The 288358-nt window shown below is 44.7% G+C and overlaps 2 protein-coding genes, 2 non-coding genes and 2 pseudogenes across 4 annotated transcripts; 5 read left to right on the forward strand and 1 right to left on the reverse strand.

Annotated features, from left to right (window-relative positions):
* Positions 1-94208: 94208 nt before the first annotated feature.
* CLMP (CXADR like membrane protein) lies at positions 94209-214633 on the forward strand. The gene is made up of 7 exons (XM_010356454.2): positions 94209-94597; positions 188257-188414; positions 201762-201963; positions 202632-202799; positions 203268-203390; positions 209276-209417; positions 210684-214633. Exons 1-7 carry the CDS (start codon positions 94573-94575, stop codon positions 210982-210984), a joined length of 1119 nt encoding a protein of 372 aa, XP_010354756.1. The 5' UTR covers positions 94209-94572; the 3' UTR covers positions 210985-214633.
* On the forward strand, positions 151225-151790 carry LOC104656771 (annotated as a pseudogene).
* A 6826-nt stretch (positions 214634-221459) lies between the features above and the next one.
* On the forward strand, positions 221460-226241 carry HSPA8 (heat shock protein family A (Hsp70) member 8). The gene is made up of 9 exons (XM_030918038.1): positions 221460-221683; positions 222413-222622; positions 222923-223128; positions 223434-223586; positions 223701-224256; positions 224479-224681; positions 224913-225111; positions 225262-225494; positions 225812-226241. The coding sequence occupies exons 2-9, from the start codon at positions 222418-222420 to the stop codon at positions 225995-225997; spliced, it is 1941 nt and encodes a 646-aa protein (XP_030773898.1). The 5' UTR covers positions 221460-221683; positions 222413-222417; the 3' UTR covers positions 225998-226241.
* On the forward strand, positions 224312-224399 carry LOC115893827. The gene has a single exon (XR_004053860.1). It is a non-coding gene; the product is annotated as a small nucleolar RNA SNORD14 (small nucleolar RNA).
* LOC115893828 lies at positions 224746-224832 on the forward strand. Its single transcript, XR_004053861.1, has one exon. It is a non-coding gene; the product is annotated as a small nucleolar RNA SNORD14 (small nucleolar RNA).
* A 38547-nt stretch (positions 226242-264788) lies between the features above and the next one.
* LOC104656762 lies at positions 264789-265714 on the reverse strand (annotated as a pseudogene).
* Positions 265715-288358: the final 22644 nt, after the last annotated feature.

Below are 288358 nucleotides of genomic sequence, written 5' to 3' on the forward strand. Positions count from 1 at the left end.
TTACTATTATCATTATTGTTGCCATTAGGTTAAAATTGTCCTGTCTTTGACCAGTGGGAGAACACTGAAGTAGGCACCTGGATCTTTCTGATGCAATGCTTATGGTCTCTGATAGCTTGATGCCTTCTGGTACAATAGAATGTTCCAGGCCCCCTTCAATGTTTCCTGTCTCAGTCTTGAAATAATCATTTATCCAAGGAGGCATGGCTTTCTTGAGTTAGAAATTATATTTAGAGAATACAATCTGAAGATAAGGTTATTATTTTGGGGTTAGTCATGGCTTGCAGGCCTTTTCAATGAGCAGAGCAAGGAAATATGTTTATTTTTAAAGAAAATACATCCTAAGTTCTTATTATTATTATTATTATTTTTTTTTTTTTTTTTTTTGAGACGGAGTCTCGCTCTGTCGCCCAGGCTGGAGTGCAGTGGCTGGATCTCAGCTCACTGCAAGCTCCACCTCCCGGGTTCACACCATTCTCCTGCCTCAGCCTCCCGAGTAGCTGGGACTACAGGCGCCCACCACCTTGCCCAGCTAGTTTTCTTGTATTTTTTAGTAGAGACGGGGTTTCACCGTGTTCGCCAGGATGGTCTCGATCTCCTGAGCTCGTGATCCGCCTGTCTCGGCCTCCCAAAGTGCTGGGATTACAGGCTTGAGCCACCGCGCCCGGCCAAGTTCTTATTAATTTTATAAATCAAATTTAAGATTACAGGATTTTCCACTTGACTCATTCAATTTTATACTTACATCTCTCCTCTTCTACTGAAAGATGTGGTTCCTAAATATGTTACCATAATTATATATTTGAGATACATAGACACATGTATATGTGTGTATGTATGTATACATATGTGTATATGTAGTTTCAGAATAATGCCAATATAGCAATACATTAATATATATATATAATATGTATACTATAGTACTAATATAGTATTACTGTATAGAACACAATATATGTATATTCTGAAACATATATATATGCTATGGTTTTGATATAGTTCGTTTGTCCCCACCAAATCTCATGTTGAAATTTGATTCCAATGTGGGAATGTTGGAGGTGGGGCCTGGTGGGAGTTGTGTGGGTCACGGAGGTGGGGCCCTCATGAATAGATTAATGCCTTCCCTCAGGGATGAGTGAGTTCTCTCTCTATTAGTTCTACTGAGAGCTGATTTTTTAAAAAGAAAAAAGAAAAGCCTTGCTGGGTGCCGGGGCTCACGCCTGTAATCCCAGCACTTTGGGAGGCTGAGGCAGGCAGATCACCTGAGGTCAGGAGTTCGAGATCAGCCTGGCCAACGTGGTGAAACCTCGCCTCCACTAAAAACACAAAAATTAGCATGGTTTGGTGGCATGCACCTGTAATCTCAGCTACTCAGGAGGCTGAGGCAGGAGAATCGCTTGAACCCAGGAGACGGAGGTTGCAGTGAGCTGAGATCGTGCCACTGCACTCCAGTCTGGGAGACAGAATGAGATTCTGTCTCAAAAAAAAAATAAAAAATAAAAATAAATAAAAAGAGCCTGGTACCTCCCCCACCCCTTGCTTCCTGCCTTGCGTGTGATCTCTGCACACGCCAACTCCCCTTCACCTTCTGCCATGACTGGAAGCAGCCTGAGGCCAGGCCAACTCCCCTTCACCTTCTGCCATGACTGGTAGCAGCCTGAGGCCCTCACTGCATGCAGCTGCCAAGTCATGAAATTTTCAACTATCAGAATCGTGAGCCAAATTAACCTTTTTTCTTCATAAATTACCCAGCCTCAGGTATTCCTTTACAGCAACTCAAAATGGACTAAGACAATATACTTAATAGTTTCATAATAATAATAGTAGTAGTAGTGATATTATTATTACTGAGAACAGTTTAAGATTTATTTACAATCCTATTTATCCTTTGGATATATTCCTCTAAGATTGTACAGTCCAATTCCTCTGTTTTAAAAGCAATTAAAATTCACCTCACTCCTGTCAAGATAGCTACCATTAAAAAAAAAAAAAAAACAAGTGTTGGCAGGATGTGTAGAAATCAGAACCCTTGCATAGTGCTTGTGGGAATTTAGGGAGTGCAAAATGGTGCAGTCTCTATGGAAAACAGTGTGGAGCTTTCTCAAACAATTAAAAATAGAACTACCATATCATCCAGCAATCTCACTTCTGGATATTTCTCAAAAAAATTGAAATCAGGATCTTGAAGAGATATTAGCACTTCCATGTTGATTGCAACACTATTCACAATAGCCAAGATGCAGAAACAACCTAAATATCCATTGACAGATGAATGGGAAACCAAAATGTGGTCTATACATGCAATGGAATAATATTCGATCTTAAGAAAAGAAGGAAATCCAGGGCCGGGTGCAGTGTCTCCCGCCTGTAATCCCAGCACTTTGGGAGGCCTGGGCAACATGGTGAAACCCCGGATCTACTAAAAATGCAAAAAGTAGCTGGATGTGGTGGTGCACGCCTATAGTCTCAGCTACTCGGGAGGCTGAGGCACGAGAATCGCTTGAACCCAGGAGGCGGAGGATTCAGTGAGCAGAGATCGCCCCACTGCCCCACTGCACTCCAGCCTGGGCAACAGAGGGAGACTCCATCTAAAAAAAAAAAAAAAAAAAAAAAAAAAAAAAAAAAAAACACACACACACACATATACACAGAAGGAAATCCTGCAATGGGTGACAACACTAATGATCCTTGAGAGCATTATGCTGAATGAAATCAGCTGGTCACAGAAGGACACATACTGCATGATTCCACTTACATTAGGTATCTACAACAGTGAAATTCATAGAATCCAAGAGTGGAATGGTGGCCACTAGAGGCTGAGGAAAGGGGAAAATGGGGAGTTACAATCAACTGGCACAAAGTTTCGGTCAAGCAAGATGAATAAACTCCAGAGAGCGGCTGTCCAGCATTGTACATACAGTCAGCAATGCTGTGTTACACACTAAAAATGTGTTCAGCATGCAGATCTCATGTTAAGAATTCTTACCATAATAAATGAAAATAAAGTCATTGAACTTATTTCTTTCTCTATATTTAAACAATCAACCTGAAATATGCTTAGGTTTATTGCTTTTGTTTTGTTTTCACTGTGCAGGGACTGCAGTTTCTTGTTCAATTTTATTTAACTTGCTTTTATAATTATATATATCATTAGTATGGTTCCAAACTCAAATATATAAAATTAAGTTTTATAGGGATATAAAATATGTCCACAAATTATTTAACACACCCTTAAAAAGGCGAAGCCTGATTCCACTCCCTTTGAGTGTGGACTCAGTATCTTTTTGGTTTTGTTTTATTTTTTAAATAGAGACAAGGTCTTGCCATGTTGCCCGAAGCTGGTCTTGAACTCCTGGGCTCATGCAATCCTCCTGCCTCAGCCTCCCAGAGTGCTGGGATTACAGCCACCCCACGTTCACTATCTTGCTTCTAACAAATAAGATGCAAGTGACAGTATGTGACTTCCAAGACTAGGTCATAAAAGGCATTTCAGCTTTCCCTGCTTTTTTAGGATACCTTGTTATAGAAGCAGCCAGCTGCCATTTCATGAGGATGCTCAAGCAGCTCTGTGGGGAGAGAGGTCCATGTGGTAAGGAACTAAGGCCTCCTGTCAACAAGGAAGCAACTCGGGTGAGTGACCCATTATGCAAGTGGGTTCTTTAGCCCCGGTCAAACCTTTAGATGACTGAGACTCAGACCAATGTCTTGCCCACAATCTCATGAAATGCCCTGAGACAGAACCACTCAGCTAAGCAGCTCCTGGAGTCCTGACCCTCAAAATTTATGTGAGATGCTTCTATTGTTATTGTAAGCCACTAAATTTTTTGACTAATCTATTTTGTGGCAATAGTTAACAAATACAGGTGCAGTCGGACAAGTCCAGCTTACATTCCTGCCTCCTCCACCCCCCAAGGTAACCAATTTTTTACTTGCAAGGTTGTCCTTTTCCTGCTTTTTACTTTAAATATAAACAAATATGTAAACACTTCCATTATCCACCCTTTCTTAGACAAAAGAGTACCTTATGTTCGCTCTTCTGAGACTTGTAGTTTTCAATTAATAATATTTACTGGAAATCATTTCCAAGCAAAATGTAGAGCTGGTCTGCATTCTTTTCAAGAGTTGCTTAGTATTCCGTTCTGTGGATGAGCCACAGATTATCCAACCAATCCCCTATTTGTGTTGTGCGATGCTAGGCTTTAGAATTGCAAATAGCGCTGCAATGCATATGTTTTTTCACGGTTTTCCCAGTCTATCTTCAGAATAGGTTCTTACGTCCACTCCTTTTTGAATTGTTTCCTATTGCCTAGGCTGTCATGAATCTCGTTTCCCCTTTCTTACTTCAGAGTCTGTTTCAGAGAACGTAGGACTTATTTGCCTTTATTTTGTATTATTCTGAGTTTCCCATGTGTACCTTAGTTCTGTACATATGAGATTGTGCCATGGTTGCCCGTTTAAAGCAGCTATAGCTCTGACCTACTGCTGTCAGGATATTGGGTTTAATGCTGAGCTTGTGGGGATTAAAAAATATCTAAACTAGAAAAGGAGGGGGTGGCAAGCAGAGGGGATAATAATAAGCCAAAATTTTTCAGCAGGTATGCCAAACACGAAACAACTCTTCCTGCAAAAGAGAGAAAAATGTAATTCTCTCCACCCCTCTCAGGATGACAAGAAAGACAATGCTGCTGTCAGCCAAAATCTAAGATACGGAATAAAGGGTACTCAGGTTAGAGAGAGAATTCATTCCTAGGTCAGCCAGCAAAGCAGGCAGCAAACATCTTGCCAAGCACATTGGCTGGAAGTATAGCCTTTGCAGAGAAAGATTATATTTAAAGCAGTGTTGCTATGAGGTCACTACATATGATGCTACTGGTAAAGAATACTGACAAGCACATGGTAGCAATAGAGCCTCAGAAAACCCCTGCTCACTGATTAGCTTCACATTTTCATCACAATTATATTCTTTTTTTTTTTTTTTTTTTTTTTTTTTTTTTTTTTTTTTTTTTTTTTTTTGAGACGGAGTCTGGCTCTGTCTCCCAGGCTGGAGTGCAGTGGCCAGGATCTCAGCTCACTGCAAGCTCCGCCTCCCGGGTTTACGCCATTCTCCTGCCTCAGCCTCCGGAGTAGCTGGGACTACAGGCGCCCGCCACCTCGCCCGGCTAGTTTTTTGTATTTTTAGTAGAGACGGGGTTTCACCGTGTTAGCCAGGATGGTCTTGATCTCCTGACCTCGTGATCCGCCCGTCTCAGCCTCCCAAAGTGCTGGGATTACAGGCTTGAGCCACCGCGCCCGGCTCATCACAATTATATTCTTATCCTGGCCTTTCTCTTCTGTTTTCAGGTGAATTAAATGTCAGTGCATATGAGCCTTTATTTTTACAATAGATGAAATCCTTATAATGTTGCATATAAATCTACTTTTTATTATCAATGATAAAGTGTTTTTTTTTTTTTTTCCTCTGAAACATGGTCTCAGCTGTGTCAACCAGGCTGGAGTGCAGTGGTGTTACCATAGCTCACTGCAGCCTCAACTTCCCAGGCTCAAGCAATCCTTCCAAGAACCTGGACTACAGGTGTGCACCGCCACACCCAGTTAATTTTTCTAGTTTTTGTAGAGACAGGGTCTCACTATGTTGCCAGGGCTGGTCTCAAACTCCTGGCCTCAAGCAATCTTCCCACCTTGGCCTCCCAAAATGCTGGGATAACAGGCATAAACCTCTGCTCCTGGCCAACAATCTACTTTTATACACACAATGTGCAAGTCACTGAAGATGCAAGTGCATGCCCGTAATAGACACAATGTCCGAATTTTAGAAATTGATTATTTAGTTGGGGAAATCAGGTACAAACCCAAACATGAAAGAAATCACTAAAGGATTTGAGTGAGGAGCTCACTTGGGGTGCCACCTGCTGGAAATACCATTCAGAGGCTGGAAGAGCAAGTTGAACCCAGGATTTTGATGGTAGATAAATGGAGAAAAGGAAGGAAGGTTTTTGGCAGGAGTGGTGTGAGCTAAATTGGGAAACTGGTAATTTGCCATATTGTTAGATTAACTGCGATGAGAGAGGGGAGTATATCCCATCGGAAAAGAGGATTTTTCAGCTGGAGAGGAAGAGGGTGGCATGGGAGGAAGAGGGATCGGCAGGAGTGTGTAAGGTTGGAGGCAGGCAAGCAGAATCAATGTCTGTAAATAGAATGGCATTTTTCACACTTCAGATTGGGAGTCCAATGACAACTGATCACTTCAGAGCTGTTTCATCTTCATTTCTAATTAAAGTTTAATTCTACTTCAGCCTCAAGTGTCTGTCACCATTCAACTTCAGTACCTACGTATAAATACTGACAAAGAGTTGGCTTTCTATTCTTGTTAATCCTTTTTAGAAAAGTGAAGAAATGCTTAAAAGATAAACTAATGGCTGGTTAATTGGCTTCTGGCAAATTTCAGTCTTGCATTAGTAGGACTGCTCAAAGTGGGGCACGTCTGTATTTCCTCTGTATTTCCTCTGTGTGTAACTTATTCTAAGGAGCTCCAGGGTTTTTGTTTGCTTGTTTGTTTGTTTGTTTTTTTTTTTTTAACTTTCCTTCACGATCAGGAAACATCCCCAGCCCCAAGAAACTGGAGAATACCTGTAACTGCGATGCATCTCTATGTAATAGACTGGCAAAAGATAGCTCCCTTTTGCCCCAGGTTGCTTTTTATTTCTTTTCAGGAATGTGGGAGGAATGGAAACATCAGGGAGAAAAAACTTTTCCTCTACCCTTATGTTCAGTAACTAGAGGCCTGCAAATTGAACAACAGGTTAACAGGAGAAAAGGCACGCAGTGTTTACTAATATTTACATGTATGGGAGTTACTAGAAAAGAAACGAAGCTGAAAGTAGTTAGAAGCCAGGCACTATGGCTTGTGCCTGTAGTCCCAGCTATTCTGTAGGCTGAAGTGGAAGGACCTCTTGAACCCAGGAGTTCAAGTCCAGAAAGAAAGAAGAGAGAGAGAGAGAAGAAAGGAAAGAATGGAAGGAAGGAAGGAAGGAAGGAAGGAAGGAAGGAAGGAAGGAAGGAAGGAAGGAAGGAAGGAAGGAAGGAAGGAAGGAAGGAAGGAAGGAAAAGAAAGAGAAAGAGAGGAAGGAGGGAGGGAGGGAAAGAGGGAAAGAGTGGTTAGATTCTGGGGGCTTATATACCATTTTAAACAAAGAAAAGGAAGTTTGAGTTTCAAGGGATGTGAAATCATGAGTAAGTGACTAAGAATATGTGGGAGAACTAATGGAAGATGAGAGTTATTTTAGTAAAGTTTTTGTATGCAGACTTCTCTCAGTGCCGACTCTCCATCTCTGTGATAAGAGTCACTCTCCTCTTCCTGGTGCCAGGAGAAGGGGACACCACCATTAGGGAAATTTATGCCACCTTCTCAAAGATAAATTTATGCCCTGCTCTTAGATGGATAAGAGAAGGGCAGGAAACTCTTGTGCATCTGTTGATTCTCAATTGCCTTTGGCTCAAAATAACCCTCCAAAAGTGGCATATTTGGGGGTGGCATATCCTGATCCTCTTCAGAAACTAACATGTATTGCATGCCTTTTTCAAGAGCTGGGGTTTTTTTTTTTTCTTTTTTTTTTTCACGCACCACCTCATTTTATTATTACAGCAATCCAAGGAGTTGTGTTAGTCCCAATTTACAGGTAAAGAAAACGGAGACCCACAGAAGTGAAATAGCTTGCTTAAGATAACAAGCAAAGGCCAGGCACCGTGGCTCACGTCTATAATCCAAGCACTTTGGGAGGTCGAAGTGGGCAGATCACAAGGTCAGGAGTTTGAGACCAGCCTGGCCAACATGATGAAACCCCATCTCTACTGAAAATACAAAAATTAGCCAGACGTGGTGGCGCAAGCCTGTAATCCCAGATACTTGGGAGGCTGGGGCAAGATAATTGCTTGAACTTGGGAGGTGGAGGTTGTGGTGAGCCGAGATCGTGCCATAGTACTCCAGCCTGGGCGACAGAGCAAGACTCCATCTTGAAGTGGGGAAAAGATTACAAGCAAATAGGAGGCAAGGCCAGCAACAAACACACTTCAGCCTGATTTTAAAACCGAAGTTCTTTCCTCCATCCCACAGCACAATTCTCCCCTTGGAGGGAGAGTTGTAGATTTGCAGGCAGGAAGAGAGAGACTACAATATTTGAAGAGAGAGGGAGTGATAAATAAATGTTACCTACTAGTAAGGGGAAGAATTATGAAATAGTGCTATTACAGCTCAGCTCTGCACTGCCCTTCAGTTGCAAAGGTTGGTTATTGCTGGGAGATGAGGGTTTTTCCCGCATGGGGTTATTTGTTGTAGAGAATTTGTGGACCATATCACTAAATCACAATTGCTGCTCATGCTGTGAAGCTTTGCTGCCTGGAATGAGCCCATGCCCTCAACTCATTCTTCAAGACTCTGCACAGACATCCACTGTCCTCTGAATCCTCTCTTGGTGCTTTTCACATGGAGTCTCCTCCATCTACCTGCAACATCTGGGAAAGGATTCAGGTGTCAGTTTTAAAAAATAAGCCATCTTACCAATCACAAACCTATGTAGCCTCCCGAGCCCTCTGCTAAAGATTCCTGACCTTTTCTTGGTGGTTTACTTTTCGACAAACTGAGTAAGTCTGACATGGATGAATGTCTGGAAGTCCTTTCCCTTCTCTATTCTTTTCTCTATTTCTCTTCTCTATGCCCCCACATTCTTCTCTGTCTTGACCACCTGTCTGTCTTCTCTGCCAAGACCCCAACTCTATCCTAGAAGCCAAAAGTGAGCCTCGTGAAGTCGATTGTCCTTACCGTGCTGGGGTGGTGGCAGTGTGGCTGTGGTGGTCTCTGTGCCTGCTCTCGGTAGGGCAGCCTCTACAATGGTGCCTGCCCAGCTGGAGGCCCTTGGTAAGGATGCGCTGAATGATAAACCCAGGGACTATCCCTGCGGCCATTCATATTCTCTAGATTGGAAAATGCGCTAGACTTATAAAGATCTCTTACTGTTTTGTGTTTGGGTTTTTTTTTGTTGTTGTTGTTCTTGTTATTCACAATATTTCTGACCTCTTAAGACACCTTCAAAATGTCATTGCAGAGGGCATGTATAGTTTTGCTCACATAATGGCATTTACTGCCCCTTTGTGTCTTCACAATGTTCAGGTTTTCTTCAGGGAACAGGGAACCTACATACTCCAGTCTCAGCCCATGGGCTTTGGCCAGAGCTTTGTTAAAGAACTATGTTCCCTTGGCTGGAGCCCTTACCACGCACTGCTCACCCACATGTTAGCCTAGAAGGCCTCTTCCATGCCAGTTCTTTCTTTTCTTTTCTTTTTAAGTTTTGGGATATCTGTGGAGAATGTGCAGGTTTGTTACACAGGTATACATGTACCATGGTGGTTTGCTGCACCTATCAACCCGTCATCTAGGTTTTAAGCCCTGCATGCATTAGGTATTTGTCCTAATGCTCTCCCTCCCCTTGCCCCCAACCCCCCAACAGGCCCCAGTGCTTAATGTTCCCCACCCTGTATCCATGTGTTCTCATTGTTCAACTCCTACTTATGAGTGAGAATATGCAGTGTTTGGTTTTCTGTTCCTGTGTTAGTTTGCTGAAAATGATGCCTTCCAGCTTCATCCATGTCCCTGCAAAGGACATGAACTCATTCTTGTTTATGGCTGCATAGTATTCCATGGTGTATATGTGCCACATTTTCTTTATCCAGTCTATCATTGATAGGCATTTGGTTGGTTCCAAGTCTTTGCTATTGTAAATAGTGCTGCAGTAAACATATGTGTGCATGTGTCTTTATAGTAGAATGATCTATAATTTTTTGGGTATATACCCAGTAATGGGATTGCTGGGTCAAATGGTATTTCTGGTTCTAGATCCTTGAGGAAGTCTTCAACAGTGGTTGAACGAATTTACACTCCCACTAACAGTGTAAAAGCGTTCCAATTTCTCCACAGCCTCGCCAGCATCTGTTGTTTCCTCACTTTTTAATAATAGCCATTCTAACTCACGCCAGCTCTTTCATAAAGCTTTTCTGATCCCCCTACCCCAATACCCACTCTTGGGAGTCAACTTTTCTTCCTCTGCACTTAGAGAAAATATTTATACCTTTCTTATGCTACCTGTATTTTTATGTTCATTGTATCATATCAATTTTTATCATGTCTGATCTCCTAGAGGGCTGAGATTGTAGACTTTAAAAGTTAATGTCGGCCGGGCGCGGTGGCTCAAGCCTGTGATCCCAGCACTTTGGGAGGCCGAGGCGGGTGGATCACGAGGTCAGGAGATCGAGACCCTCCTGGCTAACACGGTGAAACCCCGTCTCTACTAAAAATACAAAAAACTAGCCGGGCGCGGTGGCGGGCGCCTGTAGTCCCAGCTACTCGGAGGCTGAGGCGGGAGAATGGCGGGAACCCGGGAGGCGGAGCTTGCAGTGAGCCGAGATCGCGCCACTGCACTCCAGCCTGGGCGGCACAGCGAGACTCCGTCTCAAAAAAAAAAAAAAAAAAAAAAAAAAAAAAAAAAAAAAAGTTAATGTCCCATTAATCTCTGCAACCCTATTATACGCTAGGGCACAATGGCATAATAATAGGTGCTATGTAAATATTGGTTAAGTAAATGATGCTGTGAGAAGACATATGGATGAACAGATTATTATAAAAATAAATGAGATTTGGCCGGGTGCAGTGGCTCATACTTGTAATCCCAGCACTTTGGGAGACCGAGGCAGGTGGATCACGAGGTCAGGAGATGGAGACCATCCTGGCTAACATGGTAAAACCCTGTATCTACTAAAAAAAAAAAAAAAAAATTAGCCAGGCGTGGTGGCGGGTGCCTGTTGTCCCACCTACTCGGGAGGTTGAGGCAGGAGAATGGCGTGAACCCGGGAGGCGGAGCTTGCAGTGAGCGAAGCTCGTGCCACTGCACTCCAGCCTGGGAGACAGAGCAAGACTCAGTCTAAATAAATAAATAAATAAGATTTATGTTTCTATTTCATTCTTCTTGAATTACGGCATTTTCCATTATCTTCCATAGGTCCCTCTTAAGTAAGCTTTCTGGGATTCTAACATTTATTAGTAAGGTGATGAACAATGACCTCAAGGAAAATTCCACATCATCAAAACGGAGCATTTCTATTCTATTAGCAGAGCAGTATTATCACAACTGTAATATTAAGGCATTTCACAATTTGAATTCATTATTCATTCCTTCATTCAACAAAAAGCATGCAGAAAGACAAAAGAAGTATAATATATGCTTCCTGCTCTTTCAGTCCATCTAGGAAAACTACAGACACGCTAATTAAAAGTTTACTAAGACAAAGCATCTGAGGACAGATCTCCGTGAAGGCAGGGATCAAGGAAAACTTTCAGTAAGAGGGATGGACCGAAACATTTCAAGCAAATTATGATTTGAAAGTTTATGATTATTTCAAGTACTGCCGTGGGACTCAATATTCATTTGAAATTTTCTGAATTTAACAACAGCCTTCTCTAGCCTAATAGGAGATTGAGAATAATTTAAATGTCTGTAGAACTATTTTTATATTTACATCAAATTTATAGCCTATAGTTCTGCCTGGGTGTAGTGGCTGATGCATATAATTCCAATACTTTGGGAGGCTGAGGTGAGAGGATCACTTGAGGCTAGGAGTTTGAGACCAGGCTGGACAATATAACAACACCCCATCCCTACAAAAATAAAAATAAAAATAATTTTTTAATTTAAAAAGTGTCTGTAGTTCTACATTTTCCTTGCCAACTTGCCCAGATAAATCTGAGAAACCATTAAAAAATGATTCATTGTCTAACAATGCAGTTGTCATCAGATCACAGGCACATGGCCATTAAGGTGAGGGGCTCTGCCTCCAAGAGGAAAGCAAACTCTTTGGATCCATCTCAGACGCTGGGTTCTGATGCTGAGTTGTCTATTTCTATCTCTTTCACTTCATTATCTAGAGATTTCAAGTTCCCACCCCAAGCTGGAAAGACACTTGCAAAATCATTTCATGTCATATGCTACAACATGGATAAACGTTGAAGACATTATGCTAAATGAAATAAGCCAGTCATGGAAGAACAAATACCGTATGATTCCACTTATACAAGGTATCTAAAGTGCTTCAATTCACAAACACAGAAAGTCGAATGGTAGTTGCCTGTAGCTGGAGAGAGCAGGGAAGGGAGATGATGTGGTTTGGATGTTTATCCCTTCCAAACCTCATGTTGACATTTGATGCCCAATGTGGGAGGTGGGGTCTGCAGGGAGTGTTTGGGTCATGGGAGTGGATCCCTCATGAATGGCTTGGTGCTGTCCTTGTGATAATTTGTGAGTTCTTTCTCAATTAGTTTTCTTGAGAACTGATGTTGAAATGAGCCTGGCAAATTTTCCTCTCTTTTTACTTCTCTCTTGCCCAGTGATACCTGCTCCCCTTCACCTTCCATCATGAGTGGAAGCTCCCTGAAGCCCTCACCAAAAGCTGAGCAGATGCCAGTGCCACACTTCTTGTACAGCCGACAGAATCATGAACCAAATAAAGCTCTTTTCTTTATAAATTACCCAGTCTCAGGTATTCCCTTATAGCAACACAAATGGACTAAGTAAGGCAGGGGAGTTGTATAAAGTTTAATAGGTACACAGTTTCAGTTTTACAAGATGAAAAAGTCCTGGAGATTGGTTGTACAACAATGTAAATACACTATACACTTAAAAATGGTAACATGGTAAATTTTACATTTTGTGATTTTTTAAAAACCATAGTTCAACAAAAAATCATTCCATGTCATTCTCTGCCTTCAAACTGGACAAAACTTTGATGTGTCCCAAACAGATGGGTTCCTCTTGTGTGCCTAATGATCTTGAGAAAATACTGCACCATCTACTTCCTGCCACCATACATACAAGTGCTCTCACCCCTCTCTATGGGGTTTCTATTTAGATACACCAGAATGCCTTTTGGGCAGTGTAGTCTCTTTCCAAACGTTGAAAAGGAAAAAGAAAAAAAAAAAAACTAAATTCCTACCTTAGAAGGCAATTTTAGAACCATGGTATGAAATCACTGTTTCCTTCCTGTCTTCCTTTCTGCAAGCAGAAGCAGGAATGAGACATTCACTATTATGCTTAGACTAGGTCAAAAATCATTTTTTTAAAAGAAGCAGCTGTGGACATTAATACCTATAGCACGCTCTGTATGCAAAGCAAATTTCAAAGTGCTTTTACATATATTCACTCATTTAATCCTCATAACAACCCTGTTGGGTAAGTACTCCTACCATCACACCTATTTTATAGACGAGGAAATTTTGGCACAGAGGTTTTAGGTAAATTACCCAGTTAAATTCTGGTTTCACCACTCCATAAAGTGCAGAAACCAGGATGTAATCCCAGGCAGTCTAGCTCCTACAATGAAAATGCTCTAAAACATCAGCCGGTACAGCTCGTAGACCCAGTCAAGGAGGGGTTCCCATCCTTTTCCCCACACTCCAGGGGATCCCACACTCTGGTTTCCCATCTGGCTCCCATGGGCCAAGAAGCCATGACCAGCTGAATCCCATGCCAGGTACCCCTGCTCTCGGTATTCTCTATGCAAATAGCCCCAAACCTGCTTCTAGGGCCTCCACAGCCTCCTTTCTTAAGCCCATCCCCCGAGAGTGCCACTGCACCCACCCCAGCTGTGCACTGCTGGAACCAAGAGGCAGCCCAGGGGTGACTGCAGGGAGTAGGATGGAGCTCCAATGTGTGGCTACACTGCCCTCACAGGCAGGTCAGAGCCAGAAGTGAAAAGGGAAGGGAGAAGGCTGCAGGCTGGGGCATAAGGAGCCAAAAGCCAGCTCTCCCCACAACCCATGTTCTTTTTTTTTGAGACAGAGTCTCGCTGACACCCAGTCTGGAGTGCAGTGATGCAGTCTTAGCTCTCTGCAACTTCTGCCTAACTGGCTCAAGTGGTTCTCATGCCTCAGCCTTCCGAGTAGCTGTAATTACAGGTGTGTGCCACCATGTCCAGCTAATTTTTGTATTTCTAGCAGAGACAGGGTTTCACCGCGTTGGCCAGGTTGGTCGTGAAGTCCTGGCCTCAAGTGATCTTGGCCTCTCAAAGTGCTGGGATTATGGGAGTGAGCCACCACGCCTGGCCATGCCCCATGTTCTGACACGCAACTCTAAGGGGTCCAATAATTCTCATTATAAACTGGGCCTTCTAGGTCGTTATACAGATCTATGTGTTAAAGTAGAAGAATAGGACATATTTAATGAACAATTTGTTTTCTGGTTCAGAACTTTAATTATTCAGAGGTAAGTGGGCTTCCAGATGGAGTCTTGCCTCAGGCCACAATGTTAGGGGTGGGCCTATTTCATATGAATCTGCTTCTCATAGAGTTCATGGAGTACCCCTCATGGAGTACTCCCTGGTCAGGCACTGCTATGAGCACTGCTATGAGCACTTTACATATATTCTTACCTTGTCTTCATAACAGTAAAATAAGACAGAAATCTCCAGGTCCCACATGAAAGTTGTGATCAGAAGTTGTGTAAGAGTGGGATTTTTCTCATGTCCCTTATCCTGCAAGAAGACTGGTCTATAAAAAAGATAACTCTCTCTTGCGACTCTAAATATCTTTTAAAAATACTAAATAAACCCAGGAGTTTGAGACCAGCCTGGGTAAAATAGGGGAGACCCCATCTCTACAAAAAAGTTAAAAAATTAGGCAGGCATGGTGGCACACACCTGTGGTCCCAGCTACTCAGGAGGCTGAGATGGGAGGATCGCTTGAGCCTCGGAGGTCAAGGCTGCAGTGGGTTGTGATTGTGACTCTGCACTCCAGCCTGGGCAACAGAGCGAGACCCTGTATCAAAAAAAAAAAAAGCCCATTAAGGAGAACTGTAGTCATATCTAGATTTTTGGACAATCCCACTACATTATTTTCCTATCCTGCTCAAATGAAAACAGCCAGGACAACTATTAAGCTGCCCTGATAGAAGGAGCTGAACCAACCTGGATGCCACCCTTGAGAAGGATGGCAGGAACTCAGGTCTCCTCCCATGGATCTAAGGCAGGGGCGCTGCTGCCTGACACTACAGTGAGACGCAGTGTGGCCTGTGTTTTCTGTGGGACTATTCTTTCCAAAATGATCTCATTTAATCTCATATCATCTTGAGATCAGAAAGTTCAGGGACTCTTTGCTCATGCTACAGAAAAGAAAATGGACTCAAGGAGTACTCAAATGTGCTGCCCAGGAAATTTGAATCTGTTGCTGATAAAACCAGGCCTGGCTTCCAGGTAATGCTCTTGTTCCCAAGTTATCACCCTCGTCTAATAGAAAATCCTAGCCCAATTGCCCACCTTAGGTGATAGATAATAATTTTGCCTTTGGGGAGGCCTTAATTTTTTCTAAATGCACTGAATTAAAATGCCTTTGTCCTTTTCTTCAGGTATGTATCAAAAAGGCAGGTCGGGCCCAGTGGCTCATTTCTGTAATCCCAGCACTTTGGGAGGCCAAGGAGGGAAGGTCACTTGAGCCCAGGAATTTGAGACCAGCCTGGGCAACATAGCGAGATTCCAACTCTACTAAAATTAAAAATAAAAAATGTTAGCTGGGTTTGGTGATGCATGCTTATAGTCCCAGCTACTTGGGAGGCCAAAGCAGGTAGATCACTTGAGCCCAAGACTTCAAGATCAACCTGGTCAACATAGTGAGACACCCATCTCTACAAAAAAAAGAAACAAAACTTAGCCTAGTGTCTTGTGCCTGTAATCCTAGCTACTCAGGAGGCTAAGGTGGGAAATTGCTTGAACCTGAGGGGTCAAGTCTGCGGTGAGCTGTGATTGTACCACTGCACTCCGGCCTAGTCAAGAGATCAAGACCCTGTCCAAAAAGAAAAAAGAAAGAAAGAAAAGAAAAGGCAGTTGCGGATGTCTAAAACAATTGCAACATCAATGCTGAAGGAGAGTGTACCAGGGGTTGGAAATCAAGATGAGACAGCAAATCTAGCAGCTTCCTTCCACCAAGTTGAGTGAATAGGCTATTATCAAGAGGCAGTGAACCTAGCAAGACTGTTACATGGAGGATCGAACTACCACACAATTCTTAGCCCCATTGTTTTCTTCTGCCCATAACTGTATGAGGCATAACAACCTAATACAACTAGAGCAATGTCTTTCCCTACAAGTGCCTCTCCAATTTCTCTCTAGTGACTCAGGTGTGGTCATTATGGAGATGGAGAGAGTGAGAGTCGCCAGAACTCAGCACTAGCCATGTTCCAGCTCTCATATAATTGCCTTTTTTCAGATGTAAAGTCATAAATGGAATGAGGATAGGTGGGTGGTCTTTTCCCAGAGCCATTATCAATAACCTCTTTCCGAGGCTGGCCTGCTTTGTCCTCTTAGTTAAAAAATAGTAAGAGAAGGAGGAGGAGAGGTTGGGGGAGGGAGGATGAGCAGGAAATAGCTTGCCTTTTTTCCCCACTTAAGCTGGAATCTGGGAATTTGCCTCTGGCTTTCCCTTTCCAACCAAGCAAAAAAAATTTTTAAAGTGAAGTCTAAAGACAGACCAATGAATTTAGTGAAGAGTTTTCCATCTGGGCTGGGCACAGTGGTTCACACATTTGGAGGCCGGGGTGGGAGCATTGCTGGAGTCCAGGAATTCAAGACCCATCTGGGCACCATAAGAAGACATGCATCATCCCTACACAAAATGAAAAATTAGCCTGGCATGATGGCATACACCTGTAGTCCCAGCTACTCGGGAGACTGAGGTGGGAGAATTACCGGAGCCCAGGAGCTCAATGCTGCGATGAGCTGTGACCATGCCAATGCACCCAGCCAAGGCAATAAAGACCCTGTCTCCAAAAAAAAATTCAATCTAAATACTTTGTAGAGGCTGGAAAGAGGCATAAGATTAGATTATAATTGGAGCAAAAATAGTTTTTGTGTTGTTTCCGGGCATGTGGTTTCTTGTCACCAGATTGTGCCCAGAGTTTCTTCACCTGAGATTATCCAGACTGCATCCACCTGGCCCTCTTGCATCCCATATTTGTATTTTAATGCTCACCGTGTTGCACAGTAATTTCGTTAACATCTTAGGTCAAGTTCCCCAGGAAACAAACTCTAAGAGGGAGATGTGAATGCAGAAGGTTTATGGGGCACGTTCTGAGAAACACCCGTAAGGGAGTGAGGGAAGTGGAATTGGGCAAGGGAGAAGCCGAACTGTTGTGTTGCAATCGAAGCCACATGGAACCTGGAGCTGGGAAGGCTCTTCAGAGTCATCCCAAACTGGGATGGTGACTTGGGCTTCTGTAGCTCCATATAGACGGGTCACTGGATGGGGGCTGTCTCCAGTGAGGAAGGAAGAGGTAACTTTGGGCCAGGCAGTCCCTTGAAGCCAAGAGTAATTCCTAGAGAAGGATGGAGATGTAAGCCAGAAATCAGAGGGAGTAAGTACGTTGGTCCTGAAGGGGGAATCTGGGTAGCCTGCCACATGACTCACTCTAGCTAGGTACTTCTTCCTCCTCGCCAGAATAATGCCTTGTTGATGAGGCAGACATCTGGTATGTTTGTTTCCCAATTGTATCCTCAGTGCCTACAGCAGTACTTGGCACATAATAGGCACTCACTATAGCATTGTGGAAGTCACAGTGAATGAATTAACACTTTTTACTCTACATAACTTCTTTATTGTTTTAAAATGATGGATAATATATTCATATTACACATTTTCCCCAGAAATATTTAAACAACTATCTCCTGAGACCCAAGGACAGTCTTCTATGCAACTATATTAAAATGATCACCATTATGAGATTTACATTGATAGAATACTATTATCCAACATAATCTGTATTCAAGTTTTTCAATTGTCCTAATAATGTAAGAAAGCTTTTTATCTTTCTTTCTTTTTAAATCCAGAATCCAGTCTAGATTTACACATTGTATTTAGTGGCCATGTCTCTTTAGTATTTCTTTCTTCTTCTTTTTCTGTTTTTTTTTTTTTTTTTGAGATGGAGTCTCGCTCTGTCGCCCAGGCTAGAGTGCAGTGGCAAGATCTCGGCTTACTGCAACCTCTGCCTCCCAGGTTCAAGCAATTCTCTTGCCTCAGCCTCCCAAGTAGCTGGGATTATAAGCACCCGCCATCATGCCCAGCTAATTTTTCTATTTTTGCAGAGATGGGATTTCACCATGTTGTCCAGGCTGGTCTTGAACTCCTGACCTCAGATGCTTCACCCTCCTCTCTTTAGTATTTCTTACTCCGGAAAGCTCTTCAGCCTTTTAAAAAGTCTGTCATGGGCCGAGCATGGTGGCTTATGCCTATAATCCCAGCACTTTGGGAGGCCGAGGTGGGTGGATCACTTGAGCCTAGGAGTTGGAAAACAGCCCGGTCAACACAGCAAAATCCCATCTCTATAAAAAATACAAAAACTAGCAAGGCATGATGGCCCAAGCCTGTGATCTCAGCTACTCTGGAGGTTAGGTGGGAAGATTGCTTGAGCCTGGGAGGTGGAGATTGCAGTGAGCCAAGACCTCACTAATGCACTTCAGCCTGGGCAACAGAGTGAGACTTTGTCTCAAATAAATAAATAAAAGTAAAAATGACATGGCTTTTTTTTTTTTTTTTTTTCCTCTCCGTCACCCCAGGCTGCCGTGCAGAGGCACGATCTCGGCTTACTGCAACCTCTGCCTCCTGGTTCAAGCGATTCTCCCACCTCAGCCTCAGGAGTAGCTGGGACCACAGGTGTGAACCACAAGAACTGGTTAATTTTTGTATCTTTAATAGAGACAGGGTTTTGCCATGTTGGCCAGGTCAGTCTCGAACCCCTGCACCTCAGGTCATCTGCCCACCTTGGCCTCTCAAAGTGCTGGAATTACAACGTGAGCCACTGCACCTGGCCAACATTGGTATTCTGGAACGGCTTGAACTAGTTGTTTTGTACAGTGTCCCTCAATTTGAATTTGGCTAATTTTTTCCTCAAAATGCACTCAAGTCATACTTTTGTTTTTGTTTTTGTTTTGTTTGTTTTGAGATGGGGTCTTGCTGTCACCCAAGCTGTAGCTCACTGCAGCCTCAAACTCCTGGGCTCAAGTGATCCTCCTGCCTCAGCCTCCCCAGCAGCTGGGAATATAGGCATGCACCACAACACCCAGCTAATTTTTTAAAAAATTATTTTTAGGGATAGGGGTCTTGCCATATTGCCAGGCTGGTCTCAAATTTCTGGCCTCAAGTAATCTACCTGCCTCAGCCTCCCAAAGTGCTGGGATTACAAGCGCAAGCCACCACACCCACTGGTCATACATTTTTGACAGGAATACTATATATGTGGTATTGTGTTCTTTTTGTGGATCACACCAGGACGCAAAAGCTTATCCCATTACTGGTAATGTTAAGTTGGCTCACTTGGTTAGGACAGTGTCTGCCGGACTTACCCATTTTGTCTCTTTTTCTCTTTGTACTTAGTAAGTGATTTGTGATGTGAGACTTTGATAATTGTGTGAATATCCTGTTCTCCCAAATCGTTCTCCCCATGATTTTCGCATCCATGGATGATTCCTGCATAGATCAAACAGATCGAGTATTACTGTGGTGGTTACAAAATAAAGTAACACTTTTGGAAATAAAAATATCTCACCTGATTGGCAAACAGTAGTCGTGATTAGAAATTGTGTATATGTGTGTGTGTGTGTGTGTGTGTGTGTGTTTTGTTTTCTTTGAGACAAAGTCTCACTCTGTCACCCATGCTGGAGTGCAGTAGCGCGATTTTGGCAACCTCAGCCTCCTGGCTCAAGCAACCCTCTCATCTCAACCTCCTGAGTAGCTAAGACTACAGGTGCACGCCACCATGCCTGGCTAATTTTTGTATTTTCAGTAGAGATGGGGTTTCGCCATGTTGCCCAGGCTGGTCTCGAACTGTCTCTACCTCCCAAAGTCATAGGATACAGGTTTGAGCTATCACGGCTGGCTGAGAAATTCTATATGTTATAAAGCCATCATAATGGTATTATTCCATACAATGCCTCAACAGAGGTACAACTATGGCCTGGAAATGCTTCACCAGACTTGGAGAGCTTTTAAATTAGTCAGGAAGTTGTATGTTTAAGAGAATCTACTCCTTACCAGAAGATATGAAAAATGGCAGTCCTAGACAAAATGACATTTATTTTCAGTGTGTTTTTGATCTACCTTTCAGCATCTAATTTCTTTCTTAAACACCCATATAAGCCTCCTCCTCTGCCTCCAGTTGGTCCTGGAGCCCTCAGGTTCCAACTCTTTCCCTTAGTAAAACCCACTGTTACAATTTTTTAACTATAAAATAATTGGCATTTAGATGTAAATAACTACTAAGACTCAATGACCACTTTGCATTATCTTATTAATTGACAAATAATAATTGTACATATTCTTAGAGTACATAGTTCATTACATATAACATGCAGTGATCACATCAGGGTACTTAGCATACCCATCATCTCAAACACTTAGTTCTTTCTGTGGGGAGCATTCAATATCCTCCTTGTAGCTATTCGAAACTATAAATTATGGCTAACTATAGTCATCCCACAGTGCTGTAGATCACCAGAACTTACTCCTCCTATCCAGCTGTAATTTTCTATCCTTTAACAAGTCTCTTCCTCCCTTCCCCCAATTTGCATTTTAATGAGAACAACTCAATTCAGAAAGCATTTGTGAAGTACCCTTCAAAATGTTTTATTGAGTGAGCTGGAGATGAAAAACAGAAACTCATATTATTCTCGAGGTCAAATCAGAATTAGGCTCTGATCCAAATGGGGTCAACCAAATAATTCTGTGTGTCACACCCTGGATGTGTACTGGGCTTGAGGATGTGGGTGGGCGAGCTGGTGAGTGGGATTAGATGCCTCTCCCTTTCTTGTGGTTTTTTGTTTGTTTTTGTTTTTTGTTTCTCTCTCTCTCTCTCTCTCTCTCTCTCTCTCTTTCTCTCTCTCTCTCTCTCTCTCTCTCTCTCCCCTCTCCTTCTTTCTTTCCTTTGAGATGAAGTCTCGCTCTGTCGTCCGGGCTGGAGTGCAGTGGCACGATCCCTCCTCACTGCAACCTCTGCCTCCCAGATTCAAGCAATTCTCCTGCCTCAGCCTCCTCAGTAGCTGGGATGTTTTGTAATTTTAGTAGAGACGGGGTTTCACCATGTTGACCAGGCCGGTCTAGATCTCCTGACCACAGGTGAGTCACCCACCACAGCCTCCCAAAGTACTGGGATTACAGGCGTGAGCCTCCATGTCCAGCCTCCTGTGTCCTTTTTCTCTCTGGTGCAGTGAACATGAAGAGACTGGGAAGATATCCGAGATTGTTGGGTCATCAGCTATCTCAGAGAGATAAAAAGACTCTAGTGGGCTGAGCGCGGTGGCTCACTCCTGTAATCCCAGCACTTTGGGAGGCCAAGGCGGGCGGATCACGAGGTGAGGAGATCGAGACCATCCTGCCTAACATGGTGAAATCCCCCTCTGTACTAAAACTACAAAAAATTAGCAGGGCCTGGTGGCGAGCGCCTGTAGTCCCAGCTACTCGGGAGGCTGAAGCAGGAGAATGGCGTGAACTCGGAAGATGGGGCTTGCAGTGAGCCGAGATCGCGTCACTACACTCCAGCCTGGATGACAGAGCGAGACTCCATCTCAAAAAAAAAAAAAAAAAAAAAGCAAAAGCTCTAGTGAACGGAATGTCAGTGAGGAGATGAGTGTTCTCATCTCAATTTTTTTTCTATTTTAAATTTATTTTTTTCCAATCACAAAAATAATTGTGGTACAAATTTCAAACAAAATAAATGAAGCTGTGGAAAGGAAAGCATACTTCTATAGGCCTCACCTATGAGGCTGTTGACTATTTATAGCAGAGAGGTGTATGCAGCCTCATTCTTCTTATGTATTTCTAATCATCTGTCGATCTATTTATCCATCTCGCTACATACATATATATGTAAATATTCATGTTTACACATTTTAAAAGGCTTTTTCTATGTAGACTTATAGATTAATTGTAGATAACTGATATATAAAGTGACATGTAAGTATAAATAAAAGGACAGGTTGCCTTGATAATTTTTTTTTTTTTTTTTTTTGAGGCAGAGTCTCGCTCTGTCGCCCGGACTGGAGTACAGTGGCCGGATCTCAGCTCACTGCAAGCTCCGCCTCCCGGGTTTATGCCATTCTCCTGCCTCAGCCTCCCGAGTAGCTGGGACTACAGGCGCCCACCACCTCGCCAGGCTAATTTTTGTATTTATAGTAGAGATGGGGTTTCACCGTGTTAGCCAGGATGGTCTCGATCTCCTGACCTCGTGATCTGCCCGTCTCGGCCTCCCAAAGTGCTGGGATTACAGGCTTGAGCCACCGTGCCCGGCAATTAAATATTTTTATTATATTTTAAATTAACTTTTAAAAATTTGTGTCAGGTATTTATAGCTTAAAAAGTCAAATTGCTGTACAAGGTTTGTCATGGAAAAGAGCAGTCGCCCATCCTACGCGCCCGCACTCTCCAATTCCCCCTCCCAAAGTCATTCGCTTTATGCTCTCTTAGCTATTTGTTTCCACAGTTCTAGATGACTCGTTGACACTGTTTTTTCTGGGTTTTCAGTCTTAGAGCTTCTCTATTTGATGTCCTACTGTGGAAAACAAGTGTTTGGTTCTTTTATATCTCCCTACACAACACATGCATTTTCTCACACATGCTTCCTCCTGTTTGTTCTATAACAAAAATATAATTATCATCTCAGATTACAATGAAACGTTCACATTGCAATGGTTATGTAATTATTGTTCAAGTAGTTATGTAGGGCACTATGATTTCATTTCTTTTTTTTTTTTTTTTTTTTTGAGACTGAGTCTCACTCTGTCATCCAGGCTGGAGTGCAGTGGTGTGATCTCGTTTCACTGCAACCTCTGCCTCCTGGGTTCAACTGATTCTCCTGCCTCAGCCTCCCTAGTAGCTGGGACTACAGGTGCCCACCACCACGCCCAACATTTTTCTATTTTTAGTAGAGATGAGGTTTTGCTGTGTTAGCCAGGCTGGCCTCAAACTCCTGACCTCAGGTGATCTGCCCACCTTGGCCTCCCAAAGTGCTGGGATTACAGGCATGAACCACCACGACCAGCCTCATTTCTTTTCCTGAGTAATTTTTGTTTTGCTTGGTGTCAATAATGCTTCTATTTCTTCCTTTGCATAATTTTCTAACTACCTTTCATTAATGCATCGCCACTGAGCCAGCAGTATAAATCTCTTCTCACTCTAGGCATTTACATTAGAAACAGTAGATTTTTTTAAAACTAACATTTGTATCTAGAACCTCTTTCCATATAAGCATGGGGATAACTTATTTTTATTATTGGTCTATAATTCATTTGATCGACTGCCAATTCATGGATATTTGGATTATTGCCAACCCTTTTTGTTGTTAAAGGAATGACAAAAGAAACACCCTCCAGTGAACATTTCTGTGAACATTCGTGGGCATTTCTTTTTTTTTTTTTTTTTTTGAGACGGAGTCTTGCACTGTCACCCAGGCTGGAGTGCGGTGGCCGGATCTCAGCTCACTGCAAGCTCCGCCTCCCGGGTTCACGCCATTCTCCTGCCTCAGCCTCCCGAGTAGCTGGGACTACAGGCGCCCGCCACCTCGCCCGGCTAGTTTTTTTTTGTATTTTTAGTAGAGACGGGGTTTCACCGTGTTAGCCAGGATGGTCTCGATCTCCTGACCTCGTGATCCGCCCGTCTCGGCCTCCCAAAGTGCTGGGATTACAGGCTTGAGCCACCGCGCCCGGCCATTCGTGGGCATTTCTGAACAACAGATTTTAGAAGTGTAATTGCTGGATGCATTTGAAGTTTCACTGCTGTCTGAAATGTGCATGAGCAGCAGGTACCTGAGCTCTGTCAGATTCTGCCTGGGCAGACTTGGCCCCCTGCTCTCCCAGAAACCAGATGCTGGGAAACAGCAGCCTCTCCATTCATGATGCAGATGGAGCCCTTGGGTCATGTTTAGAGCAGAGTATTGATTTCAAGATTCTGCTCAAAGCAGTCAGCGATGTACAGCTGAAGATGAGATGGATCCACACAGCAGGAGTTTAAAATCCTTTGTGATGAGAGAAACAATGGCACTGAGGAGGAACCAGCTGTGCTTTCCTTTCCTCTGAAGTTGGAAACAAATAAGATGATCACGTGACATCTAATGTTTGCTCTGACCATCTTCATGGGCACCAGTGAACATCCCCCTTACACAGTAAACAGTATTACACGAATAAATAGAAGCGAACAGAGACAGTAGCAACTACCAAGGCTCTGATGAAATCATGATTACATATGTCTCAAGTTCGGTGACAGCACCGAGGCGACCACTCAGAAGTGACTGTCAGTCTCACCTCCTTGCCTGCCCAGAAATCCAATCCTCCCATGGCAAGCTCACGGGCAACCCCTGCCTGGCCTGTGCACTCCCCTGTCCACCTGGCAGCTGTCTACTGACCCCTGATGCACCTACCATTTGGGAAGGAAAGTAGATGCAGTTATATTATTAAAATCTGTGCTTCAAATAGGAAGGTGGGAAAGAAGCTCAACGTCCTGGCTGAGGAAGTCATGAGGTTACAAAAAAATTTTTTTAGCATTGCATTTATTTCACTTTCTGAGTGGTCCACATACCAAGTTGGGTTAAAATATGAGGACAAAACAGAAACAAAACCACAAAGACAAAACAGAGAACCCAGCACCTAACACTTTCTTAATGTTTTGTGAACTTCCTGTTGGATCTACTTAACTCCATTAAAGAGAATTATACATTACTTGTCCTTTTTTTTTTTTTTTTTAAGACAGGGTCTCACTCTGTTGCCCAGGCTAGAGTTTAATGGTGTAATCAGGACTCACTGCAGTCTCAACCTCCTCCTGGGCTCAAGCAATCTCCCACCTCAGCCTCCCAAGTAGCTGGGACTATAGGCACACACCACCACACCCAGCTAATTTTTGTATTTTTAGTGGAGACAGGGTTTTGCCATATTGCTAAGGCTGGTCTTAAACTCCTAGGTTCAAACCATCCACTTACCTCAGCTTTCCAAAGTGCTGGGATTACAGGTGTGAGCCACTGGGCCCAGTCTTCATGTATGCATTGTTTCAAACAGCAAGGTAATCTATCTATAACATATTTCAAACAGAAATTACCCGTAATAGGTGTCATTTATTGAACATTTTCAAGAGACAAGAGTTTTATATGTATTATCTTATTTGGATGCTCACAACTCCTTGAAGTTTAAAAATTGCACTAATGGCTGGGTGCAGTGACTCACACCTGTAATCCCAGCACTTTGGGAGGCCGAGGCGGGTGGATCACCTGAGGTCAGGAGTTCGAGACCAGCCTGGTCAACATGGTGAAACCCCGTCCTACTAAAAATACAAAAATTAGCTAAGCATGGTGGCGGACACCTCCTAGCTACTTGGCAGGCTGAAGCAGGAAAATTGCTTGAACCCAGGAGGCAGAGGTTGCAGTGAACTGAGACTGAGCCACTGCATTCTAGCCTGGGTGACAGAATGAGACTCTGTCTCAAAAAAAAAAAAAAAATCGCATTCATATTTTAGCCCCAGTTTGTAAATGAGGAGCCAAAACCAAGAGAAGCTGAAGACATCACCCAAGATCACAGGCTAGTAAACCACAGGATTGGAGCCCAGAATCCTGACTCCTGAGCCCATATCGTGCACTACAATAACTACTTTAATTTCTTCAAATTACCTTCCAGTCTTCATCCACATGCATGTGGGTTTTGACAGTTATATTAAAGTGTACAAAGTATTTTGTGCTCCACTCCCCCGTGCCTGTTTATCATATCAAATATGTTTCCGTGTTTCTCCCCAGTCAGTATATTTGTAATTTGCATTTTAATAGGTTCATAGTATTTCATTGAATCATCCTGGCATCATTTAGCAAGCCATTTCCTCCTGTTGCAGTTTTATATCTCGCTATTTTTGTTAGCATAGATAATACTGTAATGAACTTCTTTGGGGTCTCAGCTTTGGTTTTAAAAACATATATTTCCTTAGGAGAAATTCCTAGGAGTAGGATTTGCCACATACTATCATATTGCTTTCAAGAGTGTGGGACTAATTTACAGCGCTACCAGAAGTAAATTAGTAGATACATTTCACTGTATACTCACTAAAATTAGCCTAATGGAGCACTTTCAAACAGAAATATAAAATAAATGGGGTATTATCATGATTATCGTTGCAATGAAAATTACCACCAGAAATCACATTGTCCGCAGAGCCTCTACTCCTTTTTTCTTTGTAGTTTTCTTCCCTGTGGCTTCAATATCCTCATCTGATGTCACAAGTGCTATGTTTGGCTTCTTTACAGGACACCAGCAACGAGGATACAAATTGAAAAAGGCCATTATTCAGATACTAACAGCTGGCGCTAACGTTGCTCCTTCTCCTGCCTTCCCAATTTCTATTCCCTCTTACATGAACAAAAGACTTGGGAACATCTTGACTCTTGCCCTCACCCCAGTTCCCAAATCAGTTATCACAGCTTCCACCATCTCCCTTCCAAAGCTTACCCATCCTCTCCATTTCCAGTGTTACTGTGCCGAATCTGATCCTTGCAATCACAACCCGCACACAAATTTTACAACAGGACACCCTTCTTGCTCTGAATCACCCTACGCACAGCTCCCAGGTGAACCTTCCTAAATCACAGCCTCTGGTCATGTCATTTCTCAGCCCCAAAGTCTGTACCGGTTATCAGGAGCCCCTGAAATGGCACCCAAACCGGCGTCTACTGCGCTCCCAAATGTGCATCTTCTGCTTCCCTGCCTTGCCTGCCAGCACTTGTCTCCATACTAGTTTCCTGGAAGCCTCAATATTCCTTGAAACGTAGTCTTTACGGTCAAACACGGTATCTCTGCTGGGAGGGCCCACCACGCAGAAGCTCAGGTACAGCCTTTCCCCTCCATTCATCTGCTTTGAATCCCTTTAGCTGGGGGAGCAAGGCAAGTCTCTCACACATCTTTAAAGCCACCGAGGACACAGCCTCTCAATAGCTTCTCTGCCTTGAGCTTTGCCAACTCCCTTTCCGGATCCAGCCTCCACTCAGTTGCTAGAGTGAGCTGTCTACACTGCAGGCTGGGTCACAGTCCTCCCGAGTTCCCCACTGTCTCCGTAGCGTGTTATCCCAGGCTCTTCGGGAGCTGGTCCCTTTCTACCCCTGCAGGTTCGACATCCCAGAACTCCACCCCACTGATGCTGTGCATCCAGCCCTCTGTGCAGCCTCCCATGCCTTCTTAGAGGTCCCTAAAGGAGACGCTTCTGTGCACCTGCCAGCCAACGTGTGCTGGCATCTGCCTCGGGGGCTTGCTCATTCCTTCACCCTCCTGGCAGGCTTCTACTTCATGGCTCAAGTCAAATGTCACCTTCTCTGGGAAGCTGTCTGAGACTATCACAGAATTAAGCATTAATGATTCCATGATGCCAGGCACTTAAGTTTGTGCTCACACTACGTAGTATTGATTTATTGGAGTCTGTCTCTCCACTGGTTATGAACTCCTCTAGGGAAGGGACTATGCTTGGTTCATCTCGGCTTTCCCAATGCCTGGTATCATCTCTGGCGCAGGCTAGTTGCTTCTGGGTGAAAGCATAATCAGAGCCCTTCCTCCTCTAAATGGAATGGGCCAAATCTCCAGCCTTATAATCTCCTGGAAGAGTCTCACCATCTAGAATGGAACGATCTAATGTGGAACAGAACTCCTACCCCTGTACCTCCCTCTCCCCTGGCTCCACTAGGGAAAAGGCTGAAAAGTCCTCCAGGACCCTCTTGGCTCTGGGTAGGAAAAAAAAAAGAGGAAAGGAAGCAGAGGCTGCCTCACAGTCACTGTGGAAAGAGAGGCTTGCGGGTTTCCCCCAGGTCCACGTATTTCCAGACTCAAGGGGGAAAGGAAGAGTAGATCATGGGCAGGAAACGATCGAGACTAGCAGGTGTTAACTGTGTACTTTTAACAGCCTGTTTTTCAGTTTTGCAAAAAGGTTTAGGGACATGAAGAAAAACATATGCCAATCAAGATTTACCCCTGGGTCTGGAGAGGGGAGCCTGTGTTCCCCTAATGCCTTATCCAACTTATGCCTGAACAGAACTGAGGTTCTGTAAATAATGAGGAAGAGAGTATCCTGGTTAACAAGCTGTTGTCTTTCCATTACAAACCCACCATTGTATACTCTGCTCTATGATGCCGAGCCTGGGGCTCATTTCTCCTTTGCTAGTTACAATCATCAGGGACACTAGTGGGAGAGAGGAAAGCTAGAGGCAGGAGACGTACCATTCGGCTCTTTTTGCTTGCTATTGCTGACAATATCATTGCAATAATGGTTCTTCATGCAGCAGCAGCAATTTTTCCCAGTTTCGAGGGACCTTCTGCTCTCCTGAATCAGCCTCGTGGTGGTTGGAGGTTCAGGTCCCAGCCTTCAGGATCCTGCTTCAGGCTCCAGAGGTAGCAGCATCAGCTGAGCAGTGACACCCTCCTCAGAGATCTGGGCCACACTCGAGGAAGCTCCTCCCCTGGGCTTCAGAGTTTAACAGCCGCAATCCCTTCTCTCTGTTCCTCCAGCCCTAGGGCTGGCAGCTGCTGCTTCCTGCAGTAACTATTTCTGTATTACTGCATTAGCCCCCTTTTGCTTTTTCAGTTCCCCAATCCCTATAACCAATGTCCCCTATTAAATTATCTTTTTTTTTTTTTTTTTTTTTTGAGATGGAGTTTTGCTCTTGTCACCCAGGCTGGAGTGCAGTGGCTCAATCTCAGCTCACTGCAACCTCTGCCTCCCAGTTTCCTGCCACAGCCTCCCAGATAGCTGGGATTACAGGTGCCCACCACCACGCCCAGCTAATTTTTTTTGTATTTTTGGCTAGGCTGGTGTCGAACTCCTGACCTCAGGTGATCCACCTGTCTCAGTCTCCCAAAATGCTGGGATTAAAGGCGTGTTAAATTATCTCTTAAAATAACAGGCATGGTTTCTGTTTTCCTGATAGGACCCTGACTGATACAGGGGGAACAGGTGTCAGAGGGCTTCCGCTAAGGTCTGGTTCAATTGCAATTTTACAGTCACCTCTGATCACAGAAAATTATAATAATGATTACCACTTACTGAATATCTGTGCATGTCATGCACCATGTGACAAGCTTTGAATGCATTAAGAGAGACTGGCTATACAAACCGACAGTGGCCAGGTCATATGTGACAATAAAACTCCAACCCGCAGCCCCTGCAGTAATCAGCCTGGAAAACAAACTGCAGCCTCTCCAACAACAATCAGCCCAGAATGGCCAAGACATGGTCAATGACTGGCAGCTTCCCTTGTTTTTGCCCTTGCTTCCACCTGAGCATCAGAGAACGCCAAATATGCTCCCCAAAACAATCACAGAAGATGCCCTGCTTCCAGATGCTGGGCCCTGTTCAGCTTCCAAGTGCCAACAGCCTCCAATCAGAGCAGACCTGAAGCCTTTCCCTTTCTTCATTCTGAAGTGTTTCCATTCCCCTGCCTGCCTCTGAGTCTCTGGCAAACCAAGCAATGGTGGCTAACTCCCTTGCTATAGCAAACTCTGTTTGTTCTCATTAGGCTGATCTTCATTTACTTCCACAATTGAGCCTATTTCCTACTACAATCCAGCAAGGCAGACATTATTATGTCCGCTTTACAGATAACAAAACTGACACTCAAAGAAACCAAATAATTCCTCCAAGTCCTGTGTACAAGTAAGTGACAGAGCCAGGATTCAAACTCAGGTGAATCCGATTCCAAACCCGCTCTATTATACCTCTCTCCTGGCTCTCCCCACCTACCGTTTATTGTCTCCTATTGTGACTACATCTTAACAAGGCTGTCTCCCTAATCAACTGCGCCTTTCGCAAAGTTAGAAAATGTGACTTACAAACGTATTCTCAGCTCTTACTCAAGGCGTGACACACAGCTGATGCTCCTACATCTTATTCAGGAATAGTGCTCAGGAAATGCCTGGTTGTACCCCACCAGGCAGGTGACTGAGAAACATCTTGAGAAGGAGATAGAATCAGTTGAGTGAATGGTCTGAGATAGTCCTGAACTTTCTCATTTTCCTCCTGGGCGGTGGTGTCAATGGAGGATGCCTCGGAGAAACGTGGAAGAAGAGGACCCTGAACATGTGTGGATGGGAGCAGTTATCAGTGGGCCCAGGGATCTGAAAGAGGAGGTAGTCAGGGTTTTCTCATCCTGTACCCGCATGAGGTCACAACAAACAAAATTGTCAAGCCCAAAAATTTGTCATCACAGTTATTTGGAATTTTGCAGTTACATGAACTAGTTGATTTCCTCGCACCTCTTCTCCTCACACTAATGGTGAAAAAACCTGCCTGAGGACCTAAAGAAGACAGAACTCCGAAGCCCCACCCCACCTGGTAGGAGTCAGTGCCCGGGGACCGGCAGCCGCCTGGGCAGCCACTAGGTGGCACTAGCTCTGAGCTAATGTAAGCTCCGGCCTTCCCGCCCACCCTTCCCTAGGCCACCACGTTTATTCACAGAGGTAAAATAGAGACTGGAGCTGGGAATAGTGCTGCTTTGATAATCAATCCCACAGCAAGCCTTTTATATGATTGTGACTTTTATCATTCATAGCGCATTTGTTCTGCACCAGGAACCTGAATGAGCCGTGGTTTAAGAGCTGACAACGGCCTAATGTAGAGCAAGCTAAGCAAGGGCACCAGGGCATTCAGAGGAATGACCTGAGCGTTCTCCCAGCTGGATGCATGTAAATGAAGCTTGCCTTTCATTAGCTTCGTTCTGCTGCCCTGGGCTTTCAAAAGTACAGGTTTTCTGAGGATCACAGTTTAATTACATAATCATACAAAAATAATATTTAATGAAACACCGAGCAAATAAAAATGACAGCAACATTTTCCAAGCTCTTACTGGCTACTGGAGGCAGCTTGGAGAGTGGGTCTTGGAATTGAACCTGGGTTTGAATCAGAGCTTTGTGTCTTCCTAATTCCTTATCTTTGGGCAAATTCTTTAATCTCTCAAAGCCTAAATTTCTTTATTAAAGTAGGGACTAAGTATGGTTCATGCCTAAATCCCAGTGTCAGAAGTGTTTGAACCAGAGCAACTCCATCTTGAATAGGGGCTGGGTAAAACAAGGCTGAGACCTTCCCAGGAGGTTAGGCATTCTTAGTCACAGGATGAGATAGGAGGTTAGCACAAAATACAGGTCATAAAGACCTTACTGATATTAAGAAAACAGGTTGCAGTAAAGAAGCCATCCAAAACCCACCAAAACCAAGATGGCCATGAGAGTGACCTCTGCTCATCCTCACTGCTCATTATATGCTAATTATCATTCATTAGCATGCTAAAAGACCCTCCTGCCAATGCCATGACAGTTTACAGATGCCACAGCAGCATCAGGAAGTTACCCTATGTAGTCTAAAAAGAGGAGGGAACCCTCAGTTCCGGGAATTGCCCACCCCTTTCCCAGAAAACTTATGGTTAATCCACCCCTTGTTTAGCGTATAATCAAGAAGTAACAGTAAGTCCAAGCAGCTGAGCAACCCCAGCCGTTGCTCTGCCTGTGGAATAGCCACCTTTATTCCTTCACTTACCTAATAAACTTGCTTTCACTTTATGGATTAGCCTGGAATTCCTTCTTGCATGAAAGCCAAGAACCCTCTTTTGGGGTCTGGGTTGTGACCCCTTTCCAGTAACACCAGCACTTTGAGAAGCCAACATGGGCAGATTGCTTGATCCCAGAAATTTGAGACCAGCCTGGCAACATGGTGAAAAGTACAAAAATTAGCCAGGCGTGGTGGTGTGCACCTGTGGTCCCCGCTACTCAGGTGGCTGCAGTGGGAGGATCACCTGACCCCAGGAGGTGGAGGCTGCAGTGAGCTGGGATTGTGCCACTGTGCTCCAGCCTGGGTGACAGAGTGAGACCCTGTCTCAAAAATAAAACAAAATAAAAAGTAGGATAGTAGGACATACTTCATAAAATTATGAGGGCTGGCCAGGCGTGGTGACTCATGCCTGTTATCCCAGCACTTTGGGAGGGCAAGGCGGGTGGATCACAAGGTCAGGAGATCGAGGCCATCCTGGCTGACACGCTGAAACCCCGTCTCTACTAAAAATACAAAAAATTAGCCAGGCGTGGTGGTGGGTGCCTGTAGTCCCAGCTACTTGGGAGCCTGAGGCAGGAGAATGCCATGAACCCGGGAGGCGGAGGTTGCAGTGAGCCGAGATTGCACCAGTGCACTCCAGCCTGGGCAACAGAGTGAGACTCTGTCTCAAAAAAAAAAAAAAAATGGGAGGGCTCAATGCACTGTGCTAGGCATTTAGATGCCACATACCCTTTCCTGCTCACCACTACAAGGCCTTGCATCAATAATTAAAGTGGATACACTCTTCTTTTGTAGCCTGCATGCCAGGATTTCATTCCTTTATTCCTTTAAAATCATTCCTCATCAACCTCTCAATTTTGCTTTGCAAGTTTTGGGACACAGCTTCCTAGGGCAGAGGGATGTGTGGGATGGAGGGTTTCTGTTTAAAATGCAGATTAAAGCTAAATGCAGACCTCTGAAATCAAGGTCTGTGCTAGCACCTCCCACATGGCTTGCTTTCAGAAGCCCTGGGCTGTCCTGATGACAAGCTCTCTGCTAAGGTGGAAGAACAGCACATTCGTCATCAGCATCCTTCCTGCTTCAGGCTTCTTACCTTAGAAATGTGGAAATAGAGCTGTGGATTTGGTCTGGTTTTGAGGCGGGCAAAACAGAAGGACAGGATGTGATTTTGAACTATCTGACACCTCTCTCCAAGACTTCTGGAGGTCAGAATGCATCACAATTTCTCACTTTCTCCTAATCTCATAGTCAGAAAGCTCAGTGGGAGCTGGGTGCTTGGGGTACATTGTTGGGCACGGGGAGAAGGCACTTTGCTGGATTCTGCAGACACAGACTTGCCTGGCTCTGCTACTATTGTATGTTAAAGAATTTGTCTAGTCTTTATCCCAGGTTTAGAACTGAACTTCTAAAACCCTTGGACTTTCCCAAGTGATAGGAGTGGCTTTGTTATTCATGAGCTGCTTGAATCACACCTGAGTTTATGATGAGATGGCTCAGGCCAGGTGCTGTGGCTGGCATCTGTAATCCAGTGGCTCCAGAGGCTGAGGTGGGAGGATTGCCTGAGGCCAGGAGTGTGAGATAATGAAATGACTCAGGATGGAGGCTGGTTATCAGAAAGACCAACCATGCAATTAGAGGGTTGGGGCTTTGAGCCCAAAAAAGGGAGGGGGCTGGAGATTGAGTTATCAATTATGTCTATGCAATGAAACCCCCAATAAAAACCCTAGACACTAAAGCTCATTGAGCTTCTTGGTTGGTGAACACACCAATATGCCAAGAGGGTGATACACCCTGATCCACAGAGAGAGGACACAGAAGCTCTGCATTCAAGGCCCACCCAGAGCTCTCCCTACACATCTCTTCATTTAGTTGGTCCTGATTTGTATCCTTTAGAATAAAAGTAGAATCAAGAATAGCACTTTCCCGAGTTCTGTGAGTCATTCTAGCAAGTTATCAAACCTGAAGGACGTTGTAGGGACCCCCAGATTTGAAGCCAGTTGGTCAGAAATGTGAGTGCTTGGGGACCGCATTTGCAGCTGACATCTAAGTGGGGACAATCTTGTTAAGAATGACGCCTTTACTGCCAAGACCAGCTCAGTTGGGGAGACCCTAACCCAGCTGCGCTAGAGGAATTAAAGACACACACAGAGAAATACAGAGGTGTGAAGTGGGGAATCAGGAGTCTCACAGCCTTCAGAGCTGAGAGCCCCAAACAGAGATTTACCCACATATTTTTTAACAGCAGACCAGTCATTAGCATTGTTTCTATAGATATTAAATTAAATTAAAGTATCCCTTATGGAAAACGAAGGGATGGGCCTAGTTAAAGGACTAGGTTGGGCAAGTTAACTGCAGCAGGAACATGCCTTTAAGACATAAATCGCTCATGCTATTGTTTGTGGCTTAAGAATGCCTTTAAGCGGTTTTCCGCCCTGGGCGGGCCAGGTATTCCTTGCCCTCATTCCCGTAAACCCACAACCTTCCATCGCGGGCGTTAGGGCCATTACGAACACGTTACAGTGCTGCAGAGATTTTGTTTATGGCCAGTCTTGGGGCCAGTTTATGGCCAGATTTTGGGGGGCTTGCTCCTGATATTTACCTTGTGGAGTCTACACTAACTTCAGGTGGTTAATGCCCACATGGAACTGCAGTACAACCATTGGTGTCACCATAGCCATTTACTGCTACCTGGTCTCTAACAAGTTACTGACCCCTGAGGTTTAGTTTCTTCATCTACGAAATGAAGTTAGCTGGAATGACCATTATAGTCATTCACGATGAGACAGTATCAGTGAAAGTGCTTCGTACACTGCCTGGTGCTGTATAAAATGCTTGTTTCTGTTCCTATGGATCCACCTGGGGACCTCAGGCAAGCTCAGCCTTCCTGAGCCTTAGCTTCCACATCAGGAAAACAGGCCCGTCTGTTGCCATACCTCACAGAGTTTTTATGAAGACAAACTGAGCTCAACATGTGGGAAAGCTTTGGAAATTATTTTGTATTATTTTCAAAGTATTTTCTATCTTTTATCTAATTAAATGGATCACACAAAGATAGCAGAATTCATTTTTGCTAAATTTGGAGAGCGTTTGGGTCAGTCAGGCTTAAAATATAGGCCACGAGGTAATAAATAACATTAATTCCAGAAAGCACAAGGGACGCCTCAAGTAAGTAAAGAACTCTCCGCCTGAGCAACAGAAACTGGAAAACAATGAGAGGTCACAGCGACTGCTACACTTAGGGTATCGTAGACACGAATATGCCACACAGGGAGAAAACAAGCACGGGTTTTAATATGGGCCCCAAGAGGAGAAGAGAAAAGGAGAATTACAAGTGTTGATCTGCAATGAATTAATGAATTTAATGAATTTAGTTTTCACATGATGGTTAATGTTTCTATTTTTTTTTTTTTTTTTTTTGAGATGGAGTCTTCCTCTGTCGCCCAGGCTGGAGTGCAGTGGCACAATCTCGGCTCACCGCAAGCTCTGCCTCCCAGGTGTTAACGATTCTCCTGCCTCAGCCTCCCCAGTAGCTGGGATTACAGGCATGTGCCCACCAGACCTGGCTAATTTTGTATTTTTAGTAGAGACAGGGTTTCTCCATGTTGGTCAGGCTGGTCTCGAACTCCTGACCTCAGGTGATCTGCCAACCTTGGCCTCCCAAAGTGCTGGGATTACAGGCATGAGCCACCGTGCCCAGCCAATGGTTGATGTTTCTTTCCAGGGCCTCTGGGCAGGCCAGCTCACAGGGATGAATTTAACCCTGCTGTCGATTTGGATGGATAGGCCTCGTGATCGGACTAGAGATTTTTCAACATTATGAGACTCTGATGAATAAAATCCTTTCCCCCTTCATTTCAGTTTGATCCCTCTCGTGAGCCAGGATGGGGACTAGGAGGGTGACTCTCTTCAGTTCAACATGAAAAAGCAGAATTGAAATGGGTGGCTTTGTGCCCAGAGACCTCAGCCTGTGCAAAGTGGAGATCCTCTTCCATCCTCCCCAGCCTGCTTCTCTCCTGTGGGAATGCGGATCAGTTCCCAGTCTTAGTGGGAACTTCATGGAGGCCACGATGCATGCTGCTGCCCTAATGAGAAATCTGGTCACTCTTGCCTTACCCCATACTTCCAATTCATTAACAAGTTCAGCTGCTTCTGCCTTGTAAAGATATTTCTCACATCCAATTTCTGCTCTCCTGCCCTTAGTTTTTTTGTTTTGTTTTGTTTTTTGGAGACAGAGTCTGGCACTCTGCTGCCCAGGCTGGAGTGCAGTGGCACGATCTCAGCTCACTGCAACCTCTGCCTCCCAGCTAGCTGGGATTACAAGCACGCACCACCACGCCCTGCTAATTTCTTTGTGTGTGTATTTTTAGTAGAGATGGGGTTTTGTCATGTTGGCCAGGCTGGTCTCAAACTCTTGATCTGAAGTGATCCCTTTTATCACTTTGTACCCTCTGAAGGCACTCCCACCCCCAGTCTTTCTATCCTCTCACTCAAATCCACTAGAAAATGCATATTCTGAGATGTCTCAGGCCTAAGTTCCTCTGAGACCTCATTTTGACTCCCTTCCAACTTGCTCAGATAATCACTGCAATTGCGCAGATGTTAGGTGAAACCCTTCAATTAACTGCCTTTCATTCCAAGAGTCAGGACATTTCAAATGGGTAGAGCAAGAGTTCCTGCAGTTGTCATGGCAACGACAGCCAGCCGGAGGCCCTGTGTTCTCCTCTGCCAACCCCCACACACAACGCTCACACCCTTCACCCAATAGGTCCTAATCCGTCATGGTTTCTTTGATAGTTTTCAGCCAAAAGTCCAGTGGTAGTGACAGACTTGGAAGTGAATAATACCAGGATAAAAAGCAGAGGTTATATAACTCTGGGTAAAACAGGCCCCTCTCATTAGTACAAAATTTGAGACTCAAGCAAGAATTCACCACTTTCCTGAGAGATATTTGGCAAAGAGACAGGAACATTGGTGGGTTTTGCTCTCCTTAACCCCTTTAAGCTGAAGTCACTAATGGCCCATCTCCCACCAACTGTTTTCTCCGCCTTCCAATTCCCTGAATAAATCTGTATCTAGCTGGAGGTTTACCCACAGACTCAGGCCTGCCTGGGCCAGAACAAGGGTCAAAGTCAAAGGACAGGGGAGACCAGGTGCGGTGGCTCACGCCTGTAATCCCAGCACTTTGGGAGGCCGAGGCGGGCGGATCACTTGAGGTCAGGAGTTTGAGATCAGCCTGGCCCACATGGTGAAACCCCGTCTGTACTAAAAATACAAAAATTAGCTGGGCGTGGTGGTGGGTGCCTGTAATTCTAGCTACTTGGGAGGCTGAGGCAGGAGAATCACTTGAACCCAGAGGCAGAGATTGCAGCGAGCCAAGATTGTACCACTGCACTCTAGCCTGGGTAACAGAGTGAGACTTCGTCTCAAAAAAAAAAAAAAAAAAAAAAAAAGCTTTGTTTAGAGGAAAAGATTGTTTAGAGGAAAAGACAGATATGAAAAGAGATTGAGGATCTAGATGGAAGGGGCAGGAACCATCAGAGTGAAGTTTCCATATTTGAGACAATCACTACTTGGTACTTTTCCTATATGGGGACTTGTTTAATCTTCATAACAACATAGTCAAATAGTTATATCTCCATTTAACAGATCAAATAACCGAGGAAGAGAGCTTAAATCACTTGCCAAGTCACATAGCTATTAAGTGGCAGACCTGGGTCTCAAACAAGAGTTCTCATTTCCAAATCCTTGGGTTGCCTTTACCAACCATACCATTCTGCCTGTAACACATTCACAGGCACCCACTCAGCTTAATTTCATCTGTCCAGAAAGCTCTGCCCATGCCCTTGGCCTGCATTCCCATCCTCATGTTGCCAGACACACCTCACCAATTATCATCATTTTCCCTTGCCACACATAGGCAATGCAGAATTGTTAGGCAGAAACAGACCAAAGCCCCCCCAGCATGGTGCCTCACACCTGTAATCCCAGCGCTTTGAGAGGCCGAGGTGGGAGAGTTGCTTTGAGACTAGCCTAGGCAACACAGCAAGACCCTATCTCTACAAAAAAATTTAAAACTTAGCCAGGTGTGGTGGTACATTCCTATAGACCCAACTACTCCTGAGTCTGGCATGGGACAATTGAGCCTGGAAATTCCAGGTTACAGTGAGCTATGATCACGCTACTGCACTCCAGCCTGGACAACAGAGTGAGACCCTGTCTCTAAAAATAAATAAATAAGTAGATGTTAGAATTTTCAAATCTAAAAAATAAAATAAAGAAAGAGACCAAAGCAGTTCTCCAAGGGTTTGGTTTTATGTTTTTAAGCACAAAAATCTAGAATGAAGAAAAGACACTCACAATAAGCATGATATTATAAACAATTTGGCCAACGAATAAACCAGCCTCCTTCCGATGGGTGAGCCCTCTGCTTGGAAGGAAAGCTGGCCTACCATCTGTCCTGTGCTTGTGAAACCTGAGCTGCTTGCCATGACCTAAATAGAAGCCCTCTGGAAACCCTGCCGTTCTTTCTGCCCACAAGAAATGAAGTCGGAAAAGAGATTGCAACTGGGGGAAAGAGAATGAGAGAGAGAGAAAAAGAGGAACGAAGAAATAAGGAAGAAAGGGAGGGAGGGAGGGAGAAAGGGAGTGTCTTAGTCCATTCATACTGCTATAACAAAATATCAGAGACTGAGCGGCTTATACACAACAGGTATTTCTTTTTCGCAGTCCTAGAGGCTGGGAAGTCCAAGAGGAATGCTGGCAATTCAATTCCTAGAGAGAGAGCTCTCTTTCTGACTTGCAGACAGCAGCCTTCTTGCTGTGTCCTTACATGGCAGAGAGAAAGAGAGCTCTGGTCTCCTCCTTCCTTTTATAAAAACATGAATTCCATCATGGGGCTCCATCCTCATGACCACACCTAAACCTCCTGAAGGTCCTTCTTCCAAATACTGTCACGTTAGAGGTTGGGGCTTTCAACATATGAATTCTAGGGGATGGGGGGCACAGACATCCAGTTCATAACAAGCAGGTAGGGAGCAGGGAGGGAAGGAAGGAGGGCGGTGGTATTATGTTAAAACCCAAAGTAAGAGTCTGAGTACTTACCTTCTATTGTTCAGTACCATCAACTTTCTCTAGAGGTTTGTAAGGTGAAGGTAATGCCACAGTGTCAGATCAATATTCAAATTAACTGTTTAGGAACAGTGGGATTTGATGCCCTTCTCAAAGAATTCACTGACAGTACCACTTGGCAAATTATCTCTGCCTTGATTTTTTTTTTTACTTTTAAGAAAGCACATGGGTCGGGCACAGTGGCTCATGCCTATAATCCCAGCACTTTGGGAGGCCAAGGCAGGTGGATCACCTGAGGTCAGGAGTTCGAGACCAGCCTGGGCAACATGGTGAAACCCCCTCTCTACTAAAAATACAAAATTAGCTGGGTGTGGTGGCACATGCCTGTAATCTCAGCTTCTTGGGAAGCTGAGGCAGGAGAAGTTGGGAGGCAGAAGTTGCAGTGAGCTGAGATCATGCCACTGCACTCCAGCCTGGGTGACAGAGAAAGACTCTGTCTCAAAAAAAAAAAAAAAAAAAGAAAAGAAAAGAAAAAAAGAAGAAAGCACATGTTCTACTGCACTGTCCCAATCTTCAGTCTTTTAAAATATTCCCAGAAAATCCATGTCGTTTAAACAACTGAATATTTGTGGTGTCCCTAGGTAGCCTTATTTCAAGACAAACCAAAAACTAAGTGTTGCTTTCCCATGGGGGCAAAAGCAGGAGAGGGGCCATCTGTCCACTTGAGTGTCCACTGTGGGCACCACCTGTCCTGGGAACGAGAGGGGAACCTGGGGAAAGAGCAGGCTCAGGTCCAGCCCTCCAGGAGCTTCCAGAACACCCACAGCTGTGGCTCAGGCAGTCAAGTGGGAAGAGGAGCCCTTTGCTGAGACAGGGTTAACAGAGGAGTGAGCAAGTCTTGGGAGTGGAGGTAAATAATGAGTTCCATGAGCTTAGGTGATCACTGACTGGCGTGGAGTAGGTGGGCAGATGAGTAGATCTGGAGCTCCAGAGAGAAATTTGGATGGAGATGCAAACTGAAGGCACAGGAATGAGTCATCTGTGGAATGAAAAAAGAAAGCATCCTGGTTCTCAGTTTATCTTTATTTGAATGAATGATTGAATATATATATATGGAAATGTTATGAGTTAAAGCTACAAAACTAAGGGAACTTGGCATCAGATTGCAAAAGTCAGGTGACAATGCGGCAGGGTTCCAGGCTCCTCTCCTACCCCAGGTATTTTCTGAACAATCTCTAGCTTGTTCATGTCCTGCCAAATACACTTCTCAGGAGCAATTGTCTACTTGCACCATGAACATCCAGGAGTGGAAGACAACCCTCTCCTCCCTCATTTTAGATGCTATACTCCTATGAATGCAGCTCAAACTCATATTAAGCTTTCTGACTGTGGCATCACACTGATGATGTACTGGGTCTACTGCCTGCCTGCCTTTGTTTTCTGTAGCTGCTGTAACAGGGTACCACAAACTGGGCGGCTTGAAATTATGGGAGATGGAGTCCAAAATCAAGTTTCTAGCAGGGCCAGGCTCCTTGTGAACCCTGTAGGGGAGAATCCTTCCTTGCCTTGCCTCTTCCCGGCTTTGGGTGGCGGCCAGCAGTCCGGGGCCTTCACTGGCTTGCAGCTGCATCATTCCAATCTCTCCCTCTGTCCCAGTTTCCCCCTCCTTATAAGGATCCCAGTCATATAGGATGAGGGCTCACTCTAAAGACCGTGTTAACTTGATAGCATCTGCAAAGATCCAATTTCCAGACAAGATCTCACTCCCAGGTATGCAGGGTTAGAACCTGACCATATTTTTTTGGAGGACACAAATCAACCCATATCCCTACCAAATAAAAAATCCAAGTCTTTCATTCCCTTTGCTGCTGCAGACTTCCCAAGCCTCGTCTGGTTTCTCCACCACAAGTCTCAGTTTCTCTTGAGTACAGAGAAAGTAGAAGGACTCAGTCCCACACAAGAGAGACACCAAAAATGACTGTGAGTCCCCCTGGCATCTCATCTCAGCAGGTTTTACAGCCTCAGAGTGAGGAATCTGAGAAAACATCACCCATCCACCCTCACTTCTCGAGTTTCTAGCTTTCCACCCTGTCTCTGCCTCGGACTCTGTCTCTGCCTCGGACTCTGTCTCTGCCTCGGACTCTTGTCTCTGCCTCGGACTCTTGTCTCTGCCTCGGACTCTGTCTCTGCTGTCTTGCTGTTTCCCTCTCTAGACTTTCCTATTTGCCTCTCCTCTCTGTCATCTTTCCCTCCTTCACAAATGTGCTCAGACATACACAGGCTCACTCACACACACAGGCGTGCAAACACACGTGCACACGTATACGCTCCCTAGTCCATCCTGCCTGAGTGATCACAAATTCAAACAAGACAGCGTAAGGAAGTCCCACAAAGGGAGCCCTGACAAGCAGACGGACAGCCATTGGGTTTGCATTTCTTATTCATAGAAGGTGCTGGAAATGTGATAGAGAAGTGTTGCTGCCAGATGTCTCATGTCACGGCTTCATTGATCTCTCTTTCTCAGCATCAAATGAGTAACAGCAGGACCAGGAGAAAAATGCTCCTAAAAGCTGGAACAAGCTGTCAGTTGGGTCCATAGGATCCAATTCATTATTTTTCAAAACCCAGACTTGGGCCTGAACATAAAGTAGATTTCTTTTAGTTTTTAAATTTTTTATTATTGTTTTTCTTTTCTATGGTGCTGAAGTAGGTTTCTTAAGTCAAAATATTGTTCTATCTTCTATCTCTTATCCTCTGTTTTCAATAAATGAGGATGTGAGGAAGGCAAATGGTTTGGTTGATGAGATCTTTGCAGCCATTTGGGCTGTTAAACAAAGCCCACGTGAAATATCCCCCAAATTACTCAGAGCACAAGTTCTTGCCACGAAAAATAGTAATATTTGCTACAAATAAATACATTTAAAATGTAGTATTTTAGTAAGGCTACACACACACACACACACACACACACTATAAACAACACTGAAAGGCAAACATTTCTGATTCTTCGTTTCTGCCCTAAATCCAGTTCAGCTGCAAGTCCCGTGAGCTCTTCCCTCAAGGAGTGTCTAGGGCTCACTGTCTTCTCCCCGCCCCAGTGGCTGCCACCCATAGCGAAGCCATCATCACATCTTATCTGGACCGAAACACAGCTTTCCTCACTGTCTGTCTGTGGTGCCCCCTTTGCCTCCCTCACTGTCCTTTTGCCAGAGAACCGCCTGCATGCCCTTTGAATAATGTAAATGAGACCATCTGTTATGCCCATAAAATCCTTCATTTCCAACCTCATCTAAGACAAGGACTGACTTCACCACGGTCTCACTACCTCTCTAACCCCATAGCCTCCCGCTGTCCCTCTTCTTGTTTGTTGGTTTTCGTTGTTGTTGTTGTTGTTTGAGACAGAGTCTCACTCTCACTCACCCAGACTGGAGTGCAGCGGCACGATCTCAGCTCACTGCAGCCTCAACCTCCCAGGTTCAAGCAATTCTCATTCCTCAGCCACCTGGGTAGCGGGGGCTACAGACACAGCTGGGCCACATTGCCCAGCTAATTATGTCTCTCGTTCTCTATCAACAGTCTTCACCTGGACATTGGTGCAGCAGGCTTACTCGCACTGTGGGCTATTTGCCCTTTCTCTGGCTTCTGTCTGAAGGTTCTTCCCAGGTTGAAATGGTGCTGACTCCTTGTCCTGGTGTGGATCCCACCTACTCAAAGCAGCTCTTCCCAACAGCCTCAACTAAAGGAACAACCTGCCCCATCACCTTACTTTGCTTAAAAGTACTCACCTGCGGGGTGCAGTGACTCACACCTGTCATCCCAGCACTTTGGGAGGCTGAGGCAGGAGGATCACTTGAGCCCAAGAGTTTGAGAACAGCCAGGCCAACATAGTGAGATCCAGTCTCTACAAAAACAAACAAGCAAACAAAAAACTCTTTTAATGAGCCAGGCGTGGTGGTGCATACCTGTAGTCCCAGCTACTTAGGAGGCTGAGATGAGAGGACCTCTTGAGCCCAGGAAGTCGAGGCTGCAGTGAGCCACTGCACTCCAGCCTGGGCAACAGAGAGAGACCCTGACTCAAAACCAACAACAACAACAACAATAAAGCACTCACCAAAATCTAAAACTACTTGCTTTCACATTTCTCTTCCCTCTTCACTTAAACTCCATGAAAGCAGAAACCCCATCTGTCCTTTTGTAAATCACTGAATCTCCAGAATCTAGAAGAGCACCTGATAACACATCCTACATGCTGAATGATTGTTGACTGAATGCATGAAGGTGTTGAATATGGTGTTGAATGAATAAATGAAATTTTTTTTAACTTTAATGACAGACCTAGGGTTAATAACTCTAATATGTAAGAGCCTTTATTATTCAGCAAGAAAAATATGAATAAGCCCAGAAAAGGCTGGGCCAGAAGTTCTCAGCCATGATCCAGGAAAACATATTCTCAGCCCAGACAATAATACTTAGACACCATCTTTTTCTGTCTCTTCCATTGAAAATAAAAAGGATGTTAAAGACAAAAGGGAAGGAGGTATTTGGCCCTGTAGAAGGGATCAAAAATAGAGAGACAAGCTGGGAGTGGTGGCTCATGCCTGTAATCCCAGCACTTTGGGAAGCCAAGGCAGGTGGATCACCTGAGGTCAGGAGTTCAAGACCAGCCTGGTCAACATGCTGAAACCCCGTCTCTACTAAAAATGCAAAAAGTAGCTGGGTGGGGTGTTGGGTGCCTGTAATCCCAGCTCCTAGGGAGGTTGAGGCAGGAGAATCGCTTGAACCCAGGAGGGGTGGAGGTTGCAGTGAGTCAAGATGGTATCATTGCACTCCAGCCTGGGCAACAAGAGCGAAACTCCATCTCAAAAAAAGAGAGAGAGAGAGAGAGAAAGAGAGAAAAAAGAAGAAAGAAAGAGAGAGAAGGAAGGAAGGAAGGAAGGAAGGAAGGAAGGAAGGAAGGAAGGAAGGAGAGAGAGAGAGAAAGAGAAAGGGAAGGAAGGAGAGAAAGAAGGAAGGAAAGAGAGAGAGGAAGAAAAGAAAAAAAGAAAGAAAAGAAAGGAAAAGAAAAGAAAAAATAGACAAAAAGAGGTCAAGGAAGGAAGAGGAAGAGAGGCTATGTGGTACAGGTGGTACTTTAAATGACCAGGCCGGGCAATCAAGGAGGGTGCTGTCTCATTTCAGGATAACTGCAGCCAGCCCCAGTGAGGCAAGACCAAGGAATAAAGCATTGTTCACTTTCTATCACTGCCTGGTCTCCATTCCCCTCCTGTCTTCTCTGTTTTCTTGTTCCTGGAATAGATGAATAGAATTAAAGTGGAACCGGAGAGAGAAAAGTGGGCAGTAGGAATATTGAGGGGAGAGGTATATATTAATAGAATAATATAACAAAATATCTGTCTCGTAAGTGATAGGCTTGTGGCTGTAAATTTTTAAATTTTTCTACAACAAACCTATTACTTGCATAATTTTGAACTTTAAAAAAAACCAATTCATCATGGGGTGGGGCATATGTATTTGCAGAATCACGTCGGTGGTACCAGACGCCATAGCTCCCCGATCCACACAGCTGTAACTGGGTAGTTCTAACATTTGTATCGCCCCAGATTAGCATGGAGGTGATGGAAATTCAAATGGTGATAGAAGCTCAGGGCAGGAGAGAGAATAGAACGACAAGGCATGGACATTTAACCAGTGACCTCCTCGAGGAGCTCTGAGCTGATGATCAAGCTGCTCCCGACAGGAGCCAGTGACACCCGCTGCCCACAAGGGGGCGGTATCTAACCAACTGCAAACCCAGCTAGAGCGAATGCGGCACCTGAACCTAGCTATTTGGAATACACTCGAAAACTGAGATTTTTTAGCCATTGATTAGTTTATGTGTCTGTCTTGCTATCGTTTTAACCCCAAAGTGCACCAAAATACTGAAAGCTCAGAACTGGACAGCAATTTTCAGGAGTAACTTCTCATAAAAGATCAACAGCATTTAGTGCCAATCCTTTGATGACCTCCCTCCCTGCCCATCTCACACAAAGCCTTGTTAGCCCTTAAAGTCACAAATTACATTAAAAAGAAAAAAGGGAAGAAAAATTCAAAGTCTGGTTTCAGAGCCAAAAATGGAAGGTGCTGGCCGGGCATGGTGGCTCATGCCTGTAATCCCAGCAATTTGTGAGGCCGAGGCAAGCAGATCACTTCAGACCAGGAGTTCAAGACCAGCCTGGGCAGCATAGTGAGACCCAGTCTCTACAAAAAACACAGAAATTAACTGAGCATGGTGGCTTACTCCTGTGGCTCCAGTTGCTCAGGGAGGTTGAGGCAGGATGCTTGCTTGACTCCAAGAGGTCGAGGTTGCGGTAAGCTATGATCAAACCACTGCACTCCAGCCTGGGTGGCAGAATGAGACCCTGTCTCAAAAAAGAAAGAAAGAAAAATCCAAAAATGGAAGGTGGAGAGATGTCTCTAAATAAGAAAAACATCTGAATAGAGGATATCATCCAGTCCTGGTGTCATCTTAGCCCTCCCATCCCACTCCCAAAGCCAGACGGGCCCCCCAAAGACAGAGAAGCCTATATAAAATCCCAGAGCTGGCCAGGAGCGATGGCTCACGCCTGTAATCCCAGCACTTTGGGAGGCTGAGGTGGGCGGATCACAAGGTCAGGAGATCGAGACCATCCTGGCTTACACGGTGAAACTCTGTCTCTACTAAAAACACAAAAAAAATTAGTCAGGCGTGGTGGCGGGTGCCTGTAGTCCCAGCTACTCTGGAGGCTGAGGCAGGAGAATGGCATGAACCCGGGAGGCAGAGCTTGCAGTGAGCCTAGATCGCACCACTGCACTCCAGCCTGGGCAATAGAGCAAGATTCTGTCTCAAAAAAAAATTTTAAAAAGAAAAACAAATAAAATAAAAACACCAGAGCTGTGCTATTTGAGGCTGGGATTCAGGACCACTTCAAATCCTCAGATCTCAACAGACCCCAGAAATCAAACTCTGTTTACTTCTGCATCCCTCATCCCAAAGACTTAGCTTGACAAGGAAAGAGAACAAACAGTAGAACCAGATACCAAAGACCAAATCTAAATAATGTAATTGCTCTCCAATGACACCTCACTGGTATGTTTCCTTTAGATTAACACCCCACCACACCCACAAACACAGTGTGCTAAACCTTTATCTAGAATCAGGGCTTCTCAAACTTCAGTGCACATTAGAACCCTCTGAAGGGTTGATAAACCAGAACTGACTGGGCCTGTCCCCTGGAGTTTTTCATTCAGCAGGACTAGGGTGGGCCTAAGGATTTGCCTTTCCAACAAGTTCCCGGTGACGCTGATGCTGCTGGCTGAAGGACCACACTTTGAGAACCACTGTTTATTAACAACACAGTACAGAGGGGTTGGCCTATTTATTGACTACATTATCCTTAACCACGAGAATGCTCAGAAACAAATATCCACCAAATAAGAAACTAATGTTTATTAACACTACCACATGCTGGATGCTTTATATTAATTATCTCCTCTTATTTCATCTTCACAAATTTCTGAAACTCAGTATCATTATTCCTGTTATCAAATGAGAAAGCAAAGGCTGCAGGAGGTTGTTTGACTGAGGTCATCCAGCTAGTAAAGTGTTAGAAACGGATTTGAGGCCGGGAGCGGTGGCTCAAGCCTGTAATCCCAGCACTTTGGGAGGCCGAGACGGGCGGATCATGAGGTCAGGAGATCGAGACCATCCTGGCTAACACGGCGAAACCCCATCTCTACTAAAAATACAAAAAACTAGCCGGGCAAGGTGGCGGGCGCCTGTAGTCCCAGCTACTCCGGAGGCTGAGGCAGGAGAATGGCGTAAACCCGGGAGGCAGAGCTTGCAGTGAGCTGAGATCCGGCCACTGTACTCCAGCCCGGGCGACAGAGCAAGACTCCGTCTCAAAAAAAAAAAATAATAATAATCTCAATATCCAACAAAGACTCATATAGTTGGTATGTCTTGGAGAACAATTAAACAGATTTACATCATTAGCAATAGCGTGAAAAAAAATCTAATTTCACCGTATTAGGTTACACACCATTTAATGCAACCAACAGAGCCTCCCCTGTGCAAACAAGGCATTACCTACAAGAAACTTGTAATTTAATCAGAGTAGTAAGATGGACATACTAATAATTACGGTAACATGATCCGGCAGGAAGGAAGCCTGTCATGAAGAATCACTGCTTTCTTCACAGTCCCTCTCACGGGTCTCTTTCTGCTCCTCTCCTGGCTTATTGTCCGCCAGCTGCCATTTAAACGATTCTTTTTTTTTTTTTTTTTTGAGACGGAGTCTTGCTCTGTCACCCAGGCTGGAATGCAGTGGCTGGATCTCAGCTCACTGCAAGCTCCTCCTCTCGGGTTCATGCCATTCTCCTGCCTCAGCCTCCCAAGTAGCTGGGACTACAGGCGCCCGCCACCTCGCCTGGCTAGTTTTTTGTATTTTTTAGTAGAGACGGGGTTTCGCCGTGTTAGCCAGGATGGTCTCGATCTCCTGACCTTGTGATCCACCCATCTCGGCCTCCCAAAGTGCTGGGATTACAGGCTTGAGCCACCGCGCCCGGCCATTTAAACGATTCTAACCCTTCTGACGGCTTTCTTGTCCCAACTCTGACTCGCCCAACTCGCTGCTACCAGGTTTATCTTCCTAAATCGGAGGTAAATTTGATGCCCCAGCTCAAAGTCTTCCTGGGGGTTTTAGTTACCTGAAGAACTAAAGTTATACTGGTTATCAATGTCCTCCACAATTCAACTGCAAACCACCTCACCAACATTATCCCCTTTTACCCTTCTAGGAAAGGCCTCATCTCTAGGCAAATTGACATCCTCGCTGTGCCTGAGACACTACAGACCCTCCTACTTAGAACCCAATGACACTGACTGTACCACTCGTTTATTGCCACGGTACCACAATAAACACATGCTGCCTCAAGACAGTATTTACTACGGTGTGTCTGTCTCATGGCTCACCACGATTCCTTAAGAGGAGGAATTGTGCACTATTTGCCTTAGTATTCAGTGCAGGCTGGATGCACAATGACCCTTAATAAATCCAGCTAGCTGAGACTGTGGCTTTAATGAAAGATATCAAGTCTTGTTTTCAAATCTTGCTTACAATGATCCATATTTAAGTCCATCCAAGATAAATCTGAATGTACAGAGTCATCTCAGAATCTCCTGGAGTGACACAAAGTATATTGAAGAGTTAAGACGCTGATATGCTTCAGGCGGACACACCTGTTATTCTTTGATAGGGTCATTTCCCTGGTCTTTTCAAAGTATGTTAAGTGTCACACAAAAATATCACGAGGGGGTATAGGCATCCATTCAGTGTTATTTATTCCTAGGTTAAGAAGACGTGGCCTTCTACGAAGGGGGCCAAGCAGGGAATCATAGGAGCTTTTTGGCAGTACAATCATCTGAGACAGCCGAACCAACTGGGTGTGAAAACCCAGTTTTCTGATGACCCTGCTAGATTCTTCAGGATAATAAGCAGTTTTTCAACAGAGACTTCAACTCAAATGTACTTTTTGGTGATAGGGTATATTTCTTCTATTTTTTGCCTGGTGATCTTTCATGCTGTTTGGGCCAGTTGGTTACTTTTTTCTGACTTGAACAAAGATAAAGTAAGATAGTTACTTTCCTCTTATCTATAAACATGGTTCTGAGATATTGTTTAGGATTGATGATAATAAATTAAAATAGTAGAATGCACACAATTTGTAAAATGCTTCTCTCTTTCCTCTTTCTCAGCACCACACACCTCACCTCCCTTCACCAAAATGGGTTATTATCAATTCAACTCCATGCAGGAAAATGATGACAATTATTAAGTGTAACTCTGAGAACAATAAGAACAGAGTACTGCCGGCGTGTCCCTCCACAAACACCCCTCCCCAGCCACCCTGAACAGCAGCTGCATATAGAACATGCATTATTTACTTCAGAGCTGATGAGCCAGACCAAACTTCAGTGGTTAATCAGTACTTTTGCCCATAATTGATTTCCAACTTGGCAAAATTGCAGAATCACTATCACGCGGGGTTTCTGGAATACAAAATAGTTGAATGGTTCAGGGCAGAGAAATTGCTCAGAATTGCTGACTCTGAACAGTGCAGGGAAGGAGGAGGCAGTGTCCTCGTGAATTTTCAGTATTTTAAATTTTGTATTCCTGATTTAGATCCTTTTGGATTTATATTTCAGTATTTTAGTATTTCGAGATTTTCTTATTTTAGAAGTCTTACTTTTACATAAGTATTTCCTAAATTGTTGAAGACAAAAACCTCACCACATGAGTATAATGAGTGGAGAGACTTGGTCCTCTCCTGCCACCCACTCCTTCCGGCGCCTCAACGTGTGTACTTTCCAAATTAGAAACTTCCGGCCGGGCGCGGTGGCTCAAACCTGTAATCCCAGCACTTTGGGAGGCCGAGACGGGCGGATCACGAGGTCAGGAGATCGAGACCATCCTGGCTAACATGGTGAAACCCCGTCTCTACTAAAAAAATACAAAAAAAATTAGCCGGGCGAGGTGGTGGGCGCCTGTAGTCCCAGCTACTCAGGAGGCTGAGGCAGGAGAATGGCGTAAACCTGGGAGGCGGAGCTTGCAGTGAGCTGAGATCCGGCCACTGCACTCCAGCCCGGGTGACAGAGCGAGACTCCGTCTCAAAAAAAAAAAAAAAAAAAAAAAAAAAGAAACTTCCAAAATATGCAAGAGCATCATCAGTGCTGCCCTCTGCATCCCAGTCTACTGCTTGAAGTGCAAATGCTTATCTAGACATTTAATCCTTCCAAGTCTAGTACTAATCCAGGAACAGTTGTAGGTGAGTGGAACCTGACACTCCCATCCCATGTCCCATCACTCCCTCTAAATCCACATTAGACTGCCCTATTCCCATGTTTTGTCCACTTCTGACAGTTTCTATAAAACAAACAAGCGATGATTTATCACCTACTGTGCACCAGACATTTTCATAGACTGTCCATGGACGTAACAGTTAAGTGTCAGATTACCTGCGACCCCGAGGTTTCAAGTCTTCCCCCTCCAGATTGTCCCCCTGCTCTGGTGCCTCTTTCCTGCTCCGTTTCACTTCTACAAATTCCACTCATGCTCCAGGCCCAGAATAGCTCTGTCTCCTCCTTAAATCTTCCCCCACTCTTTAGAGACATCTCCCTCCTTGGAATTTGTAGCGCTTACTGACATTTAAGTACTGTTCGTAGTGTCTTGATTTATGCATGTATTTTGCATGTGTGTGTGTAGGATTTCTTCAACCGGACTGAAAGCTCCTTAGAACAGGAGTCATAAATTGCCAGTGGTGTTACTCAGCGCAATGCACAGAATACGTGCTGAATAATTATCTGTTAAGTTAAGAAACATGACACTACTAGATGTGTCTAATACTGTTCTTCCTGCAGTCTGTCTCCTGAAATTGAACTAATTCGGGAAAACAGTTAGCTAAGGAAAAAATGCAGACAGATGCTAAACAAACGAAGTCTTTTGGAGACCATACAGGGAAAGAGTCAAGGTTTGGAGGCTTGTACTATCTTTAACGATGACAAAGAATATCAGGATGAAAAAAAGATAAAAAGAGATCTGTGGCTGGAATCAACGGTAAATGGAGATTTGGGCAAGAGCAATGTGGCTGTAAGATTGGTCCTAGTCCTTTCAGGAAAGTGCCCAAGATAAATGACTGCCTCTCGGAGCACCACTCTTACTTGCCTACAAATGCATATTAACACCTACTCTGCACAGGTCGTCAGGAGACTACAAAGCCATATTAACTCAAAGCCTACTTGAAAAGGATCTACAACTTAATTGGCCAGGACAAATGCCTATAGAACAAAAAAACTGAGGGGAGATGGTGGATGTGCTCAGGAGAGGGGAGACTTATAAGAGCCACGTCAGGAAGATTTCACAGGGAAGATAGAACTAGAATTGTACCTTGAAATAAGGGCAGGACTTAGAGAATGGGTAATGGAAAGAAAACTCCAAGCAAATGAGCTTTGAGCACTGGTGGAAACCCAAATTCCTAGGGAAGGCCACGTAAACATATAGAGGCCTCATCCCATGTTAGGCTGCTTATATTATGAACCAGGGTAATACCTATCTAATTATACTGCCTGTTTCCACGTTGCACTGGTACAAAATAAGATAAACAAACAAACAAAAAAATAGCCACACTAAACAAGTTTGTGAGCTCCCTGTTTGTGACAACTGACAGGTAGGAATCAAGTGATATGTTTCCAGCTTGGTGCTAGGGATTGTGGAGGAAAAAATGTAAACATGAGACATGGACTTTTACTCAAAAATCTAAATCCTTAATTTGAAAGCAAGACTAATTCACATGGAAATGTTCAAATATATGTTCAAAGCCAGTATAATCAAGGCTAAATTATATTCTTCTGATTGTGTAATACAAAAGTATTTTAGAGACTAAAAAAATATTAGTATGGACACAGGTGTTTGGCAACAATAACATTACAGTAAATTCCCTGAGATGGGCCATGAAAATGCAAATCCACTTTAGGCTGAGTTTTTTCCAAATTTCTACTTGTGCAATCCAGCTTACACCAGACACCTAGGATCTCCTGTAAGTGTTTCAGAAGTATTCAATTCTAACCTGAAACCTCTAAGAAAGAGAACAATTTCAAGGCCAAGCAAGAGTCATCTGACTTGGCAACTTGGAACCTGGAAGAAGCTGGTGATGCCATCCTCCTGCCAGATTCCATTTCTGCTGAGACCTGCTAAGTGAGAGACACCCGGTCAATCTGCAGGATATTAAAAGCAGTAGACACAGTCACACTGTGAGGGCACTGCGACGCCCAGAACTGAGTCAGTGTATTATTCATGAGCCATCTTCTAATTTTTTCTGGTTATAAAACCCACAAAAACCAGTCTACGGCAGAAGCAGCTATTTTATGCTGCCATTTAAAAATCTGTCTGAAATCGTACGTGTCTTATTTTAAGAGTTCCCAAAATGTTATAGCAACACACCGAATTCAGCTCTCGAGCTTGCTAAAATCTCCTTCCTACAGAGTTCTCCTCATTGTCTCTGTGATCTATAGGAATTCAACAGCCCAGGCAACGTCTCCCTCATGAGTCAGGCCTGGAAAGAAAGGACGCATGGACTCCTCTCCCTGGGAGCATGGTGACTCCCTGGCGGTGTCACCTCCACAGAAGGAAACATCAATCTCTTCTAATGACTGAACGGAATGTAAAACCAGCCATAGATAAAAATGAATTCAGCGGCCGGGCGCGGTGGCCCAAGCCTGTAATCCCAGCACTTTGGGAGGCCGAGACGGGCGGATCATGAGGTCAGGAGATCGAGACCATCCTGGCTAATACGGTGAAACCCCGTCTCTACTAAAAAATACAAAAAACTAGCCGGGCGACGAGGCGGGCGCCTGTAGTCCCAGCTACTCGGGAGGCTGAGGCAGGAGAATGGCGTGAACCCGGGAGGCGGAGCTTGCAGTGAGCTGAGATCCGGCCACTGCACTCCAGCCTGGGTGGCAGAGCAAGACTCCGTCTCAAAAAAAAAAAAAAAAAAAAATGAATTCAAACACTGAGGAGTCAATCGCCGGGTGACACGTGTGCTTCTCTTACTGTGTGAGGAGAAGCAAGGAGTGCTGTGTCTAGCCAGTAACTAAGGGCTCTACAGATACTTGTTAAATGCATGAACTAGTGAATGAAGTCACAGGTCTCTACAAACCAGGTGCCAGACTGAAATGGAGAAAGAGGTGTTCATAATAACAAATGCTACCGTGACTGAGGATTCTTCTGTGCCAATCACTCCTCTAAGCCTCTGGAGTATGGACTATTATTCTCCCCATTGTACAGAGGCAGAGAGAGATTATTTATTCACTTGCTTGACTTGACCTAGTAAGAGGCAAAAGTAAGATTTGAATGGAGGCATTCTCACTCTAGGACCCAAGCTTCTTATGCTCTACAGCCAGATTTATAAAACATTAAGGACATATATTCCCTCATTCATGCGTTCATGGACCCTGCCTTCAGGATGGCCTGGAGTCAAGTTGGGGCAGGCCAATGGTTGTGCCCATGATTGTGTCACCATGTGAGGAGTGCGATGAGAGCCTGGAAGTCAATAGGACGACAGAGGAGATGAGACCAAGCGCTCTGAAGTAGTGGTTGAGTGAATTTTGAAGCATAAGTGTGAGTTAGGATTGGAGAAGAAGGGTGAGGTGGATTTTCTGCAAACATTTCCACAATTCTTCACTCCTCCCTGTACCCTTGCCCATTGCAATTGACTTCACAGCTCTCCTCATGAGAAGTTCCTCCAGGCCTTGAATCTCGCAACTTCCTTTGGCCAGCGGAGTACAGTGGAAGTGGTAACATGCCAGTTCCAAGCCCAGGCCTCCAGAGGCCTCTCATGTTTCTACTGTCTTTCTCTTGAACTTTGCCACAGACATGTGAAAAACCTGGGTGAGCCTGTTGGGTGCTGACAGACCATGTGATCCAGTTACCCTTGCCATGTCAGCCAACAGCCCACCCACCACTGAGTGAACTCATATTGTAGCAGCCAGCTCCCAGGCCAAACCACCATATGACTGCGGAGACCTGAGTGAGCTCCATCAGTGTCAGCCAAGCCTGGCCCAGTTTAGCAGAACTGCCCAGCTGACTCTGGACCCATGAGCAAAAGTTTATTATTGTACATTGCTTAGGTGCTGTGGTTGGTAGTTATACAGCAGTATTATCATAATAGAGTTTGGCAGATCCTCTTTTATAAGGCTAAAAGCAGTATGGTACTAGCTTCACTATAATCCTACTATACTTTGCTTGCTTTAGAAAAGAATTGGGTCAGAGGCAGTAGTTCATGTCTGTGATCCCAGCACTGTGGGAGGCCAAGGAGGGAGGATTGTCTGTGATCAGGAGTTCAAGACCAGCCTGGGAAACATAGTGAGGTCTTGTGTCTACAAATTTTTAAAAAAGAAAATTGAACAGAACAGGGTTTCTCAAACATGGCACTATTGACATTTTGGGCCAGATTATTCTTGTCGAGGGGGGCTGTTCTTTGCAAGGTAAGATGTTTAGCAGCATCCATGGCCTCTACTCACTAGACACACCAGTAGGTGCCAGTAGCACCCCTAATTATAAAACCAAAAAAGTCTCCAGACATTGCCAGATGTCCTAGAGGGGGCCAAATTGCCCTCAGTTGAGAACTGCTGGTCTAGAAACCAATGCAAAGACGTTAGTTACCAAATACCCAAAGCCCAGCAATCTTTCCTACAAGATAGTTCCAGTGGTGGACCAAGCTCAGGCCCTGTGGAAGTACAATGCCTTTTGTGGGAATGTGAAGTTGGATTGGCCAAAGCCAGGTGGGGCTCACCAGGGAGGCTTTTCTGAGTCATTCTAGCTCATGTTAAAGCTTGCTCTGGGTGCAGCAGGTGCTGACTGAGCGCACTATGTGCTGTCCATACAATGAAGTTCAAATGAAAAGAGTAAAGTAAAATGCAGATCCTGGCTGGGCGCAGTGGCTCATGCCTGCAATCCCAGCACTTTGGGAGGCCAAGGCGGGCAGATCACCTGAGGTCAGAAGTTTGAGACCAGCCTGCCCAACATGGCAAAACCCCGTCTCTACTAAAAATACAAAAAATTAGCCAGGCGTGGTGGTGAGCGCCAGTATTCCCAGCTACTTGGGAGGCTGAGGCAGGAGAATCACTCGAACCCAGGAGGCAGAGGTTGCAGTGAGCTGAGATCGCGCCTTTGCACTCCAGCCTGGGCAACAAGAGCGAAACTCCATCTCAAACAAAAAAGGAAAAAAGAAAAGAAGCTGGGCGCGGTGGCTCACGCCTGTAATCCCAGCACTTTGGGAGGCCAAAGCGGATGGATCACGAGGTCAGGAGATGGAGACATCCTGGCTAACACGGTGAAACCCCGTATCTACTAAAAATACAAAACAATTAGCCGGGCGTAGTGGCGGGCACCTGTAGTCCCAGCTACTCGGAAGGCTGAGGCAGGAGAATGGCGTGAACCAGAGGCAGAGCTTGCAGTGAGCCAAGATCGCACCACTGCGCTCCAGCCTGGGCAACTGAGTGAGACTCTGTCTCAAATAAAAAAAAAAAAAAGAAAAGAAAAGAAATGCAGATTTTTTCAGGTGGCAGGAGTTACAGGCCACCAAGTAGATCAAACCACTTGTTTCAAGGGTTTCTCCCAGTTTCCTTCTGACTTGCCTCTTGTTCCCACTTAATTGCTTTCCATATCGAGACTCTTGTGAAAAAGAGCAATTTCGTCATCACTTTCCCACACACACCTGAATATTCTACATGAGGATTCCAATTGCAACTCTTATATTTTATGAGAGTTTCTTTTGGAACTAAGAAAGGTGGTTAATATTTCTTCTATTGCAAAACTGAAATTTAAATCAACATCTCTAATCATACTTGCACATCCCAGGAGCTAATTCCACCTCATGAGAGAATGTTGGATCCGGGTCTTTGAATAAGTTGCCTTTTCTTGTTTGTTTGTTTAAGATAGGATCTCACCCTGTAGCCCAAGTTGGAGCACAGTGGTGCAAACATGGCTCACTGTAGCCTCGACCTCCTGGGCTCAAGCAATCCTCGAGGCTCAGCCTCTGAAACAGCTGGGGTTACAGGCATGCACAATCACACTTGGCTAATTATTTTTATTTTTATTTTTATTTTATTTATTTATTTATTTTTTGAGATGGAATTTCATTCTTGTTGCCCAGGCTGGAGTAAAATGGCGCAATCTCGGCTCACTGCAACCTCTGCCTCCCGGGTTCAAGCGATTCTACTGCCTCAGCCTCCCGAGTAGCTGGGATTACAGGCGTGCGCCACCATACGCAGCTAATTTTGTATTTTTAGTATAGACGGGATTTCTTCATGTTGGTCAGGCTGGTCTCAAACTCCTGACCTCGGGTTATCTGCCCACCTCAGCCTCCCAATGTGCTGGAATTACAGGCATGAGCCATCGGACCCAGCCTATTTTTTTAAATTTTTTGTAAAGACAGAGTCTTGCCATGTTGCCCAGGCTGGTCTTGAACTCCTGGGCTCAAGCAATCCTCCTGCTTCAACCTCCCGAAGTGCTGGGATTACAGGCGTGGTCCACTGCGCCCTGTCCATTTGTCTTTTCTTAACACTTTTCTTAGACAGCATCATCAGCCCATTCACTGGTTCCGACAGATGGAAAGCGGTGAAAGAAAGTTCAGCATTTGCTGACTTCGAACTCACCCACTGACCCACACGTTTTATTGATAAGCGTATTTGAGATATGTGTCCTTTGAAACTTTAAGTAAATTGCTTAACATCTCCAGGCTTTGGTTTTCTTCTAAGTAAAAAACAAAACTTACTTTTCCTGCTGTACAGAAAAAACTGGTGGGTTAAACCACAAATATGTGTTTCACAAATTCATGGAAACTAAAGAGAACATCCATTAGAAAAAAGAAGGACAAATCAAAGTTGAAGCTATCGTGGATTCTAAATTCTCAGCATCTCACAGGCCACCGTGTTTTCCTGATTGATTTAGCTTCCCAGTGGAACTGTGCCCAGTCGTGCATTTTAGAGGAGTGCTTCAGGAGAAAAAGCTGAAGTCATGGATTCTTAGTGTCTCAGTGCTGGACGCAGCCCGACTACGAAAATGGACTATTACTTCACTTTCTGTAACTGAATTGCTATTTTTCCTGCGGGAATTTTGGTGATGGTTCAGCCTTATGAATACATAGGCAGATTATGGTGGAGAACAGAGAAAAGGTTTTGAGAGCTTAGGTGAGTTTGCGAGAAGGTTATTTTGGGAACTCACATCAAATCTGGATGTTGGGTATGACAAATTAGTCATAGGTTTCAACAAGTGTGAATCTTTTTGGCAGAACAAGAAATGCAAAGGTAGTCTCCACCGACCAGTGGGAAGGGAATGCTCCAAAATGCACAGAGATCGTTAAGTATCTGCTGAAGGCTGGGGGAGACAGGCCCCGTGTACCCTGACCCTACGGTTCCATCGACCACCAGCAGGTGTCACTCAAGAGCACTTGGCACGCCTGCCAGGCCCAGATCGCACAGAAGGCTACCCATGTTCAGTTTGGAAAGAAAAGATAAAGCTTACATCCTTACCCGTAGTACGCTCACAGTCCAAAACCTTGCCTTCCTGTTTCAGCAAACCTAATCAATTACATTGAGAAGAGAAATGACAATTTCCATCTATATTGCATCTCATAGAATTCACAGTACTTTTTCAGAAATTATCTTGTGCAATCCTCAAAGCCCTCTAACATATATAGGAAAGTGATTGCAACCCACATTTTAAAAATGAGGAGACCGCAGGAATGAAAGGCCTGGCCCATGATGGCAGGAATTAGGGATGGAACCCAGCTTTTCTGTCCCCAGATTTTTCTGCCCCCAAAGTTTGAGAAAACACCTCAAACTTTTTACCCTACCCACGTTTGCTTCTCCAAGCAGACCTGAACATTGGGAAATATGGCACCTGAGTGACAGTCCCCTGGCCTCACCACTTGTATCAGTGCCACTTTCTCCTGCCCTCACTCTTATTACTAGACCAGACTTAAGGAATTTAGCATCCATGGCCGGGATCCTCTCAGAAACAGAATACAAACCGGTGAGGCAACAACGTCTCTCCGTTGATAATGATACAAAACCTTAATTCCTTTTAATGTCTCCATTTATTCAGGACTTGGTGGACATACGGTAACTAATACTAATAACAGTTAATAAATCCTAACTGATTAAAACGTGCCTAGCGTTAGATTTCCTGTGCGTGGTTGTGGGGGGTGGGCTTTGTGGTTATAGGGGCACCCTACCCAGGGGCTGAATGGAGCTCAAGTCCAGCCTGCCGCTTCACTCAAGAGTCTTGTCCTTTGCACAGAGCTGTGCTCACCTGCAGATGGGGCACCTTTTATCTATGTGTTTTATATATATACACACACGTATTTTATATATATATATATATATACACACACATATATTTTATATATATATATTTGATATATCAAATACATATATTTGAAAGGAGGGTTTCACTCTGTCGCCAGTCTGGAGTGCAGTGGTGTAACCACGGCTCACTGCAACCTGGAACTCCTGGGCTCAGGCAAAAGACAGAACTGTTTAAACCCTTTATGCTTGCAGATCTGAGTCAAGCTCCTCAGGCACGAGTTTCAAAGGTGATAGTTCACACTTCATCACTCCTATTGCCCAAGAGAACCAGAGAACAAAACTGGTGCAGATTTTAAATGCAATAAGGAACTTTGACTTACATTTTATTTTAAAAATCAAAAGGATACGAAGAGACAGAACAAAGACTAGTTTCTTAATCCCGAAGAGTTGATAAGGCCGGGAACAACCAAGTCTTTCCCTGAGACCCATTGGTCCCCTTCCTCCCATCTCCATAATTAAATACTCTTCCTCCACAGCTGCTGCCACAGTAACAGCTTGGGTCACGTGGCTGTCACCTGACAATCTGCTCGTGGAGCTGCTTGTAATTCTCACACCAAGGCATAGTGACAGCTCATTTAGAATCAATCAAACATTTATTAATAGAGAGAAAACCAAGGGACACAGTCTCCTAATTGAAATTCCCTGGTTCCATGGCAAGGGCAAGAACAGAGTGGGAAATAACTCACAGCTGGGGGGTTGGGAGACATATTGTGTGGGGGAAAGAGACCACTTTGTAGAATCTGGACAGACTGAAGGGGTCAAAGCCTGACTCTGCTACTTCCTAGCCATGTGTTCCAAGCCAGTAATGCAACCTGGCTGAGTTTCAATTTCCTGTAAGAGGTTGTTGTGAGGCTTACAGACAATGAAAGTAAAAGGCCTGACCCCTGGGAGGGCCTGGATAACTAGCTAGCATTAGAAGCGAGTTGTAAAGATGGTGTCTTAGCTCAGCTGTTATGGCACAATACCATAGACTTGGGGGCTTAACAAAGAAATGTATTTCTCACTGTTCTTGAGGCTGGGAAGTCCAAGATCAAGGCCCTAGCAGGTTTGGTGCCTGATCAGGTCACTCTTCTTAGCTAGTAGACAGCTGTCTTCTCTTTATATCTTCACAAGGCAGAGGGACCAGTGTCTCTTCTTTTAAGGGTGCTAATCCCATCTTAAGGACTCCACCTCATTAGACCTAATATGACCTAATTACTACCTATAGGTCCCATTTTCTAATACCGTCACATTGGGGGTTAGAATTTCAACATACGAATTTGGAGGGGATGCAAACATTCAGTCTATAGCTGATGGAAAATAGAGTAACAAACAATCCTGATTCAAGTTTGACTGCTAAAGAAATGGGATCATTTAGCCTTGAAGTTACTTTCAAGCAGCACTTTCAAGCACAGAAGAAGATATCAGTGGTACAAGCAGAAAACAGGAAAAGGCAGAGTAGTAGGGAGCTGTAAGGAAGAACTCATGAGAATGAAGTTTGTTTTTTGTTTTGTTTTTTTACCAGACATGTAACTAGGGGAACGTCTTGCAATATCATCTCTGTTGTTCTTTTGTCTGTTGTATGATCTCATCTTTATGACATAGGGGGTCCTATTAGAGGCCCATGCTGGGTGCGGTAGCTCACGCCTGTCATACCAACACTTTGGGAGGCCAAGGTGGATGGATCACTTGAGCTCAGGAGTTCAAGACCAGCCTGGGAAACATGGCAAAACCCTGTTTCTACCCAAAAAAATGCAAAACTTAGCTGGGTGTGGTGGTCCACACCTGTAGTCCCAGCTACTCAGGAGGCTGAGGTGGGAGAATGGCTTGAACCCAGGAGGAAGAGGTTGCAGTGAGCCAAGATCATGCCACTGCACTCCAGCCTGGGTAATAGAGCCAGACCCTGTCTCCGAAAACAAAAACAAAAACAAAAAAAAGAAGCCTAGCAGTAGCTTGTACAGTGAGTGTCTGGTGTCTACCAAGCCCTTGTGACATAGTAGTTGAATAAATTCATTTATTCAATGGATCTAATGATCTTATAATACCACTTAGACTTTATGAAAAAGGGAGAAACTGATGCTAACACCCGGTTTTTTCTCTCTATGTCCTAGTTTCTTACATTTAAATGTGTTAAGTATTCTTCCTGGCAAGACATTTGGAAAAAAAATAAAAAGCTGAGATGTCCAGATGGATCTGACATGGGTGACAATCCCCAGAAGTGAAAAAAACTCAAAGATTGATGAGTAAATCTCCTCCATCCAGACTGAGCCATTGGGGTCTCATCCAACATTTTTCCATTTGAATTGTTTATAGTCAGAAAGATGAAATTGACTATAGTCTTCTTCTGGCATCCTGGACCTCCTCTCGGCCAGCTGAAGTGACTGATGGAGGCAGGGCAGGCGCCTTGGGCAGCACAGTGCATGACAGGCAATTGAGCAGAACGCATCCCTGTCTATGACCTGCCTCACTTTTTCCTTTCCTATTTTATCTCTCCAGTACTTTCCTCTTTTTTCTTCCTTTCCTCCTTCTTTTTTTATTCTTTCATTTTTCTTTTCTTTTTCATCTTTATTTGCCAGTGGTAAGTGGTTGTTATTTGACATCAGTGTTACTCAGAGCTGAAGAACTTGCTGCTTTTCAGCTAAAATAAAGTTGCCTTGTCACCCTGGGTCCCTGAAGATTCCAGCCGTATGCCCACACTCAAGATCTTACATGACTAATCCATTTAAATGCCACGGTAGTGAGAGCCATAAATCCCTACACGAGTTTCCCTCCTCAAAAACCTATCCTACATCATCTTGTCCTACCCCCACCCTTACCCAAGATGACTCCAATCTCTCTCCCAAGACCTTTATCAGAGGCTTCACATTCCAGAACGCATGAGTTGCTTGCACCATAGCATCTGTTTAGAATGAGTTCAGTAAAGTCTGCTTCAAAGTCCATCTCTGAAATGTGCACCCATCTTTGCACTGAGTTGCTGTTGCTGTGACTTTTCCCACAACGTGCCCCAAAGAAATATAATTTCTTAAACCTGTCACTCGGCTGGGCACGGTGGCTCACGCTTGTAATTGTCCCAGCACTTTAGGAGGCTGAGGTGGGTGGATTGCTTGAGTTCAGGAGTTCAAGACCAGCCTGGGCAACATGGCGAAACCCCGCCTCTACTAAAAAGACAAAAATTAGCAGGCAACGTGGGTCGCACAGGTAGTCACAGCTACTTGAGAGGCCGAAGCGTGAGAATCACTTGAACCCAGGAGGCGGAGGTTGCAGTGAGCTGAGATCGCGCTGCTGCACTCCAGCCTGGATGACAGTGAGACTCCATCTCAAAAAACCAAAACCAAAAACACATGTAAAACCTGTCACTCATCTGCTCAGAACCTCCAATGGCTGCTCATTTTTCACAGGATGAAGTCCAAATGCTCTGCCTGCCACTCAGTACCCTCTAAAACCTGGTCCCAATTTACCTCTCCAGCTGCATCTTCCTCCAAATAAACCACCCTACCTTCTATAGCCTTGCCATTCCTTCTGCTTTTCTGCCTCCTCACCCCGGCTCTCCCTCACTGGACTGGATTCCCTTTTCCATCTCTACCTACCACACTTGGGGGCCCTCTTTCTGTATCCCATCTAAATACTTCTCCTCCAGAAATCCTGCCCTGGTTACCCCGACACGAAATAATTGCATCTTTTCTCTGCTGTCCTGCAGCTCCGATATGGTGTAACCTCACGCCGCCCCGTGCATGTGAACAGAGAGCAGCTACCACAGCTTGAGCAACTGCCAGAGCTCAGGGCTGCTCTAGGGAACTCACACAAATTATCTTGATTCCTCTCCATAGTCCCCTTTTACAGATGGAGTAACGGTGATCCTGTCCCAAGTCTCACAGCTGATAAAAGATGAAGCTGGGAATACACCAGGTATGTTGGATGCCAAATTTCTTTCCATTGCATTAGACTGTCTCAGAAGAGATAAGACCCGTGCACGCTTCTCACTCACAGTCATTCATTCAAAAACAGTTATGTGTATAGAAGAGGCAGCAGGCAGGATACTGAGAGGCAAGTTGGGGAGATGAACAAGGGACCCAGGGCTTAGGTAAGAACAAAGGTACAAGTATGGATTACTTTTTTCAACATCTACATATTTCATCTGTGAGACTGTAAACTTTTTGAGTATATATAGATATGCAGATGTGTGTGTGTGTGTGTATCCCACAATTTATTTTGCTACATGAGTAAAAATTTTTCCTCTTTATTATTCTCATTGGTTTTTTGAGACAAGGTCTCACTCTGTCACCCAGGCTGGAGTACAGTAGCTCAATCACAGCTCACTGCAGCCTCAACCTCCCAGGCTCAAGCAATCCTCCCACCTCAGCCTCCCAAGTAGCTGTGACTACAGACATGCACCACCATGCCTGGCTAATTTTTAAAAATTTTTGTAGAGATGAAGTCTCGGTATGTTGCCTAGGCTGGTCTTGGACTCCTAGGCTCAAGCAATCCTCTGACTTTGGCTCCCCAAAGTGCTGAGATCACAGGAATGAGCCACTGTGCCCGTCCTATTTTTTTTTAATGGACTTTATGTGGCTGCTCCTCGTGCTTTCAGATGTCATCTTCCTTGTGAGACCATCTAGTTCTTATCTGGGTTTTTTTGTTTGTTTGTTTTTTGAGACGGAGTCTTGCTCCGTCATCCAGGCTGGAGCAGCAGTGGCACGATTTCGGCTCACTGCAACATCCACCTCCTGGGTTCAAGCAATTCTCCTGCCTCAGCCTCCCAAGTAGCTGGGATTACAGGCACCTGCCACCATACCTGGCTAATTTTTGTGCTTTTTAGTAGAGACAGGGTTTCACTATGTTGGCCAGGCTGGTCTTGAGCTCTTGACATCAGGTGATCCAGCTGTTAATTTCTTTTTAAAAGTTAAAGAAAAACTTAGTTCTGGAGAGGGGAAACCATCTGCTCAGAGTCACACAACACAGTGGCGGGTGTCTTCGTTCATTTGTGCTGCTACAACAGGATACCTGAGCCTGGATAACTTATGAAGAACAGAAATTTATTTCTTACAGTTCCAGAGGCTGGGAACTCCAAGATCTAGGCACCAGCTAGATGGTCTGGTGAGCATCTTCCATCCCGTCTTCACATCCCGCCTTCACATGCCTAAGGAGGCAGAAGGGCAAGCTAACCTGAAGCTGCAGGGAAGCCTCTTTAAAAGGGCCTTAATCCCACTAATGAGAGAGAAGCCTTCAGGGCCTAATCACCTCTTATAGGTCCCATCTTCTGATGCTATCACATTTGCAACACCTGAATTTTGAAGGGGGCGCCTTCCAATCATTGCACAGGGTCAGGATGAGGAGGCAGGTCTTGAATCCTGCATGGATTATTTTCTACTTGCCCACAACTGCAGGTAAAGACCCAAGGCCCTTTGCTGCTGCCATGCCCTGGCATTTTATATTCTCCCTCTCTCTCCCTGAGCTAGTTGTCAACATTTACTCTTGGGTTGTTTCCAAGTCTTAGGTCAGTAGATGCCTGTGAGTTGCAGTGCAAAATTTCAAATTTGACACTTGCCAGTTTCTGTTGAGCTCTGGGTGGGAAACGTCGCTGGCCTCATCCATTTTTAATGTCACAGTCAGTCTAGCGGAAGACATCACCTCCAGGTAAAGTCATTCAGAACAAGGGCTTGATCATTTTACTGCCATTCAACTGAGGTGGATCACAATGTCACCCGTGCGGCTCTCTGGTCCTGGACTTCCCAGAGGGCAGGGCCTGGGACAAAGGATGAAGGCCAGTTGTCTCTGCACTCCATCCCTCCCCTGCCTAAGGGCAGTCGGGCAAATCCCCATGATGGCAAAGCCCTGGACACAGTTTCCTGGGGCTCAACCCTCAAGAACACTGGGCTTGCAATTCTAGTCCTGGTTCTACTGCTGACCAGTTGTGTGACCACTCACTTACCCTCACATGTCCCCCATTTCCTCTTTTTGAAAGGGGGAATAATAGCACTATATCACAGCTTTATCTTGGAAAACTAAATGAGACCAAAGTAAAAGCAGTCAGTAAACTATAAATCACTATGTAAAGTGTAATGCACCACATTTTTCAGGTTATATCAGGCAAATGCCCAATTTCGTTTAGGGTACAAAATACCGGGAGTGGGGATGGGGCAGTGTTCATGTCTTGAAATAGAGAAAAGATCCTTCTTTGCAGCTCTCTGTTTAGGTATGCTTCACAGCACCCAGGAAACCTGTCATTCTTAGAGTCATCTGCTTTTCTTCATCCTGACAAAGAACAGAATAAGAGGAAATCGTCGTCAGTCAATAAACACCACATATTCAATTATTCATTCCTTTGAAGAATATCTATTAATCACTGAGTTGTGCCAGGCATTACACTGAGCTAAGTGCTTGGCACACAGAGATGAATGAATATCAACCTATAAATATATAAACATTTAGAAAAAAGTCTGGAAGGATATCTACCAAAAGGTCCTACCTTTTTTCCTTTCTTCCTCCCCTTGTTCCTTTCTTCCTTCTTTCCTTAAGTCAAAGTTAATTTCACAAAACTTTAAGTCCTGAGTCAAGGTAACACGAGGCGGTCAGCCCTTGGCTCAATGGCATCTGCTCAGGCATCCTCAGGCAGCCTCCCTTTCAAAGCCAAGATGCACATGAAAACATGACACTGATGAGCATAAGCAGCATGCTCCGTCTTCCTATGGGGCCCTTTTTCTGTTTGAGGAGACATTTTCAAGTAGGTTAAAAAATCCCATTATGTCTCCTTCATCTGAACTGGGTCACATGTACTTCCTGAGTCACTAATAAAGGAAATGGTATCAGTGGCCTGGACCAGTGGCCCTCAAAGTGTGCTATGGGGATCCCTGGGGTACCTCAGGGTCCTATCTGGAGGCCTATGAGGTCACAACTATGTTCATAATAAGATTTTTTTTGCCTTTTTAATTTTCATTCTCCCACAAGTGTAGAAAAAGTACAAAAAGTTCATAGATATGAAACTACCACTTCTTGAGTTTTGATGTTATACCAAATCAGAATATCAACAATTACGCTAAAATGTTATCAAAATTATTAAAATATTCCTCCTTTTTCTAAGCATTTGTATGTGAGATCAGATTTTTTCATGTATTTAACAACATATCACAACAATTTAAATGCAGAAGGCATTAAAGTCCAGTCGTCTATTATGCTAGACATATAAAAATACGTAAAAATGTAAAACATCCCATTCCTCTCACCAAATATTTTTTGTTCTGAAAAGCATATTTATTATTTTGTCATTAAAATATTATTTATGGTAGTCTGTAACAAATGTATTATTGTTATTCTTAATGAATTAGTAAATAAAATATTTTAAACTTTCTTTTAACATTGAATATGATAAATCTCAATAGATGCAATGTGCAGGAACTAAAGTTTCTGGAGGTCTTTACTAATTTTAAGAGCATAAAAGGGTCTTCTGGATATGTCTGTAACTGCAACACATGTGAGTTGAGGTCAATACCTAAAGTTTGCCACAAAGGAAGACGGAGGAACATGATTGTTGGTGCAGTGCCTGCAGTGCCATGGCGGTAGTCTCTGAATTCTGGGGTTATCCATTATTACCACTTTTGATTTTCTCTGTGTGTTGACTAAACTTTTAAATGAGAATGTGTAGCTTTTACAAGCAAAAAAAATTAAAAAACCAATAGGACCATGTTTGCTTTGAAATAAATAAGTTAAAATAAGGATTAATAAGATCTTTTGTTACAAGAACAGATAATGAAACAATTAACTTGGAGCGTGGCTTCCTTTTTCTAAGAGCTTTGATATGAACAGAAGAGAAAGGAGGTTTGGGTCAAGAAAGGGTGGATTTCTTTTAAGTAAGAGAAACAAGCAAATGCGCACATGCACATGCTGAGGGAAAGATCCAGTGGAGGACAGGTGGAGAGAGAGTTGGAGACAATGGATGGAACAAGGTCCCTGGGGGACAGAAGGAGCTGGCCCCAGAGCAGAGGTGGAGGCATTCATGTTCAACAAGAAAAGGAGCCCACCTCCTGAGATGGGGGAAAAAGGAATGGATGAGCACCAGCCAGAAAATTTAGAGGTGGAGGAGAGAAGAGGAGGGAGTCCTGATCATGTTTCTTCTTTGTGAGGACAACCATATCAGAAACTGACATGTTAAGAGGCACAAAAGATAGGGCCCTGTAAGCCTTCCAGCAGCATGCAGGCTGAAGAGAGACTGACAAATAAAAATTCAATAGGAACATGCAGGTTGATCAAAAGTAAGTTAATTACAGCTTACCAGAACTTTTACTAATCTATATTGACATCTAGGAGCCTTCCAAGAGAAAGTGTTCTTCATGTTTGAAGAAGATGGGGCCATCGTTTGGCAGGAAATAGGAAGGTCAAGCCAAGACAAAAGTATCCACCGAATGTCCCTCTGCACCAGCATGTGGGGTGTTACAGCAGGCAGAGTCCCTGACAACCTCTACCTCCGGCCACCACCATCCACACAGAAGCCTTTATCAGAAGTGCCGTCTCCTGTGTTTACCCACCTTCTGGATGTGTGTGCGGAGTGGTGCAAAGAGTTGGAAGCATTGCTGAGGGAGTGCAAGTGGAAGGTAGGGCCTTGGATCTTGTGTGCACAATACTGCCATCTACCCAGGGAGATTTATTTACTGCAAAAAAAATTAGAGCATTCCAAAGCAAAATTCTGCAGAATGCAAGGGCAGGAAGTTGGCCATTTTGACCTTTCTAACCCCAACCTCTAGCTCAAGGTGCTTTCCCAGTAGACGTCTATAGGTTGAGTAGATGTCTTGTAAAACATAGAGGGTCTTAGAGAACAAATGTATGTTTTGTATTGTGTCATCTGGTAGCTTCTCAATCCATGTTCAAACACTATTTTTCTCTCAGTCATTTTATATTCCCTCCTTGTCTTAGTCTGTTTGGGCCACTATAGCAAAGTACCACAAACTAGGTGGTTTAAGAACAACAGAAATTTATTTCTCACAGTTCTGGAGGCTGGAAGTTTGAGATCAGGGTACCACTATGGTCAGGGCCCTCTTCCAGGTTGCTTGCTGCTGTCTTCTCCTTGTCTCCTCACATGGTGGAAAAAAGACTAAAGAGCTCTTTGGAGTATCTTTCATAAGGGCACTAATCCCATTCATAGGGGCTGCAGCCTCATGACCTTCTCACCTCCCAAAGGTCCCACCTCTTAATACCATCACATTGGGGGTTAGGATTTCAAAAGGTAAATGTGGGGGAGACATAAACATTCAGTCCACGGCACTCCCCTTTGTCAGAACTTGGAACTATTTTTCCTAATTGCAATCTCTTTCACAATTACCCTTCCCTTCTTCGTCATCACACAAAATGCATTTTAAAAAATTTGGTTTAATGTATTTCTCTTGGTGTATGCTCTTTGTTATTCATATTTATTAGAGACCATAAATTCTAAGACAAAAAAAATTGTGTAATAAATATTGGCAGAGGATCTTAAACCCAGCATGTGCTTAATAAATAAACAAGTATAATTCTCCTGGCACATCTTTAACACCACACACAATTCAGAACTCCCTCAAGATTTATACACTCATTTACTGATTGATTTATTCATTGAGTAAATGAACACATGGCTATTACATATAAAGACATGTATTACAGGCCGGGCGCGGTGGCTCAAGCCTGTAATCCCAGCGCTTTGGGAGGCCGAGACGGGCGGATCACGAGGTCAGAAGATCGAGACCATCCTGGCTAACATGGTGAAACCCCGTCTCTACTAAAAAATACAAAAAACTAGCCGGGTGAGGTGGCGGGCGCCTGTAGTCCCAGCTACTCGGGAGGCTGAGGCAGGAGAATGGCGTAAACCCGGGAGGCGGAGCTTGCAGTGAGCTGAGATCCGGCCACTGCACTCCAGCCCGGGTGACAGAGCGAGACTCCGTCTCAAGAAAAAAACAAAACAAAAAAAAAGACATGTATTACAGACTGGAAGTACAAATATGAACTGGACATGAACTTAACCTTCAGAAAGCATACATTTACAAAGAGAAATAAGGAGTGTTCCGCTAAAAAGAAATAAAGAATGTCCTATAACCATTTCCAGCTAAACAGATTAGGAAAGGCTTCATGAAGAAACAGGACCTTACAGAAGACCATAAGGATACGTAATATTTAGAAATTTGGCAAAGAAGGAGACAGAAGGGCATTCCAGATGGAGCAATGGAGTGAAGAATTTGAGCAAAAGCGGAAAAGTGGGAAAGCCTGAGGCATGGACTTGAAACAGAGCAAAGTTCATCTTGCTGAGGCATAGAGTGGGGAAAGAGGAGGGTAAGGAGCTGAGATGGAAATGTTCGTGAACGCTGCATGATGAACCAAACCCAAATGAGGCCCAGGCTGGGGATGTCAAGCCACTGGAAGAATTCCCCTAAATTGCATAGCTCTTCCGTGGAACACAGTGTGAGCAGCCCTCAACAGATTAAAGGTGTCTAGGAGCTTGACAGCCTATGTTGCAATCAGAGACGATCTTCCAGATATAGGAAGAAGGAGCCATAGGAAAGAATTCAGATGGAAAAGCATCATGATTGCCTTTGAAGTCATCGTTACTGAGGACCTATTGCTGCATGGCCCAGTGTTGGCTACTATCCAAAAGAAACTTTCTCTAGGCCGGGCGCAGTGGCTCACGCCTGGAATCCCAGCACTTTGGGAGGCTGAGGCGGGTGGATCACCTGAGGTCAGGAGTTCGAGATCAGCTTGTCCAACATGGAGAAACCCCATGTCTACTAAAAATACAAAATTAGCTGGGTGTGGTGGCACATGCCTCTAATCCCAGCTACTCGGGAGGCTGAGGCAGGAGAATTACTTAAACCGGGGAGGCAGAGGTTGCAGTGGGCCAAGATCGTGCCATTGAACTCCAGCCTGGGCAACAAGAGTGAAACTCTGACTCAAAAAAAAAATTAAAAAAAAGAAACTTTCTCTGTGAGCTTGAGTAAACTTCCTTGCCTCTCTAAGCCTCAGTTTCCTCATCTATAATATGGTGTGTGGTGGAGGCAGTGGAACAAAGAGAGGTTGCTATCACCTGTCTTGCAAGAATATTGTAACTGCAAGCTAACTGTAAAAGACTTAACACAATGCCTAACAACTAAGGGTTACTCAACAAATGATAACTATTGTGAAAATTTTAAATTTATGTGTGTACGTATATATTTTATTGTGTGTATATATTTCCACCTATGTAAATCCGCACTCATATATAGATACATAGTGATTTTTCACAATATCCTGATGAGGTAGGGAAGGCAATTTCCCAAAGAAACTAATCCCATAGAAGAGTTAAGGCATGTGCCCAAGGTCTCACAATGGTTTGGATTAGAACCCAAAGCTGCCTCCTCCTAGTCCCAGGCTCTTTCCAGCACAGCATGATACCCAAGTACACTTCAAGACCACCCAGGTATGATTACAAGTGAGAATCAGGAAGTGGGCTGAAAGGACTCTCTCACCAGAGAAGGCAGGGGAAGGAAGCTGTCAATTCTCCTGCAGGTGGCTATTTTTTGCCTAAGTATGTCTAGTTCTTCTGCACCTTCTCAGAAGAACCAGAGGCCACCTTATAAGCTATCAATCATATTTCTCTTCTGGGCTGCTTTATTTTATTTTATTATTTTATTTTTAGTAGAGACAGGGTTTCACCATGTTGGCCAGGCTGGTCTTGAACTCCTGGCCTCAAGTGATCCTCCCACCTCGGCCTCCCAAATTGCTGGGATTACAGGCATGAGCCACCGCGCCTGGCCTCTTCTGGACTTTCTTTAAATTCTTGGTAAGATTTCCTCAAAGGTGGGAGCCCCAGCTAAGTTCACTCTTTCAAATAAAGGAGCTGAGGGCAAACCTCTGAGAGTTCCTCAAAGCCAGGGTGCCTGTCTTTTAAATCTTTGTCTCCCCAGCAACCAGAGCCTTGTGGGCTCTCAGGGCACCCTGCAGAGCTGTGGTGAGTCAGGTTGTAAGGGTCTGGGTCCACACACCCAGTAGTCCTGGTGTTGGCTGGAGGACAGAGCCAGGCCTCAAGCACAGAGGATGGAGCAGCAGGCAGACAGAAGGAAATGGGTCACACCAGGCATGATTCAAGGAATAGTGTCTTTTGGGACCATGGCCCAAACCTGCTGAACTGACAGCTTCTCCAGCTGGCTTTCTTTCGTCTTACTTCATATTCTAAGGTTTCGATCAAGAAGAGTATAAACAGAAAGGCAGGACATAGATGTCTCAGAGCGCCGAGGCAAATAAACCCAGGAAAAATAAGCAGGCCAGGAATCTTTGGTTAGCTGATCAGATTGCAATTATGCTGCTACTATGGTAGAGAGTGACCCAGACCTGGTTAGTTGGCAAGTTTTTCTCTGCAGGAATCAGCTGACGAAAACATACCCTCCTCGGCATGCTCTCGTCTGACACAGCGCTGTGTCTCCAGAAACTGTTACCGGAAAGGGGTCCCGATCCAGACCCTAAGAGAGGGTTCTTGGATCTTGTGCAAGAAAGAATTCGGGGCAAGTCCACAGTGCAAAGCAAAAGCAAGTTTATTAAGAAAATAAAGGAATAAAACAACGGCTACTCCATAAGCAGAGCAGCAGCTTAAACTGCTGGCTTGAGGACACTTATAGTTATTTCTTGATTATATGCTAAACAAGGAGTGGATTATTCATGGAGTTTTCTGGGAAAGGGGTGAGCAATTCCTGAAGCTGAGGGTTCCTCCCCTTTTTAGACCATATAGGGTAACTTCCAGACATTACCATGGCATCTATAAACTGTCATGGCATTGGTGGGAGTGTCTTTTAGCATGCTAATGTATTATAATTAGCGTATAATGAGCAGTGAGGATGGCCAGAGGTCACTCTCATGGCCATCTTGGTTTTGGGTCTTGGCTGGCTTTCATTACTGCAACCCACTTTATCATCAAGGTCTTTACGACCTGCGTCTTGTGCTGACCTCCTATCTCATCCTGTGACTAAGAATGCCTAACCTCCTGGGAATGCAGCCCAGGAGGTCTCAGCCTCATTTTACCCAACCGCTATCCACAATGAAGTTGCTCTGGTTCAAATGTCTGTGACAAAATCATAAAGAAAAACTAAAAACTCCGTATCCAGGAGCTAACATGAGTCAAGCTGAAGAAAATCAGGTCACAGACTTAAGGGAGTTTTATCTGAACTTTTGAACTTAGATTTTTTTTTTTATTAGCTAGACTTTTAATAAAGAATAAAGATGAGAGAAAGTGATGGATAAAGGCTTTGAGACCCTAGCATATAACTTTACTCCCTTATGCTGCAATTTAAGCCCCAGATTCTCAGGCAACATTGGAAAAATATAGGAAGTCAAACTACTCTTGTGCTTTCTCATGCTAGTACCCACCAAAGAAGCAGGCAGAATGGAGGCCCCATAGCCCCAACGAGTAACCCCACCTTCCCTCCAGGGTAAGAAAAAAATCAGGCTCAAATTAAAGTGTTATCTTGCTGGCAAAAGAAGTGTGAAAAACTGCTGTGCCCTTTTCTAGCAATTCCAATGAGCTCATGTATTTTCATTTCGAGGTGTTAAACATTGCCAGAGAGAGAGAGAGAGAGAGAGAGAGAGAGCGAGAGCCTTCTGTGAGTATTTAGGTCAAATGCTAGGATTTCTTTTAACCCTTTAGAATTCCAGTCAAATTCCAATGATACTAAATTGAAAATCCAAAATGGATGTAACGAAGTTTTTCTGGAACCTTTACAGAGTAATAACTAATACTGGAGGGGGCGGGGGTTGTTTGTTTTGTTTTTTGTTTTTGTTTTTGTTTTGAGACGGAGTCTTGCTCTGTCGCCCAGGCTGGAGTGCAGTAGTGTGATCTTGGCTCACTGCAGCCTCCACCTCCTGGGTTCAAGTGATTCTCCTGCCTCAGCCTCCTGAGTAGCTGGGATGACAGGCTCCCACTACCACGCCCGGCTAATGTTTTGTATTTTTAGTAGAGATGGAATTGCACCATGTGGGCCAGGCTGTTTTCAAACCCCTAACTTCAGGTGATCTGACTGCCTCGGCCTCCCAAAATGTGTGTGTGGTTTTATTTTTGTTTTTGAGACAGAGTATCCCTATGTGACCCAGGCTAGAGTGCAGTGGCGCAATCTCAGCTGACTGCAACCTCCACCTTTTGGTTCAAGCTATTCTCCAGCCTCAGCCTCCTGAGTAGCTACGACTACAGGCATGTGCCACCACACTGAGCTAATTTTTGTCTTTTTAGTAGAGATATGGTTTTACCATATTGGCCAGGCTGGTCTCAAGCTCCTGATCTCAAGTGGTCCACCTGCCTCGGCCTCCCAAAGCGCTGGGATTACAGGCATGAGCCACCGCACCTGGCCTTAATATTGTTGGTTTTTTTAAGGGTGCATCTGATCTCAGACAGATGGCACGATTTCTATCTGCCCCCCATAAAAGGATCCCAGTTGTGAAACTTCCATGGAGCTTCAATAATGTTGCACAGTGGCTCTTCCCCATGCCCAGTTCTTCTGTCCCCACTGTGTGCATAAATTCGACTGGATCTCTGGTTAGATGAGGATAACCTTCCTTACCTAGTCACTCCCAAAGTAATTTTTTTAGGTTTTTAAGTTAAAAAAAAAAAAAGGCCGGGCACGGTGGCTCAGGCCTGTAATCCCAGCACTTCGGGAGGCCGAGGCGGGTGGATCACGAGGTCAGGAGATAGAGACCATCCTGGCTAACACGGTGAAACCCTGTCTCTACTAAAAATACAAAAAATTAGCCGGGCGTGGTGGCGGGCGCTTGTAGTCCCAGCTACTCTGGAGGCTGAGGCAGGAGAATGGCGAGAACCCAGGAGGCGGAGCTTGCAGTGAGCCGAGATCGCGTCACTACACTCCAGCCTGGGCGACAGAGCAAGACTCTGTCTCAAAAAAAAAAAAAAAGTCATTCCTGAGACCACAGAGCAGACCTCAGCAAGCCATTCAGAAGCCCGAACACTGGCACTAAAAGCCAACTTTCAAATAAATCCCTAAGAATGAGCCAATAAATTGCTAATGATCTACTCTTTATCCTGGAACAATAGATGAAATCAATGTTTCCTCTTTCTTCCTCAGCATTAACTGTCTTGAAACCTTAAGCTCCAACTCCCAGCCAGGCGTGGTGGCTCACACCTATAATTTTAACACTTTGGGAGGCTGAGGTGGGTGGATTGCCTGAGCTCAGGAGTTCAAGACAAGCCTTGGCAACATGGTGAAACCTGTCTGTACTAAAATACAAAAAAAAAAATTAGCTGGGCGCGGTATGCGCCTGTAGTCCCAGCTGCTCTGGAGTGTGAGGCAGGAGAATTGCTAGAACCCGGAGACGGAGGTTGCAGTGAGCTGAGATCGTGCCACTGCACTCCAGCCTGGGCGACAGAGCAAGATTCTGTCTCAAAAAAAAAAAAAAAAAAAAAAAAAAAAAAAAAAAAGAAGCAGAAGCAGCCCGAACTCCCAAGAAAGCAAAGAGTCACTCAGTCAACAATTAGTTATCTTAGGAGCTTGGTGTGGGGTGTTAGAGTTAACAGGACAAGGAAGCCCAATAAGCTGGCTCATACACAATTATACACAGAATTCAGTAACTTTCATATATGAAAACAACAAAACGATAAAATGAAGCATCTATCTTATAACAAACAATACCTGGGAATAAACTTAAGAGTTATGCAAGATGATCAAAATATTAAAATGCTGCAACTAAACTAGTTGGGAAACTTGACTAAATGGAAAGGCTTATGATTTTTCATAGCCAAGCATAGCATTATTAAGAAACCAATTCTCCCCAACATATCCATAAATGTAATGCGCTGTCAATGAAATACCAACTGGTTTTTTGTTTTATTTTGCTTTGTTTTAACTACTCCAGCTGATTCTAGAGTTGACATGGAAAAACAAACATTAAGTTTCGTCCTGGAAATGTTTTAAAAGAAATATAATAGGGGCTGGGCCGGGCGCGGTGGCTCAAGCCTGTAATCCTAGCACTTTGGGAGGCCGAGACGGGCGGATCACGAGGTCAGGAGATCGAGACCGTCCTGGCTAACACGGTGAAACCCCGTCTCTAGTAAAAAATACAAAAAAAAACTAGCCGGGCGAGGTGGCGGGCGCCTGTAGTCCCAGCTACGCGGGAAGCTGAGACAGGAGAATGGCGTGAACCCGGGAGGCGGAGCTTGCAGTGAGCTGAGATCCGGCCACTGCACTCCAGCCCGGGCGACAGAGCGAGACTCCGTCTCAGAAAGAAAAAAAAAAAAAATAGGGGCTGGATGTGGTGGCTCACACCTGTAATCCCAACACTCTGGGAGGCTGAGGCGGGTGGATCACCTGAGGTCAGGAGTTCAAGACCAGCTTGGCCAACATGGCAAAACCCTGTCTCTACTAAAAATACAAAAATTAGCCAGGTGTGGTGGTGGGTGCCTGTCATTCCAGCTACTTGGGAAGCTAACGCAGGAAAACTGCTTGAACCCGGGAGGCGGAGGTTGTGGTGAGATGAGATCAACACCATTGCACTGCAGCCTAGGTGACACAGGGAGACTCCAACTCAAAAAAAAAAAAAAGAAAAAAAAGGAAAAAAATATAATAAGGAGAGCACTTGACTTACCAGATACTGAATATATTCTAAAGTTACGTTAACATAAATCATACAGTACTCATGCAGTAAACAGACAGATCATGGCATGGGGAGAAAACTTAAAAAACAAACACAAGTACATATGGCAAATTAGTGAATAATCAAGCTGGGATCTCCAATCTGTGGAAAAAGATTATTTTATAGACAGCTTAGGGACAATATGGGAACCATTTGGGAAAAAATAAAGTTGAAATCATATTTCGTATCTAACACCAGAATAAACTCCAAATGAATCAAAGATTTATATGTGAAACATGGGACCATAAACTTACCAAAAAAAAAAAAAAAAACTGGGAGTTCTTTCTCATCATCCCAGCTGGGGAAAACCTTTCTAACTATGACAGAAAACTAGAAGCCATAGAAAGAAATATTGACAAATTCGACAATATCAAACAGAAGTCCACATAGTAAAACCACCATAAACAAAATTGTTTATTTTTTAAAAAAGACAATCTACAGGAAGATGATATTTACAACTTGTATCACAGACAAAATGAGTGAATAGAAACATTGGCAGTGGATATGAAAAGGCAGTTCCCAGAAAAAGAAATTATTCTCAAATATATTTTAAAAGCTTCATCTCATTATTAACTAAAGAAATGCAAGTAAAAACTATGAGATACTATCTCCCATCTTGAAGTTCAAAAATGTCAAAATACACTCTGTTTCCGTGTTGGCAAGGGTTCTGGAACATTCCTGGCAGAAGTGGAAATAAATTGATACAACCTTGCTGGAGAGTAATTTCTCAAAAACGTCAAAAATTATAAATGTGTATGTTCTTTGACCAACCAAATTCATTTCTGGGAAGTAATCTCATGTATATATGTATATATCTATATATGTGTGTGCATATATATATACACACACACATGCAAAATGATATATGTACACAGTTATTCAATGCATCATTGCTCATTATATCAAACAATAGTGAACAACTAAATATCTGTTAATAAGATCCACTTTGAGGCATTTGGATCATACACACACATAAATAAAATAATGGTTAAATTATGGTAAACTTATCCAGTGGAATAGTATATAGCCATAAAACATTGAGGGAAGTTTTTTTAGTTTTTTGTTCTTTATGCACTAAAATTCAGTAACCTCCAGGATATATTGTTAAGTGAAAGGAGGAAGTTGCAGGACAATGATATGACTATTCATTCTACTATTTGTAGAAAAAAACAAACAAAAAGAATATACACACATATTTGAAGGTATATGTAAAATTAAATGGTAGAAGTCATATATGTTGTCTTAGAGAAGAAGCCTGGGATAGTGATGCCTGGGATAGTGATGGGAGCGAAATTTTCACTACATACCCTTTGAATTTTTGAATTTGAACCATGTGGATGCATTATCTACTTTTTAAAAATCGGTAAATACAATTTTAAAAGAATTTACAGGATACAAAGAGTGACAAGACAAGCAAAAATAATAGTTGTGCCTAAAATGCATAAACATCAGCGGGCGAACAGACTCAGCGTGGGCTCCCGATCAGCAGATGGAAGAGAAAAGTGTGACTTCAGTAGCATAATATGATGGAAGGAGCTTGGAATACAAAGCTTTAAAAGCATAATTTCCAGAAAAGACTTAAAAACATGATTCTCTTCCAGATTAAATGAGCACTTGCCAAAGATTTCATTTAATTTATTAATCCATAAAGGGAATCGTAAGATGAGAAAGCTGAGGCCCAGAGCAATTGAGGAAGCAGGGTTTTTATAGCCCGTAGGGAAAGACGCACCACAGGAAGTGTTTTAAAGTCAGGGACAAATCTAGCTAATGTTCCACAGGACAATAAAGTATAGATTACCCTTGCTAATGGACAGAAATCATTTGCTTCCCTACCGGATCCATATCTACAAGTTAACAGGCAACTTCACAGAGCTGAGCCCTTAATTGCAAATAACAAAGTCAGTTGGGATATTTATTATCCTAGAGACAGAATCAGCTACACAATTTGCTGGACCCAGTGCAAAAAAAATCCAGAGGCCTTTGTTCAAAAATTATGAAAAATTTAGGCTGGGCATGGTGGCTCATGCCTGTAATTCTAGCACGTTGGGAGGCTTTGGCAGGCAGATCACTTGAGGTCAGGAGTTCAAGATTTGCCTGGCAAACACTGGTGAAACCCCATCTCTACTAAAAATACAAAAATTAACTGGGCATGGTGGCAGATGCCTGTAACCCCAGATACTTGGGAGGCTGAGGCAGGAGAATCACTTGAACCTGGGAGGCCGAGGTTGCAGTGAGCCGAAATGATGCTACTGAACTCCAGCCTGGAAGACGGGAGCGAAACTCCGTCTCAAAAAAAAAAAAAAAAAAAAAAAAAAAAAATTAGAATTTCAAGACAGCAACAGCTGAGCATTAAACAAATTAGGCCCCCCCCATAAACTCAGGGTTCTGAGTTTAGGATCATTATGCCACAGGTTGCATGCCCAAGAAGCTGACTTTGCCTACAGAACAAAATAATCTTTAGAAGAGTTTTTAAACAGTGCCCCAGTGTGACATTGAGAGGACATGCAGTCACTCTCCCCCTTTATTTCCAAGTTTTGGATAATTTTTCTTTACAGAGTCAAAAGAACCACTTCCTAGTCGTGTGGTTTTGGGCAAGTTACTTAACCTCTGCAATGCTCCATCACTTGGCTGGTAGATGAGAATTATTAATCCTTGCCCTGTATAATTCACGGGGTTTCAATGATTACTAAATAAGACAGGCATTTGACAGTTTTGTGCAATAAGTTTTATACAAACCTTTACAAACACTTTGTATCAGCACGTAGTTTTGGCATCCCAGCCTGGCATTCTTATAGATTCTCTTTGGAGAGTCAGTTCTCCTAGCTTAGTCGGAGAAAACTTCCTGGGAAAAATGACCTCCAATTTCATTGTAAAGAGAAGAAGAAACATGATGTGGTTGTCAGGAGGTGAGAGCTTGTCTTAAACATAAGTGACTGTTTGGACAAAAGCTTGGAGAAAGAAAGGATGAGCCCATCCCAGGAGCCCACGAAATAGCCAGCCTCAGGGTCTGACAGGAGATGAGAGACCAGTCAGGTGGGCAGAGAGTGCAGAACCCTAAGAACTCATCTACCCCAGGGAACATCGGGCAGCTCCCGTCACATTCTCCCCAAATGCTCCTAATGACAGAAGAAAGAAAATACCTCTTTCAATAGGTCACTAGAATTGGGACACTTCTTTAAATTCTTGTGTTTATCTTCATAAGTTCGTTAAAATTTTATATTCTATTTCATCATATACTCACAATTATTTTAATACTAAAAATAGCAATCCACCTTGAAAAAAGAGTCTCTGGTAAAATTGAATCCCATCAAGGTGTTCCAGAATTCTTTTGTGGTTCCCCTAATCCAAGAGGCTGAAGTATCCCACTCTGAAAAGCACTGTTCTATGGCATTGCTCATGACACCTCGATGATAAAGGCACCACAATGTCCACACTTGGCTGAGGCCCTCTTGGCACTTTGGGGACCGGGAATCCTTGGATGAGGATCAAAAGAAGACATGCCTTGAGCAGAGATTCCACTCCCCAGCCACGGTCATGCCCAGACTTCTCGGGGTCATGCCCAGACTTCTCAGCAGCCGTTTCCCTTTGCATACACTCCCACCCGAGTGCCTTCCGCCTCACCTCTTCTTGACTGGCTTAAGGATATTTATGACTACTTGAGTTTTTCCAAAATTCCTTCACCCTACTTCTTTTGCCCCTCTAGTTTTTCTACTCCATAATTGGGCATGGAAGTGGAGCAGAATAAACCAGGCAGAGAAAGGGGAAGGGGAGCTGCAGACTCAGAACAGAGGGATTTCCAAGAGAAGGGGGGTCGGGGAGCCAGAGCAGTCTCCACAATCTGTGACTTGCAGACCACCCAGACTCCAAGCCTCCCAGCTCTGATGATAGCTCCTACCTACTGCACTAAGCCCCTTGAACCATGCACATATTTCTGCTCTCTAGAGCTTTACCCCCCCACAGAGTAGAATATTATTTGTTTATCATTAGGATCAGGCTGCTGGATGCAGAACATACTCTAGGAAGCACAGATCGCAGCCCGTTTATTTTTAACTGATCCAGGAATGAGCTTCTTTTGCATTGCCCTTTGTTAAAGTCTGCATATGTTGCACAGATACTTGGTGACAATTTTAAGGGGCAAAATAAATGATTGCTTCTTTGTGTTTAAAAGAGGAATTAAGCTGGGCGTAGTAGCTCATGCCTGAAATCCCAACATTTTCTGTTGCTGAGGAGGGAGGATTACTTGAGTCCAGGAGTTTAAGGCTAGTCTGGGCAGCATAGAGAAATCCCCATCTTTAAATTTTAAAATAATAATAATAAATAAAATTGGAATTAAAGGTAAACTGATGAGTCTTCCTTGATCCCTTCCTCCCATCTTCAGAGCTTATTTTTCTTGCCAGCAAAGGGGCTGCTGGACTGGAAAATAGGAGCTCAGAATGGCCAGTCTGATATTTTCTCCTGATTTGCTTCAGAATGATGGAGGTTGAGGAGGCGGTTCCGGATAAAGATGGAGTAGATGAAACTCATCAGCCTGGTGTAGATAATTGTCAAAGTTAGGAGCTGAAACACAGAGATTTCACAGTTCTATTTCATTTTAGGTTTAAAATTTTTTTTAAAGATTTTTTTTTTAAATTCCTGCTCTCATGGAGCTTATATTCTCTGTGAAAACAGAGGCAGTGTGAGAGAATCGCGACACAGCAGGATGCATGGGGCTGGTGCCCAGCTTTCTTTGGCTCTGCTCTGTCCTTGGCCCATGACCAGAGCTTCACCATCACCTCTCTGCAGAAGGCTCCACGCCGGAGACTCTTGCCTTTACCTCTCTGCCCAACTCCTGCCAGACTGGGGCCCAGCCTCCCACATAGTTCTTTCTTCTCCGACTCCAAAAAAAGTAAAGGAAGAAAACCAGGACCACTAGGTTCTCGCCTATGGGATTGGCCTTGCAGTCAGTAGCCAGGACCAATTCTGAGCAGACAAAAGCTACTCTTCCCTGCTAGACGAATGGCTAAGACCAGAAGGAGAAGAGAAACTTTAAAAACAGATGTCCCGGCTCTACCCCAGATATGATGAAGCCGACTTGGGGTGGGAAGAAACCATGTGTCATTTTGACACTCCCCTTGAGACTGCTGCATTGCCAGGTTTGGGAGCCCCTGCGGCAGACCTGTGCTTAGTCTCAGGTTGCTAAGGCAGCCAGTCTGACCTCGAAGAACATCTCCACTCTCAAAGTTTGGTTCAAACTGCTGTTCCACCTCAGACGCCCACTATGGCCAGGTTGGTCTCGAACTCTTGACCTCAAGTGATCCACCTACCTCGGCCTCCCAAAGTGTTGGGATTACAGGCATGAGCCACTGCACCCAGCTGAGATTGCCTTTGAGAAGAGAATTGAATGGTTGGGGATGGAGAGGAGGCAGAACTCTGTTTACTGTGCCTGACCAGAACCATAATTCTTCTTGTCATCCTGGCTTAAAATCAAAGTCATGATTGACCTCTCTCTATCCTCCACCATCTCCTATGCCCCTCTCTAATCAATCAAAAAAATCTCTTTACTCTCTATTCAAAAATTTACCTTTGTCATCTCTTTCTTCTAGACGCGTGGCCTCTTTACCTCTCACCTAGAATACTGAAAGCCTTACAGATAAACTTTCCATCTCCAGTTCCTCCCCAGCCTTTCTCTCCACCCTCCCCCAACTCTCCTTCCCCCACTTCCAATCGCGTTCCTTTCCTTTAGGTGTTTACAGGTAAATCCAATCCATCTTCTTTTGACTATGTTGCTCCCCATGTCAAAAACCCTTAATAACTTCTTTGTCTACTGGGCTTCCATCCCCTTCTTACTTTTCAACAGAAATTGTACCTATCCTTCAATGCCCCGATTTCAACATCACCTTCCCCATAAAGACTTCCACGGTCACTCCTGACAGATGTGACCTCGTGCTCCTGGACACCAAGATGAATGTTCTTGTCTTATGACAGTTCTCACCCTCGTTCTTACTGAAGTTATTGATTATGTTCATAACTCCCTTACCAGACCATAAGTGTCATTAGGGTATGTTTCTTTACTCTTTTTTTTTTTTTTTTTTTTTTTTTTTTGAGATACAGTCTCACTCTGTCACCCAGGCTGGAGTGCAGTGGCATGATCTTGACTCACCGCAACCTCTGTCTCCCTGGTTCAAGCAATTCTTGTGCCTCAGTCTCCCAAGTAGCTGAGATTACAGGCATGCACCACCACATCTGGCTAATTTTTGTATTTTTTGTAGAGAAGGAGTTTTGCCATGTTGGCCAGGTTGGTCTCAAACTCCTGGCCTTAAATGATCCACTCACCTTGCCTCCCAAAATGCTAGGATTACAGGCGTAAGCCACCACACCCAGCCAAGTATGGTTCTTTACTCTTCTTTACATCCTCTACTGTGTCTAGCCTAATGCTTTGCACTATGGAAGCTGCTCAAAAGCTGTAAGTGTTGACAAACTGAGTAAATGAAGACACTATTTTTTTGTTTTTGTGTTTTTAATTGTCTCACTCTGTCATCCAGGCTGGAGTGCAGTGGTGTGATCTCAGCTCACTGCAGCCATGATCTCCCGGGCTCAAACCATCCTCCTATCACTTTAGCCTCACGAGTAGCTGGCACTACAAGCGCACACCACCATGCATGGTTAATTTTTTTTTGTAGAGACTGGGTCTCACTATGTTGCCCAGGCTAGTTTCAAACTCCTGAGCTCAAGAGATCTTCCCACCTCAGTCACCCAAAATGCAAGGATTACAGGTGTGACCCACCACCCACGGCATGAAGAAATTAATAATAGATTATACTCAAGAGAGGAAGGTTGATTGGCACCTGTCACAGCCTTGCTCATTCTTAAATATCAAAATAGTTCCATTCTGGTTGGGAAGTTTAGCTGCTACCCTGGGCCCACAGGGGCCCCTCAGCTGCCCTGGATCCTCCTCTGAGAGCCCCTGGACCCCTTGTCTGATCCAACACCTCAAGAGATAATACCTGACACAGCAGAAACTCTTGAGAATGTCATTGATGGCTCCACAGTAATTTCAGTATGACCCCTGGGGAAAAGCAACATCGTAATCAAATAGAGTTAACAAAGTAGACTTTACACAGGATACTCTACTCACCTATGCACAAAAAGAACTAGAAAAATAGATATGGTTCCTGCACATTTCAGAACAGGAACATTCCAGTAGCTAGAGGACATATGAATGTCTGTGTGTGATTACTACTGAAATGTGGGTTGCTATCATTATTAGTAGTAATAATAAGAAGAAGAACCAGCATTTACTAATGCAATTTTCACAAGAACTCTTGGAAGCAACTGTTATTACCTCATTTTACAAGTGAAGAAGGAACCTGAGGACCAGAGAGGTCATACTGTACCCAAGTTCCCACAGGAAGAACACAGCCATCTGAGTTCACAGAGCTTCTTGTCTATTTCATACTGCTTCTGTCCCAGACAGCAGTGACACTGTGCACCTCAGAAGGAAGGCAGGAAGCAGAGAGAGAGAGAGACATTGAGAAATTAGGGGAGGGAAGGAAAGAGAAAGAAGCAAAGAAGAAAGAAAGGAAGGGAGGAAAGAAGGGAAGGAGGGAGGGAAAAGAGGGGAGGGAGGAAAAAACAAACTTATAAGCAACAAGCATGGACATTTTGAGGACTTCATGGGCCTTTGAGCCCCCACACATCGTATTAAACATATTAAAATACACTCGATCCCATTATTTTTTTAACTATAAAAATACTGCAGTATTTTTTATAATTTTACTTTTGAAATTTGGCCCAACAATGATTTCTCGGCAATCACTGTGCATAATCAGGAATTCTTGCAATGAGAAAAAACTCGCCTGTAAATTGTTGTCAAATATGTAAAAATCTTGTAACAATCAATGTAACCATTAATGAACATGACATCACATGTCTTTGTAGACCTACTTCTTAGCAAGTGAGGTGCTTATTCATTTCAGTTTAGATCTTTCACATTTTTAGATCTTGAACTCAACCCCTAGAGATAAACAGTCCTGGTTGCCAGGGTTCGAATAGGTCAGAAGGGCACAATGATGACTTCACAAGGATGCTTGAGGTTACCATGGAAATGCTGTCGGCTCCCTCTCCCCAAGTCATCTTCACACATCTTCATGTGGGAGGCAGGCATTTGCTTCCATGGTGGAGTTGACTCCGTCTCCCAATAGGCCTCTTCTGGAAATTCCCTCCCCGTGTTAGATCTGGCAGAGCCACTGGGAGTCAGAGCAGCAGAGGGACCCGAGTGACACTAGGTGAGAAGCTGTGCGGACAGACGACTTGAGCCTGGTAAGCTCCCTGCCTCACCCATCCCTGGGCCCAGAGGGAGAGACAGAGTGGTTACCAGTGAACACTGTTTACTGGGCCAACCTGAGCGCATTCCGAGCCCAGGCTGCAGTCAAAGAGGACACTAAACAGTCTTCCTTTGCTTTTCAGGTTGCTATGACAGCCAGGAATTTGCAAACCAAACCAGACCTGGAGAAGAAGTCTGTCCTTGGCCCAAAAAGTCTGCAGTTCCAAATGGTTCTGCTCAAGGTTCTTGTTGTCTTATTTGACACCTGCCAGATGGAAGAACCTCTAAACCTGGGATTTGGAAATGTCCCAACAGAAAGGCTATTTCCAAGCTGGCTGAAGCTGTGTTCAACGGAATTGAGGTGTGATAGAAGGAACTTCTTGGCAAGAAAAACTGGAAAATATTACAATAGGTCCCAGAGAGAACCTCATTATCTTCTCGAAAAAAATTTTATATTTGTTTAGTGTTCTGTGGTTTGCTAAGCACATTCACATAAATTATCTAATTGGCTCTTCACATCCGCCTGGTGAAGGAGTAAAAATAGATATCATAATACTTGACCAAAGACAAGGAAAATGAAGTTCAATAAAAATAAGATCAAACAGCCAACAAGCAACAGAACTGAGATTCGAATCTGGGTTTTCCGACTGTAAATGTAGCTCTTTTAATTCTATTATGATAATCCCCCAAAATATAAAAGAGATCACATCTGAGCTGGACAGCTTAGAAATAGGTATTTTTCTAAAATAAAGTGATGTTGTAGATAATTTTTTGTGGTAAAATACACATGATGTAAAATTTACCACTTTAATCATTTTTTTAATTTTTGTTTTTGAGACGGAGTCACACTCTGTCACCCAGGTTGGAGTGCAGTGGTGTAATCTCAGCTCACTGCTACATCCGCCTCCCAGGTTCAAGCAGTCCTCTGCCTCAGCCTCCCCAGTAGCTGGAATTACAGGTACGCACCAGACCCTGCTAATTTTTGTATTTTTAGTAAGATGGGGTTTCACCATGTTGGCCAGGCTGGTCTCGAACTCCTGACCTCGTAATCTGCCCGCCTCAACCTCCCAAAGTGCTGGCATTATAGGTGTGAGCCACCATACCCAGTCGCACTTTAATCATTTTTAAATGTACAATTGACAGGAATCAAGTACATTCATTATCGTGCAACTGTCACCACCATCTCTCTAGAACTTCTTCATCTTCTCAAACTGAAACTCTGTACTCTTTAAATAATAACTCCCCAAGTCCCTCCTCTCAGCCCCTGGAAACCATCATTCTACTCTATGAATTTGACCACTCTAGGTAACTCATATAAGTGGAATTACACAGTATTTGGCCTTTTGTGACTGGCTCATGTCACTTAGTATAACGTCTTCAAAGTTCAGCCATGTTGTAGCGTGTATCAGAATTTTCTTCCTTTTTGAGGCTGAGAATATACAATTGTAAAGATATACCACATGTTGGCTATTCATCTATCGGTATATGGCCACTTGGGGTTGCCTCCACCTTTTGGCTATTGTGAATAATGCTGCAATAAACATGGATGTATGAATATTTCTTTGGGACCCTGATTTCAATTCTTTTGGGTATATACCAAGATATAGAATTGTTGACTCATACAGTAATTCTATTTTTAATATTTTAAGGAATTCCTATACTACTGTTTTTCATAGTGCCTATACCTTCTACATTTCCACCAAAGGTACACAAGGGTCCTAGATTTTCCACAGCCTTGCTAACATTTGTTACTCTCTCTCTTTCTCTCTCTCTATATGCAATCCTGGTGGGTATATAAATGAATGTTTTTTAAACATGAGGTTATCCAAGTTGGTTCATTCGGCTCAGTTAGAAAATAGCCCTAGTGGGCCGGGCATGGTGACTCACACCTGTAATCCCAGCAGGTTGGGAGGCCAAGCCAGTAGATCACCTAAGGTCAGGAGTTCAAGACCAGCCTGACCAACATGGTAAAACCCAGTTTCTACTAAAAATACAAAAAAAATTAGCCAGGTGTGGTGGTGTGCACTTGTAGTCCCAGCTACTCGGGAGGCTGAGACAGAACTGCTTGAACCCAGGAGGTGGAGGTTGCTGATATCGTGCCACTGCACTCCAGCCTGAGCGACAGAGTGAGACTCTGTCTAAAAAAGAAAAGCAAGGAAGAAAGGAAGGAAGGAAGGAAGGAAGGAAGGAAGGAAGGAAGGAAGGAAGGAAGGAAGGGAGGGAGGGAGGGAGGGAGGGAGGGAGGGAGGGAGGGAGGGAGGGAGGGAGAAAGGAAGGAAGGAAGGAAAGAAAGAAAGAAAGAAAAGAAAATAGTCCTAGTGACACCAGGTCAGCTTCTACTTGACATGCCAGCCCCAACTCCAGCCACAAATCTCACCGAAGCATTCCAGTGGTCTCCAGAGAAAGTACTCAGATAACTTGAGCATATCCATTACTTGCTTTTAGGGATAATGAATTCAAAGTACATATCCTACTCATAGGAATTTCATGTCTTCAATATGAGCAAGAATTCATCATACAGATTTATGTTACATAAAGGCATCTCCCACCACATCTGGAGGGTAGGTGTGCGAGTGTATGTGGGTGAAGATGAGTGAGTGTTCCAAGAAGGATTACATAGCTAAGGGGATCAGCAGGTTCTCAAACAATTCAAACTTTGGGAAGTTCCTTTGTGTCTGTGAGGTGGCTTCTTTATCTTTACCCATCTCTGCTCACTTTAGAGGCATGAATTAGACTGTATCTTTAAAGGGCTTCAGAAGATAGTGCTTTGTGATTAAGAGGCGGGATGATATCTGATCATCTCCAGAGTTATTACATCACCTGGCAAGAATTATCAGATTCCCCATAATGCAGTTTGGAAGAGTGAAGGAGCTCAGGGAATCTGAGACTGGGACTGGCAATCACGTCTGAATCTCTCAGCCTTGGGTATTCAAGTCCTATCAACCTCAAATGCCCCCTCCTCCGTGAAGCAGTCCCTGATCACTACACGGGAAGAAATAGTTACCCTTGAAATTCAACAGCTCTTCATCTCTGCCTTTATCAGGGCAATGACTGTGTTTTGTCTTAGATTTATGGTTATTTAAGAGTGCATTATATATCCTAAGAAAATTAGCCCTTTAGGGACTAAATCCAGTTCTGGTTTGCACAGAGTATAAAGCAAATATTTCCCCTAAGCTCCCCAGCAGACTTCTCTTATCCATTGATAAGACTCCTTGGCTAGAATCCTGTCACATGGCCTTCCCTGGGGGCAAGGAGGCCTGGAAAGCAGATGTCTGACCTTTTAGCTTCTATGGTGGACATAGGCAAGAGAGGGTATTAGGAACGGGGCTGCGTGAGCCAGTGACCAGTGTCTTTCGGACCTGTCTTTGTGCTGGGCACATCCTCCGGGAAGTCAGGGGAGAGGCCCCACCACGTGTCTTGGGCCCAGCTCCTGTTCCCTCTGTGTCTGCTCTGTCATGGAGCTCCACACCAGTTTGAAATGGATTGATTCTCTACAACACGGGGTACAGAGAAGCATGACCAACTCAAGTCAGGTCCTGCCAGTTCCTGCAAGCTACACTCCTTTATCATGCTTACCTCACATTCATAAAGAACCTGAGCTGACAAAGCACTAGCTTCCCTATTTTCTCCAGATACATAACTGAGACCTAACATACATAACGTACATACATAACAGAACCTCATACAGAGAGGTTCATCGTTTATTCAAGTTGACTCAGTAGGTGACAGTACGGGAGAGGCTGCATCCTGGTCTCCTGACGTCACCCCTCATGCTCTATCCAGCATCCTCCACTGAGTCTTGGACACTGGTTTCAGGCCATGGCTGGCATATGCCCCACACCACCTCCTGGGACAGTGTCATCAGGAAAGGTGCACATCAATGCAAGAGGCTGCAAGACTGTTCTGAGTGTATGTCACGCATCTGTGTGTGTGCGTGTGGTGGGTGGGAAGACGGGGGATGCTTCTCCTCCCCTCCCATCTCCTCAGCCTGGCCATCGCTGCCATCAGTCTTGTCACTGAGCAGCTGCAAGCAGCTGCTGACAGCTCCCAGCATCTCAGCCACAAAATAAATGAGTTACCCGCAGGCAGGACACCAGTGGCATAATGAGGCCTCACATAGATTCTTCTTGGTTTTATTTTATGGCTTCTAATGAGCTTCATCCAATACAAAAAAAAAAAAAAAAAAAAAGCCCAGCTCTTCCCTGGGCCCTGTCTCACCTGTTTCTGCCAGCAGACACCATGAGTTTTTTATTCTCATTCCTGACCTTTGAGGAAGAGGTAGGGTCACGCTGTGTGGTAATCTTCCACACTCTAGAAGGAGAATGGGGCTGGTCGCTAGGCAACCTGCTTTCCAGCTTGACTCTGTCTCTAACTTGAGTTTGACCCAGAGATAGCACATCTCCTGGCTGGGATTCAGTCTATAAAGTGAGGAAGGTACACCAAAAGGAACTCTAACGGCCTGCCCAGCTTGATAGTGGACACAGCAGCTGCATAGAGGTGGAACAAATGCAGACTTACAGGCTGGAGACACATTTTTTAGGCTGAATGAATGAAAAGTACATGAGCGCTTATGCTAGCTGAGGACAGCTAGCTGCCCTTGTCCAGCTGGGAAGATAGGAACATTCCAGTCTGTGGTTTGGTGGTCTGTGTTCTCTGCAATGTGCTTACATGTCAACAAAGGGAAACATGCTGCTGGATTTTCAGAAAAATCACCGAGGGGTCTGACTGGAGAATGAAGCCAGACACGCGTCTGGTCACCTACCTGATGGCTTCTCCCTTTGGAGAGAGGTTGCTCATGATCACAGCAGGTCAGCACAAGACAGTGGCAAGAACGCTGAACAAAGAGTCAGGCTGGGGTTCGTATAACTTCTGTGCTACCAACTAGCTAGTTGGCCCTAGCCACGTTGCCGTCCCTCTCTGCACTTGTGTCGTTTTCTGTAAAATATAGAAGTTCGATTGAATGTCTCTGATATTCCCTTCAATCTAACAATCTGAAATGTATTGCCTGTTCTTATTCCTGTCTCATTTGGCTCCCTTATGAAGACAGCTTGTCTAGTGGGTAATTCTGAGTATCATTAACCAAAGAAAAGCCTGCTTTTGATCTCAACCCAGAGTTGGGGACCGATGTGAGGGAGGAGAGAGCATGAAAACACTTTTTACTACTCCTTTTGCTGTGTGTTTCTAAGGAAGTCACTAGACTTCAATTCCCCGCCTAGAGGAAGGAGATGTTATCGTCCCCTTTCTCTGAGAGGTGAAAGGACTCCTGAAGATCCAGTTACAATGTATCCTGGAATCATGGCATATTTTGTTGCATTAATTAAGGGGCAACAGAGAAGGGCATCACTTGCTGAGCAACAACAGTGTGCCTGCCCTATCCTAGGTTCCTTCCTTCCTTCCTTCCTTCCTTCCTTCCTTCCTTCCTTCCTTCCTTCCTTCCTTCCTTCCTTCTTCCCTCCTCCTCCTCTTTCCTTCCTTCCTTTCCTTCCTCCCTCCCTCCCTCCCTCCCTCCCTCTCTCTCTCTTTCTTTCTTTCTTTTCTTTCTTTCTTTCTTCTCACCCTGTTGCCCAGGCTGGAGAGTGGCATGATCTCAGCTCACTGCAACCTCCACCTCCTGGGTTCAAGCGATTCTCCTGTCTCAGCCTCCCGAGTAGCTGGGACTACAGGCACATGCCACCAGGCCTGGCTAATTTTTTGTATTTTTAGTAGAGAGGGGTTTGTACCATCTTAGCCAGGATGGTCTCGATCTCCTGGCTGGGATTACTAGGTGTTTTCTTTATAGAGTCTCCTGTTATCTTCTCAACAATCACATGAGAAATCTTACAGATGAAACAACGTAGGCTGAGGTTAAGAAATACACCCAAGTTAGGCACAGTCAGGAGAGTGGCCAGAATTCAAAATCAGCCTGTCTTCCTCCAGAACCACCTCTGCCGGTGTAACTTTAGCAGGAATTAAAAGTAACATGTGGGAGAAACTGGAAAAGCCAAGACCTAGCTGAGGCCAGGCATGAAGCTGGTTCACAAAGCAACATCCTACTGTAATGCCTTAGGCTCTGCAGCAGCTACAGACACCTTCTCTGCTTTTTGTCTTGGCTCTTTACTCTTCCACTGGCCCTCCTGGAAGGCCTGCTGGGCTGGAGGGATGCGTCTATGCATCCTGAGTGCTGGCGGGAAGATGGAGGCTGAGATCCTTTCTTCACCATCAAATGTCCTGCAGGAAACATCAACCCCACAAAGTCCCTGCTTCCTCAGCTGACCACATAGATCAGTGCTTGGGACTGTCACTGTACAACGTGTGCCTTACCCTCTATTAGCACACAGGGTTCTCAGTCACAGTCTTTAAAAAGTTGCCCAGTCAAGGCCCTGAAAGCCAGCTGGGGCCTCTTACTGTCCAGCCGTAAGAGAAATAACATACTGAATAGCCAAGCCAAGAAGCATCCTTGCAGGACAGGAAAGAATATATAAAGATAACCTTGTTTTAATAGAAAAAAGGAAATGAGACAGAAGTTGGCTCTTTTACTGCAGGGAATGGAATCCTATGAACTCAACTTTAGTTTTAGTTGGAACAAATATTTTCTGAGCCTCCTATGTGCGAGACACTGCAGCAGTCACCTCCTCTTATTATAATTCCATTTCTTCGTCCCCAGGTCCTGGGCTCAGAAGAAAGAAAGGCTCAGTGAAGTCAAGGGGCCTATTCAGAACTACTGGAAGCCCAGACTTGCTGCCTTTTCACCCAGAACTCTTTCCATCATTCCACAGCTGCCTTCTGCTAAGTGTCCTCATGAACTTGTACCATCATCTGTAAGGCTGGACCTGGGCCTCAAAAGGTGGATTCTGGACCTCAGAAAGATGAAAAGACATGGACCATGGCCAGGGGCAGTGGCTCATGCCTGTAATCCTAGCACTTTGGGAGACCGAGACAGGTGGATTGCCTGAGCTCAGGAGTTCAAGCCCAGCCTGGGCAACATGGTGAAACCCTGTCTCTACTAAAATACAAAAAAATCAGCCGGGCATGGTGGCAGGCGCCTGTAATCCCAGCTACTCAGGAGGCTGAGGCACAAGAATTGCTTGAACCCATCAAGCAGAGGTTGCAGTGAGCCGAGATTGTGCCACGGCACTCCAGCCTGGGCAACAAAGCAAAACTCTGTCTCAAAAAAAAAAAAAAAAAAAAAAAAAAGACATGGTCCCTGGTTGCCAGGTATGAGATGAGAGAAGAGAACAGGTCTCCATCTTCCCTTCAGTTCACAGCACTTTTCTCCCAGGATGTCTTTTTGGCATCTCCTACACTAGGTGTAGGGTCCTGCTGTGATCTCCATAGCAGTCTGCCCTTTCCCGAGCACAGCATTTCTCACTCCACGTTGTAATTGCTTATTGGTTTTTCATTTCCCTTAATTCACCAGAATCTTCTGCAGGACAAGAACAACTTTTCCTTTGTTCACCATTGATTTTCCAGTGTTTGGCGTATTGTAGGTGTTTAACAACGATTTGCTGAATTATTGATTGAAAGAAAGAATAGAAAGATGGATGGAGGGATGGATGGAGGGATGATCATTTATCAGCTCTTCAGTTACCATGTCTCCAAGTAATTGGGTAATTTATGGTTCTATTCCTGACAAGTTAACTTCCCCAACTTCCCTAGTTTGTCAGCAGTACTATCAAAAGACAGTGAGGTGTAAAAGGTTTGAATCTCCTGACTTTATACCCTGCTCCAATCATTTACTAACCATGGGATGATATGCAATTTATTTAATCTTGTTAAACCTTAGTTTCTTCATTGTAATACGATATTGTGATTCCTATTAATCATGCTTATGATCTCTGGAATATACCAGGGGGTAGAAAAATGGTCGGTATCAATCTTGGCATATGTAACAATATATGTCATTTATACTCAGATTTGGTGCCTCTTTTCTCTTCCACTTCTTTCACCCACAATGACTGCTATATACTTAACCCTATCTAATCTTTCTTCCCAATGTCTTCTACATTGTTTCACTACCTCATCTTATCTGCCTATTTAATGCAATAGGTCCTAAACCGTTCCTGTCCTTCAGGTTTCTTTTGCAATGCATCATACACTCCTGTTGATGGCTCTAGAATTCCTGTAAAGGAGAGGTTTAAGGTGGTACTCTTTGGCGCCCCAGAAATTGGGAAGGACAAGGGAGTGTCTTGAAGCTGCATATGTGTATCACTCCACGACAAAGGCAGCTTGATAGATATGAAAGGGTCGCGAGAGTTCTCCACCCTGGCCAATCCTTGGAGTCATCTCTGGGCAGAAGCAGCCTATTTCCACTTCCTAAAATATGGTTCTCATCAAGGTGATTTTTCTTAAATTTGTTTCAAAGAGCCTGGAGGAGACACTGCATAACGAGTTCTAGAATCCTTTGCCTCACATTCAGAACTTGTCACAATTTTGCCCCCCAGGGCATTTTGCTTCAACAACAATTTTTATTTCAAGCATTTCATTTCATTCAAGGCCCCTCAATATGCTATTCCTAACTCCATGTCTTTGTCCAGGAATGCCCCCGCTCCTGGCCCTCCCCAGCTCCTCTCTTCTCTTGAAATTCTGTTCATCCCCCAAGGGCTGGTTCCATCATTGCTCTCCTCCGCAATCACCCCAGCCCAAGGTGCTCCTTCCTTTCTTGGAGTTCCCACTGTTTTTTATCGTCAGGATAATGTACCCTGGCATTTAACTATCTAACGTTCTTGTATTGTTGTTGAAACATTTCCCATGCTGGTGTTTTTTCTCCCTCTGAACTGAGAGGTCCATTCAGGGTAAGGACTATCTCATAGTCTTTGGATTCTCCGAGACACCCAGCCCAGAGTGGGTCCCAACACTGGTAGCGATGGGATGTGAGTTACAAACCACCCCAGAAGCACTCTCTCTCTGCTCTTCCTGCCCACAGACCCATGACAATAGAAAAGAGGCTTCAGATTTAGAGACAGACATCTTCAGGGACCCAAAGATCCTCCTTCAAAAAATATGTGTAATACAGGCTACAAGACTTGGGATTGGGAAAATCTGAGTGTTTGTGACCCAATCTCAGTCTAATCATTTCCTGTGCTGGTGACTAATGACCTAGAGCCGAAGTCTCCTGCTACCTTCGGCTTGAGCAACTGGGTTTAAACACTTATCTGCCTACACCCACACACATCTGTCTTCATGCGCACACCAGCCCTCAATCAATAAACAGCATGGGCAGTACCAAGTTCTTGAGAAAGGCCATGAGCAGTGGTGGGGTGGAGGTGGGGCTTTAAAACTTGTGCAAAAACCCCACCTCTAGAGAGAAATAAAAAGGGGGAATCTGGGTGAATAATTTTTGTACTATTTTTCAACGTTTTTGTAAGCCCGAAATGTCAAAAAACCATTTAATTATAAAGCAGAAACAACAAAAAAGTTACCTTCTGTATGTAGTTTTTCTGCCACTTTCTCCAGCCTTTAGGAATTACTGGTTTTGGCTGAGGATGGCTCATGCCTGTAATCCCAGCACTCTGGGAGGAGGAGTCAGGTGAATTGCTTGAGCCCAGGAGTTGGAGACCAGCCCGGGTAACACAGCGAAACCCAGTCTCCACAAAAAATACAAATTATTAGCCGGGCATGATGGTGTGTGCCTGTAGTCTCAGCTACTTGGAAGGCTGAGGTGGGAGGATCACTTGTGCCTAGGAGGCAGAGGCTGCAGTGAACCTGGGTGAGAGTGAGGCTCTGTCTCAAAAAAAAAAAAAAAAAAAAAAAAAAAAAGAGTGGTGGCTTTTTTCAACATACTCATTTACAAATTATAGTTGTGAATGTATCTATTTCCCCTGTTAGACAATTAGTATAAAACGGCAAATAAAGTTACTTTGGAGTCAGAGACCTTTTAAACACCTCTCAATATAAAAAATAATATTTTTAAATATTAGAATATTAATATTGGAATAGAACCATTTTAATATTTTGTGATCTGGGGCAAGATACTTAGGCCTAAGTTATAGCTTCCTTGTCTTCCTATTTATGCTAAGGGATGGTGATTTTTTTCAATGACTATCCCTTAGCAGTATAATAAAAATGATATAAAAAGTCAATAAGATGATTCTGGGTCCATAGCTGGTGTTCATGACATACTCCTTCCAGATTTTTTTAAATGTCAGCTTCCAAGTTCTACTCACTTTGTGCCCTCACACCTACACTTCTTCTTTTTTTTTTTCCCCCCACACCTAAACATTTTTAGGTGAAGCACCTGGCACAGTGTGGATGCCTAACACATCGGTATTGAAGGGGTGAGGGAGTGGAAAATGCTGCAATTCTTCTAAAACAATGCTCCAGCTGATCCGCGAGCCCTAGGAACAGCCCCTGCTTTTGCAAATCCTCTGAGTGGCCTTGTGAGACTTCCATAACCTCTCCAGGCCTTTGCTTTCCTCGTCTGCGAAATGGGACGGGTTTTCATTACACATTTGCATTGCATTGCAAATGTGTGACTCGGCAGCCCACCGGCCCTGGCGGGGCTCACCTTTCTTCTCAAGAGCGCTGGCCCCAGCTTCCACCTTGGGCTCAGGCGAGGCCGAAGGTGAGCGATTGCGTCCTCATGCCTCCGGGCGGCTGAGGGAGAAACCCTCCAGGGACATTCAGAGACTGGGACCAGAGTTTCTGAGAGGCCCTGGGCACAAGGTCAGGGCAGGAGGTCCAGGCAGCCTTTCCTAGTCTCGCCGCCTCCCGCTGCCGCTGAGCAGCAGGGTAGTGAAGGGCAGACTCCCAGGGGCCGACCCTGGGGCTGGGCTGCTCGGTTCCGCGGAACCCACCGTCCGCCCCAGTCCGGCCGCCAGCCTCCTGCCCTCCGCGAGCCTCCTGGGCCGGGTTCCCGGAGCCAGGGGGATTCTGCTCCCTCTGCCTGCTGTTCTTTCTGAAAGGGGGTGGTGCACATTTTGGCCAGGGCCACGTGCAGAGCACTTTGCTGCAAAGCATCTCAATAGACCTCTTTCCACGGAGCTGTGGGTCCCCTTCCCCTGGGTGCTGGCTAGCTTAGCTCTTTTCGGGATCTGAAGGAGCGCTGCTGCAAATACCGACAGCAGAAAGCGAGCGAACGCGAAAGGCCCCGGGAAAGCCAGGCCAAGGGGGGTCGCCGGGTGCCAAATTAGGCAGTCGGAGGGAAGAGCCCTGGCCGGCCGGGCGCTGGCTGCCTTCGCTGCCTACCTCTGCCCCCGCCGTCGGCCTGGTCAGTCTGGTGGCTTCACACTAACAGAACCAGACGGGGAGGGAGAGGAGAGGCGAGAAGAGGGCAGAGTACAGAGGGGAGAGGGCATGAGGAGACGAGGAGGGAGAGGCAAGAATGCAAATAAGGAGACCTGGAGACGAAGACATGGAAGAGAGAAAGGTCAGATTTGTGAGAGACAGGGAAGCAGAGAGAAACGAGAGTAAAATAGAAGCGAGAGAGAAGTGGAGAGAAGGACAAAGTGAGAGCAGAGCTCTAGGAACGGGCAAGGCCTCGTCCACGGGCTCTCGGCCGAGGTGTCACCAATGCCCGCTGCACAGAATCAATCCTACGCCCGGCGCCTCTTAACCCACCCACCTCTGCACGGCCCCAAGTCTCCCCTGGCCCTCCCTGCCCGGTCGGCTCACGCTTCTCCCCGACCGGCCCCCACCGCTAACCCCAAACGCTGCGCGGGAGGGAGGGAGGGAAGGAGGGAACAGCGAGAGAGCGAGGGAGGGGCTGCGGTAGGAGGCAACCATGTGGTTCCAGCTGAATTTTTTTTTCCCTCTCTCTTTCTTCACTCCTTTTTCTTTCCAAACAGGGAAAAGTGTTCCACGAAGCGGTAGCGCCTTTCCGCCTCGCGTTTCCCTCCCTGACCCTGGTCCCGGCTCCTGTCCGGGCGCGAGCTGGTGGGGCGAGCGCCGGGAGCCCATCTGCTCCCGGGGGCGCGGGGCGCGGGGCCGGCTTCCGCCCGGCACATGGCTGCAGCCACCCAGTGCGCACCCCGAGGCGCCGCGCCCAGCTCGCCCGAGGTCCGTCGGAGGCGTCCGGCCGCCCCGGAGCCAGGCAGCGGCTGAGCGGGGAAGCTCCCGCGTCCGGGAATCGGGATGTCCCTCCTCCTCCTCTTGCTAGGTGAGTGCCTCTGGGAGGGCGGGAGTTTGGATGGCCGTGGGCAAACGCAGCCCTGCGTCCGGGAAAGACGCTGCTTCGGACCGAGTGTCCCCGCAGCCCCTGGAGCGAGCCGGCTTTTCCGTCCCTGCCTCCTGGCCACGGAGGAGCACATCTGGCAACCGAGGGCCGCCCAGTCGGCCATCGAGATTGTCTCGCACATCTGGGCCCTTGAACGGACTTGGGGAATCGTTTGATGTGCAGGGTCCTCTTTAGGGCGGTGTTTAGTTTCTGGCGTATCTGGGAAAAGTGGAGAATTGGTGGAGGGAAGGTTTATGCAGGAATTTTTGTGCCAGGTTCCTGAGGGTGGGGGTTTTTTGTTGTTGTTTCGAACAGGCGCCTCCGAGGCTCAGATTAGAAACAGATGTGTTAAAGGGTGAGCAGAGTGGGGGACAGGCAGGGTGGGAGAGGAAAGGGGAGAGGGAAAAAGGGCAGGGCCCAGGGAGCACCAGGAAGATGCAAATGCTCCGAGTGACCCAGGGAAGGAAGGAAAAGGGGAAAGAGTACGCGTTGGGAAGGAGAGAGAAAAAGAGGAGAACAGGAATGTGAAACAGAAGGGCAAGGGGAGACGGAGCACAGAGAGTGAAGAAGACTTGGAAAAAACGGAGCAGAGGAGCCAGAACAGAGGGAAACGAGCAAGCACCACTTTTTCCTGAAACAGGCTCCGGAGCAAAGGGAAGAGTCCTCCTGAGCGTCCCTTCCTGGGGTCCCCCAGGCAGGATTCTTGGGGCCTCAGAGGCCCTTGGGCAGAGGCAGGTTTGCAGGAGAGGACATCAGGGATGTGGGTGGTAGGAGCCCACAGGAGGGACTGGGAATATCTGAGGAGCCAGGGCAGGAAAGGCAGGCAGGGAGAGCCAAGGGCAGGTCATACTATGCACCCTGAAGCGTGGGATCCACTGGAGACAGGCCCAACAGTTAGCTGGAGATCCGAAAATCAAAGAGTCAGCCAGGTGTGGTCAAGAGTGAGCACTACCCTGAACGCCAGGCCACGGGAGAACTAGTCCTGGTTTTAAACTGACTAGCTGGGTGGCCTCAGACAACTTACTCCTTATCCAGGGCTTCTGTGTCTTTAGCTCTGGAAAGAGAATATTGGATGGTTCCTAAGTCCCTTCTAGCCTACAACACCAGAGGTTTGAAGGAGGCTGGTGTCTAGAAGAACTACCAAACCCTGAAATACGTGGCTAGAGTGTTCTGTCTTTTTTGAAACTTTACAAACCAACTAAACTATATGCATACGCATCTAGGCCAGCCTCAGGCTGATAATCACTCAAGTTAGAGAAATGAAAGAGGTGGGCTAAGCCAAACTATTGCTCAAATAGGGCAGGTGGGGAGGGGTTATTTTCTAAACTCCTTTAGACATTAGCCAAATATTGCAATACTGTTCCTGTGCACATCTGGCGCAGCTGGATGGCACCTTTGTTCCCTTTACTGGACTCTACCACTAAGTTACCAATCACCAGATAGTCAGTTGAATGAAACTTCAGAGCTGCGTTATTAAAAATAGCTAATAGTCGTTGTTATACTGAACACTTTATATGTACTATCTTGGTAACTCATTTGTTCTTTACACCAAGCCTGTTGACTGTCCAGCCATCCCTGTTGGCTCCCCTCATGTTATAGATGAAGAAACCAAGGTGTAAAAAGGCCAGGTAACTTGCTCAAGGCCACACACTCATAATTAGGAGAGATGGAATTTGGGTGCAGGCTACCTGCCTCTAGAGAGAGCTTGCTAAAGCGCATTGCTTTACAGCCTCCTGTGGCTGCAGAGATCCTCAAAGTGCTTACCCTCTACCACACCTGGCTGGCTCTTTGATCTCACCATCCTCTTCATGGAATGTAAGATGTCAGCGTGACCTATAGGAGAGAGGTCTGGGAAAGGGAAACAAAAGTCACACTTTTTGAGCACCTGTTCTTGTTTAAGAAGTGGTTTGGAGCCATGGAATGCTTGGACACTGTTCAGCAAAGCCAGAAAGAAAACACACCAAGTTGTCTGAATCCTGAAATCGTCATACTGGTCCTTTAAAGGGGCAGTTCCAGGGCTGTTTCTGATCATGGCTGGCATGATTTTTGGCGTATCTTTTTCTAATGATTGCAGAGTATCAAACAAGGGCTGGGAGGGTGGAGAGTGTTCATCATCTGAACTATGGGCCAGTTGACTCCGTGCTTCCTGGACCTTCCAATGAGTGAGGTCAAATAACCCGCCTCTCTGATGTGAATGAACAAGTAGTGCTCTGAGCCCCAAGGAGAAGAGAGAAGGGGCTCCGGCTCAGCCCCTCTTCTGACCCACTATCCTGCCCCACTCCCCTAAGGTTCCGGTCCTCATTGTGCCACCTTAACTTCTCTCCTTGACGACTAGAGCAGCTGCCACATTCCTGCCCTGCCTGTCCTCTCTCCTCCATTCTGCACACTGCTACCCAAGTAACCCTGTGAGGCCACTGGTAGAATGCACGAAGCTGGGACTTAAGAGTCTGGCAACCTCTCCAGGTTCTTGTTCTGACTCCCTTATCTGTACAATGGGCACAGGGGTGGGGGAATGTTAAATTCAAAATTTCTGTAATTCTATGGTTTTTCTCCTTTCTTCCAAAAACCTTTAGTAGTCTCATTGCTTTTAGTGTTGAGTACAAACACTTCATTCTGACATCAAAGACTTTACCTGTCATTCACAGCTCTTCCTCTCCTCAGCCCCAGATACTCGGTAGGGAACCTGAATTACTTCATGCGCCCAAAACACGTCCCATGCTCCTTTCTAATTCTACACGTTTGTTTATGATAATCCCCCCACCAAGACTGCCTCCTTATTTCCTGCCCCTGCAGATCAAAATCATGTTCATTCCCCAAGTCTCACCTCAAATGCCACTTCCTCCATACCCCCGTCCATGTTATCACCAGCTGAATATACTTTTTTTTTGAGTAGTCTATTGGACCTTTGAGTCCCAAAAGCCTTCCTCTTATGACACTTTGTATTATGTAGTTCCAAATGCTTATCTAACACCCCATTAGACTGGAAGCTTCGTGAAGACAGGGACAGTGTCTCATTCACCTGTGAACCACATTCAGTACCTTGCATACACACTTGGGAACTATTTGTTAAGAGATAATTGGATTTTTTTAATATTTGAAATGTTTAAGGTCAAGAGAGGTGAAAACTTTGGAAGATCACTAACCTTTGACTGGGGGATAACCCAATAGCGAGGAACCCAGTTCTAATTCAGCTTGCTTTGAGCTTCCTTGTCTATTAATGCAAATAGGACCAGTCCTGTTTTTTAAAAATTCTACAAAGAACATTACAGGGATAGGGACCAGATAATATATTTGTCATACAAATTTATTTTGTTATCTTGTGTGTGCTAGCGCCAGATTAAAAATAAGACTTCTCTGTTGAAACTTCTGCCAGGATGGGGAAGGAGCTTGGTTTCGCAGAAAGTGAATTTGAAGAAGGCATGAATACATAGTCCACTGGTCTGTAAGATAATGACAGGTCTCAGTAGGATTCCATGTCCTACCCTCATCTTCCCACGTTAATGGTGATGGTCATAATAATGATATATATATTCCCTGTAGGCTTAAATCTAGTCACATCCTATTTTTGTCTTTTTCTCATCTGGGCAGGGTACACATGAGTATTATTTCATGAATGTATCTAATGATGATGGGTATTTTTAAAAGGTAGGGTCAAAGATTGCCAGAACTGGAGGAAAACTAAGAGACTATTTAAATCAATGGTTCTTAAATTTTTGATTCCCAGACCCTTTTTAGAATCTGATGAAAATCACAAAACCACTTCTTAGAAAAAGACGTGTATACTTCAAATTTGCCAATAATATTTAAGACCTCATTGAGACCTCCTGATACCTTTCCCTGGAACCCAAGTTAATCTTTGATCTAAGCCGACCCCTTCTTTTAGCATGAAGAAACCAAAATTCAGAGAGAGGTTTGGTTAAGGTTATACCTAGCTTGGTAAAAGGGCCAAGACTGGAACCCTAATTCCATGATCTGTCCTATTACACATTTTTGAAATAGAAAAATGTCTCTACTTCCTTTTCAGCTCATGTACTTAAGCTTCAAGATCACAGCTGCTCTGGTGATGCTTCAGTTAAGTGAGCTAAATGCTGAATAATTGGCATTGGTTTTTATTACATGAGAAATTGCCTGAAAAATCAGGCAGGCGTCATAACATTTCAATTTAGTCAACGTAATTGGAAGTCCTAGGAACTCTGCAGTGTCATGTATGTCTGGTGTATTCAGGAGAAAGGAATTAATACCCAAAGTCCCAAAGATGTGGGTGTATGTGTATAAGGAACAGGACTGGAAATTAATAGCTTTAGCTCCTTAATCATTTTTCTGGGTGAGCCTAGGAAAATCATACCACTCTGAGCCTTAGTTTTCTCCTTTGTAAAATGAAAATATGAGATTAAGGTTATCTCTAAGTTTCCTTATACCACTAACATTCACTGAGTTTTTTTTAATTCTGAGAATTTTCTGGCTGGTCCAGATGTGGTTGTGATCAGGAACAGATGGTGTCACTATGCTTATTGATTTTTTTTTTTTTTTTTTTTTTTTGAGACGGAGTCTCACTCTGTCACCCAGGGTGGAGTGCAGTGGCCAGATCTCAGCTCACTGCAAGCTCCACCTCCTGGGTTCACGCCATTCTCCTGCCTCAGCCTCCCGAGTAGCTGGGAAGGCGCCGCCACCTCGCCTGGCTAGTTTTTTGTATTTTTTTAGTAGAGACGGGGTTTCACCGTGTTAGCCAGGATGGTCTCGATCTCCTGACCTCGTGATCCACCCACCTCGGCCTCCCAAAGTGCTGGAATTAGAGGCTTGAGCCACCGCGCCCGGCCTGCTTATTGATTTTTTCAGGCACTGTTCACTCATGGAAATTAGTAGCACATGATGATAAACCAAGAAGGGTCAACGAACTAATTGGAAGAGAACAGTAGTAGCCTCCGTCCTGGAACTGCCCTGTGGCACTGTTAGCCAGGGAGCACCATTCAGGTTCAGGGTGATGGCCCCATCCCCCCACCCAGGAAGTTCAGTAACTGAAATACTCACCAAAATGACCTCATCTTAAGCAGGGTTACCTACAGAACAGCTTCAAGCATGGATACCCAGGATAGACTTCAGTGCAGAGGGGCTATGGTGTAAAATTATTTGTAAGCATAAGCTCTTTTTTTTTGAGACAGAGTCTTTCTCTGTCACCTAGGCTAGAGTGCAGTGGTGCAATCTCCACTCACTGCAACCTCCACCTCCCAAGTTCAAGCGATTCTCCTGCCTCAGCCTCCTGAGTAGCTGGGATTACAGGCATCCACCACCACGTCCGGCTAATTTTTTGTATTTTTAATAGAGATGGGGTTTCACCATGTTGGCCATGCTGGTCCCGAACTCCTGACCTCAAGTGATCTGCCCACCTCGGCCTCCCAAAGTGCTGGGATTACAGGCGTGAGCCACCGCCCCCGGCCATTTTCTTCTACTTTTAAAATTAAGGCATAATGTGCATGTAAAGCACACCTAGTAAATGTATAGCTTAATGGATTCCTTGCCTGGATTTGAACTTGTAGTTGGATTTTGAAATATGAAATGTATTACTAGCCCACTTGTAGTACTCTGAGAGGGGATTATATGGGCAGGAATACTATGACAATATAATTAATTTCTAACATTTATACAAGGTTTAGCAGTTTACGAAGTACATTAACATACCTTATCCACCTCAGATCACTCTTTGAGAGTATCATTATTACTCCATTTTACAGATACATAAATGGAGGCTCAGAGAAGTAAAGTGAGCGTCTTTCTCTAGAATACACTGCGAGTAAACAGCTGAGCTAGGATCCCAACCCAGGACTTTGGATTCCAAAAACCATGTGTTTTCCACTTACCAGGAGGCACACGGTAATTCTGAAATCAAGGCTCTGTGTTACTAAGAAGAGTGGATCAGGCCGAAGCAGAGGTTTCATCTTTAAACCCCAAAGTGGAAAGTTCTGCCGAACATTTATTACCCATCCCCTTCCCCCACTCCATTCCAATGGTTAAGAAATGTATTTGGATGACTATTGTGTATAACTGAGAACTACTTCTACATACATTGTATATGGATTACTAGTGTTCCTTCTAATACATCAGAAGACCCTTCTAGTGTTCAAGAGGTCAGATGCTTTGGGGTCAGATACATGAGCTTCCCTTGTTAGTACTATCCGGAGACTGTGGATGATGAGGTTTATGGATTGGGTATGACTCACCTAATGTGTTGCTTTTTCTACTTAAAGCCCTGTTTTCAGCAGTTCCGACTTGTTTCCTAAAGAAAAAATGCAAACCATACCTTCCTCCCCTTCAAGTTCTGGTTATCTGAATGTCTGGATTCTGGAAAAATAAAAGTTTATTTCCTTTGGCACCATGCAGACCAAAATGGGGAAGAATGCCGAAATGAAACCTTTATTTTGTTAGCAGCAGTCAGTTGGGTCACTGTGTGTGGAGCCTCAGCCAAAGCCTGGCGGTGATAAGACTGAATGCTGCTTTGTTTCAAAAGCAGGCAGGGGAGAAAGCTGTTTCCTTTGTGCCCATACTGAGAAGAGAAAATGGGCAACTATCTTCAGAATAGTCCCTCAGTGGGTGTGGAATATTGAGGGTTTTTGTAAGAGGGGCAGCAAGGGGGATGTGGAAAGTTCAGGTCATCAACGGTGGCAGAGGAGAAGAAAGGAGAGGAGGAGGAGGAGGAAGAAGAGGAGGAAGAGGAGGAGGAAGGCATAGAGACTGTAGAGGATGAAAAAGCTAAGCTAAGCTGACCTCCTGGTGTTTACAGAGTAGCCTCTGAGCACGTTCTGTTTCACGGATGGTGGGAGCAGCTCACTGATGTCCCTTTTAAGATCTTCTTTAGGGCTTACATCCAAGCTGTAACATTTCCTGCTTCAGGCACACGCTCTCTCACACAAAACAATGACAGAGCGGGTGCGCCTGCTACAGTTCGGGCCCCTAGCTGGGCTCTGAGACCCCGATCTCACAAAAGGCTCCCTTTCTATCTTCTAAGAATTCAGATCAGTGGGAGAGATGTATTCACAAACAAGGAATGTCAGATACACGAGGAGGCGATTTTGGAGGAAAGTACCAAGGATTCTAGGAGTCCCAAAGAGGAAGCTGCTTCATTACGTGCTGGCTGCTGTGTATTTCTTCTCATGCAGGTCTTCAGGGGCTGTGTCTGATATCCCCATGCCCCTCACAGCACTTGCTCATTATTGAGATCGCGCTAAATAAGCAGTCGGTGGGTTGATGGATCACCCATCAGCATCAGAAAGGAGTAGAATTAATCAGTGCATCCTTGGCATTCAGCCAGGAGCTTCCTGGAGAGATTGAGACTCCAGTGTCCTTGCCTATTGAAGTTATGGTCTCATTCTTCATCACAACCTGCCAGCAACACAGCTACCTCTAGGTGCTCATCCCTCATAGGATGTTTTCTGAAAAGAGGAAAGAAAAAAATGTGTAACCGTGAATTTGGATCTCTTAATTAAGAATGGCCATATATTCACTCCAGGTTTGTATCTTATTACTCCACATGGAAAATGAATAGGATCAAGCCAAAGAGGAATTTTCTGTTCCAGGAGAAATTCATTGTACTAAGCAGAGACTCAGCCCCAATATAGTCATACTTCTTTTCTTGGTGGGGGAGGAAAGAGGGAAAATGAAATCCCTGAGAGGGAAATTGCTTTGTGACTTCATTGTTTAAATTTAGGCTTGGGTTTGTGGGGATCGTTCAGACTTAGAGCAATAAGCCTTCTAACCCAACCTCTGTCACTTCTCATTACTTCCAATGACAGTTCCAATTATTTACAATCACTCTTCAAGGGAACAGCAGGGAAGGCACACATGGCTTCCATGTAGACCAACTGCGGAGGAACTGCTGTAAGAATCGGCCCCTGGGGTCCCTAGACCCTGCTGGAAGCCAGGCTTGTCCACTTCAAAATTGTGTGACCTTGGGCAAGTTACTTCACCTCCCTAACCTCAGGTTTTCATCAGCCATTGCATCTAGTAACGATGTCGTAGAGTTTTTTTTATGAAAATTACATGAGGTGATGCATAAGAATTTTAACGCTCTGCTTAGTACGTAATAAATAGTAAATGAATGTCTGCTGTTATTATCATAAGTTTCTTTTCTGGGGGAGGGTCAGTTTATGGGTATTTGGAGGGTCTGCTTGAAGTCAGCACCAGCACTGGGGGCTTTGGCCACTGTGGTTCCTCACCCTACAGGCGAGTCCCTAATGTCCTTTGGGGAATATTGCTCTGCTCCAGGTCCACAATGGGCTCACAGATTCTGGCCGGGCTCAGTGCCTCATGCCTGTAATCCCAGCACTTTGGGAGGCCAAGGCGAGTGGATCACGGGAGGTCAGGAGTTCGAGACCAGCGTGGCCAACATGGCTGGGCGTGGTGACACACGCCTATAATCCCAGCTACTCGGGAGGCTGAGGCAGGAGGAGCATTTGAACCCGGGAGGTGGAGGTTGCAGCAGTGAGTTGAGATCGTGCCACTGCACTCCAGCCTCTGGGTGACAGGGCGAGACACCATCTCAAAGAAAAAAAAAAAAATGAGGCTCACAGATTGTGCCCCAGCTCTCCATAGCTGCTCTGGGAGAGCAACTTTTTGTGTTATTTAGCCCTAGGAAAGAGGTGCCCTTCTATGCCGCTTGGCATATCACAGCTGTGAATCTTCTTTTCCTGGGTTCTACCCTCTTGACTCATGCCCCCCGAGTACCTGTGCCAACTTAGGCTGCCTCAGCCTGGGCATATAACTGGTTGGTTCATTTCTGTTTTCAGTGTTAAGTAATGTTTAATTGAGCAAGTACTATGGACTAGGCATTGTGCTAGGGATTTCCAGACAAGTAATTTCTTATATTCTTACAACAACCTGTGAGATTGGTATTATGGCCCCTATATTACAGGATACGAAAGTGAGACGTAAGAGGTAAGGTATTCCATCCTAGGCAGTACAGCTTGAATAAAGCAAAACAGCAGACGCAAGCAGAATGTGCCCTCTCCAGCACTGATCCGGGAAGTAGGCACGACGAGGCAGCCAGGTCACATAGGTACAGTGACACACAAATGGACGGGAGGCCACTGGGAGGCCTGACCTTGGCCTAACAAGGAGCTGCAAGTTCCTTATCCCCCAGTTTCCAGGCAGTCATTTGTCCTGATCAAAACTAGACTCCACCAAGCCCCACACCCAGATTCAAGATGTGTTGAATTATGTTTCTTTTTTAAATAGGAGGAAAGGAAAACCTCAAGGTGAGAAGAAAAATCTGTTTGTTTTTTTCTTCCCACTGACCTGAACAGTAAAGTGCGATTTTTCTCCTCATTAAAGAGGGCTAAACTGGTGTCCCAGATTCCTGCGAGCCTAGAATTCCCGCTCAGAATGAAGTCCTGGGCCAGGCAGGCAGAGTCTGGGTTTTCAGTGGAGGCCTGGTCCCCATCTGCCTTCCCCTGGGGTGCTCTACCCCACTCCACTCCCACCAATAGCGAAGGGCAGCCGGCTCCCGCCTTGCCTCCACTCCAACCCCGAGGAGGGGAGGCCGGAAACGAGGCCACCTCTCCGCAGCCTCCTTCTCTGCTCCACTGCCTCTCACACCCTGTTCCTGGAGCCCTGCAGCTTCCCAAGCCCTGAGGAATGCAGGTGACCGTCCCCACATGCTGCTGCCTCAGCCTGACCTTCCTCCTGCTCTCTGTCTGTCTCCCCTGGCGCCAAATTGGGCTGCTCTCAGATCTGGCACTTAACGAGACAGACAGAGAAAGAACAAAGACCAGCCTGAACTCCGTCAAGCCCGTCTTTCATGTATTGCCCCTTTTCCTCTCTCTCCCTCCCCCACTCTCCCGAATTCTCTGTGAGGCACCCACTCCTGAAAGCCTTTGCTCTCCTCAGCCTAAGCTAGTGTGGTGCTTTGTCCCCTGGTCCCCCACCTGTTCTTGAAGACCTCCACGCTGTTGCCTTCCATCCCCTGTGACCAGCCACCTCTTCACCATTTCTGCCCTGACCAGCTTCCTCCCATCCACCGCCTCATCCACAGAGGCTTTCCTGACACTCCAAACACAAAGCGGTGCTGGCCCGTCTGAGTCCCCAGAGCACCTTGTCCACACCTTTAGAATAGCTTGTGGCATGTTATGGTACAGTTTGGGGTTCTCTGTCTTTCCTGGTGACTGTGAGCAGGGAACAGTGTCGTATTGTCAGGAGTACCAAGCCCCGTGAGCAGCTGGCACGTGTTAGATTCTTGCCAAATGAATGAATGAGGGAACAAACAAACGTGAACACACAAGTGAATGCATGTCAATCCCCTTTCAGGGGAAGGTTGGCTGAGTCACTTTTCACTTAGTAATTTTCAGGACATGTGGCCTCTCCTTTCAGCTTTAGTTTGAACTTTAACCTTATTAGTGGTCAAAGCCCTTCCAGCAATGTTGACTGACTCCTTCTCTGGCCCTTTTAGGTCCTCTGCAGAGAGGCAAGAGTTGTGTATGGGCTCTTAGCCAATTCAGGAGCTCCTTCCGTGATGCATGGAGTTTAAAGTCCTCTTCCTCTCCTTTCCTCTTTTGCTTCCGCCTCGCCAGGTTCACCCTGCTCATCTCTAACCTTGCCTGGGTATCACCGAGGCAGCATGAGCAGAAGAAACACAAGTCAGCCAATGAGCACAGAAAATTTTGGTGGGATTTTTAAGTTATTATTTCGGCCAGGCATGGTGGCTCACGCCTGTAATTTCAGCATTCTGGGAGGCGGAGGTGGGCGGATCACCTGAGGTCAGGAGTTCGAGACCAGCCTGGCCAACATGGCGAAACCCCATCTCTACTAAAAATACAAAAATTAGCCGGGCGTGGTGACACATGCCTGTAATCCCAGCTACTTGGGAGGCTGAGGCAGGAGAATCTCTTGAACCTGGGAGGCAGAGGTTGCAGTGAGTCGAGGTCATACCACTGCACTCCAGCCTGGGCGATGGAGCGAAGTTAATCAAAAAAATTAATAATTAATGAATTAAAATATGATTTCTAGGCTAAGTGCTCGTCCATGTGTTAGCACATTTAATCTTCAGAACAGCATTGTAAGACAGACGACAGCTTTCATTTTGCAGATGAGGATCAGAGAGGTTAAGAAATTTTTCTGGTGTTACCACAGCTAGTTAGTCAGATCAAAATTTGAAGCCCGGTCTTCTGGCTCCTGAGTCATTACTTATCCTACTGCCCCATATGACCAGGAGCCCCATTGTGAGTGGCAGTTGCACCCCACCACACTCAGTAGGACTCTGTGCTGGTTTATGGCTTCTGTGCCTCGTCCCCACCCCAGTGCATCGGATGGGTATATCAGTGAGCTTTCCCTGAAACATGGTTGCCAGGTAAGGCTGTCTCCTCTGGGAAGCCTTGAGATTTGTTTCATGCATACGGTGACCAACCATCCTGTTTGCCCATGCAGGATTCTCAGTGCTAAAACTGGGACAGTCCCAAGAAAGCCATTTAATTGGTCACCCTAGTAGTAGAGTATCTCGCTACTCAGAGAGTGACCCTCAGGCCAGGTGCAGTGGCTCACACCTGTAATTCCAGCACTTTGGGAGGCCGAGGTAGGTGAATCACTTGAGATCAGGAGTTCGAGACCAGTCTGGCCAACATGGTGAAACCCCATCTTTACTAAAAATATAAAAATTAGCCAGACATGATGGTGGGCCCCTGTAATCCCAGCTACTCAGGAGGCTGAGGCAGGAGAATCACTTGAACCCAGGAGACAGAGGTTGCAGTGAGCCGAGATCCCACCACTGTACTCTAGACTGGGCAACAGAGCAAGACTCTGTCAAAAAAAAAAAAGAGTGACCCTCAGACTAGCCGCAGTGGTTTCACCAGGGAGCTTGTTGGAAATGCAGAATCTCAGACTCACTCACCCCAGACGCACTGACCCAGAATGCACGTTTTCGCAAGATCCCCATGGAAGGGGAAAAACATTTTGGAAGAGCAAGCACTTAAGGCACATTCAACAGAAGTTACGGAAATGAAGATTCATACCTGAATCATCTGCCCTGAGAGAGGTGACATCCTCACTTTTCCAAGCTTGCATTTTATATGTGATGGTTTGCTCTATACCTCAGGTGATGCACACTGGCACAAAAGACTTAGGTTTATAAACCGAGGAAGAAAGGAGTTATGGGTCCACATTCAGTCCAAGTGGAATGAAAGACTGGAGGGTGCGTGAGTGCTGGGTGAGGGTGTGTGGGCATCGAGTGATTTCACAGTTAAGCTTTTCTTGTGTCTTTGAAACGATGATGTTCTTATGAAGGACTTGGAGTTTTCTGGATTCGCTGGCCTACACCCCTTTGCCGAGGTCGGGCTGGAGTATCACAGTGGACAGCAAATAAACCAGACTGTGTGTGAGGACAGCAGCAGCCTGTGCTCTTGAGCCTGAGGATTCAGAAAAGGGAAATAAATGCCCAGAGGGAAAAGCATATAATAGGAACCACGCTTGCTGAAGAGTAGACCATCAGTAGTTATAACTGAAGAAATAATTAGGCCACCAAAGAGGTATTCCAAGACTACATGTTTTCCTGTTTGATGCCTGGCTCTGAATCTAGGTCTCATTTTCACCCTGCCCAAGGAGAGATCAGAAGGGAAAATGTGTAGGTCCCTTCCCTGCTGCAAGAATCTAACCCAGATTTGGAAATGAGTTATTCATGGTTCCCCAGCCTGTGCTACCCTGTGGTGATGACCTCGCTTGGATGGAAACAGAAGTGATGGAATCTGTGCTCCAGGTGAGAAAGTGGTTGGCCAGCTCTTCATAGGGTGCTTCAACAGCTTCTCTAGGGCCCTGGCTTATCTCAAAGCAAACCTGGGTCAAAGCAGTTGTTCGGTCTTTTAAATTGGTGCTGTGTGTCATCCTGGGTCAAAGTCATTGTAAAAGTCTTTTAAATGGGTGCTGAGTGTCATCTTTTGTTAATGTTTTTGCTCTAAAACCAGACTGTCAGATGTTAAAATAACAGGCACCAAGCAAGGTACGAAAAGACATTTGTATTTCTAGGATTGCAGAGCAGCCTTGAACTAAAAGAAGCATAACCCACATTTGTCGACTTTCTATTCCAAGTCACATGCCCAGTAGGGAGCCCAAAATAAGGGCAGCCCAGGGGAGGGAATGACAGGCAGGCCTGGAGATGGATGTGTTCATCCTTTCAGTTGGAGCTGTTTCAGACAAAGCTGATTTCTGCTGTGATATTAATCCCACCCGGACAACAAGAAATCAAACTGTCACTTTTCTCAGAATGAGGTGAAATGTTTCTGACCTAGGTTTGGTTTTATAACAATTTCTTCTGTGTGTGTTGTTTTCCCTGGGATCTCAAAGGGCTCAGTTGGGGGTGGATCTTAGAAGAAAATACAGATTTCACTTATGGCGCAACTCCCTTGCCTGGTACTGTGAGTGGACATAGTGCCGTGCGTGACCTGAGAGCCTGGGTGGGGAGCAGATTGACAGAGGAGAGAAACTGGGGAACAAAGTCAGACAGAATGGAATTCATTGCCAAAGTGTTTGGTACAGATAATAAGTGAAACCAAAGTTTTGGGAGAAGATAGTAAGGAAGATGGAGGAAACTAACTTCGCCTCACAGTGGAGCACGAATACCTAGAATACCTACCGTGAGGCGAAAGCAGTCGCTTGAGGGCATTGCGTTGGGGTGAGCGAGGGCAGAAGCTGCAGAGAGCCTGGGACCTAGGAAGAGAGCAGGAGAAAGGACATGTGGGGGCGGGGAGGAGACGGTTGTGAAATTGTTCAGTCTCACTCTGGAAACAGTACACATCATAGTTTATAGGCCAATTTAGAGACCTCCTCCGGCTGTGTGGCGGTGTTGGGAAGTGGCTGAGCAACTCACCTCTGGGTCTCAGTTTTCACCCTGCTGGAGGAGAGACTGGAAGGGAGAAGGTGTAGGTTCCCTCTCTGCCGAAGATGTCACGCTGTGTGTATTCCTTTGTGGGGAGCCATAGACTGGATTGCGCATTGTTCTTTCCCCTGCAGGCAGCGTGAGCTGATGCTCTTGACCCTAAGGTTGGAGGCAGAGACCCTCTTACCTGCACACACCCCGGGCCCCCTAGTCTCCTTGCTGCTGCTGGCTCTGCCCCCAGTGCTTTCCTATCACTAAGAATAGAGACCTTCTCTCCAGGCATCCAGCTTCCCACACAGTCTGACTCTGCCCAAGCCTCTGCCCTTGAAGATGCCAAAGTGGTTTCTGTCTCAGAGTCTTTGCGCTTGTTTTTCCCTAGCTCAGGAATGCTCTTTCCCCAGATGGCTGCAAGACTGGCTCCTTGCCTTTCAGGTTTTAGTGCAAATACCACCTCAGTAAGCGCTTTCCTGAAACTCTCTCTCACCCCTGTCCCAGCTAACCAGGGCCTCGGCCTGGTCACTATCACTTTGCTCTGTTATATTTTCTCCCTAACACTTACCTCTGTCTTTTTTTTCATTCCTATGCATTTCTGTCTTTGTCTGTTCAGGCTGCTTAACTAATTACTATAGACTGGGTGACTTACAAACAACAGAAATTTATTCCTCACAGTTCTGGAGGTTGAGAAGTCCAAGCGCAAGGCACAACAGATTAGGTGTCTGGTGAGGGCCTGCTTCCTTGTTCATAGACAGCCACATGGTGGAAGGGGTAAGGGAGCTCTCTGGGGCTTCATTTCTAAGGCTCTGCTCTCATGACCTAATCAGTCCCCAAGGCCCCACCTCCCAATACCAGCACCTTGAGGGGTTAGGATTTCAACATATGAGCTTTGTGGGAAACATACACTTTAGACCAAATGTGCCATGTACTTGTCTACTGCCTGTCTCTGCAATAGCCAAGACTTCGTCTGTATCATTTAGTTCATTTACTTCTGCATCCTTAGTGCTTAGGACAGTGCCTGACACAGAGATGCTCATGTACTCACTGAAGGTTATCCAGCTGGTAAGCAATGAAGTCTGAATGTGAACCCAGGCAGTCTGACTCTAGAGCTGGTGCCATAAATTAATGTTATTCAAGCCATCTAAGCCCCTGCTTCTCAGAGTTTTAGAATTTACCTGGGAAGCTTGTTAAAAATGCAAGTTCTGATTTAAGTTTAGGGTGGGGCCTAGGACTCTGAATTTCCAATAAGTTCCTAGCCAGTGTTGCTGGTCCATGGAAAAAGGCTCTCAGGAAGAAAGAGAGGGAGGGAAGGAGAGAAACAGAGGCTCAGCGAAGTTAGGATGGCTTTCCTTAAACTATACAGCTAGTTGGTGGCAGAGTTGGGACTCCAGCCAAGGGGCCTGGCTCCCAGCCCAAAGCTCTTTGAATCCCCAGCAAGCCCAAGGATTTTAAGGCATACTTACATCTTGAATTCATAATTGCAAAGGGGGCCTAGGACCCTGGCCTCTGCCCCCTGCGGATCACTGGTACTTGGTTGCCACTGGGCCTTCCCATTACAGGGCACAACAGTTCATGTTTTGAGAGACAAGAGTGGTTTCCCCAGAATTTCCAAACCCCCTTCTAGCAAAAACACTGAAGTATATAATCTCCACCCTCTCTGCCGCATGAACAAGACCCCTCTAGCGGCTCTAGGGTTTGCCATTACAGTATTTGTTATAATGAGTGTCAGCTCATTTGTGCGGCCTCCACCCTTCCCCAGGCTTCCTTGTTCCTTTCTTTCTGACACAGGAGATTAGAGCTAGACCTGTTGGAAACTTTTACAAATCTCTCTGTCCCGCCTTCCACCCAATAGAAATCCCTTTCTGAAAGATGATCATGCATCCTCCATTTGAGCAAACAATAGGAAGCTCAGTACTTGCAAAGCCCTTTCCACTTTCAGGCAGCTCCTTCCAAGAGAAAAGGCTTTCACCTCTGAACTGAAGTTTCCTTTCCTGGCATCTTCCACCAACCGAGGCAATAAATGTTAGTAATGGCCATAACTGCCTCACAAGCAAAGGGTCCTCCAATTTATAAAGCGATGTTTTAAAAACATTTATCAGGCTGGGTGTAGTGGCTCATGTTTGCTAATCCCAGCACTTTGGGAGGCTGAGGCAGGAGGATCGCTTGAGGCCAGGAGTTGGAGACCAGCCTGAGCAACATAGGGAGACACCATCTCTAAATAAATTTTTTTTAATTTATCTGTAACAGACACTGTGCTAGCGTTTTCATGTATGTGACACTTCATGTAATACAACCATACCCCGAAGTACAAAGCACCAATCCTCATTCTACCAATACACAAACTGAGGCTCAGAGGGTTTAAATGACTTGCCCAAAGATAGAGGCCCCATAAGCTTCAGAGGCCATGTCCTTTCTAAGACGCCACAGTCGCACATCCTCCTGCTACTCAAAAACCCTTCAGAATCCTTTCATTTGCATCTCCCATCCAGCTCTTCTTTTACAAATGAAACACTCCTATCCCTTTAACCTTCCTTTCTAGTTATCGCAAGAATACTAACCATCATGAATGGAGGTCATGTTATGTCCCAGGCACTCGATATGTAGACTAAGTTAATCTCCATAACAACCATCAAATAACTCCATTTTATAGATGAGCAAACTGCTGAAACTCAGAGAAGCAATTTGTTCAATGGCACTCAATTAGTGACTGTCAGAAAGCTAGGATTCAGCTTGGGTCTCTGTGAAAATGAGAAAAATGCTAGAGTGAAGGAATGCAATGAAGGCAACGGGAATCCAAGTAAGGAGTGAGGCACACTTGGATATTCTCCCATTTGAACCGTCTTTCTGGTGTTGGCACGCTTGACCTCTCCTACAGAATGACTTAGCACAAAAGGGGGCTCTTCAGGGAATCTAATCTGGGCAGGGGAGTAGGGCCTGAGGTATGGAGGCCATTGTGGAGGTCATTTGACACCAATTCTAAGTACATTTTTTAAAAGCAAGATTTGGCCCAGGCAGGATGGCTCATGCCTGTAATCCCAGCACTTTGGGAGGCTGAGGCTGGTGGATCACCTGAGATCAGGAGTTCGAGGCCAGCCTGGCCAACATGGTGACACTCCGTCTCTACTAAAAACACAAAAAAATTAGCCCGGCGTGATGGCACGTGCCTGTAATCCCAGTTCCTCTGGAGGCTGAGGTAGAAGTATCGCTTGAACCCGGGAGGCGGAGGTCGCAGTGAGCCAAGATCGTGCCACTGCACTGCAGACTCCAGCCTGGGCAACAAAGTGAGACTCCGTGTTAAAAATAATAAAATAAGTAAATAAAAATAAATAAAAACAAGATTTATTGGGATATAATTAACATACAATGAACTGCAGATATTTGAACTATATAATTGGTTGAGTTTCATATATGCCCATGAAACATCACCACCATCAAGATGTTTTAAACATGTGTCATAAATCCAAAAAGGATGGCATCTCAAGGCTGGGCATGGCAGCTCACGCCTGCAATCTCAGCTATAGTTCAGACTGTACAGAACCTGTCGTCCTCCCTTTGCTTCTAGATTCCCATACAACTTTGCAGTTTGATGATTAGTTTTGATCTTGAGGCCCAGAATCCACGTTTACAGCCCTGTTTGGCTTTTTCAGATTCCCATGAACCCCTCATGTGAGTTCAAGAATACATTTTCCGTCGAGTTCTTGGGGCTAAAAGATAAAGTAAATGTAACCCAAGGGTGTTGGTCCTCCAGCTGAGGGTTCCTGACTCAGCAAGGATGAAGTAACTCACCAGAGCCTCCAAGAAGATGCTCAGGAGACAGGAGGGACGCACAGGGCCAATGTCCACTTCCCACCCTCCCATCTGCTTCCTATTCCCTCACTTTTGCTTCCTAAGACCGCACCTCCCAAATACACTGCATCAAAGGAGAAAAACACCCCAAAGCAGTGAGGATTTTGAGGGAAGGGCTCTGAATTCAGACAGAAGTCTGCTCTAGGACTGCCTCTAAATGGCCTAAGTACCATCTTTACCCTAAGACGGTCTATATTCCCCTCCATCAAATTAATCTCTATCTACTCTAAGCTCTCATGAACTTTCTGTTATGGCAACAATCACCTGCTACCCTTCAAAATGTGATGATTCACACATCTTTCACTTTCTAGACCGTAAGCTCTCTGCAGCCATAATGCTGATCTGATTCTTCTTTGCATCCTCTGTAGTGGCTAACGTGGTACTCAGTGGGTACTTGTTGAACGGACAAGGGAATGACCTACCTTGTCCTAAACCTCAGGGCAGGACTTAGAGCTGAGCATAGCGCTACCCTTGTGTCTCTCACACCACATGCTACATGTGAAGTATGAGTAGACACCCAAAATGGTGATTCTCTGTGTGTGTGTAATATAAATAGAACCAGGGAGATGCATACACTGTCTCCTTCACATACACTGTTAACTCTCTGCATAGGTAAGTCTTGGCTTAACAGATTGTCACTAGTAAGGCTGCTTCCTGCGGGAGATATAGCTCCCACCTCCAACAGTACCGGCAGTACCGGCAGGTGCTAAGGAGCCAGGAGAGAACAGGCATTCAAAGTGGGAGGGAATAGTTACCAGCTTGGGGGTGGAATCTCAGCAACTAGGGTCCCATTGGCTCAGTCTCAACCTTCAAAGGAAGCCTATGGAGTAGTGGTGCCTGCGGGCCACCAGCCTACCATTTCCGCTTCCAGAGATATTCATTCCTTGAACAAAAGGCCCAAATGGTTAAGCTTCCTTAGATCACTCAAAGAGGAATCTTTACACATCAGACAAAATGTGATTTCAAATATAGACATGCCTAAATGAGTGCTTCTCAATTTGTTTTTAATTTCAGGAACTAGTGTAATTTCAAAAATAAATTTGGGCACAAAATCAGGGGCTCACTTTTAAAATATTATTGACTATAGTTTTAAACAAAAATACAAACTACCATCCTGCTGTTAAAATTATTCCTAAAAAGAAGCAGAATTTCAAAAACAAAAATAAAAAGGCAGTTGGCAACCATTCATGGACAGCTCTCTGTTTCTAACAGCTAACACTTAGTGAGTGCTAAATGTACACTACGCACTATTCTAAGTATTTTAATAATATCTCATTTTATACCCATGCAGATTACATCATCTATATTTTTTCTTACTCCCATGTGAGGCAATGAGAATGTCAAGGACCGGTGGCATAAGTTTATACTCTAGTGCTAGGCAATCACTAGCATTTTGGTAACTAACAAAAATAAGATTTCTTGAGGCAACTCGCAGCTGCAGGAATCAAAATTTCTATGAATCTTCAAGTTTCCATCTGATGCAAAGGCCAGGATGTGATCTTTCAGAGTGAGCTCTTCTGTGCAGGATCTAGATGACAAACATCTTCCTCTCAAGTTTTCTTCAATATATGGAACCCACTGAGTTCTGTTCCCAGTTGACAAATGAGACTCATAAGCTTGCAGCCTTTGTCAACCAATGCAATGTCCCAAATAAATAATAGTTGAGCCAAAGCTAAAATACTTCAAACTGTATTTTTGCATAAAAGATAAAGGAAAAGCAAGCTGGGTGTGGTGACTCACACCTGTAGTCCCAAGTACTTGGGAAGTTGAGGAGGAAGGATCTCTTGTTGAGCCCATCAGCCTGGGTGATATAGTGAGACCTCATGATATTGTTTGGCTCTGTGTCCTCACTCAAATTTCATCTCGATTTGTAATCCCCACCTGTCAAGGGAGGGACCTGTAACCCCCACATGTTGAGCGAGGAAGGTGATCGGATCATGGGGTGGTTTCCTCCATGCTGTTCTCATGATAGTGAGTGAGTTCTCGTGAGATTTGTTGGTTTTATAAGTGTTTAGAAGTTCCGTCTTTGCTCTTCTCTCTCTTGCTGCCTTGTGAAGGTGTCTGTTTCCCCTTCCACCATGATTATAAGTTTCCTGAGGCCTCCCCAGCCAAGCAGAACTGTCAAACCTTTCTTTATAAATTACCCAGTCTCAGGGAAGTTCTTTATAGCAGTGTGAAAATGGACTAATACACCCCATCTCTTAAAAATTTTTTTTAAATAAGTCAGGCATGGTGGTGCAGGCCTACAGTCCCAGCTACTAGAGAGACAGAGGCAGGAGGATCACTTGACCTCAGGAGTTTGATGCTGCTGCAAACCATGATTGCATCACCATACTGCAGCTGGGGTGACAGAATGAGATCTTGTCTCTAAAACACAAAGGAAAAGCTACCACTTTTGCAATAGAGAGCCCCTTTCCCCTCTTTACTTGCCTCTACTTCCAAAGTACAGGCATTAACATTCCACTAGTATGTTTCACAATGGGCACACACCAGATGGCTTTAACCCAGGGAAGGAATGCTGGGTTGAGTAACAGGGCGATGAATTAAATAACCCTTAGCTAACCATCTAAAAAATCCTAAGTGCTTCCTAATTTCTAGATTAAAGAAAATTCATGGGGCCTTAAAAGAGACAGAATATAAAGGAACTTAGGTTGCCGCCTCTAGACAGAAGGGCCTTTAGAAGATGGATAGACCAGCAAGGTCAACCATTGCAAACGTCTCCCCAGAGACCAGACACATCTTCCAAAGGAGGAAGGAGGCAGCAAGTGGGAGGCTCTTTTATTTATTTTTTCAATGCTTAACAAAACAGCCCAAGGAGACCCAATGTCAGGCCTACATGTGAAATATTATATTTCGGGAGATAGTGCTTTAGTGTCCAGACGGAAGAGAAGCTGGATTCAGGATAGGATGTGGCCTAGTCCAGATAATCTTTGCCTATATCATCCCTCCCCATTAACCATCTTGCTTCCCTGAATAAGAAGGAAGGAAACAATCAGAATTTCCTATTATACATAGTATGCAACAGAAAACTTTTAAACTATTTCCTGTTCCCAAAAAACTGGGTGTGGAAGGAGATATGAGGTAGCACAGTATAGTAGAAGGAGCATGTAATTACTTGTAGGAAGAACTTGCTCTGAAGGACAATGTCTTGGCCTCTATGTAAGGTGGAAAAGGTTAAGGTTAAACTTAAGAAGTTTACATTTCTAGGCCTGGAATTTTTATTTTTTGTTTTATTAAATAAAATTTTTTTTGAAACAGGGTCCCACCTGTTGCCCAGGCTGGAATGCAGTGGCGAGATCACAGCTCATTGCTGCCTTGACTTCCCAGACTCAGGTGGTCCTCCCACCTCAGCCTCCCACGTAGCTGAGACTACAGGCATGCACCACCATGCCCGGCTAATTTTTTGGATTTCTTGTAGAGATGAGATTTCACCATGTTGTCCAGGCTGGTCTCGAACTCCTGAGCTCAAGTGATCCACCCACTTTGACCTCCCAAATTGTTGAGATTACAGGTCTGATCCACAGCACCCAGCCCAGGCCTGGAATTTTTTTTGATGTGGTAAAGGAGTGGGGCATCCTGGACAGTGCTGTTATTTATCAGCTCTGTGATCTTAGGCAAGTCACTTATTCCTGAGCTTCAGTTTCCTCATCTGCAAAACAAGGACATTAACTTCCATTTTACAGAGGAAGAGGATGAGGCTCTTAGAGGTTAAGAAATGTGGCCAAAGTGACAAACTAGTGTATACCTTATTGCCAAGCCTGTGCTCTTTTCCTTAATCACCCCAACCCTCAAGATGAGATCATATGCATTAAAATGTTTAGTAATGAGCCAGGCACTATGCAGTCATTCCCTTGTGGTTATTACACACTGACTTCCATCTGGCATGTATAAAAAGGAATGTCAGCCCACATCTACATGTGTCCATGAATGCATTCATGTAAGACTGTGCATTACAAATAGAAGTCGCTTTATGGTCTGACTGGCATGAGAATACTTTTGCAATAACAGGATAGAACAGGGACTCTCCAAGAAAACCCAGGCTGTGTGCTGGCTCCAGCCATAAAACAGTCTCGTATTCATGGGCGGTCGCACAAGCTCTCATACCAGCACTGCAGCTGGCACTGGCTTGTTCCCAACAGGGGATCCTACCTACCATCCTGTCCCAGAATCGAGCTCTTTCTAAGAGGTTAAAGCAAACCATATCTGCTTTTACTAATAGTTGTTCCAGAGAAGTCTAGGAAAAGAAGATGTTAACTTTGAGAGTGAAGCTCTGGGTTTGTATCTAAGGGTGCAAGGTGTGACATCTCCTGCATCCTGAAAAGGTGTCATGCAAAATGGTGACGAGGAAAATACTATGGCCCTTATAGAAACATCCCTCCAGAAGTGTTCATACATTGTTAGTGGGTGCAGACAGCACAAACCTCTTTAACAAACATTTAAAAGTCAGCTTCAGGAATTTTAAAACCATTCATAGTCTTGGCCCAATAATTCCATTGTTAGAAATCTATGCTAAGGACATAATAAAATACAATGTGCAAAAATGTTTATTGGCTGGGCATGGTGGCTCACACCTGTAATCCCAGCACTTTGGGAGGCCAAGGCAGGTGGATCACTTGAGCCCAAGAGTTCGAGACCAGCCTGGGCAACATGGCTAAACCCTGTCTCTACAAAAAAAATAACAAAAAATTAGCCAGGTATAGTGGCTCACGCCTATAGTGCCAGCTACGTGGGAGGCTGAGATGGGAGGATCACCTGAGCTCAAGAGGTTGAGGCTGCAGTGAGCCAAGATGGTGCCATTGCACTGCAGCCTGGATGACTGAGAGAGGCCCTGTCTAAAAATAACAAATAAATAAACAATAAAAGTGTATTGCAACATGAACACTGGCACAAACTAAACATCTCAAAATAAGAAAGTGGCTAAGTAGGCTGGGCGTGGTGGCTCAAGCCTGTAATCTCAGCACTTAGGGAGACTGAGGCAGGTGGATCACGAGGTCAGGAGATCGAGACCATCATGGCTAACATGGTGATATCCTGTCTCTACTAAAAATACAAAAAGTTAGCCAGGCGTGGTGGTGGGCATCTATAGTCCCAGCTACTCAGGAGGCTGAGGCAGGAGAATCGCTTGAACCCAGGAGGCACCTGGGAGACAGAATGAGACTCCGTGTCAAACAAAAAAAGAAAAGAAAGAAAGTGGCTAAGTAAATTATGATTCATGAATCTATATAATCAAATATAGTACTTCTCATAAAACAGATGACAAAGAAATTTTATGACTTGGATAAATGCTCATGATATAATGTTGAGTAAAAAAAAAAGAATACAGAATTATATATACAGTATAGTAAAATCTCTACAGTGAATATGTATAAATGCTTAGAAAACAGCCTGGAAGGAGATCTGCACTGAAGTGTTAAGAGCTGACACAGACGATGGTTATTTTCTTCATTATTTTTGTCCTTATTATCCAAGTTTTGTAGAACAAGTATGTATAACTTCTATTTTTAAAGTATTACTTTAAACATCTAAATGTCTAAGTGCCACTCGTCCTTAAATGGCTTTCTCTCTTGCTTGAATTAGTACGACAGTCTTCTAACAGGCCGGGCACGTTGGCTCATGCCTGTAATCCCAGCGCTTTGGGAGACTGAGGAGGGCGGATCACTTGAGGCTAGGAGTTCAAGACCAGCCTGGCCAACAGGGTGAAACCCTGTCTCTATTAAAACACAAAAATTGGCCAGGCATGGTGGCACCCACCTGTTAATCCCAGCTACTCGGAAGGCTGAGACAGGGGAATTGCTTGAACTCAAGAGGTGGAAGTTGCAGTGAGCTAAGATCACACCACTGCACTCCAGCCTGGGTGACAGAGTTAGACTCTGTCTCAAAAAAAAAAAAAAAAAAGTAAAGAAAAGAAAAGAAAAAAAAAAGCTGAGGGAATAGTCTCCCAATTACCCTCCCTTCTCCAGTCCCACCCCCTTTCCAGCCTGCAGTCTCCAAGGTTATCTTCTGTGGACTCTAAGGGACCAGCTAGCCCTTAGCTTAATGCAGACTTTATCTACTTGGTGTCTTTAAACTAGGAGAACCCTTTAGACTCCCTGGTATGACTTGCTGTTCCCCATCCAGGCCAGACCCTTTCAGATCTTCTGGTCTTCATGCATGTTCTTCCCTCTACTTAGAATGACACCCTTTCCCCATTTTTGTACCTGGAAAATGCTTACTTGGCATTTAAGGCCAAGCTCAGAGGTTAGCCCCTCTGGGAAACCTTGCCCATCAACTGTAAGCAGAGCTGGTTGCTTTTTGCTGTGGTCCCCAGAGACTTTGCTCATACCCTGGTTTTAACAAATACCATAATGTGTTGTGATAAATGTATTCGAATGTCTCCCCATATAAGACCATATGACGGTAAGGATGAAGTCTGAGACTCATTGGTCTTGGTATGCCCAGTGCCTGGCACAGAGCCCTCACCCCGCGATGAACAGATAAAGAAACTGGTTATTAAGCTGAGACCAGGGAGGCAGCAGGGAGTATTAATGCCAGCAAAGAATCTTTATAGGACGACAACGAGCTGATCTTCATGCCTCACAGCGGCAAGAAAAAGCAGGCTTCATGTGCAACACCGCACTGAAGTCGGCCAAAAGGAGGAACTTCCACAGGTTGTTATTGAGGACTAAACTCTGACCTTTTTTCTTCTCTTCCCCAAATTACTACCTAAGGGGCCGGGGGAGTTCGCCCTCCAAACCATGAAGTCTCACCAGAGGGATTTGATTTAACCCTATATAATGTGGCCTGCTTTCCAACCTGACTCTGGCACGTCACATAACGAATAAGGAAGGAAATCAAATTAGTTTCACCCCAAATATATTTTCTGGCCATATCTTGAAATTGCCCTACAAAGCCATCTCTTGGGGTTAAAAGTCTACATTCTATAGAGAATCTCCTTTTCCTCTTCCAGACCCTTTTCCTGATGGAAGAGAGAATCCACTAAGAGTCTGGCACCTTTTTAAGTCTGATGAGAAATTTACAATCAATTGTCTCTGAAGCGGTACCTGGAGACTTTATCTGCATAATAAGAACCTAGGTCTCTACAACCCCTTAACTCAGACACTTCTATTGGGTCCAGGTCTTTAGATAAACTCTTTCAACCAACTGCCAATCAGAAAAATTTTAAATTTACCTATAACTTGGAGGCATCACCCACAAACCCCCCAACACCCACTTCCCCTGCTTCGAGTTGTCCCACCTTTCTGGACCAAACCAATGTACATCTTAAATGTATCCTAAAATGATAAAACCTGAGCTGTGCCCCTACCACCTTGAGCACATGTTGTCAGGGTCTCCTGAGAGCTGCGTTATGGGCCATGGTCACTCTTATTTGGTTCAGAACATGTTTCTTCAAATATTTTACAGAGTTTGGCTCTTTTTATTGACACTATGATTGCAATGCATGAAAAATTGGGGTAAGAGGGATGTCTTAGGAGTGGAATATAAAGCTCCCTATCTAAGAGGGGTTGGACACTGTCCTTCTTGGAGACTGGAAGATGGACAAGATGACCTCAGTCAGACCTAGGCTTCAGTGTCTTGTCCAAAGACACAGGATGGAAGCTTTCTCCCGGAGCGCATTGTGATTCTGCCACAGGTGTGGGCAGGTTTCCATGTCAGCTGCACTAAAAAACCCAGATCTGCAATTTGAACCTGAGGCCTTGCAGACAAAGAAGACTGTGTGAAGAGTAGACCCAGTTACTTGCAAACCCAGCAGGGCTCTTGGCTCCTCAATGCTCATTAGCATCTTAAGTTCACATAAATATATATGAGGCCTGTGGATTCCTCTGGGAATCCCAGAGGCCCTCAGAGCCAAAGCAAAATCTCTTCCTCTTGGCACCTCCTCCTGGACCTTTGGAGCCCAGCTGCTTTGGGGAGCCCAGCTGCCTCCAGGGATTCCCCAGCAGGGACCTGACAGCTCATTTTCAGAGTGCCAAAATAGAAACTTGGTCATTTGGGGGACCAGAGCTTTGTTCTGTCCCTCCCTTTATTATGGTGGTCTTTCATATTCACGGGCCCCTGAAGAGCAGGGTCTCCCCACTACCCTCTCATATGCCCCAATCCTGAGTGAATGCTTGGATGCAGCACATTCTGTGCGAAGCCCGGAGTAGAGGCTCCATAACCCAAGGAGGGCAGGTGCAAGAGGGTTGAGGGGAATGAGACCCAGAATATTTTGTTCTTAAAGGACTCCCAATCTAATGCAATATACAAAATAGAGAAGGAAGAACAAAAAGTATACACTTAAGATGCAGCATCCACCTCACATAATCAGCAGCATGTGAACCTTGTAAATTCCACAGAGATGAGGCAGGACAAGAAAGAGTTGCTGCTGGATTTGATTGCAGAGGACTTCTTAGAGGAGGTGACTTTTGACAAGAAAAGGATGGGGTTTGGAGGGTTCTGACTATTGGTCAGGGTTAGCTGACCCTGTCCTACCCAGCTCCCAGGGGACACTGCAAGGCAATTGAGTGGCAAAGAGAAAAGTAGCCCCAAGGCTTCCTCATTCCCCAAGAATATCCCTGCCTTATTCCCAACTAACTTGCCCAACTATCTCAGTTATTTCCAAATCTGGAAGGAACAAAGGGCTTTCAGAGAAACGCCACAAAAAGAAGACAGTGGAATCCAGATGTAGATAGGAAGAGCCAGTGGGGGTAGCTGCCCTAGATGCTGTCTGGCCGAAGCTGGAATGCCGTGGCCCCAGCTCCAGGGTGGATGCTACAGCCCTAGCCCTGCCCTGGCCAGATACATGGACTTTCCTCTGCAGCCTGCTTTGTGGAAAAAGCATATGTACCAGTTAGTGGACCTGAGGTGGGGGTGGGAGGGGCAGGCAGTGAATAAAAGTGGAAAGAGGAAATGATGGTGGCAGATATTCAACCCCAATCATGTTTTTCAGCTCAGATTCTTAGGACGGGATTTCTCCAATCCTAATTCCTTTGTTGACCATGGCAGGCTGGCATGCCTCTGTCAGTTTAAGAACAAGCTTTCAGCTTCTGGAAATATCATTCATACCAAGTAGCCTGTCTGTCTGCCTGTCTTTCCTTCCTGGGTTTGATAAGAGAGACTGCACTGTCTCCATTTGCTTCTCAGGAACTCAACAATCCTTCCTCATCCTCACAAGCTTCCTTCTGGACAGGGAAGGAGGCATGTTCCCAACTAGGGAAGAGCTTCCCCTTTCCTTGAGATCTTCAACTTGGAGTCACAGCAGGTGAGATTGGAAGAGTCCTTTGAGGTCTTTAACTTCAACTTCTATCACAAGCCCAGAGTGAGGAGGTGAGATATTAAGAGCTGGGGCTATAATCCAGGGTCATTGCTTTGCCAGCAGGGTAAGAGGTCGCACGGAACGGAGGCTTCAGCACAATGTCTGCAGCCAAACTGGCCCAGCTTCACTAAAAAGACGTCTGTCTTTCTAACTGGATGGCGTCAAGCTTTCAAAACCTTGGGCAAGTTGAACTTCTCTGAATGTCTGTTTCCTCAGCTTCCCAAAACAAAGGATGATAATAATAATACCTCTTCATAGGGTGATCTGTAAGATTATTGATAGTAATCGCTACCACTCATCAAGTACCTACTATGTGCCAAGCACTGTGCTAAACACAATATGTGCCCATTACTCCAAGGTAGCTAGTGCCATGCCTGGCACTTAGTAATGTTAACTGTAATGATTGATTACTACACTCAGAACACAATGATCCACATTAGCTGAGGACACCTCTCATCTTTGGCAGTAGATTTCCTCTTTTTTTTAAGTTTTATTTTGTTTCTAATCGACACATAATAATTGTACGTATTTATGGGGTGCAATGAGATGTTTCGATGCGGTTATATGATGGGTAACGATCAAATCAGGGTGACAAGCATTTTCATCACCTCAAATATGTATCGTTTCCTTGTGGTGAGAACATTCAAAATCCTCTCTTCTAACTATTTTGAAATATACAACACACCATTGTCAACCATAGTCACGCTCCCATGCAACAGAACCTGAACCGTTCCCTCCTATTGGCAGCAGACTTCTGAGATGGTAGAACGCCTACGGCCCCCAGTTTCTGAAAGTCAGGAAGACCTAAAAGCAAGAGAGCAGCTCATGTTCAGGCTGCACCATGTCTTGCTGACCTGCTCTCCCACACCGGGGAGGGGTCACTGGACTTCCAGTCCAAACACGGCCTGTTCTCATCTTGTTTAAACAAGGCCCAGAAGGCAGGCAGGCTGTCTGTGGTTGGGGAGGAAGCTACAAGGCTGTTTGGGATTCCATGCAACAGACTCTGGGCTATTGAAGCTGTCAGGCTGATACACAAGCTCTGTCAGGCTTATAGTTCTTGGCATTCTGGCTGCTTCCACCATGACCATTTATAGTCAATCCCTCTGAAGAGGGTGTAGCCCTGGGGCTTGGCGAAAGAGATAAAGTTGGAGAAGAGGCACCTGGATGTAGGGATGCCCACAGTAACTTCTAGAAAACCTCCCTACATCCAAACACTACCAGTGTCCCAGAATTTGGGCTCGACTCCTCCCCCTTCAGGCCTGCGAGGTAAGAAGACTTAAGATGTGGAAAGGAGGTTGGAAGGTGGAATGAATGGAAGGACTGTGGCTGCAAATCATGAATTTTTAGTGGCATTTTGATGTCAGATGAGTCCATATGGCTATGTAGTAGAGAATTCAGATCTTATGCCTGTTGAATTTAGAATTTTTCTCTTGAAATTTAAGACCGTTTTAAGCATACTGGAAGTAGCAAAACCTCCATAGAACTTGGGAAAATGAAAGATGACTTGACAGTGTTGACGGTCCAATCTGGTTGCTGACTGTGGCAAGTCCAGCCTCTCTACATCACCTTGGTTCCAATGGTACCTTCCTGGGGAGAGGGCACACTAGGTCTCACTTGTCCTGGGTAGACCCTGTGCTCACTTAGTCCTTGAGCTGATGAAAGATTAAGGGAGGGTTTGGGGATGGTCCCTACAGTCTTTGGGCTGGGTACAAAGAAGACTGCTTTTGAAGCTGGCTCACTGAATATCTAGCAAGTCAGGAAACTGAAAATAATGATGCTAAAAAGAGGAAAGCTTTTAGTGGCAAGCTGCTAAGGCCACAGGGAATCAGTACTTTAAGATGGTCACCATGGACACCATGGGCCTTCAGGCACCTGCCAGAATGCAGAAAAATAATAAAGTCTTAATGTTAACTATGAGAGGAACATCTGGACATGGAGGGAAGGGATGGTCAGGAACAGGGCTAGAGTATTAATATCATGTAGCAAGTACTAGATACTGGATCGTGGACTTCATATACACTATTTTGTTGTTTTAATGTCATAACTGTTAGTTTCATTCTTATGAATGAAACTAAAGTTGTAATAGGTCAAGTAAATTGCTCAAAGATTTAGACTTACCATATGTTGGAGCTGGGATTCAAACTTCTCCCTACTTTCAGGCTGTTTTTAACAGCCTGTTCATACCAAGGTTAGCTACTTGTTTGGAAACACTCCCTCCTTGGGGATGCCTTGTCGTCAGAGGGCAGCTGACAGATCAGAAGATGCTATGGTGGATATGAGGATCCTTCCATCAGGCTGGTAAAAACTGGAGAAGTTGTCTGTGGTCTGAAGAGGTGTCTGTTACAGCCTGTCCCATGCACAATCTAGAATGATGCTGTCAAAATCACATTTGTACAGTCCTTTTTCTAGAACTTTGTAGAGATCATAACCCTTCTGTTATGACATCCTTTCTTTCTTGGACATATTTGAATATACTTGATTATGTTATAACATTCTTTGGTTAGTTTCAATTCCAATGATTCTAAGGGTGCTTTTACTAACTTTAGGAGTGTATTACCGTGTTTTAAAAACCTATTAGTGCAAACTTCAAACTCATTTATTCATCTAAATTTTTTGAGCACTTACTTTATTGAGGCTGACACTAGGTTCAGACTGGAAACAGGAAAATGGATAAGCTCATCTCTTTCCATATGAGACGGATGCATAAACAAGGGCAATGCCGTGTGCCAAAGCATCATGGCGTTTAAAGTGCTATGCAGATAGCTACTCTCACTTGATTGGTTTTTCATTCATTTAAAAAAAAAAAAATCAAGCCAGGCACAGTGGCTCACATCTGTAATCCCAGCACTTTGGGAGGCCAAGACGGGTGGATCAACTGAGGTCAGGAATTCGAGACCAGCCTGGCCAACATGACAAAACCCTGTCTCCTACTAAAAATACAAAAACTACCTAGGCATGGTGGCACATGCCTGTAATCCCAGCTACTGGGGAGGCTAAGGTGGGAGAACTGCTTGAACCCGGGAGGCAGAAGTTGCAATGAGCTGAGAGTGGGCCACTGCACTCCAGCTTGGTGACAGAGCAAGACTTCCTCTCAAAAAATAAAATAAAAATAAAAATAACTAAATCAATGAGCTCCTACTAATTGTGAAGCCCTATTTTAGGTACCAGGAAATCCAAGGGGAGTCTATGAAGGTAAACAGACAAAGAAATAGATAAATTATATGATACAAAGGGGGATAAATATAACAGATAAGGACAATTTTTGGTAGGCACTTACTATTGATTTTCACAGAAGCAAATTATTTAGTACTTCCCCTGGAACAGAGCAAACACTAATAAATAAATGATAGACCATGTTGTTGTTAATATCACTATCATTACTATTGTTGGAAAATAAACAGTTGGTCAATTAATTTGGATTTTTTTTTATAAAGCAAAATGTGGGCACTATTGTCATTGATCCATTTTACAGAGGGAACCTGTCGACAATGTGATTAAGTGTCTCCACTGTACAATGATTTGCAGCAAATATACAAAATTTAAGCAGAGACACTCTAGCTCCCAACATCTCCCTCTGGCTGTGGGCCTCAGAACTATAAGCTGGTCATTAGTCTGGTCCTCTCGGCCTCCACACAAATTAATTTTGACTCTACCTCTAACCCCTATGATCCAATCCTTGAAATATCTGACATTACCTTAGGACCTTCTCCCTCTCCTACCCACTACACTTAGTAAGTTGCCAGGCCCTAGTGGCCAGTGGTTCTCCCCTTTTACTGAAGGTTCCTGGCGAACTGCAGATTCTGATTCAGTAGGGATCTGGGTGGAGCTCTTGGTTCTACTTTTGTAGCAAGCTCCCAGGTGCTGCTGCTGCTGCTGGTCCCCAAGCCACATTTTGAGAAGCAAGCCATAGATTACAGCTCCATAGTGTCTCTTTCAACTCTCTCCCTTTCTCTCCTGCCACTGACTTCTCTGGAGTCTAGACCAGGCTTCAGCCTCCTGAGTGGTCTCCCTAGCTGTAGCCTGTCTTTCTGCTCCATGCTACATGTGTCTGCTAAATTAATCTTTCTGAAGGATAACTTCCCCAGGTTACTTCCTCGCTGAAACACCTTCAGTCACCCCTCACTGACTAGCAAGCAGGACACAAATTTCTCCAACTGAAGTGAAGACCCTCTCAGATCTAGCCATGGCATTTTCAATGGGAACTCTCAGGATTCCCACTGCTTTATCCTATTCTTTGTCTCCATTGTCTCTTTGCTTAGGGAATTTGTGAACACCCTTCTTTCCTCTGACTCTTCTTCCTGCTTCCAACTGTAGCCCCTAATCTCTCCTTCTTTCAGCCCTCAGATCCTCTCCCTTCTTCAAGGTACAGATACCCACTTTCCCAGCTAGGAATGATCTCTCCTGCCTTGAATCTGCCATGGCTCTTTGCCTAAATATAGTTATTTATGTTAATGTTTTTGTTTTCTTTTTTTTTTTTTTTTTGAGACAGGGTCTCACTCTGTCACCCAGGCTGGAGTGCAGTGGTGCGATCTTGACCCACAGGCAGCTTTTGAGCCTACCGAGCTCAAGTGATCCTCCTGTCTCAGCCCCCCAAGTAGCTGGGACTACAGGCACTTGCCACCCATGCCTGGCTACTTTTTTTTGGATTTGTTTTAGAGACAAGGTTTTGTCATGTTGCCTAGGCTGGTCTCAAACTCCTGAGCTCAAGCAATGCGCCCACCTTGGCATCCCAAAGTGATGGGATTACAGGTGTGAGCCACCACACCCGGTCATTTATGTACATTTTATCTTCCCTTGTAGACTATAAGCTTCTTCATCTTGCTCAGTAAACCCCATAGCACCTCTGACGGTGTCTTGCTCTCAGCAAGCCCTCAATTAATTCATCCCAGGTGCCCGAAAGATCTATTTCCCAGTTCCTCTTAATGGGTCTCTGTTCTATTTGCATTATACATGCATTATACATTATACATGTTCCTGTTTTGGATGTGTTTTAACACTATAAACCACCTCAAGTCCTTTTTGGAAACTGGTGCGCTATAAATCATAAATAATCAGCTGAAGAGTAGACTCTCAGGAAATGTTTGTTAAATGAATAAATGGATGCTTTCTTTAAAGCTGAGTCGCTGTCTGTTCTTCCCACTGTTTCCTGCCTCTGGCCCTTCTTCTCATCTGTCCCTCTGAGAGATCTTCCTGTAGCTCTTTAAAATCCTGCTCAACTCTAAAATGAGCTCTGTGTCCTCCAGGAACTTCCCCTTAGACTGAGCTGTTCTGTGGCACTCAGTAGCATTTGGTTTAACATTGTCCACTAAACTGTGAGCTCCTTCACGCTGGGGCCATGTTCTCGGCATCTCTGCATCTTTCCTGTTGCCAGCACAGGGGTTCTCAATCCTGGCTGCACATCAAGGTTCTCTGTGCAGCTTTGCAGGTATTCAGGAGCTCAAAGCCTCACATTGTACATGAGGCCTACTGAATCAAGTGCTTCTCCAATTTGAGAGCCAGTGCATCGTTAGCACCTGCAGGGCTTATGAAGACACAGATTGCTGGAATCCACCCCCAGGGAGTTTAGGTCCAAGAGTCTGCATGTGTAATACGTGACCAGATGATGGTGATACTGGTCCAAAATCTACTCTTGGGGGACTGCTGTTCTGAGGGGTGATGCCCAGACATTCTGTATTTATTTTTGTTTATTTGTTTATTTATATTTTTTGAGACAGAATCTTGCTCCATTGTCAGGTTGGAATGCTGTGGTGCAGTCTTGGCTCACTGCAACCTCTCTCTCCCGGGCTGAAGAAATCCTCCTAGCTCAGCCTCCCAAGTAGCTGGGACTGCAGGCACATGCCATCATGCTGGGCCAATTCTTTGTATTTTTTTCTTTTTTTAGAGATGGGGTTTCATCATGCTGCCTAGGCTGGTCTCAAACTCCTAGGCTCAAGTAATCCACCCACCTTGGCCTCCCAAAGTGCTGGGATTACAGGCATGAGCCACCACACACACCTGACCCCATTCTGCATTTAAAGAAGAAAAAAAAAAATCGGTGCTTCTCACATGCAGGCTGAGCATGACTGGTTTAGTGCATGGTAAGGGCTTGATAAATATTTAACAGGTTAAATTATTTGCTCCATCTATCTTAGTTCTACCCTCTCAAATAGATTATAAGTAACTTGTGATTAGAAACCAAGCCTTAAAGCACTGATCTTACAAATCTCACTGAGCAGGGCCCAGGGCTAGGCCCAGGGCTGGGTACCTAGTAGGCACCTGGTACACACCTAGTACATACCTTTGGACAAGTAACTGCCTTTCCTGCCCCTTTCCAGTGCTGCTGTCAAAAGAAGGCCAAGGAAACCTAACGCTGCCTGTTTCAGTCAATAAATAGGAAGGCAAGTTTCTTGTCACTTTTTTTTTTTTTTTTTTTTTTTTTGAGACAAGTTCTTACTCTGTCACCCAGGCTGAAGTGCAGTGGCGTGATCTGGGCTCACTGCAACCTCCGCCTCCCAAGTTCAAGCAATTCTCCTGCTTCAGCCTCCTGAGTAACTAGGATTACAGGTGCGCACCACCACACCCAGCTAATTTTTGTATTTTTAGTAGAGATGGGGTTTCACCAGGTTAGCCAGGCTGGTCTTGAACTCCTGACCTCAGGTGATCGCCCGCCTCGGCCTCCCAAGGTGCTGGGATCACAGGCTTGAGCCACTGCGCCCCTTGCCCTTGTCAGTTTCTTTGAAGAATTCATGCCTGAGATGTTTATAGAGGAAGAGCCTTCACAAGAAAGAGAATGGAAGTAGGACCAAGCCATTACGCATCTTAGAAAATAAGTCAATTAGAGATTTGTCTCTAACTTGAGCCAATCCAAATAATTCTGCATAATTCAGCTCCTTTCCCAAATTTCTTGTTGCCTATCTGCTTCACTCTCTGATTTTCCGTAGAAATTAACTGTGTCCATGTGAGCCAGCATTTAGGAAATCATTAAAAAGTGCAGTGAAGACATGCAGCAAAACATGCTTCTTTTTTTTTTTTGAGACGGAGTCTGTCACCTGGGCTGGAGTGCAGTGGCCGGATCTCAGCTCACTGCAAGCTCTGCCTCCTGGGTTCACGCCATTCTCCTGCCTCAGCCTCCCGAGTAGCTGGGACTACAGGCACCCGCCACCTCGCCAGGCTAGTTTTTTGTATTTTTTTAGTAGAGACGGAGTTTCACCGGGTTAGCCAGAATGGTCTCGATCTCCTGACCTCGTGATCCGCCCGCCTCGGCCTCCCAAAGCGCTGGGATTACAGGCTTGAGCCACCGCGCCCGGCCAAGCAAAACATGCTTCTAAGCACTGTCCGTCTAAAAATGTCAGTATCTATTTACCTTCTCAGGAAAAAGCTCAGGGTATAACTGGATTATTGAAATAAGTTCTTTTCTTTCTTTCTTTTTTTTTTTTGAGACAGTCTCACTCTGTTGCCCAGGCTGGAATGCAGTGGTGCAATCTTGGCTCACTGCAACCTGTGCCTCCTGGGTTCAAGCGATTCTCCTACCTCAGCCTCCTGAGTAGCTGGGACTACACGCACGTGACACCATGACTGGCTAATTTTTGTATTTTTTAGTAGAGACAGGGTTTCACCATATTGGCCAGGCTGGTCTCAAACTCCTGACCTCTAGTGATCCTCCCGCCTCAGCCTCCCAAACTGCTGGGATTACAGGCGTGGGCCACGGCACCCAGCTGGGATTATTGAAATAAATTCTTACCGTCAGGGTCTGCTTTGTGGTTCTTCGAACATTTAACAGCTTGTTACAAAAGTAAAATTATCATCATCATCGGGCAGGAGGTCTTAAAAACAAACCAATGTGGTAGACGTAAAAAAAAAAATTGATATGTTCCTCATTTTTCTTCCTTTTGACTAGAAATCAAAAGTAATTTTTTAAAGCAACAACTATTAATTGACTGAAAGGATTGGCAGAGAATTACGGAAAACACCTACTCATCCCTGCAGACTCAAGGTGCCACAGCCATCCTCCAAAAGCCACCCTTCCTGTGTGCCCCCTGGGCCTCCCGCCACCTCACTGCCTTGTTCGTGTCAGTTGCCCCTCCCCTATTCTGTTAAGTGTGAGATAATTATGCCAAGATCGAAACAGTAAGACTAACATAAATTAAAACTGACGCACCACACCAATTTTATTAATTCCTTGACTCCAACCAGCAAGTGACAGGTTCTCATGTTCTCATTCAGATGCTGCCCACACTCAGACGCTGCCTGGAGGGTGCCCCGGGCTGCCTGCCCACAGGAGACCTGAGAAGACACACTGTAGCCTCCTCACCCACCGCGCCTGTTTCTTCCTCCTCCTTCCTGTCACGTGCAGACTTGCCCCATCACCGGGCCAAGTACAGCTCCATCTTCGTGGCCTGCAGGCTCCCACATGGGTTAATTCCGTAATCTACTATGAGCACATTCTGGAAGGCTGATATTTACCTTCTCACTGAAACTAACTGTTAAACCATTTCCGAGAGATACTGGATTTTTGCTGGGCTTTCCAAACACTGCTTTAAGTATTTTTTAAATAACATATACACATCCAATTTTGAGCACAATGATTTTGTTAATGCTTTGACAGATCTTTGGCTTTTCCCACATTTTCCAAATGTCTTAGAACTAGGCCTGCATAGCAACTACTTCGTGAACTGCTTAAGGGAGGTCTGACTTATATTTGACTCCCAAGTGCCTAGCACAACCCCTGGCACATAGAAAGGGGTTCAATGCATTAGACATAGAATAGCAATGGTCATAGCTAATATTCACTGAACATTCTCTCTATGCCACACATCGGATGTGATTATCTTATTCAACCTTAGTAACCATTACCTTGTGTGCTGTGCATCATGCGCACTACCCTTTGTAAATGGAAACAACCTGGGGCTCAGAGGGGTGAAGAAACTTGCTCAAGTTCAACAGCCAGGAAGTGACAAATCAGATTTCGAACCCAGGTCTTTCTAGTTCCAAAGTCCCTATGTTTAACCCAGCACAGCATAAGGACAACAGTTGAACTAACCCTGATTTTAGAGACTGTAAATAATCAGATAGTCGCCTGGCTTTGTGGTCTACTGCAAAACTAAAATAACACATCCAACAGCACGACACGTATGGGAAAACAATGAGCAGGACCCTTTTAAAGGGGGAGACAGTGAGGCCCAGAGAGGAGGGCAGGTCAACCCAGTGCTGCAAAGGCATCAGGCCAGAGCAGCACAGTCCCTGGAGTCCCCAAGACTGATTTCCAGCATTGGAGGAGACTGACACCCAAACCTTCCACCGATCCTGAATTCGCCACCACTGATCCAGCCGTTGAACAGCCTTCTCCAGGAGGGAAGCATTTTATTAAGATTGCAGCATTCTATTATCTAGATGCACTGAGAGTTAGCTGGGTAACTCATTAAAAAGGATTGCTTCCGCTGACTGATGGGATGGCAGACTATAATTGGAAGGGCACTTAGAGGCTGAGAGGCAGTACGTGACTTGCCTAAGACACCAGTGCAGACCAGTGGTCAATATTAGAGGCCCAGCCTAACCGTGCAGTAGGGTTGCTTTGCGTTACACCAGCTTCCTGCCCTGACAAAGGCTTGCTGGGCGTCAGAGTTCGAGTGAAGCAGTATAGATTACTTTTCAGGTAGATTGAGTAATGTATGTGAAAGCCTGGGAGACTGAAACTGGGGGTTTTGTGCAGAAGAGAACGGGTTGGAAGCAGCAGAAAAAAAATAATGTAATAAAGAAATGGCTATGGGGAGGGCAATGGGGCGGTACTGGGTTGGTTCCAAAATATCACTTAGAAGAAGAACATGGCCCCCCACTCTCTCCCTAGTGCTGAAAGGCAGTGAAAACACTCGCAGTTAACATCCAAAGACCAGCGTCCCGGTCTCTGCTCTGTTACGCACATGCTGTGAACCCAGGCCGGTAACTCCACTCTGGGCCTTCACTATCTCTTTTTTTTTTTTTTTGAGACAGAGTTTCACTCTTTTGCCCAGGCTAGAGTGAAGTGGCGCGATCTCAGCTCACTGCACCCTCCGCCCCCACCCTGCTGGGGTTCAAGTGATTCTCCTGCCTCAGCCTCCGGAGTAGCTGGATTATAGGCATGTGCCACCACGCCTGGGTAATTTTGTATTTTTGGTAGAAATGGGGTTTCCTCCATGTTGGTCAGGCAGGTTTCAAACTCCTGACCTCAAGTGATCCACCCACCTCGGCCTCCCAAAGTGCTGGAATTACTGGCGTGAACCACCGCACCTGGCCCTCATTTCTTCTTTATTCGTGATATAAAGAGGTTGTCCTGGGTGACTTCTAAGATATCCTGGCTCTGCCACTCAAGTATTCTTCTGGACTGGAATGACTGAAGGTTACATCTGATGTCCTAAAACTACTCAGAATATTCCACCCTGGTGTGGCTACTCTGTGATGGTCACCTCTCCAAGTGCCTCTGAGTTTTGTTTTAGATTCAGAGCCAGCTGATAAATTGGCCCTAGGCTTTTAACCTCTGGGATTCCTCTGTTTTCCTGGGAGTAAATGTGTCCCTCAGTGTTTCTGTTCCTAATGCTGTTAAATGTTATTTTGGTCACAAGCCTCAGCCACTGAATAGAAATCTTAACCAAAACAATTGCTTAGGGAAGTAAAAGGCAGAGTCCTGGAAACCAAATGTCCAAGCAGTGATTGATATCCATGGAGGTTTTCCCTGCAGCCATGTGCACTGCTGCTGAGGAAGCTTAGCAAGCTTTCTGGGAAGAAGGAAGCACATTTGTGGGATTTTTATCTGTGGGATGGAGCAAAGCTGGGCATGTCTCCCTCACATTTCTCTACCATTTTGTATAGCTGAAAGAAGAAAGCATTTCCATACCACAGGTAAAGACTCACAAATGATGCTTCCTTCTTCCAGCTGTACAAAATGGCAATGGGCTTTAATGCCTTGGGACAAAAGACCCTCTCCCTCACTTCTTCCATCAGTTATCTATTACTACAGAAAAAATCCCCCCGACCACCACTTAATGGTGAAAACAACAAACATTTATTATTTCACAGTTTCTACGAATCAGGAATTCAGAAGCAGCTTAGCTAGGTGTTCCTGGCTCAAGATCACACCCGAGTTTGCAGCCAAGGTTGGCTACAGTCCTCTGAAGACTTGGTTGGGGCTAAAGGATCTGCTTCTGTTTTAGCCTGTATGCTCAGGCTGTCATAAAATGACACAGGCTGGGTGACTTAAATAACAGACATTTATTTTCTGAAAGCTAAAATTCATGATCAAGGTGCCAACAAATTCAGTGTCAGGTGAGGTCTGTCTTCCTGGCTTGTAGATGGTTGCCCTCTTGTTGCATCCTCACACGGCCTTTCCTTGGTGCCTATGTGTGAGGGGAGAGAGAGAGAGAGCTATCTCTCTGGTGTCTCTTCTCATAAGGACACTAATGTTATTGGATCAGGGCCCCACCCATTTAACCTTAATTACTTCCTTAGTGGCCCCATCTCCAAATATAGCCACGTTGAGGGTTAGAACTTCAACATATGAATTTTCCGGGGGACATAAACACTCATTCTATCACAGTTCCTTAGATGGTATATTTACAGGTTTTGATTGTTGGCAGGAAACCTCAGTTCCCACGTGGGCCTCTCCTTGGGCTGCTTTGTCATTCTCATGCCATGGTACCTGACTTCCCACAGAGAGCAATTCAAGAGAGCAAAGGAGAAGCCATAATATGTTTTATGACTGAGTCTCGGAAGTCACACACTATCATTTCTGCAAAATCCTACTGGTTACAAAGCTCAGTCTTATTCAATATAGGGACTATACAAGGACATGAATACCAGGAGGCAAGAGTCCCTTCAGACCATCTTGGAGGCTGGTTATCACATCTCTGGATGAAAAGACATTATGGTATCAGAAAAAGAATGTATGTTTTGAAAACCAGTAGACCTGGAATTAAAGTAAAATTCTAGCTCTACCACTTGTAAGTTATGCAAAACTAACCCCTCTGAGCCAGTTTCTCCATCATTAAAATAATAATACCTTCCTCACAGGATAGGTGTAGGTACCAAATGAGAGAACGAATTTGCTGTGTTACAGCTAGCAATCATCTGGTAAACACTCTTGCCCTCCCCTGCCTTCCCTAGTCTCTCACCACCTCGCTATTCCCATCTTCAGCACTTGCCTAGGCTTCAACACTTCCCTTGTGCAATGGTAATACAAGTCAAGAATTCTAAAATGCCAGAGTTAGAAGGTCTTCTGAGGTCAAGCATGGTGGCTCATGCCCATAATCTCAGCACTTTGGGAGGCTGAGGCAGGAGGATTCCTTCAGGCCAGGAGTTTGAGACCACCCTGGTGAACATAGTAAGACCATATCTCTACAAAAAAAAAATTTTAAGTTAGCTGGGTATATGGTGGCACATGCCTGTAGTCCCAGCTACTCAGGAGGCTAAGGCAGGAGGATTACTTGAGCCCAGAAGATCGAGGCTGCAGTGAGCTGAGATCGTGACACTGCACTACAACCTGGGCAACAGAGTGAGACCCTGTCTCAAAAAACAAAGTGATTTCTGTATCATCTATTCTAGTAGTCCCTAACTTTTTAACCACCAGGGCTCTTTCTGTTATTTTCCTCCCAATGAGCCCCGTATTTTGAAATAGTTTTGACCACCAAACAAATTACAGTAACTACATATTTCGTTTCCCATTATATTCATCAAAAGCATGTATAACTGCCCATCAGAACATCTGATCAGTGAGTGAAAATCTGGACCTTCACAGTGAATTATAACCATTTCAGTGAAAAGTAAAGTAGTTATTATTTTAGGGACCCAGAAAAATGAGGGGGATTTATCCAAGGTCATTCAGATTAGTTGCTGATAAAACTAGGGCTCAATCCTGGACCTCCTGACTCCAAATCAGTGATCATTCCCTAATCCTAAGTGGTCACCTTATTTATTTGACATGACATGCCATATCATGATATCTCTTATGTCGTGATATCTGACATCAGAGATTTAAATCCCTTCTAGCCAAACAGTATAAAACTGCAGAATAAAATATCTACTTTTTCAACGCCCTACTTGCATGGCTAACACAAATGGACAAGACTTTGGCACCCCTAAATGTGGCTTACCAATACCACAGAACAGGCCATTACATCGGTGGCCTCCATGCTGAGTTGTCTCCCCAGCCAATGTGCCTATAGGTTCTAAAGCTACTTAGTCAGAGCTATAGGATAGGGGGCAAGTTTTGCGTGTTCAAGTTTTCTGGTCCATACCAGCTTCTCATTGACGAGTAAGAGTCCAGTCAGAGTAAGGTGTAAGGAAGTCATCCTTGAGCCTACCTAAATGGAGGAGGGGGTGAGAGAGGGCACGGTTTGGCATTGACGCCGTCTTGCTATGGAGAACAACAGCTGAGAAGTATGAGGGCTCCATACTCATCCTGGTGTGGGCCATCAACCTCATTTATTGGCTGGAAGGTCAGCATTATGATAGGTATCCAATCCCAACACCTTCTATAAAAGGGAACAAAAAAGAACCAAAGGAAGAAAAGCCTAAGAATTACAAGGGAGGCCAGGGGAGGTGGCTCACGCCTGTAATCCTAGCACTTTGGGAGGTTGAGGTGGGTGAATCGCTTGAGCTCAAGAGTTCAAGACCAGCCTGGCCAACATGGTGAAACGCCATCTCTGGGAAAAAAAAAAAAAAAAAAAGTCAGTAGTCCCAGCTACTAAGAAGGCTGAGGTGGGAGGGTCACATGAATCCAGGAGGTCGAGGCTGGAGTGAACTGAGATCGTGCCACCGCACTCCAGCCTGGGGGACAAAGCGAGACCCTATCTCAGAAAAAAATAAAATTAAAATTAAAAAGCACTAAAAGGGAATCCCTCCGGCCATGCAATGGAAATAATTAGTGCCTATGAACCAGTTGTTTAAAAACCAATATTTCACAAAATTTGTATGGTCTGTATGTGTGTGTGTTTGGGGAAGTCCCTCCCTTTAGTTCATAGTAGAGTTCCTTTTGAATGCTGCAGCCCACCTCAGCTTTATTAAGGGACACAAGGAAAGAGGATTTTGTCTTTTCCATATTTGGGCCAAAATTTTACGTGGGAGAGGTAAATCTTTAGGGACAAGTGTGGTCATGGCAATGGGATGAAAAGGAGAGAAGCTGTCAAGAGAAAAAAAGAAATTCAGAGAAAAAGATTAGATAAACGTTTTCAATTGAGCCCTCCCTCTTGGAGAGAAAATATCTGAAACTTGTATTTGCTCAAACGCTGGAAGCTGTTCTGTGCCTGGGGAAGAGAAGAGTTCGGTGTTCCAGATGACTGGCAAGCTTGAATGTCAGCCTTGCTGCAACACAGGCCCCAAAACCTTGGGAGCGCCATCAGCGTGGTCCAGAGAGATGCTGTAATGTCAATTACATTTAATGTCACTGCTCTGTACTCGTTCATCCAGATGTGTTCCATGGCAAGAGATGTTGTTTCCTAAAGAAACCCTTAGAAAAAAAGAATAAACGTCCTCAATGAGCTTCCTTTGAGGGCAATTTGTATCTGCCAGTGGCTGAACCACTTTATCCAACATCCTTCTGTCCCTCCAGATATTTCTCACACAACTTCGGTGCTCAAGATCCCTCACCAGGCCCTCCTGAGTGTGTTCGGGACATATATGGTATAAACAGGAAAGGATACAGGGGGCAATGTGGAGGCAAAGGGAAAAAGCGGCAAGGTTCTTGGCAAGTATTTAGCTAAATTGAGCTAAAATTACCTAAATCAAAAGTAACCTGTCCTTGAGGGATGTATTTTTTTCTCTGGGGGTGCCAAAACAAAGTACCACAGACTGGGTGACAGAAACAACAGAAATGTATTTTCTCACAATTCTGGAAGCTGGAAGTCTGAGATTAAGTTGTTGGTAGGGTTGGTTTCCTCTAAGGCCTCTCTCCTTGGCTTTTATTGTATTTATTTATTTATTTATTTATTTATTTATTTATTTATTTATTTTATTTATATATATTTTTGAGATGGAGTCTCGCTCTGTCATCCAGGCGGGAGTGCAGTGGCACAATCTCAGCTCACTGCAACCTCCACCTCCTGGGTTCAAGTGATTCTCCTGCCTCAGCCTCCCAAGTAGCTGGGATTACAGGCACGCGCCATCACACCTGGCTAATTTTTGTATTTTTAGTAGAGAGAGCGTTTCACCATGTTGGCCAGGCTGGTCTGGAACTCCTGACCTCAAGTGATCCACCTGCCTCGGCCTCCCAAAGTGCTGGGATTACAGGTGTGAGCCACCACGCCTGGCCTCTCTCCTTGGCTTTTAATGGCTTTATTCTCCCTGTGTCTTCACATGATCTCCCTGCACCTGTTTATGGCCTAATCTCCTCTTCCTATAAAGGCATATGACTGTACTTGTCATATTAAATTAGGGCCCACCCTAATGACCTCATTTTGACTTTTAAAAGACCCTGTCTCCAAAGACATTACCTTCTGAGGCACTAGGAGTTAGGATGTCAACATACAAATGGGATTGGGGGGCACAATCCAGCCCTTAACAAAGGGGATTTCAGTTTAGAGGAGGTAGCAACTCCCACACATGTGGAGGAAACTCATGTAAATCTATAACAAGGCTGTTGTGCAATAGGCCAGGTGTGTGGGACTATGGGGAGGGAACTCAGAAGAAACTGGCAACAGGCAGAGTGGGTGGAAGAAGCCTTTACTGAAGAGGTGGGAATGGAGTTAGCTAGAAAGGGAAGTAGATCTGAGGAAGGTAGAGAGAGGGAGAGCAGGTGGAGGAGAGAGCATTCCAGGTGGGAGGACTAGTATGGAAAATGTTCAGCCAAGACTCTAAGACATGCTCAGAGGACATTGAACAGATCAGTCTTCAAAGGTTGGAGCATTCATTTTATGAAAGCAGAGAAGAGGCCGGGTCCAGTGGCTCATGCCTGTAATCCTAGCACTTTGAGAGACGGAGGTGGGCGGATTGCGTGAAATCAGGAGTTTGAGACCTGCGTGAGCAACATGGTGAAATCCTGTCTCTACTAAAATACAAAAAAATTAGCCAGTCACGGTGGCACACACCTGTAATCCCAGCTACACGGGAGGCTAAGGCAGAGGCAGAGGCAGAGGCAGAGGCAGAGATTGCAGTGAGCCAGGATCGTGCCACTGCATTCAGCCTGGGCAACAGAGCAAGACTCGGTCTCCAAAAAAAAAAAGTAAAGGGAGAAGAGAAGAGCTTGAGAAAGTGAGAGAGTGAGCTGAAACTATAGGGTGGAGGGCTGGGCTACACATAGACTTCCTCCCACGAACACTTCTTCTTCTTTTTTTTTTTTTGAGACAGAGTCTTGCTCTGTTGCTCAGGCTGGAATCTCGACTCACTGCAACCACCGCCTCCCAGGTTCAAGTGATTCTCCTGCCTCACCTCCCGAGTAGCTGGGATTATAGAAGCCCACCAACATGCCCAGCTAATTTTTGTATTTTTAGTAGAGATGGGGTTTCACCATGCTGGCCAGGCTGGTCTCGGTCTCCTGACCTCATGATCCACCCGCTTCGGCCTCCCAAAGTGCTGGGATTACAGGCATGAGCCACTGCGCCCGGTCACCACAAACACTTTTTAGCTGGGCAGAGAACATAGCAGTAATAATATATGTGTATAGCTCCTTATAATTATTAAGATTTTTCATAAACGATCTCATTTTCATGACTACCAATACTCAGTGAAATCATCAGGGCATCATTTGAATCATTCTATAATGATTATTATAGGAAATTGAGGGGGAGAGAGTTTAAATTGCTTAACCAGCAGATTTGAGGGCTGCAATCACAACTGTGCTGTAGGCAAATTCATCTGACAGGCTTGTGAAGAATGCTCTGGAGAGGGAAGAGGAAGGAGGCAGGGAGCTTTCCAAGATGAGAATAGGAGCGAAGTGATAAAAGCTGGAATTAGGGGAGTGGTACTAGAACTAGAAAAATGCCATAGAGGAAACCAGCCCTACCAACAACTTGGTGTTGGCTTGGATAATAAACATGCTGAAAAAAACACGCTATGAAATAAGCAAAAAGGCCCTGGGAAGGGTAATGCATTTGGTTCCTATCATACTTCATATCTCAGCAGGAATTAATTGATCAGATTCTTCCCCGCCTTTGCTAAGTAGGAACAGGAAGAAGGTGCAGCTCTGTTCCCACATGTCTTTCACAGGCATTTAGTATATATCCTGTAATCACGTATTCATATATTGTCTCCCCCACTAGAGTATGTGTTTCTCCACTGGAAAAGTGGCGGGACTCAAGATTGACCAAACCCAGGCTTTGACCAATTAAATTGGTCAAAGTTAAGCCTGGAATTTATATTCTGCGGCCATTTTGCTCCCCTTGGGAAAAGCTCACCTGAAACGAAGTCAACTCCAAGATAAACAGAACCCAGAGATGGTGGCTGGTATATTTCTGATGACATGACATGTATAAGTACCTGCATTTAGTCATGCCTAAAGCCAGAAATCCCTGGATTTTCAGATATAAAAATGTATTAGTTTCCCAGGGCTGCTGCAAGAAATCACCACAACCTGGGTGGCCTCAAACAACAGAAATATATCCTGTCACAGTTCTGGAGGCCAGAAGTCTGAAATCAAGGTATAGCAGAGTGGTGTTTCCTCCAAAGGCTCTAGGGAAGAATTCTTTCCTGCCTCTTCCTAGATTCTGTAAACACTTTCTTAGCATGGCTCTGTGGGCTCTGCAGATGAATATGTGGCATGTACTTTACAGCCATCTCCTCTGGTGGTAATTTAGACACCCGCTTCCTGAAAATTCAGGGCCTTTGATATTTTGCCCACCCCTCACCACATCCCAGCCCATCTCTCCTTGCTTGAGCCCATTGTTTAACTAAACAGAAAACAGATTCTAATTCCTGTCTTGAAAAGCAACCAGTGAAGGCTCTTTAAGGATATAGCCATGACAGGGTAGAAGTAGCATTCAATGTCCTCTTCTAAAAGAGGCTGATGTTTCTAGAAGAAGATCAGACATTAGGCACACACTAGACCTCAGTCTTTATGGAATATAACAGAGGCAGTAAGTTGGTGAAGAAGTCTTGCTAATATACATTTCTTAGTAATGACTAGAACCTGGGGCATGCTTGCAGTTGACCAGCTTCCCACTATAAATATCAGCCAGGTACAGATGAGGCTTCCAGGAGATGAGGGCAGAAGTTTAGGGGGGGTTGGCATTCAGACTTGAAGTTCTTCAAGGGAGAATCTGTTCATCTCTTAGAAGGTCTGAAGTCTGGAGGTAAAGATTCCCACTGTCCAAGGAAACAATCTTAGGCATCCAATACCCTTCCCATCTGCTAATCTAAGTCAAGAGATGATCTGTGACTAGTATGAGACAGAAGAAAAATAGAATGGGAACCAACTTATTTTGTGGACATGTAAATTTAGGCTATTCCTATTCATGGGATTGGATTTTCTCCTCATTCTCTTGCCATAGGCAGGTGCATTCTTGCATGCTAAGCTCTATGCTGCCAGAACTGTGGACCACTGATGTTCTTCTCCCCTTCTTCTTCAGATTCCATCCAAATGCTCTTGTGCAGAGTTCAGACAAATCTGTGACAGCAGGGCATAGTGAAAACAGCATAAGCTTTGAGGTCAGAAAGACCTGGACTAAATGCCAGCTTTGAAAGCCACTTAAAAGCCCTGCCGCCCTAAACATACGCCTGCTGGTGAAGAGCAGAGTTGTGTCTGATGCGCATAGCATTTAAAACATGCCAGGTACTATGCTATGTGCCCTACACATGTTAACTCACTTAATTCTCACCACTAACTCATGACGTTGTGTACTATTAGCATCCCTATTTTATAGATGGGGATGTTCAGGTATGGAAAGATCAAGTAACTCACATCTAGTTAAGCTGCAGAACCACGATGTGAATTTACGCAGTCTGGCTCCAAAGTCAGTGTCTAAACCATGCACGGTAGCTCATACCCCTATCATTCCAGCACTTTGGGAGGCCAAGGTGGGAGGGTCTCTTGAGGTCAGCAGTTTGAGGCTGCAGTGAGCCATGATCACATCACTGATCCAGCCTGGGTAACAGAACAAGACCCTGTCTCAAAAAAAAAAAAAAAAAAGTCAGTGTCTTTAACCACTAAGGCAAGTTTTATTACCTCCTCCATTCATTTCTTCAACAACTGTTTCCTGAGTGCCTACTCTGTACCCAGCACTGCATAAGATGCTGAAGATGCAGTCAAGGACATGGTCCTAACCCTCCAGGCACTGACATTCTAGTGGGAGAGGCATCACGATACACAGTGCTGGGCTGCAGGCGTGCTAGGGGAATCCAGAGAAGGGGCAGTTGAGAAAGGCTCGCTGCTGGGCATGGTGGCTCACACCTGTAATCTTAGCACTTTGGGAGGCTGAGGCGGGAGGATCACTTGAGCCCAGGCGTTCAAGACCAGTCTGGGCAACACAGTGAGACCACATCTGTAAAGAACAAACTATATTTTTAATTTTTTTTTAAAAAGAAAGGCTCATTGGAGGATGTGACCTCTGAGTCTTATGGGGCCAGTGAAAGGTAGACCATGGGGCCACAGACAGAATAAAAGAGGAGAGGTTTCTCCAGGTGGAGAAAATAGTGAATGCAAAGGCAATTGTGTGACGGTTCACGTGCAGAATAGGAGGCAGTTCAGTGCAGCTAGAACAGAGCATGACAATGGAACAGCTACACGGGATGAGGTTGGAGAGCCAAGCAAAGTCATATTTCCAAGGGTCTTTCTATCATACTAAATTTGAAGTTGAACTTGAAAAAAAAATGGCATTTTTAGAAAACATAGTGAATGTACTGGAAAATATAAAACTGAATGCAAAGAGTCCATTTTACACAAAGATGTGAGAGTTTGCATTAAGCAGGTTAACAGGGATAGAGAAAGGTCAGAGTCAAAGGCATTCAGGAGCTCGAATATATAGAACCAGGACTAGCTGAATGTAAAGCAAAGGAAGAGCGAGGAATCAAACATGACTCGCTGGTTCTTGCTAAGTCCCTATTCAGTCCGATAAGTGATACAGGAGGCACAGCCCCGAATTTGAGGCGCTTGTGAGATCTCCAAGGGAAGCCACCTTGTCTGGTTATACTGGTCTTTGGGGAGGAGGTCTGGTGGTAGATTTGGAAGTTATTAGCGTCTAGGTGTGCACAGGCCTGGGAGTGACAATGACACCAGGGGAACTGGGGAGGAGAGATGAAAGAGAGTTGAAGTCAGAACCAGTGTTCACAACACGCACCCATGGAAGAAGAACCAATGGCAGGGAGCAGGAAGGAGGAAATCCTAGAGAAGAGGGTGTCATGGCAGGCTAAGGCCAGAATTTTAAGAATGAGGATGTGTCACAGAGCTGAGGAGTGGGCCGACCTCTACTTGTAGGTGGGTCTACACATCTAACCCCCCACCAAGACTGTGATCGAAGAGCAGAGCTGTGTCTGATGCATCTGTTTTCCCAAAACAGCAGGTGCTTAATGTGTAAGGAATAAGGAAATAATAAGAGCCAGTATTTATTGAGTGTGTACATGCGCCAAGCACTAGACACTTTGCATGGATAATCTCATTCAATTCTCACAAGCATGCTATTAGGTACATGCTATTTTTTTATATATATATACACACAAACACACATATGTGTATATATATATGTGTATGTGCGTGTGTGTATATATATGTATGTGTGTGTGTGTGTGTGTGTGTATATAGACTCCCAAAGTACTGGGATTACAGACGTGAGCCACCGCATTCAGTCCTGATATCTGATTTTTAACAGGGAAAAAATCCTTTGAATGGTTAATCTGACGGAATTTTCAGCATCACTATTAGAACTGAGAAGAAAAGATGTTGGGAGGTGTGCCCAAAAGCCTCAAGATGTAAATTCACATCTTGATTCTGCAGCTTACCTAGATGCAAGTTACCTGATCTTCCCATACCTGAACATCCCCATCTATAAAACAGGGATGCTAATAGCAGTCATGGCGCACACAGCTGGCCCTGCTCTACCCTGAGCCCCTATGCAGCGTTAATGAGCAGCTGGAAGCTACCTGCACAGGCCCAGACCTGCCTGCTGGTGTTATGGGCCTTCCCCTCCAGCGAGGGCTACAGGTGGGAGCTGAAGAGCAGGAGGAGATACTGTAAAGTAGCAGACGGCGCTAAGGTAGTAGGTGCTGATTTACTAGTGCACTTATCAAGCTCACTAAGGCAGGGAAGTGTGGGACTATTCTGCCTTCCACAGTGAGGAGCACAGCTCAGTCAGCACATTAAAACCAGCCGCAAGGCTGGGCACAGTGGCTCACGCCTGTAATCCCAGCACTTTGGGAGTCCAAGGCCCGCGGATCACTTGAGGTCAGGAGCTCGAGACCAGCCTGGCCAACATGGCAAATCCCTGTCTCTACTAACAATACAAAAATTAGCCAGGCATGGTGGTGGGCGCCTGTAGTCCCAGCTACTCAGGAGGCTGAGGCAGGAGAATCGCTTGAATCCGGGAGGCGGAGGTTGCAGTGAGCCCAGATGGTGCCACCACACTCCAGCTTGGGCAACAGGGCAAGACTCCGTCTCAAAAAAAAACCCAAAAAACAAAAAAACAGCCGCAGAGCTGAACCCACTCATGGAGCACACACTGACAAAGTCTGTGACGTGCAAGTAAAAGGAGTGTCCTCTTACTTCAGTTTCTGGTGACCCAGAACTAGACCTTGGGCAGTAGTTCTCAACCTGTGAGTCACAGAGGTCGGCAGGAAAACAGACAAGAGCACAAAGTTAACCCTTTAATAGCACTCGAGAGCAATGCAGTCCAGTAGAAAATACAGAAATAGAAATAGAATGTGAGCCCCCATGGAATTTAAAATTTTCTAGTAGTCATGTCAAAAAGAGCAAAGAGAAACAGGGGAAATTAATTTTAATCTATTTTCATTTAACCCTAAATACACAACATATTATTTCAACATATAATCAATGGAAAAAATTACTAACAAGATTTTTTACACTCTTTTTATTATACTAAGTCTTTAAAATCTGGTGGGTGTTTTACATTCACCATGCATTTCAATTCCAGTTAGCCACATTTCAATGGCTCCATTGCTGCATGTAGTGGCTGGTGCAGCACTAGAGCCTGCTGCACCAGGCTCTGTAAGTCTGAGAAGCCGGGACAGCAGGAAAGTCAGGCCCCTGATACACAATCAGCCTGTGAAATCTGAGGAATGGGGTCGAAAGGGATCCACCAGCTGGTACCTGAGGTCCACATACAATCAGCTCATAAATCTGCAAGACGGAAGATATCCCTGCACTTCAAAAACTCTGTCTACTGCTTTCTATGACTTTTTTTTCTGTCACAATGCTCACCTCATGTCCATTTAACCTCAGTTTACCAAAAAATATCATTATCCCCGCTGGGTGTGGCGGTTCATGCCTGTAATCCCAGCACTTTGGGAGGCCGAGGCGGGAGGATCACCTGAGGTTGGGAGTTCGATACCAGCCTGACGAACATGGAGAAACCTTGTCTCTACTAAAAATACAAAATTAGCTGGGCATGGTGGCACATGCCTGTAATGCCAGTTACTCAGGAGGCTGAGACAGGAGAATCACTTGAACCCGGGAGGTGGAGGTTGCGGTGAGCCGAGATTACACCATTGCACTCCAGCCTGAGCAACGAGAGCGAAAGTCCGTCTCAAAAAAGTATATATATCATATCTCCAAATACTCATTGAGAGTACAGTATGCCTGCACTGTGCTAGATATTGGATCCAGTAATGTCCTCTGCATCTACAATGCATTGCAGATTACAAAGCCCTCAACACAAACCAAAGAAGTGGGTGTATCAATTATCTATTACTATGTAACAAATGGCTACAAATTTAGCAGCTTAAAACAACACACACTTACTACTTCATCATCTCTGTGGGTTAGGAGTCCAGCTATGGCACACAGAGTCCTCTGCTTAGAATCTCACAAGGCTGCCGGGCTCAGTGGCTCATGCCTGTAATCCTAGCACTTTGGGAGCCTGAGGCAGACGGATCACTTGAGGCCAAGAGTTTGAGACCAGCCTGTCCAACATGGTGAAACCCCATCTCTACTAAGAATACAAAACTTAGCCAGGAGTGGTGATGCACACCTGTAGTCCCTGCTATTCAGGAGGCTGAGGTAGGAGGATCACTTGGACCTGGGAGGTAGGGGTTGCAGTGAGCCGAGATTGCACCACTGTACACCAGCCTGAGCAACAGAGTGAGACTCCGTCTTAAAAAAAAAAAAAAGGTCTCACAAGACTGTAGTCAAGGTGTTGGCAAGGGCTGAGTCCTCATCTGGAGGCTCAGCTGGGGCTTGTCGTTGAAATGCAAGTTGTTGAAGCTGTTGAAATGTGAGCCTAAGATCAGGGTGGCTTGATCTGTGAGGATGTGAGGATGTACTTCCACCCTCACCACTCACATGATTGTTAGCAGTATTGAATTCTTTGTGGCTGTAGGACAGAGTCAGCTCTCTGCTGGATTTTGATCAGAGGCCACCCACTGTTCCCTGTGTCATGGCCCTCCCCATAGGCAGTTCACATGGGAGCTAACTTCTTCAAGGCTGGCAGTGCTTCTAATTCCAGTCTGCTGCTGCAAGGTTGTTTTATACAATTTAACATAATCATGGAATTGACAGTCCACCACCTTGGCCATATTCTATTGGTTGAAAGCAAGTCACAGGTCCACGCCATTCTCAAGGGCCTATGACTACACAAAGGCATGAACACCAGGAGTTGGGGATCGTGAGAGCCATCTTAGGGTATGTCCACCACAGTGGTATTATCCCAATAAATAACATAGGTAAGCAATGAGGGTTAGGGACAATGACTGGCAACAGTCACTCAGCTCATAGGGGAAAAATTCATGACTAAGGTCCATGCGTGCTGATTCCATGACCAATGTCCCTTCTAACACAGAGTGACAGTGAAACGTGGCTCCTGCCCTCAGGCAGCTGGTTAAATAATTAGGGATGGGGGCTAGAAATAAGCTTACCCAGAACTCTGCAGTGTCCCCACACATGTGAGAGGCTTGGCCCAGGGAATAGGTTGTAAGGAACCTCCACTGGGTTCTTGAACTGTCCCTCCCTGGACATAGGCGGGAATATCAGAGATGAGACATGGGACTTTGGCCTGGTAAGAAGAAATCATGGTCTCATGTCTAGGAGTAGGACTGCCTATTTTAAGAAATCACATCCAGCCAAGAACCTCATCCATAACTGTTCCTAGGAGATTTTGCACTGTAACTCCTAAATTCCGCCTTCTCCCACTTAGGGCTTGACTGTAGGATGCTAAGGTCAAAGCTACTTACTATAGGTTTCCCACCTTCTCTGCCAGGCACTGTGGATACCGCCCTGATCTTAGGCTCACATTTCAACAGCTTCAACAACTTGCATTTCAACAATCTGCATTTCAATGACAAGCCCCTAGTGGTATATCTGAAAGCAGTGCCTGGACAATCGGATCTCCTAATACCTCTGCTACTCCATCCTCAACAGGTAGAATTAAGGTCAAACTTGAAGAATTTTGACTAGATCAGCCAGGCGCAGTGACTTACACCTGTAATCCCAGCACTTTGGTAGGCCAAAGCAGGAACTGCTTGAGCTCAGAAGTTTGAAACCAACCTGGGCAACATGGTGAAACCCCATTTCTACAAAAAGTACAATTAGCCAGGTGTAGTGGCATGTACCTGTATTCCTAGCTACTCAGGAGGCTGAGACAGGAGGATCGCTTGACCCTGGGAGGTCGAAGGTCCAGTAGGCTGTGCTCACACCACTGTACTCCAGCCTGGGGGACAAATGCAAGACAATATAAGCCACTTCATAAACATCATTAAAAATAATAATTAAGTTTATATGGTTAAGTAAAAAGTTACTATATACACTAAACACCTTAGCATTTCACGGATAGAAGAGCCCATTCAGAACCAGAATCAGATAACTCGATTTGGGCTTTAGAAAGAGACCTAGGTTTAGCACCATGGTTCTCAGGTGGAGGCAATTTTGTTTCCCAGGAAACATTTGGCAATATCTGAAAACATTTTTGATTGTCACAACACAAGGAAGGAGGAAGGGTTGTGTTAGTCTATTTTGCATTGCTATAAAGGAATGTCTCAGACTGGATAATGTATAAAGAAAAGAGGTCTATTGGCTCACCACTCTGCAGGCTGTACATGAAGCATAATGCTAGGCACCTGCTTCTAATGCGGGCCTCGGGAAGCTTGCAATCATGGTGGAAGGCAAAGGGGGAGCCCGCATATCACATGGCAAGAGAGGGAGCAAGAGGTGAGGGATGCCAGGCTCCTTTAAACAACCCACTCTCATGTTAATTAATGGATGATCCAGAAGTCACTACCATGGCTGGGGGTGGGGGCACCAAACTATTCATGAGGGATCTACCCCCAAAACCCAAACACCTCCCACTAGCCCACCTCCAACATTGGAGGTCATATTTCAACATGAGATTTGGAGAGGACAAAACATCTACATCATATCGGGGGGATGGAGAGGTGCAACTAGCATGTAGGGAATAGAGGCCACTGTACAGTGAGTGCTGCCATACATCCCACAATGCATGGAACGCTCCCACAGCAAGGAATTACCTGGCCAGAAAAGTCAGTAGTGCTGAGGTTGAGGATCCCTGGCCTAGAGTTGGCAGAGAGGAAGAGAGGAAAGCTTTGGGCAAAGGTTGTGTGTGGGAGTGTGAGGGTTGGGGGGTAGAGGGGAGGTATAAGATGGAGGCAGGTGGAAGAACAATAGAAATACCAGGCCACCACCCCATGTTGTAATCCAGAGGAAGATTCCCTCCACCAACCAATGATAACTTATCTTCTGACTTACTGATCTCCATTAGCAACAAATATAAGAATCCCTTTTATATTTCACCTTTCATTCCTGCTCACCTTTTATTCCTACATGAAACAGGATCTCATAACCCTTCAGGGGTTTCTTCAAACTCTGACAAAATTACCTTCTACCCCTACTATACAGCCAAAGGTATTTTAGGCTTAATTTTTCTCCTCCTCCTCCTAATAATCCTAGTACTATTTTCACCTGACCTCCTGAGCGACCCAGATACGCTTTAGCCAACTCCCTCAACACCACATCCCAGATTAAGCCAGAGTGGTACTTTCTGTTTGCCTATGCAATCTTACGATCCATCCCTGACAAACTAGGAGGCGTACTGGCCCTTGTATTCTCCATTCTCATTCTAGCAGTTATTTCCGTACTTCACACGTCTAAACAACAAACCATAATATTCCGACCATTGAGTCAGTGCCTGTTCTGAATCTTAATGGCCAAACTATTTACACTCACATGAATTGGGGGACAGCCAATCCAATACCCTCGCCATTGGACAGACAGCATCTATTATGTACTTCTCTACCATCTATTTTATTTTATTTTATTTTGAGACAGTGTCTTGCTCTGCCGCCCAGGCTGGAGTGTAGTAGCGCAATCTCGGCTCACTGCAACCTCCACCTGCCAGGTTCAAACAATTCTTCTGCCTCAGCCTCCCAAGTAGCTGGAACTACAGGCATGCGCCACCATGCCCGGCTAATTTTAGTAGAGACGAGGTTTCACCATGCTGGCCAGGCTGCGAACTCCTGACCTTGTGATCCACCTGCTTCAGCCTCCCAAAGTGCTGGGATTACAAGCATGAGCCACAGCGCCCGGCCCTTCTACCATCCATTTTAGAATCTTAAAATGTTACCACCGAAGCTTAGAGATCCAGCCCAACTCCTTTGCATTGCAGATGTGGAAACAGCCCTAAAGAGACAGAATTGAGTGCTCAAGGCCACACAGGTTTCTAAATAGCAGAACCAGCTGCAGAACCCAGGCCCCTAACTCACTGGCCAGTCCTATTTCTTGTTTTATTTTTGACATCCAACAGTTCAATAACTTTTTGAATAGCTCTCTTACAAACCTCTGAGCTGCAGAATAGTTTTCAAAACTATTCTGCAGCTCAGAGGTTTGTAAAGCTTTTCTGCTAAGGACCGGAGAGTAAATATTTTAGGCTTTATAAGCCAGACGATTTCAGTCACAAATACTCAACGCTGCTGCTGTAGTGTGAAAGCCGCCATACACCATACATAAATGAATGGGTGTAGCTGTGTTCCAGCAGAATTTATTTATAGACACGGAATTTTAATGTTATACAATGTGTCAGAAAACGGTACCTTTTCTTTTAATTTTTTTTCCACCCATTTAAAAATGTTAGAAGAGTCTGGGCACAGTGGCTCACGCCTGTAATATCAAAACTTTGGGAGGCCATGGCGGGTGGATCACCTGACGTCAGGAGTTCGAGACCAACCTAGCCAACATAGTGAAACCCCATCTCTACTAAAAATACAAAAAATTAGCCAGGTGTGGTGGCGCACACCTGTAATACCAGCTGCCGAGGAGGCTGAGACAGGAAAATTACTTGAACCCGGGAGGCAGAGGTTGCAGTGAGCCGAGATCGGGCCATTGCGCTCCAGCTTGGGTGACAGAGCAAGACTTCATCTCAAATAAATAAATAAGAATTATTCTTAGCTCCAGGCCACATCAAATGGTGATAGGGTAGGGCACGAGGGGTGGGGGGCAGGTGGGAGCAGGGAGGATGTTACCAGATTTGGACTCTATATCAAAATTGCTGATATGCTGCTGTCAGAAAGTAGATCTCCGTAACCAGCAGGAAAAAATTTTAAAAACTAGAGTAAAGTGCAATACATTGCAAACAATACACACCATAAATACTGTTGTTGCTAAATGTAAGATAAAGTTTCATATTTCTATATGTACACACACATACACATAAGCACTAGAGAAAGATCCAGAAGGATCTTCATGAAGTTCATAACAGGAATTACTTGGGGGAGGGGAGGAGGCTTGATGGGAATAGGTCAAGGAAGGCCTTGCAGTGTTTCCATGTGTTTTATAATGAGAACATATTTATGTCTTAGTCCTGTAACTTTTTAAAGTTTTAAATTTAAAAAGAATCCATGTGTACCTTATACTAGTTCAATGAATTTGCCTCACCCCTCACAAATAAACTTCATCCCTCCTTGCTGCCTCATCCGAGGGAATCAGGGACAGAGCTGGAGAAGCCCAGGACAGAGCTTCAGCCCCTGCTTAGCAAGCCACCAGGAGGCAGCCCCAGGCCCTGGGGATTTCTGGTCATTTTATGGTTTGGGGGAGGGAGGGAAGAAAGGCTCTTTCATCAAATTAAAAAAATAAAATAAAATTACTACTCTTTCTGCTGGGATACTGATGGTCTAGGGCTCTTAGAGGATCTGACTTTGGAAACCCCAAGGACAAAGGAGACCTAAAAAGCAGCCGCAGCCAGTCCCCTGGTGTCTGGGTCGCTGCTCTCGAAACCTCCAGCACATGTGGTTTCAATCACCGAGCCTGGCGCCTTCCGCCACTCAGAAGCCCAGCAGCTTCGGGGCGCCCAACTGACTTCTTTGTTTGCGAGGAGCTGGGCCCAGCCAGGGTGGCCGCCTTCGCCTTCGAGAGAGGTTTTAGGCTCAGCCTTCCCCTTTCTATAAAATTCCGGAAATCTCAGGGCAGCCCCAGGCGACAGGCTGCAGGCAGCCTGCAGCCTGCTCCGGGGAGTTCTTATCTCCGGGGACAGCCTAACCCTGAGACCTCTTGGCCAGTGCCGTCCAAAGCAAACAGCAAGCAGATGGTCCAAGTTCGGCCTCTGGTGAAACTGTTTATTCTTAGGAGATGGCCATCTCCCCTCTGGGACCCTGCCGGCTCCACTAGCCTTTGCTCCTCTTTCCCTTCCGCATCTCCCCCTTTCTCCTTCTAAATGGGAGTCCTCTGAATTTGATACCACTTTTGAGCTTTAAGAAAGGTCTACCCCGTCTCTACTAAAAATACAAAAAAAATTAGCCGGCCGTAGCGGCGGGCTCCTGTAGTCCCAGCTACTCTGGAGGCTGAGGCAGGAGAATGGCGTGAACTCGGGAGGCGGAGCTTGCAGTGAGCTGAGATTGCGCCACTGCACTCCAGCCTGGGCCACAGAGCGAGACTCCGTCTCAGAAAAAAAAAAAAAAAAAGAGAAAGATCTGCAAGGAAAAGTCAGCATTCTTTCCATTGTGGAAGGTTAATTTGGTTTCCTAGAGGAGAAGGGTTGAATGGAAACATATGGGGCTGGGGAAACTGGACATGGGAGGTTTACATTCCCAGTTTGGAATGAGGACAAACCTTGTTTGCCTATGTTGGCCGCCTGTCACATCTAAAACCAGATGCCATTAGCCAGCCCCATCAGTAAGATTCCATTTATGGTAAGTTACTAAAGTTATACTTCCAGAAAGTTAAAGGTGACAAGGCGTCCTGGCTCACACCTGCAATCTCAGCACTTGAGAGGCCGAGGTAGGCGGATTCCGTGAGCTCAGGAGTTCGAGACCAACCTCGCCAACATGGTAAAACCCCTGTCTCTACTGAAAACACAAAAACTAGCCAGGCGTGGTGGCATGTGCCTGTAGTCCCAGCTACTTGGGAGGCTGAGGCAGGGGAATCGCTTGAACCTGGGAGGCAGAGGTTACAGTGAGCCGAGATCACGCCACTGCACCCCAGCCAGGGTGACACAGCGAGACTCAGTCTCAAAAAAAAAAAAAAAATTACTTGTAATAACCCAGGTTCCAGCCATGAAATATTACACTGGAGAGACCATAGACTTCCATCTTGGCCAGGGAGAGGAGGGCGGGGTGGGGGGGACCACCCCAGAATTGGCCCCCCGGCGGTATCATGGCGACCTGAACCCCGCTCCCCAAGAATATGAAAGTGATGATGACTCTTACGAAGTGCTGGATTTAACTGAGGATGCACGAAGACACCAGTGGTGGAATTCAGTGTTTGGCCACAGTTCGGGACCTATGGTGGAAAAATACTCAGTAGCTACCCAGATTGTAATGGGTGGCGTTCCTGGCTGATGTGCAGGATTTTTGTTCCAGAAAGTTGGAAAACTTGCAGCAACTGCAGTAGGTGGTGGTTTTCTTCTCCGTCAGATTGCTAGTCATAGTGGCTATGTGCAGACTGACTGGAAGGGAGTTGAAAAAGCTGTAAACAAAGCAAAAAGGCAGATTAAGAAACGGGCGGACAAAGCAGCACCTGAAATCAACAATTTAATTGAAGAAGCAACGAATTTATCAAGCAGCACATTGTGATATCTGGTGGATTTGTGGGAGGCTTTTTGCTCAGACTTGCATCTTAAGGACATGAATATTCTCACATAGCGGATTCAACTACGAGAAGAGAAGTGGCAGCAATAAGGGGTCTCTCAACAGTACATGCTGCCAGAGTCTCTAGGGCAAGGAGAAACAACCAGCTGGAAAATACTGAATTCACAATTTAGCATTTTACCATCTAAAGCTAGGCAAACTAGTATCTGCAACAGTAGTGTTCCTGAGCAAAACATGGCTTTCATCACTTTGTAAAAATTTGCATCTGTTTAGAAATTAGCCTATAAAATATCACCATTGTAGACAGAGAGAGAAAAGAAATATGTTGGATTTATTGCCTACTAAAATATTATTCTCTTTTTATGTAAATAAAATGTTCTTCATTGTGAAAAAAAAATAGAAATACTACAGTGGAAATACAAACCTGCAGGTAATCATCTTACCTTAATCAACCCAATTCCTAGCCTGGACTCCTGAAATATCTATGACAGACACCTCATTCAGGACTTTGTTTTTCACTGTTCCCTCCTGGGACATTGTCAGTCCTTAGCTTTGGCCATATATACATATACATATGGTATATAGGGTCTATAAATCAGAGTCCCTTCCCCCCACCTTCTTTTTTTAACTTTTGAGAACAGCACAAACACTGCAAAGATATTTGACAATTTTCTAAGGTATTTTGTTGTTCTTTTTTTGGGGGGTGAGGGACAGAGTCTTGTTCTATCACCCACGCTGGAGTGCAATGGCATGATCTCGGCTCACTGCAACCTCTGCCTCCCGGGTTCAAGCCACTCTCCTGCCTCAGCCTCCCAAGCAGCTGGGATTACAGAGGCCCGCCACCACGCCCGGCTAATTTTTGTATTTTTAGTAGAGATGGGTTTTCACCATATTGGCCAGGCTGATCTCAAACTCTTGACCTCAGGTGATCCACCCACCTCAGCCTTCCAAAGTGCTGGGATTATAGGCATGAGCCACCACGCCCGGCCTATTTTGTTGTTGTTGAAGTAAATAAGGAAAAAAAAATTCAAAACCAGTAAATTTGTTTATTGCTGCTCTTGGATTTATGACAGCTGGTATCCATGAAGCAAAGCGCTCTCCTGACAGTGCGCTAGCACATTGACAAGCTCACATGCTAGAGAGCAATTTTTTTTTTCTGAGACAGTCTTGCTCTGTTGCCCAGGCTGGAGTACAGTGGCACAATCTCACCTCACTGTAACCTCCATCTCCTGGGTTCAAGCGATTCTTGTGCCTCAGCCTCCTGAGTAGCTGGGACTACAGACATACGCCACCTTGCTGGGCTACTTTTTTGTATTTTTAGTAGAAATGGGGTTTCACCATGTTGGTCAGGCTGGTCTTGAACTCCTGACCTCACGTGACCCTCCTCACCCCTGCCTCAGTCTCCCAAAGTGCTGGGATTACAGGTGTGAGCCACCGTGCCCAGCCTAGAGTGCAAATTTGAACATGAAATGCCCTTGCTTAAAAACCCCAATGGCTCCCCTTTGCCTAAGCACCAGGGACAAATTTTAATCTTCTTAGTATGCTATTGTGAAAGAAAAAATTAACCATATACTTGTTAAAGATGGTAAGAAATACACTATTCAAGGGAAGTGTAGGCGAAAGAAAAAATCTTTTCCTTCTACCCTTTTTGGTTATTTGCTGGGGCTTTGTAACAAAAGACAGATTAATAAGAGATAAGCATACTTTTTTTTTTTTTTTTTAAGACAGTGTCTCTCTGTCACCCAGGCTGGAGTGCAATGGTGAGATCTCAGCTCACTGCAACCTCCCCTTCCTAGGTTCCAGCAATTCTCATGCCTCAGCCTCCTGAATAACTGGGATTATAGGTGTGCACCACCACGCCTGGTCAATTTTTGTATTTTTAATAGAGACGGGGTTTCACCATGTTGGCCAGGCTGGTCTTGAACTCCTGGCCTCAAGTGATCCACCCACTTTGGCCTCCCAAAGTGCTGGGATTACAGGCATAAGCCACTGCCTACAAATGTATTTAATATAGTCTTATGTGACATGAGAGCCTTCATAAGAAAATGAAGCCCCAGAAAAATAGTTAGACATGTTTTTACTAGGTTTGATGAAGAGTAAAAAATCACGGGAAAAGGGTATGATCTAAGGGTAATAAGCTGGGGGAGACACAAGGCTTGGCCACTCAGATTCTTCTCAGTGTTCCTGTCTTCACAGACAAGGACACGCCTTCCTCTGGGAATAGGGAGGTTGCCTCTCATGTCAGGGGCTTATGACCTTCTTGAGGGGATGGTTAGACAGTCCTTCCTACACCTGCTCTTTCTCAAATTTCATTGGCTTAAAATACTCAATATGCCAAGGTGTCATATTTTGGGGTAGGATGTTCTGAACCCCATCATAGTAGTGGCTACTATGATGGGGTTTTGTAGTATGGGCTAGAGATGGGGCTCAAATCCAGGGACAATAAGGAAAAGTGGAGATTTATAGCCAAGAAACAAGGTAGGGGAATCAATGGATGGAAAATCACTAGGAAGTAGGGTAACTCTTTGTTAAACTGACTTAACAAGATTTCTGCTGAAAGGAAGCCAGGGTAAGAAGATGTTGACGGTGGTCAGACTGAGTGGAGGATTCCACTAAACTCACTCAGTAGGATCCTTGATAAAACTGGGGTAAGCGGACCTAGACAGAGCCAAAGGTTGGGCCTAGTCAAAAGGAGGACCCAGAGGAGCCTGACTAGAGCCCAATCAAGGAGTCTATGTTCATGCGAACTTCTGATTTCTCCATTACCCTTTTCCAGCCTCATTTCCAGTCATTAGAGCCTGTGGATTCTATACTGATGTCATTACAAACTTCCCATCTTTCCCTAATGTATCTCCAGGTCATCCCAACAACTCTAGAATTCCATGGCGGACAGTTATAGTCTCAGAAGCCAGGCACAGTGGCACATCCCTATAATCCCAGCCTCTGGGAGGCTGAGGCAGGCGGATCGCTTGAGGTCAGTAGTTTGAGACCAGCCTGGCCAACATGGCGAAACCCTGCCTCTACCAAAAAATACAAAAATTAGCTGGGCATGGTGGTGCACGCCTACTTGCGAGGCTGAGGTGGGAGAATCGCTTGAGCCCAGGAGGTGGAGCCTGCAGTGAGCAGAGATCACACCACTGCCCTCCAGCCTGGGCCACAGAGTAAGACCCTGTCTCAAAAGTGAAATAAAATAAAAATAAAAAACAGGGCCAGGTGCAGTGTCTCACGCCTGTAATCCCAGCACTTTGGGACGCCAAGGCGGGTGGATCACTTGAGGTCAGGAGTTCGAGACCAGCCTGGCCAACATAGTGAAATCCTGTCTCTACTAAAAATACAAAAATTAGCTGGGCGTGGTGGCAGGCGCCTGTAATCCAAGCTACTTAGAAGGCTGAGGCAGAAGAATCACTTGAACCCGGGAGGCAGAGGTTGCCGTGAGCCAAGATTGTACCACTGCACTCCAGCCTGGGCAACAGAGCAAGACTGTGTCTCAAAAATAAGATAAAATAAAATAAAATAAAATAAAATGAGAGAGACAAAAATAAGATAAAAAAAAGGAAAAAGTTATCACCTCAGAGCACAGAGGAATAGAAAACACTGGGGAAACTGCGATTTAGGAAACAGCCACATCTCCATGTGGACCTTCTGAATAGCTTTCCATATTTGACAGTTCCCCAAAGTAATCATTCCTTTGCTGAGTCCTTAACAGGGCAGCTGCCCACTCACCGGCCATGTGCCCTGGCATGGGACTGAATCAGCCTACAGGAAGATAGGAATCATATCTTTCTGCAATTTGCTAAAAAGAAAAAAAAATGCTATTTGTGGAGCAGAGGTTCTGCCTCAGCACTTGGTTCAGTTCTGCTCCTTCCTGAGAGGTTTCTTACACGTACGCACCCCCGCAAAGATTCTTACTTTCCTTCACTTTTGTACTTCTTACTATAAGAGCTAAGATAGATTTTATACAACATGCTTTAAACAAGATTATATTTAATCCTTATGACAGCATGTGAAAAGGTACTATTATTATGCTCATTTTATAGATGATAAAAGTAGGTTTAGAAAAATTAAGGATCTTGGCCAGCTGCGGTGGCTCACGCCTATAATCCCAACACTTTGGGAGGCTAAGGCGGGTGGATTGCCTGAGGTTAGGAGTTCAAAACCAGTCTGGCCAACATGGTGACACCACGTCTCTACTAAAAATACAAAAATTAGCCGGGCATGGTGGCGCATACCTGTAATCCCAGCTACTCGGGAGGATGAGGCAGGAGAATCACTCAAACCCGGGAGATGGGGGTTGCAGTGAACCAGGATCACACCATTGCACTCCAGCCTGGGCAACAAGAGTGAAATTCTATTTCGAAAAAAAAGAAAAGAAAAAAGAAAGAAAGATAGATTAAGGACAGAGTCAGGACTCGAATGTGACCCAAACCCACTCAAGTAACCATCCTCCACACTGCGTTTTGAAACCCAGTATTTAAGAGTTTGGAAAAGGTTAGTTTTGGGCTTATTTTTGGTTATTGTTCATTTGTTTGTTTTGTCTTGCTTCTAATCTTAAATACATAAAATTAAAGTAAGAACAGTTAGAAATTCCCTCCAAGAGTCAAAATGTTTCTTTTTCAAAATATTCTTTCTATATTTTTCTTTTTTTCTGTATTTTTTTCTAATCTTTGTGGCTACCATGAAATATTTCTCAATGGAACTGATGGAGCAAGAGAAATTTCTAGGCTCTTTATATTTGAGGGATGAGAAAAAGATCTAAAACTAAACAGTAATAGTATTTGGAGGGAAAGAAAAATGATCACCTAAGTACTACTTTGGAATGACAGATATTATTTTTGAAATCCAGCTGGACACAGTGGTTCACGCCTGTAATCCCAGCGCTTTGAGAGCCCAGGGCGAGTGAATTACTTGAGGTCAGGAGTTCAAGACCAGCCTGGCCAACATGGTGAAACCCTGTCTCTACTAAAAATACAAAAATTAGCCAGGCATGGTGGTGCACACCTGTAATCCCAGCTGTTTGGGAGGCTGAGGCAGGAGAATCATTTGAACCTGGGCGGTGGAGATTGCAGTAAACTGAGATAGTGCCACCGTGCTCCAGCCTAGGCGACAGAGTGAGACTCTGTCTCAAAAAAAAAAAAAAAAGAAGAAAGAAAGAAAAAAAAAGAATTCCATTTGGGGAAGGAAAACAAAGAACTTACCACACTTTTCATGCTGTGTGTGAATATCATATACATGTATGCTATGATGGTGTTTAGAAGCAACTCTGAATGGAGTTTTAGATTTGTGAACTATTTTCTGACTCCTGAACTACTTTTTTCCCCAACCCTTTTCCACAGCTCAACCCTCACCCTCCCAGAATGCCTGCTGTCCATTCCTTGGCATGTGCAGGAGGCAGGAACCATGCATTTCCCAGTGGGTGCCTGCCAGGGAAGGTGGGCTTCTGTCCATCTGGGCGAGGGCATCATTTAGGGAACATTAGCTTGTGTCAAAGGAAGGGTGATAAAAATTTTTCTTTTCCCTCCTGACTTGGTTAAACACCATCCAGACCATACCATTTTTCTTAATTTGCACTGGGTGGACAATAAATAATTTTTCTCCCTTTTTAATTTTGCCAAACCCTGCCCAAGAAAGCAGGGCAAAGCCTTGGTGGCCCTGGGGCCATTTCCCAGCACCTCCCAGGGAGCTCTACCAGACCACGGTAACTCTGAGTGAAAATGATGGGAAGTGATCTTCATCCACAAAAGGGCCAGTCTGAGGCCTCTCCAGGCAGTTACATCCCATGGACTCCCCTGTACAGTTCCCAGAGTTTCAAATTTCTGAAAGATGAATACCATACAGTATTCTCCAGCCCCAACACTAATTTTCTTTACCTCCTTTTCCCTTGAATATTTTTACTCTTTCTCACCATCTGCATTCTTATGAAGAGAGGTTTCCACTCAATCCTGCTTTAACATGCTGTTTTCTGAGTGTGGGCAGAGCCTTCTCTGTGGCTTAGTGGTTTTGAATGCTAAACAGAGCAGGAGACAAAATTTGATCCCTGGCTCTGTAACTTATATTTATTCTCTAGTATTTCAGGTCTGGAGCCTCCAGGAAAACAAAAAAAAAAATGTGTTTTGATAAAAAGGAAGGAGTAGGTGGATTAGATGTGAAACACCATTTCTGAAAACAACAGGGTGTCAGAAGTCAGAATACCTGGGTTCTAGTCCCAACTTTGCATTAACTTGCATCAGTTGGCTTGTCACTTAGTTGCCTAATGTATAAGGTAAAGTGGTCAAATGAGAAGTGGTACTGAACTATATATATATATGTGTGTGTGTATATATTGAGATGGAGTTTCACTCTTATTGCCCAGGCTGGAGTGCAACGGTATCATCTCGGCTCATTGCAACCTCCGCCTCCCGGATTCAAGCACTTCTCCTGCCTCAGCCTCCAGAGTAGCTGGGATTACAGACACCCGCCACCACGTCAAGCTAATTTTTTGTATTTTTGCTGGAGATGGGGATTCACCATGTTGGCTAGGGTGGTCTCCAACCTGACCTCAGGTGATCCACCTGCCTCGACCTCCCAAAGTTCTGGGATTACAAGTGTGAGCTACTGCTCTCGGCCCTGAACAATATTTAGAAGCACAAATTTTAAAGCAGACAGATCTTCAGTTCTAACACTGGCTATGCTAATTATTGGCTGTATTTCTGCAGAGAATGTCTTTGACTTCCCTAAGCCTCAGTTTCATCATCTATACAATGGGAATAAAAATCATACCTATTCTATGGGGTTGTGTAAGGATTAAATAAGATAGTGTTCACAGAACTCTCAGCAAGTGTTCAATATAGGTAGCTATTTGTATAAAAGTTTCATAAAATTCTTCCCACCTCTATATATTTTAATATTCAATTTGAAAAAAAGGTCAAATTAGTTGTTTGACATATACTGATGATTAAACTTTTAATTATTTTTCACTTTTTAACTTGCAGTCTTTTTCTCTTTTTTTGAGATCATGGTCTCACCATGTTGCTCAGGCTAGAATGCAGTGACATGGTCATAGCTCACTGCAGCCTCTACCTCCTGGGCTCAAGCGAAAATCTCACATCAGCCTCCCAAGTAGCTGAGACTACAGGCATGTGCCATCATATCTGGCTACTTTTTAATTTTTGGTAGAGGCAAGATCTTGCTATGTTGCTCAGGCTGGTCTCAAACTCCTGGGCTCAAGCAATCCTCCCACCTCAGGATTACAGGCCTGGACCACCATGCTGGGATTACAGGCCTGAGCCACCATGCCGGCCTTATAGTCCTACTTTGTTTTCGTTTTTTTAAAGAAGTCCCCTTTCTTCCTGGTTGGTTGAGTTTTTTGTTTTTTGTTTTTTTTTTTAAATCATGAATGGGTATTGAATTTGTTAAAGTCTTTTTCTTCATTCTCCATCTGCTGAAATTATACTGCTTTTCTTCTTTATCCTATAAATATGGGGAATTACTATGATTAATTGATTTTTTATTGTTAAACCAACCTTATATTCTGAGGATAAAACCTACTTGGTCTGATGCATTACCTTTTTTTTTTTTGAGACAGAGTCTCACTCTGTCGCCAGGCGGGAGTGCAATGGTGCGATCTTGGCTCACTGCAACCTCTGCCTCCCTGGTTCAAGCGATTCTCTTGCCTCAGCCTCCTGAGTCTGGGATTACAGGCTCGCACCATCACGCCCGGCTAATTTTTTTGTATTTTCAGTAGAGACAGGGTTTCGCTGTGTTGGCCAGGCGGGTCTCAAACTCCTGACCTCAGGTAATTTCACCTGCCTTGGCCTCTTAAAGTGCTGGGATTACAGGCGTGAGCCACCATGCCCGGCCACATTACTCTTTATATCTATTACTTGATTTGATTTTGTTAAGGGATGATTGCATGTAAGTTCATGAGTGATATTGGTCTGTGATTTTCTTCTGTGTGTATGTGATATCTTTATCTGGGTGTTGGGATCAGAGTAATGTTGATAAAATGAAAAGGAAGTGCTCCTTTTCTATTTTCTCAAAGAGTTTGGGTAGAATCACTGTCATTTCTCCTCTCTGAAAGGTTTAGTTCTGGCTTTTAAATGTAAAACAAACCGCCCCTTTTAGTCCTCCCTCCCTCCACACAGTAAGTCTTAATTACAAATATGGAAAAGAAGCCATTATAAAAAGAGGTGGGCTGGGTGCGGTGGCTCACACCTGTAATCCCAGTACTTTGGGAGGCCGAGGTGGGTGGATCACTTGAGGTCAGGAGTTCGAGACCAGTCTGCCCAACATGGTGAAACCCCATCTCTACTAAAGATACAAAAATTAGCTGGGCATGATGGTGCATACTTGTAATCCCAGCTACTCAGGAGGCTGAGGCAGGAGAATTGCTTGAATCCAGGAGGCGGAGGTTGCAGTGAGCTGAGATCGCGCCACTGCACTCCAGCCTGGGTGACAAAGAAAGACAGTCTCAGAAAAAAAAAAAAAAAAAGAAAAGAAAAAGATGAAATTATTTAAAGATGGAATTATATGTTCATAGTTTCCTGTACTTTCCTTTATATCATTTATCACATTTATACACTTAATTATATTTAACTTATCACATTTAATATAATTAAATTCTTATAATTATTTCTCTCTTATTACTATGAGTCTTTTTCATACAATTATAAGTGTCATGAGGGATGAACTAGTTCTGTTTTCTTATTACTGTCTTCATAAACTTAGCTCAAGAGTAGAAAGACAGCTGACCAGGCGCAGTGGCTCACACCTTTAATCCTCACACACTGAAACGCTGAGGCTGGAGCACTGCTTGAGCCCAGGAGTTCAAGACCAGCCTGGGCAACACACTGAGATGCCTGTCTCTACAAAAAATAGGACTGGTAAATAATTGATTAATACATGGATAAATTAATTAATACATTACTTAATGTTTTCAGATTAACTTCCTGTAGAATTTGCATGTTCCTCTGAAAAATTAATTAATTCGGCTTGCATCCATTGAGGGCCTATTTGGTGATAAGCATTTTGTAAATACAAAGAAGAATTGAAAAGAATGGCCCTGCCTGGGGAATTTAGCATGCAGTAGGAGAAAAGACGAGACACTAGATAGGCATGACAAAATGTAAGATCTATTATAGAAGAGTCTACAGAGTATTACAGGAAAATGGATTAAAAAAGAAATTCATGCTATTCAGGCAAAGCAATATATTCAGGCTGGCCCCTTGAAAGAGAGGAAAAGATTTTCTAAGCAGGGAAGGTGAGGCAATAAGCAGGTGAGGCAATGAGCAGCATGTGGTGGGTGTGGCTAGGAAGGTGTCTTTGTTATACTCTAGCCCAGCACATTGTCCAGTGGGTGCTTCCTATGTGCTCCTGCTGTGGGAAAAGAGAGCAGAAAGCAAAGACAGTGGGCTGGGCTCAGTGGCTCACACCTGTAATCCCAGCACTTTGGGAGGCTGAGGCGGGTGGATCACATGAGGTCAGGAGTTTGAGACCAGCCTGGCCAACACAGTAAAACCCCGTCTCTACTAAAAATACAAAAAATTAGCCAGTTGTGGTGGCACATGCCTGTAATCATGGCTACTTGGGAGGCTGAGGCAGGAGAATTGCTTGAACCCGGGAGGCACAGATTGCAGTGAGCTGAGATCATGCCACTGCACTCCAGCCTGGGCAATAGAGCAAGACTCTGTCTCAAGAAAGAAAGGAAAGGAAGGGAAGGGAAGGGGAGGGACAGGAGACGAGGTGAGGGGAGGGGAGGGGAGGGGAGGGAAAGTGAGTGCTGGGGAACGTGGCCCCCAGTCCACATCCTGAAGAACCTTGACTGTTTGTGCAGGAGTCTCCTCTTGATCTTGTAGGCAGTGGTAAGGCCACTCAAGGTTAAGTAGGGCAGTGCTTTGCAAACTTTTCCATGAGTGCTCCTAAAGGCAGAGTAGTGTGCACGGGGACCTCTGGAGATTTGGGACATAGCCCAGAACCACCTGCCAAAGCCTGGCATTGCTTTGAAGTCTTGCTTTAGCTTAAAAATGCATATAAGGCCAGGTGTGGTGTCTCTTGCTTATAATCCCAGCACTTGGGGACGCCGAGGCAGGCAGATTGCCTGAGTTCAGGAATTCAAGACCCATCTGGACAACATGGTGAAACCCTGTCTCTGCTAAAAATACAGAAAATTAGCCAGGCATGGTAGTGCACACCTATAGTCCCAGCTACTCGGGAGGCTGAGGTGGGAGGATCACTTGAGTTTGGGAGGCAAAGGTTGCAGTGAACCGAGATCTCACTGAGGAAGGAGACCACTACTACTCCTGCTGCCCTCCTCCCCTCACCTTGCTTAGTTCACAAGACAGGAGGAAAGAGAGAAAGAAACAAAAGTAAGATAAATAGCCAGACAACCTTGGCACCACCACCCGGCCCTAGGAGTTAAAAAAAGTAATAATAATCACATCAACCCCTGACCTAAACTACTTGTGTTATCTGTAAATCCCAGACACTGCATGAAAAAAGCATTGTAAAACTTTCTGTTCTGTTAGCTGATGTATGTAGGCCCCAGTCACGTTTCCCACGCTTGCTCGATTTATCACGACCCTTTCATGTGGACCCCTTAAAGTTGTAAGCCTTTAAAAGGTCAAGTATTTCTTTTTTGGGGAGCTCGGCTCTTAAGACACGAGTCTGCCGATGCTCCTGGCTGAATGAAAAACCTCTTCCTTCTTTAATCCGGTGTCTGAGGAGTTTTGTCTGCAGCTTGTCCTGCTACATCCCCACTGCACTCCAGCCTGAGTGACAGAGCCAGACCCCGTCTCAAAAAAGAAATGCATATAAATTTTGTATTCCACTCCACATATATATATATATTTAAAAACAGGGCAGTGTTTTCAATTACTTATTTAGTAAACTGACGCTCCAAGAAAATATTGATTACATAATTATCTTAGAATGCTATGTGTTTCTGTCTCACTGCCCAAGACCCTCAGGGATATGTACACATTTCTGAGAGGACAAAATAAAGGAGAACATCCATTTTGTTCACTGCTGTATGCCCAGCACTGCAGATGGTGCCTGACATATAGCAAGGGCTCAATAAGTAGTTATTAAATGAATGAATGACATTAAATGACCGGTTATTCTAAAAAGTGATACGAGCAGATGACTGTTAGATTATTGCAGAGGCAAAATCCAGAGAAGTAGAATTTGGCCCTTCTAGTCTCTGTTGCCAGATAGTCCTGCATGCTGAATGAAATACATCCAACTCCCTAATGATTTTAATTCACTCACCTGTGACACCACAGCCCACCAAAAATCCTGGATATTTAAGAGGGATTTTGGGGGGTAGGGGTGAAATAGATCTCTACTTGCTTCTGGATTAATCTCAAAGATTAGCTAACCAATCAACTGGGAAAACTGTGAGCTGTGCATGCCTGTGATCCCAACACTTTGGGAGGTCAAGGCAAGAGGATTACTTGAGGCCAGGAGTTCGAGACCAGTCTAGGCAACATAGCAAGACCCCCATCACTACAAAAAAAGAAAGAAAAAGAAAATTATAGATAAAAGCAGACACTTGTTGTTAAACTAAAAATAACACCAAAAATATATAATAGGGCTGTTTCTGTAGGCCGATTCCAATAATATTTATCTAGAAGTTTCCTTCTCCTAAGTCTCCCCTCACATGAATTGCTCTCTCCTCACTGCTCCTTTTCTCTTTCCCCTGCAATCTAACCCTGAGTAATGAGTTCACTCCCACCCAAACATCCAGAGCTCATTCCTGTCTTTCTCCTTTGCATTTTCCCTCCATTTGTCACTCATGTCTCATTTCCTGCACTGATTTTCATCATTTATGCGTCGCCATCTCCTCTGAGCTGCCACAGCATTAGAGGTAGTGTCAATTTTGTGCTATCTTATAGTATTTGCTAATTTTTTCACATGCCTTACAACTACACTGGATGCTACATGAGGACAGGAGTCAGGAATTGTGTATGGATTGTGTCTATTCTCACATGTTCCACAAAATCCCTGTACAATGCTATACATAATACATGGCCACATTGCAGGTTCCCTGATTGACACAGGAACTAACAGTCAAAGAAATCTGCCTGTGTGTATGCTGCACTTCCTCATGGCACTTGCCACCAATTTCTCATGTACAAAAACCTTGGCCAGGCGCAGTGGGATTACCACTGTAATCCCAGCACTTTGGGAGGCTGAGCTGGACAGATCACTTGAGGCCAGCAGTTCAGGACCAGCCTAGCCAACATGGTGAATCACTGTCTCTACTAAAAATACAAAAATTAGCCAGTATGGTGGCACCTGCCTGTAATCCCAGCTACTTGGGAGGCCGAGGCACGAGAATGGCTTGAACCTAGGAGGTGGAGGCTGCAGTGAGCCAAGATCACACCACTGCACCCCAACCTGGGTGACAGAGCAAGAATCTGTCTCAAAAAAAAAAAAAAAAAAAAGAGAGAGAGAGAGAGAGAGAAAAGAAAAGAAAAGAAAAAAATCTTCAGATCTCTGCTAGAATTCTGCAGAGTTCATGCCCCTGGAAGGGTCACAGCTGGAGGCCAATATGATATGCCCAGAAAAGCTGATTCCTGGACTAGAAACCAGAGTGGCTTTTAAAGACCACAGAGAAAATGAAAGATTTGAACAAATATTTTTCCTAAGAAGACCTCAGTGTCTGGTAGGGTTTCCAAGCTGCAAACACAGCAAAAGGGATGAGGGTGCAGGAACAAGTTCTTTTGGGCAGAGCAGGCCTTCGTTGGACATGATGGCTTCATCCTGAGCATTTCTGTACTTCTTTAATTTGTTCCGAAAGCCTTGATTCATTTCCCTTAGTCTGAACCAAAATAGCTTAAATACAACATGTCTGGTGAGTAGAAAGAAAGGAAGAAGGAAAGGAGGGAAGACAGGGAGGAAGAGAGGGGGAAAGTAAGAAAAAAACAAGACATGAAAACATAATCCCACACACGTTTTCTCTTTAGGTTTCATAGTCAAAATTAGCAAAATGAGGGGCAATTCCCTCATTCCTGATGAAACTTGCTTTCACGTTTCTCTGCCACCTTTTTCCCAGATAAGGTTCTCTGGATAAGAGAGAGCCTATTGGGAAATAGAAGCTTTTTCTCCTTTTCTGTCATTCTAAGCAGAGGGTGTTGCAACAGAAAGGCTTTCCAGTAGGAGTGTGGCCTCTGTGTATCCAACATGAGCTTCCTGAGTACACGGACAAGCTGTTCTGTTTCCCGGAGGACTGTCCTATCTGTCCCAGGGTTAGACAGCCAATATCACAGGCAGTATCGCAATCGACAGACACAACCCTGCCAACGATGACTATCTGTTGAACAGGGGAAGTGGGAGGATAAAAAGCCACAGATCAGATTAAATATTTTGTTGTTCTCAAAAACGGTGCAAAGCACCTGGCACGGTGGCTTACGCCTGTAATCCCAGCTACTAGGAAAGCTTGGGAGGGTCTCTTGAACCCAAGAGTTCAAGACCAGCCTGGGCAACATAGCAAGACCCTATGTCTAAAAAAACTGAAAAATAAAAATGGAGCACAGAAAATGTCTATAATCTAGAAGACAGTACCTGCCGCCTAAATCACTTACTGATATTTTAGGTAATATGGTAGATTTAACGCATGTATTTTTCTCTGTTTCCTCCCCAAAACCCACTAAAATGAAAGTAAAGGGCCAGACACAGTGGTTCCCAATCCCAGCACTTTGGGAGGCCCTAGGTAGGCAGATTGCTTGAGTCCAGGAGTTCAAGACTAGCCTGGCAACATGGCAAAAACCCTATCTCTATAAAAAAATACAAAAATTAGCCAGACACAAGGGCACATGCCAGTAGTCAGTACCAGCTACTTGGGTGGCTGAAAATGGGGGAGGAAATAAAGGTGAAAGAGAAATGTCAACAAATGTTTGGCTGAGGAAAGCAGGTGGAAGAGAGGTAACTGACTTACAAAAACACAGTGGCTGAAACCCCAGTGCTTATAAGCCAGGCCATTAAAAGGCTCAGGGACTGGAATCTATATAGGTATACTCCTGACCCACTATACCCACTCAGCTCAGAGAATATTGGCAGTCATTACCCACCTCCCACTGATAGACATGTGATTTTAAAATTTTTCTCTGGCCAGGTGAGGTGGCTCATGCCTGTAATCTCAGCACTTTGGGAGGCCAAGGCGGGCAGATCACTTGAGGCCAGGAATTCCAGACCAGTCTGGCCAAAATGGTGAAACCCCGTCTCTACTAAAAATACAAAAATTAGCCAGTCGTGGTGGCACATGCCTGTAATTCCAGATACTCAGGAGGCTGAGGCAGGAGAATTGCTTGAACCTGGGAGGTGGAGGTTGCAGTGACCTGAGACTGTGTCACTGCACTCCAGCCTGGGCGATAGAACGAGACTCCATCTCAAAAAAAAAAAAATTTTTTTTCTCTGGAGTAATTCAACAGCTTCAGAAAAAAGACCAGACACTGACATTGGGAATCCCACAATCAAACAGCCTACAAAGAAGCCCACTGTAAAGTCCTGCTCATTCACAGCATTTCCAAACAGCTTTTCTTGTTTTTTGTTTTTTTTTTAGACAGAGTCTCGCTCTGTCGCCCAGGCTGGAGTGCAGTGGCGCAATCTCGGCTCACTGCAAGCTCTGCCTCTGGGTTCACACCATTCTCCTGCCTCAGCCTCCTGAGTAGCTGGGACTACAGGCACCAGCCACTGCGCCCAGCTAATTTTTTATAGTTTTAGTAGAGACGGGGTTTCACCATGTTAGCCAGGATAGTCTCGATCTCCTGACCTCGTGATCTGCCAGCCGTGGCCTCCGAAAGTGCTGGGATTACAAGCATGAGCCACCATGCCCAGCCACAAACAGCTTTTTAGTATCTCTCAATATAACATGAGACATTTGAGAAAAGTAAGAGAAAAGCAAATAGAAACAAAGACTATGCAATGAACCCTGTGTTAATATCCTGAGAGACATAATGGAAGACATTGTATCCATCAAACAAGAATACAATAATAATAACAACAATAATAGCAATATTTATTGAACATTTATTATGTTTCAGACATGTATTAAACTAACTCAGTTCTCATAACATGCTTTAATAATCATCATTTAATCATCAAATAATTGAATACCATTATTTCCTCCATTTTATAGATAGGAAAACTAAGACAGAGAGGATAAAGAACTTGCCCAAGCTTGTAGAACTAAAAAATAATTTTTCTGGTATTTGAATTGCTGATTTTAACAATTATCTTATAATGCCATCCAAGAGATCCCTTGACAAACTCTTGGAACAATTCAACCAAACAACATGGGAGAAAAGATCTAAAAAAAATAGAGGATCAGTCCAGGAGGTCCAACATCTGAAAGATGAGTATATGAAAAAGAAGGGAAAATGACATGAATTATTTTTATTTTTATTTAGTATTACTTTTTTATTTTTGTGGAGATGGGGTCTCACTGTGTTGCCCAGGTTGGTCTCAATCTCCTGGGCTCAAGCAATCCTTACGCCTTTGCCTCCAAAACACTGGGATTAGAGGCGTGAGTCACTGAACCCAGCAGAATTATTATTATTATTATTTTTTTATAGACGGAGTCTTGCTCTGTTGTCCAGGCTGGAGTGCAGTGGCTGGATCTCAGCTCACTGCAAGCTCCGCCTCCCGGGTTCCCGCCATTCTCCTGTCTCAGCCTCCCGAGTAGCTGGGACTACAGGCCGCCCGCCACCTCACCCGGCTAGTTTTTTGTATTTTTTATTAGAGACGGGGTTTCACCGTGTTAGCCAGGATGGTCTCGATCTCCTGACCTCGTGATCCGCCCGTCTCGGCCTCCCAAAGTGCTGGGATTACAGGCTTGAGCCACCGCGCCCAGCCAGAATTATTTTTAAATAGTACAACATTTCCTGACACTTAAACGAGTCTTTAGATTAAAAGACATATCAAAATAAGTTCATGGGAAAAAGTCTTATACCAAAACACATCACAGTAAAATTTTACAACTCCAGGGATAAAGATAAGACCCCAGGTCAGGTGAGGTGGCTCACATCTGTAATCCCAGCACTTTGGGAGGCCAGGGTGGGTGGATCACCTGAGGTTAGGAGTTCGAGACCAGCCTAGCCAACATGGTGAAACCTTGTCTCTAATAAAAATACAAAAATTAGCCGGGCTTGGTGGTGCTCACCTCTAATCCCAGCTACCTGGGAGGCTGAGACAGAAGAATCGCTTGAATCCAGGAGGCGGAGATTGCTGTGAGCAGAGATTGCGCCGCTGTACTCCAGCCTGAGGGACAAAGCCAGACTCGGTCTCAAAAAAAACAAAATAGTGTGAGACATAAAATGTATATGAACTAGTAGGAGGGAAACTGAGGGCCATGTGTGAGAGAGACTTACTTTTCACTGTATACTATTTTGTTCTGTTTGAATGTTTACCATATGCTTACATTACATTATTCAAAGAAGTGTTTAAAGGCTGTTTAAGGGATGCTAATAATTAATTAGATTTGTGAACTGCCCATCTTAGATACTAAAGTACTTGGGTGATTTCTTGTTCTTCGCTACCCCCTGTAAGCATGAAGCACACCAGGTCTACAGGAAAGGCGGTCTGCCAGAACTGGTTTGATGCTCTGATGAAAATGCAAAGATCAGCCGGGCTCGGTGGCTCATGCCTGTAATCCCAGCACTTTGGGAGGCCGAGGCAGGTGGATCACCTGAGGTTGGGAGTTTGAGACCAGCCTGACCTACATGGAGAAACCCCATCTCTACTAAAAATACAAAATTATGCGGGTCTGGTGGTGCATGCCCGTAATCCCAGCTACTCAGGAGGCTGAGGCAAGGGAATTGCTTGAACACGGGAGATGGAGGTTGTGGTGAGCCAAGATCGTGCCATGGCACTCCACCCTGGGCAACAAGAGTGAAATTCCGTCTCAAAAAAAAGAAAAGAAAGAAAGAAAATGCAAAGATCACCTGGAAGACAATTCCCTGGCAAGACAAACTCAAGACTCATAGTTAGGTCATTTGAGTAAACACATGAGTGAATGAATGAATACATGAGTGTGAGGCAGCCATTTGAGTCATTTGGGTGTGAGGGAGGGACAGGAAGAAAGTAAAGTTAGGGGAAATGACTTGGCATTACAGATCTTCCCTTGCTGAGATGTGACATTTTCTGCTAGGATATAAACTGGGTGTAGGAGCCAAATTGCAATGCTGGGTCTATTCTTGCCACCTTAATGAGAAAAGCGGAAGTCTGATTTAGCCCATTTATCTGCATACCATCATTAAGTTGCATACAGATCGAGGTCCAGATTTTTAATTGCACTGATCTGTCTCTGGGAGAAAAGAAGCTCCAAGATTTTCTTTGTCAAGCATGAGCTAAGTTTGATTATAGTTCTGCTCACACATTTGATGTAAGAAGCAGATTAAAGTTTATTGCAGTCTTGGTTGGGCGTGGTGGCTAATGCCTGTATTCCTAGCACTTTGGGAGGCCGAGGCAGGAAGATCACCTGAGGTCAGGAGTTCGAGACCAGCCTGGCCTACATGTTGAAACCTTGTCTCTATGAAAAATACGAAAAAAAAAAAAAAAAAATTAGCCAGGCATGGTGGTGCATGCCTGTAATCCCAGCTACTTGGGAGGCTGAGACAGGAGAATCGCATCAACTCCAGAGGCAGAGGTTGCAGTAAGCCAAGATCGTGCTACTGCACTCCAGCCTGGGCAACGAAGTGAGACTCCATCTCAAAAAAAAAAAAGAAAAAAAAAGTTTATCGCGGTCTTTGAGGATTTATACACTTGTTGTTTTAAAGCCACTTAAAAAGTGTATATGAAATGAATGGTATGATGCATATGGTCAGCTTTCCATGAACACATTCGTAAGAATATATTCCAAAGATTTCTCCCAAATGATCACAGGTGAGTAGTATTAGTGTCTTGGAGAAAGACTGCCACATTCTTTAGTGTTGTACACAAATGCCATACAGAGAGTGAATTACTGCCTTTCATATTCTATCTGCCATAATCTTTGAAGATAATTCCTTTTTTCCCCCTAAGATCAGGATGGTACAGCTTTTGTAAAAATTGCCCTATGACAAATTACAGGAAAATATATTATCAGGGTGGCATGAACAGCATTATATTTTATTTTATTTATGGAGGTTAAAAGATCTCAGCCAGGCATGGTGACTCACGCCTGTAATCCCAGCACTTTGGGAGACCAAGGTGAGTGGATCACCTCATTTTAGGAGTTCGAGACCAACCTGGCCAACATGGTGAAACCCTGTCTGTACTAAAAATACAAAAATTAGCCAGGCACAGTGGCGAGTGCCTGTAATCCCAGCTACTCAGGAGGCTGAAGCAGAAAAATTGTTTGAACTCAGGAGGCAGAGGCTGCAGTGAGCTGAGATCGTACCACTGCACTCCAGCCTGGGCAACACAGCAAGATTCTGACTAAAAAAAATTTTTTTAATAATAAAAATAAAATAAAATAAAATAAAAGATAAAAGTTCTCAAGTCAAACTTAGTTGAAATTTTGGCTCTACTAATTATTATCTCTTAGATCTTAGCAAATAAGCCTTTCTGAGTCTCAGGTTTTGCTCTGCAAAATGGGGCAAAATTTTGCTTTGTAGGATTGTTCTGATTAAATGAAATTATATATATATATATATATATATATATATATATTTTTTTTTTTTTTTTTTTTTTTTTTTTTTAGATGGCGTCTTGCTGTGTCTCCCAGGCTGGAGTGCAGTGGCATGATCTCAGCTCACTGCAAGCTCCGCCTGCCTGGTCCATGCCATTCTCCTGCCTCAGCCTCCCCAGCAGCTGGGACTACAGGCTCCTGCCACCACACCCAGCTAATTTTTGTATTTTTAGTAGAGACGGGGTTTCACTGTGTTAGCCAGGATGGTCTCGATCTCCCGACCTTGTGATCCACCCGCCTCAGTCTCCCTAAGTGCTGGGATTACAGGTGTGAGCCACAGCACCCGGCCGAAATTATAGATATATATTTATATCCCTTAGTGCATAGTGACCAGTATATTGTATGCATTTTACAATTTTCAGACTATTATCAGATAATACTCTGAATTAGTATTTCAGAGTATTCAGGGTACTGCCTGCCACCATGCCTGGCTAATTTTTGTATTTTTAGTAGAGATGGGGTTTCACCATGTTGGCCAGGCTGGTCTCGAACTCCTAACCTCAGGTGATCCACTCACCTTGGCCTCCCAAAGTGCTGGGATTACAGGTGTGAGCCCCCGTGCCTGGCTGAGACATTTTATCCTCTATAAATAATATAAACTATAATGCTGTTCATGCCACCCTGATAATATATTTTCCTGGAATTTGTCATAGGGAAATAACACTAAACTACAATTCTCACGTATTCTGCATAATAAAACTCAAAATATGTATGAAAAAGAATTGTGAAATCTGAAAAGTGCTTTGCAAACATAAAAGTGGTCATATTAAGCTTATTACATTTCTGTAAAACAGAAAGAAGAATTCATGTCATAACCTACTCTTATGAGATGTCGTGGTTGCCAAAAAACTAGTGAATTGTGAAAGCATTTTTAATTCTATAAGACAGTGATTGCTATTGTGAGTGGGGAGGCAGAGGACACATATGGATACTTTTTAAAGCTTTGTTTATTTATTTATTTTGAGATGGAATTGCACTCTTGTTGCCCAGGCTGGAGTGCAGTGGTGCGATCTCGGCTCAATGTAACCTCGGCTCAATGTAACAATGAACAGAATTGTTCAAGCAATTCTCCTGCCTCAGTCTCCCAAGTAGCTGGAATTACAGGCACCTGTCACCATGCCTGGCTAATTTTTTGTATTTTTAGTAAAGACAGGGTTTCATCATGTTGGCCAGGCTGGTCTCGAACTCCTGACCTCAAGTGATCTGCCTGCCTCGGCCTCCCAAAGTGTTGGGATTACAGGCGTGAGCCACTGCACCAGGCCTTTAAGTCTTTATTAAAGTATGTGGTTTGCAGCCTTTAAGATTGCACCTGATGATTCCTGCCTTTTAATATTCGCCTCTCCTTGAGTGTGGGCTGGAATTATTGAATTGCTTATAACAAGTAGAATATGGCAGCAGAGATTAGATGTCTCCTCTGAGATGTCTCATCTTGTGCTTTTTTTTGCATCACTTACCCTGGGGGAAGCCAGCTGCCATGTGGTGAGGTAGCCCTGTGGAGAGGTCTGTGTGTTGAGGATTGAAACCTGCTAACAACCTCATGAGCAAGCTTAGAAGTAAATCTCCCTCCACCTCATGCGAGCCTTCAGATGAGACTACAACCCCATCCAACAGTTTGTATCTCATGAGAGACACTGAGTCAGAGCCACTCAGCTAAGCCATGCTCAGATTCCTGACCCACAGAAACTATGAGATAACACATTTATTGTTTCAAGCTGCTAAGTTTTGGGACAATTTGGTATGCAGCAATAGATAATATAAAGTATAATATACATACAGAAGAATGTGACCATCATAAATGTAGAGCTCAACAAGTTTCATGAAATGGTCACACCCAAGTAACAAGCACCCAAATCAAGAAATAGAATCGGCACCTTGGAAGGCCCCACCATGTTCCCTTCTATTCACTACTGCTTACTCCACGAGTAACCACTGTCTAGACTTCTAACAGCACAGATTTTTTTTTCTTTCTGTTTCTATACCTTGGAATCATATAGAATGGAATCCTACAGAATGTACTCTTTTGTGTCTACTTGTTTTTGATTAGCATTACATTCATCACATGTAGTTTCTGAAAGTCTACTCTAAAATGCCATTGTTTAATCATAATATTTAATCTATTCCAAATAACAGTTAAAGAAGACTGTGAGTTTATATATATGTAAAAAATGGGAGTCTAAGTAAAGAAAAATTGAAAAACATTTCTAGGCCAGGTGCAGTGGCTCACACCTGTAATCTCAGCACTTTGAGAGCCTAGGAAGGAGGATCGCTTGAGCCCAGGAGTTGGAGACCATCCTGGGCAACACAGCAAGACCTTGTCTCTACCAAAAGAGAAAAAAAATTTTAATTAGCCAGGCGTACTGGTGCACACTTGTAGTTCCAGATGCTCAGGAGCCTGAGACAGGAGGATCACTTGAGCCTAGGAGATTGAGGCTGCAGTGAGCTATGATCACACCACTGCACTTCAGCCTGGGCAACAGAGTGAGACCCTGTCTCAATATATACGTTTTTGTGTATGACCAAGAGTAGAAAACATGATGATGAAAGCTTTGAGGGACCTCCAGAGCAAAAATTTTGTGTTAGCTACCTATACTGGGTAGCAGCAGTCCAATATACTGTTCAGCATATAGGTCTTAGAGTTAAATGGCTGGATTAGAATAGTGGCTCAATTCCTCATGATCTGTGTGATCTTGGGCAAGTTAATTTTTCTGCATTTCAGTATCTGCCTGTAGAATGAAGATAATAGACAAGATTACTGAGAAGATGAAGAAATGGAAATGAATATAAATCAAGTAGCAATGCTTTGCACATATAAGTGCTCAAAAATTATTATTATTAAGAAGTGTTTCATTTGGGGGTTTTAAAAATTATAGGTTGTCAAATTTGTACTATCCGTGATTTTTAGCATGTAGGAGGTGATTTTCCTGTGAGATAATGCAGGGCTGGGAGTGGTGTCTCACGCCTGTAATCCTTGCCCTTTGGAAGGCAAAGGAGGAAGAATTGCTTGAGCCCAGGAGTTCAAGACCAGCCTGGGCAACACAGTGAGACCCCCATCTCAAAAGGAAGGAAGGAAGGAAGGAAGGAAGGAAGGAAGGAAGGAAGGAAGGAAGGGAGGGAGGGAGGGAGGGAGGGAGGGAGGGAGGGAGGGAAAATGCAGCTCCCTCAATTCTGTGTTTGATGGCTTTTCTGCCCCTCCCTAGGGAGAGCGAATGAGAGAAGCATCGATGAAGTTCAAACCAGTCATCTTCTCTCTTTGTTATTAGCTTTGATAGGAAAGTGGAAGGGGCAGGATAAAACTAAAGGCTGAATTGAGGCTTTGTCAGTGGATTTTAATTATCAACATAATCTCAGTTCTTCATGGCCATAGATCCCTAACAATCAACTATTTTCTTTTTCATAGTAAGTCTGTGTCTATTTTTAATTCCCACCCCCTCTGCCTCTGTTCGAATCTCTCTGATGAAGGTAATAAAAGATTTAGATTTAGAAAGCGACTTCGCATTTGGAATGAGACAGCGACTATAAATAGACATGTCAATGAAATAGGTTAGTGTGGGATCCGGATCTCTGAGAGTCTCAGAATCAAAGGCACACATTCTCGCCTGATCTGTGTACTGGCACAGGCATTCTTGCCAGGGTCTCCCAAACAGTTGTGTGTATGCGTGTTTCTGCATGTGTAAACATGAATACATGCATGGGACATATACAAGCATATTATCAAGTACAGAATTCAGAGAGGCACCTGCTGTATTTCTGAATGGTGGAGTGATCTTTGTGGACCAGATTGTTATCTTTATCCTGACAATTATTACTGGAGAAATCAACACAAAACATTACTCCCAAATAGTCAACTCCCAGTCTGTAGAATAGCGGCACAGCTTCCAGGCGTAGTATGTTATATTACTGACCATCCTCCTTCCCACCACCAGACTTTGAGAACCCATCAGGACAAAGGGTCCACAGTGATGTTCCAATCTACCAAGCGCAGAGGTCAGCTTGGCAACTGGTTTACTAATCACTAAGGCTGCCATTCAGTCTGGAAGGTCATTGCCTGCCATGTATAGTTGCTAAAATTCTAACCTACTCTTCAAGGTCTGGGATAAACATTTCTTTTACTATGAAGCCATCCCTGATCACTTTAGTGACCTTCTTCCGCTAAATTCCTAAAACAGTTTGACTCTTACACAATACTGATGATCGTATACTGCCTTGAACTGGGTGCCTATTTTGTTTCTCTATTTGATTGTGATATCTGGATACACAAAAGACAATGTCGTTCATCTCTGTATCCCTGGCAGCACCTAGGATGGTAACAGGTGCTGCTCACCTTTATTGAACAAATATGCACTCCAGGTTACTCGCCTCTGGGTGCCAACTATTTTGTCAATGTACCTGCTAATTTGTGGCACCCACAACTGGAAGCATAAGGGGTGTTTAAGGAAATGTTGTAGCATCAGTATCCCCGAATATGTTACGATATACAATAATTAAAAATTGGATACTAACAGACCTGTCAAGATCTTGGAACTGTTTTGCTGTGATTTCAGAGCCCAGTGACAATAAGAGAATGTCAATAACTTGATACTTCTCAGCTGACTAGTTTTGAATATGAAATTGGCCTGCAGATGGCCGAGCACAGTGGCTCATGCCTGTAATCCCAGCACTTTGGAGGCCAAGGCAGGTGGATCACCTGAGGTCAGGAGTTCGAGACCAGCCTGACCAACATAGTAAAACCCCATCTCTACCGAAAACACAAAATTAGCCAAGCATGGTGGCGGGTGCCTGTAATCCCAGCTACTCGGGAGGCTGAGGCAGAAGAATCACTTCAATCCAGGAGGCGGAGGTTGTAGTGAGCCGAGATCACACCACTGCACTCCAGCCTGGGCAACAAGAGTGAAACTCTGTTTCAAAAAAAGAAAAGAAAGAAAAAGAAAGAAAGAAAGAAAGAAATTGGCCTGAAGGCAAGATAGTGACCTAGATGACCTTCTGCGGGCCTGCCCACACTTGAGATTCTACATTACATATAGTCGGAGCATTCCAGGATTCCATAAGTTACTGGCCTAGAACAAAGACTAAACTTCAAGATTGAAAGAGCCTTAAGAGTTATTTTGCCAATTCCTTAATCTCCCTGAAACCATTGGGGCAGATTTATTCCTTCCCTTGTTGCCTTTTCTTGTTAACTACCTAGAGGCCATAGTTGACAACATCTGATGAACTGATTTGTTTCATGATAAATTCTGCAGTTAAAATAGGTTTTTTCCGAGCCAGGGGGATCACTTGAGGCCCGGAGTTCAAGACCAGCCTGGCCAACATGGTGATATCCATCTCTAAAAAAATAAACAAATAAAATAAATAAGTCTTTTTTGGTCTTAGACAAAGTAAACATCTGCTGCAGTTAGAATAAGTTAAAACAGTGATCTTAAGTTATTAAAATAGTGTATGTTTCTATTTCCTGGGAAAAGTTCCTCTCAAATGCCTAACCATATTTTCTAAGATTTTCATTTTTTCCCTAGGCCCTTGAACATTAAATGTGCATGGTTGGAAATTTAGCACATAACTACAAATGGCAGCAAAGTGCTTATCAGCTTAAATCCAAAATAGTCTGTAATTCTTTATCCATTATAATCCTTGTTACTAAGAATACCTCAAAGGTGAGGCCTGGCTAATCCTCCATAAGTAAATTCTGCCCCCTTGTGGATTAAAATAGAAACAGAAAGGAAAGAAATGCTGTAGTTGTATGGGCCAGTTCCTTTCAGTTCTTTGAAAGAGCACTTCAACCATCTTGAAAAGTCATGTTAATGATGGAACAAAACTATGGCCGGGTGTGGTGGCTCATGCCTGTAATCCCAGCACTTTGGGGGACTGAGGTGGGTGGATCACCTGAGGTCAGGAGTTCCACACCAGCCTGGCCAACATGGTGAAACCCTGTCTCCACTAAAAACACAAAAATTAGCTGGGTGTGGTGGTGTGCATCAGTAATCCCAGGTACTCAGAAGGATGAGGCACTTGAATCCAGGAGATAGAAGTTGCACTGAGCCCAGATCATGCCACTGCACTCCAGCTGAGGCACACACAAAGAAAATCACATACACAATAGGACAAAATTAGACCTTTTGTATAAATTGTGTAAGTGCTCACTGATGGTGACAAAATACACTGACAGTAGTGTACACTTGTATTTTATATTTTGCATCACATTCAACTAAGACAGGGTCCTGAATATGCTAAGCACTCATAATTATTAACAGTTCTAGTGGACCGGGCGCGGTGGCTCACACCTGTAATCCCAGCTCTTTGGGAGGCCGACGTGGGCGGATCACGAGGTCAGGAGATCGAGACCAACCTGGCTAACACGGTGAAACCCTGTCTCTACTAAAAATACAAAAAAGTTAGCCAGGCGTGGTGGCGGCACCTGTAGTCCCAGCTACTTGGGAGGCTGAGGCAGGAAAATCGCTTGAACCCGGGAGGCAGAGCTTGCAGTGAGCCCAGATTGCACCACTGCACTCCAGCCTGGGTGACAGAGCGAGACTACGTCTCAAAAAAAAAAAAAAAAAAAAAAAAAAAGTTCACAGAATATTATAATTAGAAAAGACATTAAATATTGGGTTTAACATCCACATATAGGGATCCCTTTACAGCTCCTCACACACCCTCATCTGATTGACTCCAGTAATGGAAAATTCACTAAACAGTAGAGCTTTTTCACTTATCAGACAGGGCTGTTACAGAGTTAGTCAACATATTAAGCCCAAATGGCATAAGCCCTTTCCTTCCTTTCCCTCAACTTCTCCCTTTTCCTTCACTCCTTTTCCCCATTTTTCTTCTCCTCTAAAACCAACCCACAGACTGGGAAGGAGGTAGAAGCTCAATATCTGGCCTCCTTGACTGACACCCCACAGCTCAGGCTGTCACCTTGGTCTTTGTACTCCCACCATTTTTCTTTTTCTTTGAGAAGAAGTTTCACTCCGTTGCCCAGGCTGGAGTGCTGTGTCGTGATTTTGGCTCGCTACAGCCTCCACTTTCTGAGTTCCAGCGATTCTCCTGTCTAAGCCTCCCTAGTAGCTGAGATTACAGGCATGGTTACCACACCTGGCTAACTTTTCTTTTTCTTTTTTTTTTTTTTGCCACAGAGGCTTGCTCTGTCACCCAGGCTGGGTGACAGAGCAATCAGGGCTGACACCAATCAGGGCTCACTGCAACTTCCACCTCCTGGGTTCAAGTGATTCTCCCATCTTAGCCCCCCAAGTAGCTGGAATTACAGGCACCTACCACCACGGCCAGCTGATTTTTGTGTTTTTAGTAGAGATGGGGTTTCACCATGTTGGGCACGCTGGTCTGGAACTCCTGACCTTGTGATCTGCCCACCTCAGCCTCCTAAAGTGCTGGGATTATAGGCGTGAGCCATTGTGTGGGCGACACCACTTATTTCAAGGCCTCTAGGAAGAAATATCCCCTTTGGAGGGGTGGGAGGAAATAACTAGGCACCACGTTGATTCCCTAATTCTGACCAAATGAGCAAAATGCAGTAAACCCATTATTTGTTTTGTGGCCTTTTAAATGTTGGAAGGTAGCTACGATGTTGCCCCTTGGTCTTCCATCCTCATAATTTATTCACCTATAACTGCATTAGCTGTTCCTCGTATATTTTTCTGACCCTATCATTTGCCGGTCATGACTCCCCGAATGCCCCTTTTTGTCAATGTCCCTCCCAGTTTTCAGCATCTAAAACTGAACACAGTTGCTCTGGATATGCTAGGTTGGCTAGTATAAAGTACGATGGAGCTGTTATTCCCGTGTTTGGAACATCAAACCTCTATGAATGCGGCCACATCATACTGGTGGTCAATATAAATCTCTTAGTTCCCCAGGTCCTCCAGGTCTTTCCCACCCTGAACTTGTGTCTCACTGAAACTTATAACATTTGCCTCCATTCAATTTCTTCTTGCTTTGGGTTGGAATCTCAGCTACCAGCAGGATAACTATGTACCTCAGTGTGTCCAACCAGAATAGCTCTGCTACCTAGCTCTGTGCCATCTACATTTACAAACATGATCTCTGTGCTTCCAACCCACCAGTTTCAAGGAAAAGACAATCATCTTTGGTGTGGGGAAGAAAAAATAATAAAAACTAGAGGTGGACTATCAGCAGTGTGGCCTCAGCTGTGTGGTCATCCTCGGTTTTCTCTTCTTTAAAAGACAGTTGGTAATATTGCCTCTCAAGGGCTCAGATTGATAACAAATGATAACATTTCAGTTATGGGCTCACATGAGATCGTGCAGTTGAATCAGTTAATTGTTCACTGTTAAATTAATGTAAGGTATCAACAATCATCTTTCAAAGGACTTGAAGGAGTAGGAGAGACTGTCATCACCTTTGTATTCTTAGCACCATCCTTGCCTGATAGGTGAAGAGCTCAACGCAGTTTTTTAATGTGGATAAACACCTGCAAAGTTCCTATTGAGACAGTTTTTCACAGAGGGGAAGGGAGACAAGTCGACCATTTTTTTCTTTTTTCTTTTCTTTTTTGAGTGAGACAGAGTTTTACTCTTGTTGCCCAGCTGGAGTACAATGGCACGATCTTGGCTCACTGCAACTTCCGCCTCCCCGGTTCAAGCGATTCTCCTGCCTCAGCCTCCCGAGTAGCTGGGATTACAGGCATGAGCCACCGCACCTGGCCAAGTTGACCATTTTTTAATCAGTTTGTGTTTAATCTGAAAACTTCTCCAACTATCTTCCATCAGTGTCAGGTTCTCCCTTTTCCTCCTTCTCCTCCCTCCCACTCTCCTCTTTTTTCCTTCTGCCATCCCCCACTTCCCTTCCTCTTCCCTTCCTTTCCCTCACCCTCTCTCTTTTCCCTCACTCCCTTTCCCCATCTTTCTCCTCCCCTAAAATCAACCCACAGGCTGGGAAAGAGGTAGAAGCTCAATATCCGGCCCCCCTGACTGAAGCTCAGGCTGTCACCTGGGTCCTTGTATCCACACCACTAATTTTAAGGACTCTAGGAACAAATATCCTCTTTGGAAGGGTGGGAGGAAATAACTAGGCACCGTATTGATTCCCAGATGTCTGAAATTCCACTGATAACTTGCAAGCTTCATTCCTTTGGCTTTAGGCTTTAAACTGTTTAAATACCAAATATATGTTTACATTTGAAAAGACGGTAAAACGTCGGAGATTTAGCAGCTCATAGTAAATATGGTCTTCCTTTTCTGAAGACTCTCATAAAAGGAGTGGACTGGAGAGATTCTGGGGTTGGGCTGGGTGTGGGATTGGGAAAGCAAACGACAGAGGAACTTCACTGGTTCATGACAAGGGAGGCTGGGGGAACTGACCGGAGAGGACAAGTGGTGCCATTAGCTTCCAGGTGCTCCCTCCTCCTAGAATGCTTTTCCCTCCCTCTGTGCGGTAAAAACATGCCTGTCTCTCCAAAACTACCTCCATCCTTACTCACTGCAGCCTTCCTCAATCGCTCGTCAGGAATGACCTTCTCTACAATATTATCAGTCTTCTTAGGTGTGCTAATATTGTTGTTGTTGTGAGGAATAACATGCTTATTTTTAGGAGATGCACACTGAAACATTTAGACTTAGTGTCATGCCATCCACAGCTTGATTTCAACGGTACAACAACAACAAAAAAAAAATAGAGAGGAGAGAGCACACAAAAGCAAGCAATTATAGCCAAATGCTAACAGTGATCAAGCAAAATGACTTCCAAACTTTTCACAGTCCTGGTTTGTCCTCATGTTATATTTTCTGGTTTTCCCTGTCTTTCAAAATGCAGCAAGGTGGTGGCTCATGCCTATGATCCCAGCACTTTCAGAGGCTGAGTGGGGAGGACCACTTGAGCTCAGGAGCCTGAGGCCAGCCTGGGCAACATGGTGAAACCCTGTCTCTATAAAAAATAAAATAAAAATTTTTAGGCCGGGTGTGGTGGCTCGCGCCTGTAATCCCAGCACTTTGGGAGGCTGAGGTGGGAGGATCACCTGAGGTCAGGACTTTGAGACCAGCCTGGCCAACACGGTGAAAGCCCATCTCTACTAAAAATACAAAAATTTGCCAGGCGTCGTGGCATGGCCCTGTAATCCCAGCTATTCACGAGGTTGAGGCAGGAGAATCGCTTGAACCGGGGAGGCAGAGGTTTCGGTGAGGTGAGATCACGCCACTGCACTCTAGCCTGGGTGACGGAGTGAGACTCCGTCTAAATTAAAAAAAAAAAAAAAAAAAAAATTTAATTAGCCAGGCATGGTGGTGAAAGCCTATAGTCCCAGCTGCTTGGGAGACTGAGGTAGGAGGATCACTTGAGCCCAGGAAGCTGAGGCTGCAGAGAGTTATGATTGTGCCACTGCACTCCAGCCTGGCCGACAGAGTATCTGAGACCCTGCCTCAAAAAAAAAAAAAAAAAAAAAAAAAAAAAAAAAAATGCAGCAACTACAATTATGAATAGTAGTTGCCATTTGCTGAGTGTGTGCTACATACCATGTGCCAGTGCTAGACACTTTCATACATCATGTATAATGCTTACAATAACTTCCAAAGTTGATGTTTTTATTTTCCTTTTAAGGAAAAGTAAACAACTCAGAGCAATCAGGAAATTAATTGGTCTTACAGCCACTACTCAAGTCCAGACCTCTCAGACTCCAAAGCTCATGCTCTTTCCATTGCATCATGCTCTGTCGTGAACTGCATACAGTGTTCCATAAACAACCTGGAAGGCAAACGCGAGCACACACACACACACACACACACACCCCTCCTACAGAATTATATATATAGCCAGGGTCAAGGGAAAACTTCCCGTCTGCCTGCTGAAGATTCATTGAAAAGCACTGACAAGAGGCAGATGAACAGGAGAAAAGGCATACAAATTTATTGAACTGTTCAAGAGTGTCCAATCTTTTTGCTTCCCTGAGCCACACTGGAAGAAGAAGAATTATCTTGGGCCACACATAAAATACACTAACACTAACAACAGCTGATGAGCTTAAAAAAAAAAAAAAGAATAAAATTGCAATAAAATCTCGTAATGGCAGGGCATGGTGGCTCATGGCTGTAATTCCGGCACTTTGGAAGGCTGAGGTGGGTGGATCACTGAGGTCAGGAGTTCGAGACCAGCCTGGCCAACATGGTGAAACCCCATCTCTACTAAAAATACAAAAATGAGCCAGGCGTGGCGGCGTGGGCCTGTAGTCCCAGCTACTTGGGAGGCTGAGGCACCATAATCGCTGGAACCCGGGAGGCAGAGGTTGCAGTGAGCCAAGATTCCGCTACTGTACTTCAGCCTAGGTGACAGAACAAGACTGTCTCAAAACAAACACACATACACACACACACACACACACACACAGTTACTCCTGCCCATCTCTTTGAAGGGTGTGTCTTAAGGTTCAGAAGAATCTTTAAGAAAATGTAAATACGGCCTGGCACGGTGGCTCATGCTTGTAATTCCAGCACTTTGGGAGTCCAAGGCAGGCGGATCACCTGAGGTCAGGAGTTCGAGACAAACCTGACGAACATGGCGAAACCCCATCTCTACTAAAAATACAAAATTAACCAGGTGTGGTGGCGCATGCCTGTAATCCCAGCTATTCACAAGGCTGAGGCAGGAGAACCGCTTGAACCCGGGAGGCAGCAGTTGTGGTGAGCCAAGATCATGCCACTGCACTCCAACCTGGGCGACAGAGCAAGACTCCATCTTAAAATAAAAAAGAAAAAGAAAGAAAGAAAGAGAGAGAGAGAAAGAGACAGGGAGAGAGAGAAAGGAAGGAGGGAGGGAGGGAGGGAGGGAGGGAGGGAGGGAGGGAGGGAAGGAAGGAAGGAAGGAAGGAAGGAAGGAAGGAAGGAAGGAAGGAAGGAAGGAAGGAAGGGAAAGGAAATAAATGTAAATACCTTTTGGAGGATAAAACTTTAGTCTTAACTGAGTGTAGGCAGCAGTCATCTGAGAAAAAGTCCCTTCTAGCAGAGATGAGCAGGGGAAGAGAACTAACATTTTAGTGGGAGACTCCTATGTGCTTTCACGGTGCTAGCTGCTTTCCTCAAGTGTCTTCTTTAATTCCCATTTTGCAGATGGAAACACTAAGGCTCAGAAGGTAATTCTCTCAAGCTCCCAGAGGTCCTTTGATAAGTGCCTGAGGTGCATGCAAAAGCTCCCACTTAAGGAGCTGAGGCGGGCTGATCACCTGAGGTCAGGAGTTTGAAACCAGCCTGGTCAACATGGTGAAACCCCGTCTCTACTAAAAATACAAAAATTAGCCAGGCATGGTGGCGCGCACCTATAATCCCCCACTACTCAGGAGGCTGAGGCACAAGAATCAGTTGAACCTGGGAGGCAGAGGTTGCAGTGAGCCAAGATTGCGCCACTGCACTCTAGCCTGGGCAACAGAGTGAGACTCTGTCTTACAAATAAAAAAAAAAGACAGAACCCAGGCCCGTCTCTGCTTAGGTGGGTTAAAAAAAAAAACAAAAACAGAAGTACAGAAGATCCTTTGGGCAATGTAAAACAATGTAAAAGATTTAATGTGAAAAAGAAAGAAAGAAAGAAAAGGACAGAAGGAGAAGGACCTTAGAAATCTGTAGAAATCTCAGTGGCCTCCTGGAGTCTAACGAACTGAAGTTCAAGGAAGACTAGAAGTGTATGCGCCCCGATCTTGTGGCTCCCTGCCTTGATAAAGCCATTTGTATTCACCGAGGGGCTCCTCCCTGCACTGCTGTATTTAATTCTGGATATGGTATAAATAGGACTTGGCTGACTGTCAAAGTACACCCACCACAATGTTCCGGTCTTTTTGGGACATCAACTGAATCTGAGCCTTTGATTCCCTCTAGTGGCTTAAATTGGCAACTTTTGTAGCTGGCTTTTGGCATTTGTTATTGAATGTTTAAGTATCTATTGTATGCACTAAATTGGTGCTGGGTTCTCTAGCTCTGCCTGGAGTGTAGGGCACTGGTTTCATTTGAGCATTTTTGTGTCCAGTGGAAAGTGATCAGGGTTAAGCCAGAGCTCGTTCTTACAAAGCTCCTTCTTACAAAGCTTAGCTTAGTACAGTGCAAACCAGTGAATTTCCCAGCTGTTCTAAAGCTGCTTTATTGTAATTCTGGGAGGATGGGTTATTATATGGATTATTTCTGCTACTAAACGAGTTGTAGGACCTTGCGCTGTCTCTTTTACCCCTGGGTCTTAGTTTGCTCATTGGTAAAAATGAGCATGTGGGTTACGCTCAAATAAATTCAACAAATATTAATTGAACACCTGCAGTGTGAGACCCTGGGCTGGGTACTATGGGAAGGCAGTAATGAATGGTACTTGATCTCAAGGAGCTTACAGGATAATGGGAGAACCAGACATCCTGGAAGCCACATAAAATTGGGCAGGAGGAGGCTGGGCATGGTAGCTCACACCTGTAATTCCAGCACTTTGGGAGGCTGAGGCGGTTGGATCACTTGAGGCCAAGAGTTCGAGACCAGCCTGACCAACATGGTGAAATCCTGTCTCTACTAAAAATACAAAAAAAAAAAAATAGCCAGGCATGTTGGCACATGCCAGTAATCCTAGCTACTTGGGAGGCTAAGGCAGGAGAATCACTGGAACCTGGGAGGCAAAGGTTGCAGTGAGAGGAGATTGTGCCACTGCACTCCAGCCTGGGTGACAGAGCAAGACTGTCTCAAAAAAAAAAAAAAAAAAAAACCTGGCCAGGCATGGTGGCTCTTGCCTATAATCCCATCACTTTAGGAGGCTGAGGTGGGCAGATCACAAGGTCAAGAGATTGAGACCATCTTGTCCAACAAGGTGAAACCCTGTTTCTACTAAAAATACAAAAATTAGCTGCGTGTGATGGCATGCGCCTGTAGTCCTAGCTACTCAGGAGGCTGAGGCAGGAGAATCGCTTGAACCAGGGAATCGGAGGCTGCACTGAGCCAAAATCGTGCCACTGCACTCCAGCCTGGTGACAGAGAGACACTCTGTCAAAAGAAAAGAAAAGAAAAAAAAAACCTGGAAAGATAGCTCAAAGGGCCAATCTTAGGTTCTACAATAGTGGTGTTATTTGCAGGAATAACTAGGGAAGTTAAATATCTTTTTTTTCTTAGAGACAGGGTCTTACTCCGTCACCCATGCTGGAGTGCAGTGATGCAATCATGGCTCACTACAGCCTCGACTTTCCAAGCTCAGGTGATCCTCCCACCTCAGCCTTGCATATCTTATAACCTCTGGAGTAATGGCTGACGATGGCTTATGTCTGCGGCTAACCAGGATTTAGGCTCCTCTCCTTCCCAGCCTGATGGCCCTCCCATTAGCTTTGCAAAAGCGGTTGAGTTTTGGGCAAGGCCTATTATCATTTGAACTATAACCTAAATGTCTTCCAAAGTTATCTTGGCCCAGTAGCCCGGGAATAATTAAGGGAAAGGGAAGATCCAGGGTGGGTTAGTTTAGCTTACTGTTATAATTTTCCCACTGATATAACACTTGCAAAGGCCATTTCAGATGCCTCTGAGGGCTCCTCCCCTGCAGGCTCAGCCTAAGCAGCCTTGCTGTAGAATGAAGCACAATCACCCCTGCTCCATTCTTCCTCATCTCATTTCCCTGAAAGCAAGAATACCAGAAGCCCTTTTCCTTCCCACAAATTGGCTGCTAATCGATTTTGGTAAATAAACAGGGAATTAGAGAATTAGAAAATAAATAGGGAGGCCAGATTTGGTGGCTCACGCCTGTAATCCCAGCACTTTGGGAGGCCGAGGCGGGTGGATCACCTGAGGTCAAAAGTTCGAGACCAGCCTGGCTAACACGGTGAAGCTCCATCTCTACTAAAAATACAAAAAAAAATCAGCCGGTGTGGCACACGCCTATAATCCCAGCTACTCCAGAGACTGAGACAGGAGAATCCCTTGAACCCGGGAGGCAGAGGTTGCAGTGAGCTGAGATCATGCCACTGAACTCCAGCCTGGGTGACAGAGCGAGACTCCATCTCAAAAGAAAAGAAAAAGGCTATTTCATATTTTGAATCCATCTGACAGAAAACTACAGAGAATGGAAGATAGAACTTGGGGTGATACAAGAATGTGTGTCCCTAAGGGAGGCAGGAACTCCTTGTAACAGCCCACTTGTTCCCCAAGTATTTCTGCACTTACAGAGAGGTCGGGGCCGGGGGCAGGCAGTGGGGGAGGAGGGCAGTAACCTGTCTCTAGGAAGGCTCTAAGGAGCAACCTGGACCCAGCCCGTGACCTGGTATTGAAGCCTGTTTTGGGGAAGATGCCAACCCCTGACTTCCTGTCTCAGTAGAAGGAAAAAAAGTGTTTTTGTGGAATAAGCAGAGAAATTAAGGGACCTGAGACAGTTTAGCCCAGGCATAATGGATGGAACAGAAGTATTTCCAAGAGCTTCATTTAGAGGCACAAGAGAAATAAAAAACGAAGAAATAAAGCAAAGCAGGGCTGTGACTTCCTCTAACACAACAACTGAGGGTGGACACTATTTGGGGAGCTGTGCGAGCATCAGCAGTGGAAAGGGAGGCGCTGTGGTTGGGGAAAGAACACAGGGATGCCTGTTGGACAGATGCCTGCATCCCAATGGACTTGAATCTAAACTCAGTGCCTACCCTCCCCAGCTCACCCCCAAATAAAACACATCGTACTCCTGGCTTCCCCATCACTGCTACTGTGATCACCATCCTACCAGTCATGCAAGCTTGAAAACAATCTTTGCTTTTTTTTTTTTTCTGAGAGAGAGTCTCTCTCTGTCACCCAGGCTGGAGTGCAATAGTGCGATCTCGGCTCACTGCAACCTCTGCTTCCCAGGTTCAAGTGATTCTCCAGCCTCAGCCTCCTGAGTAGCTGGGATTACAGGCACCCACACACATGCCGGGCTAAGTTTTGTAGTTTTAGTAGAGATGGGGTTTCACCATGTTGGCCATGGTTGGCCAGGCTGGTCTCAAACTCCTGACCTCAGGTGATCTGCCCTCCTCAGCCTCCCAAAGTGCTGGGATTACAGGCATGAGCCACCGCGCCCAGCCCAATCTTTGCTTTTGAATCAGTTTTCTTTCTCCTCTTAGATCCAGTCAGTTGCTGTATTCTGTAGTTTTGACTATCACATTACCTCGCAAATCCATCATTTGTTTTTTACTACCTTCACCACTATCCTAGGGCAATATCTCTTACTTGGAAAAATTTAATAGCATTTTCACAAATGTATGTCTCAATATTTCCCTTTTCCTGTGCATTCAACACACAGCTCCTAAATTATCTCTTCCTTAAGCAAGAGATCATGTCACTGTGCTCACTGCGGCAGGAAAGGGCTTTTATCCCATCAACTGCTTCACTTTTCCAGCATAATTTGTTTTATTTTTCCGCACTTCTTCACACCAGCCAAGCTGAACTATTACCATTCACTGAATATCCGCACCTGCCGCCTCTCCCATCCTGTGCCTTTGATCCTGTCATCTCCAACATCTTAACACCTTTCCTCTTCCTCTATTCCATACACATGAATTCCATTTTCCAAGCTCCATATCAAATGCCACCTTCTCCATAGTAAAATAAATTGCCTTGGATTCAGAGCCACTCAGTGCTAAACACTATACTAGATGATTTACATACTCTGTTTCTAATATTTACAAAACCTTGGAAGGATTTAAGCTTTTCCTGAACCCTATAATTAATTGCCTATAATTTCTCTCCTCTAAATTTGCATAGCCCTTTCATCATGAATAATTTCCCTTTATACTACACTATTTGTGTAACTGTCTTTTCATCCTTCTAAATACATGCTACTGGTCAGCAACAACTGTTACTAGATTTAAAGAAAATAAGAAGGTTCATCTCTAAGGTTTTCTCCAGCTTCAAATGGCTGTGACTCTATAACTTAAGAACATGAGTTTTTGGGCAACTTAGTGCAGTTTCCATGAGTATCATCTTCTTGGAAGCCTCTGCTAATAGAAGACAGAAAGATCAAAAAACACAGTTGTTTCCAGGCACAGTGGCTCATGCCTGCAATTCTAGCACTTTGTGAGGCCAAGGTTGGAAAATCGCTTGAGCCCAGAAGTAACCTGGGACCTGGCACAATAACAGAGGAAGACCCTGTCTCTACAAAAAATTAGCCAGCATGGTGGCATGTGCCTATAATCTTAGCTTCTCTGGAGGCTGAGGTGGGAGGATTGCTTGAATTGGTGAGGTCAAGGGTGCAATGAGCCATGATTGTACCACTGCACTCCAGCCTGGGCAACAGAGACACCCAATCTCTCTAAAAACAAGCAAGCAACCAAGCAAGCAAGCAAACAAACAAACAAACAGGCTGGGCACAGTGGCTCATGCTTATAATCCCAGCACTTCGGGAGGCCAAGGCAGGTGGATCAACTGAGGTCAGGAGTTCGAGACCAGCCTGGCCAACATGGTGAAACCCTGTCTCTACTAAAAATACAAAAATTAGCTGGGTGTGGTGGCAAGCGCCTATAATTCCAGCTACTTAGGAGGCTAAGGCAGGATAATAACTTGAACTCAGGAGGCAGAGGTTGCAGTGAGCCGAGATCCTGCCACTGCACTCCAGCCTGGGTGACAAGAGCGAAACTCCATCCCCCCCCCCCAAAAAAAACAAGCTGACATGAGCAATTTCATTGTTCATAAAGACCAAGTAAGGTAAGAAAGACAGGCACTAGTAGGATGTAATTTGGGGTGGTTAAAGAAGATGTGATGAATTCAGTTAACAGAGAAGCCAGTGTGAGACCAGGACTTCCAGTACTCCTAGTCTAGGACTCTTGCAACCCCTTGACATGCCCTTGCCCACAGGAACATCCCATAATTTTTTGTTGTCATATCTGTTCCCCACACATTGCCATCCAGTCTCTGCATTACTCATTAAAGATTTTCTTCTTCCAGTTTCCTACTATGTTGGAACCTTGGGGACTCACACTGAGATCAAGAGAGTGGCAGAGGAAAAGGTCACTTTGCCCTGCCACCATCAACTGGGGCTTCCAGAAAAAGACACTCTGGATATTGAATGGCTGCTCACCGATAATGAAGGCAACCAAAAAGTGGTAAGTAGACACCTGGCTGGAGTCCTTCCTCCTTCTTGTCCTTCTGCATTTGCCTTTCTGCAGTCTTCCAGTCTTTCTTGTTGGCTCTGAAAGAGTTAGAATTCCTTTTTCATCTGGCTTCTACTTGAAAGACTTTAGATACAAAACTATAGAGACGAAAGAGTATTGCTGGGCATGATGGCTAACGCCTGTAATCTCAGCATTTTGGGAGGCCAAGGCAGGTGGATCACCTGAGGTCAGGAGTTTGAGACCAACCTGGCCAACATGATGAAACCCTGTCTCTACTAAAAATAGCCGGGTTTGGTGGCCCATGCCTATAATCCCAGCTACTTGGGAGGCTGAGGCAGGAGAATCACTTAAACCCAGGAGGCAGAGGTCGCAGTGAGCTGAGATCATGCCACTGCACTCCAGCCTGGGTGACACAGCAAGACTCCATCTCAAAAAAAAAAAAAAAAAGAAAGAAAGAAATAATAATTAGCCAGATGTGGTAGCACAAACCTGTAGTCTCAGCTACTCGGGAGGCTGAGGTGGGAGGATCACTTGAGCCCAGAAGTGCAAGGCTGCAGTGAGCTATGATCACACCTGTGAATAGCCACTGCACGTGAGCCTGGGCAACATGGCAAGACCCTGTCTCTAAATAAATAAATAAATAAGTTGTCTGGCCAGGTGCAGTGACTCACACCTGTAATCCCAACACTTTGGGAACCTGAGCGGGGTGAACTGCTTGAGTCTAGGAGTTCAAGACCAGCCTGGGCAACAACGTGAGACTCCCTCTGTACAAAAAAATTTTTTTAATTAGCCAGATGTGATGACACATGCCCATAGTCCCAGCTTCTCAGGAGGCTGAAGCAGGAGGATTGCTTGAGTGCGGAAGGATCACTTGAGCCCAGGAGGTCAAGGCTGCAGTGAGCTGAGATCACACCACTGTATTCCAGCCTAGGCAACAGAGCCAGACACTGTCTCTTAAAAAACAAAAACAAAACAGAAGCAAAAGAAAGAAAAAAGTTGTCCTTTCCTCTTCTCTGTCTATACTACTAATTTTATAACATGGTTTATGTTGGGAGGAGCTAAGGTCTTCACTGAAAACAGATTTCAGGATCACTGTTGTAATTTAACTTGCTTAAATAGATATCTACATCACCTTATAATATTGATACTGCTTGTCATTTTGTTCTCATACAGTAACATTCTAAGATACTATCTGTTCTCTGTAGAGTGAAGTCACCTTAACCTGAGTAGGTTTATTGATTTATTTTTTTACTTTGAGATAGAGTCTCACTCTGTTGTCCAGGCTGGAGTGCAATGGCTCGATCTTAGCTCATTGCAACCTCCACTCACAGGGTTCAAGCGATTCTCCTGCCTCAGCCTCCTGAGTAGCTGGGATTACAGACGTGCACCACCACGCCCGGCTAATTTTTGTTGTTTTTAGAGATGAAGTCTCACTGTGTCGCCCAGGCTGGAGTGCTGTGGCGCCATCTCGGCTCACTGCCACCTCCGCCTCCTGAGTTCAAGCGATTTTCGTGCCTCAACCTCCCAAGTAGCTGGGATTACAGGTGTCCACCACCATACCCAGCTAATTTTTGTTTTTTTAGTAGAGATAGAGTGTCACCATGCTGGTCTGGAACTCCTGACCTGAGGTGATCTGCCTGCCTCGGCCTCCCAAAGTGCTGGGATTACAGGTGTGAGCCACTGTGCCCGACCTCTGAGTATGTTTATTTTAACAGCAGTTCTGAATGAAGTGATATTCATGTTTATTATAGCCCATGTTCCTGTAATAAAAATCCAAGAATGACTCTGATAGATTCTCTTCTTTGATCACACCTGAGGCAGGTTCCTGAGGTCTTTCTGACTAGAGGTCATCTTGGGCTTCCCTTTCCGCCATCGTAGAATACCTTTTGAGCAAGAATGCTTGTAAGTCAGGTTAGTGAAAATGCTCCACTCTTGGTATCATATCACCCTGTCCTGCCTACAGTAATAATCCTATCAAAGCAGGTTCAGCCAGAAACCCCATCACCTCTGATGTTCCCTCTCAGTAATTTCATGACCCCCACCCTGCTCCTTGGTTGTAAACTCCTCTTGTTCTTGCTGGAATCAGAGTCAAGCCCAATCTCTGACTCACAGTGGTCTTCATACGTATTACTATGGCCCCTCTGGAATACAGTCTGTCTTACTATCTTTAACAAGTTTCAGCCGGGTGCGGTGGCTCACGCCTGTAATCCCAGCACTTTGGGAGGCCGAGGTGGATGCAGAACCTGAGGTTAGGAGTTCAAGACCAGGCTGGATAACATGGTGAAACTCGGTCTCTACTAAAAATACAAAAAAATGAGCCAGGCATGGTGGCATCTGCCCATAATCCCAGCTACTCGGGAGACCGAGGCAGGAGAATAGCTTGGAGCCAAGATCGAGCCATTGCACTCCAGCCTGGGCAATAGAGCAAGATTATCTCAAAAAAAAAAAAAAAGTTTCACTGGATAATTTTCTCATTAACAATTTCACACATCTAACTTTCACCCAAGTATTTTCATTTGATTTAAAGAAGAAAGGACTTGCTTGGTTATATAACCAAGTGAATATAAGGATTAGGATGTTGACTACTGATTTCAAAAAGCCCCTGATATGGCTTTAAGAAGTCACAATTCCCTACTTGTCTTCAGTTGATACTGTGAAGCAAGGATGTCCATTTATTCAATCATTCAGATTACACAAATTTATTTAGCACTTACTGTATGCCATGCTAGGTACCAGGATACAATACTGAAGAAGACATCATAGTCCTTGCCTTCTTAGAAGTTATAGTGAAAAGACATTCAATAACATTACAAAGAGCCTGGCACAGTGGCCAGTGTCTGTAATCTCAGCTACTCAGGAGGCTGAGGTGGGTGGATTGCTTGAACCCAGAAGTTTGAGACCAGCCTAGGTGACACAGTGAGACTCTATCTCTTAAATAATTTTTTTTTTTTAAGAAAGGAGGGGAGGCCGGGTGCGGTGGCTCAAGCCTGTAATCCCAGCACTTTGGGAGGCCGAGACGGGCGGATCACGAGGTCAGGAGATCGAGACGATCCTGGCAATTGTGGTGAAACCCCATCTCTACTAAAAAAAAACACACAAAAAACTAGCCAGGCGAGGTGGCGGGCGCCTGTAGTCCCAGCTACTCGGGAGGCTGAGGCAGGAGAATGGCGTCAATCCGGGAGGCAGAGCTTGCAGTGAGCTGACTCTGTGCATCCATCTCCATTCAGAGTTTTACAGTTGCTCTGCAGGCGATGGCACAGAATGACTGCCAGAAAGTTGAGCTGCTCCATCTGTTCTATACAAGTCCTAACAAATTGTTCCAGGTCCACCAGGAATGACATAATACAAACAGCCCCAAACCACTAAAATTAGTATTTTTAATTTTTTTCTTTGTTTGCAAAAGAACTAAATTGATGTTCATTTTTCTCCCATCACACCCTGATGAACTGCTTAGTCTCAGCACCATATTTCTTAGAATTAAAAACAAAATAGGCCAGGCACAGTGGCTCGCACCTGTAATACTAGCACTTTGGGAGGCCGAGGTGGGCAGATCATTTGAGGTCAAGAGTTTGAAACCAGCCTGGCCAACATGGTGAAACCCTGTCTCTACTAAAAACACACAAAAAATCAGCCAGGCGTGGTGGCAGGCACCTGTAATCCCAGCTACTTGGAGACTGAAGTAGGAGAACTGCTTGAACCCATGAGGCGGAGGTTACAGTGAGCCGAGATCACACCACTGCACTACAACCTGGGTGACAGAGTGAGACTCCATTCCCCTCGCCCAAAAAAAGACTATCTTGCAATTGTATAATTTCACCTTTCCAAAGATGTCAGATGCTTGCCTGTATGTTATCCCCTTTTCCTTCATTAAATATTGAGACAGTCTCAGCCTAGGCAACATAGTGAGACCTGTCTCTTAAAAATATGTGTGTGACAGCCAGGCATGGTGGTTCACACCTGTAATTCCAGCACTTTGGGAGGCTGAGGCTGGCGGATCAGGAGGTCAGGAGTTCGAGACCAACCTGACCAACATGGTGAAACCCTGTCTCTACTAAAAATATAAAAATTAGCCAGGAGTGATGGCGGGTGCCTGTAGTCCCAGCTACTCAGGAGGCTGAGGCAGGAGAATCGCTTGAACCCAGGATGAGGAGGTTGCAGTGAGCAGAGATCATACCACTGCACTCCAGCCTGAGTGACAGAGTGAGACAACGGTCTCAAAAAAAAAAAAAAGTGTATGTCAGGCTGGGCACAGTGGCTCACACCTGTAATCTCAGCACTTTGGGAGGCCAAGGTGGGCAGATCACGAGGTCAGGAGCTTGAGAGTAGCTTGGCCAATATGGTGAAACCCTGTCTCTGCTAAAAATACAAAAAAAATTAGCTGGGTCTGGTGGCACACACCTGCAGTTCCAGCTATTTGGGAGGCTGAGGCAGAAGAATCACTTGAACCTGGGAGGCGAAGGTTGCAGTGAGCTATTGCGTCACTGTACTCCAGCCTGGGCAAAAGAGTGAGACTCAGTCTCAAAAAAGAAAAATAAAAAGTGGCCGGGCACAGTGGCTCACGCCTGTAATCCCAGCACTTTGGGAGGCCAAGGCAGGCGGATCATAAGGTCAGAAGTTCAAGACCAGCCTGGCCAATATGGTGAAACCCAGTCTCTACTAAAAATACAAAAATTAGCCGGGTGTGGTGGTATGTGCCTGTAGTCCCAGCTACTCAGGAGGCTGAGGCAGAAGCACTGCTTGAACCTGGGAGGTGGAGGTTGCAGTGAGCCAAGATTGTGCCACTGCACTCCAGCCTGGGCGACAGAGCGAGGCTCCGTCTCAAAAATAATAATAATAATAATAATAATAATAATAATAATGTGTGTGTCTTTTTGTGTGTGTGTGGAGACAAGATTTTAGGGAAAGCGAGGAAAAGCAGATGGAGTCAGACCTACCTGAATGTACTACGCACTGTGGTAGAGGTATGCCCCAAACACCAAAGGCTGAAGCAGGGGGTCACCATTCTAACTGGGGAGTCAAGAAAGGCTATATACAAAAAGTGGTCCTGGGGCTTGATCTTGAGGCCTTGTATAGGTGTTGTTGAGGCAAAAATAGAAGAGGAAAAGGCATTTCAGAAGGAAAAAACTGCATAATCAAAGCCGAGATCTATCAGAAGACACTGAAACAAGAAACATCAGATTTGGGGACAACGAGATTCAGAGATGTGAGGGCAGGGGTCAAAGGTGAGGTATGGTCCAGACTGCATTGGCACAGGTGTAACATTCAGAAGGCCAGGCCGTCATCAGTGTGCACAGGTGATTGGGAAACAGATTTTCAGCCAGCAGTTTTGCTACACAAATGTGTGGAATTATGGCAGGCCATTTCTCCCTAACAATCAAACAGACGGGCCTGCATGACAGTCACACAGACAGGCATGCATAGCACTCCAGTTACACAGACAAATTTCCACAGCACTGCCTTAACACTCAGCAAATAATTAAACCTAGGGAAAACGGTGCCCAGACATCAAAGCTAGAAATGAAACATAATGGTCAGTAGGAGACTTGCATAGGCTTCTCCCTATCCTGGAGCAAGTCAAAATAATGGAAACAATCTCACTTTCCTAGTGCCAGGAGCCATCTTGGGTTGATGAAATCTGAGACAAGTCAAGGTAACAGAGGCAGCTGTCTGAATAGATTTATTGGAAAGTCTAAGGCAGCTCTTCAGACCAAGCAGTAAATGAAATAAGATAGAAATAATCACTCCAGGCCGGGCGCGGTGGCTCAAGCCTGTAATCCCAGCACTTTGGGAGGCCGAGGTGGGCGGATCACAAGGTCAGGAGATCGAGACCATCCTGGCTAACACGGTGAAACCCCGTCTCTACTAAAAATACAAAAAAACTAACCGGGCGAGGTGGCGGCACCTGTAGTCCCAGCTACTCGGGAGGCTGAGGCAGGAGAATGGCGTGAACCCGGGAGGCAGAGCTTGTAGTGAGCTGAGATCTGGCCACTGCACTCCAGCCTGGGTGACAGAGCGAGACTCCGTCTCAACAAAAAAAAAAAAAAAAAAGAAATAATCACTCCAGCTGGGCACGGTGGCTCACGCCTGTAATCCCAGCACTTTGGGAGACTGAGGTGGGCAGATCACTTGAGGTCAGGGGTTTGAGACCAGCCTGGCCAACCTGGCGAAACCCCGTCTCTTCTAAAACTACAAAAATTAGCTGGACGTGGTGGCACGTGCCTGTAGTCCCAGTTACACGGGAGGCTGAGGCACAAGAATCGCTTAAACGCAGGAAGCAAAGGTTGCAGTGAGCCGAGATAGCGCCACTGCACTCCAGCCTGGGTAACAGAATGAGACTCTGTCTCAAAAAAAAAAAGAAAAGAAAAAGAAAAAAAGAAAGAATCATTCCATTACCACAGTAGATAGGCCTTGAAGATACTGGGACCCTCACAGCTTAATCGAACTTAGCAAGCATTTTTTTTGGCCTCTGACCTTCTAGTTGAAACAAAATTAGTTACTTACTGACTTAGGCAAATGCTATACTGCACACAGGCACATAACCCCAACCTATATAAGCACTAAGAAAATGGTATACTTTTGAGTTGGTCCAGTGGAATTATCTCCAACCTTCTCTCTGTATCTGGTTACAGTAATAAATTCCCTTCTTTCCTAGTTTGTCTGCTTCTCGTTATTGGGCCGTGAGAAAATGCAACCGGACCCAGCTCTTTCCGGGAAAAGAATGATTATTATTCTTTGGGTATTGGGCCGAACAATTTTTAAAACTTTAGGGGCCTTCTTGAACCCAGAACCAGGTTAATAAAAATGATAATGCTACACTCGAGTGCTTACTATCTCATTTCCCCAAAAATCCTATTAAGTAACGCAGCCCCCATTTACAGTTTAGGATCTTAAGGCTTAGAAAGGATAAGTGATCAGAGCCAGGAACACAGCTGTCAGTGGAGAGGCTTCCGTTTGGAGATCACTTGACTTCCCGGACAGCAATCCCAATCACTGCAGCCTGGCAGAGTGTTTTTTCTTTTTCTTTTCTTTTCTTTTTTTTTTTTTTTGAGACAGAGTCTTGCTCTTCTGCCAGGCTGGAGTGCAGTGACACAATCTGGGCTCATGGTAACCTCCACCTCCTGAGTACCTGGGAGTACAGGCGCATGCCACCATGCCTGGCTAATTTTTTTTTTTTTTTTTTTTTTTTGTATTTTAGTAGAGACGGGGTTTCACAATGTTGGCCAGGCTGGTCTCGATCTCCCGACTTCGTGATCCACCCGCCCTGGCCTCCCAAAGTGCTGGGATTACAGGCGTAAGCCACCACGCCCGGCCTAGCGTTTTTTCAAAATCTGTATCACGACCAATTAGTGGATCCTAAATGATAAGAAATTTTGTTTTTGTTTTTGAGACAGAGTTTTGCTCTTGTTGCCCAGGCTGAAGTGCAATGGCGCAATCTTGGATCACTGCAACCTCTGCCTCCTGGGTTCTCCTGCCTAAGCCTCCTGAGTAGCTGGGATTAGAGGCATGCACCACCATGCCCGGCTAATTTTGTATTTTTAAGAGAGACAGGTTTCTCCATATTGGTCAAGCTGGTCTCAAACTCCCGACCTCAGGTGATCTGCCTGCCTCGGTCTCCCAAAGTGCTGGGATTACAGCCGTGAGCCACTGCACCCAGACTTGTTTTTTCTTTTCTTTTTTTTTTTTTGAGATGGAGTCTTGCTCTGTCACCCAGGCTGGAGTGCAGTGGCATGATATCGGCTCACTGCAAGCTCCACTTCTCGGGTTCACGCCATTCTCCTGCCTCAGCCTCCCAAGTAACTGGGACTACAGGGGCCCGCCACCACACTCAGCTAATTTTTTTTTATTTTTTAGTAGAGACAGGGTTTCACTGTGTTAGCCAAGATGGTTTCAATCTCCTGACCTCTTGATCCGCCCACCTCAGCCTCCCAAAGTGCTGGGATTACAGGTGTGAGCCACTGCGCCCGATCATTTTGTTTTCTTTTAACACAGACTAGACAATATCAGAGCATACTGCACATATACTCATGAAACTTATGTTTCAGTTATATATGTATATGCTGTGTCATTAAGAAAAAGATGTTTCTTTTTTTTTTTTTTGACTGAAGCAATGTCATGATCTTGGCTCATTGCAAACTTTGTCTCCTGGGCTCAAGCAATTCTCCTGCCTCAGTCATCCGAGTAGCTGGGACTACAGGCATGCGCCACCATGCCCAGTTAATTTTTGTAATTTTAGTAGAGACAGGGTTTCACCATGTTGGCCAGGCTAGTCTGGAACTCCTGACCTCAAGTGATCTGCCTGCCTTGGCCTCCCAAAGTGCTGGGATTACAGGCATGAGGCCTGGGACAGAAAAATGTATTTCTTTTTTTTTTTTTTTTTCTAAGGCGAAGTCTCGCTCTGTCGCCCGGACTGGAGTGCAGTGGCCGGATCTCAGCTCACTGCAAGCTCTGCCTCCCGGGTTTGCGCCATTCTCCCGCCTCAGCCTCCCGAGTAGCTGGGACTACAGGCGCCCGCCACCTCGCCCGGCTAGTTTTTTTTTTGTATTTTTAGTAGAGACGGGGTTTCACTGTGTTAGTCAGGATGGTCTCGATCTCCTGACCTCGTGATCCGCCCGTCTCGGCCTCCCAAAGTGCTGGGATTACAGGCTTGAGCCACCGCGCCTGGCCAGAAAAATGTATTTCTTAATGTGAGTCTGTTGAAAACAGTTTTAAAGTGCTTGCTGTACTGTTCTTCTAGCAGTCCAAAGCAGCCTGGTTCTACTTTGGATCACAGCTACTAAGATTCTTCAAATTCAAATATACATTTCGAGACAAAGGCATCTCTGGATGCTAACCCAAATACTAAAATAAACAAGCAGCTGGGCGCGATGGCTCATGCCTGGAATCCTAGCACTTTGGGAAGCTGAGGCAGGTGGATCACCTGAGGTCAGGATTTCAAGACCAGCCTGACCAATATGGCAAAACCCCGTCTCTACTAAAAATGCAAAATTAGCTGGTGTGACGGTGCATGCCTGTAATCCCAGCTACTTGGGAGGCTGAGACAGGAGAATCGCGTGAACCCAGGAGGCGGAGGTTGCAGTGAGTGGAGATTATGCCACTGCACTCCAGCCTGGGCAACAAGAACGAAACCCCATCTCAAAAATAAGTAAATAACATAAAATAAACAAGAAAGAAATTCCAAAGCCCTTAGGCCAAAAAGGTCACCCACCTCTCACAGCCCACAAAACCCCAAAGTTCCTAAAAATTACCCAGTGCTTCACTGTCTTCTAGGTTTTGCCTCTCTTCATTCTCCTAGAAAGTACAAACTGACTTCATTGCAGGTGATTATGCATCTGGGGGAAATGTGGACAAATCAGAAAGAAAAAGAAACATTAATAGAGCACCTATTAAGTGTTCCAAGCTTACCTGCCTTATCTCCAGGTGTAAATCCCCCGTACTTTCAGTCTTTGAATGGAGACAAACTCTAGAGCTTCCAGTTTTTTCCTGTTGTTAACGCATTTCCTTCTTTTCCAACTATTCCAGCAATTTTGCATTACTAAGGCAGCTCTACCACCTGCTAAGAAACCTACCCTTCCAGCTGGGCATGGTGGCTCACGCCTGTAATCCCAGCACTTTGGGAGGCCGAGGTGGGCAGATCACCTAAAGTCAGGAGTTCGAGACCAGCCTGACCAACATGGAGAAACCCCGTCTCTATTAAAAATACAAAGTTAGCCGGGCGTGGTGGCACATGCCTGTAATCCCAGCTACTCAGGAGGCTGAGGCAGGAGAATTAATTTGAACCCGGGAGGCAGAGGTTGTGATGAGCCAAGATCACGCCATTGCACTCCAGCTTGGGCAAAAAGAGTGAAACACCATCTCAAAAAAAAAAAAAAGAAAGAAAGAAGAAACCTACCCTTCCTATGGAGTACAACAGGATGTTGGGCCAACAACACCCCACAAACATTTGTTTTGTTTTGTTTTGAGACAGTCTCACTCCATCCCTAGGCTGGAGTGCAGTGGCGCGATCTCGGCTCACTGGAACCTCTGCCTCCCAGGTTCCAGCGATTCTTCTGCCTCAGCCTCTTTAGTAGCTGGGACTACAGGCGTGTGCCACCACACCCAGCTAATTTTTGTATTTTTAGCAGAGACAGGGTTTCACCATGTTGGCCAGGATGGTCTCCATCTCTTGACCTCGTGATCCACATGCCTCGGCCTCCCAAAGTACGGGGATTACAGGTGTGACCCACCGCACCCAGCCACAAACATTTATTTATTTCATTTTATTTTTTTGAGACAGAGTCTTGTTATGTTGCCCAAGCTGGAGTGCAGTGGCATAATCTCCACTCACTGCAATCTCTGCCTCCCAGGTTTAAGTGATTCTGCTGTCTCAGCCTCCTGAGTAGCTGGGATTACAGGCACACACCACCACACCTAATTTTTTTCTTTTCTTTATTTTTTTTTTTTGAGACAGAGTTTTGCTCTTGTTGCCCAGGCTGGAGTGCAATGCCACGATCTCGGCTCAATGCAACCTCCATCTCCCAGGTTCAAGTGATTCTCCTGCCTCAGCCTCCCCAGTAGCTGGGATTACAGGCATGTGCAACCATGCCCGGCTAATTTTGTATTTTTAGTAGAGACAGGGTTTTACCATGTTGGTCGGGCTGGTCTCAAACTTCCGACTTCAGGTGATCTGCCCACCTCAGCCTCTCAAAGGACTGGGATTACAGGCGTGAGCCACCGTGCCAGGCCACCTGTCTAATTTTTGTATTTTTTAGTAGAGATGGGGTTTCACCATGTTGGCCAGGCTGGTCTCGAACTCCTGACCTCAAGTGATCTGCCCACCTTGGCTTCCCAAAATGCTGAAATTACAGGTGTGAGCCACCACACCCAGTTACATTTTTTCTTTTTTTTTTAGTTTTGTTTTATTTTTTGAGACAGGGTCTCACTCCGTCACCCAGGCTGGAGTGCAGTGGTGTAGTCTCGGCTCACTGTAACCTCAGCCTCCTGGGCTCAAGCAACCACCAGCCTTGGTCTCCCAAAGTGCTTGGATTACAGGGGTGAACCACCGCATCTGCCCTCACAAACATTTAGAACAAGTACCACATCCAGGAGAAGGGCTGTGATCTTAGCTCTTCCCCGTCTGTGCCTAAAGCAGAGGGCTTTCCCTTGAGTGCTAGGAACCCCGTGGAATTATCTGCAAAATAATATGTGAATTTTTTCTGGGTCAGAGTTCACAGGTTTTATCTAATTGAGAGAACCTTCTCAGGAAAGGATCTGAGGAGCTGCGGAGCATCATGTGATCAAGGGCAGGGTCGAGGACTTGAGTGAAATGATTTGGAACAGCTGCAGCTGAAATGTGCCTGGGAGACGCCCATATGCTTGCATGCTTTTTTAGTGCCCTTCTGTGTATCTGGAATGCTCCCTCCAGGCTTTTTCTCCTTGCCTCTTAAAGCTTAGCTCAAATGCCACCAACTTTTCTGGGACACTCTCCTTGATACTGTTTCAAAGAAATCATTTCTTTTTCTCTGTTTATGTCTTTCCTTGTAAATCTCACTTGATCATAAATCACTTGAACCAAAGAAGAAATTTGCCGGCTGGGCACCATGGCTCACACCCGTAATCCCAGCACTTTGGGAAGCCGAGGAGGATGGATCACCTGAGGTCAGGAGTTTGAGACCAGCCTGACCAAAATGGTGAAACCCCGTCTCTACTAAAATAAAAAAATAGGGCCAGGCGCAGTGGCTCACGCCTGTAATCCCAGCACTTTGGGAGGCCGAGCCAGGCAGATCATCTGAGGTCAGGAGTTCAAGACCAGACTGGCCAACAAGGTGAAACCCCAGCTCTACTAAAAATACAAAAATGAGCAGGGCGTGGTGGCATGCATCTGCAATCCCAGCTACTCAGGAGGCTGAGGCAGAATTGCTTGAACCCAGGAGGCAGAGGTTGCAGTGAGCCAGGATCGCACCATTGTACTCCAGACTGGGCGACAAGAGTGGGACTCCGTCTAAAAAACATATATATATATATGTGTGTGTGTGTGTGTGTGTATATACGTATATATGTATATATATTAGTCCGGCTTAGTGAAATAGGGCAAAGGAAGCAATCAGGTATGCATTTATCTCATGTGTGCAGAAGGGTAACTGTGAGTTCTGTCTGTCCTTTGTCCACAAGCAGTCTCCTTGTGGGCAAATTGTGCAGGAGTACTGTAAGCTTTTTTTTTTTTTTTTAATCTTTGTAGCTATCTTATTTGTTATTCAGGAACAGAATGGAAGGCAGGCCAGGCATGGTGGCTCATGCCTGTAATCCCAGCACTTTGGGAGGCCAAGATGGGATGGATCACTTGAAGTCAGGAATTCAAGACCAGCCTGGTCAACATGGCAAAACCCTTTCTCTACCAAGAATACAAAAGTTAGCCGGGCATGGTGGTGTACACCTGTAATCCCAGCTACTCAGGAGGCTGAGGCAGGAGAACTGCTTGAACCCGGGAAGTGGAGGTTACAGTGAGTCCAGATTGCGCCACTGCACTCCAGCCTGGGCGACAGAGCGAGACTTTGTCTCAAAAATAAATAAATAAAACCAAGTAAACAGTCCTGTCTCATAGAAGTCTCTCAAATACTTTAAAAAAAAAAAAAAAAAAAGGACAGGAGGCAGGTTTGCCAGGCACAGTTCCAAGCTTGACCTTCCCTTTGGCTTCCCGAGGGGTCCCGAGGTTTATTTTCCTTTCACAAGTCTATGCTTAATATACACATAGCGCTACACTTGCACATTTTCCTCCTTTCCTTGACTTAGCTATGTGAACTTCAGTATGTAACTCAAACTTAACTAAAAATGCTTCACAAATATGAAGTGTTACTATTTTTGGAAGGAGAGGCAAGGCCTAGGCAAAAGTACTGTACTTTTAACTTTTATTTAGAACAGAGGTCTTGTCGGTGGCTCATGCCTGTAATCCCAACACTTTGGGAGGCCGAGGTGAGCGGATCACGAGGTCAGAAGATCGAGACCATCCTGGCTAACACAGTGAAACCCTGTCTCTACTAAAAATACAAAAAAATCAGCCAGGCGTGGCGGTGGGAACCTGTAGTCCCAGCTACTCAGGAGGCTGAGGCAGGAGAATGCCATGAACCCAGGAGGCGGAGTTTGCAGTGAACCGAGATCATGCCACTGCACGCCAGCCTGGGCGACAGAGTGAGACTCCATCTCAAAAAAAATAAAAATAAAAAAAGAACAGAGGTCTCTTGGACTCTTAGTCCCAGGCTTGACTATTTTGTGCCACTGGGAGTACTCCCTTTCCTCTTCTTCACACCATCAGGAAAGGCAGGCCGAGAGTTACACTGCTTGACTCTGCCATGGTCTATCCCACAGGTGATCACTTACTCCAGTCGTCACGTCTACAATAACTTGACTGAGGAACAGAAGGGCCGAGTCGCCTTTGCTTCCAATTTCCTGGCAGGAGACGCCTCCTTGCAGATTGAACCTCTGAAGCCCAGTGATGAGGGCCGGTACACCTGTAAGGTTAAGAATTCAGGGCGCTACGTGTGGAGCCATGTCATCTTAAAAGTCTTAGGTAAGATAGGATGCCAAAGTGAATGTCTACAGCTTATTTCTAAGGTATCTAAGAGGGATAGTCATATGCATCACGGTGGTACAAAAGTTCATGTTCAGTACTTTGTATTATACATTCAGAAGTCACCTCGTCCAGTTCCCTGGGAAGAAATGTGTATCTTCTGTATTATAGCCATAATAAAAAATGAAAATATAAGAGCAATTTTCCATAGTTGTCCATTACAAAACATAAATATTCTCTAATATTTAAGTGGGATCTTCATATTTAAGTCTCTCAGATATGATTCAAATTCACTTCTGTTTTTTGACAGCAAGAGCTACTAAGTTCTACTTAATTGCTTCCAAATTAATACACTGCTGTATCAGCAAAACCATGCTCAACTTTCCTAAAGTGTCCAATAATAATGTGTCTTCTTTGAGAAGTAATGAGGCAGCCTCTGACCCAAAAATTACAACAGCACCACTGGAGTTGGGGGTATGTGTGCTTAGGGGATAGCGGTGGATGTTTTTCTCGGGGTAGTGTAAAGCAAGGCTAGTTGAATCCCCACTCAAAAGTTGACCAAAACGGATGGCTGGAGAAGCAACTCAATAGGACATAATTTTTCCATTGAATCTGGTGTTTGGGGATCTTTGAATTGTTACACTTTTGCTTGGTGGTGTTGTTGCCAGTGAGACCATCCAAGCCCAAGTGTGAGCTGGAAGGAGAGCTAACAGAAGGAAGTGACCTGACTTTGCAGTGTGAGTCATCCTCTGGCACAGAGCCGATTGTGTATTACTGGCAGCGAATCCGGGAGAAGGAGGGAGAGGATGAACGTCTGCCTCCCAAATCTAGGATTGGTAAGTCATCTTCCTACCAATCTATTGAGCCAACAAAACAGTCCTCTATCCATGAGCTCTAAATCAGCTTTGTCAGCAATTCACTGTGTGACCTGAAATACTCTGCTGAACCTCCTGAACTTCCATTTTTAAAATCCATTAACTAGAACAGAAAATCTGTCTTTCCTTTCCTCAAATGACATGTAACAGCAGTAAAAGAGATTAGAAGAAATGTACTACATACATCCACTGTATCTAAATATTATGTTTAGTATCCTTTAAATGGTCACAATCTTTTGTAACTTTTGAGGATGTGCTACAACTTAAAAAAAAAGGTTTATCTTTATTCTCATGTTCCCAAAGCATATCTTTTCCATCATTTCATTCTTATCAAATAGTATTACAGAATCTCAGGTCAATGACAAAGTAAAAAATAAATACAGATACCATCACTAAAGGGATTTACAGTCATTCTTTCTGCTTGTGCAGACTACAACCACCCTGGGCGAGTTCTGCTACAGAATCTTACCATGTCCTCCTCTGGACTCTACCAGTGCACAGCAGGCAACGAAGCTGGGAAGGAAAGCTGTGTGGTGCGAGTAACTGTACAGTGTAAGCATCCAAAGGGGTTTTAGTTTCATTTTTTTGTTTGGTTTTGCATTGTAGATCAATGTTAAGACATTCTAATCATGAGTAAGAGTAAGGTTAAGGTCAAAATCTTTATCTCCAGAAGGATATGGCTATCACCCAAAGAAATTCAGTAGTTGCGAAGACCACTCAACAATTGACTGGTCAGGCACAGTGGCTCATGCCTGTAATCCCAGCACTTTGGGAGGCCCAAGTGGGCAGATCTGTTGAGGTCAGGAGTTCGAGACCAGCCTGGCCAACACGGTGAAACCCCATTTCTACTAAAATACAAAAATTAGCTGGGTATGGTGGTGGGCACCTATAATCTCAGCTACTCAGGAGGTTGAGGCAGGAAAATCGCCTGAACCTGGGAGACAGAGGTTGCAGTGAGCCAAGATCATGCCACTGCACTCCAGTCTGGGCGACAGACCGAGACTCCCTCTCAAAAAAAAAAAAAAAAACCAGCCAGGCATGGCGGCTCACGCCTGTAATCCCAGCGCTCTGGGAGGCCAAGGTGGGCAGATAACTTGAAGTCAGGAGTTCGAGACCAGCCTGACCAACATGGTGAAACCCCATCTCTACTAAAAATAGAAAATTAGCTGGGCGTGGTGGCACATGCCTATAATCCCAGCTACTTGGGAGGCTGAGGCAGGAGAGTCGCTTGAACCTGGGAGGTGGAGGTTGCAGTGAGCCTAGACTGTACTGCTGCACTCCAGCCTGGGCGACAAGAGTGAAACTCCATCTCCAAAAAAAAAAAAAAAAAAGAGGTACACCTTCATTCTCCTCTTTTTGAGTATGATCTGAACTTAGTGACTCACTTCTGATGAATATAATGCAGCAGAAGTGATGGTATGCTGCATCTGCAAAAGCACTGCAGCTCGCTTTCTTAGATGTTAGATCTCTTAGATCTCAGATCACTCAGATCCTCTCTTAGATCACTCACTTTATGGGAAGCCAGCTGCTTTAAGAGCCTTATATAGAGGCCCACTTTTTTTGTTTTGTTGTTTTGTTTTGTTTTTTTCAGACGAAGTCTCACTCTTTCACCCAGGCTGGAGTGCAGTGGCGTGATCTCAGCTCACTGCAAGCTCCGCCTCCTGCGTTCACACCATTCTCCTGCCTCAGCCTCCTGAGTAGCTGGGACTACAGGCACCCACCACCACGCCAGGCTAATTTTTTGTATTTTTAGTAGAGATGGGGTTTCACCATGTTAGCCAGGATGGTCTTGATCTCCTGACCTCGTGATCCACCCGCCTCAGCCTCCCAAAGTGCTGGGATTACAGGCATGAGCCACCACACCTGGCCTGACTGTTGTGTTTCTAAGAAAAGTTATCTGAAACTTGGAAATAGACAAGAGAAGTACAGAGCTGAGAAAAAAAATCACCCTTTTAATTTTAAGCTATCAGTTTAGTAAATATAAAAACTGTAGAATCGATATTAGAAAGGTTATGAGGAAACACGTTCTTTTACATTTTTGACTAACATATACATTGGGAGCACAATTTAGCTTTATCTATAGATTTCTGAGGGGTAAAATACATTAAAGTAAAACTTACACAAAGAAGAAGGATAAGTGTACAACCTGATAGATTTTTTTTCTTTTTTGAGACAGAGTTTCGCTCTTGTTGCTTAGGCTGGAGTGCAATGGCATAATCTGGGCTCACCGCAACCTTCACCTTCCAGGTTCAAGTGATTCTTCTGCCTCAGCCTCCCGAGTAGTGCTTGCGCCACTACGCCCAGCTAATTTTGCATTTTTAGTAGAGATGGGGTTTTTCCATGTTGGTCAGGCTGGTCTTGAACTGACCTCAGGTGATCCGACCACCTCAGCCTCCCAAAGTGCTGGGATTACAGGTGTGACCCACAGCGCCCGGCCGACAACTTGATAGATTTTCAAAAGTGAAGATAACTGTGTAACCAGTATCATGATTAAGAACCTGTTTCTGGCCAGGCACGGTGGCTCATGCCTGTAATCCTAGCACTCTGGGAGGCCAAGCTGGGCGCATCACATGAGGTCAGGAGTTTGAGACCAGCCTGACCAACATGCCAAAACCCCAGCTCTACTAAAAATACAAAACTTAGCCAGGCAAGGTGGTGCACACCTGTAATCCCAGCTACTCCGGAGGCTGAGGTAGGAAAATCACTTGAATCTGGGAGGTAGAAGTTGCAGTGAGCCAAGATCGTGCCACTGCACTCCAGTCTGGGCAACAGAGTGAGACTCTGCCTCAAAAAAATAGAACCTGTTTCTAACTCCTGCTACCTCTCCATAATCCAGGTTTCTAACTTTATGGATTACTTTTCCTATCTCAAAACTTTAAATAAATGGAATCATTCCATTGTGTCTGGTTTCTTTCATTCCCCATTATATTTTTGAGACTCATCATTGTTGTTGCTTATAGCTAGAGTATGTTATTTTTCATTGTTTTAGGGTATTTCATTGTATAACTATACAATTAGTCATTCATTTTATTTCAGATGCGTAAGTGCATTCCATTTTATCCAGCAATATTCTGTGAACTTATCTTTTAGATACATGCCCCAGGTGTCCGAATACATATGGAAAATAATGATATATATATATATATATATTTTTTTTTTTTTTTTTTTTTTTTTGAGCCGGAGTTTCACTCTTGTTGCACAGGCTGGAGTGCAATGGTGTGATCTTGGCTCACTGCAACCTCCGTCTCCCAGGTTCAAGAGCTTCTCCTGCCTCAGCCTCCTGAGCAGCTGGGATTACAGGCCCACGCACCACGCCCAGCTGATTTTTGTATTTTCAGTAGAGACAGGGTCTTGCCACGTTCGCCAGGCTGGTCTCGAACTCCTGGCATCAAGTGATCCATCCGCCTCAGCTTCCCAAAGTGCTGGGAGTACAGGCATGAGCCACAGCACCCAGAGATATATTATTTTCAATTGTGAAAAATTGAAAGCGACCTAAATTTCCATTAACAGATAATCCATCTAGATTATGTGTCCTGGAGCTGGGGCAGTGGGGAAAACAGCATTCTCTATTCGAAATTACTCAGGTAAAATAACTCCATTCCTTTGAGACCTTAAATAAAAATATCCAAAGTCCAATTTCTTTAAAAAATAAAATTTTGGCTGGGCACGTGACTCACGACTGTAACCCCAACACTTTGATGGAGATGGGCGCATCACCTGAGGTCAGGAGTTTGAGACCAGCCTGACCAACATGGATAACTCCCGTCTCTACTAAAAACACAAAATTAGCCAGGCGTGGTGGCGCATGCCTGTAATCCCAGCTACTCAGAAGGTTGAGGCAGAAGAATCGCTTGAACCCAGGAGGCAGAGGTTGCGGTGAGCCGAGATCGCGCCATTGCACTCCAGCCTGGGCAACAAGAGCGAAACTCTGCCTTAAAATTAAATAAATAATTATATCATTTTGTTTTAATAAGAATAAATAGGCTGGGTGCAGTGGCTCACACGTGAAATCCCAGCACTTTGGGAGGCCAAGGCAGGTGGATCACCTGAGGTCAGGAGTTCGAAACCAGCCTGGCTGACATGGTGAAACCCCGTCTCTACTAAAAGTATAATAATTAGCTGGCCATGGTGGTGCGTGCCTGTAATCCCAGCTACTCAGGAAACTGAGGCAGGAGAATCACTTGAACCGGGGATGCGGAGCTTGCAGTGAGCCGAGATCACGCCATTGCACTCTAACCTGGGCAACAACAGCGAAACTCCGTCTCAAAAAAAAAAAAAAAAGAATAAATAGCAAATTCTGTTGGTTATTCTTCCAAAATATAGGCAACACCCATGTACTTGTTTCTATATACGTTACTTTCATCCTAGCCTAAGCCATCATCATCTTTAGCCTGCACTATTATAAGCCTCCTAGCCAATGTCCCTGCTTTCTTTCCTACTTCTCCACTATTTATTTTCCCTAGAGCAGCCATAGTGTACTGTCTCAGATACAATTCGGATTGTGTTACTCTTTTATTCCTCTCACATTAAAATCTTTGCCATGGCCTACGTGGGCTGGTCCTTTCCTGTCTCTCTGACCTCATCTCCCTCTACTCTTCCTTGCTCACTATGCTCCAGACCCACTCACATTAATTGTACTTGCTATTTTCTGCCTGGAATGCTCTGTCCCTAGATAATCACAAGATCACCCATTATATCATGTACGCCTCAACTCAAATGTCACCTCCTCAAAGTCTTGATTACCCAAACTTAAGTGGTATCCCTCCATGACCCCTCTAAAGTTCACTCATCCAATTTCGCCTTCATGGAATTTATCCATTATCTGAAATTATCTTTATTTACCTGTTTATTATCTGTTTTCCCCTTCTGGAATGAAAACTCTACAAAAGCAGAAAACTCGCCGGTCTTCAACAATGCCTACAACTGTGCCTGGCTCAGGGTAGGCACTGAAATAAATATTTGGTATATGAAAGAGTGTGTATTACTAAACTGCAAATCATCTTTACCTTAACTTCTGAAATTCTAGGATCCAATGTCAAATTCCACAGAGTCTAACATTATAAGTTATATTCCTTTTTTAAAAATCAACTTTTATTCTACTCAATTTTTTTTTTTTTTTTTTGAGACAGTCTTGCTGGAGTGCAGTAGCATGATTTCAGCTCACTACAACCTCTGCCTTCCAGGTTCAAGCGATTCTTCTGCCTCAGCCTCCCGAATAGCTGGGATTATAGGCTTGCGCCACCATGCCCAAATAATTTTTGTATTTTTAGTAGAGACGCAGTTTTGCCATGTTGGCCAGGCCAGTCTCGAACTCCTGACCTTAAGTGATCCGCCCACATCAGCCTCCTGAAGTGCTGGGATTACAGGCGTGAGGCACTGTGCCTGGCCAAAAAATTTTTCTTACATTCCCTTTTATATGACAGGTGGGAGAAGGGAGATGTTAGAGAAAACAGGGTAAGTCGGTAGAGCCAGAGGAATGCCCAAATGTTATCCTATTAAGGCCGACAAATCTTCAGACATGGTATGATTACTCTCCTAGCCCAGTTTTATCATCTGAACTCACCCAGACTTACTAAAACATGGCCACTTGGTCGGGCACGGTGGCTCACTCCTGTAATCCCAACACTTTGGGAGGCCAAGGCGGGCGGATCACGAGGTCAGGAGACTGAGACCAACTTGGCGAACACGGTGAAACCCCATCTCTACCAAAAATAGAAAAAAATTAGCGGGGCGTGGTAGCGGGCGCCTGTAGTCCCAGCTACTTGGGAGGCTGAGGCAGGAGAATGGAGTGAAGCCGGGAGGCGGAGCTTGCAGTGCGCCGAGATCGAGTCACTCACTCCAGCCTGGGGGAGAGTGAGACTCCGTCTCAAAAAACAAACAAAAAAAAACCAAAAAAATAAAACCTGGTCACTTGCTGGCAAAATCTGTGTGATTCAGCAACTACAACTGCAAATATATCAAGAGGGCTGGTCATACAATAAGAGAGGAGAACGCAGTACTACTCATGAAGAGAAAGACCTGGAGGCCGGCGAGGTGGCTCACGCCTGTAATCCCAGCACTTTGGGAGGCTGAGACGGGCAGATCACCTGAGGTCGGGAGTTTGCGACCAGCCTGACCAACACAGAGAAACATTGTCTCTCCTAAAAATACAAAACTAGCCGGGTGGTGCATGCCTGTAATCCCAGCTACTCAAGAGATTGAGGCAGGAGAATCACTTGAATCTAGGAGGTGGAGGTTGCCGTGAGCCGAGATCGCGCCATTGCATCCCAGCCTGGGCAACAAGAGCAAAACTCTGTCTCAGAAAAAAAAAAAAAAAGACCTGGAAATACTCATTCTGTCCAGAGCTTATGTTTTTTTTTTTTTTTTTTTTTTTTTGAGTCCATGTATTTCCTAGCTTATGTTTGGTTTTACTTGTGCTTTTGCTTCTGAGAAAATAGATGTACAAAGCATCGGCATGGTTGCAGGAGCAGTGACAGGCATAGTGGCTGGAGCTCTGCTGATTTTCCTCTTGGTGTGGCTGCTAATCCGAAGGAAAGACAAAGAAAGATATGAGGAAGAAGAGAGACCTAATGAAATTCGGTAAACCTCTCAAATCCCCACTTTTATGGGGCTTCTGTTTTAGGGCCAGCACTATAGTGACCAGTCAACATAAATGTTCCCCGTTTTCTCTTAACCATAAATTCGTTAAAAGGATTATCCTGGTAGGTAAGAAGTTCCAGCCTAGGGACAGAATGTATGGTTTACCTGGACTTTATTGTGAAACTGTCTTACCCTCAACAAACACTTAAAAGTTAAATTAGGCTGGGCGTGCATGGTAGCTCATGCCTGTAATCCCAGCACTTTGGGAGGCCGAGGCGGGAGGATTATTTAAGGCCAGGAGTTTGAAACCAGCCTGGTCAACATAGTTAGACTCCATCTTTACAAAAGAAAAAAAAAAGGAAAGGGCTGCGCGTAGTGGCTCACGGCTGTAATCTCAGCACTCTGAGAAGCCGAGGCGGGTGGATCACGAGGTCACGAGATCGAGACCATCCTGGCTAACAGGATGAAACCCCATCTCTACTAAAAATACAAAAAATTAGCCGGGCGTGGTGGCGGGCTCCTGTAGTCCCAGCTACTCGGGAGGCTGAGGCAGGAGAAAGGCATGAACTCGGGAGGCAGAGCTTGCAGTGAGCTGAGATCACACCACTGCACTCCAGCCTGGGCTAAAAAAAGCAAGACTCCGTCTCAAAAACATAAAAAATAATAATAATAAAATAACCAGGCATGGTGGCCCATGCTTGTGGTCCCAGCTACTCGAGAGGCTGAGATAGGAGGATGACTTTGGCCCAGGAGTTTGAGGGCACAGTGAGCCATGATTGCACCTCTGTACTCCAGCCTGGGTGACAAAGCAAGAGCATGTCTCAGAGAAAAAAAAAAAGTATGTGTGTATGTGTGTATATATATACACACACACATACATACATACATAAAACAGTTCAATTTACATTACTTCTGATTCACTTCTACTCATAATGGGCAATGAAGAATGGGCATAGCCTATAGGCCATGAAAGGGTTTATGCAGACAAACCGTGAATCAGAAGGAGTGCTGTCTAGACCATCTCAATGGTAAGATCCTGTCCTCCCAGTATAATAGAGTTGACCTGTAGGCTAACAAAATATACATTTGCGTGAGCCAAGCATTAAGTCTTAAGATACGAGGAAGTATCTATGTCTAAATGGTTGCCTTCTGATGGTATTACCTGAGGTTTACAGCTTGGGAAACCTCAGAAGGAAGCAATCATAGTGGAAGCAATCACAGATCTGCCACTGTTTAAAGTTTATCTTTGCTGTTTTTTCTCTTCAGAGAAGATGCTGAAGCTCCGAAAGCCCGTCTTGTGAAACCCAGCTCCTCTTCCTCAGGCTCTCGGAGCTCACGCTCTGGTTCTTCCTCCACTCGCTCCACAGCAAATAGTGCCTCACGCAGCCAGCGGACACTGTCAACTGATGCAGCACCCCAGCCAGGGCTGGCCACCCAGGCATATAGCCTAGTGGGGCCAGAGGTGAAAGGTTCTGAACCAAAGAAAGTCCACCATACTACCATGACCAAAGCAGAAACCACACCCAGCATGACCCCCAGCCAGAGCAGAGCCTTCCAAACGGTCTGAATTAGAATGGACTTGACTCCCACATTTTCCTAGGAGTCAGGGTCTCTGGACTCTTCTCGTCTTTGGAGCTCAAGTCACCAGCCACACAACCCCCTCGAACCAGATGAGAGGTTATTTAAGTAGCAGTGAGCATTGCACAGAAGAGATTCAGATAAGCACTTTTCTTGTATGATACCAAACAAGCAAAAGGATGTAAGCTGATTCATCTCCAAAAAGGCATCTCATTGTGCCTTTAGACCAGAGTAAGGGAAAGCAGGAGTCCAAATCTATTTGTTGACCAGGACCTGTGGTGAGAAGGTTGCGTAAAGGTGAGGTGAATATACCTAAAACTTTTCACGTGGGATATTTTGTATCAGTGCTTTGATTCACAACTTTCAAGAGGAAATGGGAGGCTGTTTGTAAATTTTCTATGCATTTCTGCAAACTTATTGGATTACTGCAATTATTCAGACAGTCAAGCAGAACCCACAGCCTTATTACACCTGTCTGCACCATGTACTGAGCTAACCACTTCTAAGAAACTCCAAAAAAGGAAACATGTGTCTTCCATTCTGACTTAACTTCATTTGTCCTAAAGTTTGGATATTCATTTCAAGGGGAGTTGTAATAGTGGGAGATGGAGAAGAGTGAATGAGTTTCTCCCACTCTATACTTATCTCACCACTTGTATTGAGCCCAAAATAACCGAAAGGAGACGAAAATTTATGACAAAGGATTGTGAAGAGCTTTCCATCTTCAATATGTTATGAGGATTGGTGACAAACATTAGAAATATATAATGGAGCAACTGTGGATTTTCCCTCAAATCAAATGCCTCTAAGGACTTTCCTGCTAGATATTTCTGGAAGGAGAAAATACAACATGTCATTTATCAACGTCCTTAGAAAGGATTCTTCCAGAGAAAAAGGGATCTACGAATGCTGAAAGAGTAACCAACATACCATTATAGTCTATTCTTTCTGAGAACATGTGAAACCAGAATTGCAAGACTGGGTGGACTAGAAAGGGAGATTAGATCAAACTTCTCTTAATATGTCAAGGAAGGTAGCTGGGCATGGTGCCAGGCACCTGTAGGAAAATCCAGCAGGTGGAGGTTGCAGTGAGACAAGATTGTGCCATTGCACTCCAGCCTGGGTGACAGAGCGAGACTCCATCTCCAAAAAAAAAAAAAAAAAAAAAAAAAAAAAAAGTCAAGGAAGGATAAAAGGAAGTTCAGTATTGTACCACACTTGGAACTTCCTCCATTTCTTCCATTTTAGAAGGATGTGAACCTGGAACTTCTGATGATTCTAAGCCTTAAATTACCAAAAAGATCAGGGACTGCCAATGCTTCTAATGGCACTCCAAGTATATGCCATAATCATTCCATCCTAAAAGTGAAAAATGAGAGAAATTCAGTATTTTCCCAGGCTCAGCCTCCAGAAGTCTAGCTCTGGACTGGAAGAAAAGGGAACTAATATTTAGGGAAGAGATGAGAATAATTAGTGGGTGGCAGGAGAGGGCTGAGCTAGTGTCTGCTAACATTTTAGTGATCAGTATCTTGGAAAGAATTAGCAAAAATAATTCACCAGGATAGCTGCTGAAGAGATGATGAATGGGAGAAGAAAGATGTTTGAGAAATAAAGAAAACAGCAGCCTCCAATACAGTAACTTGCCTTTTTAATAGTTTTGACTACCCTTGATACTTACAGCACAGCCCTTCAAGGACCCTAGCACAAATGTCAACTGATCACCACTGGGAGAGTAGAAAACTTTTTTTTTTGAGACAGTGTCGCTCTGCCGCCCAGGCTGAAGTGCAGTGACACCATCTCCGCTTACTACAGCCTCCGCCTGTCGGGTTCAAGCGATTCTCCTGGCTCGTCCTCCCGAGTAGCTGGGATTACAGGTGCCCGCCATCACACCCAGCTAATTTTTGTAGTTCTGGTAGAGACAGGGTTTCTCCATGTTGGCCAGGCTGGTCTTAAGCTCCTGACATCAAGTGACCTGCCCATCCTTGGCTCCCAAAGAGCTGGGATTACAGGTGTGAGCCACTGCATCTGGCCCAGAATACTTTTTTTTTTTTTTTTTTTTTGAGATGGAGTCTTGCTCTCATCATGCAGGCTGAAGTACAGTGGCGCATCTCGGCTCACTGTGACCTCCACCTTCCGGGTTCAAGCGATTCTCCTTCCTCAGCCCCCCGAGTAGCTGGGATTATAGGCGTGCGCCACCACGTATGGCTAATTTTTGTATTTTTAGTAGAGATGGGGTTTCGCCATGCTGACCAGGCTGGTCTCAAACTCCTGACCTAAGGTGATCCACCCGCCTTGGCCTCAAAAAGTGCTAGGATTACAGGTGTGAGCCACCGCGCCCAGCCCAGAACACTTTTTAAAAGAACAGCAGGTTAGAGGAAAGAAAAAAATTAATGCTGAATGTGGTGATGAAAGCATGTTTCTAAAATGGGAAGCTAATGCTTAAAGAGGAAAGGCCAATCTGGGATTTTGCCCCATTTCTCTGGTTTTTCACTCCTATATTTAATTCTCACAATCGTGTCATCACATAGTGCAAAAAACAAAATTCTTGTAAAGTCCCCAGGAGTCTATCTTTGGGTGAAAGTTTTAACCTGAGTGTCTTCCTCTAAAAAAGGTGGGAAATGAGACATTGAGGAATTAACATATAAATGTCTGCTATGGGTTTAAGAGGACTGGCGTATTTGGAATGCTTCTTAGTATACTAACACTATCTCATTGTAAAATATAAAACCCCTTACTCTGACTACATTTTTATTCCTCTGGTAGTGTGGTATCCAGGCAACATATCACTTCTGCTATGTAATTCTGAGAATTCTCATTTCTAGAGTACCTGAGCCAAACAAATACACTATGGAGGCTGCAGCTGTATCATCACTAGCAATTTGCTCTTATCATTATTTACTACCTTTGAACCTAAGATTTCCTGCCTATGCTTTTGAAAGCAAAAATCAGTCTCCTTTGCATGAAAAAGAGCCTTAGATTTTTACACGTTAATTGCCAGAAAGCTAAAATACCAGTTGACTACCCAAATTATTTTGGAAATCTATCCATAATGGAAGTCTACAACAAACGAATAAAACAGATTACACTAAGAGCTGAGAAATTCAAAGGAATGGAAGATTCTGAGAGATAAACTGTTCAAGTCTTAGCAATGATACTGCACTTCTCTTTCACAGGTTCTGGGCTTAAGTTAGAGGCCCTACTGCTGGTTCCAAACCATATTCCACTGATTTTGCAAGTAAAATAAATTTGATTCTGAAATAGGAAACAAACAAAAAAAGGAGAAATAACTAAATAGTAGAAGAAAAACTGTAGGAAGAAGATGCAGATGGAATGATGTGGACGTTGAGTAACCATGTCAATAAAATATATAAACCAAACTTAAATTTGTGAAATAAGGAAGTTGGTACCTTTGTTGTTACAGTGTATAAAAACAATTTCAGAACTGCTGTTGCAAAAAGACATATATAGTTTTGCTTCCTTCTGGTGTTAAGCTGTTTATATTTCAGTTTCAGTTTTAACTTCTAAGTTGCCTTGTAATTGGGACTGTGTTTGAGCATCACAAAAACCAAATATTTATTATGGATGCATCTGTATCAGCAATTAAAAAATAAACAAGTAAAAGTGATACTGTAGGAGAAGCTGAAGCTCATATAACCTGGACTGGAAATTTGTTTATCAGCTTGCTGCCAACAGAAGAACAGAAGAACTCAGACTGAATATGATCTATTATTTATCAATTTCAGTCATGAATTTACCAAGTACTTTTTTCTCTCAAAAGGCAAGATGCTAGGTATAAGTTGCACAGGGGACACCAAGAGAGTTGCTGTCCTTAAGGACTTTATCAAAATTAACGAAATAATAATTACTAAGCAAGTATTTTGTGCCTAGGTGAGGTGCCAACAGAGAAGCACACACTAAGGGGTTCAAATAAATCTGAAAAGTACACACTAAGAAATTCAAATACATCTGGAAAACACTTTACAGAGGTCATTGTAAAATAACAGCGATAATAGTAATCATCACTTACTGAGCCACCCCGGGTGCCAGTCACGCTAAGTACATTATATATTTTGTCTCAATTTCATACTCACATCAACCCTATAAGGAAATATCTGTGTTCACATTATACAAGTGAGAAATGTAAGGCTCAAAGAGGTTAAGTCAGCAGTAGAGCCAGGATTTATTTTTACTTCTATTTTTATTTTGAGAGTCTCACTCAGTCGCTCAGGCTGGAGTGCAGTGGCGTGATCTCAGTTCACTGCAAGCTCCGCCTCCCAAGTTCACGCCATTCTCCTGCCTCAGCCTCCCAAGTAGCTGAGACTACAGGTGCCCGCCACCACACTCGGCTATTTTTTTGTATTTTTAGTAGAGACGGGGTTTCACCCTGTTAGCCAGGATGGTCTTGATTTCCTGACCTCATGATCTGATTTGGGATTACAGGCGTGAGCCACCACACCCAGCCCTAGAGCCAGGATTTAAACCCAGCCACTGTTACTATATTCCATCAGAACTGACAGATCCTGATTAATCACCATCTTCCCACCTGAAATCCTCAAACCTTTACACTCAACTATAGGCTTTCTCTTCTCTTTGCTTTCTTCCTTGCCCTAAACCTTTTCACCATACTTGGGACACACTTAGCTCACTCACACAAGTCCAAATCCTTTAGTTTTCCCTTGTTCTGCAAAACAGGGTACAATTCCCAACTTTATAATTGCCTGATTTGTCTTTATATGGTAATGATGGGCTTAGATCATGCAATTTTTTTGTTGACTGTTAAGCACAGAGTATTTTGAGCACATCACGATTAAATCTGTCGAATCATCTGAGAGGCAAAAAGATAAGGTGCATTGAAACTATAAAATAATAGGTACAGTTGATTCTTCAAAGATGATACAGTCATATCAATTTATGTAAACTGTAGGCTGGGGGTCATGGCTCATGCCTGTAATTCCAGCACTTTGGGAGGCTGAGGTGAGTGGATTACTTGAGGTCAAGAGTTCAAGACCAGCCTGGCCAAGATGGTGAAACCCCATCTCTACTAAAAATACAAAAATTAGCCGGGTGTGGTGGCATATGGAAGCAAATAATTGTAAACATAATTACTAAACATGGGGTCTTTGAACTGTATAGTTTATTTATTTATTTTTTTTGAGACAGAGTCTCACTCTGTCGCCAGGCTGGAGTGCAGTGGTGTGATATTGGCTCACTGCAGCCTCCGCCTCCTAGGTTCAAGCAATTCTCCTGCCTCGGCCTCCTGAGTAGCTGGGACTAGAGGTGTGTGCCACCATACCCAGCTAATTTTTGTATTTTTAGTAGAGACAGGGTTTCAGCATGTTGGCCAGGATAGTCTCCATCTCTTGACCTCGTGATCCTCCCACCTTGGCCTCCCAAAGTGCTGGGATTACAGGTGTGAGTCACCACGCCCAGCCAAAAAAAAATTTTAAAAATTAAGGTGCTCGGCCGGGCGCGGTGGCTCAAGCCTGTAATCCCAGCACTTTGGGAGGCCGAGGCGGGCGGATCACGAGGTCAGAAGATCGAGACCATCCTGGCTAACACGGTGAAACCCCGTCTCTACTAAAAAAAATACAAAAAACTAGCCGGGCGAGGTGGCGGGCACCTGTAGTCCCAGCTACTCGGGAGGCTGAGGCAGGAGAATGGCGTAAATCCGGGAGGCGGAGTTTGCAGTGAGCTGAGATCTGGCCACTGCACTCCAGCCTGGGTGACAGAGCGAGACTCCTTCTCAAAAAAAAAAAAAAAAAAAAAAAAAAAAAAAAAAAAAAAAAAAAAAAAAAATTAAGGTGCTCTGATAAAAATTTCAACTTTAAAAAATTAAAATAGGCTGGGTATGGTGGCTGAGGCCTGTAATCTCAGCACTTTGGAAGGCTGAAGCGGGTGGATCACAAGGTCAGGATTTACAGATCAGACTGACCAACATGGTGAAAACCCATCTCGACTAAAAATGCAAAATTAGCCAGGCGTGGTGGTGTGCGCCTGTAATCCCAGCTACTCACGAGGCTGAGGCAGGAGAATCGCTTGAACCTGGGAGGCGGAGGCTGCAATGAACTGAGATCACACCATTGCACTCCAGACTGGGCAACAGAGTGAGACTCTGTCTTAGATTAATAAAATAAAATAATAAGGAGCACTTTTTTTTCTTTAAGAGACAGGTTCTCACTTTGTCACCCCGGCTGGAGCTCAGTGGCACAATCACGGCTCACTACAGCCTCAACCTCCCAGGCTCAAACCATCTTCCCACCTCAGTCTCCTGAGTACCTGGGACTACAGGCACACGCCAACACGCCCAGCTAATTTTTGTATTTTTTGTAGAGATGGGGTCTCCTTATGTTGCCCAGGCTGGTCTTGAACTCCTGAGCTCAAGCCATCCACCAGCTTCGGCCTCCCAAAATGCTGAGATTACAGTGCCTGGCCAAAAGCGCATTTTATACAGCACCTCCTCTCCATAGTGCAGGGGCTAAACAAGATGACTAAGAGTTTGAAAGTAGAAACCAATCTAGCCTGAGTTAGAAGCATAAGCTGTGGAATAAAATCTGATTTTGAAAAATTCAGGGTCAGCTAGGGATCTTAAGCAAATTATTTGACCTATTTGAACCTCAATTTCTTTATCTGAAAATGGGGACAATATGATCTGCCAAAAATAGTTGTGAGGGTCATGTAAGAGAATATATGTCAAATGCTTAGCATGGTGCCCTGCGTAAAGCATTGAATAAAACATCAATGGCAAGGGCTCTACTACCAGAAATATATTACAATAGGCATGAGAATGTTCTAAAGCATATAATCTGGTTTAGGAAGGCAAAGCATAATGCAGGGAAAAGATATTGGGGCTATTTTTATGTATGCTGTTCTCCAGTTGCAATAATTTATACATGGCTGCAGTTAGAAATCAAAATATTAATAACAGCTTGCATCATTCTGGTTTCAAATTTCCCTGATGCAATGCAGTACACACACTCAAGTATTTGGGCAATCAGGGCATACATATATTGCATCTTTTAGTCATGTCACTGGGTCACAGAAGGGTTGTTTTCAATATCTGAGTTTTTGAAGCAAGGGACTGTAAGTTTACTATTCTTTAATACTAATTTTTTAAAAAGGCATATTTAGTAACAGTACACCACATAATCCTAATACAAATTATCCAATGAAATTCTAAACCTTAAATTTTTTCAATTTTTTTGTTTTTTGAGACAGGGTTTTGCTCTGTCACTCAGGCTGGAGTGCAGGGGCACAATCATGGCTCACTGCAGCATCTACCTCCTGAGCTCAAGTGATCCTCCCATCTCATTTTTTTTGGGATGGGGGACTCACTATGTTGCCTAGGTTGGCTGAGACTTTTCAACAGAAGCAACCGAAACCAGATAACTATTAAATCATTTATTCATAAACTGAGGATGGCACAGTGGCTCACTCCTTAATCCCAGCACTTTGGGAGGCCAAGGCGGGCAGCTCACTTGAGGCCTGAGACCAGCCTGACCAATATGGTGAAACCCCATCCCTACTAAAAACACAAAAATTAGCGGGGTGTGGTGGTACGGGCTTCTAATCCCAGCTACTTGGGAGGCTGAGACAGGAGAATTGCTTGAACCCAGGAGGTGGAGGTTGCAGTGAGCAGAGATCACACCACTGCACTCCAGCCTGGATAAAGTTAGACTTCACATAAAACAAACGAACAAAAACAGGCCAGGTGCGGTAGCTCACGCTTGTAATTCCAGCACTTTGGGAGGCCGAGGCAGGCAGATTACCTGAGGTCAGGAGTTTGAGACCAACCTGGCCAATATGGTGAAACCCTGTCTCTACTAAAATACAAAAACTAGCCAGGTTTGGTGGCGTGCACATGTAGTCTCAGCTACTCACGAGGCTGAGGCAGGAGAATCCCTTGAACCCGGGAAGCGGAGGTTGCAGTGAGCCAAGTTCGGTCACTGCACTCCAGCCTGGGGAATAGGGCGAGACTCCATCTTTTCCGGGAGACTCCATTGGGAGATTCCATTTTTTTGGGAGACGGAGTCCTGCCTTAGACTCCGTCTACAAAATGACGATCATAATAGTTGCTACCGCTTAGATTTACGGTGAGAATTACAGGAGGTAAGGTTGGCATGCGGTAGGCACACAAAAATGTTAAATCATTATCCTTTTATCCAGTCAGAAGTCCTAGGCTCAAGACTCCACTGCAGTCCCATGCAACCAAACTTTAATTTCAGATCTTAACTGTGTCATTTGAAACCCTGTGCGTTTAAAGTGGTGGAGACAGGACCTTCATCATATTCTGAGCTTTAAATATATGAACGCTAAATCATTCCATTTAATAAGACACAGCCCAAGTCCCAGAACACGTTTGAGAGTAACCAGAAACAGAGGTTATTTGTTCTGCTTTCTTTAATCACTGCTATTGGATGGGATATCTCAAACAAGTGGATGTGTGCCCCAATTCTGTTTTCCACTGGGTCAATGATTAAAATAATTACAAAAATGCAAAATACAGCACAGGGTGTGGTTTGAAATGTGTGCTTGTTAAACTTTAGGCTCTGGGGTGTGAAAAGAAAAATTCCAGATAACATTACTAGCAGTTAGCGTGGGGGACGGGAGGTTCCAAATACCAAAGGAAACTGAAAGCAGTGGCTCACAGTACACATCCTACCTCTTTCTGGAATTGAGTTGAATATATTTCCAGGAAGGAAATTACACTGTAGGGTAACTAACAAAAGATATAAAATAAATCTTGAACCAAAAAAAAGCTAGATTTGATTCTAGCTAACCCAGCTGCTTACCTTCCCACAAATGGTATCTTTGAGCCGCATTTTTCTCCTGATATAGGGATGAATAATACACACCTTAAAGAACTGTGTTAATGATTAGATGACAAATGAAAGCATTTTGTATGTAGTGAAAGCACTGTATAAAATTAAATTCTTGGGACGTGGGGAGAGGCTAAGAATATATCTCCATGAACTCTAAGCCAACATTCCTCCCCAAAAGGAAAATATGAAAAGGAAACTCTTCATATGTTTTGAGTCTGTCTCTACCCTTTAGTGGCTTTGACAAGGACAAGATGTCCTCGCTCTTCTGAAGCCTTTTTCGCAGTCTACAGACCTTCTAATTCCAGCCCTGCTACTATAAGTGCTTTTGGTGTAGCCTTAAAAAAATCTTTTCCCCCATCGGTTCCTACTTACCTACTAAACAGGAATAATAGCTATCCTGCCTGCCTGAAAGGACAGAGGGAGTGTTCAAGGTACCTGAGACAGGCTCTTGGAACAAGGCCCCACATGTACGCGACCATGCACAACACTGCACAATGTAAAATTCCAGGCACCACTGTTTTGCGCACCAGCTTAGTCACGTTTTCAAAGCGTCTGCATGGTCTGTCGTTTAATTTTTGATGAAAGTCAAACCAGGAAAGATATCACCTCATGTTACTGAAAATACAAACGTTCAGAAACTCGAAATCAAGGACGCACGGCTACTGGAACCCATGATTCCTAATGCCTGGTTCACCTAACGGAGAACACACTCGCCACCTTTTCAATGTTTATTTTATAAACAATGGGGAAATGTGGGGCTTGGGCTAGTGAGGGAAGAACTGAGCCAAGAAGCCGAATCTGTTCTAGACGGAGGTGGGAAGGGGCCTAGGGGTCAGGGGTTCAGAGAAGCGGGTTCGCCTTTTTTTCCCCGGCGGGGTCCAGACACGACCGCGTCCTGAAGCGTTTCTGAGAAGCCGGGCCCCTACACTTCTGCGTCGGGGGCTGCCTCCCAACAGTTCCCGTAGGGAAATGCGGGTGCTGGGGGGCCTGCTGAGCTAACCCGCCCTACCGCGCGGCGGCCTGGCGGCTCCCTCCAATCCTGAGCGAGCAGCCCTAGTAGCACCCTGAAGCCGGAACCTTCGCCCAAGCCCCTGGGGGTCAGCCCTTGCCCAAAGCCACGCTATGAAATATAGGTTCGCGAAACCTGGGGCACTCAAGAGGATCGTCTGGAACATGGAGATGGGGGATGGGAAAAGAGGAATGAGGACGTGTGTGGGGGAAGGGAGCAACAACCTTCGCAGCCATTTTGTCCTCGCTCCACTTCCGTCTTCTCCTCCCCGGCTCCCGCGCCCGAACCCCTCCTTTCTGGCCCCGCGCGAGTCCTCCCCCCAGTTCTGCGCGGGCCAAGATCGCGGCTAGCGCCGCTATCATTGGTTGGTTCCAAGTTTTGCCCGCCCCTCTTCTTCCACCTTTTTCCGCCCCCTCCTGCCCGCGCAAGCTGGGGGCGCATGCGTAGAGGCGGACGCTCCCCTCCCCCGCCCGGGGTAACTGAGGTCTCCCGCGCGCGGGCTGTCTGCGCCCCACCCTCCCTTTCCCCGGAGCCGTCCGGAGAGCGGGGGCGAGCTTGAAAGTTCCAGAACGCTGCGGTGAGTGCGTTATCGCGAGGCGGAGCGCGGTGGGGTGGGTGCGGAAGGGGGCGAGGCCCGAGGAGTGGAGCCGGGCTTGTGATTGGGTCTTGTAAGGGCAGCCTGGCGTCTATTGGCCGAGGAAGCCGTAATGGCAGGCAGCAGGGGCGGGCCCCTTCTGGAAGGTTCTGAGATAGGGTATAAGAGGCAGGGTGGCGGGCGGAAACCGGTCTCATTGAACTCGCCTGCAGCTCCGTGGGCTCCTGTGACTTTTGTCTGTTTCGGAGCCAGGCCTACACACCAGGTAAGATCTCTGCTCAAGAGTTGGGTTATGGGTTTGGGAGCGTGCACTTTGCACACGGACCGGTTGAGCTTGTTGCGGCTTGGAGAGTTCTGAGAATCTTGTCGAGGCGAGTGTGCGGCCGCTTCCACCGGCTTAAGGGGCCTCAGTTTTCGGTGGGGTGGCAGCGGCGCTTGGTTGCAGTCGGCAGGACATTAATATAGGGGTTGGGCCGCAGCCCCAGGGGAGCCTGGGAGACGCCCGGCGACCGCGTGGCGGGGGAGGGTTGCCGCATCGCCTAGCCTGGCGCGCAGGGAAGTGGAGCGAGGGTTTTCTTTATCTCGCTTCCTTGTATAGTCCCGTCCCACCATGGTTCTTCAAAGCCGTTCTTGGCGTGCTTCCATTATGGGGGTGCATTCCGGATCAATCAAAACCCCATTTGACTCTTGGGGACAGTGGCACCTGGCGAGGGAGATGGGGATAGATAGGGCTCAGCTCCAGGTTAATACCACGTGCTCAGCAACGCCCCAGGCCCTCTGGTGGGTGGTTCATTCAGGGTGTGCTTGGCAGCGGTTGGCACGGCAACCCGGACTGCAGCACTAGTTCTGAGCACTGGGCGTGCTTAAGAGGTGATGGGTCACTATTTACCTCTTGGTAGTGGCTGTATCTTTTTCCTGATTATGCGTTCATTTAGGGGATGAGGGAAATACTTTGATTAACTGGATTTTTAAAGCGGATTTTAATTTTTTTCAGCAACCATGTCCAAGGGACCTGCAGTTGGTATTGATCTTGGCACCACCTACTCTTGTGTGGGTGTTTTCCAGCACGGAAAAGTAGAGATAATTGCCAATGATCAGGGAAACCGAACCACTCCAAGCTATGTTGCCTTTACGGACACTGAACGGTTGATCGGTGACGCTGCAAAGAATCAAGTTGCAATGAACCCCACCAACACAGTTTTTGGTGAGCTAATTTTAAATGACAGTACAAATTTAACAGGGCTAGGAAGCAGAGAGTTTATGAAATGTGAGGGGGGGAGCTTTTTGTTTTAGAAAAATGAGCTGAGACTTGTTATAAAACAGGTTATAGAAACCTTTCAGGCTGAAAATCTAGATAACGTAGGATGTCAAAATGTGAACCTTTGCTACTATATGGTAGTTGAATTCACCTACCTATGAACTTCGGCATTTGAGTAATCATGGACTTGGGTTTTATCAGAAGAGGTATGAAGTTGAAAGAGTTTTCATTTGATACCTTTTACAGATGCCAAACGTCTGATTGGGCGCAGATTTGATGATGCTGTTGTCCAGTCTGATATGAAGCATTGGCCCTTCATGGTGGTGAATGATGCTGGCAGGCCCAAGGTCCAAGTAGAATATAAGGGAGAGACCAAAAGCTTCTATCCAGAGGAGGTATCCTCTATGGTTCTGACAAAGATGAAGGAAATTGCAGAAGCCTATCTTGGGAAGGTGAGGTTTGTTTTTCAGTATTGGGGTGCATTCCAGAGTAGTTAAAAGCCCGTTGACTCCAGTGGGTCACTGGCGCCTGGTGAGGGAGGGGAACAGATAGGGTGCAGCTCGAGGTTAAGACCACGTGCACTGCCCCAGGCTCTTGGGGAAGCTGGGTCAACACTAGAAACCAGTGAATCTTGACAATTTGTAATTTACATTTTTGGGGGGTGCTCCAGCAGTTTTTGTTTCATGAACATTAATCCATTTGCTGGAGTTTATCTAAGTATAATAGTTTGATCTGTGGTCTTTTTCCTTATTTGTAGACTGTTACCAATGCTGTGGTCACAGTGCCAGCTTACTTTAATGACTCTCAGCGTCAGGCTACCAAAGATGCTGGAACTATTGCTGGTCTCAATGTACTTAGAATTATTAATGAGCCAACTGCTGCTGCTATTGCTTACGGCTTAGACAAAAAGGTATGTACCATTTGTGATGTAAGTCCAGATTATTTTAAGATTAGTCAGAAATTTAATTGAATTTGTCAGAATTTAATTAATTGAAAACTAATCTCAATGTTTTTTCAATGGCAGGTTGGAGCAGAAAGAAATGTGCTTATCTTTGACCTGGGAGGTGGCACTTTCGATGTGTCAATCCTCACTATTGAGGATGGAATCTTTGAGGTCAAGTCTACAGCTGGAGACACCCACTTGGGTGGAGAAGATTTTGACAACCGAATGGTCAACCATTTTATTGCAGAGTTCAAGCGCAAGCATAAGAAGGACATCAGCGAGAACAAGAGAGCTGTAAGACGCCTTCGTACTGCTTGTGAACGTGCTAAGCGTACGCTCTCTTCCAGCACCCAGGCCAGTATTGAGATCGATTCTCTCTATGAAGGAATCGACTTCTATACCTCCATTACCCGTGCCCGATTTGAAGAATTGAATGCTGACCTGTTTCGTGGCACCCTGGACCCAGTAGAGAAAGCCCTTCGAGATGCCAAACTAGATAAGTCACAGATTCATGATATTGTCCTGGTTGGTGGTTCTACTCGTATCCCCAAGATTCAGAAGCTTCTTCAAGATTTCTTCAACGGAAAAGAACTGAATAAGAGCATCAACCCTGATGAAGCTGTTGCTTATGGTGCAGGTAACAAAAGTATCTCAATTAACCTTAAAGGCAGACAGGCAGAAGATGAGGTGACTCGCTGTGATGAGTGATTGTTAAACATTCGTAGTTTCCACCAAAAGCTTGGCTAATGATGGCAACACCTTCCTTGGATGTCTGAGCGAGTGATAGTAGTTAAAACAGGAGCGATGTGCTGGGTTTTTTTCTTTTAACTTTTTAACGTTAACTTTTTTTCTTTGCTAGCTGTCCAGGCAGCCATCCTGTCTGGAGACAAGTCTGAAAATGTTCAAGATTTGTTGCTCTTGGATGTCACGCCTCTTTCCCTTGGTATTGAAACTGCTGGTGGAGTAATGACCGTCCTTATTAAGCGTAATACCACCATTCCTACCAAGCAGACACAGACCTTCACTACCTATTCTGACAACCAGCCTGGTGTGCTTATTCAGGTATGTTTTCTGTACTTCTCTTGCTTGGCTTACTGATACCAGATAAAGAGAAGTCTGGACTGACTCGCTATGATGATGGATTCCAAAACCATTCGTAGTTTCCACCAGAAAGTCTTATGTTGGCCAGTTCCTTCCTTGGATGTCTGAGCGACCATTCTTCCTTAGCAGGTCTCTAGCACTAGCAAAGAGATGTGAAGTCCATTGTAGTAATTTGTTTTATTCCCTACCAAGGTTTATGAAGGTGAGCGTGCCATGACAAAGGATAACAACCTGCTTGGCAAGTTTGAACTCACGGGCATACCTCCTGCACCCCGAGGTGTTCCTCAGATTGAAGTCACTTTTGACATTGATGCCAATGGTATCCTCAATGTGTCTGCTGTGGACAAGAGTACAGGAAAAGAGAATAAGATTACTATCACTAATGACAAGGGTAAGTAAGCACACATGCCACTGTCATCTCATCTTGACAGGGCTCATAGTGGCATTTCAATTGAGTTTCTGGTGCCTCAAGGGCATATGTAGCTAAGAGAAACATACAGGAAATTTAAAGCTTACTTAAAAGACTTAATTTCTTTCCTAGGCCGTTTGAGTAAGGAAGACATTGAACGTATGGTCCAGGAAGCTGAGAAGTACAAAGCTGAAGATGAGAAGCAGAGGGACAAGGTATCATCCAAGAATTCACTTGAGTCCTATGCATTCAACATGAAAGCAACTGTCGAAGACGAGAAACTTCAAGGCAAGATTAACGATGAGGACAAACAGAAGATTCTGGACAAGTGTAATGAAATTATCAATTGGCTTGATAAGAATCAGGTTTGTGATTTCCCCCCCACTCAATGGAGGGGGAGGGGAAGGGGATGGTAAACCAAGCTTGAGCTGGATTTCAGTATAGGGTCACAATGATGAATGGTCCAAAACATTCGCGGTTTCCACCAGAATTCAAGGTGTTGGCAACTACCTTCCTTGGATGTCTGAGTGACCCCAAGATGTTAAGAATAAGGCCCTATTTTAATGTTGACAGCCTCTTGTAGGAGTTTGTGTCAACGACTTAGTATCAGGTTGCATCAGGGTTAAAGAAAGGTTATTAACGTTACAAGAACTTGTAGTAATTCCTTTTTTCTCTTCCTCAGACTGCCGAGAAGGAAGAGTTCGAACATCAGCAGAAAGAGCTGGAGAAAGTTTGCAACCCCATCATCACCAAGCTGTACCAGAGTGCAGGAGGCATGCCAGGAGGAATGCCTGGAGGATTCCCTGGTGGTGGAGCTCCTCCCTCTGGTGGTGCTTCCTCAGGGCCCACTATTGAAGAGGTTGATTAAGCCAACCCAAGTATAGGTGTAGCATTGTTCCACACATTTAAAACATTTGAAGGACCTAAATTTGTAGCAAATTCTGTGGCAGTTTTAAAAAGTTAAGCTGCTATAGTAAGTTACTGGGCATTCTCAATACTTGAATATGGAACATGCACAGGGGAAGGAAATAACATTGCACTTTATAAACACTGTATTGTAAGTGGAAAATGCAATGTCTTAAATAAAACTATTTAAAATTGGCACCATAAAATTGTTTTGAGTCTTTAGTTCCCCAGGTCAGCTGTTGGGAGAAGTAGGCCTAGGTGATTGTGTGGGTCTTACTAACTTGCCCCCTTCCTCAAACTAAGCTTGAGTTACAAGGGCTGGGTGGCAAGTTGCCCTTCAGAGCATTGTGGATGGTACGTTGTAGAATTCAGAGCTTTGAGAAGGGGAAGCATGAGAAATCAGATCTAGATCAAACTAATCTTAGTCCTTACATGGAGGGTGTTGTTTTCTAAACCTGTGTAATCCTGTGTAGGAGCAGAGGCTTACTTGCCTGGAGCTTTGTGCTAGATGATGAGTAAGAATTTTAAGAGATCAGAACCAAATACTGGGCAGTGAATGTTAAGCTACATGGCAGAGATAACTTGGAATCTCGATCTCTTGTATAAGCCACTGCCCTGTAGGTTTCTATTTCCTCTTCCTAAAATGATTGAGAAGGCCAGGCGGATGGAGCTAATGTGCCACCTGGTTCATTTGGGTCCCAATGGTGAATTGTGATAACTTAGGGGAGCAGGCTGTTAACTGTCATTATGTAGGTGACAGATTTCAGTGGTCTAGCTAATCTGCCAAAAATCTAATTCATGAAGGAGCTGTAGTTTTTCCTTTTGGTACTGGAGGTCTACTAATGTCTGGGTATTTCAATGGGAATTTATAGCACGATTTCATACACTTCTCATTCCAAATTTTCTCCGTTAGAAAAAATGACAAGTAGCACGCTTTTATTTTTACTTTCGTTGAAGGGTTTTACTCTTGCACAAGCTGGAGTACAAATGGCATGATCTCATTGTATCTTGTTAGAGCGTAATGGTGCAACCCCTGTCTCCCAGTTCAAGGGATTCTCCTGCCACAGTCTCCCGAGTAGCCAGGCTTATTCCCATGTCCCACCACACCTGGCTAATTGGAATTTTTTAGTGGAGATGGGCTTTCTCCATGTTATTCAGGCTGATCTTCCCTACCTCAGGTGATCCGCCTGCCTCTGCCTTCCAAAATGTTGGGATTACAGGCGTGGGTCACTGCACCTTGGCAGTAGTACACATTTTTTGCATGTTTCTTCTTTGGGTGAGAGTTTTACCTGGGCTTTAGTTTTTGTTAGGGGCGTGTTCTCACTTGTGCAGGCTGGACCGCAACTCCTGGGCCCAAGTGGTCACCTGGCCTTAGTTCCAAGTAGCTGGTTCTGCAGGCGTATGCTACTGCACATGGCCATACCATGTATTTGAGATGGTTACAAATTTTTTGATCCCTTGACTCAAAATGAGACTAAAGGGTAAATATACTTTTATCTCGTTTGGCATGGCATCTTAATGTGAGAGGTGTTAAGTGGTAGCTGTTACTGCACATTTTTGAACTTCAGGTTAATGTTAGCTTAATGTTTCATTGGTGAAACATGAAATTAGAGGAGTAAAGGCAGTGTTTCCCCTTTACAGATAACACCTTGTTGGACATGTATAATGTATAGTAAGAAATTGGGGCTTGGGAAGGTGGGAATATTTACTAGGTTTTCTCAGTTATTTGTATTATATTTTCATGTGTTTATAAACCCGAATGTGTTTATAGATGACACTGAGGCACAGGTAGAGTACCCTTAATGTCATCACGTAGTCTAATTCTAATCTGGGGAATTGGATTTTTTTTTTTTTTTGAGATGGCCTCCCTTACCCAGGCTGGAGTGCGGTAGTGCGATCTCCCTGTAATCTTTGCCTCCCACCTTTGCATTCTCCCACCTTCCGAGTAGCTGGGACACTATGCCCAGCTAATTTTTATATTTTCTGTAGAGCGGGGGTTTTGTCATGTTGTCCAGGCCGGTCTTGAATTTTTGACCTCAAACGATCTTACCGCCTTGACCTCCCAAACTGCTGGGATTACAAGTGTGAGCCACTGCGCCTGGCCTATTTGTAATTAGGGTTCTGCTGTGGGCTAGTAGTTTAAAAAGCCTGTAAAGATGTTTAAACCATATAAATGTCTAATTAGCTGTTGATTAGATAAGGTTTAGAGGAAGAGAAGGTAACCATAGGAACAGCAATGTCTGCCACTTCCCATTCAATTTCGAGTTAATGGCATTTGCTTCTCCCCTTATTTGATTCTCCAAATAACCTTGCAATGGAGGGATGGTTGGATGCTCTGACTGTGCATGCACAGATCTACACGGTGGCAAAAATTGCTTTTGCAAGTTACTGTAAAGAGGTTTTAGTTGATAGGAGGAAACTCCATGACCTAGATAGTTGGTTCCGTCCCTGCTGCACAGGGCACTACTGGATTGGGAAGACAGGCCAAAAAATGTAATCTCCAGGTCCAGTTGAGGAGTTTCTGCTGAACTTGGCAATCTGATTATATTTTAAAGTGTGTTTTTATTACTCTAGCTTTTCAAGTTTCTACTTGACCTTATTAGATGTTTTTCTTTTTTTTGGAGATGGAGTCTTGCTCTGTAGCCCATGCTGAAGTGCAGTGGTGTGATCTCAGCTTGCTGCAGCCTCCACCTCCCGGGCTCAAGCAGTTCTGCCTCAGTCTCCCGAGTAGCTGGGACCACAGGCGCATGCTGCCGCTCCCAGCTAATGTTTTGTATTTTAGTAGAGATGGGGTTTCACCGTGTACCCAGGCTCAATATCCTGAGTTCAGGCAATCTGCCCACCTCCCAAAGTGCTGGGATTATAAGCATAAGCCACCACGCCCAGCCCTTAATAGCCTTCTAAGGGAATAATTGTCTAAAGCCATAGCAATAAATAGCAATAACTTCTAAGGGAATAATTGTCTAAAGCCATAGCAATAAAATTCTCCAACAATATTACTACAATATTTGTTATATATAAAATTTAAAAATGACAATGCCCGTGAAAAGTCCTTTGTCCAAACAATATTGAGTATTTAAAATGTTCCAGGCCTTAGGCTTTCAAAGGAAAAGTGAGTGGTCTTTTGGATTTCGTTAAGATCGGATGAAGTGGTTGTAAGACAAGTAGGAAACGCTGAGAATTTCCGTTTCTGTGGGTCAACGTACTGATGTAAAGTCATCTTTGTCCACTAGATGGCAGTAGCTATTTATAAAACTCAGTACACAGTGGAGGGGGGAAGCTGCTGTAACATTGTGCTGTTGTGCTTTACAGCTGGAAGCACAGTAAATAATGAAGAAGGAAGTCAGCCCGAAATATCCACAATTGCCTTCCAGGCAAAGCATTCTTTTATTCTCTTCTCATTTTCTTTTTTTTTTTTTTTTTTTGAGATGGAATTTCGCTCTTATTGCCCAGGCTGGAGTGCAATGGCAAGATCTTGGCTCACTGCAACCTCCGCCTCCCCAGCTCAAGCAACTCTCCTTCCTCAGCCTCCGGAGTAGCTGGGATTACCGCCATGCGCCACAATGCCCAGCTGATTTTGTGTTTTTGGTAGAGACAGGGTTTCTCCACGTTGGTCAGGCTGCTCTCGAGCTCCCGACCTCAGGTGATCCACCCGCCTTGGCCTCCCAAAGTGCTGGGATTACAGGTGTGAGCCACTGCGCCCAGCCCAGCATTCTCAACTGAGCAAGTGCCTTGCTCAGGTGGGAGTAATGGCTTGAGTTGGGATCTCAGGATACTTGGGGGCTGGTTGTGGAGGGATGGGTAATACAGACAGGTTTAGAATACGGAGAGTGAGGTGAAGAAAAAGCTCAGAAAATAGCCTTTCCTGATCCACGCTGGCTAGTTTAAGTCCCCATGTTATTTCCCTCATCCCCCTGAACTGCTTCTGGGTTTCTCAACACACTTTAGTGAAATGCTTCAATTCCTCACCAAGTTTACCCAAGAAAGGAGAAACACCTGTGTGCACACCTGTGTTCCCAGTGTCTGCCACATAAGCAGCATGTATTTGTCAAGTGAATGAATAAAAAGGGATGGGTGGAGCAGGTACCCAAGAGTAGAATGTGCTCACTTTGTGCTTTATAATAGTCTGCTCATGATCATCTCTCTTGGAAGAGTGGGAGGGTGGTTGCTGGATGAGCTCAGACTCTGTTCCTTGCAGGGTAGGGAGCCAACATTAGAGTTGCATGCAATAAGGAGAAAGTGATCAAACCTGGAGCAACTTTGGGTGAAGGAAAGTTGGCAATAACAGAATTGCCAAGATCTTGACTGGAATAAAGGTCCACCTGGTGTCTTCACATTGCCTCTGAGATCTGGGCGCTATGTGGAGTCGGTAGGATGAGCAGAGACAGTGTAGCTAGTCTGCAGTATGAGAAGACTGTCAGGGCCTGCCTGGAGCAATGGGACCTGTGCTAGAACACTGGGCCACAGCACAGAACATTCAGAGCATGCAGCCAGCCCAATTTTTATTTTATTTATTTATTTGTTTTTGAGACAGGGTCTTGCTCTGTCACTCAAGCTGGGATGCAATGACATGATCACAGTTGACTGCAGCCTTTGCCTCCTGGGCTCAAGTGATCCTCTTCCTGAGTAGCTGGAACCACAAGTGCATGCCACCACACCCAGCTAATTTTGTACCTTTTTGTGTAGAGACGGGGTTTTGTCATGTTGCCAAGATAAAGTCAAAGACACCATCAAGAAAGCGAAAGGGAAACCTATGAAACTAGATACACAAAAACAAAATATTTATAAATCACATATCTGATGAGGGACTGTTATCCCGAATATATTGAAAACACTCATAACTCAATAATAAAAAGACAACCCATGTTTTTTTGAGGCGGAGTCTCGCTCTGTCGCCCAGGCTGGAGTGCAGTGGCCGGATCTCAGCTCACTGCAACCTCCACCTCCCGGGTTCACACCATTCACCTGCCTCAGCCTCCCAAGTAGCTGGGACTACAGGTGCCTGCCACCTCACCCGGCTAGTTTTTTTTTGTATTTTTTAGTAGAGATGGGGTTTCACCGTGTTAGCCAGGATGGTCTCGATCTCCTGACCTCGTGATCCGCCCGTCTCGGCCTCCCAAAGTGCTGGGATTACAGGCTTGAGCCACCGCGCCCGGCCGACAACCCATGTTTTTAAATGGGCAAAATGTCTGAATAGACACTTCTTCAACAAAGATAAACAAGTAATAAGCACATGAAAAGATGCTCAACATTAGCCACCAGTGAAATGCAACTTATCACAGAGATAGAATTTCTTTTTTTTTTTTTTTTTTTGAGACGGAGTCTCGCTCTGTCACCCAGGCCGGAGTGCAGTGGCTGGATCTCAGCTCACTGCAAGCTCTGCCTCCTGGGTTTACACCATTCTCCTGCCTCAGCCTCCTGAGTAGCTGGGATTACAGGCGCCCGCCACCTCACCCAGCTAGTTTTTTGTATTTTTTAGTAGAGACGGGGTTTCACCGTGTTCGCCAGGATGGTCTCGATCTCCTGACCTCGTGATCCGCCCGTCTCGGCCTCCCAAAGTGCTGGGATTACACTTGAGCCACCGCCCCCGCCCAGAGATAGAATTTCTCCTACATTAGGATGTCTATAGAATCACTTGAACCTGGGAAGCAGAGATTGCAGTGAGCTGAGATCAAGCCACTGCACTCCAGCCTGGGCAACAGAGTGAGACTCTGTCTCAAAAAAAAAAAAAAAAAAAGGAATTCAGTACTGATATGTGGTTCAACATAGATTAGCCTTAAAAACATTACGGTAAGTGAAAGAACCCAGTCACCAAAAAAACACATATGATTCTATTTATATGAAATGTGCAGAATAGGAAATCTTTTAAGACAAAAAAGATTGATGGTTGCATAGGCTGAGGGGAAAAACAGTTGGGGAGAAATGTAGAGTGATAAAGGGTATGGGATATTTGTTTTGGGGTGATCAAATTGTTCTAAATTGATTGTGATGTGATGATTGCACAATTCTGTAAACTAAAAATATTGAATTATACCCTTTAGATGGGTGAATTGTGTGATCTCAATAAAACTTTATATATATTAACTGAAAAAGAAAGAGGTGTAGGACTGGCTTCCCCTGCAAGGAGAAAAGAGAATGCAAGACAGAGACAGAGAAAAAGGCCTACCATTGTAATTGGGAACATGGATGAGGAAGAACAAGATTGCTCAGCTCAAGGCTGAGGTGGGTGGATTGCTTAAGGCCAGGAATTCAAGAGCAGCCTGGGCAACATGGCAAAATCCCATCTCTACTAAAATACAAAAATTAGCTGGGCATGGTGGCACATGCCCGTGGTCCTAACTGCTTGGGAGGCTGAGATAGGAGGATGGCTTGAACCTGGGAGGCAGAGGTTGCAGTGAGCTAAGATGGCACCACTGCACTGCATCCTGGGCAACGGAGTGAGACAATGTCCGCCCCCCAACTCCACAAAAAAGAAGGAAAAAGAAAAAAAATAAGATTTTTACTCTCAAAGAATGGAATAATCATGGCTGTGCTGGGTTTAGTGGGTTTTTTTATTTTTTATTTTTGGTAGTTTTATAATTTTATCTTATAATCAGCAGTTAGCGCTTATCCACATTGACGGTCTATACGTTTTTGAAAGTGGCAACAGGTCCATAGGTACAGAGCTTTTTTTCGTGAATCTTCATCCTCATGTTTTTTGTGCACATGGATATGGACGTAGTATGGGACATTCCTTATTCCTTTGGCCCAGACAGTTTTGTTAAGCCTGATATCAGTGTGCACATCTGGAGTCCCCATCTCCATGGCAAATTTCTGGATCTCTCTGAGTGCCAAAGGGGCACCCTTTTTGAAGCCCACTTCACGGATGCGCTTGTAAATGGTGATGGTGTAGTCTCAGGTGATCACCTTCGCTGATGGTAGAATAGTCCTTCTCACCACCCTTCTTTGCAAGAGCCATTCTGCCAGGTCCAAATTGTTTCGTTTTTGTTTTTTTGAGACAGAGTCTCACTCTGTTGCCCAGGCTGGAATGCAGTGGGGCCATCTCGGCTCACTGCAGCCTCCACTGCCCGGGTTCAAAGGATTGTTGGCTTCAGCTTCAGGAGTAGCTGGGATTACAGGCACGCGCCACCATGCCTGGCTAAATGTTTTGTATTTTCAGTAGCGACAGGGTTTCACCATGTTGGCCAGGCTGGTCTCGAACTCCTAGCCTCAAGCGATCCACCCACCTTGGCCTCCCACAGTGCTAGGATTACAGGCGTGAGCCACCGTGCTGGCCTGTTTTTTATTTTTTTAAAAATTTCTATACTTTGATTTGAGACATTGTGGGCACTCAAACCAAGTGGATACAGGTCCACTTAGGAGCTGAGAAAAAATTAGATTGTACTGGAAAGAAGGTGGGTTGTGGCCTTACAGGCGCAGTGGCTAATGCCTGTAATCTCAGCACTGTGGGAGGCTGAGGCAGGCAGATCACCTGAGGTCAGGAGTTCAAGACCAGCCCGGCCAATATGGTGAAACCCCAACTCTACTAAAAATACAAAAATTAGCCGGGTGTGGTGGCACATGCCTGTAATCCCAGGTACTCAGGAGGCTGAGGCAGGAGAATCATTGGAAGTGTGGAGGCGGAGGTTCCAGTGAGCCAAGATCGCACCACTGCACTCCAGCCTGGGCGACAGAGCAAGACTCCATGTCAAAAAAAGAAAAAAAGAAAAGAAGGAACAATGGTCATGCCAAGAAGGACTGCAGTCATGTGCAGTCTATTTGCTGCAAGAACTGTGACCGATGTGTGCCCAAGGATAAGGCCATTAAGAAATTCGTCATTTGAAACATAGTGGAGGCTGCAGCAGTCGGGGACATTTCTGAAACAAGCATTTTCGATACCTAGGTGCTTCCCAAGCTGAATGTGAAGCTACATTACTGTGTGAGTTGTGCAATTCACAGCAAAGTAGTCAGGAATCGATCTCATGACACCTGCAAGGTCCATTTAGACCTGTGGGTGCTGCCCCATGACCCCCACCAAAGCCCATGTAAGGAGCTGAGTCCTTAAAGACTGAAGACGAGCCGGGCATGGTGGCTCAAGCCTGTAATCTCAGCACTTTGGGAGGCCAAGGCGGGTGGATCACGAGGTCAGGAGATCCAGACTATCCTGGCTAACACGGAGAAACCCTGTCTCTACTAAAAATACAAAAAAATTAGCCAGATGTGGTGGTGGGCGCCTGTAGAACCAGCTACTCAGGAGGCTGAGGCAGGAGAATGGCATGAACCCAGGAGGCAGAGCTTGCAGTGAGCTGAGATAACGCCACTGCACTCCAGCCTGGGCACAGAACAAGACTCAGTCTCAAAAAAAAAAAAAAACAAAGAGACTGAAGACGGATTATTCTCTGGAGAAAAATACAGTGGAAATTGTACTTAAAAAAAAAATTAAAATTGGCTGGGCATGGTGGCTCACGCCTGTAATCCCAGCACTTTGGGAGGCTGAGGCAGGTGGATCACCTGAGGTTGGGAGTTAGAGACCGGCCTGACCAACATGGATTAAACCCCGTCTCTACTAAAAATACAAAATTAGCCGGGTGTGGTGGTGCATGCCTGTAATCCCAGCTTCTTGGGAGGCTGAGGCAGGAGAATCGCTTGAACCCGAGAGGCAGAGATTGGTGAGCCGAGGTGGTGCCACTGCACTCCAGGGCAACAAGAGTGGAACTCTGTCTTAAAAAAAAAAGTAAAAAAGGAATGGGGGTTATAATACTCAACCATTAGTCTGTTACGAGGATGAAATTAGCCAGTCTCTGTGTCAGACTCTCAGAGTGCTCAATAAATGGGGGCTATTATCACTATTAATTAGATTATAATAATTAGTATTGTTTCCTAGGGTTGCTGTAGCAAAGTCCCAACAACTGTGTAGCTTAAAACAACAGAAATCTACTGGCGACTAGAGGCCTGACATCAAGGTGTCAGTAGGGCCATGATTCCTTTAAAGGCATGAGGGAGGGAACTGTCAAATGCCTCTCTATGAGCTTCTGGTAGCTTCGGGTGTTTCTTGCATCACTCCAGTCACATGGCCATCTTCTTTCTGTGTGTCTTCATATCATCTCTCTGTACCTGTCTGTCTCTGTGTCCAGATTCCTGCTCCCCACCTCCTTTTTTTGAGACAGGATCTCACTCTATTGCCCAGGGTGGAGTGCAGTGGCACAGTCTCGACTGACTGCAACCTCTGCTTCCCAGGCTCAAGCAATTCTCTAGCCTCAGCCCCCTAAGTAGCTGGGACTATAGACGTGAGATACCACACGTGGCTAATTTAAAACATTTTTTTTCTGTAGAAACTGGGTTTCTTCACGTTGCCCAGGCTGGTCTCAAACTCCTGAGCTCAAAGCGATCTGCCTGCCTCGGCCTCCCAAAGTGCTGAGATTACAGGCATGAGCCACCATGCCCGGCCCAAATTTCCCCTTTCTATAGGAACACATGTCCTACTGCACCTCATTATAACTTGATTACTTCTGTTAAGAGACCCCCATTTCCAAATAAGGAAGGTCACATTCTGAGGTTCTGGGGATTGGGACTTCAACATATTTGGGTGGGCTGCAGGGAGAAAGGCCACAATTTGACGCACAGCAATTACATTCCCTGTTATCACTGAGGAGAAATTCCCTTCCCAACTTTTGCACAAAAATACAAAGTAAGTAAGCCCTAGACAAGATCCAAATACCTGTTCTTTAGTGGGATGAACAAAAAGGCCTTTTAATTGCCATCTCTTTCCCTGAAGCTGCTCCCACAGCAGGACACCAGCTGTAGGTCCTGCTCCCCGACATCCTTCCTCGTCCCTCCAACATCCCTCCGGATTCCCTAACAATGCCTAATTCTATTATTTCCAGTGATTTCCCTGTGGGCAGCAGTTTATTCCTGTCATCAAGTCTCTGATGAAATCTTTAGCTATGAAATGTTTAGTCCAATCCCAACAAATCGTGTATAGTGTTAACATGTCACAAGCTGCCCGTGGCCTGCATTATGTGGTAATTTGGAAGCGAGAGAAGTGATCATCTAGGCTCGGGCTTCTTTTGTGAGCTTGCATTAATGCTGTAGCCAGTGATGTCAATTGACAGCCTATCGATTTGGCCTAATAGTGCACAGAGGGGGCAGAATTGGGGCGAGATAGGGAATAAAGGATATCGACGGCCAGTCGCCAGGATCCCGGCAGCTTTTAATCTATTATTGCCCTCTTTTAATGCAACTTCCGTGTCAACTGCATTTACTTCCACCAGCTCTGCCTGCTGTGCTGAACTGTGCAGCCAGTGGGGTGCCACCCCCAGAGTGGCTCAAAGTTCCCCAGTATTGATTCTCTGATGCTCTGGGGTGTGAATTATAATTATTTCATTAAGCCCTTTAATGGGTATCAACTATGAACTTTCCCCAGCTTAGGCTGGGTAGGCCAGGGCGAGGTCTGCATCATTAATCTGTGTTCATCTCATTGCCACCAATTGTCCTACTCTCAACTCTTATTTTTTTTCCTCCTATTATCTCGTCTGTGGTTTTAGTGCGAAGCAGGTCGGTCTACTCCCAGAGAGGAACTGGGAAGAGGAGTTGGCCGATTTGGGGAGATTGGAGGGGAGGCCGCAGTTGAGCAGACTGCAGTGTTGGCTACTCCCACTAAGGAACCACTAATCACGCCGTCAGATGTGCTATGCGCAGCTCTGGTTTGCCTGTGCAGGGAGGTGACGCAGGAGACCTCGGGACAAAGTGAGAGATCTTGCAGCTGCTTCCTTGTGCGGCTTTGAGTCCTGAGATAGCTCAGGAATATTCCATCCTCTCCCTTAAATCACCCATCACCTTTACTAGGGTGCTATGGAACATAGGAGTACAAAACACTGCCTTGTGCCCCCAAGGAGCTTAAACTTTAGTAAGAGGAAAAGGGATGAACATGTAAATACGCAGCAGAGACAGACATCAATGAGCATTGAGAAAGGGCAGAGGACAGGGAGTTACAAAATCCAGTGGAAGAAGCACTTTACCCAGGATTGAGGATGGAGGGAGGCTTCCTGGAGGAGCAAATGCTTAAGCTGAGCCCGAAGAATGAACAGGAGATGGCCCGATGAGAGAGAGGAAGAGCAGCCCAGTCAGTGGGAACAGCGTGTTCCAAAAGCACAGAAGCCAAGGCCAGACGGCACAACCTCATCCAGTCAAGTAAGGCTCAGACTTTATATGGGGTGGAGAAAAGTTCCAGCCCTCACTCAGGTTTCTTGCCTTCTCACCCACCTCCCACTGTGGATAAATCTCACCTGGAGCCTTAGGACAGCTCAAAAAGAGTCTCAGGTGCATGTCCCACCATTTTACCAGGTGCCTTCTTGTTTGGACCAAAATTTCATTTAGACCAAGAGTGATTTTTATTTCAGGCTCTTCATTTCTTTGGTTCCCAGAGTGTTTTAGAAACATGTCTGCCTTTTGTGTGTGTGTGTGTGTGTGTGTGTGTGTGTGTGTGTGTGTGTGTGTGTGATGGAGTTTCATTCTGTCCCCCAGGCCGGAGTGCAGTGGTGCAATCTCAGCTCACTACAACCTCTACCTCCTGGGTTCAAGCGATTCTCCTGCCTCAGCCTCCTGACTGGCTGGGATTATAGGCATGCACCACCACGCCCAGCTAATTTTTGTATTTTCAGTAGAGACAGGTTTCGCCAGGCTGGTCTTGAACCCTTGAACCCCTAACTTCAGGTGATCCACCAGCGTCGGCCTCCCAAAGTGCTGGGGTTATAGGAGTGAGCCACTGCACCTGGCTTTTTTTTTTTTTTTTTTTTTTTTTTTTTTTTTTTTGAGACATAATCTCACTCTGTCACCCAGGCTGGAGTGCAGTGGCATGTTGACTCACTGCAACCTCCGCCTCCCAGGTTCAAGCAATTCTCCTGCCTCAGCCTCCCGAGTAGCTGGAACTACAGGCACCCGCCACCACGCCCAGCTACTTTTTTTTTTTTTTTTTCAGTAGAGATGGGGTTTCACCGTGTTAGCCAAGATGGTCTCAATCTTCTGACCTTGTGATCCACCCACCTCGGCCTCCCAAAGTGCTGGGATTACAGACATGAGCCACCGTGCCCTTTTTTTTTTTTTTTTTTTTTAATATGCAGAGTCTAATTCCTCTCCCTTTGAATATGGACTGTCCTCAGGCACTGACTCCTAATGAATAGAATGAGGAGAAAGTGACTCTGAGTAACTTCCAAGTGTAGATTATTAAAGCCATGTCATTTCCACCTGGCTCTCTGGATGTTCACTGTTCCTACAGCTGCCTTGTAGGACTTCTGGTCTCCTTGAGGCCCATATTTGGAAAGGGTACCTAGAGAGGAGGGGCCTGAGGGGCCTCAGCTGTTCCAGCCCCCAGCTGTTTGAGTGGGTCCTGGCTTGGGTGCCAGACATGTGAGAGAGGACGCCTTAGAGATGACTCCAGTCCCAGCCACCAGCTGACTGCATGTTCATGGCAGAAACCAAATGAGAACTGTTCAGCTGAGCCTAGTCAGCCCCCAGGTTCATGAGCAAAATAAATGTTATTGGGTTTTGTTTGTTTGAAACAGTCTCCCTCTGTCACCTGGGCTGGAGTACAGTGGTGATCATAGTTTGCTGCAGCCTCAAACTCCTGGATTTAAGCAATCCTCTGGCCTCAGCCTCCCAAGTAGCTAGGGCTATGGGCATGCACCACCACTCCTGGCTTTTTTTTTTTTTTTTTTTTGCTAGTTCGTATTTGGCAGAGATTGGGTGTTGCTATATTGCCCAGGCTGGTCTTAAACTCCTGACCTTAAGCAATCCTCCCACCTTTACCTCCTGAGTGCTAAGATTACAGTCATGAGCCACTGTGCCTGGCCATGTTATTGTTTTTAAGCCACTATTTTAGGGTAGTTCGTTACACAATAATAAATAACTAGAACAGTTACATTTGGTAATATTTGTGTTTAAGTTTGATTATTAAGCTTTATAGTAAGTCTTAAGGTAATGAGTTCTCCAACTTTGGTGTGCTTTTTTGTTGTTGTTGTTGTTGTTGTTGTTGTTGTTGTTGTTTGAGATGGAGTCTTGCTCTGTCACCCGGGCTAGAGTGCAGTGGCACAAATGTTGGCTCACTGCAACCTCTGCTTCCTGGGTTCAAGTGATTCTCCTGCCTCAGCCTCCCCAGTAGCTGGGATTACAGGTGCCTCCCACCGTGCCCAGCTTAATTTTTGTATTTTTAGTATAGACGGGGTTTCACCATGTTGGCCAGGCCAGTCTTGAACTGCTGACATCAAACAATCTGCCTGCCTAGGCCTCCCAAAGTGCTGGGATTACAGGCGCCTCCCACCGTGCCCAGCTTAATTTTTGTATTTTTAGTATAGACGGGGTTTCACCATGTTGGCCAGGCCAGTCTTGAACTGCTGACATCAAACAATCTGCCTGCCTAGGCCTCCCAAAGTGCTGCGATTACAGGCGTGCGCTCCTGCGCCCAGCTGTTTTGCCTTTTCAAGATTGCTTCAGTTCTTCTAGATCTTTGCTTTTTCACATCATTCTTAAAAATCAACTCAATTTCCACAAAAATAACCGATTTGACTTATTCTTAGGATTTTAATGACTCTATTAGATCAAACTGAGTTTACCTCTTAACAAAATTAAGTGTGAATCCACAAATATGGCATATCTCTCCTTTTATTTAGGTCTTTTAAAATTTCTGTCAGCAGTGTTTTGTAGTTTAAAATAAAGAAATCTTGCCTATCTTTATTTTATTTTATTTCTTTGAGACAGGGTCTGACTCTGTCACCCAGGCTGGAGCGCGGTTGTATGATCTCAGCTCACGGCAACCTCTACCTCCCAGGCTCAAGCGATCTTCCTACCTCAGCCTCCTGAGTAGCTGGGACTATAGGTGTGTACCACCACACCTGGCTACTTTTTCTTTTTCTTTTTTTTTTTTTTTTTTTGTATTTTTTGTAGAGACAGGTTTTTGCTATGTTGCCCAGGCTGGTCTTGAACTCCTGAGCTCAAGCAATCCACCTGCCTCGGCCTCCCCAAGTGCTGGGATTACAGGCGTGAGCCACTGTGCCTGACCCTCTTTTCTTTTTTTTTAGAGACAAGGGCTCGCTCTGTCATCCAGGCAGAAGTACGGTGGCGCCATTGATCATGGCTCACTGTTGCCTCAAATTCCTAGGCTCAAGCAATCTTCTTGCCTTAGCCTCCCAAGTAGTTGGGACTACAGGTGTGTGCCACTACACTTGGCCAAGTTTTTCATTAATTCTTTTTTGCAGAGACATGGTCTCACTATGTTGTCTAGGCTGGTCTCCTCAAAATTCTGGCCTTAAGTAATCCTCCCACCTTGGCCTCCCAAAGTGTTGGGGTTATAGACGTGAGCCACTGTGCCTGGCCATCATAATATATTTATTCACCATCTAAGTTAAAAAGCTCTCTAGGGTCTACACAGCACCTGACACGTAGTGAATACTCAATACATATTTAAAGAAAGACAGTATATAATTACTGTTAGTAGTATTAATAAAAAATAGCAGCAGCAACTATTTATAGACAACTTAAAACAATTTTTAAGATTAACAAAATTTAACTGTGGTAGAACACACATAACATACAATTTACCATCTTAATCATTTGTAAGTGTACAGTTTAGTAGTGTTAAGTACATACATCATTGTGCAAGCCATCTCCAGAACTTTTTCATCTTGCAGAATGGAAACTCTAAACCCATTAAACAAATTATCAGTTTCCCCACCCTCAAGGCCCTGGCAATTACCACGCTACTTTTTGTTTCTATGAATTTGACTCTTCTAAATACCTTATATAATATACAGAACCTTTTTGTGACAAACTGATTTTATATTTCTTTCCTTTTTTTTTTTTTTTTTTTTTTGAGACAGAGTCTTGCTCTGTCATCCAGGCTAGAGTGCAACGGCGGGATCTCAGCTCACTGCAACCTCTTCCTCCTGGGTTCAAGTGATTCTCCTACCTTAGCCTCCCAAGTAGCTGGGACTATAGGCGTGCACCATCATGCCCAGCCAATTTTTGTATTTTTAGTAGAGACGGGGTTTCACCATGTTGGCCAGGCTGATCTCGAACTCCTGATATCAGGTGATCCACCTGCCTCAGCCTCCCAAATTGTTGGGATTACAGGCGTGAGCCACCACGCCTGGCTTTATTTTACATTTCTAATCTTATTTAATTGCAACAATAATGTCACAAGGAGGCAAGGACAGAACCTCTTAGACAGAAACCTGGAATATTTCATTTTTTAAAGGCTCTTAAGATATTAAGAAATGTCAAATCAAGATTATAAAAATTGTGATATATTTAAAGCTTTATATTTAATGAGTGAATGCTTTTATTTTATTTACTTATTTCTTTTTCTTGCTTTTTTTCTCACATTTCTCTGAAGAGTGAATGCTTTTTAAAATTGCAATGCTGGCCGGGTATGGTGGTTCACGCCTGTAATCTCAGCAATTTAGGAGAAAGAGGCAGGAGGATCACTTGAAGTCAGGAGTTTGAGACCAGCCTGGGCAGAAAACCAGATCCCATCTCTACAAAAAATTTTTTTTAAAAGTAAACAAAAATGCAATGCTGGTCAAGTGTGGTGTCTCCTGCCTGTAATCCCAGCACTTTGAGAGGCCCAGGCAGGAGGATCACTTGAGCCCAGGAGTTCAGCGTAGTGGGAGCCTATCTCTACAAAAAGTTTAAAAAATTAGCCAAATGTGGTGGCATGTGCCTGCAGCACCAGCTACTTGGGAGGCTGAGGTGAAAGGATGGCTTGAGCCCAGGAAGTCAAGGCCACAGTCAGCTGTGAATGTACCACTGCACTCCAGCCTGGATGACAGAATGAGACCCTGTCTTAAAACAAACAAACAAACTACCTAAAAAATGCAATGCTAAATACTTGTCCTAGACAAAAATGTATTTTAAAAATCCCATTAGTGCGCACTGCAGAAGGGGTGGCCCAAAAATGACTCATACATTTCCAATGACGAACATCTCCTTTTTTTTTTTTTTTTTTCAATTGAGGTGGGATTTTGACATGTGGCTTAGGTTGGTCTGGAACTCTTGGGCTCAAGCAAGTCACTGGTCTCTGCCTCCCAAAGTGCTGGGATTATAGGCATGAGCCACTGCTCCCAGCTGATCATCTCCTTTTAGTCTTATCAGTATTTCTCTTTGGCTGAGTGTGTGTGTGTGTGTGTGTGTGTGTGTGTGTGTTTGAGACAGAATCTCACCCTGTTGCCCAGGGTGGAGTACAATGACGCAATCTTGACTCACTGCAACTCCACCTCCTGGGTTCAGTGATTCGTGTGCCTCGGCCTCCTGAATAGCTGGGATTACAAACGCGTGCCACCACACCTGGCTCATTTTTTTTGTATTTTTAGTAGAGATGGGGTTTTGCCATGTTTGGCCAGGCTGGTCTTGAACTTCTGACCAACCTCCCAAACATGGGAGGGTTTGGGGAACTTCGGCCTCCCAAAGTGCTGGGATTACAGGTGTGAGGCATCGCGCTTGGCCTGAATGTATATTTATTTTAAGATAATGTCAAAATCTAAACTTGAGGCCCCAAATTAATGTGAGGTTCAGGTGAAATGACCACTTCTCTCTTTCCACCAACACTTGCCAGTGTGAAAAGCCATGGTGCAAATGTCATTCCCATTTTCACAAACCAAGAAAGCATCTCAGCAAGGTATTTTTTCCACCTGAAGGCTGCCCAGAAAATTTGGTGATGGGACTTGGTCAGGAGGCAGAGGTTGCAGTGAGCCACATCGCACCACTGCACCGCAGGCTGGGCGACAGAGCGAGACTCCTTCTCAAAAATAAATAAATATAAAGATAAAAAATAAATAATAAATAGACAACTTAAAATTTATAAATAAATAAATAAAAGACTGGAACTTGGGTTTTGGCTGTAAGCCTAAACACTTGAGACACCAAGCCTAACTGAGGGGGCTATTCATTTTGGACAGTGAGTGCCGAATATTCGCATATTCTACAGCTGTCAGTTCACTGCTAACACAGGCAGAATGTGCTCCTGGCTGCAGTAGAGGAGACCTCTGGGGTCTGCCAAGGAAAGTGGGCTGCCATGGAGGTAGTGAGATCCCACGCTCCAGGAGCCACCAAGAAGAGTTCTGACTAAAATGATTTGGGCTTGCTGCAGAGGAGATTCAAGAATGGGGTGTCAGGATGTGAGAAGGAGGGAGTTGCATTAGATTACTTCCAGCTTCCTTTGAGACACCCCCCAGCACAGGGGCCAAGCCCAAACCTGCAGCACAGCTCCACTCTCTGGGGGAGGCGGGCTGGGCTGTGCATTCATTTCCCCACCATTTCATTCGCAGCAGCCTGCCACCGGTTGTTGGGCATCCATAGCTTAATTTGAACAAGTGGGCTCTGGTTTCCTGAGGCGAACTGTCCGGGCGTCTCAGCCATCCATCAGTATTCTCTTCAGTCCCCCGGCAGCTGCTCACTCCAGGCTGGCTCAACCTGCACTGACCTCATCTTCCCACACAGAGCAGAGGAGGATTTGGAAAAAATTAGTTATATTAGTGACTCCCCGAAACACTCCGTTTACTTGTGATATGACAAATATTTCAGCCATTAGGATCTCTCCGTCCCTTATCATCTTAAATGCACTCACTTACATTCCAAATCACTACTTAATTTAAAAGCCTATTTGTTGAGATTGTGACAGGCCCAGGGAAAAGGAGAGACAGACACTCACTCAGCTCTGGCTGGAATAGAATCAGATTTGGAACTTTGATTGAATCTTTCTCCCCAAGACTTATGCTCAGTCAGGTACGATCTAAACACTTAGGGCACAAGAGACTTACAGGGCATCCATACTGTAGAGATTTATAAGGTCTGCTTCGAAGTGGCCATGTGGCATGGTGACCTTGGGCAAATGACTTCATTGCTGGGTGTCCTCATGCTTCCTGACCCCCGGATATGGTGACTCATTTGGTGAATTTCTTTTTTTCCTTTCTTTCCTTTTTTTTTTTTTTTTTATGACAGAGTCTCACTCTGTCACCCAGGCTGGAGTGCAGTGGCATGATCTCCCCTTACTGCAACCTCTGCCTCCCAGGTTCAAGCGATTCTCCTGCCCCAGCTTCCTGTGTAACTGGGATTACAGGCACATGCCACTGTGCCCGGCTAATTTTTTTTTCTTTGTATTTTTAGTAGAGACAGGGTTTCACCATGTTGGCCAGGCTGGTCTCGAACTCCTGACCTCAAGTGATCCACCCGCCTTGGCCTCCCAAAGTGCTGGGATTACAGGCGTAAGCCACCGTGCCTAGCCTGGTGAACATTTATTGAATCCCTAATAGGTGCTAGGCAACATGATAGATTCTGAGGGTACAAAGGTGAACTTCTTGAAAAAAATTGTTTTTAGTTTCTTATTAATAACCAGCATTTATAAAACACTATTTGCCAACTATGTGAAGTACTCCACATGCCTTCTTTCATTTAATCCTTGCCCTAATCCCATGAGGTAAGCTACATTTTATTCCCATTAACAAATGAGGAGACTATTCTCTCTGACTCTTCGATCCATCATAATATTAAGCACCATGCAGTACAGTCTCCCTGTATAGAACTTACCCTATGGGGAGTTTGTATGTTTGCTTGCTTTTTTGAGACAGAGTCTCACTCTGTTGCCCAGGCTGGAATGCAGAGGGGCAATATTGGCTCACTGCAACCTCTGTCTCCCGGGTTCAAGCAATTCCCCTGCCTCAGCCTCCTGAGCAGCTGGGATTACAGGCATGCGCCACTACACCTGGCCATTTTTTTTTTGTATTTTTAGTAGAGATGGGGCTTTGCCATGTTGCCCAGGCTGGTCTCAAACTCCTGACCTCAGGTGATCCACCATCCTCGGCCTCCCAAAGTGCTGGGATTATAGGTGTGAGCCACTACACCTGGACAGAATTTACCCTCCTGGAATTTGTAAAGGGGAAGTTCCCAGAACAGACCAGGTGCTACAGACTTGTGTATTGTGTGTCAAGGTATTGATACTGTTTTGGATCGGCAAGAGCAACCAAATTACCCTCAGCATACCCGGGCGTGGTGGCTCACACCTGTAATCTCAGCACTTTGGGAGGCCCAGGCGGGAGGATCACGAGGTCAAGAGATAGAGACCATCCTGCCCAACATGGTGAAACCCTGTCTCTACTCAAAATACAAAAATTAGCTGGGTGTGGTGGCACACGCCTGTAGTCCCAGTTACTTGGGAGGTTGACGCAGGAGAATCTCTTGAACCTGGGAGGCAGAGGTAGCAGTGAGCCGAGATTGCGCCACTGCACTCCAGCCTGGTGACAGAGCGAGACTCTATCTCAAAAAAAAATAAAAAAGAAAGAAAGAAATTACGCTCAGCATATAAGAGGTGAGGACTGGCTGGGAGCATTGGCTCACACCTGTAATCCCAGCACTTTGGGAGGCCGAGGTGGGTGAATTGCCCAAGGTCAGGAGTTTGAGACCAGCCTGGCCAACATGGTAAAACCCCTACTCTACTAAAAATACAAAAATGAGCCCGGCGTGGTGGCAGGTGCCTGTAATCTTAGCTTCTTGGGAGGCTGAGGCAGGAGAATTGCTTGAACCCGGGAGGTGGAGGTTGCAGTGCAGATCATGCCACTGCACTCCAGCCTGGGCAACAGACAGAGACCTGGTCTCAAAAAAAAAAAAAAAAGGTTCATCATGCCTGTCGTCACAGCCTAGCTAGCACACATCTGAAATCTTGTTATTTAAATTATTTTATACATTTTTCTTTTCCTTTATTTAGGACTCTTGTTCCCTTTGAGATCTTGGCTAACTATCAGCTTCCCCAAACCTCCAAAGCTTTTTTCAGCTGTATTAAAGAGAAATGGCCAGGCGCGGTGGCTCAAGCCTGTAATCCCAGCACTTTGGGAGGCCGAGACGGGTGGATCACGAGGTCAGGAGATCGAGACCACCCTGGCTAACACGGTGAAACCCTGTCTCTACTAAAAAATACAAAAAACTAGCCGGGCGAGGTGGCGGGCGCCTGAAGTCCCAGCTACTCGGGAGGCTGAGGCAGGAGAATGGCGTGAACCCGGGAGGTGGAGCTTGCAGTGAGCTGAGATCCAGCCACTGCAGTCCAGCGTGGGCCATAGAGCAAGACTCCGTCTCAAAAAAAAAAAAAAAAAGAGAAATAAGGAAAGAGAAGCATCCTACCTGAACTTGTTATTTCTATAGTTATTATTAATTTTGGCAAATTATAATCTTGCATAATTGTGGGATACACAGTGATGTTATGATCTACGTATACAGTGTGGAATGATTGAATCAAGATAATTAACATACTTATTACCTTAAATAATTATTTATCCCTCCTATTTAACTGCTACTTGGTACCCTTTGACAAACATCTCCACATTCCTCCCACCTCCCAACCACCATTCTACTCTCTGCTCTGAGTTTGATTGTTTTAGATTCCACAGAGAAATGAAAATATGAGGGTTTTGTCTTTCTGCACTGATTTCACTTAGCTTAGTTTTATTTATTTATTTTGAGACAGAGTCTTGGTCTGTCACCCCGACTGGAATGCAATGGTATGATCTCAGCTCACTGCAACCTCTGCCTCCTGGGTTCATGCCATTCTCCTGTCTCAGTCTCCTGAGTAGCTGGAACTACAGGCGCCCGCCACCACACCCGGCTAATTTTTTGTATTTTAGTAGAGACAGGGTTTCACCATGTTGCCCGGGCTGGTCTCGAACTCCCGAGCTCAGACAATCCACCCACCTTGGCCTCCCAAAGTGCTAGGATTATAGGCGTGAGCAACTGCGCCCAGCCTCACTTAGCTTATTGTCCTCCAGGTTCGTTCACATTGTTGCAGGTGACAGAATTTTCTTCTTTATAATGACTGTTTAGTACTCCATTGTTTATATGTACCACATTTTCTTTATTCGTTCATCCCTTGATGAAGCATTAGGTTGATTTCATAGCTTGGCTATTGTGAATAATGCTGTAATGAACATGCAGTGCAGATAGTTCTTTGACATTGTGATTTTTTAAAAAAAATTATGACTCCAAAAGGCTTCTTTTTTGTTTTGTTTTGTTTTGTTTTTTGAGACAGAGTTTCACTCTTGCTGCACAGGCTTGAGTGCAATGGTGCGATCTTGGCTGACTGCAACTCCTGCCTCCCAGGTTCAACAGATTCTCCTGCCTCAGCCTCCTGAGTAGCTGGGATTACAGGTGCTCCCACCATGCCCGGCTAATTTTTTGCATTTTTAGTAGAGATGGTGTTGGCCCATGTTGGCCAGGCTGGTCTCAAACTCCTGACCTCAGGTGATCCACCTGCCTTAGCCTCCCAAAATGCTGGAATTATAGGCGTGAGCCACCACACCCCGGTTTTTTTCTTTTTTGAGACAGAGTCTCACTCTGTCACCCAGGCTGGAGTGCAGTGGCATGATCACACTGCAACCTCTACCTCCTGGGTTCAAATGATTCTCCTGCCTCAGCCTTCCAAGTAGCTGGGATTACAGGTGTGTGCCACCATGCCAGGCTAATTTTTGTATTTTTAGTGGAGATGGGGTTTCACCATGTTGGCCAGGCTTGTCTTAAACTCCTGACCTCAGGTGATCTGCCCAGCTTGGCCTCCCAAAGTGCTGAGATTACAGGCGTGAGCCACCATACCCGGCTGTAAGCTTCACTTTTTACTTAGCTTTCTGACTATGCTTGTGCCATCAACACTTTCACAATGGTTTTCCACTTCTTGATAAGGAAAGCACTCTTGATCCTGTCATGAACACATCTAGCACACACAAAACCACCACAGGCCCTGCTGACATGTTTTTTTGTTTGGGGCAATCTCATAAGAACTTTAGATCTCACAGCACAAACTTCAAAATGAAGTCTGCCTGGACACATGCCCACATGCAGATTTTGGTGCTTTCCCAACCTTCCTGGTATAAAGGTAAACAATTCTATTACCAGGTGTTCGGGACAGCCTAGTTTTGTTAGAGGCTGAATTGTAGGAAAGCCTACGGCAGTATGTCAAATGGTGGACCATTACGAGTGCCTCTAGACAACATCCTGGGAAGAGCAAACATACTCATTTCAAGTTCTTAGGGTATATACCCAGACGTGGGATTTCTGGATCATATGGCAATTTTATTTTTAGTTTTTTTGAGGAACTTTCATACAATTTTTCACAATGGCTGTACTAGCTTACATTCCCACCAAGAGTGGAGAAGGGTTCCCATTAAAAAATGGGCAAAGGAGCTTAATAGACATTTCTCAGAAGAAAACAGGACGGGCGCAGTGGCTCACGCCTGTAATCCCAGCATTTTGGGAGGGCGAGGCAGGTGGATCACCTGAGGTCAGCAGTTTGAGACCAGCCTGGCCAACATAGTGAAACCCCGTCTCTACTAAAAATCCAAAAACTTAGCTGGACACAGTGGCGCACGCCTGTAATCCCAGCTACTGGGGAGACTGAGGCAGGAGAATCACTTGAACCCAGGAGGCAGAGGTTGCAGTGAGCCCAGATGGTGCCACTGCACTCCAGCCTGGGTGACGGAGTGAGACTCCATCTCAAACAAACAAACAAATGCAAATGCCAACTAATAGATGAGAAAATGTTCAACATCACTAATCATTAGGAGAATAAAAATTAAAAGCACAATGAGTTCTTACCTCACACATGTCAGAATGGCAGTATCAAAAAGATGAAAGATAATATACACGTTGGCAAGGATGTGGAGAAATGGGCTGGGGTTTTGAAGATTGAAATCAGAAATAGCAGACTCCTTGGGATGCAGTGTGGAGGTAACAGGAGATACCAGCTTGGGTGACCCTCAGGACCTCTGTCTGTGCTAAGTGACTCAGCCCCTCACTTTTCTGCCGTAGCTAATTGGTTCAGAAGTAGACTCTTAACTTAAAGTTGGCAATCTTGCAGCCAAGAGGCCAGGGCACCAGACTTAGGAGCAGTTATGTTAATGACAAATTCAGAAAGACTTTGCACAATTCCTGATGCTGAGAGCCCCGGAGGTGGTTATCTATTGCTGTGTGACAAACTACCCCAAAATGTAATGGCTTGAAACCACAACTTATTGCTCATGATTCTGTGAGTTGGTTGGGCAGTTCTTCCTCTGGCCTGTTATGGGCAAACTCATGTAGATACATCCATGTGGTGTTGACTGTGAGCTGAGATTTGCCGGGAGCCTGGCATAGCTTTCTTTCCATGTGGTCTTGCATCCTACTGGAGTCTAAATCAGATTTTTCACACGGCAAAGGCAGTGTTCCAGGAGGGAGAAGATATGGCCTTTCTGGGATGCTGTGGCCCATGTCATTTCCAGCATTCTATCATTTAAAACATGTCGCAAGGCTGGTCCAGATTCAAGGGGTCTACTTCTTGATGGAAGGAGCTGCCAATCATTGTTATCAATGACAACCACTGTTTATAGATGGACTTTGGCTGATTAAAAGCAGATACAAATTATTCGTGGCCTTTCCTATTAAAAGGTGAAGTATGAACACTTGAATCTGGGATGTCCTGATGATGTTCTTTGGCCAGCAGAGCGTGGTGGGAGCGATGCTGCACGGCTGCCAGGATGGGCCTTGCAGTTCCTACTCTCTTGGACCATTGCCCACCGTATGATGGGAAAAAGCCCAGTTTAACCTCCTGGAGGATAAAAGACCACGTGGAGAGAATGACCCCATCTTCACAGCTTTCCCAGCTGAGTCCTGCCCCAGTCTCTCCACCAGCTGGAGGTTGTCACCTGAGTGAGTTCAGAAGAAACCAACAGAAGAACTTCTAGCCAATCCCTCCACACAGTTCTGAGAAACAGGACACTGCTGTTGTATTAATCGGCTGTGTTTTGTGATGCTGCAATAGATGACGAAAAAGGTTCGCAGGGCCCTCCCACGGGGGGTGATGGTTTGACACTTCCTTTGATTCTCTGGCTACTCTCCTAACAGGTTGTTTTTCCTAATAAGTCATTTTTTTCCACTCAAGTCAATGAGTACCTATTTCTGTTGCTTTTAGCTAAGACCATCTAAGAGAACCCCAAGCCAAAGGAAGAAACTCAGGGTGTTCTGGACCCCTTGGTCAGGCACCTTCCCCATGTGGAGAGTCTCTTTCCAAAAAACAAAAACAAAAACAAAAAGTTAAGATTTACTACATCATCTCTTTTTATGTGCCAAGATCTTTACTTAACATTTTAAAATTTATCCTTTATGTCTTTTTTCTTACATTGAAAATCTTGGTTCTTGACATTACTACTACTTACTGCATTAGTCAACAATACATAAAATAGGTTTTTGTTTTTGTTTTTTTTTTTTGTTTTTTTTTTTGAGATGGAGTCTTGCTCTGTTTCCAGGCTTGAGTGCAGTGGCGCGATCTTGGCTCACCGCAACATCCGTCTCCTGGGTTCAAGTGATTCCCCTGCCTCAGGCTCCCAAGTAGCTGGGATTACAGGCATGCACCACAACACCCAGCTAATTTTTTGTATTTTAGTAGAGCTGGGGCTTCACCACGTCGGCCAGGATGGTCTCGATCTCCTGAGCTCATGATCTGCCCACCTCAGCCTCCCAAAGTGCTGGGATTACAGGTGTGAGCCAGCACACCTGGCCATAAAATAGTTTTAAAGCAATAAAACAAATATTATGACTACAATTAAGCTACCAAATAAAGTCTAAATTTTTTTTTTTTTTTTTTTTTTTTTTTTTTTTTTTTTTTTTTTTTTGAGACGGAGTTTTGGTCTTATTGCCCAGGCAGGAGTGCAATGGTGCAATCTCGGCTCACCATAACCTCCGTCTCCCAGGTTCAAGCGATTCCCCTGCCTCAGCCGCCTGAGTAGCTGGGATTACAGGCATGCGCCACCATGCTTGGCTAATTTTGTATTTTTAGTAGAGATGTGGTTTCTCCATGTTGGTCAGGCTGATCTCGAACTCCCGATCTCAGGTGATCCGCCTGCCTCGGCCTCCCAAAATGCTGACATTACAGCTGTGAGCCATGGCACCTGGCCTAAAATAATTTTTTAAGAGTCAGGGTCTCATTCTGTTGGCCATGCTGGAGTGCAGTGGTGCAGTCACAGCTTACTGCACCCTCAAACTGTTGGGTTCAAATGATCCTCCCACCTCAGCCACCCTGACTGGCTAATTTATTATTATTATTATTATTTTGTGGAGACTGTGGTCTTGCTATGTTGCCCAGGCTGATCTTGAACTCCTGGCCTCGAGCAAGTGATCCTCTTGCCTCAGTGGAGAGAGGGTTGGGATCACAGGTATAAGTCACCACACCTCGCCTCATTTGTGTTTAGAATATATTCCTCTATTACTGTGATCTAAAGTCACTTGAAATAACTCTTTTCCCTGAGGGTTTACATATCCAATTAATTCATAGTAAATTTTTTTTTTCATTTTTAATGTTCAGGGATTACTTTTTAAATGTAATAAAATTTTTGAACATAGAAAATGTTTCTATGTTTCCAAAATCAAATTTATATAAAGTACGTTTAAAGAAATCTTGTGGCCGGGCGCAGTGGCTCACACCTATGATCCCAGCATTCTGGGAGGCTGAAGTGGGCAGATCTCTTGAGGTCAAGAGTTCAAGACCAGCCTGGCCAATGTGGTGAAACCCTGTCTCTACTAAAACACAAAATTTAGCTGGATGTGGTGGCACATGCCTATAATCTCAGCTACTCCTGAGGCAGGAGAATCGCTTGAGCCCAGGAGGCGGAGGTTGCAGTGAGCCAAGATTGCGCCACTGCGCTCCAGCCTGGGTGACAGCGTGAGACTCCATCTCAAAAAAAAAAAAAAGAAATCTTGCCTCTAACTATATTCCTGATGATCCTTCTCAACTTTTATTAGTTTTTAAAATTTTTTCCAATGTTTCTTTTTGTGAATATAAGCAAACACATATGTGTATTTATACTTGTTTTCTCTTTTTTTACACAAAAGGTATAATTCTTTCTGTCTCTCTCTTTAAACATTCCACATCCTTTTTTCACTTAATATATCCTGGATGCCACTCACCATCAGCATATACAGCTCTATCTCATTACCTTTTATAGCTTCAGAGTATTCCACTGCATCCATGTAACCCTATTTTATTCAACTAGTTGTTGATAGACATTTGAATTATTTCCATACATTTGCAGTTATAAATAATGGTACAGATATTTAACATGCATATAAGTCATTTTGAATTTTTCTCCTGTATCTTGGGGTAGATCCTAGATTTCTGGCTCAATGGGTAAATGCATATATAATTTTTTCAGATATTTACAAATTCCATTCTAATAGGTGATCCTGTTTTGAGTCCTCAACAATGAATGAGTGCCTGTTTCCCCATCACTTCATCAATAGAATATACTCTCAAATCATGGGATTTTTGCCAGTGACAGATGAAAAGTAGCATCTCAGTATGGTTTTATTTTGCATTGCTGTTATTATGAGTGAGATAGTGTATCTTCTCGTGTGTTGGATGCCATTTTAATTTTTGTCTGCTGTAAACTGCCTATTCAAATCTTTGGATGTACCTTTAAGTATATTGACACACAACAACATTTAATCTCAAAACAAGCCAATGAGAGTTGGCATCATTATTCCCCTGTATAAAGATGAGGGAATGGCAGATTAGAAAGTTTAAGTAATTTACCCAAAGTTGCACAACTAACATGTGACTGAAGTCAAGCTGCCCAACTGTTAGGCCCTGTGGATTCTCCATAGATCTATTTCCAGGAGTAAAACGTGGAGCTTCTGTGTTTTGCTTTTAATAAAGGGTCAGTGCGTGCATTCCCATCTCTGAGACAGGACTGCTTCAGGAGGTCTGTCATGGTTGGGCCTGGGGGTGGTTAGTTGTGCTTGTAATGAGGAGGATGGTACCTCATGTGTCACCTAGGAGCACCCAGCAGACTGGGGTATTTTGAATCTCAATGCAGAGGACAACGGGGAGAGACCTGCAACCTATTTAATTCTGTTAGAGAATCAGTGAGGTGCTTGATGAAGCCATTAACTGGGGTTCGTGTCTCCATTCTACTTATAGACTCCAGGAGGGCAAATGCTGATGGAAATTTATTGATTTCTTTTTCTGCCTTTACCGAATGGGTCAAAAACATGGTATAACGCTGCTGGTTCCAATTAAAATCACCTGTTAGCTTACAAAGGTTGACCCTCTCCACCCTCCCCTTCCTCCCCCCAGTTTAAAAAGGGTTTAAAAGATTTTCATTTAATTGATTTGCTGTAAAATGCCCTTTACAATTACCCAGATAAACTAGGCGTCACCTGTGGAGTAAGAGCCAATTTGAGCTGTTTATCAAGACTTCGCCTCTGGCCACTTCTCACCCTGGGATCTTGAGTCTCTGTATTGATAGCTTGCATCTGTCAACATTGGATATTTTTAGTGGGCTGCAGAAAGCTTTTAGGGAGATGGGGGTGGTGGGGCTGCATCTTTGAGCAGGTGAAGAAAGCATGATGGGGTTTTTTGTTTGAAATGAGAATGCCCTATTGTGCTGAAAATAAGTTCTGAAAATTAGCCCTGCACCCATATGCCTGAAGGTAATCTGAGTTGACCCCATTTAAATACTAGTGGGCTTCAGGAAATGGAAAAATGGGCAGTGGATACGATTTGCCCAGTAATAAAATTTGCCTAGTTTCCCTCGGTTTTGTGTCAAGCTGTGCTTAATGTTAGGAAGAAGTTGAGGAGCCTCTGTAAGAGTTGTCTATGAAGTGACATTTGTGTCCTTTGAGCTGATATTACAGAAAGTAACAGGCAGCTGGAAACACAGAAAGAAAGACACAGAGACATTTATTCTGGGTCATGTGTATTTCTGAAACTGTGAACTCAAATTCACTTGATTATGGAAATGGCGTTAGTTCTAGCTAAAAAAGATTGTGGGCAAACTTAATGCCAGACGGCTGGGTGCGGTGGCTCATGCCTGGAATCCCAGCACTTTGGGAGGCTGAGGCAGGTGGATCACCTGAGGTCATGAGTTCAAGACCAGCCTGGCCAACATGGCAAAACCCCATCTCTACTAAAAATACGAAAATTAGCTGGGCATGGTAGCAGGTGCCTGTAATTCCAGCTACTTGAGAGGCTGAGGCAGGAGAATCACTTGAACCTGGGAGGCGGAGGTTGCGGTGAGCTGAGATCTCACCATTGCACTCCAGCCTGGGCAACACAGGGAGACTGTCTCAAAAAAAAAAAAAAAAAATTAGTGCCAGAAAACAAAAGACAGGTACATATGGGAGGGGATAAGTAAATTCTGGAAAGTGTAGACCAGTATTCTTGAAACTGATCATAGCAAAACTCCAGAATACATTACAAAAACAATGTTTTGTAAGTCTTTGAAAGAGGTTTGTCATTTATTTAGAATGAAGTATAATTTCCATTTTGTCTGTGATCAAACTGGCTCATCAGGGAAGTGCTGTCGACACGAGGTGATTGAAGAGAATACATGGTAGGTCATTTATGAAAGCTCTTGACACACAGTAGATGCACAGTAATTACCAGTTGCTCTACTTCAGGCATTCATAATAGTCATCACAGGATGGGCACGGTGGCTCATACCTGTAATCCCAGCACTTCGGGAGGCTGAGGCAGGTGAATCACCTGAGGTCAGGAGTTTGAGACCAGCCTGGCCAACATGGTGAAACCCTGTCTCTACTAAAAATACAAAAAAAAGCTGGATGTGGTGGTAGGCACCTGTAGTCCCAGCTACTCAGGACGCTGAGGCAGGGGAATCGCTTGAACCTGGGAGGCGGGCTTCAAAACAAGCATATGAAAAGATGTTTAATATCATTGGCCATAAGGGAATTGCAATCCAAAACGACAATGAAATACCATTACACACCAATGAAGATGGCTACAATAAAAAAGACTAATAATAAGTGTTAGCAAAGATATTAAACATTTGAACTCCTCATACACTGCTGGTAGGAATGTAAAATAGTGCAGTCACTTTGTGATTCCTCAAAACGTTAAATATAGCGTTACCATATGACCTAGAAATTCCACTCCTAGGTATATACCAAGAGAAATGAAAACACCCATCCACACAAAAATGCGTACATGAATGTTCATAGCAGTATTCTTCATAATAGCCAAAAAGTATCAATGCTCCAAATGTCCAACTATTGAATAGATAAATAAAATGTGGTATATCCATACAATGGCATATTAGTCAGCCATAAAGTAATGAAGTACTGATACATGTTGTGACATACAAGAACCTTGAAAACATTATGCCAAGTGAAAGAAGCCAGTCACAAAAGACCACATTGTATGATTCTATTTATATGAAATGTCTATAGGCAAATGTATAGAAATAGAAAGTAGGTGGTTGCCTAGGACTTGGGGGAGGGAGTTTGGGGAGAAATATGGAGTGACTACTAAGGGATATGGGATTTTGCCTGGTTGACAAAAATGTTCTAAAATCTATTGTGGCAATGGATGCCCAGCTGTGGATATACTAAACGCTATTCAATTGTACATTTTAAAGGGGTGAATTGTATGGTACGTGCCTAACGTCTCAATAAATCTGTTGAAAAATTCTCTTCTCATAGTGCTCATATCTTAGTGGAAAGCAAAAGGATTCAGCTTTCTAAGGATCTTTCCAATCTGTCCACTTCTCTTTGTCCAGCACGTTACCATCTCCTCTTTGGATCACCACAAAAGCCTCCCGCCTCTCGTGGCTCCAGTGTGGCCTGCTGTGAATCTCCTCTATAAATCTCCACTTTGTTGCCTTAGAAATCTTTCGAAAGGGCCGGTTGAGATGCTCCTCCTGCCTCCATCTCACCACGGCTTCCCACAGCCTTAAAGGTGAAGTCCAGGCTCTTTCACTCCACTGAAAAGGCCCCGTATGATCTGGTCCCTACTTATCTCTAACTTCATTTCTCACCACTCATCACTTGGGCCACTTATTCTTTCAGTTTTGCAAATCTCTTTGCCCTGTCTCAATTCCGGGCCTTCGCAAAGCCTGATCGTTCTGCCTTTTGGGTCTTAGCCTACTTGCCACTTGCTCTGCACTTTTTTCTTAAAGACTCCCCTTCTTCACACAGTAGAGCCCCTCCGGCCCCACTGACGTGTGCCTATTCATTTTCTAGACTTACTGCGTGCCAAGCACCTTTTTCTGTTTGAGACAGGGTCTTGCTCTGCCACCCAGGCTGGAGTGCAGTGATGTTATCACGGCTCAATGCAGCCTTGACCTCTCAGGCTCGATTGGTCCCCCAGCCTTAGCCTCCCAGGTAGCTGGGAGTATAGTGCATGCCCCCATGCCCAGCTAATTTTTTTTCTTTTATTGTAGAGACATGGGTTCACCATGTTGCCCAGGCTGGTCTCAAAACTCCTGAGCTCAAGCGATTCACCAGGCACCATTCTAAGTGCAACTTTATAAAATTAACTCCTTTAATTTTCACAACAACCATGTGATGTAGATACTATTATTCTTTTTATTGTACAGATGAGAAAATTGAGGCATAGAGAGGTTAAGTAACTTTCCCAAAGTCACGCAACTGGTGATGGAGCACTGATATGAACCCAGACAATATGGCTCTAGAATTTGTGCTAACTGCCACATTCTGCTGCCTGAAATTGCTTAACACCTCATGGTACTTATTATGCACTGTAATTGACTCTTTAATTATATCTCCATGTGACTTTTAGTTTATGGAAGGTAGGAATTATGTCTGGCTCATTCATTATTGTGCTCCCAGCATGAGGCCTAGCCCATAGTTTTTTTAATTAAAAAAAATGAACTAATTAATTAATTAAGAGAGATATGTGAGATGTACAAGAAGAAAGTTATTGGATTTCTAGCTCATAGAAGGACAATGTTCTGATTAATTACTTGATATTATGTTAAAAGTTCTCTAATGTACAGGATACATATTTCTTGAGAAATTATATTCTGGTTAAAGTGCCATATACACAGTGGATGATTCATAATTCTTGCTTAGTTTTTAAAAACTTTTTATTGTAAATTACATAAGACTTATAAAAATAGTACAAAGAATTTCTATATCCTCTTTACCTAACTTCTCAAAATGTTAGCATATGATATAATAACAGTACAAAGATAAAACTGGGAGTTAACATTACTACTTAATTCATTACTCTCTTATTTAATTCTTGTTATCTGTTTCAATACTGTCCTTTTTATGATCCATGATCCAAACCAGGATTACACATTGCCTTTATTTATTAGCCTGTTTTAAGCTGGGATGATGTCTCAGTTTTTCTTTATCTTTTCCAACCTTGACTTCTTTGAAGAGCGACTGTCAGTTATTTTGTAGAATATCCCTCCATTTGGGTATGTCTGCATTCCTTGCAGACATTAAATTCTGGTTATGCATTTTTGGTAAGGATACCACATAAGGGATGCCATGTTCTTCTCAGTTCATCATATCAGGAAGCACACAATAAGCTTTAATCTTGGTTAAGGCTATACATGCCACATTTCTACATTGTGAAGTTATGACATTTCTCACTGTAATTAATAAGCATCTCATGGAAAAATACTTAGAGACTATATAAATGTCATGTTTCTGGCAATAATTTCATCCATGAATTTTAGCACCCACTGATACGTTCTTGAAAAACAACTTTTACTGTGATCTTTGCAACTGGTGCCTGTCTATTTGCATCACTCCTTCTGCATTTATTAATTGGAGGGTTACAGTAAGAAAGAACTCTCCTTTCTTTCTCATTTATTTGTTTATTCAATTTTTTATTTAAATAAGTATGAGTTCATGAATACTGGTTTTAATCTGTGAGTGCACATTTATTATTATCTTTTAAACATTTTTGTTGTGCAGATTGTCCCAGATCTAGGAGTCCTACCAAGTTGGCTTGTGTCATTTCAACATGTGTCCATCATTTTTTGAGCACTTCCTTAGTTACTATAGTGCTCCACAAGATGTCCTAAGTTCATTCCATTCTTCCCTGCCCCAGCCATATAATCAGCTATCCCTTTAAGCAGACGGGGTTCCTTTTTACTGGATAATAATATTTAGAAAGAAAGATCTGTGGTGAAACCCCGTCTCTACTACTAAAAATACAAAAAAAAAAAAAAAAAATTAGCCGGGCATGGTGGCAGGCACCTGTAGTCCCAGCTACTCGGGAGGCTGAGGCAGGAGAATGGCAAGAACCCAGGAGGCAGAGCTTGCAGTGAGCCGAGATCGCACCACTGCACTCCAGTCTGGGCAACAGAGCGAGACTCTGTCTCAAACAAACAAACAAACAAAAATACATCTGGGCACTAGATGCTTACTGCTACTGGGGTGTCATTGCTTCCTCACTCAATGAGCAGGGCTAGGAAATATACGTATGTGTATACTTAAACATGTCTTTGCTTATTTCTGTCTCTATTAAAAACTATGACTTTGCCAGGCGTAGTGGCTCATGCCTTTAATCCCAGCACTTTGGGAGGCTAAGGCAGGCGGATCACAAGATCAGGAGTTTGAGACCAGCCTGGCTAACATAGTGAAACCCTGTCCCTACTAAAAATACAAAAATTAGCCGGGCGTGGTGGCGCACGCTTGTAGTCTCAGCTACTCGGGAGGCTGAGGCAGGAGAATTGCTTGAACTCGGGAGATGGAGGTTGTGGTGAGCTGAGATCTCACTACTATGCTCCAGCCTGGGCAACAGAGAGAGACTCCGTCTGATTAAACAAAAAACAAACAACAAAAAAAACTATGATTTTATATTGATAACTCCAGTTCCATTCCAGTTTTCAGGGTTCATTCTATTATTTCCCTTTCTTGTTTTTAATTCCTTTCTCTGACAGTAAAAAATTCGGTGGTTATTATTCACAATATATTTACTTATTTGTTCAACACTAGATTACACACAAAACAGTTTTAGAATTTCTAACCTACAGCCTTGTGAAAAACAAATTTACTAAATACAGTAAAATATTGTGTGCTCTTTACCTTTAGAGTACATAGTTAAATAACAGTCCAAAGTTACTTAAATCTTTTTTCTCACCTCTTTTATTGTGGTTATGTTATAAACCTGTAATAAATTCAGTGCTATTTTTTTTTTTTTTTTTTTTTCTGAGACGGAGTTTCACTCTTGTTGCCCAGGCTGGAGTGCAATGGCGCGATCTTGGCTCACCGCAACCTCCGCCTCATGGGTTCAAGCGATTCTCCTGTCGCAGCCTCCTGAGTAGCTAGGATTACAGGCATGCACCACCACGCCTAGCTAATTTTGTATTTTTAGTAGAGACGGTGTTTCTCCATGTTCAATGCATATTTTAAAACATAGATAGTATTTGTAAAAATATATTGAAAAACACCATATATATGGAACTGTCTCTCTTGCAGACAACTTGAAGGCTTGGAGAAACATCCCCAGGCTGAGTACTCCCAAGCCTGTAGGAAGGTTAGAACCCTCATCCCTTCCTACCTTACTCCTCTCACCGGATGTCCTTATCTGTTTCTGTATCACCTGTTTCCTTAGTCCTATGGGAAGACATTCTCACAAGCGCTTTAAAAGTCCTGAACTTCACTCTAACCCACCTCCACCGAACTTCTCATTGGTGGCCGCAGGTCAAATAAAACCTTTTGTTCCTTCTTTTTTTTTTTTTTTTTTTTTTTTTTAGACAGAGTGAGACTCTGTCGCCCAGGGTGGAGTGCAGCGGCGTGATCTCGCCTCACTGCAACCTCCACCTCCCGGGTTCAAGCAATTCTCCTGCCACAGCCTCCGGAGTAGCTGGAACTACAGGCACACGCCGCCATGCCCAGCCAATTTTTTGTATTTTAGTAGAGACAGGGTTTCACCGTGTTGCGCAGGCTGTTCTCCAACTCCTGAACTCAGGCAATCCGCCCTCCTCGGCCTTCCAAAGTGCTAGAATTACAGGCGTGAGCCACCGCGCCCGGCCTTTTTTGTTACTTTTAATACCACTTTTTTCGCTGGGGAGTTTTCTACGCTATCAGCCCTACCTGAATCAAATATCTCACTGCAATCCCTTTTCCTTTTCGCGTGTGCTGAAGATGGCCACCAGGTGGCACTTTAGAGTCTCCTTCGGCCCCATTTTGAAAGTCAGCTGCTTGGATTCGGTTGACTTCAGAAAGCAATGTATTTCATGAGATGGGAAGAGATATTCTAGTTGCCTTCTAATTTTAGTTAAGAAATTTCCTGCCATTTAGGTCCAAGCAAAATGAAAAAATGGAAGCACATTTCAGCCTCTCTCCTCTTCTTTGCCTAGCAATCTTGAACTCCTCCCTCTTCCTTTATAAAACTTCTCTCAAGAAAAAACAAACATACATATTGGTTGACAGCCAAAGCGGGTTTATCTAAGAGTGTCGGAGCTCCTTGGTCTATCAGTCTCTGCCAAAGAAGCTCAGACGGGACATCAAGAGGCTGGAATTCAGGTAGAAACTCCACCACTGACTCTCAGTACTTCCTTGAGTCATTTAACTTTTTTGGAACTTCAATTTTCTTATGTGTAAAACAAACGGATTGAACTCCATGCTCTCAAACACAAATTCCTCAGATGCCAGGTGGATACCATAAATCTATGAAGAGGCTGAAGAGGGGTTTAGGACAACAGGATCTTGTATTGACTAAACTAGAATTACAAAATGCATGCTCTACGAAATGCATTCAAATTTAAATTTTTATAAGAGATTGAGAAGACCAAACAAAATACCTCTGGGCATTGAAAGTGTTCAGAAAGCTCCGAGTGTGCAGTTCTTAGACTGGAGAATCTTTATCACTGAGGCTTCTTTTCTTTCTTTCTTCCTTTCTTTTTCTTTCTTTCTTTCTTTCTTTTTTTTTTTTTTTTTTTTTTGAGACAGGGTCTCACTCTGCACCCAGGCTGGAGTGCAGTGGTGCAATCTCAGCTCTTTGCAGCCTTGATCTTCCAGGCTCAAGGGATCCTCCTGCCTCAGCCTACCAAGTAGCTGGAACTATAGGTACGTGCCACCATGCCTGGCTAATTTTTGTATTTTTTTGTAGTGTTGGGGTTTCACCACGTTGTCCAGGCTGGTATCAAACTCCTGAGCTCAAGCAATCCATTCGCCTCAGCCTCCCAAAGTGCTAGGATTACAGGTATGAGCCACCGTGCCCAGCCTCACTCATGCTCTTTCTATCTGTTTGAAATATTAGCCACTACCACTGTTCTCCATCACCTCTGCATATCTAAATCCTAATTTGTTCTTACAAAACCCATTCAAATGCCACTTACTCAAGGATGTTTCCCTTGATTTGAGTCTTTCTAAATTAAAAGACATTTTCTCTTTCTTCTGAATTCCCCTCCTTTTGGCCCTTATTGCCTTTTTAATTGTGTTATTTATGTGCTGGTCATCAGTCTTTCTCTACATATTACTTTTAAGCTCCTTGAGAGCAGAGTTCATGTCTAATTAATTTTATGTCTCCAACATCTGGAAAATCAGCCAACAAATATTTATTGAGTACCTACTTGGTTCATGTTTACATGATTTTAGGCACTCAGCACAAAGTTGTGGAGACTCAGTAAGTGCTTGCTGAATTGGGATAGTAACAGTGAGAAAAGAAGATACTACCAAATGTTAGTGAAGACGTGGGAGAACTGGAAATCTCATACTCTGCTGGCCCCTATCATCTTTGCACTTTAGTGTGTTCCAATCACTATTTTTTTTTTTTTTTTTTTTTGGGGGGGGAGACAGAGTCTCTCTCTGTCACCCAGGCTGGAGTGCAGTAGCATGATCTCAGCTCACTGCAACCTCAGCCTCCCAGGTTCAAGTGATTCTCCTGCCTCTGCCTCTCAAATAGTTGATACTACAGGTGCATCCCACCATGCCCAGCTATTGTTTTGTTGTTGTTGTTGTTGTTGTTGTTGTTTGTATTTTTAGTAGAGAAGGGTTTTTGCCATATTGGCCAGGCTCATCTTGAACTCCTGACGTCAAGTGATCTGCCCACCTCGGCCTCCCAAAGTGCTAGGATTACAGGTGTGAGCCACCATGCCCAGCCTCCCATCTCTATCTTGTGTTGCATGGCAAGAGGGATTTTGCAGGTGTAATTAAGTTTACTAATCAGTTGATGTTACAATAGGAAGAGTGAGTGGGCCCAGTCTAATCTTATGAGCCCTTTAAAAGCTGAGAGTTTTCTTCAGCTGGGGGCAGAAGAGGAAGTCAGAGAGATTCAAAGCTCGAGAAGGACCTGATGCATTGTTGCTGATTTAACAATAGAGGGAGCCCCTGGGCCTGAGAGTGGCCTCTGGAAGCTGAGAGCAACCCTCAGCTAACAGCCTGCCAGAAAATGGAGACCTCAATCCTGTAAACTGCATGGAACAATTCTGGCAACAACCTCAATGGGTTTGGAAGCAGAATCTTCCCTAGAACCTCCCAGTGAGAACCCAGACCAGCTGACACCTTGATTTTGGTCTTGGAAGCAGAGAGACCAGTTGAGCCTGCCTGTACTTTTGACCTCCAGAACTGTGAGATAATAAATGGGTACTGTTTTAACCTACTAAGTTTGTGGTAATTTTCTATGCAACAATTTCAAAACAAATACAGACACTCAAGCAGCTCTGTGGAGGGATGCACAGAGAGAGGAACTGAGGCTCCCGCTGAAAGCCAGTACCAACTTGCTGGCTGTGTGAGTGAACCACCTTGAAAACATGGATCTCTGTCCCCAGTCAAGCCTTCAGATGACTGCAGCCCTGGCTGACATGTTGACCACCACTTCATGAGAAGGTCTGAGCTAGAAACACCCAACCAAGCTGCTTTGGAATTCCTGACTTACATACATCATTAGAGATAAAAATTGATTATCGTTGTTGTGAGCCACTAAGTTTTGGAGTAAATTGTTATGAAGCCATAGATCACTAATAAGTGTTCAGTGAGTGCTTACAGACTGATTGGCCACCCTAGGGCATTATAGCCAAGCAGGGAAATTTCAGGCACCTCTGATGTCTGGTGTCTCAGAATTCCAACCACACCTGCAGCCCCCTCCTCACTAAGGCAGGTCCTTTACCTAACTACCTTTCCCTCCTGCCCTAAATCCTTGCTGGAATTCCTGCCTGAGGTTTTCAGGGTCTAGATTTGCCTGAGTTGCTCTGAACATGCTTAAGTTTCCTTAGCATAAAAATGAGAGAAGGAGGGTGATGCAGTGTCTCACGATCGTAAACCCAGAATTTTGGGAGACTGAGGCAGGTGGATCACCTGAGGTCAGGAGTTCAAGATCAGCCTGGCCAACATGGTGAAACCCCATCTCTGCTAAAAAAAAAAAAAAAAAAAAGGAAAAAATACAAAAATTAGTCAGGTGTGGTGGCACACGCCTGTCGTCCCAGGTACTCCAGAGGCTGAGGCAGGAGAATCACTTGAACCTGGGAGGCAGAGATTTCAATGAGCAGAGATCATACCACTGCACCCCAGCCTGGGCAATAGAGACTCCATCTCAAAAAGGAAGGAAGGAAGGAAGGAAGGAGGGAAGGAAGGAAGGAGGGAGGGAGGGAGGGAGGGAGGGAAGGAGGGAGGGAGGGAGGGAAGGAAGGAGGGAGGGAGGGAGGGAGGGAGGGAAGGAAGGAAGGAAGGAAGGAAGGAAGGAAGGAAGGAAGGAAGGAAGGAAGGAAGGAAGGAAGGAAGGAAGGAAGGAGAGAAAGAAGAAAAAGAGAAAAATGTCTTTCCTAAAATGAGAAAAAACATTTGTACTTCACAAGAGAGTTGTAAATTAAGCAATAGTGGTAGGAACACAAAACATGATACAGGCATTAAAAAGATAGAGTAAAGTTCTGTATAGACAAATGTGGAATACTGACCAAGACTGTTAACAACAGACAACAGATATATTTTTAAATGAAAAAAGCAAGGTTTAGAACAAGGTGTACGCTTGGCTATCACTCTGTTAGGAAAACTATATTTAGAATATCTCTGGTAATAAAGATTGCCTGTGTTTTTCTTGTTACCTAAGATTGACTGTTTTTTCCCCCCTAAAGCAAGTAACTTCATTATCATTCCTTTAAAAATAACCAAGGAAAATTCAGAACATATGTGAAACACAAACAGCTGTGGTTTAGGAGGTAAACAAAGGACCAACACAGCCCTGAAATGCAACAGCCTCTGAATGGCCTGGGCCGCATGGGTGACTGGGGTTCTGTTAAAAGGGCAGGTTCCTCCCTCCTAGCCCTGAAGCCCCAGGAACCTGCCTTGAAAGACAAGCTCTCCTACTAATGCGCAACTTGCAGGGTCTAGCCCTAAATCCAAGACTTGGTAACATCTCCTTTCTCCCAAAACCCAACTGGAACTCAACTAATCCTAAGTGAAAACTCAAGAACAGCACACCAGATGCCAACTGTTGTTTGTCAGGGTCTCAAACTCCAATGCATTTGCCTGTCGTGGGTTTCCTCTCTAAGGGCACCTGTCTGAACTTGGAACTGTGCTTCCACTGGTGCCTCACAGGGCCTGGGCCTACTCTCCACCTGAAGTCATGCTCCTCTCTGCAAGACGTCAGGTGGGGAGTAAGTCCAAGAAGGTGGAAGAGGCTCCTAAGCAACAGAGCATGCTCGTTCCTGGCAGGCATCACCCACAATGCCCCAGAGGGCTGGCGAGGCCGTGACAGCGTAAGGACAGAGAAGGGGCAGAGGGGTGCTTGGAAGTGCTCTTCACTCAGGGGAGCTGGCAAGCTCAGGGTGCCAGGCTGTCTGAACGGTGCTGGAACAAAGACAGCTGCCCTGCGCCCCTTGTCGAGCAGCTGCTGGTGATGGGAAGCAGCATGACGGCACCACCTCCTTCGTCGCAGGAAATGTTTTGTATTGGGCCAATGACTTCAGTTTTCCTTGCCTGGAGATGCCTTCATGAAGCAGGGGGACAGGGAATACAGGCGGACATGTTGCAACTGGCATCTCCGGGGCTGCCAAGTCTTGGGTTCACTTGGGGCCAAGGCACTCCACAAGCCCATTCCCCTTCATGCCATCGAAGAAGAAGTTGTTGTGAGGAGGGTCCCTGCTGAGACAGGGCCTTCACAATTTCCTGTGCCAAAATCCCTCCAACCACCGCACACACTGAGGCCATCTCGGAGAAGCAGTACCTGACAAAGTCCTCAGGAAGCAGGTCAGGACTAAAACCCAGTGAGTCAAGCACATCGTTTTCGTATCTGGAGCAACAACTCGGAATCTTCCCCGTAGGTATCAGAACTGGGATCTCTTCCTTTTTCTGTGTGGAACTGTAGGAGCACTTGGAGGAGAAAGTGGCCAGAGGTTGTGCGCTTCAGAGTAGCCTTTGCTTTCTCACTGCTCCAGTCCACCTCCAGGGCTTCTTTAACGGGGCAGAAGACCACCTTCTTTTTGACCATCGTTGTCTCAGAAGAATCAAGTTTTACTCTCTTGGTATCAGGCCCATCTTCTACTCCTTGGCTAACTTTGGCAACTTTAGTTTTCTCTTCTACAAACTCATGTTCTCCTAGATTGGCAAATGTGTATTCATGGTATCCAAAAACATCTCCTGTAAAGAACTTGATGCTATTTTTGTGACAGATCTGGTCAACTTTAACTATGACATCCCTGGAGCAGCAAGTCAGACACACAGCATCAAACGGAGTGAAAAATGACTCTGGTTTCTTCTCTATATCCTCAGTGTCCACCTTCACATCCACCATGGGGTTAAGATTCTGAGCTTGCTCCAAAGAGGCTTCAGCCGTGTTTCGGCCAACAGACCCAGTACGAATCAAGAACTGAGCTCCGGGATCTTCTGGAGATACCTGTTCGTGATCCTTCATGGGCAGTCCTTTCACTCCCGCCAGGATGAGATTCTTGGCAATTTCAGCCCCGAGTCCTTTCATGCCGACAGGAAGCAGCCGGGAGGCCCGCAGCGGTTTCTGGACCTCCAGTCCCCACAGGCGGATCTACCGGTCATACTGCGCCAGCCTCCTCCCCGCTGATGCCGCCGCCAGCCTCCTCCTTCTCCACCGTGGCGTCAGCTCTTCCTGCCTCAGCTCAGCTCCAGTCCCGCTCACGCCAACTGCCCGCCGGCCCCACGCACCGCCAATCCTTTTTTTTTTTTTTTTTTTTGAGAGGGAGTCTCGCTCCGTTGCCCAGGCTTCACTGCAACCTCTGCCTCCCGGGTTCAAGCACTTCTCCTGCCTCAGCCTCCCAAGTAGCTGGGATTACAGGCACACACCACCACGCCAGACTAATTTTTGTATTTTTAGTAGAGACAGGGTTTCACCGTATTGACCAGACTGGTCTTGAACTCCTGACCTCGTGATCTGCCTGCATCAGCCTCCCTAAGTGCTGGGACTACAGGCATGAGCCATCATGCTCAGTCTTTTTTTTTTTTTTTTTTTTTAATGTAATCTTGCTCTGTTGCCCAGGCTGGAGCACAGTGGTGAGATCTCGGCTCACTACAACCTCTGCCTCTTGGGTCCGAGCGATCCTCTTGCCTCAGCCTCCAGAGTAGCTGGAACCACAGGTGCGAGCCACCTCATCTGACTAATTTTTGTATTTTTAATAGAGACAGGGTTTTGCCATGTTGGCCAGGCTGGTCTCGAACTCCTGACCTCAAGTGATCCACCTGCCTCGGCCTCCCAAAGTGCTGGGGTTACAGGCGTGAGCCACTGTGCCTGACCCAAAATTGCCTTTTGAGAAGAGAATTGAATGGATGGGGATGGAGAGGAGGGAGAGCTCTTTTTACTGTATAGCTTTTTGTACCTTTTGAATTTGGAACCATGTGTCATGTATTATCTATTACAAATAAATTCCTTCCTTGGATAGAGATTATAGGAGCTGACCACTTTTCAGCTTGCCTACTCCCTTTCCCTAACACATTCACACACAACTGGAACTCCCTCCATACCCGCCTTGTGTTCCCAAGTATACTTGAACATACAACCAAATGCTCTCCTTACAACCACATGGCTCCAGCATTTGTACAAAGGCAACAGTGCATCTGCTGCACTCACAGACATCCCCGCGCACGGACCCAGCGAGCACACAGTCCTGTGTGTATATATGTGTGCTTGTGTGTACATATATCCATGTGTACCTTTGACCCAGCCCCTACCTTCTCCCTTTATCTGTATCTGTTTCCTGGGTATGTATACCTCGGTGGAGGTCCCTAATTACAAGGTGAAATAGGTTAAAAGTATCCTACTCTAAAGCACTAAATGGGCCTAATTACAAGTGACTGTAAAACTGTAATTATAAGAGGGCACATTAGTTGGAAAAAAAAAAAAAAAAAGGAGAAGAAGACAGACCTGAAAATAAAAGACCTGAGTGACAAATGTAGCCTCCTTAGACTGTTGAGTGAAAGGGGCTTAATTGCCCTTTGATAAAACTGGGGCAGTGGAAAAACAACGGGAGGGGTGGGGAGGGGCCAGTAATCAAAGGAGACTCCTATAGTAGACAAGACCTCTCCCCAGGGATCTCTCTCCGCCACCCCACCACTTCTCTCATAACTGTCACTTGCCTTCTACTGCTGGTGGGACAAAGGAGGAGGAAGTTGTTACTTGCATCCAGCTTACTCCTTCTTCTACTCTCTGAGTAGATTCTACTCCTGAGGATTCCCTCAGGAATCCCAGGTCCTTCGTCCCTTTGCACCTATCAAAATCCATTCTCTCAGGTCCCACAGGGATGGCCTTGTGAACAGGACACACATTCTGATCCTGACCTAACTACTCACTAGCTGTGTGACGTTTGTGAGGCACATACCCTAAGCAAACCTGTTTCCTCAATTCCAAACGGGGCTGGTAACATCTCTCTTACAGAGTTGTGAAGATGCACAGAATGGTATATGAGAAAGTGCTTTGTAAATGGAAAATTCTTGCACTGTTATTAGCCATTAGGGACCGGATTCACTGGACCAGATCGAATGTTCTTGGAAGACAGGAATCACGTCTTAGTCATCTCTGCTTTCAGGTTCCTACCTCTAATAGGGTAGAATCTAAGAGTCACTCTCACTGTGGGGTAAATGGCAGACCTTAACCACTAGGCTGTCTTTCCCTTGGTGTGAACAAATGGACAAAACCTTTGGCAATGGGATGAAGCTGTGGTGGCCGTAGCACTAATCCCAATATTTATTGACATTTACTGTGTAGCAGGCACTATCCTAAGCAGTTTCTATGTATTCTCATATTTGATCCTCTCAATGTCCTTAAGAGGAGCATATTGTCTCCACCATCTCCATTTTAAAGGTAGGAAATAGAATCTCAAGAGACTTACTTCAAACTGCACTGCTAGTGAGTAGGGGAGCAGGACTTGAACCAAAACCTACACTCTAATTGTGTAGACTTTAGGCGCCAGCCAGCAGGTGGTGAATGACATTTGGGTTTGGGAGCCTTTCTGTGTGTGTGTGACAGAGTCTCGCTCTGTCGCCCAGGCTGGAGTGTAGTGGTATGATCTCGGCTCACTGCAACCTCTGCCTCCTGGGTTCAAGCGATTCTCCTGCCTCAGCCTCCTGAGTAGCTGGGATTACAGGCGCCCGCCACCACGCCTGGCTAATTTTTGTATTTTAATAGGGAAGGGGTTTCACCATGTTGGTCAGGCTGGTCTCGAACTCCTGACCTCAGGTGATCCACCCACCCCAGCCTCCCAAAGTGCTGGGATTGCAGGCATGAGCCACCGTGCCCAGCCAAGACTTTTTAAGTAAGCTCCTCATCTATTTATGATTAAAGGCAATAAAACTGTTGATTAAAGATCCTGATCATTATGCATTAGCCAACATTTATTCAATAAACAAGTATTTAGTACTTGCTGTCTGTATGGTGCTGTGCCCAGTAATTGAAATACATTGATAGTACATTGATAGATAACTGCCTCTTCTTTCATGAAACTTTCTGAGTATTCCAGTTGAATCCAAAAACACTAAACATTTCTGTTCAGCACTCTGTTGGGTAGATAAATATACATCTATTATTAGGCCTTTTGCAATATCTGGAAAAACAATCATTCATTGAGAGAGAACTATGTGCCAGACATGCACTGAGCACTTTATAAATACTTGCTCGTTTGTTTCATGTCTCTCTTCCACCTTCACTAGAAGGCCAGCTCCATGTTTTGTTTAACATCTCTAGGGCTGACAATACCTGCCACATAATAGGTGCTCAACAAATGCTTGTTGGCCAGATAAATTATCTCTTAACAATTCTGCATGATAGATAGGATTATTCTTCCTCTACTGATGAAGAAACTAACACACAAAGAGATTGAATCACTTGCCCAAGATCTTGCTACTCTGAGTGACAGGCAGCAGTGTGAATGCTAGGTCTGTCTTCTTTCTTCTATAAGTCTCTTCCACCAGAGTTGTCTAGAGCCAGGGACACTAGGTTGAACAACTCTGAGATAAGATGTGAATATGCAAAAGTGTGTTTGTTGGCTGGGCGCGGCAGCTCACTCCTGTAATCCCAGCACTTTGGGAGGCCGAGACAGGTGGATCACGAGGTCAGGTGATCAAGACCATCCTGGCTAACACGGTGAAACCCCGTCTCTACTAAAAATACAAAAAAAATTAGCCGGGCATAGTGGTGGGCGCTTGTAGTCCCAGCTACTCGGGAGGCTGAGGCAGGAGAATGGCATGAACCCAGGAGGCAGAGCTTGCAGTGAGCCGAGATCCAGCCACTGCACTCCAGTCTGGGTGACAGAGCGAGACTCTGTCTCAAAAAAAAAAAGAAAAGAAAAAAAGTGTGTTTGCGAGGAGGGAGTGGTCAGCGTGCATGGATCACACGGAGAGCGTGGGAGGCCAGGAATGCTGAGCTGAGAACTTTGAATTTGAAAGGCACTGGTTAATGCAAAATTTTTACTATATTAGAATTGTGTTTTAGAAAGTTTTTTTTTTTTTTTTTTTTGAGATGGAGTTTCACTCTTGTTGCACAGGCTGGAGTGTAACAGTGCGACCTTGGCTCACTGCAACCTCCGCCTCACAGGTTCAAGCGATTCTCCTGCCTCAGCCTCCTGAATAGCTGGGACTACAGGCATGCGCCACCACGTCCAGCTAATTTTGTATTTTTAGTAGAGATGGGGTTTCTCTATGTTGGCCAGGCTGGTTTCAAACTCCCGCTCTCAGGTGATCTGCCCGCCTTGGCCTCCCAAAGTTCTGGGATTACAGGTGTGAGCCACCGCGCCTGGCCAGAAAGATTAGCAGCAATGTATAGGGTGGCGTAGAGTTCAGAGAGATGAGACCAGTGTCATTAATTCATCATTTGAGGAGGAAGTAACCAGTCATTGAATAGAGGTGATAACAGTAAGAATGGAAAGGAGGTCATGATGTCAGAAGAAACGCAAATGCCTCAAGTAATGCAGCCAAATTAAAATTCAGAGATAGATTTGCAGTGACAAGTAGATGAAGCAGCACCTCTCTTATGGTGACCTCCCCCTTCCTAGAGTTACCTCTAGGTGGGTGGCTGCTTCTGTGGTAGGATTGCTTTAAACCAGTCATCTTCTTGGCAGAGCCTCTGGTAAGTCATTTTTTAGCAAGTATTTTTGGTGCACTTAGTATTTTATAGGCTCATAGCATCAGCATCGTCACTTTTTTTGCACTTAGTTCAATAAAATGCATTAAGCCTGTACTGTGTTAGGGTTTGAGATATACGAGCAGAGGTGTGGGGCTCTGTCTGGCTTCTTACTTCAATCTATATGTGACCTCTGTTTTTTGATTCCATCAACCATAAAATGGGAATAATAACACACCTGTCTTACAAGGTTGCTGTAAGGATTAAATGAGTCAATATAGGGAAAGCAAATAGAACAATGCCTGGCATATAGTAAGCGATTTGTAAGTGTTTGGTAATGTTATATAAAGCCTCTCTCCTCAAGGACACAGTTGGATCATAGGATGCATACAGGACACTGTAATAATAGATGCATACACGAGGGACAGAAAGAGCTCTAAAGGGGAGCGATTCTTACAGTTACCTTTTCTATTGTTCACCCTTATCCTTTCCACTGAGAGCAGAGCTCTTTTCTTTAAATTTATTTTTATTTTTATTGAGATGGAATCTCCTTCCGTTGCCTAGGCTTGAGTGCAGTGGTAAGATCTTGGCTCACTGCAACCTCTACCTCCTGGGTTCAAGCTATTCTCCTGCCTCAGCCTCCTGAGTAGCTGGGATTACAGGCAAGTGCCACCACACCCGGCTAATTTTTGTATTTTTAGTAGAGATGGAGTTTCACCATGTTGGTCAGGCTGGTCTCGAACTCCTGACCTCGTGATCTGCCCTCCTCGGCCTCCCCAAGCGCTGGGATTACAGGCATGAGCCACTGCGCCCGGCAGAGCAGAGCTCTTTTCACAGTTTCCTATTATTGTTCCTATTATTTTTCCTATTCTTGTTCTGTTATTCCTATTAATGTTTCCTCCCCATTCCTCTCCCCAGACTACTCAGTGAGAAAATGAGGATTAAATATACCCAAGCTCCACAACCGTTGGACTTACTGAGAGTGTGTAAGAGGCAGAGCTCCCATGCAATTTTTTTTTTTTTTTTTTTTTTTTGAGACGGAGTCTCGCTCTGTCGCCCAGGCTGGAGTGCAGTGGCTAGTTCTCAGCTCACTGCAAGCTCCGCCTCCCGGGTTTATGCCATTCTCCTGCCTCAGCCTCCCGAGTAGCTGGGACTACAGGCGCCCGCCACCTCCCCCAGCTAATTTTTTGTATTTTTTAGTAGAGACAGGGTTTCACCGTGTTCGCCAGGATGGTCTCGATCTCCTGACCTCGTGATCCGCCCGTCTCGGCCTCCCAAAGTGCTGGGATTACAGGCTTGAGCCACCGCGCCCGGCCTCCCATGCAACTTTGAAGTGACTTTTATCCCCTTCCACCTCTGCAGACCTGCCAGGAATGAAATCTTTGCTTGGGACAAATGAGATTATGTTCTCTTTGGAGAGGACAATCTCCATCTCTCCCTGGACACAGATATTCATTTGCCTGCAATGAACCTGCAAGGCAGATGAGCCTCTGAGATACCCTCTTTCTTGTTCACTTAGGGGTGAAAAATTACCAGCAAGAAACCAATTAGCATGCTCTACAAGCAGGTCCCAAGCCTTCTGGAGCCAATTCTTTTACTCCATCTTTTGCACACAAGCATCATCTGCTTTGGGGTTTTGTCCTAATTGAGTCAAACCTGTGCTGTTATCATTTGTTCACTGTGGCCCCAAGAGAGAAGAGTAAAGGAGGGAGGGAAGCAGGGGGCTCTGTCTTCCTTTGTCTCCAGCCCAAAGGAAGAGAGACAGGGTGACTGGCCAAAGGGATCAGAGGTCAATGATGGAGGAACTGCCTAGACACTGAGTGGCTGATTTACATGCAATGAAAAGCAATACAAATGAATTGCTTGAATATTTATTGTAATATGTACCAGACGCTATACTAAATGCTTTATATGGATTAACAGAATTATCACAACTCTGTTAGTTCCCATTTAAAAATGAGAAAAAAAATTAAAAATTAAACTAAAAAATTTTTAAATGAGAAAAATAGAGTCGCTAAGAGGGTAAGGACTTGCCCAAGGTAACATAACTAGACAGAAAGGGAAACCGAGGCTGGGCGTGGTGACTCATGCCTGTAATCCCAGCACTTTGGGAGGCTGAGGCGGGTGGATTGCCTGAGGTTAGGAGTTTGAGACCAGCCTGAGGTCAGGAGTTCGTGATCAGCCTGACCAACATGATGAAACCCCGTCTATACTAAATATAAAAAATTAGCTGGGCATGGTGGCACGTGCCTCTAATCCCAGCTGCTTTGGAAGCTGAGGCAGGAGAATAGCTTGAACCTGGGAGGTGGAGGTTGCAGTGAGCCGAGATTGTGCCATTGCACTCCAGCCTGGGCAACAAGAGCGAAACTCTGTCTCAAAAAAAAAAAAAAAAAAAGGAAAAGAAAAGAAAGGGAAACCAAGATTTGGGCCTCAAGATGCCTGTGCGGTGCTCACTTATTTCCTCAGCCAGCCGATTGGCTGTATTTAAGGAACTAAGTTATCCACTGCAACATTGGAGCAAAGACTCAAGCTCAGCTTGTGCGGCAGAGAAAAAAACCAAAAACTCCTGCTGAGAAACTAACAAGCCTCTTTCTTTGTGATCTTTGTTATCTGGAGAAAGTCACGATGTGCACCAGGGAGGGAGTGTTCCCCTACTACAGACTCCGCCCTGGCTGCAGTAGGGGAGATGCAGAGGAAAGAAAAGTAGCCTTCAGGAAGCCGTGGCCTAACGGGGAAATACTTGTAAATACCGAGATAAGCTAAGGCAAGTTGATGTCTGCCGTCAGGGGCAAACTGTCTGAAACCCAAAGCCCAAACTCAAAGCACTCAAGGCCTCTCCCCGCCGTGGCCCCTGCAGGCTTGGAGTTCTCACCTTGCGTGAAGACAAAGATGACATTTTTCTCTCAAGTAACAGCTTCTCCTCATTCCAACTCCACTGGCAATGCCCAGCGCCCTCCATCGTTGGAGTAAAACTGCTTGCGTTCAAATCCAAATGTCAGATTCCCTTTCTTAGAGCTTACGGCTGCACATTCAAATGTCCTCGGGGGGCCAGTCAGGTAAAACACACACACAACGGAGGTGTAATCCAGCAGTGAGTGGTTTAGCCTGCCTTAACCTATGGCATCTGTGTTTTCCCTAAAGGCTTTCAGAATACAAAGTGTTTGATAATACTGTGCTGACCAGGCAAGACCCCTGTGGCTCCATTACTACAAGGCTCTTACCTTCAACGGGGAGGAGCAATGGCAGTGGGCCCAGAGTTTCTTCTTTTCCTGTGAATTCTTTTCTTTTCCTTTCCTTTTTTTTTTTTTTTTTTTTTTTTTTTTTTTGAGACAGGGTCTCACTCTGTCACCCAGGCTGGAGTGCAGTGGTGTGATATCTTGGCTCATTGCAGCCTCTGCCTCCTGGGCTCAAGCAATCCTCTCACTTCAGCCTTCCTGTAGCTGGGGCTACAGACACACATCACTACACCTGGCTAATTTTTGTATTTTTAGTAGAGATGGGGCTTCGCTATGTTGGCCAGGCTGGTCTTGAACTCCTGGCCTCAAGTAATCCACCCACCTTGGCCTCCCAAAGTGCTGGGATTACAGGTGTGACCCACAACACCTGGCCTCTTGTGCATTTCTTGACAGTAGGAAGTAGCAGAGTGTGGTTTCACCACACTGTGAGGACATGGATAGACTCCAGAGACAGATTATGTGATTTTGATCCCAGTTCTGCTATTTATTGACGCTATAGCTTTGGACAGGTTATATGCCTTCCTCTGCCTCAGTTTCTTCATCTGCAAGATGGGGATGATGATAGAACAAACTTCATTAAAGCTGTTGTAGGAATTAAATGAGTTATCTCTAAAGTGCTTAGAATAGTACCTTGTGCATATTTGGTGACATGTAAAAGTGTTAGCAATTATTGTATCTATAGTACACATTTCACAGTTCTGGATGCTAAGGACATATAATAACAGTCTGTGTATAGTGTGACAGCAAGGAGCTAATCAAGAGTTCTATCTGTGGCAATATCTCTAACTTTCTGGGTTTTCTGGAGTTTACCTTTATATCTTCATTTCTCATTTTGTAATTAATAATAACAAATAAATAATTAGTAATAACATAATAACATTGTTTACTATGCAATATATTTTCTTTTTTTATATTTCCAGCCTGGGTGACAGGGCGAGACTCCGTCTCAAGCAAACAAACACCCTGCACAACAGTACTACTGTGAGACAGGCATTATAATCTCCATTTACAAATGGAGAAAGTGAGACCCCGAGGCGTTAGGTGACTTGCCCAAGCTGACACAGCCAAGTGCAGGGCCAGCCTTTCCCTCACTGTGCCACCTGGAGGGGTTGGTGTCACCACCAATGGAATCAGTCAAGCCACCAAATTTATGACATCATACTAAATGTTGGGAGGATATAGAGAGTATTCTGGACATTCCCTATGCTCAAAGTGTGGAGACGTGACACACATGGGGAAATGAGTTAAGGAGAGAAGAAAAGTTTCAAAGCGGTAGAATTGGAAAGGAAGGGAAAACAGTTCTCAAGTGTCAATGGGAAAGTCACATTCTATGCCAATAAAAGGGATTTGTGCATGAAGTACTCTATGAAACATGCTGACCAAACAGAGGAAGCCAGAAGCGAGAGGCTGCTGCCCTGCTCGGCCCCACAACAGCATCCAGCAACGAGCTGAACCCTCATGCACAGAATCCTTCATTGCCACAAAACACCTCTTCTTTTTCTTTTTCTTCCAGGGTGTGTGTGTGTGTGTGTGTGTGTGTGTGTGTGTGTGTGTGTTTTATTATGATTTTGATTGAGGACTGGGGAATTGATGCTCTGCAACTCTTCTCTTCAGCATTCTCATCGCTTTAATTTGTTGAGCTGCCTAATTACCTAAATACTTCTGGCCAAGAAGCAGAATGGGGATGTTGGGGCTGGTGTATCACCTTCCTCCTCTTTCCCCAGTAGTGCTGTCCCCATCTCAATTCAAAAGGCCTAGCAGCTTCCGTCGGAGTGTAGCAGCTCCATTTCCCTCCAATATTAATAATTATGACATTAGAAGGGTGATCTGCTGCAATTCAGGCTTTCTATTTGCAGACTGGCGGCTGCATATCAATGGCATGATTAGGCAAATGAAATCAGATTGGCACTGTTATGAAATATTTACATGGCCAGAATGCATATGCTTCAATCTCATTGTTCCCATTATTAAGCCATTTTATAATCTCATAACATTTAGACTCACACTTTGCATTTCTAATTAACTTGAGAAGTGACTTCGCTGGGAATTAATTGCAACGTGTGCATTCTTATACACACAAACTCACTGAGAAACAAACTCCGGTTGGCAATCATGCAGTTCACCCCCAAGATGGACTCCAGGTTGACTTCTGTTCTAAACCGGCCTCACTGTTGGTTGGGAAAAGTGGCTGGGGACCTTGGTTTTCATTAAAATTTGGCTACAAATCACATGCAGGATCAGTCTGAGCACAAGGGTTCCTTTGGAGAGACTCATTCCCACCTGAACAGCCTTTCACAAAGGACCAGTTCAATGCAGAGCAATGTTTTTTTCTTGTTGCTGTTTGTTTGTTTTGAGACAGAGTTGCTCTGTCGCCCAGGCTGGAGTACAGTAGCATGATCTTGGCTTACTGCAACATCCACCTCCCAGGTTCAAGCGATTCTCCTGACTCAGCCTCCTGAGTAGCTGGGATTACAGCCATGTGCCACCAGGCCCGGCTAATTTTTGTATTTTCAGCAGAGACAAGGTTTCACCATGTTGGCCAGGCTGGCCTCAAACTCCTGACCTCAAGTGATCGGCCCACCTTGGCCTCCTAACGTGCTGGGACTATAGGTGTGAGCTACCACGTTTGGCCAGGACAATGGTTTTCAGCTGTTTAGATTTCATGGATCAATAACATCTCTATACTAATAATAATAATGACATAAAGATTTGGGATATCTAAATAGCAGTTATTTTAAGCTACTATATTGCCTTTGTTTAAAATTACTTCTGTATGAACAGTGTGGTGTATCTCTCACACTTCAGGGTGGGTTAGTTAGCATTTGAGTGTCTCTAATCAAAAGTCCATACCCTTGAAGTGGCTACTATCAGGCACTTTAATCATCTTTATTTCCTATTAACATCAGAGTCTTGTTAATGTGCACAATTGGTGTTCGAAAGATTTTTTACTGGTGAAATGAATGGTGTTCAAGATATATGGATTGGTTAGAAATATTGACAAGGTACTCATGAATGAACAGGGAATTTGCTGTAAGCTTGCTTAGTGGCCTACCCTTCAGAATAGTGCCCTAGGCCTAGAATTTTGCCTGGTCGTGTTTTAGGAAGCTTATAAAGGATTTGATTGCCTGGCTCTAAATAAGAAAGTATCTGAAGTCACTGCAAGTGAACCTCGCTTGCAAGATACTTGCAAGTTAGTAGTTCTAAACTGGGGACAACTTTGCTTTCCCCACCAACCCTTCCTGGGGGGCATTTGCAATGGTCTGGAGACATTTTTGGTTGTCACAATTATAAGCATGTACGTGTGTGAGTATGTAGTGGGTAGAAGCCAGAAATACTGCTAAACATCCCACAATGCACAAGATAGCCCCCACAACAGCAACAACAAAAAATGTCCCATTCCAAGGGATATGAACAGACATTTCTCAAAAGAAGACATGCATACAGCCAACAGACACATGAAAAAATGCTTGTCATCACTGGCCATCAGAGAAATGCAAATCAAAACCACAATGAGATACCATCTCACACCAGTTAGAATGGCGATCATTAAAAAGTCAGGAAACAACAGGTGCTGGAGAGGATGTGGAGAAATAGGAACACTTTTACACTGTTGGTGGGATTGTAAATAGTTCAATCATTATGGAAAACAGTATGGCGATTCCTCAAGGATCTAGAACTAGATGTACCATATGACCCAGCCATCTCATTACTGGGTATATACCCAAAGGATTATAAATCATGCTGCTATAAAGACACATGCACACGTATGTTCATTGCGGCACTATTCACAATAGCAAAGACTTGGAATCAACCCAAATGTCCATCAGTGACAGACTGGATTAAGAAAATGTGGCACATATACACCATGGAATACTATGCAGCCATAAAAAAGGATGAGTTTGTGTCCTTTGTAGGAACATGGATGCAGCTGGAAACCATCATTCTCAGCAAACTATCGCAAGAACAGAAAACCAAACACCGCATGTTCTCACTCATAGGTGGGAACTGAACAATGAGATCACTTGGACTCGGGAAGGGGAACATCACACACCGGGGCCTATTATGGGGAGGGGGGAGGGGGGATGGCATTAGGAGTTGTACCTGATGTAAAGGACGAGTTGATGGGTGCTAACGAGTTGATGGGTGCAGCACACCAACACGGCACAAGTATACATATGTAACAAACCTGCACGTTATGCACATGTACCCTAGAACTTAAAGTATAATAATAATTTTAAAAATGGCCCATTCCAAAATGTCAAGAGTGCCAAGGTTTAGAAACCCTGGGAAAGGGCAGCGCTTCAACCTCACTGAGTTCACAAAACTAATTGCTGATGTTTGTGTGTGGGGCTGACTTTAGGCTGTGCCTCTTTCTCTGTAAATAAACAACTGGGCAATGAAGTTGTGGAGAATTGCATTCCTTTTCTATCTCCACTCTTGGAGGTTACTAATAGCTATCAAAAAGAATCCAAAAATTAAAAAAAAATTTGAGAAAGAAAAAAGAATACAATATTTCTACATAAGCAAGTTGTCTTGGGTCAATTTCAAACAGTAGTGTAGGTTTCAGGGTTTTCTTGTGGAAACCTTAAATTTTATTAATTTCAGACTTTAAAAATAAACAACCAGGCCCCACGTGCTTTCGTACATTGCTCTCATTTGAAGCCACCGTAATCCTTTGAGGTAGCGTTATTCCCATCTTACAGAAGAAAAATAGGCTTTCATGACTTGCCCAAGGTTACGTGGCTAATACGTGTTTTCCAGTATCTTAACTCAGCTCTCTGCTTCTAAGACTTCAGAGGGGAAACATTACGGCCATGATTTTTTTTCTTTTCTTTTCTTTTTTTTTTTTTGAGACAGTCTTGCTGTGTCACCCGAGCTGAGTACAGTGGCCAGATCTCAGCTCTCTGCCACCTCCGCCTCCTGGGTTCAAGTGATTCTCGTGCCTCAGCCTCCTGAATAGCTGGAACTACAGGTGTGCACCACCACGCTTGGCTAATTTTTGTATTTTCAGTAGAGACAGGGTTTCACCATGTTGGCTAGGCTGATCTCGAAATCCTGACCTCAAGTGATCTGTCTGCCTCAGCTTCCCAAAGTGCTGGGACTACGTGTGGCCTGCTATGATTTAACTAAAGGGCTTTGAACGTGTTCCCACTCTGTCTGATGGATCATAAGATGAACTTGTCCTTAATGGATCATCTAGTCTAGAAATTCTCAAACTTAAAGATCAATAACCTTTTAAAAATAATTATATACTTTTATTTTTCCATAGAAAAAAGGTTTTCAAAACCTTCCACCACTTACTTTCGATAACATTTCATTAAAGAAAGGATATTTTAATCCCAGGAAAATAAAAAGGAAATAATTTTTCCTTCATTCATTCAACAAATATTGATTGAGTGCCTCTTACATGCAGGTATTCTTCTGAGTACTGGAAAACAGAGAAAAAGAATATCATCAAAGTCCTTACCCTCTTGGAGCTTACATTTCTTTTTTTTTTTTTTTTTTTTGAGACGGAGTCTCGCTCTGTCGCCCAGGCTGGAGTGCAGTGGCCGGATCTCAGCTCACTGCAAGCTCCGCCTCCCGGGTTTATGCCATTCTCCTGCCTCAGCCTCCCGAGTAGCTAGGACTACAGGCGCCCGCCACCACACCCGGCTAGTTTTTTGTATTTTTTAGTAGAGACGGGGTTTCACCGTGTTAGCCAGGATGGTCTCGATCTCCTGACCTCGTGATCCGCCCGTCTCAGCCTCCCAAAGTGCTGGGATTACAGGCTTGAGCCACCGCGCCCGGCCGGAGCTTACATTTCAATGATATCATCTGAGAAGAAAAGCCCTTTAAATGAAATACGTTGAACTTTGAAAGATTCTTTACAGTGTCCTTATTGTTCTCATTTAATGAATAAAAACCTTGTCATGTGTCAGCATTGGTCCATAGACCAGCATTTGAGAACTCTGGATCTAGCTCATTTCCAGGGACAGAACAACGAAGTTATCACAGATGGAAGGAAATCTGAAGGAAATTTGGATATAATCTGGATTCTCCTAGGGACAAGACTTGGTGGCCTAGGTGAGAAATGAATTGTACTATTTACTGTGCACCACGGGGTAATCTCAGTCGGATTTCTATGAGTTCAAATTCCGGCTCTTTGGTTCAACAGGTAAAGTGGCATTTTCTAAATCACCTTGCTTTGCCTGCTTTTTCTCCACCTCACTGGTAAGGCCGGAAATGTTCCCAAACACCCTTTGATCTGGCAATCATTGTAGCTCATTAGCAGGTCTAGGAGGCTGAGTTCATTCCACACAAGGGAAACTGAGCTGCAGGAGGTCACCTGGGAAGGCAGCAATGGCTTGAGGATCAAAACCCAGCTCTTCTGCTTCTATCCACGGATCTGCTCATTGAACAACTCAGAGTCATGTCTGTTCAGAGTATTAAAGGCCAGAAGTATATTCTCCATGGCCCCACAAGAGCAACCTTGTTTGGATTTCCCCCTAGAGTATTTGAGTTCCAACTCTTCAAAATCACCCTTCCCATTTTGCCCAAAGTATGTGCCCCTGGGAGTTCAGGGCAACAAGTTTGCATGGCTAATATCTCCTCCTTCCTGAGCTGCCCAGCAGGCTTAGAAATGGAAATAAAATGTTCAAACACTGACAGATTATGAGCACAAGAAAGAGGTAAGAGCGGTCAGGTATGGTGGCTTACCCCTGTAATCCCAGCACTTTGGGAGGCCGAGGCAGGTGGATCACCTGAGGTCAGGAGTTCGAGACCAGCCTGGCCAACATGAAACCCCGACTTTACTAAAAATACAAAAATAGGCTGGGTGTGGTGGCGGGCACCTGTAATTCCAGCTACTCGGGAGGCTGAGGCAGGAGAATCGCTTGAACCCGGGAGTCGGAGTTTGCAGCAAGCTGAGACCATGCCCCTGTACTCCAGCCTGGGTGACAGAGTGAGACTCTGTCTCAAAAAAAAAAAAAAAAAAAAAAAGAAAAAGAAAGAAAGAGGTAAGAGCAAGGCTGGAGCAGCAGGAGCTCTGGTAGGAGCTGAAAGTCAAGGCTAGAAAACTGTTCTGTTAGCTCTCCCGGTCACCAAGATCCTGAATGTGGAGATGACAAGACAGGATCCTTGTCCTACTTTAACAGACTTCTCTACTCTGTCTGAACATGGTTAATTAGTTTTGTTTTACAGAAAGGGAATTCTGGCTGGCTGGAACCCTTACAAGACACCATGTCTCTCCCTTGGCCTCCAGGCAGGGGTGTGTTTGCATCATAGCCGGTGGCTGCCATTAGGGAGTGCTCCACTTCCTTTGTCCAAAGCTGTACAGACTGACTCTTCCACCTAAACGCCTGCTTTTAAACATGACCTTCCCAACTCACCTCCTGTGGCTGACTGTGGTACATTCGCAAATCTGACTTTGACAACACATTCAATTTTCTTCTTCATTTATGAGGGAATTCTACCCCAATCACTACTCTACTACAAAGAAGAAGGGTGACTAAGTGATAATAAAACCAGTGGCTAATGCCAACATCTTTCTGTTTGGCACTTGAAGGGATGCACTCTGTGTTAGTCTGTTCTCACATTGCTATAAAGAAATATCTGAGACTGGATAATTTATAAAGAAATGAGGTTTAATGGCTCATGGTTCTGCAGGTTGTACAGGAGGCATAGCAGCTTCCGCTTCTGAGGAGGCCTCAGGAAGCTTCCAATCATGTCAGAAGGCAAAGGGGGAGCAGGTATTTCACATGGCAGGAGCAGGAGCAAGGTTGTGGGGGGAAGAGGTGCCACACACTTTTAAGTGACCAGATCTCAGGAGAACTCATTATTGCAATGACAGTACCAAGGGGGATGGTGCTAAACCATCCATGAGAAATCTACCTCCATGTTCCAATCACCTCCCACTGGGACCCACCTCCAACATTAGGGATTATAGTTTGACATGAGATTTGGGCAGGGACATGAATCCAAACCATATCATTCTCTCTCTTTTTTTTTTTTTTTTTTTTTTGAGATGGAGTCTGGCTCTGTTGCCCAGGTTGAAGTGCAATGGCATGATCTCAGCTCACTGCAACCTCCACCTCCCAGGTTCAAGTAATTCTCCTGCCTCATCCCTCCTGAGTAGCTGGGATTACAGGTGTGAGCCACCACACCTGCCTAATTTTTGTATTTTTAGTAGAGGCAGGGTTTCACCATGTTGACCAGGCTGGTCTCAAACTCCTGACCTCGTGATCTGCCCACTTCAGCCTCCCAAAGTGCTGGGATTACAGGCGTGAGCCACTGTGTCCAGCTGTTTTGTTTTCTTAATATTGGAAAGGCTTTTCTGTGGCAGTAAGCTTTCTTCCATGAGTTCAGAGATCTGAATAGGAATCAGCAGTAGAGGTTTCATGGAAGTAAATTGAGGCGTCCAATGAGGAAGACATTAAACTGTCTTAGATGTTTTCAATGTGAGGCCCACTTTGGGTAGAGGCTGGGTCAGATATATTTAAGGCCTCTTTTTGCTGTTGTGTGTGTGTGTGTGTGTATGCACGCATGTGTCATATACAATATAGGCTCTCCTGTATTGAGGAAGGTTTTTGTTTTTTAATGGGGAGAATGTGGCCAAGATCATCCTCTGCAAGTGCAGTACTTGAGGGAATGTGAACGTGGTCCACAGGGAGATGCACACGTAAAGATCCATGAGCACGTAGCGGCAGTATTGCCTAATTTTTATTAAGCACTTACCACGTGCCAGATGCTGCCCTAAGCACTTTCCACGCTTGTCTCATTTAAAACTCCCAGCCATCCTGTGAGGAGGTAGGGGCCATTTGTTAATGTCCTCGTTTTACAGATAAGACAGAGGCTCTGAGAGGTCATAGGGAATATGCGCAAGGGCACATAGGGAATATGCGCAAGAGTTGGGAGGTATATCCTGGAGTGTCTGATGATCAGCTTCATTAAGGAGAACGCATGATTTGTATTCAAACACAGACACACATTCTAAGGCTGTACAGGTGTTAGAGACAGTGTCAAAGGGCAGAGCCACATAAATACCTGCAGCCACCCAATTCAGCCACTCCTCATCCCAAGATGGGACTGGAGAAGGGGGAGTACAGCTTCTCCTTGAAGTGAAGGCCTCTCCCTGTCTCCTTTAAGATCCACTTGCCTCCTTGATAACCAGGAGCTTAGGGGCCCGTGGTGATACAGGATCACGACATCCACCCGGGCTTCTCTTACCACGGTCATGGGATGACCTCAGGTTAACCGCAAGTTTTTTTTTTTAAGGGGTCTGCCACCACGTCTGGCTAATTTTTTGTATTTTTAGTGGAGATGGTGTTTCACCATGTTGGCCAGACTGGTCTCGAACCCCTGACCTCAGGTGATCCACCTGCCTCGGCCTCCCAGAGTGCTGGGATTACAGGGGTGAGCCACCGTGCCCGGCCTATCCTCAGGTTTTTCAGTTGAAGCAAATCAAATTTTCTGTGACTTAAGACTTATAATAATTCTTTCCACTATTTGTGCATTTTGTGTATGTACATATACGTGCATGCGAGTCTTTGGTTTTGTTTTCCTAATGGATGACGTTGGCATTGGAGTCACTGGGCTCCTTTCAGCAGGCAGGAGCCTCCAGGTGAACAAGAATGGCTAAATGAGAGGACATGCTTTTTGTAATTTGTCTTCAAACAATCACTTAATGGATGCAGGAAATTTCTGCGAAATGGGTGAATAGCATGGGTCCATTTTGATCTGCCCCTCAATGAAGTAAAGCCCACTGGCTTTTAAGACCAGGCAGCAAACAAAAAGTGGTCTTTATCCTCACACACCAAATCTGTGCATCAGTAAAGTGCAGGCCCTGACAGGAATTTCAATTATTTAATCAAAAAGAAAATGAAAGAGGCCTTAAGTGTTGTGATTCGAAGACAGCCTTTTCATAGACCAATCTAGGGTGCGCTCACATTGAATCTGAAGCAAAATAGGAAGGAAATTAAGGCAGCTTCGGTTTAAGTCATGTGATTGCAAATAGTAAATTAGTTTCTCGATGTTTTCATTTAAGTGTTTAAGTGGAAGGTTTTATTCCTAATGTAGTGTAGTGACACAGAAGAGAACCCTTGGCGACTCCAGCTTCCCCACCCTTACATCAGTGATGCATTTGCCCTGGGGAGGGAGAGGGAGGAAGAGAGGCTGAGATGGAAAGAGAACGGGAAGCGAAGCCTCAGTCATGTTAAGGTGCTTTTGTTTCAAATTGCTACCAAAGTACGCTTTCACAGCAAACTCATTAATCGAGCAGATGAGTAACGTCTGTTGAAAATGTACTAAGCGAAAGGCATTTAATTTGGAAAGGAAATCAGGAGCTGCATTAGTCAGAGCTTATAAATGGCAACATCATCCATTTGGCTGTTGTTTTGTTTGATGTGGACTCACTGAATTTGTTCTTAAGGGATAAGGGTTAGGTAAAATGCTCAACATTGCGCTTGAGACGCTGCCTTTCAAAGGCTTCTGGGTAGTTTTGCTGGGGCTGGAACTACAGCCTGCTGTTGTGGTGGGAGCAGGGTCAAAGGAATCTCTTGGGAAAGTGCTAATTGGGTTGGACTGAGGTGGCCTCTGACTAGTGCAACAAGTATCTGGAGGTCATTTCTTTGCAAATGAGCATCCCTTTGTGTTTGTAATTAGCTTTGATTTATTTGGCTGGGAGCTTAAGGCGGTGCACAGCAGGAGGTCAGGCTCAGGGTTCTCCCATCGACCAATAGCGAGTGGACTTAATATCAATTTAAGCAATGAGGTCTGGTATCTCTGAGGGTTAGATTCGCCAGGTTCCCTTCTGCAGCCCACAGTGGGAGGGGAGTATTATTTTTTTTGAAATGGAGTCTCACTCTGTCTCCCAGGCTGGAGTGCAGTGGTGTGATCTTGGCTCATTGCAACACCTCTGCCTCCCAGATTCAGGCGAGCCTCCTGCCTCACCCTCCCAAGTAGCTGGGACTACAGTCACGTGCCACCATGCCTGGCTAATTTTTTGTATTTTTTGTAGAGACGGGGTTTCACCATGTTGGCCAGGCTGATCTCAAACTCCTGACCTCAGGTGATCTGCCCACTTCGGTCTCCCGAAGTGCTAGGATTACAGGCAAAAGTCACCCTGCCCGGCTGGGGAGTGTATTTGTAAATTGGCAACTGATTTGATCCTTCTGTAGGTACCAGCGCTTGGCTCTGTCAATGCACATTGCAGTTCTATTCATCTGAGTGTCACCTTTTCCATGAACTATTCTTTGCCCACCTCAGGCCAAGAGATCTTTTTTTTCTCTAGACTTCTAGAAACTTTTTGGTCTGTGTTACTTTCCGGACACAGAGTGCTGATCATACACTCACTTTTGCCATTGTTCAACTTTCTTTCTAGCTTGAGTGGTATTTTCACTCCCTTCTTTCTGTTTTAATTTGCAAGGTTGGGAACTTCCAACAAATAGAACAACAAAGAAAATAGTATAAGGAAACCCACGTGTCTATCACCAAAAATTAACAGTTATTATTAACCTTTTGTCATATTTATTTTTACCTCCCTGAGGTTTACTTACAGTAAATTCTGATTTCAAGAACTTTCACTTTAATTACTTAAGAATGTACCTCTTGCCGGGCGCAGTGGCTCAAGCCTGTAATCCCAGCACTTTGGGAGGCCGTGGCGGGCGGATCACGAGGGCAGGAGATCGAGACCATCCTGGCTAACACGGTGAAACCCCGTCTCTACTAAAAATACAAAAAATTAGCCGGGCGTGGTGGCGGGCGCCTGTAGTCCCAGCTACTGGGAGGCTGAGGCAGGAGAATGGTGTGAACCCAGAGGCGGAGCTTGCAGTGAGCCGAGATCGCGCCACTGCACTCCATCCAGCCTGGGCGACACAGCGAGACTCCGTCTCAAAAAAAAAAAAAATGCACCTCTTTTTGTTTATTTATTTATTTTTGAGACAGCGTCTCACCCTGTCTCCAAGGCTGGAGTGCAGTGAGTACGATTAGCTCACTACAGCCTCAACCTCCTGGACTGAAGCAATCCTCCCACCTCAGCCTCCAGAGTAGCCAGCGCTACAGGTGTCTGCTACCACATCCTGGCTAATTTGTTTAATGTTTTGTAGAGACATAGTCTCACTATGTTACCCAGGCTGTTCTTGAACTCCTGAGCTCAAGTGATTCTCTGGACCCCCAAAGTGCTAGGATTACAGACATGAGCCACTGCACCCCACCACACCTCTGTTTTTGGACATTTCCGCTATATAACCACAATGTCATTATCGTGTCTAACAGAATTAACAATGATTCCTTAACACTGTTTAATACCCAGTCCATATTCAAATTTATCCATTTCTCAAAAGTATCTTTTATGGTTGGTCTGTTCAAAGCAGGATCCGATCAAGGACCATAAACAGTGTTTAATTTTGTCTAAGTCTTTAGTCATCATTTAATTTTTTAAAATTTTCCTAGGCCGGGTGTGGTGGCTCACACCTGTAATCCCAGCACTTTGGGAGGCTGAGGCGGGCGGATCATCTGAGGTCAGGAGTTCAAGACCAGCCTAACCAACATGGTGAAACCCAGTCTCCACTAAAAATACAAAATCAGGTGGCATGGTGGCGCATGCCTGTAATCCCAGCTACTTGGGGGTGCTGAGACAGGAGAATCACTTGAACCCGGGAGGCAGAGGTTGCAGTGAGCTGAGATCATGCCACTGCACTCCGACCGGGGTGACAGAGTGAGACTCAGTCTCAAAAAAAAAAAAAAAATTTCTTATTAACATTGCCCCCACAGACTGTTGGACCTTTTGGATTTGTCTGACAGTTTGGTACCAATACTTTACAAGTACTTCAGTTAGCACGACAACGGGGGGCACGCATAATGTTTAGTTGTCTCACCATTCGCGATACCAACATCCAACACAGGGTTAAAGTGGGTACAGCCTGGTCGCCCCATATCAAAGTTATATTTTCTTTTTTATAAACAGCAAGTAATGTGTAGGGTGATAATTTGACCTTGAGAAAAAATTCAGTTTCCCCCATTTCACAGCCCAAATCAAATGAGGGCCAGGGATCCTGCATTAGAGAGCTTTCTATTTTCTGCAGCACATAGTAGTGCAAGATATACAGTAGCATTTGGTAAATACTGGTTGAAGGGTGAATGAATGAATGCAAAATGTTTTGAGTGACTAAACTTAAAAATTTTTTTTTTTTTTTTGAGGCAGAGTCTCACTCTGTCGCCGGGGCTGGAGTGCAGTGGCCGGATCTCAGCTCACTGCAAGCTCCGCCTCCCGGGTTTATGCCATTCTCCTGCCTCAGCCTCCCGAGTAGCTGGGACTACAGGCGCCCGCCACTTCACCCGGCTAGTTTTTGTATTTTTAGTAGAGACGGGGTTTCACCGTGTTAGCCAGGATGGTCTCGATCTCCTGACCTCGTGATCCGCCTGTCTCGGCCTCCCAAAGTGCTGGGATTACAGGCTTGAGCCACTGCGCCCGGCCTAAAAATTTAATATAATGAGAAACTGTTGCAAATCTTTCCTTCCTTCCTTCCTTCCTTCCTTCCTTCCTTCCTTCCTTCCTTCCTTTCCTTCTTCTTTCTTTTTTTGAGGCAGAGTCTCACTCTGTCACCTAGGCTGGAGTGTAGTGGTGTTATCTTGGCTCACTGCAACCTCAGCCTCCTGGGTTCAAGTGATTCTCCTGCTTCAGCCTCCCAAGTAGCTGGGATTACAGGCACCTGCCACCATGCCCAGCTCATTTTTATATTTCAATAGAAACGGGGTTTCACCATGTTGGCCAGGCTGGTCTCGAACTCCTGACCTCAATAGATCTGCCTGCTTCGGCCTCCCAAAGTGTTAGAATTACAGGTGTGAGCCACCACGCGCAAACTGCAAACCTATTTTTGATTGATACATCTGTGAAAGGCCCAGCATCTTTGGAAATCAAGAAATGCTAACATTTCAATGGATGTGGGGAGATTCAGGTTTCCTAACTTCAACTTTGCTCCTCATTTCCTGTGTGACTTTGGACAAATCCCTTGCCTTTTCTGGAACCTACTTGTACCATAAGGAATACAAAAAGGAAAAATCTCCAAGATGCTACCAGCTTTGGCATTCTAGGATTCCAAAAAACACCCCAAATAAATGTATAAACCAGATAGTTGGAGCCTGCAGATCATAACACCACTTGAACGTGGGTTTTTTCTGTGCACTATAGCCTTTTGGTGTTTAATAAGCTTAAAGGTTGTCATAGCAACCACCCTCCCCACAGCTTGTTATCTGATAACCAGCCATTCCAACTCCATCGCCGCCTAGGATTTCTGCCCCATTTGATGTTGAATTGGAAAGGTGACCAGAGATTGATTAACCTTCATGTCATTTTATAAATGATGGAAAACACTTGCTTCTTTCCCAAGCAAAGTAAAATCTTCTAGGCTGGATCATTTGAGTGACTATTTCTCCTATGCATTTATTTATTTATTCTCTCATTCGCTCGGTTAGTCAGTATTTATTGAGACTTTACCATGTGCCAGACACTGCACTAGATGCTTGGGATATACTTGGTCCTCCTTACAGAGAGTTTGCAGTCTGAACAGGAAGACAATTAAAGAGGTAGTTATAGTACAGTGAAAAAACATGATGATATCAGAAGTGTGTGGTAACGCAGGGCAATGGCACCTAGCCGACCTGGTGGCATCACGGAAGGCTTCTAGGAAGGAGTGATTATTTTTCCTTTTAGAAGTGATGTTTTAGCTGAAAACTGTGTAGAAGTAAGCTGATGTTAGAGTGAGAGGTAGCTAGAACAGTAAATATTCCTGCAAGAGGAGGAAACATATACTAAGTAAGACTCAAAGATGAGAGATAATATGATATG

Source organism: Rhinopithecus roxellana, chromosome 15 (genome assembly GCF_007565055.1).
Source record: "Rhinopithecus roxellana isolate Shanxi Qingling chromosome 15, ASM756505v1, whole genome shotgun sequence".
NCBI classification, from domain to species: Eukaryota; Metazoa; Chordata; class Mammalia; order Primates; family Cercopithecidae; genus Rhinopithecus; species Rhinopithecus roxellana.

What these genes read in the sequence shown, in the direction of transcription:
- CLMP (XM_010356454.2), top strand. Translation starts at nt 94,573, where the DNA reads ATGTCCCTCCTCCTCCTCTTGCTAG. An exon ending in GCCTCCCAAATCTAGGATTG is followed by an intron (nt 202,800 to 203,267) that starts GTAAGTCATCTT and finishes CTGCTTGTGCAG; the next exon opens with ACTACAACCACCCTGGGCGA. An exon ending in GAGAGACCTAATGAAATTCG is followed by an intron (nt 209,418 to 210,683) that starts GTAAACCTCTCA and finishes TTTTCTCTTCAG; the next exon opens with AGAAGATGCTGAAGCTCCGA.
- HSPA8 (XM_030918038.1), top strand. Translation starts at nt 222,418, where the DNA reads ATGTCCAAGGGACCTGCAGTTGGTATTGATCTTGGCACCACCTACTCT. An exon ending in CAGAAGCCTATCTTGGGAAG is followed by an intron (nt 223,129 to 223,433) that starts GTGAGGTTTGTT and finishes CCTTATTTGTAG; the next exon opens with ACTGTTACCAATGCTGTGGT. An exon ending in ATTGGCTTGATAAGAATCAG is followed by an intron (nt 225,495 to 225,811) that starts GTTTGTGATTTC and finishes TCTCTTCCTCAG; the next exon opens with ACTGCCGAGAAGGAAGAGTT.